Source organism: Lagopus muta, chromosome 5 (genome assembly GCF_023343835.1).
Source record: "Lagopus muta isolate bLagMut1 chromosome 5, bLagMut1 primary, whole genome shotgun sequence".
NCBI classification, from domain to species: Eukaryota; Metazoa; Chordata; class Aves; order Galliformes; family Phasianidae; genus Lagopus; species Lagopus muta.
Window position 1 is genome coordinate 41,464,048 of NC_064437.1, and position 284,249 is coordinate 41,748,296.

The 284,249-nt window shown below is 49.5% G+C and overlaps 6 protein-coding genes across 13 annotated transcripts; 3 read left to right on the plus strand and 3 right to left on the minus strand.

The window, feature by feature from the left end:
• Positions 1-5,429: 5,429 nt before the first annotated feature.
• Positions 5,430-26,430, plus strand: LOC125694239 (prosaposin). 2 transcript variants are annotated; one of them, XM_048947163.1, is made up of 16 exons: positions 5,430-5,558; positions 12,714-12,847; positions 14,020-14,094; positions 14,776-14,901; positions 15,152-15,346; positions 16,239-16,382; positions 16,946-17,002; positions 17,527-17,539; positions 18,652-18,719; positions 19,182-19,295; positions 19,988-20,083; positions 20,287-20,473; positions 20,621-20,772; positions 22,474-22,554; positions 23,120-23,227; positions 24,195-26,430. In XM_048947163.1, the coding sequence occupies exons 1-16, from the start codon at positions 5,516-5,518 to the stop codon at positions 24,228-24,230; spliced, it is 1,629 nt and encodes a 542-aa protein (XP_048803120.1). In that variant the 5' UTR covers positions 5,430-5,515; the 3' UTR covers positions 24,231-26,430. The 2 variants fall into 2 exon arrangements, with proteins under 2 accessions (XP_048803120.1, XP_048803119.1); XM_048947162.1 differs by lacking the exons at positions 17,527-17,539; positions 18,652-18,719.
• A 110-nt stretch (positions 26,431-26,540) lies between these two features.
• Positions 26,541-34,490, plus strand: LOC125694242 (prosaposin-like). Its single transcript, XM_048947165.1, has 14 exons — positions 26,541-27,281; positions 30,238-30,362; positions 30,479-30,556; positions 30,643-30,768; positions 30,974-31,162; positions 31,289-31,432; positions 31,912-31,968; positions 32,101-32,109; positions 32,186-32,302; positions 32,376-32,453; positions 32,528-32,890; positions 32,968-33,048; positions 33,131-33,226; positions 33,306-34,490. Exons 1-14 carry the CDS (start codon positions 27,221-27,223, stop codon positions 33,339-33,341), a joined length of 1,560 nt encoding a protein of 519 aa, XP_048803122.1. The 5' UTR covers positions 26,541-27,220; the 3' UTR covers positions 33,342-34,490.
• A 103-nt stretch (positions 34,491-34,593) lies between these two features.
• Positions 34,594-164,251, minus strand: CDH23 (cadherin related 23). 6 transcript variants are annotated; one of them, XM_048947161.1, is made up of 69 exons: positions 162,333-162,506; positions 156,949-157,020; positions 155,065-155,142; positions 129,085-129,227; positions 127,111-127,158; positions 126,817-126,909; positions 105,619-105,813; positions 103,143-103,271; positions 98,116-98,194; positions 91,631-91,743; positions 89,373-89,561; positions 83,284-83,433; positions 82,770-82,928; positions 75,092-75,156; positions 74,738-74,975; positions 74,539-74,644; positions 74,307-74,434; positions 73,229-73,301; positions 72,930-73,046; positions 71,796-71,908; positions 70,781-70,888; positions 69,722-69,911; positions 68,873-69,018; positions 68,428-68,647; positions 68,118-68,270; positions 67,512-67,625; positions 66,893-67,041; positions 65,675-65,735; positions 65,447-65,595; positions 64,000-64,135; positions 63,521-63,909; positions 63,332-63,433; positions 62,656-62,658; positions 61,975-62,124; positions 61,585-61,713; positions 61,377-61,505; positions 60,543-60,770; positions 51,402-51,623; positions 51,188-51,307; positions 49,181-49,361; positions 48,016-48,149; positions 47,672-47,881; positions 47,242-47,349; positions 46,653-46,755; positions 45,718-45,843; positions 45,428-45,631; positions 44,763-45,221; positions 43,837-43,953; positions 43,302-43,526; positions 42,749-42,918; positions 42,463-42,600; positions 42,174-42,293; positions 41,651-41,828; positions 41,071-41,282; positions 40,224-40,418; positions 39,768-39,878; positions 39,434-39,563; positions 38,954-39,217; positions 38,694-38,855; positions 38,181-38,437; positions 37,784-37,881; positions 37,590-37,710; positions 37,332-37,411; positions 37,193-37,233; positions 36,866-36,926; positions 36,535-36,664; positions 36,331-36,453; positions 36,059-36,172; positions 34,594-35,608 (listed from the first exon to the last, which is right to left on the minus strand). In XM_048947161.1, the coding sequence occupies exons 1-69, from the start codon at positions 162,460-162,462 to the stop codon at positions 35,288-35,290; spliced, it is 10,209 nt and encodes a 3,402-aa protein (XP_048803118.1). In that variant the 5' UTR covers positions 162,463-162,506; the 3' UTR covers positions 34,594-35,287. The 6 variants fall into 6 exon arrangements, with proteins under 6 accessions (XP_048803118.1, XP_048803113.1, XP_048803114.1 ...); XM_048947156.1 differs by lacking the exons at positions 36,059-36,172; positions 62,656-62,658; positions 63,332-63,433; ... (29 more) ...; positions 156,949-157,020; positions 162,333-162,506 and having other exon boundaries at positions 61,975-62,467; XM_048947157.1 differs by lacking the exons at positions 44,763-45,221; positions 45,428-45,631; positions 45,718-45,843; ... (31 more) ...; positions 156,949-157,020; positions 162,333-162,506 and having other exon boundaries at positions 61,975-62,467.
• On the plus strand, positions 51,656-60,253 carry VSIR (V-set immunoregulatory receptor). The gene is made up of 7 exons (XM_048947164.1): positions 51,656-53,006; positions 55,835-56,290; positions 56,915-56,962; positions 57,201-57,308; positions 57,708-57,735; positions 58,367-58,554; positions 58,663-60,253. The coding sequence occupies exons 1-7, from the start codon at positions 52,940-52,942 to the stop codon at positions 58,698-58,700; spliced, it is 933 nt and encodes a 310-aa protein (XP_048803121.1). The 5' UTR covers positions 51,656-52,939; the 3' UTR covers positions 58,701-60,253.
• Positions 164,252-167,144: 2,893 nt separating the features above from the next.
• Positions 167,145-174,407, minus strand: SLC29A3 (solute carrier family 29 member 3). The gene is made up of 6 exons (XM_048946669.1): positions 174,263-174,407; positions 173,364-173,615; positions 171,059-171,141; positions 170,547-170,773; positions 169,613-169,775; positions 167,145-168,776 (listed from the first exon to the last, which is right to left on the minus strand). The coding sequence occupies exons 2-6, from the start codon at positions 173,601-173,603 to the stop codon at positions 168,116-168,118; spliced, it is 1,374 nt and encodes a 457-aa protein (XP_048802626.1). The 5' UTR covers positions 173,604-173,615; positions 174,263-174,407; the 3' UTR covers positions 167,145-168,115.
• A 1,232-nt stretch (positions 174,408-175,639) lies between these two features.
• Positions 175,640-206,558, minus strand: UNC5B (unc-5 netrin receptor B). 2 transcript variants are annotated; one of them, XM_048946502.1, is made up of 17 exons: positions 206,405-206,558; positions 189,727-189,948; positions 186,474-186,617; positions 184,723-184,826; positions 183,988-184,168; positions 183,520-183,687; positions 183,174-183,338; positions 182,566-182,598; positions 181,672-181,866; positions 180,829-181,218; positions 180,646-180,733; positions 180,400-180,568; positions 180,056-180,289; positions 179,294-179,443; positions 178,911-179,075; positions 178,641-178,819; positions 175,640-178,188 (listed from the first exon to the last, which is right to left on the minus strand). In XM_048946502.1, exons 1-17 carry the CDS (start codon positions 206,484-206,486, stop codon positions 178,023-178,025), a joined length of 2,835 nt encoding a protein of 944 aa, XP_048802459.1. In that variant the 5' UTR covers positions 206,487-206,558; the 3' UTR covers positions 175,640-178,022. The 2 variants fall into 2 exon arrangements, with proteins under 2 accessions (XP_048802459.1, XP_048802460.1); XM_048946503.1 differs by lacking the exon at positions 182,566-182,598.
• Positions 206,559-284,249: the final 77,691 nt, after the last annotated feature.

A 284,249-nucleotide genomic window follows, 5' to 3' on the forward strand; every position in this document is an offset into this window, starting at 1 on the left:
CCCTCTTCTCCAAATGAAACCGTACTCCCTTCTGTGCCTTCCACTTTGCTGCGGGTACAGAAGGAAGGGAAAAACAAGTGTTCCAACAGCAGAGGAAGCTGCATGAATAATGCTGGTGCGTGGGGGCATGTTTGCTCAGTCCTTGCACAAGGCCCTGAGGCTTTTTGTCCCCTGCCAGCTCTTCTCCCAAAAGCTGACAGCACTTTGTGCTGTGGCTCTTAGAGTCCCGTGACTGTGTAAGTCACTGCCTGTGTGAGCTGAGTCAAGGCAAAGCAGATTTTCAGTGTGCTGCAAATCAGCCTGCACTGCAGAAAAAAAGCCCCTGGAGCTTCTAAGAGTAATCCTTGAAAACCTGCAAAGCAGAAAGCAAATAATAATAATAAAAAAAAACCTCAGGCCTCTGCTTTATAAAAAGCTTTTTGAATTTTGGCAGCTGTGTTTTGCCCATTTCTGACTGGTAGCAACAGCACAGAAGCAAGGCAATGGCACTGCACCAAGCAGGAGCCAGCCCAAAGGCAACAAGAAGGTAAAAGAGGTGGTGGAGGATGAGCAGTGTGCTGCCCATTACCGTGGGGCTGTGCTCTGTAGCACCCAGCAACACTCAGGTTTGATCACTGTGGACAAAGGCACGTGGAAGCAATGCTCACTCCGCAAGAGAGCTCTTTGACAGGAAGACACTGCCCTCTCCCTCCACTTCACACTGATAAATGTGGTGGAAGAGAAACCCTACCACTCTGGGTGCCCCCCCCCCCCCCCCCCCCCCCCCCCCCCCCCCCCCCCCCCCCCCCCCCCCACATCACAGCTTGGCCTCATGGTGCCTGCTTTGGGAAGCTCCATAGGGCTATGCTGGGGCTGCAGCCAGGTCGTTGGTTCCCAAAGGCTGCTGTGGGCAGGTGGAAGCCATGATCAAGGCTTTTCTCTTTTATTTCACCCCCTAGACTTTGAAGACTCAGGTTAAAGCTTATTTTTTTTAATGCCATCCTTTCTGAGAAGCTCTTAGAAATGGGGAGCAAAGGTTTTTAAAGGGCTTTTTTTTTTTTTTTCTTTTTTTTTTTCTTCCTTTTCCTAATAGAACTGATGCATTAAAAGCACCTTCAAAAAGCAGCTCTTTAATGGGAAAAAATGCACTTTCCAAGAGCTAGCTGCTTTCAGAAACTGGTGAGCTTCAATGCAACAGCACAGCCACGACTGAGGGAAGGGGAGCAGTGACGATGGGATTAGGTAAGCACACTCCTTTGTTCATCCCCTCACTTTTATTGCTGAAAACCTAAAAAAGCATCAAACCCACTCCTTTTATTGCAGAGGGTTTTAGTTCCTGATAAGCAGCTGGAGTCGTCTGTTAGAAATCCTGATAGATAAGGTGGGGAAGAGAAGGGGACAGTATTTCCTGGGGTCCCTTGGGGCTTCTTCTGTTGTAGCACGAATGGGAATAAAGGTGTCCTAAAATCTCCCTCCTCTTTTCCTTGGTTTTTTTTTTGCTTTGTTTTGTTTTGTTTTAATTTGCTTGGGATTTCTGATATATATTTTAAGCTTCATTTTTCATTTTTCCTTTATTTTCTTCCTGGGTGACCTAGGTGTATATGTGTATATTCCTAATGATTTCTTGGGGGATGGGGAGAAAGTCATACTTAGAACAAACCTAGGGCTTAATTCTCCTTTCGACTTACAAAAAGCAAGCTGTTTCCCCCTTCAAAGGCAGTTGCATGCTGGTAGCAGAGGTTTGCCTGGCTGCATTCTTACTGCTTACAGCCTTGGGAAGATGACACAATGAGAGCAGAAATGGGAAATCTGCACAGTATGCATCTTCTTTGAAGCACGGGCTTTGCAAGGCGATGCTAAATTATCGATTCTTCTGCTTTTCTACTGACTCTGTGCTCTCAGGCCCTGGGAGCACCAGTCAGAAATCCTGGCTTGGGGGGGCAAAGCATTTATGGCTGCTGTCCTCTGACTCTTTGTAGCTAATCTGGTTTGAAAGAGCAGTGCAGTGAATTGGGATACGTTCCTCCCTAGTGGGGTGGAGTAATCCCACCAAGTAGTACATAAAATGCTGAAGAAAAAAACTGAAGAAAAAATCAGCTTCTATCTATAATAAAAAACTTGTGGCAGGACAAAAGAAATACAGAAAAGTGAGAACTCTCTGCAGAGAGATTTGAGGTTTTGTTTTGCTTTGCTTGGAAAATCCGGTGCACTTGATCTGACCCCCTTTAGATAATTAAGTTGTAGAACGTGGGAAGGAGCAAGGCTGCCATGCCAGCAGTGCTGAGCACTGCCAAAAAGGGGCTGGTCCTTACTGCTTTCATCCCATGCTGCCACCCGGGGCTCAGGCAGCACCCTGGGTCCAGGTTGGGCTGTTAGTGCTGGTGCAAGGGACGCTGGAAGGCCTCCCTCCCACTGCCCTGCTGGCTCTTTGCGTGCTGCCTTGGGCTGATTCAGGTCACTAATCCAGCACAACACTGTCTGCTTCTGTGGGGCAGGGCTGTTTTTGCTGTGCTGGGGATGTGAAGGACTTGGAGCAGCAGAATGAAACCATGCTGGTGCCGGAGTTGTTCCTCTGCACTGTGCTGGTGGCAAGGACAGCGGGCAGAGCATCTGGCATGCTGCAGGGAGCCCATCCTGAGCCGGGACCCAGCGAGATGTCAATGAGTCATGCGGAGGCTGCTGCTGCTTGAGCTGGCACAAGCTTCAGATGTGCTCAAGGCTCTTCCCAAGCCTGCAAGGCTGTAATTTGTGGCTTGCTTTTGCTTCCTCATTGACAGCTGGTGCAGTCAGAATGGAAATGCAAAGAGATCTAAAAGCTGCGCTGCTGCAAAAAGTGCCTCTTTTTTTTCTTTTTTTCTTTTAATTTTGGCAATGAGAGCACTTCTCCTGCAGAGCTGTCTCTGCAACTGCAAAAGCAGAGCCTGCAGGGCCTCTGGCAGGCCTCCAGACATTGCCAAACACAGACGGCTCGTGTGTTTGCCACTTGGCGCAAAGTGGGGAATACAGCGAGGAGGTGGAGGTGGCCCCTGGGAGGAATTTGTGCGCCGTAGGCTTGACATAACCAAGCATCAGGCTTCCCCGGAGCTGGCTGGGCCCTGGTGCCAGCCCAGTTGGACTGGTTGCTGGTGGAGCAGCATTGCTGGCTGCCAGCCTCTGAGCATGAGTCATGGGTTTGCTGCAGGAGAGTCCCTGCTCTGGCAGCTTCCCCAGCCCAAGGCTCTTCCTACTCGCTTTCTCTGTGCTTCTCAAAGTGGGGCTGAAAACAAGTTCTTGGGTAACCCAGTCCACGACTTTATTTATTTATTTATTATTAAACAACAGCTGTAGTTCTGGATCACTGAATTGCACAGGCTTTTGAACAAGGAAACTGTAGAGCTGTGAGAAGGAACGCTTGCATCTTGTAGGCATTGTCCCAACAAGCTGTCTGTCCAGCAGAAGGTCCCTCTCTGTTTCAGAGAGTGCTAGGTAGATGGTGCACAACTGTGGCTCCTGCTGTCAGGATGAGGTCTCCCTGCATGCCTTGGTTCCTCACAGCTGTGAGCTACACACCTGGTCTCAATAGGACTACCTGATCTCTGGTCTCAATAGGACTACCTGATCTTTGGGGTTTCCTCTTGTAAATAGCCTCATCAGCCGAGGCAGATGGCCAGCGCTTGATCTCTTGGTGCCATTTAATTTTCTTTAATCCCATTTTAAGTGAGAAAACTACTAGGTGATTTGTTAAAATGGGGAAAGCTATATATATCATAGTGTCAGTTAGGAAGGTGGCAGTCGTGCATGTAAAATAAAAAAGTCCCCAAATATCTAGAATTGGCAAAACCCCAGGGAACTTAAGCTGACAGTGCCTGTCCTGGTGCCTATAATGCAAATAAACTGGAAGTGGCACCAGGAAGCTCCATCTTTGTCCTCCATCCCTGGCCTTCAGTTCCCAATGGGAAACCACCGTACCTGCTGAAACAGTGCTCGTTTTCCAAATAGTCCTATTTGAGCCCCCCTCCCCCCACTTCTAAATATTCCTCACCAAGCTGTTTTTTTGCGCTCCTGAGCTAGTAGCTGACTTGGCTTAGAAAGACAAGGTGCCTTGTCAACAGTTTGTGTGCACATGAGAGATAAGAGAGGCATGTTGAGCTATGTCTAAGCAAAATGGCTTTGGGACCAGAGTAAAGGTTGTTTGCTTAGTCTGGCCAACACTGCTGGCTGGCTGGGCCTGTCCATCTGACTTGAGTTTGAGAATGATCTCAGTCCTACTGCTCACGGCAGTGGGCAAGCATAGCCCTTGGGGCCTCTGGGTGCGACTGTGGAATGCTCTGTGTCTCTGTGTCTTCTTGCAACTTGGCTGCCCCAACTTGCCTTTTGACTTGAGAAAGGTCTGTGTAAGAGAAGTGTGCCTTACTCTTATTTAGATACAGGCTTTCATAGTGAATCGGTACAAAAGATCCGCTTCCTCCTAACCTTAAAATGCAAATAAACCTGAAGTGTTGTCAGTCTGTTCCTTGAGAAATGAATGTGTCAGTACCAAACACAGGACCACTGTGTGTGTGTAGATCCACATCTGTAAGAGTTGATTAAAAGATGCAGCATGTCTGCTGAGATCAGGCAGAGCTTGCACGAATCCTAACTGCAGAGTGAGCTTTCTGTTCTCCAAAGCATGGGTGAGAATTGCGCTGTGGGGTGAAAGGAGACCATTTTGCTCTGGTGGGGACAGGTGATGCAGTGCAATGTTCTCATCTTCAGGAAGGGAGGCAGAAAAAGGGCCAGAACTGTGTGAAGGACCCGCACAGTCCTGGCTGATGGTCAGGCTTTGTGGAAGGCAGTTTCACTGCAGTACCTGCTCCTCCAGTTGCCTGGTAAGTGCAAGAAATGAGGTTCCAAAGCATGGGAGATTGTGATGAGGAGGGTTTTGGCTTCTTCTCCCAGGAAACAAATAGGACCTGAGGAAATGGACACAAATTGTACCAGAGGAGGTTTAGGTTAGACATAAGGAAGAAGTTTTTCTCTCAGAGGTCAGGCACTGGAATGGCTGCCCAGGGAGGTGGTGGAGTTGCCGTCCCTGGCAGTGTTCAAGAGGCGCCTGGATGAGGAGCTGCGAAATACGGGTTAGTGCTTGTGGTAGCAGTGGGTAGCAGCGGTGATGGGCGGACGGTTGGACTAGCTATCTTGTAGGTCGTTCCTATGATTTTGTGATCAAGTCAACATAGGTTCTGCTGGTCGTGACTTAACGTTATTTGGGCTGTGTGTTGAGCGGGGAGGGAGAAGGCAGCTTACGGGCCCTGTGAGAACAGTGAGTGCCCCCACCTCCCTCCCGGCCCTGGGCACGCATACCCAACTCCCACCGGCCCGCCGCCATTTCGCGCCCCGTCAGGCGGCGCTGCGCACAGAGCATGCGCGGCGGCGGAGGCCGGGGCCGGGGGGCGAGGCACGGGAGCGGTGCCGGGGGGGGGGGAGGGGGAGGCGCCGCGCATGCGCGCTGTGTGCAGACGCAGCCTTGATATAGGGGCGGGGGCGCGAGCGCCGCATTGCAGGCGGGCGCAGGACCATGGCGCGACGACTGCTGATTCTCCTCGGCCTCCTGGCGGCCGGTAAGCAGCCCTTCCTCGGCGTGTGTACGGGCTAGCACCTCCCGGGGCCCTCCTTGCGCTGACTCGGGAGGTTGCAGGCCGCGCCGTGTGGGAGGCAGGGGGACGCGGGCACGGAGGGGGTCCCGGGTGAGCGGCCTTCGGCGGGGCCTTATCTTCATCCCTTCGGGGGTAGGTCAGCGTTAATGCTCTTTCAGATAGCCCTCTGGGGTCTCCTGCGAGAAAGGGAAGGGCCCGCTGCCGAGCCTGTTGCGGGGCTAAGAACGGAGCGGCCTGTCCAGCGCTGGGCTGGAGGTCAGTGCGTGTGTTCGGTGCCTGGCTGGAGGCAGGCGGTGATGCATTTGGGAGCGGAGGGGCGTGATCCGTGGTTCTGCAGGGAATCCACGGGGTGAAGGTCTGTTACAGCACTGCCCCGATTCGCTCGTTTTGTTTGTTTGGTTTGTTTTGGCAGGTTTTCCTTTAAGGTAGGTTGAAACATGCTGCCTGCCTGCTTGCTTCTGAGTTTAACTTGTCGCATTTGACCAGCTCATTAAAAGCTATAGCAGTACCGTGCTGACAGGCTGCAGTAAACCGTGCCGAAGAGAGATTGCACAACTGTGTGCTGCTGTTATACCTAACAGTAAGCAAGTATTGCCCTTCCTTGCGTGCGTGATTTGGTGGAAGACGGGCAAGAAAGCCAACGTTGCTGTCTCACTCTGCTTGTTTATCTTCTGGATGGTTTAACTCGGTTGGCTCTGTGTTGGGTTACCTGACACCCAGTCCCATTTTAGTGGGGCTGTTCTTGAATCACCACAATCGTTTTTCCCCATGCTTTAAAAGTGGAAAGCCTTGAAAGTGTTCAGCCAAGGTTGCTGTTAGCGTATTTAGGGAAATTGTAATGAGAAACCAGTTTAGCAATGAGAGTTAACCTGGTCTGCTTCTTAAAGGCATGTGAATGCAGGTAGGCACAGCAGAGGACTTGTTAGGCCTGTTTTTCTGTAGGAAGTCACTGTTTTAACAGAAATAAACACATCTCTTTTCATTGAAGTGCTGCTATGATTGCTAATTGACTCACCTACAAGAGCACTGTAAAGATTTTTTTCTGACATCTTGGCTGTGACAACCTAGAAGGCCAATTTTATGCAACGAGTTAGGTAATTAGCCATTTAAAAATCTCCCTACCCTTGCTGTATCCTAATGGAGTTACTTGGCAGGCTTACAGCATGGCTGGTAGGCCATCGGGGTTTTTGGTTGACCTATTTACGACTGCTCCTGTGCATCTTCCCTGGGGAGGCTCTCAGGAATTAAAGCTAGGTGTAAAGGTTGATGTTTTCCTATGCTCTTTGGTTATTGCTGTCAGAGAGAGATTAGTTTCTCTTAAAATACATACATAAATCCTTTTAAGTTCACGTATATGTAAAACCTGGTACAATCTAAATTGGGAGTAGGGAGTTAAAAGTTTGAGCAGGCAATTGAAGCAGCACTTTGCTCTGTGCTGTAGATGAAATTGGCCGAATGATGAAGGTGCCTTGTTGTAAAACACATGTTCTCCCTGTTTTGTGGGATGACTGGTGGGGAGTGCTGTGGGTGCGAGGTATCGGAGGGCTGTCATGTAACCAGGCTGTGCTGCTGTAATCATGTGACTTGCGTGTGAACCTGGCCTTGGACGATCAGTGTCCCTGCTGTTTGCAGAAGAGGCAGAAATAGAAGTAGGCACTCTTGGTTGCCTGTGGAGGAGCTGAACAAGCTGTTCTGCATATTCACAGCTACTCCAAGTGAAATAAATGCGTGCTTCTGCAGAAATTTGTCCATCTGATGACCTCAATTTGTGCTATAAGTCCTATAAACGTCCTATAGCTATAAGTGCTATAAATGCAGCGGTTCTGGGAGTCTCTAAAAGCTGAGACGTCATAGGGAGTGGAAAATAAGGCAGAATAGAAGCTTGTCAGCAAAACTGGAAGCATTTCTGTCAGGTGATGGTGATGTCACCTGGGGCTGTGGGAGGTTGGGCTCTGCTCATGTAGCAGTTTTTGTCTGCAGTGAATCTGCTGCTAAGGCTGCAGGCTGAAAGGGATACTTCTCTGGTCCTTGAAGTGCGTGCATGTGTTTTTGAGGGGATGTTTGTGTATTGGGTCACAGAGCAATGTTTAGTTTCAGATAGCAGTACTGTTACTGAAGAGGCTTACACTTGTTTTACGTGTTTTCTAGACTTTGTACTCCTGTAAAAGTTTGTATATAGAGAGATTTTCTTACAGATGCCCTTCTGTTTTCTGAAGTCTTGGACGTTTCTGGGCTTCAGCTGCCCTATGCCAGGACTGTAGGGTAACCTGTGACCAAGAACTTTGGCTTCTCTCTGCTAGGTGTGGTTCTAGCTGTAGTTAGGAGGTGGTGTGACTGTGCTTACCTAATGAAAGGGAAGTCCTCAGTACAGAATTTCTGTGGAAGCTTGCCTGAAATCCCCTTTTTCCCAACCCAAGGAACCCCAGAGCAAAACAGAAGGAAGGGAGATAAAGTATGTATGTTCAAAACTTCAGATGTATTTATATGGTAAAAAAAAATACTGCTGCAGGGAAAACTGCTTCCCATAATCTCATGAGAATATCCTGGTGTCCTGGCTGGGACAGCTTTCCCTTGATGACTGCCAGATGCTCTTGAACATCCAAGTATCTTTCCTAGCTTCTGTCTTAAGAAAATTGCAGGCAGAAGTTGCATGTTTACTCTGCAACCTGTTGTCTCCTACAGCCTTAAAGGAACACTGACAATTTATTGGAATGGTAAAGCTAACTGTACTGTCTTGGCTGATGGCGTTCTCTGTTACCTTTAACTTTGTCGTGATTGCCTGTATGGACAGAAACTGCTCCTCCTACCGTGTTTGCTTTTTTGGTGCTAGAAGCAAGGGAGTGCCTGAGCTACAATAGTGTTTTACAGCTACCGAAGTGGGAGGGCACTCCCTACCCTGAGGAAAAACCCAATCCTGCCTTGAACTCAAGACTTGTTTCTGGTGGATTGCTGGAGTTCCTGGTATTTCAGGCTTGCTATTGGTTCAGTAGATGCTGCCTGGAAGACTGTGATACTAAGGAACATCTGGAGAACTGATAACACCTAACCATGTTTCCTGTTCAACCTGCAAATCTGTCCACGCTCTCTCAAGTACTGTGGTCACTTGACTGCCTCATTAATCCAGAAGCAAAGCACGCCTTTGGCATGAGTTATAAGTGTGGGATGTGGTTACAACTTGTGAAACGTTCCTTAAACTCACTGACTGTCTAAAGAGCTGTGGAGCACCTAACCCTTCCAATGACTCCCTGTTGGGGTCATTCCTTGACTTGTTGACACTTTGTAAGATTTGACTAAGAGAGGTTGATCCCACTTGACTTGAGCTTGAACGCACTTTGTTCTTGCAGTTCCCAAGAGAAATGGAGTAAATGTAGTTAACAACCACACACACAGTGGAGAGATGGGTGTGTTCCCTTGGTCATTAGGCATTTCTGGATGATAGAAGTCTCTTTCATTTAAGCATTGCCAAGGGGGGTAGCCTGGCACATCTCCCTGTTAACGTACTAGGAGCAAATCAGATTGGCAGCAAGGTGTAAGAGTTGGTAGAACCCCCCAAATTATTTTCCACATATGACTTTGGGGCGTCAAGGTAAATGACGACTCAACTCTTTTCTTACCAGTTGCAGGTTAATTTGTCCGTGGAAATGCTGCTTACGCTGTACTTCTCCTAGCAGTCTGGTTTGGAGGCAGCTTGAATCTTCAAGCTGAGTTACTGATAGTTTCCTAGCTTATCCCCTGGCTCTCTAGGAACTCTAGCCTGGCCCATAGAGAATCTCTGCACAGAAGCTTATATAACGTGTTAACTTGTAAGAGCAGTCACGAAAGTCTCATTAGTAGATTCAGTGCAGCTTTGGAGAAGATTGCTTAGGACCTTTTTCTGTGCATCTTGGAGTAATTCAGGCTGGTTCTCAGTGAAAGAAACATAACACATACTTGAAGGAAGGGAAGGTTATTGTCAGTATATATTTATCTCACCATTTTTCCAGTAGCTGCCCTTGCAGAATGGTAATGCAGCCATCGTAAGCTTCCTTCTGGATTCCTGTTTGTTTAACAGGAGTGAAGAATTCAACTGTACTTCAGTATTCTGTAAACTTGTCAAAAGGAAAAGGCAGTGATGTCTGAGAGGGTTATTGCCTGTAATTGACTCACCTCTTTGTTAGTTTGTCCCATCACAGATACTAGCACTGAGGAGAGCTGCGATAGTTGGCACACGCCGATCTGAAAAAGTGTCTCACTGAAGTAAGTAGGGCAGTACCTTTGTGCGAGCAGGGTACAAGTTTCCCTGTAGCTTCCCAGTCCTTACACTGGCTTTTGTGTGAGCTCCTTGGCAGGCCCCATGTGAGGTACAGTAACTGCTGCTTTTTGGACTGTGTTAGTGATATTCTAGCGGAGTTAGGTTACTGACCTGAGCCTTCAAGAAAGGATTGCTGCTGCTTTTCAGCTTTTGGAGAGTCTTGGTACGTTTTTGGGCTTCAGGCTGTGTTTCTGAGGCAACTCTGTTTCTGGGAGACAGCTTCTGTTGTTTGTCAGGAATGAGCATCAGAGAGGTCAGCATGCGTATGAAGCTCTCATCTTTGGGATGGAGAAGCTGCAGCGGTCCTGGGGTGCTTGCAGACTGTCAGCTTGGCTGCAGGCCTGAAAGTTCAAGTCTTTTGCAAGTGAAAGCCCCTTAATTTGGTATGGGGGCTGCATTTTCACCTCCCCCTTCTCCTTCCCCTTCAATTTTCTCTAATTGTTTAATTTAGTTGCGCAGTGGCCGTTTGCCTTCTAAATTGGAAGAAGCCAGCTGGAAAAGGGAGGAGCCAGTGAAGGGGATGATTTCTGAAACACCCTGGCCTTCACAGATAAGCTTGTGTGGTGCTCTAAAAACAGTGGCATGTAACAACTTCATGGAAGTGGGGGGCAGGGTTGGATGGGCATGGCAGCTAATCTACAGAGAAAGGAGACATCTATTTAAAAATGGGTGACCTCAAGTAGATGAAGAACAATGTGTAAAATAAAGGGATGCCAGAGATAACTAAGAAGGTAATCCCATTGAGTTTATCCAGCAAGCATTAGGAGTTGTGTAAGGTAACTGACTGTGCTTTGTTTTCTCCTGGGTTGCTGCAGGCATCAGGTGTCAGTGCAGAGGCTGTTGGGGGAGAAGGCAAGGAAACTGTTCTGTTGGGAGCTAGCACACAGACTGGAACATTTGCTTTGGTTGTGAATATATGAGAGGAAGAAAAATGCTAGCTCAGAGATATGAGAACAAGCTAAAAGCAAAAGTTGTGGGAGTGTTAAAAGACTTCCATCTGTTTTCTGAATCTGGAAGAGCCATGTAGGTCTGCTGGCATACTGTCTTGCTGCAGGAGGGAAGGCTTTAAATACTGGTGGTGTGGTATTTCTTCTGTCCTGGAGCTGGTATGGATCCTGCAGTGTGATAGGCACATTAAAATAGAAAGCCAAACAAAAATTGGAAGTTGGTTAAGAGCTGGATTGAACCAGAACGAGTTGCTGTGAGATTGCCTGGGTTTGGGCTTTGAACGGGCTATTAGATTGAGAGTTTGAGAAACTGCTTTTTATAACTCTCGTAGTTTAGTATTTCAGTTTAGTTCTGTAGCTTTGCAGTATGTTTCAAACAGGGGTAAGGGGGTAATTTTCTTTTGAAGTACAGAACAAAAGGCATAGGCTAATTCTTTACAAGTAAATAGTTTAAAGTCCTTAGTTCCTCTGTTTAAAGTCAAGGTCGTGCTTGATTTTAGCCAGGCTTTACTCTTCCTTGCAGAGCTTCTTCCCACTGTTCACTAACCTGTATCTGAAAGGGATGAATTGCTTTCCTTGGCCTTGCTGCTTGTCCTCCAGCCAAGAGCTGACAGCTATTTGACTTTCCAGTCTGACTTTGAAACTAAACTCTTGCTGGTGATTCCAGATGGATGGTGCGTGGAGAGTGTGCTGTGTGTTACAACAGGCCCTCTGTGAGCATTTGGCTGACCACCCACTTTTACAAGTTTAGAAGTCTTACAAGCAGTCCTAGGGTGCAGTTTTGCTGAAAAATGATGTGCAATCTTAGCCTTTTCCTGGGGGGAGAGCGTGGCAAACTTCTTGCTCTTGTGTAGAGGTTTTAAGTACGCCAGGCACATTTTTCTTAAAGTAAATGGGTCACTCCTCTGTGAAATCCAGTGTAAACAGGCTTTAGAGAGGAACAGCTGAAAAGGCTGTGGACTGTCACCCATAAAGCACTGTGTATTTGGCTCTACTTGATGTGTGCTGGCTATGTACCTAGCAGATGTGTTGGTAACTCAGCTGTGAAGCTGATCCTCTAATTGCTCAGAACTGAGATGTGAGAAGCAGAAACGTGATTATTTGCTTGTCATAACCTCACTAGAAGCTTTGTAGCTTAATTTGTGCTTCTTAGTGGTCAATGTAATTTTACAGCATTTTGTGATGTGTAAACAGCACTGATGTAGAAATAATGGCTCCTGAATAGCACCTATCCAGCTGATAGGTTTGAACAGGCTTCTAACAGCCCTACGAAAAATGACAGCAGTGCCCTTTAGGGTAACCATGGCTGGTTGCATAGGAGTGTGCCTGCTGTGGGATTTCAGGAGCTGTTTCTTCATTGGTTACTGCAGCCTGGAAGATTGAGCTGACCTACAGGCAAGGTGGGTTGAGAAAACTGGGTGAAGCTGAGTGTCTGCTCCAGTGGCATTTGCAAACAGTAGTTTGTAGTAAACAATAACAGTAAATAGTAAACAATTAAAATACTTAAAATTAGCTAGGAAATGAGCTTGATGATCTTGCCTTATTACTAATATACTTACTTATTACTAATAAATACTTACTTATTACTATACTTACTAATAAATACTTACTTATTACTAATAGTCCAGGTCTCTTATGTGTCTTTAGGGGAGCTGCCTGAAGATCAGCTGCTTTCCTAGAGTTGGCTGTGCTGTTGGTGTTTGGGACTCATCCTGACCTCTCAGAATAGAAATTACTGGATTGAAATCTGCTTAAAAGTATTAGTAAACTGAAGTGGCGTAATGGAAAGGGCATAATTACACAGTGCAGCACTGAACTGTTTACGCTGAAGTGGAAATCATTCTAATGTGCAACTGTGAAAGCACGATTCTCTCTTGGCAGCTGTGGCCAGCCCTGTTTTGTGGCAGAAGGACTGTGTGAAGGGTCCAGAAGTCTGGTGTCAGAGTCTTCGCACAGCGTCGCAGTGTGGAGCGGTGAAGCACTGCCAGCAGAATGTCTGGAGCAAGCCTACTGTAGTAAGTATCAACTGCTGGGGTGCCTGCCCAGGGTAGTTTGGGTAGCTGGTTTCCATATGCTGAAGATTTTCAGGTCTGATTGCAGTTAAGTGCTACATCAGACCGCACTGTGGTTGCTGTGAGTTAATTTGGGTGCCAGATAAGGGTTGCTTTCCATTTTGTGGCCTTGCGCAACCTGTCTGCTGACTTCTCATGTGACCTGTTGCACAGTGCAGCACGTGGAACGGAGCTAGTGGGTTTCAGACTTGATCCTCTTCATTAAGGCGATTCATAATTCATAGGGCCCTTTTTATTCTGTGCCACACCAAGCTGGTAGGTTTAGTTAAAAAATAACAGCTGTGTGATTGCTTGGGTCTTTCTCACAGTATGATGTTCCACAAAAAATACAGCTTGTGCTAAATTAGGAAAGCCCTGACAGTAAATAAGTGTACAGTTGTTATATGTAGTACGGCTCTTAAACTGGTGCTAAATGTGAGTGCTGCTTTAATGGATACAGCTGTAGCTTGTGGTGTTGTTTCACAGCTTTCTAAGGCAAAGGCCATTTGTACACAGGTACATCCAACCCACTTTGCCTACATGTGTGCCTAAATGTGTTTCAGCTTGTGGAAAAATTAGGGAAAGGAGGAATGTTAGAATGGTTAAGTGTAATTAAAATGAATGAACCTGCCTTAAAAGTTCCTATGCTTCTAGTATGTGTGAACTTAAGTAATTTCTTATGCTTTTGTGTTTTGCTCTATCTTTAGACTGCAAGTTTGTGTTCTCTACTCTGTTCCAAGTTTACTTGACACAAAATAATTAATGTGAATCTGATTAAAAATTACTATATTTGTCCCTGATCTTTGGAAATTTAGACTTTTCAAATAGAAAGGTAAAACAGGTTCAGGAGATGACATCTCAGGTCAACATACTTTACCTTTCAAATGTGCTGGGACTAGGTGAGGTAATAGTGATGACAAACCTGCTTCTTCAGAACTGAAGAAACTGGTGTTGGACATGCTCAGAATGGCCTTGCTCTGTTTTGAAGTGTCTCTGCTTTCACCTTAGTTCCAGCCAATACCTCTTCTTTAATTTAAAATATGGATGTGGTGCTCATTCTTTGCATTCATATTTGCAAACTGCATTTACAGGCACTTAATTCTGTCTCCAGTTAACTCTTATTCTTCTCTCCCTAGAACAGCATCCCCTGTGATTTATGCAAGGAACTTGTAACAGTGGTTGGCAAGGTTTTGAAGGACAATGGCACAGAGGTAAGCTGAGCTCTTCTCCTTGCTCCAAGGCACTTGTTCATTTCTTTGTCATAATAAAGTCTCAAGGTGAAGGGGTATAAGAATATTCTGCAAGAATTTTTCCCAATATGAACAGCAAGTGTTGAAAGGGGATGGATTACACAGAGTATGGCTTTTAAACCATTTTTTCTGGTTTAGAGATTAGCAAATCCTAGAGCCTTCCCTAACACATCCCTGATTGTCTATGTATAGAATTGTTCTTGTGTTAGTGGGCCATTAATCTTGAAGGGTGTGGTAATGTAGAAGTGGATGAGGAAAGCAAGTGAAGTGGGCTTTATTTTGGCTATGTGACCGCTTCCCTTTAGCTTTCATGAACTCGGAGAACTTACAAGCTAGCACGACAGTGATCTTTTCCTCAGTAATTTCACTTCCTATTTAGTGTAAATGGCTTGTGGTAATAAGGGCATGTTGTATGGGCCTTGTAGGATGTATTTCATGTTTTCTCTTTGGTAGGGTTTCATTGAAGGTCCAAGACTGGGCAGAAAGCTGTAATGTAAAATCTTATTCTAATTTGGCTTACTGGCTGCCTAGATCTACCTGAGTCCAAGGGCCGTCTTTAGACCTCATAAAATGCATTTTGGGAGTGGAAAGAGCTTTTGATATAGGTTTAGATAATCTATGGCTTGCCTTATCTTTTATTAGGATGAGATTCGCTCTTACTTGGAAAAGACATGCGAGTTTCTTCCTGACCAAGGCCTGGCCTCTGAGTGCAAAGAAATTGTGGACTCCTACCTACCAGTTATCATGGACATGATCAAAGAAGAATTTGTAAGTAAACAACAGTCTGTAACTGTTTGAATTGAAAACTGCTGTTGTTCATGTTTGAGTTTTCCATACAGGATGATGCATATGGTCCTTTGGTTCTGTATGGGTTACTTGTGTTGCACTTCTTTACATTTGAAGACAACTTCCTTACTGGGAACTGTTTTCCTGCTTCAGCAGAACAGCTGTCTACTCTTAACATCATGTAACAGTGCAGTCATTCCAGTGCTTTATGTACCTATCTTATCTCCCCCAGGATAAACCTGAAGTTGTGTGTAGTGCCCTCTCACTGTGCCAGTCCCTTCAGAAGCATCTTGCAGCAATGAAACTTCAGAAGCAGCTTCAGTCCAATAAGATACCAGAGCTGGACTTCTCTGAACTGGCATCTCCATTCATGGCTAATGTGCCTCTTCTCCTTTACCCTCAAGACAAACCCAAGCAGAAGTCTAAGGTAAGGGTTCAGTGCTACTACACTGTGAAGGAAAAGTGTCAGTTTGCGTAAGAATTCATTGGTGATTCTTTGTAAGGGATTTTCATCCTGGGCATAGATGTTCTTCACCTGAGCGAAGTCTCCTAGTGCATTTTGTGCTTCTGCATATACCTGTACAGCTATCTTTTCTTCCTTGTGGATTTAAAGCTGAGTAAGCTAATAGCTGCAGCCGCTATGGACCATCTGTATTGGCTTGGATTAATAACTGCAGTCTAAGCAATTAAGTCTTGTGCTGGACTTTTCCTATCCAGGACCAGGATAGTAGTCAGACAGGTCTTACTTGAAATCATTTCTTCCAAGAAAGTGTTCAAAGGAAGAAGAGAGATTCCCCCACGTTCTGATTAGTCTCCTGGCTGTGCCCTTCAGAGAAAGTGTTTGTCTCTGAATCTGGAGGTGACAGACTGGATCAGAAGAGAATGAATAGCTGACAGAGCGTTGTAGATGAGATTATGAACTTGGGAGTAGAGGCTGAGTCTGATAATGAACTTAGATAGGGGCACTGAACAGCTGGGTGGATGTAAAACCTGCTCTTGTGGGTGGAGGAGGGAGATCTATGCCAAATTTAGAAACCTTCCCCCTGCCATCTAGTAACAAAATCAAGAGGTTCTGGTGATGGATATCTCAGCTGTTATATCGAGTTTCAGAGCTGTGTGTACCTCATCTCCATCTAGTGGCTGGTGTACATACTGACAGGAATGTGTCTTTTCATGTGAGGTTGGGCTTTTAAGTATTCTGTATGGTATTAATTAAGGTTTATATATAGCTTAAAATAACTATTAAAGCTTATTACCACACTTGAGAAGATTCAATGGCTATGTGAGGATGTGTCAACTTCTTTTCACTCTTGGTCCAGGGAACTGAGGATGTATGCCAGGACTGCATTCGGCTGGTTACTGATGTTCAGGAGGCTGTGAGGACAAATGCAACTTTTGTGAAGTCCTTAGTTGCTCATGCCGAGGAGGAATGTGACCGCCTTGGACCTGGAATGTCTGATATGGTAAGTTATCCTTCTGTTTAAAAAATTGTTTCTCAATGTAAACATAAAACATTTGATCGGTGCCTTAGCCTCCTCGGTTATTCTATAATATAACCAAGGAGCATGTGTGACATTTGGTGCATGTTATGCTGTATAACAGTGACAACATTGAAGTATCAGCTTTTTGGTCCAGTAAGTAGCAGTGGTGGGGGGGGGGGGGGGGGGGGGGGAAAGGGGGTTAATGGGAGTGGAGGGGACAGAAAGAGGCTCAAGATGACTGAGAGGCTTTAAAGATGCATTTCATAAAAATCATCTGTAAGTGTAATGGGGTCAGAGAAGTACAGAGGGGTGCTTTTTCCCTGGGAGGCATGGAAGGACTCATTAGATAAGCAGGTATGTGGGCAATGATTGTGTAACCTGAAATGCCATCTTATGCTTGGGACAAGCTGTGAAAGATAACAGTGTAGGTGTTAAGTAGAGCAGGTAAATTAATGCTTTAGGAAGTATTAGAAAATTTTAGGTTAGCCCTGTAGCTTAAGTGCCCTGAGAATGACAGCAAGGCTTTCTTTTCTCACTTCCTGCAGTGCAAGAGCTATATCTCTGAATATTCTGACTTGGCCATCCAGATGATGATGCACATGGTAAGATCAGTAAAATGTGATATTTGATCTCGGTTCATTTTTCTGCTATGTGTAGCTAGCTTATTTGGAAACAGGAAATGCTTTTTGTAGTAGAGGTGGGTAGAGTCTGCTCTGTAAGTGTTGGTAGTAACACTTGGAATCTGGCATTTAATTGGATAATAACCTCACTCCCAGTTTGCTTCAGCCCTTTCCTCTTCTTCCGCAACTGCTTCAGTAGTGCAAAAGGCACGCCAGAGATACAGAGGAAGATGCTTTATGTACATTATGCATGACTATCTCAGTCCTGTACTTATACCACTTTTCCCCTCAAATACTGTATACAAATAATGTCTCTGTCACAGTTAGCGTTGCAAAATTGATTCAAGTAAGTGCTGGAGATAAGTGTATCTTGGGGGTTGTGCACTGTCACCCTCCATTTTCTTTATGGAAAGAGTATGCAGTTTAAATGCTTGACAATTTTTTTTCTTAACTGTTATCTTTAATTTCTCCTATCTTCTTCTGTCTCCCATTTTCTTTGTCAACAGAAAGATCAGGTAGGTGAATAACTTGCCTGTGGTGGTAGCCTGCTTGTAGTTCACTTGCTACTCTTAAAGGGCTGGTAGTTCACTTCTTGCTCTATTAGCTGTGTATGTGGTGTGAGTGCACTCAGTTTTGACAGATACAAGGGATGCTTATGTGATGACAGCAGGGAAAGACTTCAGACTTTTGCCAATTGATTGGCCTGTCTTCCAGCTCTGCATACCAGTCTGTAGTACCAAGATATCAACTTGGTTATGCTTTGGCTGGTAGAGCAGATGATGTGCTTACTTTCATACGAGATAGAAGTGGGAAGAGAGAGCCAGCGGCTCTTGTTAGCTTCTGGTGTAATGTTTGGGCTCAAAAGGGCTTGAGTCTGGCTATCTTTGGGTCACCTTTGTGTTCTCTTTGTGACCTATCATATTAGATGCTCCGAATACACAAATCGAAGGGAAAGGTGCAGGAGGCCTTTAGGCTTCTGCTTCTTAGAGCTGTTTGGGCTTTCAATTTAACTGCTCCTGGGAGACCTTGTGTCTGTCATCTCTTTGAGAGAGAACACTGTGCGTGTGGATGTTGTTTTAACATTAATGTTAAGGAAATGCTTATAACGACGCATGAATCAAAGGGCTTGACTTAAAGGTACTGTCTGGAGTAGCCTGAAGCATCGCTGTAAGTCTGAGATACTGCTTTTGCCTGTGCATGAGGTTATGGCGTGATGTTGAGTAAGCCTCTGCTGTAATAAGCTTGATGACTTGGCTCATTGGGTGGGTATGACCTTCTAGTTATCTGTAGGACTAAAGGTAACTTTTAAAAAATCTTAAATAGACTCAAGGGGAGGGGAAACTCAAGTTTTGCATGATTCTCTGAAAAGCCTTTCTCACCTTGTGTAGGTACAGCATGACCTCCTTACAGCAGTGTATTTGCCTCATGTTCAGGATCTGTTTCTGCATTTAGTAATGTCCTTGACATCTGAGACGCTAGAAAGCCTTTTTAATGGCTTTGTCTTATGCTCTTATGGCTGTGAGAAGAATGCTTTGAATGTAGAATTGCATATACTTTAAAAAAAAAAAAAAAGGGGTAGGGTTAGGCTTAGTTTTTAACATGGTTAACTTTTGTTCATTATAGGCTTATAGCGTTCAGTAATACAGGAATGTGTTTCTGTTTTCAAAATGTGATGTTACTGGATGCTTTAAAGAAGCTAGTTTGTGAAAGAGGAGGAATCCTTTCTTCAGAGCATTTCTTCCAGTTCTTGGGTGAACTTGTCAGCAAAATGAACCTTTTCTGTAACAACTTGGGGCTTTCAGGGGAGCAGCTTATGGATGCAGATCTAAGGGGGTGGTGGTGACCTGTTTTGGTGTTGGTACATCTTAAGTCAACTCCTTTGAAGGGCTTGCATATAGCATATTAGCTCTTGGTAAATGGGTTTTGAAGTGGATGTGGCCTAACCTCCTCTTCTTCTAAGGGAGCTGCTAAATTTGGTTTGGTAGCTGTTCTGCCTGTAACCATACCAAATGCTTTGGCAATACTTAAGTAGTCCTGAAACCAATAGTTGTGTTGGAGCCTTTTAATAAAGGTGTGTCTTGTTCTCTTGGCGCTCCCACAGGCCCCATAGAAAGGGGTGCATCTTCTAGACCTTTAAAAGTTACTACAACTCTCTTTCCAGCAACCAAAGGACATTTGTGCCATGGTTGGATTCTGTCCTTCTGTGAAATCTGTTCCCCTTCAGACTCTGGTGCCAGCTCAAGTGGTTCATGAAGTGAAAATGGAAACTGTGGAGGTAAGATGGATGACTTTGTACTCAAAAGCTTTGCTACCCTTTTTTTGCTTTACTATAATGAACGAGGTGAAACAAAGTAAATGCTTGTATGTGTTGTATAATCCAAGTCTCCCTGCATATAAAATCCTGGGCTGTTGTTTTTGAGGCTGGTCTGTAAAGTAGAAGGGAGCTGATGCATTTATTATCTTTCCACAGCCTTTAAGTTAAGCAATGAGATGAGGTTTTTTTCCAGTCTCTTTTGCATATAGCTAACTTCTGATAAACAGTCTCCAAATAATTTCCCTCAACTCCCTCTGTGTTTTTTAAGACCCAAACAGGAGGATGCTCTCAATTCTAGTAAATTTTGTTCTGTTAATGTGTTTTAAGAAATACTTTGTGTTTCCCTTGACTCCAGTCACCATGGCAGTGCTTATTTTTGTTAGATTTAACTCTCTGCCTCATGCAACCTGAGAACTGTGGTCTTAAATAATCATACAAAATAAGTTTTCATACAAAAAAACATTTTATAAAGGCCTTTGAGGTTTTGGGGCTGTGCAAGACCTCTTGAATCTAGCTCAAACTGGCTAGCTAGGTAAAGGGCTCAGTATGCCAGTCCTGAATGTAAGTGCTGTTGGACTGATCTTTTATGAATTGTACTGTCAAATGTGGTCTGGTGTTGATTTATTGTTTTGTATGAATGTTTATATTCTCAGAAAGCTGCAGTTCAAGAGAAGACTTTTTCTGTGTGTGAAATCTGTGAGACGATGGTGAAAGAAGTGACTGGCCTGTTGGAGAGCAACAAGACAGAGGTGTGTAAGTGATGAAAATGGTACCCCTGCCAAGGCTTTGGCTAAAATGGGCCTGTATTGTTATTGGTTTAGAGGGGAAAGAAAGCTCAGCTTCATGAGAGCGAGAGTTTTCTCCTCGTTTGCTAGGACAAAGGAAGCAAATACACTTGAACAGATGGACGTTTGTGTCTGTTATTTGCTACTCGTGCTTCCTTGTCCTCCAGGAGGAGATTGTGCATGAAATGGAGGTCGTCTGCTACCTGCTCCCAGCAAGTGTCAAAGATCAGTGTAAGGACTTCATAGAGGTCTATGGCCAGGCTTTGATTGACATGCTCCTGGAAGCGACAAATCCTGAGGCTGTGTGTGTCATGCTGAAATGCTGTGCAGCCAACAAGCTTCCGCAGCAGCCAGGTTGGTAAAGAGGACTTAGTATTGTTGCAGTATGAGCTAGTTAACCTGTGATTATATCCTCTGTGGATTCGTGCTATCATCCTTTGCCTAGTGCTGCCTCCTTTCTTCTGTTGGGGGAACTACCTAAGTGTTTTTTTTCTTTCTCAGTTGTGGTGAAACCCGCAGGTGGCTTCTGTGATATCTGCAAGATGGTAGTAGCTTATGCAGACAAAGAACTCGAGAAGAATGCCACAACAACTGAGATTGAGGCTTTACTGGAAAAAGTCTGTCACTTCCTGCCAGAGTCTGTCAGTGATCAGGTAAAGCATCTGCATAGGGGCAGGCTAAAAAGCAATTCTGTGCACAGTCCAAGGCTGAAAATGAAATGTCAGCACATGCAGCTGGAACTGATTTGGTTCAGCCACCCAATCCTTAGGATTTTTCCTTCTCTACTTGGCACAAAGGCAGAGCAAGCTCTGACATTCCCTCGCTCCAATTTGTAGGAGGGAGATGAGGTTCTTTTAATATCTGTATACCCGATGTGAGATTAAGAAACAACAAATCAAATGTTGGTCTGACCAGATTATAAATCCTAATCAGGGAGATGGGGAAGGGAAAGAAGGCGATAGAAAAGATAGGAAAGATGTGAGAATTGTGTAAAGTGGGGATGGTCACCACCAGGATCCAGCAGCGGTCCCACTGCACAGCGTTTCAAAGGTCTGAGGCAAAAGCAGCAGGGGAGGAGAGCAGCAGCAGCGTGGCCAGCCTTGGGCAGCAAGCAGGTAGCAGGAAGAAGTCGCAGAGCCAATCCGTGGGGGGGGAGGGGGAGGTATGAAGGCAGCAGGCCTGATCTGGGCAGTCCTGGCTGTGTGGACAGCCTGCCTTCCGATCAGTGCAAGGTAAAGATGAACAGAAGAATGAAGCAGAGAATGTGGGAAGGCTGGAGTGTAGTAGTACCTCGGGGTGTTTCTTATAAGAATATAATCAGTGTGACAGTGTGACAGAGTTGGAGGAATCTCCTTCTGCAGAGACTGGAAGGACTTGGTTTGGGCAGACTAGATTTTCATGTTCCATATCCTTAGAGGGGTTGGCAGTCTGAATGGATGGAGACTTCCAAGGTCTTGGCTGGCTGGCTGCTGTACTCATTTGTAGTCAATAAAGGTCTGCCTGGAAATCCTCTGAGAACAGTGGGTGGAGGCAGCTGAAGGGTTTTTTCCCTTCCTATCTCAACAAGGATCCTGTTAGGGGGGATTAACAAAGTAACTGGATGTTAGCTGGCATAATTCCAGTGAGATAGTAAAAGGCAATGGCTGTTACACTGTTGCTGTCAAGGTTTACCTGGAAATCTTACTAGGTGGCTGCTGAGTGTCAACTGCTTGTAAGTTTAGCAGGCATATTATATGCAGGGTTGAAGTAGCCATGAAATAGCTGTTCCTGCTAACTGCTGTGAGGCTGTTTAATAGCTGTGGTTGGCTTATTAATTGGTGCCGTTAGTCTCTGCTGAGACTGCCAGTGTGTCTGTGCTTCAGAGTTGGCCTCTCCACTAGAGGGCTGACTGCTAGTGATGGGAAGCACTTCTGCAGTTGCCAGAGTGGATGGTTACTGCTTGGGTTAAAGAAGCTTAAGAGCCATCATTAGTGCATTGCTGTGATCCTGTTCAGGATGTTTGTCTTCAGCTTGAGCGTGCTTTCCCCAAGACGCTGGTAAGCTCCACTATCAGAGACTGAGCATTGCACATCAAAGCATGTGTTGCTTTTTTGACCACTTTCTCATTGCAGCCCTTTTCCATACTCAATTGTGTCTACAGGCAGGTATGAGCTAACCAAAAATTATTTTGTTGTGGGGTGAATGCCATGCTGAATCTTCTGATCTGCGGAGCTTGAGTCTCTAGTTTATTGGTTTAGAGTGTGTTATTGGAGTGGTTGGAGAAAAAGATTATGGGTCGGCTTGCTAAAGACTATATTACTGTGATCTTTTTAAGGCCTTAATGGGAAAATCTCTCAACCTGTGCTTTGTTACAGTGTGTTCAGTTTGTGGAACAGTATGAGCCTGTGGTTGTGCAACTCTTGGCAGAGATGATGGATCCCACTTTTGTTTGCACTGTGAGTATCGTGTTTAGTTCTATTCAGGATGGGCTCTGATACAGTCCTGCCTACTCTTCCCTATGCTTTTCAGCGTGTAGCAAGCAGAAACTCTGTTGGAATAAAAATTAGTGTGCTGAATGCTTTGAGCAAATTCACTTGTGCAAGGCCTTGGGCTTAATGAATGGACAGCTGTTTGACTGCCAGCCTTGTGTAAAGAAGGACAGAAGAAAAGAACTGCCAGTGGTTATCCACTGTTCAGGTTCAGTAACAAGCATGTTGTGTCCTGAATGGGATGAGAGGAAGTTAAATGACATTTGAGAACCATCCCTTTCTAGAAGCTGTTTCACAATACTTAATATGAAAAAGTTGTAGTAACTTAATTTTTCCTGGTGTTACATTGCTGCTTTGAGTCTATTGATTCAGCTGCAACCATGACTGCAATTGTCAGCTGAGGACAGTGCTGTGTTTGCTCCTGAAGCTGCCTTTGGGCTCCTGCACTTTGTTAGGTAAAAGCTCAGATGTAAGGCTGCAGTCTAAATGTTTTGGTGCTGATTCATACTGACTACTGCTGTTCTTTTCACAGAAATTAGGAGTCTGTGGAGCAGCTAAAAAGCCTCTCCTAGGGGATGATGCTTGTGTTTGGGGTCCAGGTTACTGGTGTAAGAACATGGAGACTGCTGCTCAGTGCAACGTACGTAAAACCTTGAATTTCCAATTGTCTTTGAAAACCTCCTTAAAAACTAATTTGCCAGCTTCTGTAGCACACTAAGTGGGTGAATTCTTAGGTAGGTGCTGAGTTTCATTAGAGGTTCTTCCATAGCCCTTAGTTTTCTCAAAGCATGCTGTTCCTCCCTTATTCCTTCCTATTTATTACTGTGCAAGCATTTTGGAATCAGAGTCATGGATTTTCAACCCATGGCTTGGGTTGAAAAGGACTACAATGATCATCTAGTTTCAACCCCCCTGTCACGTGCAGGGTCACCAACCACCAGATCAGGCTGTCCAGAGGCACATCCAGCCTGGCCTTGAATGCCTCCAGGGATGGGGCATCCACAACCTCCTTGGACAACCTGTTCCAATGTGTCACCACCCTCTGAGTGGGAAAAACTTCCTCCTAATACCTAACCTAAACCTCTCCTGTCTCAGTTTAAAACCATTCTCCCTTGTCCTATCACTATACACCCTCACAAACAGACATACCTCCTCCTGTTTATAAGCTCTCTTCGAATATTGGAAGGCCACAGTGAAGTGTCCCTGGAGCCTTTTCTACTCCAGGCTAAACAAGCCCAATTCCCTCTACGTTTTTTCATAGGAGAGTGAATAGGAATGCATAGTAAGCTGCAGTATGAGCTTTGTATATTCTGTGTTCCAAGAGCCATAAAGCCTTGTCACAACCTGTGTTCAGGCTCTAAAAGTTGGCTTCAGTATTGTTGTGGATTGATGCTTTCTCTGCCAGGCCTTAAAGACTGAGGATCATTGTTTCTGAGTGGGGGGCAAAAATACAGTTTATTGTAGTTCTCTATGGAACCACTTATTTTAAGAAATGTTTTTTGTTCCAAAATCTTAGTTCAGAGTAAGGTGTTAATTGTGTAAGTAAGTACCCATTTGTCCTCTAACAGGCTTTTTTCCACTCACATATACCATTTTTTTCCCTGCAGGCTGTTGATCACTGCAGACGTCATGTGTGGAACTAGAAGTATTTTCCAGTACTGAAAGTTTGCCATGGCTCATAAAAACATGGACTGAGGCTGGAGAGCTGTATCTCAAATGTCCCTCCTCTCTGCCTCGTTAACAATTTGACCTTCAAGTTCCTTTATTGTAACTCTTCTGTAGCAGTGCTGCTGTTGAAGGATCAGATCTTCATTGTTGACTTAACAAAGATATTTCTGGCTGTACAGTTTAACTCATTATGCTCCTGAAAATAGTCAGTGTGTTGTAGATTTTAATTGGTAGGCTGAAGTTTTTTTAGGTGCTGGGAAGAATGATGAAAGATGAAATGAGCCTCTTATCTTTTAATTTAAAAAAGAACAAGATAGTGACTAAACTTTTAAATATCTTTCTGTAGCCAGCTTTGGGAAGATGACATATGTTGTGTTTAACATCTGTCTGGAGTACTAGTTTTCTACTTACTGTAGGGGAACCCTAAGGGAAAGTGTTGAATCCTGGAATTCCTTCAGCTGGAGTTTTCAAAGCTTTACAGATACAGGAAAGGGGACTTGATGTGCCCAGCGAACTTTCAAAGCAACCAGTATATAAAAAGGTTACATTTGCACTTGAGTGGTCACACTTAAGACTTGTAGTGTTGTCATAGCCAGGGAAAACCCTCAATATTAGATCATGTTCTTTTTATTTCCTTGGACCACTCAGCTTCAACATGGGTGTTCTCTTGTCAAGCTCTGAACAGTTCAGTCTTCTCAAGCATGCTGACACACTTAAGGAATGCCTCCCCCCCTTTTTTTTTCCCCCTACTTGCTCACCGATTCTGCTTCATCTTACAGCTTGCTACATGCAGCCAGCCTGGTGCTAAGGAGGTAGAGCAAACTGACTCGATAGGAGATGGAGGTGAAAAAGTCAGCAGGGGCTCCATGTATGTGAAAGCCTGTACAGTTTAGTGGGCAGAACATGTGGGAGATGGTTTTACTGTAAAACGCTGTTTCGTTCCTTGCTTTCGGTTTTCTCTCGTGGCGTATTCCAGTAATCTTAAAGCTTCAGAGGTACTGTTAGGCTTGCAGGTAGTTCCCACTGCTGCCACCCATTCTCAGTGACATTCATCCTTCTGAGTAGTTTGAAGTATAACTTTCTCTTTTCCCAGAGTTCCCATTTCTATTGGGAAATGCAGCTGAGTTGCAAGTGGAGATGGCAGAGTGAGAATGCTGTTGCAGGTATTTTACAGCTTTGCTGGCATGCCTGGCAGCCTTTCACAGTGGCGCAGCAGGAAAACATCACGCTGAAATTGTCTGAACTTTGGAACAGAAGACTTTTAAGGCAGACTGCTACCCTGAAAACAAGTCAGGCCCTCAAGGTAGGGGCTTTCAGGATGAGAATCATGCTTATGTTGTTCAAGACAGACCTTTTACTGGCTTTATGTGCTAAATTCTGAACAAGGTAACTCCTCAGAAGGCACAAGAGTAGCACTGGAGAGTCCTCTGGGAAGGAGAAGCTGGGCTGTGTGGAGCTTTGAAAACTCCAGTCCTGTTCAGAAAGTGCTGGCAGCTGCTCCTCTTTGTGCAGCGCCTCGGGTGAGACGGGAGCTCTGCTAACAGGGCTTCAGGAGCAAGCAAACTCATTTTCGTGGAGTTGAATTGAAAACCACTCAACTGCATCTTTTTCTTACTACTTGTACACACTGAATGTCGGGGCGGTCTTGACAGATACTGAGACGGATTTATCTTTCCTGTTTGTGTTCAGAACTCTGAAGCACTCCCTGCTTTAAGAAAAGTCCTCTAAAGGTGTACAATATCAGCAGCTTTCTATCTTGGCAGGCTTGTGCAGTGCTTCTAGTGGTGTATCCCAGCAGGGGTGAATGTCCCAGGTAGATGATGGGCTCTCCTCAGCATGGCTGCCCCTGGAGAGGTGCAGGTTGTCACACTGCAGCATGCAGTATGGGATTGGATCTTTTAAAATGATTTTTTTCTTTTAGGGGGTGGATTGACACTAGCTCTTATCAGCTGGCAAGGTTGTAATTCCTGTGGGTTTTTTAGTAGTGGAGGACTCATGCTGGCAGCCTGTAGGGCAAGGTGAGCTGGGCGAAGTCCTGTGCTCCTGCTGGGAATCTCTTCAGTTTTTTCTCACTTCCTGTGGAATGTGGCACCTGACCTGCTTGAGTTACGTGTGTGGGGGGACATGCAGTTGCTTTCTAAAGGACATTGTCTTGATTTTTTTTTTTCTTTTTTTGCACAAAAGCTTCTTTAATGAACAATAAAAACCTCTGTAAACTGGTAACTCTGTTGTTCCCTTGGTGTGTGCTCATTCCTGAAGGATCTTGTCAGCGTCCCTTTGCCTCAAAGGCAGAAGAGGGCACGTCCCAAAATGTCACCTGAAGCTTTTGCAGCAAGGCAGGGCGATGCCAGGAATCCTGAGGCTGAATGACAGGATTCAGGTTTGCGTTGCAGCATGCATGTCCTATCAAGCCTTTTTATATGGAGGGCAGCTGTGGGCTTGCCAGGGATTGCTGCTGCTCGTCTCTTCCCTGGATGAGCGCAATGCCTGCTGTGAGGTAACACTGACGTGTCGCAATTCCCATGCAAGGCCAGGAGGGAGTTCTTGCTGGAGCTGTTTGCGAGTCAGCACTGAAGCCTGCTATCATTTAGCATGGCTTCTGCATGTGTCTGCATTCCTTGTTTTTATTTGATTGCAATATATTTCTTATAAATGCTTAATGACACCATTGATTCTTTTGAATAAACTTACTGGTCTCTAATACCTGTGCTAGCTTTGGGCAGTGGGTTCTGGGCTGTGAAATGAAGCCTGGTTGGTTCTGACCTCCTGGGAATACCTGCCTGACTCTGGTCCCTCCCTCCGCTTGCATACTGCTGCTCTGATTTTATAATCAGGGCATAAAGAGGGGTGTGGTAATTGCTGTGCGTAGGTGTCGGTTCTCACTACTTCTCCCAGCTGTTCCAAGATTCCTCAGTCTGGGAGAAGCACGGGAATAACCAGCACTGAGGACTGTCTTGGGAACAGCATGGCGAGCAAGTGGAGAGGCTGGGTGCTGATCCTCTCCGTGTGCTTGGGGTCGTACCAAGGTAAGGTCAGGCCTTGTGCATAGGGCTCTTTCCTCAAGAGAGCTCAGAAAATGCCTCTGAACCCCAGAACTATTCCAAGCTATCTTGAGCATGTGTTCCTCCTTGGAAAGGATCAGAAAGGTTGAAACTCAATAGCACGCTTCCTTGTCCTCTGGTTTTGGGCACTCTCCAATGGGTTGAGCTCTGACTCCTGTTCATTTGGAATTGAATGTTCTGGTTTTTGCTCTGAATGGTGATTTTAAGGGCAGAAAATGATTCCCATAGGAGCCAGCAGAGCTGGTGTTTTTGTAGGGGCTCAAGGGTGTGGAGGAGATGAGATTGAAGAGGATGAGTCAATGTGGAATCTCAGCAGCTTGGCTGCTGCCCTCTGTGCTGGGGCCTGGATGTGAATATGTGCTGTGGGAGCCATTCCTTGTACTGTGGAGAGCCAGAATAGCACACACAGCTGTCTGTTGGGTTGGGGGTAGAGAAGCAGGAAGCCCTTTCTGCTGAACTTCCTAGCTGGGTCTTGGTGAGCTCTGGGTTACCGGGTGTAACGTTGGAGAGCTGCTGAAGCCCTCATCAGTAGAGCTTTGGGAGCAGATTCCCCCAGGCAGCAGAAGGCAGAGGGGTCTGTACCCAGTGGTACTTGCTGATGGGGGAGGGAAGAGGGTTGGAAGCACTTAGGAGGTAATTCCTTGGGGAAGCCACAGAGCTCTGTAGATGCAGGAAGGTGAACTTAAGACCTTTTGTGCACTTACTTTGGCCACCCTCCCATTGGGCTCCACAACCTGTGCTGTGCTGGCACTGTGGTGGAGTTGTGCTCACCGCATGGGATGTGCTGGGGGGGCATGGGCTGCTGGGAGCTTCCCTACCAGCAACAGGACCAGCAGGAAAATTCACCTGTGTGCTCAGCATGTTGGAGGCAGCCTGCGGTGGGAGGGAGTGCAGCTCTCCCACATGCTCGCCAACTCCTCATTTCCTCGTTGCTGGTGGGAAAACCCTCCAGTAATGTTAACATCACCTCTTCTTGGCCAGATCCTTGGATGGTTTGGGGGGAAAAGCTGCGTTTGGGGAGTGTGTTTCCTGGCTAGTAACTGGGGCGCAGGGCCCACGTGCCACCCCCAGGCTTGCGCCACAACCGGTTCTCCGGGCTCAGCAGGCTCAGCTGTGGAACGAACGCTCCTCCGCGCCCTGCAACGTGCTCAAGGCACAGCGGTGATCCCATCCCTACATGTCCTTCAGAGGGCCATTCCCACCTGGGGACCGTTTGTGTGGTTGTTCTCCAGCCTGATGCTGGTAGAGGTGCCCATGTCTGTGCGTCAGCCTGTTCACGTCTGTTGGATTAGGTGGGGCTGTGTCCGTGGGTCAAGCTGGGCCATCCCAATGTGCACGCTCAGTGTTTTTTGGGTTGTGTGGTGTGTGTGCAACCCCTTCCGTGCTTACTCAGCATCTCACAGGATGAGCTGGTGACCCAACATCCATGAAAACAGTGATTAAAATGGACAGCTGTCTGATCTGGGAGGATGTGGCAGGTAGAAATGGAATCTTGGGCCACTTCATGCTGAGGCTGTGCACCTCCCTTTCCTAACCCTAGCATCACATTTCTGTATGCAATCTGTTTTCCTTAATCAAAGTGGCATCAAGAGGGAGAACTGGCTTCAAATAATAAAGGGTGGATTTTGCTAGGGGAAAGCATCAGCGCTCCTTTTTCAGCCATGTAGATGTGTGTATCATAAATAGGTATTTTTATATATAGTAAGCTCAGAAGCAGCCTCAGGTTGCAATGCTTTGTCTCTTTTCTTTTAAATGGGGTTGCCCCTTAGCTCTTGTCTGCCTTGCTGTTCCTGTTCAAAGACTGTTGCTGTACCTACATCAGCTGATGCAGTGTGTGCGTGCCTCGGTGGGACTATTCCATGGGAACAGTCCCTGTCGGACCCACCCTGCCCTGGAGCAGCCCAGCAGCACTGCAGAGGGCTGTGCTAGCACTTTTGCTGCAGATGCAGCTTGTGGAGGGATACTGCTTGCCCTGTCGTGCCTGCACAAAATGCATCCTGACATGTGGAGGTGGCAATTAAACACTGATGGTGGGAGGTGCTTATCAGGTGGCATTGCACCATGCCTGGCCTGAGTGAGAGCGATGCTGTCACCTCTGGATTATTCATTTTGCAAGATTTATGAGTGTTTTTTTTACGGTGACACCTTACCAGGTGTATTCAGCCTTTCAGGCTGTAGGTGCCTCACATTCTCTGTGATTTTAAGATGCTGTTATGTGCGCCTGTCCTTATTGAGGGCAATAAATGATGTTGCAAAAGGAGAAGGAGGAAGAGTTGGGGTTGTGTGAGCTTTGGGTGTCGGCAGCACATGGCAGAGATAAAATAATAGTAGATGATGCTATTGTGAAAGCTGAGGCGAGTCAGGGCAGGAAGAATGAGCAGCATAGCATCGCTCCTTGCTGCCTTTGTAGCTGGGGATGGGATGGGATTGGGTGAAATGGGAAGCAAGGAGACAGATAGGATGGGAATGAGACAGAATGTGATGGTATGAAAGAGGGTGTGATGGAATGGAAAGAGATAAGTTAGGATGCAATGGGATGAGATGGAAGGGGATGGTATGAAGTGGGATGTAATGAGAAGAGACAGGATAAGAAGAGGTGAGATTAAATGTGATAGGATGATTGAGATGTGATGGATAGGATGGAGTGGAATGGGATTGGATGAGGTGGGATGCAGTGAGATGGGATGGGATGAAAGGGGAAAGAGGGGATGACAAGAGATGAAATGTGATGGGATTTGATGTGATGGAATGGGCTAGAATGAGTTGGGATGAGAAGAGATGCAATGGAATGTGATGGGATGCAAGGAGATGGGATGGGAGGCTTGCGTGAAGCAGGCTGGCAGTCCATGGGTTGGGGGTTATGCCACCCTAGGGATCCATGTATGTGCCTGGGTACTGATGTTTCCCTCTCCTCCCCTAGCTGGGGCCAGCCCCCTCCCTGAGTGTGACGAGCAGCCAGAGGAGTGGTGCCGTGATGTGGGGACAGCAGCCAAGTGCGGGGTGCTGGAGCTGTGCCGGCTCACTGTTTGGGACCAACCAGTAGGGGTAACTGCAACTGGGGGAATGCGTGGTATTGACCTGCCCATAATCCAGGGGTGGGAAGTGGGAAGATACAGAGGGTCTGGTGCTAAGACAGCATCCTGATCCGTTCTCTGTCTCAGCAGAAAGGGATCCCATGCCACCTGTGCCAGGTGGTGGTGTCCATGATGGGCAAGATTCTGCAGGACAACTGCACCGAGGTGAGCTCTTACTGGGGGCACGGGCTGCTGTCTCCCCATGCGTCTGCAGGGCCGACCCTGAGCTGAGTGCTCCCCTTCTCCTCTAGGAAAAGCTGCGGCTCTTCTTGGATAAGAGATGTCAGTATCTGCCCTTCCAGGACTGGTCAGTCAAGTGCAAGAAGATGGTGGACACTGGTGTCCTCGTCCTGGCCCAACTGGGCAAGCAAGTGCTGGTAACAGCCTGGGGACCTCTGCAGCAGGGAAAACCCCTTGAGATACACAATGTGGGGAGCATGATGGGGGAATACAACCCTGTAATGATGTGGAAGGCTGTAGACAATACGTCTGCAGGGAGAGGATGGAAATAGGAATGATGCTTTGGTGTGGGGATAAATGTTGATATGGTGATGGCCCCAGCCTGCTACCTCACTCCCACAGTCAGACCCAAAGGTGGTGTGTGGCACTATCAAGTTGTGTCAACCCCGAGGGGGCCTTGAAGGGGCCCTGAAGTTCCAGGAACAGCCACCAGCCCCCGCTGACCCTGCACAGGACTTGGCCCAACTGGCTGTGCCCTTCATCAATGGTGTTCCGCTCCTGCTCCAGCCCCAGGACCTGCCTCATGCCCAGGTACTGATAGCTGTCCCTCTCTTTATAGCCCATATACCAGTGCTGTTCTGGTGCTTTGGGTTAATGAGGGTCCTGGAGCAAAACTGTTTATGTTTGACACTGAGTTGTGCTGCTATCATCCTGCAGGACACTGGGGACCTGTGCGAGGACTGCGCCCGCCTGGTGGCAGCTGTGCAGTTGGAGCTGAGCAACGGAGCCACCACTGCTCGCTCACTGATGGCCCGTGCCAAGGAGGAGTGTGAGGGCCTGGGGCCCGTCCTGGCACAGCGGGTAATGTCACTGCACCAGGGACATCCTAGTGGCTGCTGGGGCTGGGAGGTGGCAGAAGGCAGTGGTGGTCACCGTGCCCCAGCTTGTTTGATATCTTTATTGACCTGGATGAGGGGATTGAGTGCACCCTCAGTTGCAGATCACACTAAGTCAAGAGGAAATGTCAATCTGCCTGGGGACAGGAAGGCCCTACAGAGTGATCTGGGTAGGCTGGATTGCTGGGCTGAGGTCAATGGGTTGAGGTTCAGTAAGACTAAAGTCTGTGTCCTACAGTTAGATTGTTGTAACCCCAGGCACTGCTAAAGGCTTGGGGCAGAGTGGCTGGAAAGCTGCATGGAAGAAAAGGAAGTGTTCCAGAGTTGGGGAGATGTGGCACTGAGGGATGTGGGCAGGAGGGGGTGGGCTGGGGTTGGGCTAAGTGACCTGAGAAGGCTTTTTTAACCTGGATGATTCTATAATCCTATGTTCTTCCTGCACAGTGCAATTACTACCTGGCCAAGTATGCGGACACAGCTGCCTGGATGCTCCGGCACTTGGTAAGTGGGAGAGCTGCTCTCTAGTGCTTCCTTTTGCTTCTACAACTTTCTAGATAGCTCTCACTGTTGCAATTCATTTTTTAATGATCGTTCTTGTATGTTTCTCTCCGCCCTCCACCTTCCCACCTCCAGCTGGCTGAGGTAAGCAAGATGCCCACTAGCAGCCCAGTAGGGCCAGCACAGGTCCATGGGCTGAACGTGAGCCGTGTCTCCGCAGGACCCGCGGGAGCTCTGCAGCATGCTGGAGCTCTGCCCCACAGCAGACCCAGGACCCCTGCACACGCCGCTCTCTGAGAAAATGGCCCAGCTCCTGGGCACGCTGCTCTCCAATACGGTATGGCCCCGGCCCCTCTGCCAGGAAGGGTGGATGGGGTGAATGCAACTTAGCCCTTTTCTCTCCCTCCCAGGAGGCCACGCCGCTGTGTGAGATGTGCGAGTTCGCTGTGCGGGCGGCTGAGAGCCTCCTGGAGAACAACATGACAGAGGTGAGCGGGGGCTGTGGGGGGCTGCGGGCAGCAAGGCGATTTCCCCGTGGCATCACGCCCTCCCCACCCAACAGGAGCAGCTGGTGAACGACATTGAGAAGGTGTGCTACATGCTGCCACACAGTGTCATCGGGCAGTGCAAGGACTTTGTGGATTCGTACGGCAAGGCGGTGGTCATCATGCTGCTGGAGGCCACCGACCCACAGGCTGTGTGCACCATGCTGCATGTCTGTCCGCGCCAGGAGGCGGCCCGGGGGGCAGAGCTGGGGGCAGGCATGGGGGCAGCACTGGAGCCAACTGCTGGAGCATTTTGCAACGTCTGCCAGATCTTCATCACTTACCTGGATAATGAGCTGCTGAAGAACGAGACGCTGACAGAACTGGGGGCTGTGCTGGAAAAGGGCTGTGAGCTGCTGCCCGGCCCGCTCACCAGCACGGTCAGTGGGGCTGTGCCTGGGGTGGTCCCTGATCACCACCCCAATACCAGGCTCACTGCAACCCCTCTCTCCTGCAGTGCGAGGCGCTGGTGATGCAGTACGAGCCAGCAGCTGTGCGGCTCCTCGTGCAGATGATGGACCCTGACTTTGTCTGCACTGTGAGTGCAAACCCACAGGTTGTGGTGGGACTGATAGCTTTCAGGGCACAACCTCACTCCTCCCCTATTTCCTCCTTGGCAGAAAATCCGAGCTTGTGACTCAGAGCTGACCTCAGCCCCCTGTGCCCAGGGACCTGACTACTGGTGCATCAGCATGGCCACGGCCACCGAGTGTGACGTAAGTGACAGCAGCAATCCTCCTGCCCACTGCACACCCTGCAGCGGTGCAGCCCCATCTGTCCCATCTCTCCCTGCAGGCTGTGGAACATTGCAGGCAGCATGTGTGGAACTAGGAGCATCTCCATCCTGGACCCTCCCTCCCTTGGGATGCAGCCACAGCACCAGGGATGGGGTGTCCCAGAGTTTCCCTGCTTGGCTCTGAGACACTCCAGTCCACTCTGCCTTCTTCTTTTCCACCCCCGGGGCTTGGATTTTTGGATCAGGTTAAGGGATTTTGTCTTGTTGTTGGGACTGGGAACTCAGCAGTAGGCTTGTTTCAACATACCCCCCTTATGCTATCCGCTGAGTGAAAACCTTTGGTCGTTTCCTTTCACATCCCACCCAGAACTGACACTAAAGACATGATCAGAGCAACTCCATGGACTGGGATGGGCTCTGCTGCTGCAGTGCTGGTCCCAGTTTGCTGGTGCTCTCTCACCATGGGTCCCATGTGATTTTTGGCAAGACCTTCGCTAGACTCAGTCCCAACTGGGGCAGCTGTTTAATTTTATTTTTTTCCCATGGTCACCAGTTAAAGAAACAAAGCAGATTCCATGTGCCTGGCTTTGCATGACTTCTGCAGTAGATGAATGTTGCAGGGGGGAATGAGAAGACATAGGCTGGGTTAGAAACATGCATGTGTTTTTATATATATATAAATATATTACATATGTTTATATATACGCATATCTGTTATGTGTGTGTATATATACATGTTTATGTGTGCATGTATATACACATATAAATACATATATTTATGTATATGTAGATAGAAGGACACTGCCTTCACCCTGCTCCTGTGTGAGGATGGGCATAGCCTGCAGAAGGATGCAAACCCAGCACTGCAGGGCCAGGATGTGGGGTTCCCTTGCTGCAGGGAGGCATGGGCTGGTATCTCCAGCCCCAGGCATGGGATGCAACATGGGGTCACCTTCAATCCACTGGCACAGGAGCCTCCTGGAATATATATATATATATATATAGTGTGGGCATCCCATGAACACACAAATGAGTGAGTTTGGGATTTCCTTCCCAGCAAACATCTCTTGCAGGGGATCCCGATGCCAAAGTGTGGTGATGAGGCAGTGGTGTGCTGGCTTGTCCCCACTACACCACCAATAAACACCTCCATCAACCTGGCTCTTGTCTCCCTTCTCTTCTGTGCACCATGGTGATGCTTGTGCAGTGTTATGTTTCTCCCTAAAAACCAGGCTGTAAGGGTGGGTGGAGGGATAAATTAAAGGAATTAAAGGGCTTTATTTACAAGAGGTGGCTGTAGGATAGTGATCGTGTTTGCAGGGCCAGAAGGAAGAACGACAGCTTAACCAAAGCCATAAGGAGTGTATTTCTGATTCCTGTAACAGACCATTCCCAAAACTCTCCACAAGATAATGGTTGGAAACAACCCCCGAATGAACAAACCCGAGAGCCAAAGAGAGGGGGAGGACAAGGGGAAGAGGATACACACAAACACTCAACAGCCAGAAGCCCGCTATTGTCAGTCTCTCTCTTTTGATCACATCGTAACACATTTTGGTAAAGCCAGCAAAATGGAGAAATGTCTTCGGTTGGGTCTTTCCCTGCTGGAAAGGTGACAACAAGCAGTAATGGTGGGTGGCTTCAGGCCATCTGTGCTCGCCCAGCCCCATGACCATAGTTGAGGTGCAACGGGCTTTGGTCCCCCAGTTTGTGTGGGGGGATGCCTTGCTGTGGCTGTGCTGTTTTCGGGTTGCCTTCACCCCCAGCCTCATAACGCTTGAGTTCTTTGCATTCACTCAGCATTATTAAAAAAAAAAAAAGTTTTTTAATAAAAAAATGAATTATTTAATGATTCAATGACGCGCAAGGAAGGGCAGATCAGTCCTGAGAGCCCTCTCCCAGGACCCAGCTCTACAAGGCTGCTGGGTTGAATTGTAGGGACAGATGGAAAGGGGACTGAGTGCCGGTCTCAGTACCCACTGCCCCCCAGCTCTGTGCTTGTCCTCTGCCATCCCGGGCTGGCCTGGGTGGATGCTGCTGGTCATAGCTCAGTGATTTCCAGTGGGCTCTCCATGATCACCTCCCGCATCTTGTGCAGGGGGGTGGATTTGGCTGACTCGGTGCGGGCATTGTGGTCGTAAGCCCCACAGTCGGCAGTCAGAGTCTCCAGCGAGCGCCCCAGCACCTTCTGGTCATCTTCAGGGAGGCTGTTGAGGTCAGAGGCCAGCAGCGTACCTGTACTGCCGTGCACCACGTGGATGCCATCAGGGCCTTTCAGTTCTACTGGCTGCTTGTGCCGAAAGCGCAGGCTGCCCTGGCTGGGGCAGCGCTCCTCGTCCTCCTCCAGATCCTTCTGGATAAGCTGCAAAACCCCACCACGATGTCACCAGGTGTCCTAACTCCCTTCTGGGGAGTTACAACTCAGAATCATAAACACTGGAAGCACCACTTAGGTCATCTAGTTTATCTGTCAGCCCATCACCACTATAGCACTAAATCATGATGCTAAGTATAACATCTCCCCTTTTCTTGATCATGACCAGGGACGGTGACTCCACCGCCTCCCTGTGCAGCCTGTATCAGTGCATCACTGCTCTGAGAAGGAGAGACCCAAACCTCCTCTTTCTTCACAGGGAGCTCCACAATTGATCTCCCCTTGCTCATTTTGGGGAGCAGATTTCTGTGCATCTGAATATTGCAAAGCTAGCCTTGGGCTTCACAAGGCCCTGGCACTGGGTTGTGGGGCCAGGAGGACACACTGCATCCCAAAGGGCACAGCAAGCATCTCCCCATGCCCACACACCCCCTCTACCTCTGTGACCGAGGAGCGGTCCCCCTGACTGGAGGTGGCCTTATGCACCATCCGTTGGGCAAAGAGCCTTTTCAAGCGCATGTAATCATCCAGGACCACCTTCAGGAGAGATCCCTGGGTGGAGGAGGAGAGAGGATGAGTTATGCAAGGGAGAGAACTGAAATGGAGGAAGGCTGGCCCCACGCTGCTGTTTCTCGCAGAAAAAAAAATCCCCTTCTGCTGTAGCACCTGGCAGGAGGAAGCAATGTTGGATCCACGGTGGGGATGCTCACCTTTATGGGTCCCTCGCGCATGATCTGCCCCAGCTTGGCAATGTTGTCGTACTCCTGGATGGCGGCTCGCAGGTAGCGGTCATCCTCAGGCTTGGCAGCTGAGGGCTCTCTGCCAAAGGTGCCCTGCAGGAGGAGAGCACGGCTTTGGTGTCAGCATGGGAATGGGCATAGAAATGGGTGGGCAGGGCCAGGGCTGCGTCTCACATGGGTCCTGGCTGGGCTGTTCCAGAGGTCAGTGATCTCGCTCAGGTTCTCTGGAAGGTCATCTTCATGCTCCGCTTGTGCCGCCAGTTCCATGGTCCGGCAGAAGGGGTCGAGCCACACGGGGTTGGCCCTGCCTCGGGAGGGGAAGAGTGCTCAGCCCAAGGGAGAGCAAGAAGAGGGCAGCCAGAAAATGCCCCAAATACTGTGCCCAGCTGAATCCCTCCATAAAGCAGAGGATTCTCTACCGCCAGTTCATCCCTGGCTGTAACATGTGGGTACTCCATTGAGAGCATCCTATGATGTATGAGGAAGCAGAGATAGGAGAACTCACCCATCAAAGGAGTACTTGTTGGTGTTTGGCATGTCCATGATGTCCATGAAGCCTCTATTGCCTGCAAAAGGCAGGGGTAGAGGCTACCCAGCAGCTCAGCTGCTTACGAGCAGCAAAAAGCTATGGGCATGGGACAATTTCTTTATGAGGGGAATTCAGTGACAAAAAAGGCACTGGTGGCAGGAAGACCACTTTGTGATGGGGCTGATGGCAGGGAGCCTGGATGAGGAGAAAGCTTCCTACCACCACACCTCCATATCTAGCACCATGCATACCAGCCAGGCACCCTACTGAGCCATGCAGATGGAAACCCCCAGCACTGCTCACCTGTGGAGCCCGCCACAATGGCTTTCAGCTTCCTTTTGTGCCTGCGAGAGAGAATAATACAGCAAATTAGCAGAGAAGATCAGAAAGATGTCTGGAAGGAGCAGAACGTGCAGGTTATTGGAAGTCAGGCAATACTCACACGGTGCGGTAATACCAGTTCATGAGGATGAAGAGCATGGCAGCCAGGAAGAGCAGGACAGCCAGCACGATGATCGCCATCTGGGAGAGACAGATGGGTAGGGGCAAAATGAAAGTAATTATATTTATTAAAATAATATATAAATATAATTAATATATAAAATAAGAGTATTATGTACGATGTACGTAATATTAGAATAATAATATTAGTATTACAGTAAAAAATAAAGTGTTACTACATGGGAGGAAGGAGCTTCACCTGCAGAGCTGAGAGGTCGTCCGGGGCACGGGCAGTGATGGCAGGCTGTACATCCAGCACATTATAGTTCCTGAAGAGGTTCCTCAGCTGCTCCTTGTTCTCATCAATCATCTGAATCACCCTGGGGACAGAAGAGTGCTTGGGCCTCTTGATCTGTAAGGCTCACCATGGGCTCTGACCAATGGCTAACGTACCGCTCCACATCCAGGATGCGGTTGGTCTCTCTGTTCACCACATGGATCAGCAGCTCTGTCTGTGCAAAGTTCACCCGGCCTTTCTTGTCCACATGGAACTGGGGAGAGACAGCAAGGTCTGCAATGCTGTAAGGGTGTCTCCTCAGGGAGCATCTCCTGAGGCATGCTCATGTGTCATTGCCCACATTCATGCAGGGACAGCCTTGTCCTCAGCTAGCAGTGCTCGAGATGTGTCCACAGCCAGATTGCTGGGCACTTGACTGGTGGTGGAGTAGCCACATTGCTCCACAGCAACCAAGGCCAGGGTTGGTCCTCCACTTCCAGACCCTGAGAACCTCTGTATCTACATGTGGGAGGTGACCTGCCCCTCAAAATAACCTGGAGAACTGATGGTTACCTGCACATCATCAGTGTTAACGATGGCACCCGTGATGTTGGAAAGCAGACTGATGAACTCCTCCTCAAACTGCCTGACCTTATCGGGGATCTCATTGATGATAATTTTGACTCTCTGGTCATCCCGCAGGATGTAGATCCCCACAATGGCTGTGTCATTGTGGCCCACCAGGTCAGAGGCCATGATGTCCACCACAAAGTAGCCAGGATTATAGGCCGTGAAGAGATCAAAGGTTCTTAGGATGCCATCAAGAGTACCTGGGAAAAGGACATCCACAAGTCCAAGGTTAGTGCAGCCACTTCAAAATGCTCACCTGAGGTCTCCATCAAGGAATATTGCAAACCAGGGCTTGGCAGGTAACATACAGAAGCTCTTGCAAGCTAGAGCCTACATTGTGAGTGGAAGAAAGAGGATGGAGGAACAGCCATGCTGCCTAGTGACTATGGCTATGGAGGACATCTTTGACCATGGAATCATCTGGCCCTGCACTCCTGCAGTATCCAGGCTACGCACCAATGCTGAAGATGTTGGCCACCTCCTCAGAATCATTAGAGTGCTGCTTGATGTAGCGGATCCCCAGGATGCTGTACAGGACTAGGCTGTTGTTGCCCACATCAGCGTCCACGGCCAAGACCTTGATCAGCTCTGATCCCACCTTGGCATCTGTGGCCACGCCTTTGGGAGGGAGATAGAACAGAGGTCTGGATCTGTGCTGCATTGCTTTTCCATCCCCTCATCGCTGGGATCCCCTCCCAGACACCAGCAGTCCTTACCCGCTGTGTACTCCGACTTGGTGAACTGGGGGGACTGGTCATTGATGTCGTCCAAGAAGATCCGCACTTCCTGAAGAGTCAGATCTGTGCTGAGGTCCCAGGGCTGTGCTCTGCCTGCATGCTGGCCCCGGGGTGGGGACCAGTTCCTCTGGCTGGATGCTTTGACGATGATGGAGTAGTAGGGCTCCTTCTCGCGGTCCAGGTCGCGCAGGACTTGGAGCTTCCCCTCCCGGCTCAACAGGAAGTTGCTCTCTTGGTTCCCAGCTGCATGCAGAAAGGGGAGCTGAGTCACTTGCCTTCTGGCTCACCATGTACTTTACCATGTTAGAAATACCTTGAGCAGCCCAGGGGAGCTATGCAAACCCTTGTAGAGCATGCAGGTGGGCGTGGGGTGCTCAGACCAGAACAGATGCAGAGTGACTCTAGGGATGATAGCTTAGGACATCATCCTTGTTTGGCCATGCTGTGTCCCCATCTCACCTGCTATGAAGTAGTAGACGATGGCATTGGAGCCCTCATCTGCATCCACTGCACCAGTGACATTGCCCACCACGGTGCCAGGCTGCGAGTGCTCAGGAACGGAGAGTGCCTGGTACTGGGGACTGTCTCTCTGCCGAAGCCCAGGAGAAGGTAGGGAAGGCTTATTGTGGTGTATGAGCCTTGAGTGCTCCCCTCCTCACCCCCCCTTTTTTTTTTTTCTTTCCCTTTTAAAGGCTAGAAGTGTCCATACTCCAGTGCAGTGATGCCCAGCAGTGCATGCTCTATCACATGCAGCCCCATCCCAGCACCCTCTTTGCCCTCCTTGATGCCTTACAGGTGGCCTGAGGAAGATAGGCTCATTGTCATCAATGTCATCGAGCGCGACCTGGAGGGGCTGCATCGTCTCATAGGTTGGCTGGCCCTGGTCAGAGGCCACAATGATCAGCTAGGGAGAGAAATAAAGTGCTGTTCTGGGCAAAGGCAAGCAGAGTGAAGGGACATTGCCAAGGCAGTGGTAGAGTGGTGGCTGGGTGGCAGAGGGAATTTAACAGGGAACTGGGTGATGGCCCACCACCACCATGTCCTCCAGGACACAACCTTCTGGTGGCCACCTCTTGACCGTACCACATCCCTCTTGCATCCTCTGATATCATTTGATAACCATGTGATTCCTGCTAAGGTGGTGGTGGGAAATTTCCACTACAGGGGCAGATGTGACCATCCCTGGTCATGGCCTGCACTCTACCAGCCCATCCTATGGACCAGTCAAGTGTGTTACCACCTCACTCACATTGTACACTGCTTGCTTCTCCCGGTCCAACCGCATGGCCGTCTGGATCAGCCCACTGACAGCGTCGATGCTGAAATACTCCCAGTCCTTGTTCCCTGCCCCAGTTTTCAGGAGGCTGTACAGTACTGCCCCATTGAGACCCTCATCCTTGTCAGTGGCATAGACCTCGTAGACGTTGGAGCGCAGAGGGATCTCCTGTTGGCACATGAGCAGCACCTCAGCCCCCAAATTGCAAGCCAGCCCCCAAACTGCAAGCCAGCCCCCTGCTCCATCAGCCCCTCCAAACCCCGTTGTACTGGCTCATGTTGTCCAAAACACAGCCTGGGGCTTGCAACACCCATGGCACCCCCTGCACCTTGCAATGCACTGCTCATGTATCCTGGGGGTCACCATCCCAGCAGTTCCTGTATCCAATGCTGGAGCTGTGCAGCCCACACTGACAGCTTCAAAGGGGAAATGTGGAATTCTGATTTTTTACGGAATAGCTGCAACTCCGGGTACTGGTTGGAGCCAAGCCTGGCCCATGTTTATAGCACGTTCAGCATGCAGTGACTGGCTATTTCCCTATTTTGTACACTGCCAGAGTTTCTGTTTCCCAGGATGTCCCTTTGGGATCCAGCTCTGCTCAGAGGCTGGTCTAACATCCAGAGATGACCTCCTCATCCCAGGAAACCCTTCCAGTTTTAACCAAAAGCAAGTGCCAACCCAACTTCTTGCCATATGTTAAATCAAGGTCTTCTATCATCCCTGGTGGGCATGGAGAGTGTTTTTGTTCACCAGAAAGGCTGTGTGCCATGGTGTGCCACCTCTCTCTGCCTACCTCCCACCCCTCAAGCCCCAGATGTACCTCCTTGATGTGCAGAATGGTGCCATTGGGTGGGCGGACAAAGACAGGGCGGTTGTCGTTGATGTCAATGACCTCGATGTGAAGCATGGTGGTCCCCCAGAGTGGGGGACGACCTTTGTCTGTGGCCACCACAGTCAGGTTGAATCTCTCATAGGACTGCAAGCGCCGCCGGGATGTGATAAGGCCAGAGTCCTTATTGATTTTGAAGGCCTCTGGGGACAAGGAAAACACACCTCAGGTTCAGGAAACTTGACACTAAATAAACAAGGAGTGGTATACTTCAGAAATCTGTCCACCAGATGAAGCACATCCCTTGCCAGTGGAAAATCCCTATGATGGGGTGATGGAGCAGAGCTATCTGTCTGAGCCTAGGGTGCCACCTGGCTGCTGAATTCTCATACCTGGGCAGCATCAAGGAGGCCACCCTGCTGTGTTTCAGTGCTGCTCAGGGATTACTGGATTTCAGGCATCATCTCTATCCACCTGCAAAACCTTAACCCTTATTGGCCCCTACAGCTCCTCACCATAACCCTATATGTCCCCCATCCACAGTGAGAAGCCAGCCTCCTGTGGCACCTACCTGCTCCAGGACCTTCAATGCTATAGGTCACCACACCGTTGTCCCCCTCATCCAGGTCTGTTGCGGTCATGGTGATCACTGATGTACCTGCTGGCTCATTCTCGTAGACGCTGGTGCTGAACTGGCTCTTGCTAAACTGCGGTCTGAAGTCATTGATGTCCAGGACGGTGATCAGTACCTTCGACAAAGCCCAGCCCACTGGGTCACATGAGGATGGAGACCCTGCCATGACTGCCACCGGAGCACGGTGCCCTTTCCTGCTATTTGTCTCACTCTACTGGCCCAAACCTGTCCCCAGCAATGGAGACAAACACAGCCAGGGCGCCCATTCACTCCATGACAGTATGGAGCACTTCCAGACAGAAGCATCCACCTCCCCTGCCCCTCCTGCCCCACGCACTCCCATGGATGCTTGGTGCCCATAGTGTAAAGTCCCCCGCACCGTTAATCCCACAGCCCCATGTCCTGGGATCCTCTGCTCTTCCTTCAGGCTCATTCCTCCCTAGAGCTGGTGGTGACCTACCTGCACAGAGTTCTCCCGACGGTTACTGGAGATATCCCCAGGGTTGTCCCTAGCCACAGCTGTCAGCGTGTAGTGGTCCTTCTTCTCCCGGTCCAGGGCTGACAGGATGTAGATGTCACCCTGCAGCACACAGAGACCTTCAGGAGTGCCTTATCTGGCAGAGCTGGTACTTGACAAGGGACAGACAGTGAGGTGCAGGAGCAAGGCTGCCCTTGGGGCCACAGGGTGGCATCTTCTCAGCCTGCCTGCTCTTTTTCTCCCTCTGTTCTAGCTTTAACTGGCTCCTTACCGTTTCGGGATTTATCCCAAACTTGCCCTCTCCATCCCTTAGGCTGTACTGGATGAGAGCAAAGCGCCCAGAATCCGCATCCGTGGCCTTGACCCTCAGGATGACCGTACCCAACGGCACGTCCTCAAAGACAGCTTTCTGCAAGTAAAGGGAGCAGGGGGGGCTGGTTGCTGCACTGTCTGCCATTTTTGTAAGAAAAGACTGTTAATGACTAGCTAATCCACCAAGGCAATACTCAGGTGAATGCACCGCTTCCCAGCTCTGCACAGATTTGGACCCAGCTCACCTGGTAGGACGTCTGGCTGAAGATGGGGTTGTTGTCATTGACGTCCACTATCTGGAGGTACACAGGGATCTCGGCGGATCTGCGGGGAGAGCCGTTGTCGGAAGCTCGGACAGTGAAGTTCAGCCACTGCACCTCCTCATAGTCCACTGTCCTGTTGGCCACGACCTTCCCTAGAGGATAGCAGACCCTGAAATGAGAAACCTGCCCCCAGGTCCCCTCCTGACAGCCTTTTCTGCACATAGAATATGGCTCAGTAGTGATGATGGAATAAAGGAATCTCTTCTGCTATAAGTCAGGAGAGAGATTAATTAAAGAAACCTTTCTATAGGCTAGCTACCATAGTAAGCCAGAAATCAGACAGCGCTTCTATGGAGCTCCCTATCTACTTGGTTAGATTTGGTCCTCAGTTGCCAAATCCTGGCCAAATTCCTCATAGCATTACTACAGCTTGTTCCTTTTAGGATTGGGCTGTGTCAAGAGGCTTCAGACACTCCACCTCTTCCCTGATTTTCTCACAGGGGTTGTGGGATGCACACCTTCCCAGACTACCAACCTGCCGACTGATCTTCGAGGCAGGCATAGCCTTCTGGGGACAGGTCCAGCAGCTCATAGGTGATCTGCCCATTGGCTCCTTTGTCTGGATCCACTGCTGAGATGGAGATGAGTGTGGTGCCTTGTGTGGCTCCCTCCAGGATCCGCTCGGTGAAATAGGTGACCCCGAATGGACGAAAGCGTGGCGTGTTGTCATTGACATCCAAGACGTTAACTGTCAGTTTGGCTGGGGACAAAATGGGGGAGAGAAGAGAGAGAAAAGGAGAAGTGAGAAAGAGAAGGGAAAGAAGGATGGAATGGTCCTAAAGAACATGAAACTCCAGGAAAGCCAACTAAACTGAAGTGGATCATCAAGAGAAATGGCTATCTTCAGCTGCGACCCTAGCTGGCTGTGGGACATACTTCAGCCCTAAGCTGGTCTGTGTGGCTGGCTGTGGGATGGTGGCCAAGGGCCATGAGGTCATACTAGTGCCTAGGAAAGGCAACACGTGGCCCTGTGCTGCCTAGTTACCCCCATGGCAAGGGATCATGCTTACCATTGGGCACGCTGACTGAGCGGTCAATGACTTCACTGGCATTGTCATGGACGGAGATGGTGACCTCGTAGGTGGCCACAAGTTCCCGGTTGAGGGGGGTTTTGATCTTCACAGCTCCTGGAAACCCCAAGAGGTTTGGGTTAGAGGCTGTACCTGCACTTTGTTGAGGACCCTAGGCAGACTGATGGGCACCAGCCAACTGTTACTCCCTCCTGTGTGTTCACACGTTTACCTCTCCATGGCTGAGCAGGGAAAGCACTTGATAACTATGTGAGGAGATGACTTCACTCTCTGTACTGTTCATCACGTGCCATCCTGCCTGCTCCACTCGGCCCAGATAGCTGGGTCTCCCTCTTCTCTACCAAAGATTTAGCTTGTGCAGACAAAAGGGATTTGGGAGCAACTTCTGCTGCATCACTGCATGACTGTCATTCACCTTCATGCAACATCAAGGCACTTTTAATAGTCTTTCCCCACCTCCTTTCCTCCAAGTGATTTTTTCTTTCCCATATCAGCTCCATGCTTCCAAAACACTCCTGGGGGAAGGCTCCTGGCCCTCCTGCCCTTGAGGCTGGTACCACTTACTCCATTCCCCCCATCCCAGCCCCCTTCTGTGAGGGTGCCCGCATCCGGTCTGCAAAGGCTGAGCAGCCACCGCCTGCCTGCCTGGCCACCTGCAATGATAATGGGTGAGATGGAAGGATGGCATGGAGGGAGAAACAGGTGTGGACACAGAGACAAACCTGGTGAGCCAAGAGCTGGAAAAAGGAAAGAAAAGGGTTAGATAAGCTGGAATAGCAGAGCAGAGAGGCAGGAGTTGAGCATCATCTCCCCATGCCTTGAACACCTACCTCCAGGCACAGAAGAAGAAGCAGAAGAGAGAAGAGGGATCCATGCTGCCCGCACCACCCTTCCCGCTCTCCTACCTGTCCTAAAATCCACCGTGAATGCTTCCTGCTGGTCGGGCACCAGTGCATCTGTGTCATCACGGGCCACAATCTCCAGCAGGTAGTACTCCAGGCGTGGATGGAGGTCTCGGTCAATGGCGGTCACCTCGGCCACCACGGTTCCAGGGATGGCTGATTCAGGCACACTGACTGTCTGGATGGGGTTGATGAATTCAGGCCGGCAGTCATTGACATCATCAATGAGGATGCTGATGGTGGCAGTGCCTGAGAGAGCCGGTGTGCCCTGGTCCACGGCCACTACTGTCAGCCGATAGGCATCCCGCTCCTCCCGGTCAATGCTGAGGTTGGCCACACGGATCACCCCCGTGGTGGCATCAATCAGGAACCTGTCCTGGCCTCCACCCTCGATCCTGTAATCCAGTTGCTTGTTGAGGCCACTGTCTGCATCTGTGGCTGTCACCTGGAGGACGGAAAAGCCTGGAAAGGGGGAATGCAGCCCACTAAGCTAAGGGATGGAGGGCAGCAGCAATCAGTCCCATTCCCAAGGAAAATGCCACCAAGCAATGTTGGCAGCCCTAGCTCCCAAAGTGCCTCTTCAATCCCAACTCAGTCAACTCTATAGTCAGTTGCTGGCTTCACACAGTCCTTTGGATCACCCTTATGTCCCTGCTCTCCACCCTCACCTGGGGGGCTGTTTTCCCTCAGCCGAGCTGTGATGGACACTGGCTGGAAGACAGGGCGGTTGTCATTGTCATCCAGGATGGTCACTGTGAGGCTAGCGGTGCTGTTCAGCCCCCCAGTGTCAACGGCCACCAGCGTGAAGTCCAGCAGTGGGTCCAGCAAAGCTTCACGGTCTATCACACTACCAGGCTTCACTGAAACAACACCTGGAGGAGCAGAAAAGTCTGGTGACAGACCCCACTTCTGCCTGGCGGCCCTGGGCTGGGGACAGTGGTCTGCCACATCACCTCACCTGTCCTATTGTTGATAATGAAGAGGTCCAGGGATGTTGCCAAGAGCTGGTAGGTCACCATAGCATTACTGCCCTGGTCACCGTCCAAAGCTAGGATGGGTCCATTGAGAATGGTGACTGGAGTTCCTGGATGGGACAACAAAGGTTAGAAAGGGTGGCAGGCCCCACAGAGTCCCCCACCCCCTTCCCACCCTGGTGATGCATGAGAGACAGCAATGAGTGAATGAAGGAGGTGACAGAGCGAGGCCTTGCGGGGCATGAGGGGGTGGCTGCTGCAGCCCTGCAGACCGGCACGTGGGGCCCAGACATGGCAGCGGGATATCCTGCTGAAAGCAAACAGACACATCCATCAGATCAGCTTCTATGTGCTGTGGAACGGGGGCTCCTGGGGGGTGTCCAAACCCTTTGCCTGGGAGCAGCTAGGAGCTAGGTGGGAGATGCGTCTTGGAGCAGAGAGTGATTTAAAAGGCAGAAAAGAAGAAAAACATAAAAATAAGAGGGACATTCTTAGCACTTGGGCTGAAAACCGTCCATCTGGACAGGCTGGACTGTTTCATCTTCATCCCATGAAGCAAGACAGCTCTAGGTGCTGGTGATGGAGAGATGGCACCCTGTCCCCTATAACACCCACTGGCTGCCCACAGGGCTGAATTTGGACAGTGTTGCTCTCTGCTGTTGAACAGTTCCTAAACAGGGCTGATTCACTGCAAACTTGCATCTTGCCTGTGCCAGAAAGGGTTTCCACTTGCTGCATAGACAAAAGCTGTGGTCTCCTGCAGGCTGACCTCCCCTCACACTCAGCATCCCCTTCCCACTGACCTTTGGCCTCACCCTGCGTGGTGGCACCATTGGAGCACAGCCCGTGGTGCCTCCTCCATGGTGGCCAGGAGGAACTTCCCCTTGCCCGGCCCCCCAAGGAGTGAGGACAGACCTACCCGGGGGTGAGTTCTCCATCACCTCGGCCTGGTAGGAGCTCTGGGTGAAGAGGGGGTGGTTGTCGTTTTCATCCGCTATGGAAATGACCAGCAGGTCAAAATCCTAAAGGTTTGTAAAGGAAAATGGGGACAAGAGGGTGATGACCGCACGGTCCTTTCAACAAGATCACCACCCACTTCTACAGAATCGTGTTCCCCAGAATTGGAGCCCTGTGCAACCATGTTCCCCAGATTACCATCCCAGAGCCGGGAATCCCTTCTTAGCCCACACTCTCAAAGCATGGTGTTTGGGACATCCAGACAGATATCACTGTGGTTGTTCAGCTCCCCAGCCCAAATCTGGCCCTCCATTCATGATGTCTACTGCTATTGCATGGAGTCAACACAAAATATCAGATTTGCTCTAAAACCTACTGGTCTCGCTCTCTGTTGGTGGGGTAATGCAGCCCCCCCTCTTTGTGCCCCCTAGATGCTTTCAAAGGATGAGAACACTGTTGGAAATGCTCCCCGTTTTCTGGTCATGGCAGGAGCCCCTTCTCCCATGCCCTGCCTCCTACACAGCTGGAGGTCTGGCAGTGTCTGTAATTACCCGCCTGGCATTGCGGATGTTCTCAGGGTTGTCCTTCACCGTGATGGTCAGCCTGTACTCTGCCACCCGCTCCCTGTCCAAGGGGCGGTTTACGTAGATGATGCCGGTCTACCAAGAAAAAAGGAGGAAATAGGTACAAGGGGTATGAGGTGGGCTTCACCTGCTGGACAAGGCATCCTATGGAATGCATAGACCAGAGCAGTCCTGCCTGGTGCCATGAAGTTCTTGGGGACCCACCAGCCAGTAGAGCCCCATGTATCTACACAGCCCCACTTCGGTGTCCAGTGCACCCGTGACCCATAGATCTTCACCTTCCTTAGCTCTGGAGAGCCCTACACCCTTCCCAGGGTGCAAGACAGCCCATGGGGGCAAAGGAGGGAGCTGTGCCCACCCTACAACCCCTGGTGCCCAACCCCTCAATGGGGCGTACGGTGCTGTTGATGTAGAAGGCACTCTCTTTGTTGCCAGCAGTTATGTCGAAGGTAAGGAGGGCATTCGGGCCCTGGTCTGCGTCCTGGGCGAGGATGCGTGTGACGAAGCTGGAGACCGGGGCGTGCTCACTGAGGGTGATGTTCATTGGCAGGTTGAGGAGCACGGGGTCGTTGTCATTGACGTCCAGCACACGCACACCCACAAGCATCTGCAGGGGCAGAGAAGAGGTACAGGCTCTGACAGGGAGCAGTTATGTCTATTCCTCCCATCTCCTTCCAGCAGGAAGGAGTTGGGGACACAAGATGGTGGCTTGCTGGTCACTGTGGGTCCCTGTGGACTCACCGTGGAGCTGAGTGGGGGCACACCCCGGTCCCGGGCGGAGATAGTGAGGTTGTAGAAGGGGATGTTCTCACGGTCCAGCTCAGCATCCTTCCGCACCCGCAGCTCCCCCTCCACTGGGGAGATCACAAACTCCCCTGCCAGAGACGGCAGGGCCATGGCTTGCACTGTGCCACCCAAAGGAACAGGGGACACGCACCCTGGTTCTGAGGTTGGCTCTGGGCACAGGGAGGGGTGTGCTTTGTGGGCTTGGGGACAGTCCCATTGCCAGGGGAACAGGGTAGCAGGGTTTATCCCAGGACCCAACGTCCACGCCAGGAGAGGAGGAGCTGGGTAGGGGGACTGAATGGCAGAAGAAAGGTGCTCACAGTCCTTTCTGAAGATGCCAAAAGCCCTCCAAGCACCTGTTTGTGACTGGGCAGGGGGCCTGCATGGCATGGATGGGCCCAAAGCCAAGGAGCCGCTTCTCAGTTGTCCTGGAGATGTTTTGCAGCCAGGGTCAGCTGGTAGATGGGACTGGGCTCTGCCTTCCAGAAAGCCTTGGCTGCCATCACCAGCCACTTTGGGGGTAGTGAGGGGGGTGGTGACAGCTGTAGCTACATCCCCTCAGCTGCCACACAGCCGGAGACACTCGCAGCTGCTCTGCCATCTGCTCTGGGACTGCAGCTTTGCCATGAGTTACAGGGACATTCAGACCGCAACGCATCCTGCAATGCTGCTCTATGCTTACATTTCTCTGTTTCTCTTTCTGTGCTATTTATTTTGTTGCATTTGTCGTTCAGCAGATCCCTCCCTCCATCCCCTCTCCCCCAACTTGGGCTTGCACAAGACCAGGCCCCCATCCTTGGCCATTAACAGGTTAAATTTCCTGTTGCTCAAAACAGGATTTCCTGGTGTCGAAAGGCAGAATTTGCAGAAGCAGCCAGCTGGGAGGATGGCTTTTCTGAAAGGCTTCCGCCTGCACTTCGCAACTCCTCCACCCACCCCCCTCCCTGCCTGGTGGCAAGGCTCTGCTTCAAAAAACCACAAAATAAAGCAAAAAAGGAAGGCGAGCCCATCCTTTCCATAAGCGTGGGCTGCATCCCTGTAGAGCAGGGCAAGAGGGATGGGGCCGTACCACTGCCTCTAGCACAAAATTTAGGAGCTAGCACCCCACGTCCCTGCTCACCCAGAGGGTCCCCAGCGATGATGCTGTACTCCACCTGCCCACCGGGCCCCGAGTCCCCATCGTGGGCCAGGAAGGTCCAGATGCGGGGGCCAGGCTGTCCCTCTGTCACATCGAAGGGGCCTTCGTAGGGCCGTGGGAAGGTGGGACAGTTGTCATTTATGTCATTGAGATTCACCAGCACCTGCAGGAGAGGGAAGAGGGTGAGAGGGCTGGGAGAGGGGACTGACCCTGTGCCCACTGGTGGATGGGGCTACCGGTGGAAAACTCCACATTCACACCCTGACAATTCCAAGTTGGATTGAAAACATGAGAGAAACATGCTTGTCCACAAAAGAAATGAGTTCACAGAGAGCTGTTCTCTGCAGGCAGCTGCTCTCTGGTGCGCTGAAAGGCTTTCTCACTCCTTTTCCTCCTGGACAATCAAGGGCTTCACCTCTCATGATGAGCAAATAAGAAAAAATTTGCAGATTGCATGCTTATTCAAACACAAAACAACACCAACGCAGTTGGCTTACCATCCCTTTCCATGACACATTTAGCTGGCTGGACATCAGTGAGCCTACAGTCTCAAAAAAGCATCAACAGTTTTGGGACATAGTAGAGCATGGCTGAGCTTGGGTCTTTCAGGCATTTGGCCTTTTAACTGAGTCACCATCCACAAAACTTGTTTATATATCTGTATTTCATTATATCACAGAGAGAGTTAAGCCCTTCTGGGCACTTGCATGGCAGAGAATGCCTGTCTGAAGAGAGAGTCTCTGGTGGCTGGTGAAAGGCTGAGCTTATGGAGCACTAGAAGAGGCTCCTCCTTCTAGCTGGCCATATGGGTTTTATGGATGGCTATGAAGAAGATGCTAAACAGGAGATGCTTTTTGATCTCCTGGATTGAGGGTCATAAGGTTTGTCAGATGGACATTTGGTACTGGCTAAATCTAATCCTTGAGGACTATATGAGTGCCTGCTCTGTTTCCTAGCAGCAGAGAAAACAAATACTGGCATGCCTTATCAGGGAGATGGATTTCCCATCACTTGTGATCCAAAATAATCACTAAATCTTCTTCTAAAAGCTCTGCTTTCAAAAATGTACTGGCAGAGCTATGTGGGCGGCATGCGGAGGATGTTTCCTCTCCTGTCTAGCCCTGGTCCTTGTTGCTGATAGAGCTTCCAAATTCATGTCTCACTGTGGTCAAGGGAAAGCTCTGCCTTTGCCTGCAGCACTCCAAGAGCTGCTGCCTCTCCTGTCCTGTCCTGCAGGTTCCAAAATCACTTAGGACATGGACAACACCATACAAAAATCAAAATCACATTTTGATTTCATCCACAGAAGTAATCAGTGTGTTCAATTTGTGCAAAACATGTGCTTTGGAACTGCTAGCCTACCCTCCCTTCCCCAAGCAGAGCCTGACTGATCTTGGAGCAGAACACAAAGTTTAGGACATTGCAAGAAAAAGGAATGAAATGCTCTCAGTAACCTCCCTACACGGAATGAAACAGGAATTTGGAAAGCAGATGAATAATGGTGGCTGAGCCCAACCTTGAGCACTCTGTTTTGCAACCCCAAGACGAAATAGCAACTGGGCCAACTGGGAAGAGTGTCTGGTGAGCACTAGGAAGGAGATGTGAAACCACTCGTGAGAGGATATAATGCTACAGTGGGGTGGAAAGTACCACGATAATAGCAGGATGGCAAAGTCTTTGGCTACAGCAAAGGAGAACAAGCCCGAATGCGGCAGACACAGAAATGAAGGAAAAGAGCTGCTTAACTTTGGAAGGCCTCAGGTAGGCAGGGATCTCCAGCAAGAGATGCCCTCACTTCCACTGCCACCCCTTAAATGAGGTCTGGGAAGGGGTGGATCGTGACTCCACCCCTTCTGATCACTCAGGTGCACTGCTGGATTGGCCCTGCCTTCCCCAGGTGCTCAATCACTGTTTCAGGCCATGATTTAGCATTTATGCTATGGAGGAGAACTCCTGGACCCCAAAGACACTACAGTGTCAGAATCCTACCGTGGTGGTTGATGTCAGCCGGCGCGAGGCGATGGGGCACTGGTCAGTGGCAGTGACCACCAAGGTGTAGCGCCCGTGGCTGATCTCGTAGTCCAGCTCCTTCAGGGTGCGGATCTGTCCCTGCAAGGCAAGGGGACAGCGGCTGGGAGTGAAGATCACAGGAGGAGGGTATGGCTGAGCTGCGGACAGCATCCTAGATAGCATCCTGACTGACCGTGGTGCTGTTGATGTGGAAAGTGCCCAAGATGTTGCCTTCAGTGATAGCGTATGTCACCGTGCCATTGGGCCCTTCGTCCCGGTCCAGGGCCTGCACGGTGACGAGTGTGGCATTGAGAGTGGCAGGGCCCTCATCCAACGTCACCTCGTACAGCTGCTGCTGGAACACTGGAGCATTGTCATTCTCGTCCAGGATGGTAACAAACACTGTGGTGGTGGCCTGTGGTACATGGGGACAGCATGTTAAGGCCCGTGGTGAGCAAAGCTTGACCTGCCTGGGTCATAGAGCAATGTGCGGTTAGCCCTGCCGAGAGCTGCAAGCAGGATGCATGAAGCATTGCCCTAAACCAAAGTGATGTGGGGCTGCAGGAACACCTCCAGCACAAGGCAACATTTAGTAGTGGTTAGGAGTTAGGTACAGAGTTAAAGCATGCACATATTAAATCCCAACCTTGTTTCAAGCACAACACATCTCAGTAACATCTCAGTTTCTCCTGCTTTTTCCCATTGCTGCTAACTCCAAGCAGAAGCCCGTGGCAGAGGAAAAGCCAGACACTGAACCCCACTGTGCCTTGCTGTCTGTGAGTAGGTCTTAGCAGGTTCCCACTGTGACACTGGGGACACCTTGGTCACGATTACTAAGATGGAAAATACGCAGAATTGCTTCTGCTATGGCTTAGAGGAAGAACAAAAATGAGCATCTCAGACAACCCATGTCCTCTGGTCATGTCACCCATGGACACACAGCTGGGAGTAGGGAGGTGACAGGAGTATGCCACCATGCCTAATGGCTCAGATGGTGGTAGGACCCCTCCAGCAGAGTCTTGGGATGGATGAGAAATTTTTTTGGAAGGGGATGAGGAGCAAATGAGATGTTTCTGGGCAGCAGGATGGCTGGGGTCTGCCCTACCAATGCCAACTGCTCCACTTGTCCTGTTGGGGTGGGACTTGGGACACTGATTCCAGGACAGAGGTTTGCACACAAAATCTGCCCATACTGCAGCCAGCCTGGCTGCAACTTCCTCTGAGGTCACGACTGTCACAAAAAAACCCTGCAAACACCTTCACCCAATGATAATTTCTTCTCTACCAGACAAGGGTTACATTTCTGATAACAGCTTTGTGGAAGCATCTACTGTGAAGCCACAACCGCATCGCACCCTCCTCACCAAGATGCTTGAAGCAGTGTGGTGCTCAGGATGTTCACAAGTGATGCTCTGGAGAGGATGTGCTATGGAGTATGGCATCTCCCTGAGTTGCCCTTTTTTCCCCCCTCCTGCTCATCCTTTATACAGCACCAGCCTGGTCAAGTCATTGGCTACCTGCCCACCCCTCTCACGGCAGAGAAACGAACTCCAAGTGAGGTGTGCGTTCTGCTGAAGTGAATCAGGCAGGACTGGGCACCGCTCCCTGCCCCATCTGGCCTCCTGGGGGTGCTCGCACTTCTTCTCTCCCCGGCTAGAACGAAATTTCCTGCGTGCACGGCTCAGGCGGGCGCGGCGGGGCTGCGCTGCGCTGCTCCGGGGCTGTGCGGCGATGGAGGACCCCCGAGGAGCGCCGCTGAAGCTGCTGCTGGGGCTGCTCTCCTTCCTCACCTCCCACGGTAAGCCACGCTCCTTCTCCTCCAGCACTGCGGGCTGCCCTACCGGGGTGAGGGACTGGGGGGTTCTTAACTTCCTCGGGGCTTTGGGACAGAGGGGATAAGCGCTGCCTCCAGACGCGGAGTTTCAGGCGATGGGAAAACGGGGCCATGGGGCAGTGGCTGTTGTAAACCTTTGCTCGCCAGCTGTTTATTTTTCATCCTTCTTCCTTCACTGGGATGGGACGCGTGCAGCATGAAGGCAGCCCCCCGCCGGCACCCCGAGCTCAGCCGGGCCAGGAAGCAATGCACGCAGGCAGTGTGTTGGAGCTGCTCTCTGCACAGATGCTCCGCTCTACTGTAATTGCCGTGCAGCATTTGTGCATGCACGCAAGGGATGTGCCAAGTGGCTCCGTACTGGGCTCGCCTTCTCCTTCTATCTCAGAACAACACACGTTTCTGCTGGCACATCCCCAGAAAGAAATGGTGCCCAGCTGCAAAGGCTGGCTGCTGCCTGCAGAGGTGTGCTTAAAAACAAGGGAGAAGGCACATTTGTTTTTTGCACCCCAGCCGCAGCTTTCCTGCATCTGGGGTGTGCTATGGGCAATACTGAAAGGACACATCTGGGGCTGGGGAAGGAGCTCCGGCAGGGCTGTGCACGCAGAGGTTTGTCTGCTCTTGGTGCTTCTTTCTGCCCTCTTTATACAACCTTGGATGCTCAGCGTTAGCCCAGCGCCAAAAGAATGGAGCTTCTTGCAACAGCATGCCCGCCAAAACTTTCCACAGCCCAGCTAATGCTAGCTGGGCTGGATTGAGAAGTGGAGCTCTTGGAGACATCCAGCTCCTACACAGTTTTAGGATGGTAGCACCGTGGATGATGCCTCAGATCAGCCCCTCTCCTCCATGGGGAAGGCAGAATCCCAATTTCCAAACTCATAACCCAAGCAGAAACCTGGTGCTGTGGCCCCGTCCCTGGTCTGGGGCTGAACTGTGACCTGCAGCAGCTGGGGGCAAGCAAGGAAGCTGGTGGTTTGCCACGTGCCACCACTGCAGTTTTGCTTTGAGTTTTTCTGGGAAAGAAAACAAAAGGGCAAAGCCACACAGGTTTGCATTGGCAGCAGGTCAAAGCAGCTCCCTGATGCTGTCCCTGGGATGGACACCACATATCAGGGACTGCCCCCCAGCTACCATGTACTAGAGCCATTTGGCTCCATGGGAGATAAGGGCCAAGAACACTGCTTTTTTTCCTGCATCCTCTTTCTTTCTTTCCTTATTCCTCCTTGCTGCAAAGACTTGTGCCAAGGTAGGTGCAGCCCTGTGCTCAGCCAGCTGAGAGCTCCAAAGCACAATGACAGCATGATGACAACAGCCTCGTGGCATGGCTGCATGAGACTACTTGGTACAAATGCTCTCACTTAACATTTTGCCATGGGGAAGCACTGAGTTTCCATCCCAGTTGCTCCCAGCATCCCTGGACCACTTTTACTGGGCATGGACCTCCAAAGCAACCCAGTGCCTAGATACTCCCTTTGCCACCAGGGCAAAACACAACTAGGGCACAGGCTTCCAAACCAAGCCAGTTGGGATGAGAGGGACGGCCGCTCTTTTTTTTGGGAAAACAAAGGCTGTGGCAGACACTTCCTCCAATAGAGCCCCAACTTCCCTTCTCCAGGCTCCTGGGGCCGTGTTGTGAATGGGGCACTTCCCGTGGTGCAGGTAGCACGGCCTCCTTGGAGGTGCCTTTGTGCCGATGGCAGGCTGTGGGGCTCGCTGTGGGGCACATGGCTTAAGTGGGGTAGGAGCAGCACGTGGAGCATTTTCACTTTCGCTCTCTCAGCACGGTGATGGTAGAAGCCCTGCATTGCGGAAGGTACTCAGTTGGGATGGAGGTGATGGGAGCTCTGTCTCAGCTGGAGGGTGACCTGTGGGACACTCGGCACACCCGTGGCTTCTTGCAGCCTGCTCAATATAGCAAGTGAAAAAACCTCGAAGCAAAACGGCGCAGTGATGGAACAACAGGATGTTATTGAGATGCAAGAGCATGCTGTCCTAATGCCCTCTTCTCTAAACATCCCTGAGAACCTCAAAAAAAACACACAAAACCCAAGGTGCAACTCTCCAGCCCCTCACGTGCCCCTGGCTGAGCAGGGGAGGAATTTCTGTGAGCAGTTTTGGTTTCAGGCTCCTTGCAGCAGCCAGTTCCCCTTCTGCTCTGCAGCACTGAAAAACAAGCAGGGTGGGACCCTCTCCCCGCCTCTTCTCAGGGGCATGGCTTCCTCCTATATCTTTTCTCTCTCTCTCTCTTTTTTTTTTTTTTTTTTTTTTTTGTTTTCTTCTCCTTTTTTTTTCTCCTACTATTTTCTTTTTTCTTTTCCCCCTATTAACCAGCTGTTGACACAAGCTATGGGGAAACAGGAGCAGCAGAGTGCGATGCAACCAGACCAAGATACTCGTATTTCCTCATTTGCCAGCCATATCCCCTCCCCCGCTTCCCCTCCGGCTCCCTTTGCACCCTTTGCAGGGCTCCACTGCCCCTTAGCCCAGACCTCCACCTGCTGCCCCACAGTGTGCTCCCCACCTGAGCTGTGCCCCACAACCTTCAGGCCACCTGCTGCTGTTAGAGGATGCTCAGTGCTTACTTTCAAGTATGCTTGGAGCTACAGAAGAAGGGCAGGTTATGTTTCCCATCTCCCCCCTTTTTAGGATATTCAGCATCTTCCCAAGCCTCAAATTTCGTATCACAGGAGAGAAGGACTCCTGGCCATCACTGTGCCATAGCAGATGCCCACACTCGGGTCCCTGTGGGTGATGCCCCTTGCATCCTCACGGTGACCCTGTTCTCCTGCTGGCAGGAGGGACAGCAGCATTCCTGGTGACAGCCCCATACACGCTCTGCGTCTGCCCTGAGGGCCAGAACGTCACCCTGAGCTGCCAAGTGAGTGGACCACTCACCGACCACCACGACCTGATCTTCAAAACCTGGTACTTCAGCAACAACGGTGACCAGAGCTGCTCTGAGAAGCGACACATTCGCAACCTGACTGAGAAGGAGCTGCGCCACGATTCCGGCCGGCACCACGGCACCTCTGCCAACAGCACTGTGAGGTTCCCCCATGGATCACCAGGTGGTCACCGTGGCGTGGAGTTCGTCCCTGACCATCATGGGGCTTTCCACATTGTGGTGATGAACCTGACAATGCAGGACAGCGGGAATTACTGCTGCTACGCCATGGAGACACGGCGGGAGCACGGGAAGGTCCATACCCTGCACGTAGCTCACGGCTTCGTAGAGCTCCAGATCCAGAGGGGTGAGCAGGGATGCAGAGGCATGGGATGCTCCAGGTGGGGTGCACTGGGGTATGGGGGTTGGAGAGCAGCAGATGTCAAAGGGTTGAAGGAGGGATGGGGAGCATAGAAACAACCCAATTGGAAAAAAAAAGGAAAAATATATCAGTGGAAGCAGGAAGACACAATTAGAAGTGTGTTACATAGTTTCAGTGATCTTCTTTGACCTTTTGCAGGAGAAAAGGAAAACAAATCCTAGTATAAGAGGCTGCGGGGCCAGGCAAAGGAGCCGCTGGCGCTGTTCTGGCTCTGGTCTGGCTTTCGGGAAGGGCTGGCTCCTGGCGTGGGGATGGATCCCATGATGCCACTGCTTTGAAGGAGTGGTGATGCAGTGGCACAGGCTGCCCAGGGAGGTGGGGGAGTGACTGTCCTGGAGGTGTTGCAGAGCCATGGAGATATGGCACTGAGGGATGCGGGTGATGGACAGGTGGGGGTGGGCTGAATGAGCTGAGAAGGCTTTTCCAACCTGAATGATTCTGTGATTCCATTTATCTGATTTTCTCAAGCTCATTGGGCAAAGGGAAGCTGGTAGATGCTACTTGAAGTAGCTCCTGAGGTCTTATGTAGTTTGGTCTTCTCCTTCGTAGGCAGAGGAGCACTTCAGAACTGCACCTTTCACACTGCTACCAGCAAAGGTAAATGAAGAAAGAGAACACCTCTTCCCTATGCAGTGCATGCTCTCCCAGCTCACATGCTGTCTGAGGGCTGGGTGCTCGCTCCAGGCATGCAGGAACCCAGGTACACCCATCCTGCAGCCCTCAGAGCTGGTGCAGCTGTGCAGTCACTCTGTCTGCCCCTCTTGCTGGTTGATAAATCCATTTTGCTAAAACTGGTGTGAGATCCAACCCTTACTCTAGTGCTCTGCTATTGCAGATATCACAGCCGCTGCGCTGGCAACGGGCGCCTGCATTGTGGGCATCCTCTGCCTGCCCCTCATCTTGCTCCTGATTTACAAGCAGCGGCAAGCGGTCAGCCACAGACGTACGTACATCTGGGTGCTCCCCATCCACAGACCAGGGGGACCCATTCTGGGACACCATGGGGCATGTAGTTTTGCTCACTAAGCCACTGGGCAGTGAAAGGGCTACAATGGAAGCCCTTGGAGAAGTGGCTTCTGCAGCAGCAGTGGAGCAATGCCAGCATGAGGACAGGAACCATGCTTTCAACATCCATCCTCAGCCATGATGAAACGAGCACAGCCAACCCACAATATTGCAAAATACACACCCACAGAAGGGTGTGCAGGGGGGAGGCAAAGTCCCAGAGCTTGATGCTAGGGGTGGGGGGGGGTTGCTGGAACACTTGGGCAGGGGGCTGCCACAGGGTGGGTATGATGCTGGGTGCAGGCAGGTGATGCTGATGCTGTTTTGCCTTTGGCAGGTGCTCACGAGCTGGTCCGAATGGAGAGGTAAGCATGTGCTTTCCCATATCCCCAGCACCCCAGAAACCACCCTGTCCTTCTCAGCCTCCCATTGGGGTGCAGCTGAGGTCAAACCCACTCTGTCACTTCCTGTGCCCTGAGCCACCAGTGTGAAACAGGACCCTGAAATACAAACGCAGATCACCTGTGGCAGAATGCTGCCAAAGCAGTGTAACCTCAGCTTCCTCCCAGATTTACAAAAAGGACATCTTTCAGAGAAGGGAATAGATGAGAATGAAACTTTTCAGCAAAAGTAGGATCTTAGTGGCTCCACCATCCCACACAGCCAGGTGCTTCCACAAAGAACCACAGCCCCCTAGCCAGAGCATCAGAGCTGGCTGTCAGCCCTAAGGCAGGGCTGAGGGGATTTTAGTCATGCAATGCTCGCACAGGGATCCATCAGCTGCACCCTGCCAGGCCTTGCAGGAGGGCAATAAAATGAGTGTCTGTATCCTCTGGCCCCACTCCACACAACTGTGCCTCTGTGCTCCGTGCCCTCCCCGCACAGAGCATCCTCAGTTCAAAGAGATGCACGTTGTCAATGCAGAAAGCAACGTGCTGGAAGGCTTTGCAATAAGGAGACCCTGTAGCATCCCTCACTCCCTCTCTTCTCCTGCAGCAGTGCCCAGGGCATTGAGAACCCTGTCTTCGAGGCGCTCCCTGTGAGCAGTGCTGAGCAGCGGCCCCGACCCCAGCTCTCCTACCTGGGTGGACGGCAGCTCTCTGAGTCCGGCCGACACCTGCTGTCCGAGCCCAGCACCCCGCTGTCCCCACCAGGCCCTGGGGAGTGCTTCTTTCCCACTCTGGGTGAGTATCCTCACATCTACTCTGTTTGCGGCTGCTGTGGGAACGCATGGATGACTGCCCTGCTGAATGCTTGGTGCACTAACACCTGCTGCCTGCCCCCTTTTCCAGACCCTGTTCCTGATTCACCAAATTCCTTAAAAGCCTGAAGAGCCCCATGGCCAATGCAACGGAAGAGGGCACTGTGTTGTGGTTGTGCAGGAGGGGATGCGGCCAGAGCGGGCAGCAACTCCCACCCAACCACCCCCAGCAGGAAAATTAAAAATAAATAGAATAAAGACCTCCACACCTTCCTCTCCCCAGTGCCTGGACAGCAGCTGCTGGTTTTCCCTCACATTACAAGGAGGAACACTGCAGAGAGGACAATGGAAAGAGCCTGATCTCGGTTGTCATTATGCACCAGACAATAGAAAAGGGGAGGATGCCAATACAACCAAACAACAGCAAAGTGCCTTAAAAAAATCAAGTCAAGCCCAGGAGTCTTGCCCGTTTCTCCTGTCCCAGTGATCTCTCTTGCTCGGGCTTTGGGTTTTACTGCCTATTTTCGTGGCAAAGAGCACAGAGAGGGACGATTGTGCGCAGCCTGTATGAGGATGTATGCTATTGACATTTCATTGTGGATCTCACCTTGTGCCTAAATCCCAGAGGATGGAAGGAAGAGCAGCTCTGGGCCCCAGGAGTTGCATCTCCAGCTCCTCCTGCCTGCTTCCCCCAGTACTTAACTTATTGTCAGGGGCTCCACCTGCGTGGTGCTTACCCATCCTGCTCGCTTGGACAGCATATCCTTTCCAGGAGCATATGGTAAAGTAGTCGAAGCACTGCGAGACAAAACAGAGGCACTGGCCAACTTTACACGAAGGGTTTCTTTGCAAAACAGGAAGGGGAGAGGCTCAATCCTGCCGCAGCCCTCCTGCCCCACTGCTTGCTGGCACAGCCTGCAGCCAGAGGGCTGCTTGTGCTGTGATTCTGTACTCAGCTTCAGAGCAGTAGGACTCATCTTTCTGTTTGTGCCATTATCAGTGCTGATTAAAATGTAAAAAAAAAAGGATTTTTTTTTTTTTTTAAGCTAGTGAGTTAGATAGGTTGTCTGCAGAGTGCTGGTGGATTTTCTGGCTCTGCATGCAGCTGCACTGGTATCACCTTCACTGCAAAACTGAGCAGTCCTAGGGCACTAAAACAGCTGGAGCCATGCAAGAAAAACCTGTCTATGCACAGCATTCGTAATGCAGAAGGCTGTCCAGCCTCAGTGGCACAAAGCCATCAAGGAAAGGCTGTGCCTTTATGAGGAGGAAGCTTTAACCCATAGTCCGGCTTAAGAAAAAGACACAAAGAGGTGTGCAAGCCACTGGGCGGGTAGAAGTGTGAGGATTTGCAAGCTGTAACCTGTGCTGCTGCTTGCAGCAAGTTTCCTCCAAATGTAGAGCAGGGCTTTGCAGCCAGCATGCTGCCAGAAGATGCGTGAGATGGGGAGAGATAAGGGTGAGGTGGAGGCGAGGCGAGATGGCAGCGAGGTCATGCTGTGCTGGGAGCAATGTACACTTGCATATGGGTGTTTGCTCATGCATCTTGCTGGGTTCAGCATCCTGAGACAATTCTCTGTTTTGGTGTGAGCTGGTGGGCAGGACAACCCCTGCTTGCCCATGGGGATGCTTGGAGTTTTCAGCTGAGATATGAAAGAGCTCAGAACTTCTGCTTAAACCACTTCAGAGCAGAGTTGGGGGTATGAAACACAGCGCATGAGACACAATCGAGGGCATGTGCTGAAAGCAGCGATGAGGCAGCACCTTTGAAAACACCTCAAAGCAACCAGAAAGGGTCCAAGGCATCACATGTGCCAAGGATGGACTCCAAAGCACAACCTGAAGCAACACGCTAACGTATGGCCAAACCGTCAAAGCATCACCACAGAACTTTGCATCCACCCCCTCCTGTATCCATCCCCATGCAGCATCCCGGTGCTCAGCCCCCAAACCCGCACCCCAGCGGCTCACCGACAGTGAGGGGTTGCCCTCGTCCTCCACAGTGACCAGCAGGCAGTAGGAGCTCTGCCGCTCACGGTCTGGTGGGGAGGGCCGTGTAGCGATCTCGCCGGTGACTCGGTCCATGCGGAAGGTGAGATCCTCGTTCCCGCGGGTGATGTAGTAGGACAGGACGCTGTTGAGGCCAGCATCCCGGTCGGTAGCGCGCACCTGGACCACTGCCGTGCCCCCACCGACGTTCTGCAGGTGTACACACAAAGAGGCATGATATGACATAGAAAAGACATCATTCATGATATTGGTATCATCATTCTAATATAAAGTGGGATTTCCCAGGCAGTGTGCTACTCTAGGCTCCAAACTTCATCCCGGCACCCAGCAAAGCAGAGGCTGTACACCTCGGCCAGCGTGTTGGGATGAAGTCCTTGAGTTTCCTGCTGCAGACAGCCATGCATTTGGCACTATCTGGGCTCTTTAAGTGAAAAACCTCAAGGTGGAGGCTGTGTAATGCACTCAGAGCTCAGCTAATTATTTCTAGATGGACCCATTACAGGGGAAATCAAAAGAGAAATTCTGTTCTTCGACCAGCTTCAACCATGCATTACAGAGATAAGGAAATCCTAACAGGGCAATAATGTTAATGCGAAACTATTCATCACGAGCAGCACTCCCACGCATCCAAGTGTCACTGACTATCACTTATATTTCATTTTTCACCCTCAAATGGAGAACTCATGGCCCAGGAATTAAACCTGCAGGAAATAAGTTGTCTTTTTTTCATGCTTGGTTGTGTTTTATTGCTTAATTATCCAGCTCCCTCAGAGCCGCCTCACCTCAGGTGCTCACCTCACTCACGCTCACATTGTAGCCAAAGGGGCTATCGATGACGGGCGGGTTGTCGTTGACGTCAAGGATGGTGACCCGCAGGGTGTGCTCTTTCCTCCGGGGGGGCACGCCACCATCTGAAGCTTGGATCTGTGGTGGTAGGCAATTTTTCTCCAAAATGCCATTTCTAAGCACAAAGGGCAGGGGAACATGGCAGAGCTCGGCTCACCCGCAGGGTGTAGTGATCGAGCAGCTCCCGGTCCAGCGGCCGAGCCACGAGCACCTCTCCATAGGTGTTGTTAGTGGTGCGGATCTCAAACGCCTGCCCCACATTCCCTGCTGTCAGTGAGAATGTCACCTGGAAGCGGCCAGCAGACAGAGGAAAATCATCAGCAGGTGATGTGACTCGGAGATCCCCTACGGGAGTAAACCCAGCAGCACCTTGGGATGTCTCAGAGCATCTTCAAAGGCATAGTGTGGTGTGTGTCAGGGGTATTCAGCCTCCCCAAAGCAAACTCCCCCGGCCTCACCCACAGCCTTCAGGCAATGCTTGGCATGAAGGGGACACAGGGCAGGGGAAGGGGCTGGAGTGGTGCTGGGGGAGGATGCACTGTCTCACCTGCCCATTGCTGCCTGCGTCAGGGTCACGAGCCAGGACCACAGCCACCCTCCTGCCCACCATGCTGTCCTCTGGAACGCTGACGGATGAGTCGGAGGTGATGTCGAACTGTGGGCTGTTGTCATTCTCATCCAGGACCGTGATGGTCACCTGTGGGCATGGCAGAAGTGAGACCCCGGTAAGACCCCCAGAAAGCCCTCAGTCCTTGCACCTCCATCCCCCAAAAGTGCCAGCAAAACATGTGGGGTCTTGTCCCCATGGGGGACATGGGGGAATGCACACAGATACTGCAGGCTAGAGGTGTGGGTTCACCCTTGGCAGCAGAGCAGAGGAAACCCAGATCATGCTTTCGAGCTTGCTGGATTTTCCATCCTGGAGGTGACAAGGGAGTGGGCTACTTTAGCCACCATTAATTGGAGGAAATGCTCTCATCGCCTTTTGCAATTGAAGATCTGCATGAGTGGGAGAGGAAGAGCAGTTCTGTTCCCGGGACTCTATTTATGGCTTCCTTCGGCCACAGGTGTGGCGGGGCTGAATGGAGCTGCTGTGGTTGTTGGTGAATCAGATTCAGGGAGAGCCTGGTGAATTCTGCAGCTGCTCCTCTGCAGATGGCACCTGCAGCTTGGTGCTTGGGACAGGTCCTGCCACCGACAGTGATGGTGGTGTGGCACATGTGCTTACCTTCTGTGGGAGGAGAAGCAGAGAAAACAACAAAAAAACAAGTTAGTAGGATATGGAGCATCCCAGCCCACCAGGGCAGGGTCTCCCCTCACCACCTCTTTCCTCCAGCACTGCCTTCAGAGGCAGCAGGTGCCCCAAGATATGGGGTCTTGGAATGCAGAGCATGCCTCCAGCTCTGAAACTCCTGTGGGGCCCACCTGGCCCAAACCAGCACACTTTTATCCCTGCCCACAGAGCCACCCTCTGCGGCAGGGCGATGCAAATCGCCCCACTCAGCTGCCCCTGAAACTGCCAAATATAACGCTGCCCTTCAGCACTGCAAAGTATTTCAAGCTCCCCCAACCAAGTTTTACCTACCTGAGAACCGGTGTATTTTGGTAAGTGATCTGTAAAGTCTACAGGGCTGTGTTTTAATGTCTTTTGTTTTCTTTTCTTTTGTTTTGTTTTATGTGTTACGAGAAGTCTGATCCTGTGACACACAGAAGCTAAAACTCAGCTGTCTGTGCTTATGCAAATGCAGGATTTCCCCCATATCTGGGTTTTCAGAACCTGTTTTTTGGGTGGAAATGGGTCTGCCAGACCCAGCAGATCTTGCACAAAAAGAGCCAACATGATTACAACATTATGAAGAACCTGTGTGATAACCTGGCCAAGGGAGGGGAGAGGAGCCACTCACCACCGTGGAGTCGACCTTTGGCCCTCCGTCATCGGCCACCACCGTCAAGGTGTAGAAATCTCCCTTCTCCCGATCCACTTGGCCTTTCACCGTGATCACTCCCTGCCAATGGCCAAGAGTCATGTCCCCCCAGCAGCCCCAAGGCACTGGGGACAGCCCAGCCCAAAGGACAGCACCGCGCCTGCTTACAGTGATGCCGTTGATTTTGAAGAGAGAGAGCGCCTGGGCGTTGGTGTTGGGATCAAACTTGTAGGTGATCTGGTTGAGGTTGTCGATGGAGCGGGCCTGGACACGGAGCACCTCGGATCCCAGCGGGATGTTCTCCATGATGACAGCCTCATAGCTGCTGTTGGAGAATTGCACGGCCTCATCCAGCTCATTCAGCAGGCTGACGTACACGCTGCAGAAGCCCTGGTTGTTGGGTGGAGCCTGGTCTGTGGCTGAGACATTCATCAGGTAGCTCGTCTTGGTCTCATAGTCCAGGTAGTCGATGGTGGTGATGAGACCTGTGCTCTCATCAATCTCAAACTTCCCTTCGGCGCCCGACAGGATTTGGTAGCTGACCAAGCCACCGTTCCCTGGGGAAGAGCACAACCATGGCACTCAGCATCCCAATGAGGCAGGACACCAAGCCCAGCCCACAGGGCTGCAGCCCAGCCAGACCCTACCTGTGTCCCTGTCTGTGGCCCGCACCACGGCCACTGAGGTGCCAATGCCGGCTGTCTCACGCAGCCCCAGGCGGTTGTACTGCCGCTGGGTGAACACTGGCACCTCGTCGTTCACATCCTCCACGTACACGATCACCTGCAGGCCCCAAGAACATGAGAGAGAACTCAGCCAATGGGAATGGCTGCTGGCTGCTGCTTTGATGGCCTGAACCCCTCGAGCTTTTGCAGAGGAATGCAAATATGGGTCATGAATAGGGAGGAGCACTAAATCCCTGTATTCCCTGTATTCCTTTCCTCTTGTGGTGGAACCCATCCTCTGCAGTCCCAAGAGGACAGCAGCAGCATGGCAGCAGCTAACAGCACTGAAAACTAGTCTCAGATCACAAATATGTTCCCAAGATGTCTCATTGCTGCTAACGCTTGTCATCTGTTTGCATGTACAAGGATGGCCTTGCATGCATGGAGGACCTGGAGCACATCCAGAGAAGGGCAGTGAAGCTGTGAGAGATCCGGAGCACGTGTCCTATGGGGAGCAGCTGAGAGAGCTGGAATGGGTCAGCCTGGAGAAGAGGAGGTGCAGGGGCAACCTCATCCCACTCTAAAGCTCCTGAAAGGAGGTGGTGATGAGGTGGGGGTTGGCTTCTGCTCCCAGGTAACAGTGATAGGATGAGAGATGACAGCCTCAGGTTGTGCCAGGGGAGGTTCAGGTTGGATATTAGGACACACTTATCCTCCAAAAGAGCACTGATACCTGAGAGGGCTTTTCCAATCTGAATGATTCTAAATGCATTTTCTGTCATTCATCTGCTGCACTGGAGCAGTGTTATGAGGGATCCATCCTTCCCTGGTGACAGGCAGGTATAGCTCAGTCTTAATCCCTCTTTGGGATCCTCAGCCCCAAATCTCACTGCTGGAAACCTGCAGTGTGGGAGCGCCGATGGCTCCATGTGAACTGTGCAAACCTCACAGCCCGCGGGTCAGGCTGTATTTTCCCACCTTCCCCCAGGGACAGCCTTTCTCCTCCTGCTTTCCTATGGGGGCTGTGGGCACATAACACTCTGCTGGAGCCCCCAAACAGATTGGTGGTTCTAAAAATAAAGGCGATGGGACTGGAGGGATGGGGTGGCAGATCAGGGTTCATGGGAAACCCTCCTGAAGGAAGGAAGTTGCTGTATCACTGCTGAAGATGATTACATTAGTCCTCTCTTAATTAAATAGATGCTTGACTGTGTGGTTTTCAGCATGCAGCCTGAGCGCACCCAAATGTCACAGGAAAAAAAGAAAAAACAAAAAACCCAAACCCTCTTCTTCTCCACCCACAGAGACTTTCCGTCAGCGTTTCCAGGTCTCTTGGGCTTCCTGCACGCCTGCCTCTGCTCAGCGAGGGCTGGAAATTACAGCTGTCTGATGCAGCATCCCTACAAGCTGCCTTATGCCGGGCACGTACCCGCACGGAGCTCCTCATGGGGCCATGCTCTGTGTTGTAGGCTTCCACCTCCAGGACGTGAGAGGAGTTCTGTTCACGGTCCAGGGGCCGCACGCCACGCATCAGCAGCCCGCTGCTGGGGTTGATCCGAAAGTTGTTGTGCTCATTCCCTGGGGATGAGGAAGGCAGAGTGGTCATGCAGGTGGTGCCAGCCTCTGGAGTGGAGTGCCCATGTGAACCTGGCCTTACCCTTAACGATCCTGTACCACACTCTCCCATTCACGCCCTCGTCTGCATCTGTAGCTTTCACCTTCATGAGGAAAGAAAAGCAGAGGTGAAGCTTGCAGATCCTTCCACCCTGCCCAGCTGTCATCTGCGAGGCGAAGCAGGTTACCCTGCCCTCATCATCTCTGCATTACAAGCTGAGAGTCCAAATAGGAGTTTGCTTCTTCCTGAGTGCACTGGGTGGCCTATCCAGCTGAGCAGCTCTGGGCTACTATGCACTGTGCAAGTGACATGGAGCTCCTGGGAAACCTAGCACAACGGTCCCCTCTGGTGTCCCCATGCGACAGTGCAGCTCTCTGCCCAAGGATATGCTTCCCCATAGGGATCCGAGCCACCCCCAGGTGAGTGAAAAAATCCCTGAAGAAATTACCCTAATGAACCCCAAGTCACTAAGTCAAACAGTGTGTGCTTAGCAAATGCCAGAATGAGGGCAGCTTTGGTCACCCTGCTGCAGCAAGGGCCTCCTCCTAGGGACAGTTGGGTCCATCAGGGTACCCGGGGTCACGGGTACCACCATGGCCCCAGATGCGTGAGCCTAGGGTGCAGCTCTCAACTTCTGGGCTGCACAGCTCTCGTGCCATTTGCTGGCCGTGGTTTCGTCCTGCGTCACACAGCCAGTGAGCGATGCTTCTCTGCTCTGACGCAGTATCTTGCTTTCCACCCTGCTCACCTCCACCTCATAGTTTCCGATCAGCAATTAAAAACATTTAGCTAGTGCTTTTGGAAACATTTTTTTTTGCACATTTGAGCTGGCTGCTGCCTACCCAAGCCTTCCTACCCTGGGATGGGGATGACACAAGCAGACCCACAGCTCTCTCAGAACCAACTCAGAGGGCGGTGAGTGCACTGGCACATACTGGCTGTGGGTGCTCCATCCCTGGAGGTGCCCAAGATGATGGATGGAGCCCTGATCTGGTGGGGGCAACCAATCCATGGCAGGAATTGGGGCCAGATGGGCTTTGAGGTCCCTTCCAATTCAATCCTGGAAATCCCTGCCCTCAGTTCCTTCTGGGAGACAGCCACCCAAGGGGCCTCACAAGCACAAGTGCTTTTCTCATCTTATGAATAAGCGGAGTGAATTTCTTACTTAAGTCCCATGAGGCTCCCTGTCCTTGCTTTTTTCTCCCTGACACTCTCACCATGCATTCACAGGGAACAGACTGGTGTTGAGAAGTCACGTGCCTGCACGATGCTGCTGGCAGCTGGGATGTCCTCAGGTACACTAGCTTCATAGCTGCTCTGAAGGAAGATGGGCCGGTTATCATTGACATCCAGGACAGTGACATAAACAGTGGCAGTCCCAGTGCGGCGGTTCCCGGTGGGGCCGTTGTCTGTGGGGGAGAAAGCAGGGCTGGGGTTTGGTCATCCCTGGCTCTTCACACAGGGGGGTGGGGGGCTAGAGGTAGGGGGTGAGCATGGGGCAGCATCCCTTCTGCATCAACATGGAACCTGTAGGGCTGTGATCCCAAAATTTCTGAGCAGGCTACTTTTTTTTTCTGCTCAGGAGGGACGTCGAAGCCTTCTGTAGGCAGGCACATGACTTTAAAGCTCTAGGGATGATGGACAAGATGCATTTGGTGCCCTCTGCCTATGCCAGGTGGCTTGGGATGAATTGGCAACCACTGAGCAGAAGCCCAGCAGCATGGAAGCAATGCTGCTGTGCTGGGACAGATTGGGAAAGGAAAGCCCTGGGATGGGACCAGACAAGGGGTGAAGTGGCTGTCCACAAAAGCAGCTGTGGGATGCCCAAATCAAACACAGGCAGCTCAAAGCCTTCACAGAAACAGGGAGGAGCTCTCACCGATGGCCTCCAGGATCAGTGCATACGATGCCACCGTCTCCCTGTCCAGGCTCACGACTGTCCTGACCACCCCATCCCTGAAGCCGACGCTGAATTTGCCATCCTGGTTCCCACCTGCAGCAAAGGACAGGGACCAGGATGTTGTCACCAGTGCAGTTCCACGGATGAAAATCAACAGAGACCAGATGCAGCCCCTGGATATGTGGTGCTACAGGAGGCCCTGAGATAAATCATGCAGATGCTGCATCTCGTGGGTTTAATGACAGGGTGTATTTAGGGCTAAGAGTTCCTGAATCCCAGCCCAGCGGGAGTCAAGAGGGGAGCTAGAGCAGGGCCGTGCAGCAGAGGGCGATACCACACAAGTTTTGGGATCGGCAGCACTGACGATGAGCACTGGCGAGACTCGAACAATCTTTCTCTCATCATGTTCGCATTGTGTCCCAAAAGCTGTACCTTTCCCAGAAGGTGTACCTGCTCCCTATGCTGATGGCCAGAATGGAAAGCATCCTTGGAAAAGACACCCAGATCCCCCTGTAAGGCAGTCTGGAAAAACATAGTCAGGATGGAAAGCTCCCCAGCTGAGTGAGATGGGGTCAGCAGCTGTACCTGTGATGAAGTAGCTGAGCTCAGCATTCAGTCCCACGTCGGCATCTGTGCAGTTGAGTCGGACCACTTTGAAGTCCCGGGCCACATTCTCAGGCAATGACACGTTGTAGATGGCTGGGAAGAAGGTGGGGCTCTCATCGTTCACATCCAGCACTGCAAGAGGGAATGGAGATGAGTGCCCCCAGGGCTGCCCTCCTTCTGCTGCCCATCTCCTCAGAATACCCCTGGCTGTTCTGAGGACCCTGTAGAATCCCTTGCTGCCTATGGAAATTTAGACATCTGGGGACTGGAGAGGACCTGATGTGCCCACCTTTAACAGTGAGGGTGCTGGTGGAGCTCTTGGAGGGCGTGCCAGCATCGCTGGCCACCACACGCAGGTAGTACTCAGCGATCCTCTCCCGGTCCAGCACGGTAGTGGAGATGATGAGCCCACTGGTGCTGTTGATGAGGAAGTCCATACGGGGCATCCCCACCTGCATGCGATACGTCACCCACCCGTTGGGGCCCTCATCCAGGTCGATGGCCAGCACCTGATGTGGACAGGATGGAGGGAGGGGTAAGCGCAGTGACTCCAATCATCTCCTGAGTGACAACACCCCAAGCTCTGTTCCCAGAAACCTCAGGTTGAAACAACAGAGCTTCAAGTTATTCTCCTTGCGGGTACCATGCTGTGTGAAGACAACACAGGTTCCCATGGACATCTCCATTCATAGTGGAAATGATGACATTCTCCAGCACTGGTGGGATGAGCTCACCTGGAAAACAGAGGTGCCAGCAGGAAGACCCTCAGATATCTCAGCAACGAAGGGCAAGTTTTGGAAAGTGGGATCATTGTCATTCAGATCCAGCAGGTTGACAAACACTGTGGCACTGCTCGTGGCTCGCAGGGGTGGCCGCCCACCTGCAGGAATAGGATGGGGGCCAAGGTTAATGCCTACAGCCCCTTGGGAGAATGCATTGTCCCCAAGCAGAGAAAACTCTCCCTGGAAGCATGCAGGGTCTGGCAGTGCACGTGGCTGACGACAGTAGCAGCATACATCTGTCCTTATATCTTTCCTTATGCCAGCTTGGATGGGATGTTACAGCACAAACTCAGGAAGGGGCAGAATTAAGGCTAAATGTGCTTCCAGGACACCAGCTGGACAGTGGGGAATTTATCCTAATTAACCTTTTTTCTTTTCCTGAAAATGACTCTGTAAAATACTGTTCTCAGAAAATTAAAAAAAAAAACAACACCCCAAAACATAATCACGTGACCAGTTCTATCTTCCTTACCTGCTCAGCTGGCTTCCCTAGCTACTGATGGCGGCCTACAGCCATGACATCTTGCCAGCCCTACAAGCTCCACAGCCTCAGCTTTAAAAGCATCCCTAAACTACAATAGACCTATGAAGCCTAAGCATACATTACATACAGGCAGCAGTGTTGCTGTCCTCTTCCAGCCTCTGGAAGAGGAAGCTCATGCCCACCCCTTTCTGTGTGTGCCCAGGAAGGTGGTGGCCCCAGCTCTGCAGCATGCCTCAGGCTCAAGTGCCAGGTCTCAAAGACCAGCTGGCTCCACTCCCTGAATCAAACACTGATGTCCTCCCATGACTCCAGCTTACAGTCGGTGACCGACACCACAATCCTCCGCATCAGCTCAGCCTCCTGTGGGTTGGGGTTCTCACGGTCCAGCTGGACGCCGGAGGTGCGGATCTTGCCAGAGGTGCTGTTGAGGCTGTAGAACTTGTTGGGGGGGCGGATGCTGTACACCACCGTGCCGTTCTCCCCCAGGTCCGGATCTACAGCCACCACCTGAAATAGCAACAAATGGAGCTGAGAGACGGGAGTAAAAACAAGAATATCTCAGGTGGAGATTCACTGCTGTCTGTTACAGTGGCTGAGCCTCCACTGGTGGTGTTCTCCTCCCCTGGACATTTAGTGCCTCCTGTAATGTTTTTAATTACAGGGGGCACTTACATATACTCAAAGCCCAGAACAACTTCACTTGTATCTTCCCTGGCTCTTTCTGTTCCATCTGAATTTCCATCCTATGGGTTGCACAGCAATTACTTTCCCAGCAACTAATTTGGATGGTGATGCAAGAGGACTTCTGAGCTTCTACAGAAGCTACCTGCCACTCTCTGGAGGAGAAGTGTGGGGGAAGCATGGTGGGACCCACACAGGTCCTCCAAAGTGGGGCTGGGGACTGTGAGTCACCGCTGCAAACCTTGCCACCTCCTGCTCTCCTGCTGAACCTTTCTTCCTTTTTGCGCCAGCTTTCTCTTGCAGCCTTCCCTGTTAAACAGTTTTGTGGATTCTCCTCACTTTCCTCATTTATTTTCTGTTTCGTGCCCGTCATTTTTCTCCCAGTGTGATGGAGTGCAAGCCTCTTGCTCTCCTTCTCTTTTATTTCACCAGCGGGATTTGAAAGGCTGTAAATCAATGTCTTTCAGAGAGGTCCTTGAAGGAGGTCGCAAGCGAGGCTAAGAAAAGGAGAACTTGGCCAAAACCCACACAATTGCTAAAACAATAAAGAATCCCAGTGGAGAGGAGGAACGCATGGGATGGGCAGCAAGGAGGAACCTTTTGAACCAACTTCTGTAAGGCTTACTGCAGGCATAAGGGAGGAAGGCTGGGCAGGTGGGAGGAGGCTGCCTGAAGCTGCCTCTCTGCACACGTACCGTGGTGACGTCTGAAGTCGGGGGGGTCATTTCCACCAGGTTGATAAAGTAGGGCGCATCCTTCCAGGTGGGGTAGTTGTCATTGATGTCCAGCAGCGTGATGTTCACCTGCAGGAGAAAACAGGCTCAGCTGCTGGCAGGTCCATGTGAGGACCTGGGTGGATTTTTTTTGTTCTAATTGCAATGTGTTGCAGAAATCCTTTTTTTTTTTTTTTTGGCCTTTCAGTGAAGCTACTGACAGAACATCCTCTCATCTGCAGCTCCAAATAGGAGCCCACCACCCCACAAGCTGTGCATTTGCCTAGCCAGGGCTGCAACCTCTAGTTACAGCCTTTCTGGATCCCACACCTTCCAATGAACCTCAGTACCAATGACAGTTATTCTGGGGAGCTCTTTGGCACTACCACAGTACTTTGCTGTTGCATGGGACATCTCTTCTGCAACCCAACAAAGCATCCCAGGAGAGAAAGGACCCAAAGACATTAAACCTTCCAACCAACCACAGGAGATGGATCCTTGGCTTCTGGCCTCATATTTCCAAAGACTTCCATGAAAAGGTTTCAAATGATGGCAGGCCAGTGAGGGGCGAGGCAAAGCCATTGCCAGGAGGATTCAATTTGCCTGCACCTCTGCTAGTACCTTCCAAGGAGCCCAAGAATAAAAAGCAGTTGGAAATCCTTGATGCAGGCAGTGTGTGAATAGCAGTCATCAGGAACAGCTAAGTGCTCCTGCAAGCTCTCTGACCAAGTGTTTTCTTGAGAAGCACTAATAAAGGGAGCCATGCTGTGGGAGGAATGGGTACCTGCAGCTGTGCCCGTGCCAAGGGATGGACACACAAAGCACAGGAAGGTCAAGTGGCTCTGTGACAAATGGCTTGCTGGGAAAGGGAGCCTGATTTCCAGGTCCTCCCACTCTGAAGAGTCATTCTGCAGCGGGAAGCAGCCCGGAGTGATGGGCAGACACTACAGTGTGCTCCATGTGCCCTCCAAGCAAGGGGCCCTGGGGCCATGCTCACCATGGCAATGCCTGTCTTCTGATGGTGACCCACACCCCCATCCACTGCTCTAACAATGAGGATATATTCAGATTTGGCCTCCCGGTCCAGCAAGGATGTCGTCGTGATCTCTCCTGCAGACAAAAAGGATGAGAGAGATGAGGGAGGACATACGGTGACTTACCACTTGTAGCTTGGGGAACTGGTGAAAACAGAGTTACTTCAAATGGAGACTGATTCAGCTTCACATAGATGGCGAGGGTTTCCTGGAAGGGGTCTACAGCCAGAAATGTAAGAAATAACCATGCTCTCCTACCCTTCTGGAGGCTGTAAGGTGCTTTGTTCCCCTGAACCAGCAAACTGCCTGTTTCTCACTCAGGGCCTGAGCTATAAGGTGTGCCTTGCTGTGTATGGAGGTGCTGTTGTGCCATGGGAAGAGCTCTTTCATGGGAAGAGCAAGAACTGGAGAGGAAAAACTAATCTAAGCAAGGAAAATTTGTAAGGCTAAAGGTCTTCTTAAAATATGTCTGACTCCAAACTCTCACGGCACCAACTAATCCCTGTACTGAAAAAATTAATCACAGGAAAAGTGGTTTAAGCGCACAGATGTTGTAATGATGGATGTCTCCTGTCCACAGACTTGCACCCAAAGGACAGCACATCCTCACAGAACAGGTACAGGGAGTTTGGATGTCTCACAGATAGGACTAGCTTCTCCACCACCCCAGGTTACACTATCATCCCTTTCCTCCCTTCCAAGCACCCATGTGCCTCTTTTCTTGCAGGTGCCATATGGAAAAGAGGAGGTTCTCTCTGCAGTATTTGCTGCTTTGTCAGCATTCCTGCCCTTAATGAACCAAAAAGATGTCAGCAAGGAAGGGCAGACAGCATCTCCTGAGCTAAAATAAGCCCTTGTAGTCAAACTGCCAGCCTTTCCTCAAGCATCACAACCTTCTGTTGGGGCCTCTCCCAAAAGTTTCACAGTGACCAACCTTGGGGACTGAAATTTGGTAAGTCCCTTACATCGTGTTTTCCATAAGCAGGCTAAGGGGAAGGAGGAAGGAAGAGTGAAAGGGAAAAACAATAGGGAAGAAAACTGGGGAAAAAAGGGACTAGACTGAATGGAAAAGAGTTAGTGTGTGGATGAAGGCTCACCCGAGCGAGCGTTGATCCGAAAATGAGAGGAGCCCTCCAAGGAGTAGATGATTGACTCCTGCCCATACTCCCTGGACCGGTCCAAGTCTGTGGCATTGAGGAACAGCACGGTAGCACCTTGCAGGGGCAGAAATGAGGGTTGGAGGAGGCACCTGCCCCACTGCTCATTGGCTCAAGGACTTGGCTCCTCGCCTCCCCAACAAACATTCGTGTACCCCAGGATAGCTGTGGGATTCCCAGGTGACTATGCGACCCCCAGGGCCCTCCAGAATGGCTAGAGAAGAAGCTGTATTTCATACCTGCCATGATGTCCTCCATGATGGCTATCACGTAGGAAGGCTTGCTGAAGGTTGGTGGGTTGTCATTCTCATCCTACAGCAAAAAGAAAGGCAAGAGGCTGGCTGGGACAAAGGCACTGTGGGTGAAGAGGTACAGTGCAGATACAGGCGCTTGTATCACACGGCCAACTCAAGGCAACAGTGTAAGGAAGGTGGGATTAGGGCTAAGGGTAGAGGGGGTCTAAACACCAAATCTAATAGCCCATAAAGGGAATGGTGGAGCAACCAGGACATTAAAGCACTGTGTGGATTTTGTCACTTTCCTGGGGCTGTTCCAGAGACATTTTCTTCATGGAGGCTGCTGATGGGCCAGTAGGCTCAGCTGCTCCTGCTGCCACCAAACTGGATATTCAAGGCAATTTCACGTGCCAGTGATGCCTATTGCACCGTAATTGAATTGCCATCCTCTGCTCCCATTTCGGGAAGCAAGTGGTCTGTAATCAGCTGGAGCATCACTCAGCATTCCCTGTGCCTTCTCCGAGGGCAATGTGGAAACTGCATCCATCCTCGTGGAGCATGGGGTGACTGTCACAGGGCAAAGCCAGTGGTGGGGGAGAAATGCCCAACCAGACCCCATGCACTCCATCATCAGCTTTACAGATTTCTGCAGACCCCCATCCTTAGCACGCTTCCTGTTGCCGGCTCATCGCCCCAGTGAGGACAGCAGTGGCAGTGAGCGCAGCGGCAGCTTATTAGCAGTGATATTTCCCTGGATCTCGGCGCCGCGCACTATTAGTTCTGACTCGGCAGCTCCCTCTACAAAGCGTATTGTCCCCTAATGGGAGATCTACAAGGCGAGTTTGACTTCTTTATTAAAAACCAACAAGCAAAGGAGGAAAAAAAATTGCCTCCCTCCCCACTAGCTCTTGTTCTGCCTTTTCATGTCTCTTTTTTCCCGAAGTGCTGTTGTCAAACACCTCCTTCTCGTTTTCTTTCTATTGTAAAAGGCAGGTGTGTTCACATTGCTCAGTGGGGGCTGAGGTGATGCCCCAGCTCCATCTGCCATCTGTCCCCATCATCAGGTTCGCATTGTACTTACAAACACCTCGATGGTGACGGGGACAGTGCTGTTGAGTGGTGGGTTACCAGCGTCCTTGGCCATCACGGTCAGGTATATGACCCCATTGGCTATCTGCTCATAGTCGAGGGGGTGATTCACACTTATCACTGAAAGGATGTAAGGTGGGAGGCTCAGCACAAAGTGGGGGACATCCTGTTGTCACCACCCAACCTGCTGTCCTCTTGTCATCTCTCTCAACAGCAGCGCTTACCTCCATATCCTTCTGACACCGTGATGTCAAAGTACTCGCGGAAGGCAGATGCCTGCACGATGCTGTAGGTGATCTGGTTGTTTGGAGGGGAGTCCTCATCAGACGCCTACATAGACGGAAGAGAAAGGTGAGCACAGATGCTGCACTGGCCATGCAGGGAGTGGTGCTGAATGGGGACTTGGCCCCGGCTGTCCCTCACCCGGAGCCGGACCACCTGGGTGACAGAGGGCTCGTTCTCTCGCAGTGCCCCCAGGTATGCCTCCTTCTGGAAGGTGGGCACGTTGTCATTGACATCCAGGACGTTGATCCTGATGCGCCCTGCTGTCTCCTCACCACCACCATCCCGTGCAATGACAGTCAGCGTGTAGCGCTGCATGGTCTCAAAGTCCAGTCGGGCTATCAGCAGGATCACACCCGTGTCCTTGTCCAGTGAAAAACTGGGGAGGGACAGGAAAGGGGTGAAAACCTCGGTGACCACATGCTGGAGACAGTGAGATGTTAGTCTCCAAATTTTGGATAAGCACCCTTACCCCAGTGGTTCAACCACACCTACCGATCGGGGTCATCGCTGAAGAAATAACTGACTTTCCCATAGCTGCCCACATCATTGTCAGTTGCCTGAAAAAAAATCAAAAGTTAGTTAACAAATAATGCTACTTCTGGGAATTGCACACACCAGTGAACCCATCACAACTCACAGAAAGCTTAATTTACATTCACACCTCGGGAAGTTTCATGCCTTCCCAGATGACGTGGCTTTAGGGTAGGCTGGTGGCTGCTCAGCCCAGCCCCTGCCCCTTCCAGGAGCACCCACAGAAGGCACTGCCTCCAGCAGCCCTCCAGAGCAGACAGGCAAGCCTCAGCCTCTTCTTCTCCCCTCTTTTACCGGCTCCTTCCCACATACGTTGTTCACTGCTGTTGAATACCCAATGGATCCAGACTTGAACTGTTGGGGCTTGCCCAATTTCTGGGGGAATTTCTGACTGGCCACCTGCTGCAGATAGCATCCGTCCAGCAAGAGTGCTCAGTGCTATTCCCAAAACATTATGCCTGCTGCCTTTCACTGCCATGCTGAGCTGACGTGGAAAGAGTGCATGAAGGCAGATGAGATTTTAAAGAAAACAGAGAAGAAAAGAGCTGTCTGCTGTGAGCAGCTCCATTTCCACAGGGGAGAAAAATCCTAATCAGAAAGCCACAAAATAGGCACAGGAGAAGAAGGATGACCTGGGAAGCCCAAATCCTGCAAGGCTTTGCCACTGGAAGGCTTTGCCTCCAGGCGAGGTATGCAAGGCACAGTTTGTCAGCTCCAGAGGAGTGAGACGAGATTTATGTATGTTTTAAAGTCTTTTCTCTAATGAATATATAAAATATGCATGAACGGAGGCAAGAAAAAATGACCAGAAAACTTTGTATTTAGATGAAGGAAGTGGAATAAGAGTCCAAAACTATATCTTTTTTTTTTCTCCACCCTCCCCCCCCCCCCCCCCCCCCAAATATTTTCTAAATCAAGTCCTGTCTGGACTACTTAGACTCCAACCAGACTCTGAGAAGCAGGGTCAGAGACACATTTTATGTCCAGATACCATCAGAAGGCTGTATTTTAGGACTGGCACGGAGCACAACCTGCTCCTGAAACCCTCCTGATTTACTGATGGCCTTGGGTACCATCACCAGCAGAGCAGGAGTTTGAGTACACCCAACTGCCTCACCTCCTCATACCTTTCATGCCGTGGTGTGAAAATTTGCCTGAATTCCTTCATTTTCTCCCCAGAAGCTTCTCAGCTGGTAAATCCCTGGTGCTTTGCCTCAGCCAAAGCACGTCCTGCTGGAGCCATCCTTTCAGACCTACCCATTCTGCTGATTTGCTTCTCCACAGCTAAGGTGTGCTTTAATTTTTATGCACACTGCACTCAGCAAAACTGAGCAAATCAGCCCAAAGCCACCCTATCCAGGACCAGGGGATGTCTTTTTTACAGACATCATTTTTGCTCCCGTAACCTAGGACCCATTAATCCCTAAACGCTTGGGACGAGAAAGGCATTTTCCACGCACCTGGGTTGGTGGTGATGAGATAATGATTTACAGGGAACCTGCCAGTGCCACAAAGCATGGGCAAAACTAATTCCCTTCATTTGGCCCCGTGCGATTGCACTTGTAAGTGCTTATTGCAGTGACAGACAACGCCGGGAAAGTGTAATTTTCTGCTGCCGGGCTAAAAAAATATAGGGAAGGAGGAAGGTGAAGAGAAGGTCAGCACGGAGCCGTGCGGTGCGAGAAGATCCAAAGCCCTGATGCCTTTGCGGGCTGATCCCAGTGCCACAGTGCCGATGCCCAGTGTTTCCAGTGTGTCAGTCCCCAACTGCAGGCAGGGAGAAGGAGAAAGAGAGGGAGGAGGAGAAGTATCTGGCTGGAAGTTTCCTGGGGCTCCACCTCAAGCAGCCATCAAACGGCTTTTGCAGCTGCTCGCCTCCTGCCCAGAATATTAAGAGGGGATTTGCCCACTGGAGCCTGCAAAGGGCAGGATGGAAGCACAGGTCTGTAGCTGTGCTTTTGTGAGCTGTCACCAGTGTGGTGCTCTTCTCCAAAATGCATTTAGGTGGCAAAACTCAGGGAGAGTCTTGGGAAGAGGCAGCTGGGCTAACCCGAGAATCCATTCATTCCTTGAGCTGCAGGGATGCTGCTCTGTGTTGCTGCACAGCTCGTCAGCCCCAAGCACCGCGCTCCATCCTGCATGCAAGTATTCCCACATCTCCCTTTTATCCCATGAGCATCCTTCCCACCTCCCAAGCAGGCAGTTCTGCTCTCCTGCGCGGATCTGCAGGAAAGGGCATGTCGTGCAATTTGTTCGGGAAACAATAGCAATGTTTGACATGTCATAAGGATTGATGGAGCAGAAATTTACATGGGAGAATTCATTTTTAAACAGCTCCATGGAGCCCCAGTGCTTTGCTTGTAATGGTTTCGACATTCATCATCCGCTGAGCCCCACTGAATGACTCCTTAAACTGCTTGAGATTAACTCTGCTTGCAGCAGCTCTGTGGAATGAGTGGGGCACACGCTCAGAGAAAAAGCTGTACATGTTTATTTGGGTCTCTACCCCAGAATCATCCCGATCAACTAAAACCTGCCTAAGGGTCGAGCAGTTGGGAGTGGCATGCCCTTCCCAGCTCTGGACGATTTGCACTGGGATGGCAGCGGGATGAGACAGGTATTGTTGGGCTGCTACGGTGGGTCACTGCTCCTCTGCTACCTTTGTTTCCCCCCTGCCCTTACTGAGGATCCAGGAAATAAAAATTGATGGGGAACAAATTGCTTTGGCCAGGAGCTCGCTGCTTAAAAGAGTCGTAGCAGGAAAGCAATTACCTGACATCAGAAAGCTGTCAGGGCAGCAAGTGACCGGCCGTGCTTCTTGCCTCCTGGCACAGGGACAGGGACTGGCATGGCACGTCCTCCTGCCCAATTCTGAAACCACTTGCTAAAGAACAAGCAACTCTTCTTCAAAGCAATCGTCAGATCCTGATTTTCCAGAGAAAAAGGGAAGAGAAACCATGCTCTGGCATATCCTGCACTGTGATGTGATTTGGGATGGGGAGGAGAGACAGATAACACACAGAGTTTCCATGAGAAGTAACCACCGGGCTGCAAAGCAGGATAAAGAGAACTGGTGGAAAACCTGCTTAATGCGCAACTTCCCCAAGTGGAGACTGCTCTGGCAGCTGCTGTTTCCCCGGCCCGGTGGGAGGCAGCAATCAGGCAGCATTGCTGTGCCGCAGCCGTGATTAGGGCTGGGGGTGAGGAGAGGGAGATGCCCAGCTGCCCCGAGCAGGGCTTCAATTGACACTAACGACCCCAAAGGGCTCCAGGGGGAGAAAAATAGCCAATCAACCCCCCTGCGAACAGCAGAGCCTTCCCACCTCTCCTCCTGTCTCACTGATTGTGTTTTCTAACAGCAGCAGTGCCTCGTCGGCCAGGTTAACACTTGCCTGGGTGGCCGTCATTTAGTGTCCGGGGAGCACGGGTCGAGGTGACACCCTACAGCATCTCAGGGTGGAGACAGACCTTGGGCAAGGGGCTTAGTGCCATGTTTTGTGCCCCTGTCCCACTACAAAGTGGCACCAAGCCCAGCTCAGCACCAGGTCATGTACGACAGAGCCAGGAGCGAGTCCTCCACTAATGAAGCATATCGATTTCATATTCACTTGTTGTCCACCTAAATGGCAAGCCGCACATCTGATAGATTAAATAACCGCGCAATTGCCTGGCTGACATCTCAATCGCTTTGCTGTTAGGTCCCTAATGAATTTTACAGCCCAGCAAAATGGAAGGAATTAAGGACAAAGTCCAACGCAAAAAATATAAATACCCATTCCTCTCTAAAGTGTTCCCAGGAGCTCTCCCAGTGCCTACAGCCCCATCTCACCCAGGGCTGATGAGCACAAGGGATGGGTGGAAGTCACCCCCACACTAGATGCATGATTGCTCCAAGAGCGAAGCGAAGCCACATACAGAGGGAATTCTGCTGTTCAGCCAGGGGCAGCAAGCCAAGAATACATGAACAAGAGGCAGAGGGATTGCAAGGGAGATGACCCTCAGTCAGCATGAAGAATGTTGTCCAGGAGCCATGGGCTGAACCCCAGGACACCAGTCCAGCTTCTATTGAGCAGCTTACAGATGCATCCCTTAGAATCATAAAACCTCAAGCATCCCTTAGAATCATAAAACCATAGAATCATAAGCTTGGAAAAGCTTTCTCAAGTCACCCAGTCTAAACCCACCTGTCCATTGCCTACATCTCTCAGTGCCACATCTCCAAGGCTCTGGAACACTTCTATGGACATAAACACCCCCATCTCCCTGGGCAGCCTGTGCCCATGCATCACCAGGGGATGCTATTTTGCTGCTTTGACTGTCCCCATTTGGGGCTGAGATTTGGTTTTTGCCACCTCTGCACTTTGAAGCTGTGCATTTATCCTGACAGCTCCATCAGGCCACGGCGCGACTGCAAGAGCTGCAATAAGTGTCTCTCTCCTCAGCTGTCATGATTCCTATTCCACCCCATTTCAGTCTCACGGATTGATATTTAGATTAAAGAGATAAACACAGCCAGAGAGCACTGGTCCCTGACAGAAAGACGAGGGCTTCAGATCCGTCAATCACACTGCTACCTGGAAACCCCCTCCTCCCTGCCCTGTATTTACAGAGCCAAATCGAGGAGAATATTTGAAAGGAACAAGGAGTGTGAGCAGGTTTACAAAAAAAAAAAAAAAAAAAAAGGGCAGGCAAGAAGAAGAAAAGCTGCTCATGTTTAACTTTCCAGGCAATTTGGAATTGCCTGCTTTGATTATTTAACTATTTATTGTTTGGTGCATTTGCAGCTTTCCTCTCTTCTCACAGATAAAGGATTCAATTTTCCTCCAAGCGACAGGGAAATTGGACATGATTTTGCTCTGTTTAAGCACAGCTGGAGCAGGAGAACACGGGGCTGAAGAATAACGGAATTGATTGGGATGCTAACGGGGAGGGATGGGGCTGACATTGCCTCTCTTTATCACCTAACATCCTCACCGAAGCCACGCAAGCACTGCCCAAGCATTTCACCCTAAGCCAGCAGATCCCACCTATCACCAGGCCTGCCTCAAAGGCTTCACAGTGCAGGTGGTGCCCCAAAATGGGACCATGCTAGCCCAGCTCCAGAGCCCAGAGGATGGAAGGGGCCCAGGGCAGGCTCGCTGCTGATTGAGAAGGCGATTTGCATGTTAAATAGGTGCATACTGATGCCCAGGGTGGGAAAACCATGCTATTACTTTCGTGTCGACTGGTGTTCACAGCTGGGTGGAAAGAAGGGGAGGAAAAGCAGGGTGGGATCGATTTTCCCATCCCTGATGCGAGGCCAAAGAGAGATCGAAGCGGCAGCGGCAAACTGACAGCTGGGTGGTGAAGGAGAGAAACTTTGCCAAGCAAATTAAAGGTTGCTTTAATGAGGAGAGTAATGGAAGGTTAATTAGCACATTTACTTCATTAGGCTCTTACTAACAAGGTTTCTCCTAGGGAAACATGATGGCAAAGAGGGGCCGAGCTCTGCAGGGTGTGGGGATGCTCTGGAGGGGCTGCAGCACATCTCTGGGGCAAAGGGGCAAAGTGGGGTCTGGGGGTGGGACTGCTTCTCACATTTCCCTGGAGAACTGCTTTTCTCCATGCCATTTGAGACAAATCAGAGGCATTGCCTTGGCTAATGTTTGTTTGGGTTTTAATGATTTCAGTTATCAATGCTTTCCAGAAGGACCGTATGCTGTAGATCTGTAGGATACGAGAGGCTTAACGAGACCTCCTGCCCCTTAACTAACTCCTGCCCCCCACAGGGTCCCTGTCACATTCCCCAGCCCTGCAGTTCCAGCAAACAGAACAGCAGTTGATCATACAGCACACGCCTGCACACTCACAAGACTGGAGGTGAAGCTGAGCTCCCACTCCTCTCACTGGAGCCTTTAGGATCCCAAGGCAGACCCCATTTCCATAGCCGCCTCACCCCAAAACACTTCTAGCTGAATGCTCCACCTGGTGCCAGCTCCTCCCCATGACCCAGAAGAGCCCCACATGGGTCATCTCCAGCCCCAGAGCAGCATCAGATGGACACCCTGCCTGCCTCAGGACCACCAGCCCACTCCTTTGTATCAGGAGCCACCACCAGCTGCTGGCAGTGCTTGGCGAGGGGGGTTGTGCACCCCAGTTAGTTCAGGGTGCAGCATATGCTCTCAGTGCCTCTTGTTCCTGGAGGGCATGAAGTTATATACCGGCTGCCTGCTTGCTCAAGAAGTGTGAAATTCTCTCTCTGACCTTTTCAGTTACGTTATTAAAAGGTTTCATGGCCAGTTGTTTCAGAAAAAAAAAATAATATTTCAATATCTGCTGGTATCTGGGGCAGAGCTTCAAGGCGAAGAAGCTCGGGGAGCTCTCCCAGCACCCTGCCCCTACCCCTCAGGGATGTGGAGCCATTCCAGATGTTCTCCTACAAGCAAGAAGCTCCCTGCATCTGTATGATAAATGCATCTCCTGGATGGGACTGAACAGATGGACAGATGGATGGATGGGCAGGGAGAGGAGAGGATGCGGAACGGAGAATGGAGAGCGGGCCAGAGTCTTAGAGGGCGGACAGGACTGCATAACATGGGAAAGGGGCTGGGTTGTGCCCAAGGACCTGCAGGGACACAGAGCTGACCCTGTGCCTGCATGTCGCGTTGTTTTACAGCTGATTTACACGTGTAGCAGGCAATGTTTCTCTGCTGTCAGCAGCATTACGAGGTGAAATGCTGCAGAGACAAATGGCCATTTGTCACTGCAAATGAAGTCTGCTTCTGCCTTTTTTTCCTCCCCTTTCTGTTTGCAGCTGGGTACCAGACCTGCACTGCGCAAAGGGGCACTTCCCAGTGCCTAACCCTGTGGGTAAATACCACACTGAGCAAGCAAAAATGGAAAGAAAAAAATGAAAGAAGGAATTTCATAGTTAGCAAACAGGCTTTCAGTGGCAGCATCCTCCTGTCCAGCATGCCTGCAGCGCATGGGACATTTTGGGAAGCCTGCAGGAAAGCCAAGCATCCTGCAGCAGGAGGGCTGTGAAAAGTTTGGGATCAGCTGGGAGGGCAAGCTGGGTTTCAGCACTAATTGCATCCATTCTGATTTATCACAGAGGATTCGACTCCGGGCGGTTCTGCGTGTGCTCTGAAATGCTGGCAGAGCTGGAAGTTGGGGAAAGAGGAGCGGCAGTAACAGCCTCATTGTTCAGTGCCTGACGGCCCAACTAGCTAAACATCTGCTTGAAATATTAATAACTGTCAGATGGGAACAGCTCGGGGGCTCTATGCAGTTTCACACCATCTGTTTGTAGAGTAAACACACTTACACACCGAGCCCTTTTGTCAGGGCTTTTCTTCTCTGGGTGGCATGCAGGAGCTGTGACTATAGAACAGCAGCAGCAATGCACCCAGTGCATCACACTGAGGATATTTCCCATTCCAGAAGAACACCAGCATCTCTATGGGTTTGATGGTTGGACTAGATGATCTTAGAATCGTAGAATCATTAAAGTTGGAAAAGACCACTATCTCCTCCTCCACATCTCCATCTTTAACCAACACATCTCATGCAGCTCTTCCCCTCTCTTTCCACCCTTAGCACAGCAGACCCCTATTTCCTTGCCACACACAGGATTTGCAGCAGGGATGCTTCTACTCACATGGACCTGGAGCACAGTCGTGCCCACGGTGGTGTTCTCTGGAAGGCTGACATTGTAGAGGACCTTGCTGAAGACCGGACGATTGTCGTTCTCGTTGATGAGGTTGATCTTCACACGTGCGAAGCCAACATGCTCTGGGATGCTCTCATTTGCAAAGAGCTGCATGGAGAGAACTGAACCTTAGAACTGTAGAATCACAATTCATGTTGGAAAAGTCCTCTCAGCTCACCCAGCCCAACCCCAGCCCACCCTCACGTGTCCATTGCCCACATCCCTCAGTGTGATATCTCTGCATCCCTGGAACACCCCCCCAGGTAGCCCTGTGCCAGTGCATCACTGCTGTTTCCAACCCGAACCTTCTCTGGAACAACTTGAGACCATCACCTCTCCTCTTAATTGGAGCTTCTGTGAATTCCATTCTTTTCTTTTTTAATTTTTTTCATGCAGAAAACTACTCCCTCCTCCCGACCTCAACATTCTATGCCCCATCTTACTGCCCTTCCTGCTCCCTTACCGAGAACTCGTAGCGGGGGATGGTTTCGAAGTCAAGTGGCACAGCCACACGGACACGGATGTCTGCCTTCCCCTGGATGGACGTGGGTGAGATGATGAAGTGGTTGGAGTTGTTGCCCACCAGATAGACTTCAAACACACTGTTGGGGCCCTGGCAGTAGAAAGAGGATGGCTGGTTAGTTGCTTGCATAGCTCAGCACTGGCCTTAAGAATTCATTTGGGTTTTAAGATGTTTGCTGGACATACAGTGCATGCAAATACTGCAAGTCTTCTTTTTATGTGCTTTCACAGAAGACCTCTGTGCGTGTGAATGAAACGCATTCCTGGTATAAAACTGTCCAGGGCAAAGCTAGAAGGGAAATCCCTTTTAGCCTTTTGAGACCTAGGTATCACGCTGCATCCCACTCTGGGGTGTCACAGCACAGCTGCCTGTCCCTTTAGCCCCAGATGGGACCTGTACACCCCTCTTCCATAGTCCCACTGGTAGAGCATGCCTGCAACACTGCAGGACCCCTTATGGGAGCACCACCCCTTCCCACTGGTCAGCCCTACAGAGCAAGTCTAGGAGTTACTGTAGCCGAATTGCTAATTTTCCTCGAGTGACCTCCCTTCTAGCAAAAAAAGGGCAGCAATTAAATGCACGAAGGGGCACTAATAGCAAAAACTAGCTGACTGTGACCACCAAAAGCTGCTGGCACATGCAACATCCCCGCTGGCCCTTCTCCCCTCAACAGGGCAGCATTCCTCAGCACCCTGTGCAAGGTGCACTGCATCTCCTCCACGTGTCCCTTGCCTCTCTCAGGGTCCCTACGCAAAAGCACGTTCTGGTGACAGGGAGATGCAAGGGATTTTCTTGGAATCTGGCAAGGAGCAAGTTTGTTGGAGGCACGAGATAAAAGTTGAAACATCAAAAGAAATCCAAACACTTGCAGGGAGGGAGCTAGGTGGATTAATTCCGGCTGGGGAGGGAGATCAGGCTCCAGATACTGCCGTCCCTAATTACCAGCCACTCGAGTGCCTCAGTCTCCCCATGTGAGCTCTGGGGAAGGGGAGAACGCCTGCCTGTTGGGAAGGCTGCTGCCAGGTCTGCTTATACATTTATTCCACTATTTACTTTTTTTGGTTTCGGCCCCCATGCTGCTTTTCTTGCTCCTGGTTCCTGGAGTCTGCGAGCCCCCTGCGGATGGCTGAAAGCAAATCTGAATATTCAAATTGTTATCAGCTGCCCAGCAGAAGGGGCTGGCTCAGCCCATGCCGCCACTGGTGCCCCGCTCCAGAGATTTTTCCACACGTTTCTCAAATCCCTCACCCCCTTCCTCCCTGCCACCCAGAGAGAACAACAGGGCCAAGATGACTGCAAAGAGCAAAATAAGCACTGCTATCCCAAGCAGGCAAAGGTCCTCCAGGGCTCATGGCTACAGCGGCACAGGATGCTCAGATGTGGCATAGGATGCTCAGACACACAGCACTGATCTTCCTTTCCCCCACTTGACCTCTTTGTGGCCGTACTCAGCGCCGCACTGATGGAAATTTAACGCCAATTCAGCTAAAGACAATTGTAGCCGCTGTTGTGCATAATTATCACTTTGTTCCCCGTGTACTTGCTCCTCAGAGCGTGTAATAGTCGCATTCCTGCTGCCGTGGTGCTGGCATCAACCTGGTGTCAATACCTGGTTTTTGGGAGGCTGATCAGCCCCAAATACAGCCCTGTGCATGCATTCCCCCTCTTCTAGAATCAGGAGAATGCAGAAACGCTGCCCTAGCTCAGGTGGTGTTCCCAGAACAGAAAGCTTCTGTTTCTGCAGCAGCATCACTTCAGTTTGCCTCGCAGCTACCTTCCAGGCAGGGGCAGAAAGCCGAGGAGTGCTTAATATCATTCATTCTGACAAGTTTGCAAAGAAAGAAAAACGCTAAGAGTTCAGCAGGGGTGGATGAGGTGGAAAATAAGAAGGAAAAAAAACAAAATTCTTCAAATAAAATGCAATTAGTGCCTCTTTGTATGGCTTGGCTACCTTGTGCCTCAGTTCTAGCTAGGCAGGGACAAGTAATGCTTAATCTTGCCTTTGAAAATATAAAGAGGGTGTTTCTCTCCACCCACTCTGAGGCATTTTACTTGAGCACTCTGGATAGCCTCCCTCTGCTTGCTCCTAGCACCCACTGCTCTCCCAGAACCAAAAGCTCATCCAAAGGCTTTCTAGCCACAAACATTGGGACATCATCTTCCCTGCATCTCTTAGGATGCCCAGAGCAGAACTTTCCCCACCTCACATCATCCCAATACCTTCCCATCCCCTTCCCTGCATCCACCTGCCTGTCCCAAGCAGCGTTTCCTGCCCGCTGCCCAGGAGCTGCTCCATCCCCAGATTATCTCCCAAATTCCACACACGCCTGCACAGACGGGATCAATCCGAGGCTGCCTTGCCTCCAGCTTATCTCTGCTCCAAATGATTGATTTTCCCTCTTTAAGGGTAATTTGCTGGTGAATTCCATGTATTGCAGAAACCCCTGTGAAATCTAATTCAGCCCGACTGGCAGCTGGCACTTTTGGGAGAGAATACGCAAGCGCCGTCAATTCCCCCCTACAATTCCTGGCTGTGTAGATCATATTTATAGCGTGTGTGTCTGTCATATGCATATATATGCTTGGGATGATTCATATATTGCACCTGCACACGCATGGGCACATACCGTACCCGCATGCAACTCTCTGATGCAGCTTTATGCACCAAATACCACGTATTCCCATTGCCTGGAGATAGATATATATGTATATACTAAAAAAAAAAATACATAAAATACATATATATATATATATTTTCCTTTTCATGCATTTCCCATCTATCTTCCTTAATATGCTTATTTTTGGAGAACTTTAAAAATTATTTTCAAATGTCAGCCCATCATACTCGTGCTCTATACGGTCTCTGCCCTTTTCTTCCTCTTCATTCAACCGTGGCAAGGAAAATCAAGTGAAAGCCATGGTAGAGGAGCTGGTTTCTCTGGTGTGCTGCTTCTCTTAATACACTTCTATGGACCTTGCAGTGATGCTGGCACTGTTGAGCCTGGTCAGATCCCTTGCACAGGTGAAGGAAGCTACAACAGGGCATGCCCTGGGCAATGCATGCTTACAGAAGCCCTGACTGCAGCTGGATAGCTTCAAAAATCCCACCCCAAGTATTCAGCCCACGTTTTCCAACAAAAAAAGGGGCAATCCAGGGTGTTAGCCTTCTGTCTAAGAACAACTTATTAATTCCTGCTGATCTATCACAACACAGGCGAGAGGAGAATCCAATGCATTCATATGAATAGACACATGTCTTCTGTAGCGTCCATTCCAACACAGGCTCAGCATAAACCCTGGGAGACTTGCACAGATTTTTATAAAGAGCTCTCAAATGGCTTTGGAAAAGGATTCAAGTGGTTTTCTCCCTGTCTGGCAGAAAGAGAAACTCAGTTGCAGAGAGGTTAATGCTTTTTTTTTGGTTCACAGAAGGCTAGCTCCAGAACCACACTAACCCTGCGCACTACTTTCTCCTGCATTCATGTGTTTTTGATGAGCCACAAAGAATACAAGAAGCAGAAGTGGTTGGGAAAAAAAAAAAAAGAAAAAAGAAAAGAAAAAAAAAAAAAAGCCCAGCCCTCCTTCCGCTGCCCTGCTCAAGCCAATGCTGAGCCAGGCATGACCTTGAAGTAGAGAGCAACCAAGCCTGGGAGAGGGATGTCACCATCCCTATGACTCCTCCTAATTGCTCCTTCAGAAGGAAAATGTAACACAACAGAGCAGCAAGTTCTGAGGTTACAGAAAGCAAGTAGTAGCAGTGGCTACAAAATAAGAGAAATAAACTGCTTACTTTCAGAAAGCCTGTAATACACCACCACCCCCCCACAGAGGCAGGGATCTCTACAAGATGAGTTACCCTCCCCTCCAACACCAACCCTTAAATGAGATCTGGGAAGGGGTAGATCCTGGCTCCATTCCTTCTGGTTATTCAGCTGCACTGCATGTACCTGAGATCCCCTGGGTTGGCCCTGCCTTCCCACCAGGTGCTCAACCACTGGCTCAAGCCACGACTTAGCATTTCCACTACAGATGATCACACTGGGTTGAGCGTCACATGGTTGCATTAAGCACTCATGTCTGGATACCATAGAATCATAAGAGCTGTAGGGATCTTTAAAGCCTATCTGATCCAAATCCCCTGCAATGAACAGGGACACCTACAGCTCCGTCAGGAGGTCAGAGCTCCTTACAGTCTGACCTGGGGTGTCTGCAGGTCTCAGGCACCACCACCTCTCAGGGCAACTTGGGCCAGTGCCTCACTGCACTCATTGTAAAAAACTTCTTTCTTATATCCAATCTAGATCTTGACTCTTTTAGTTTGAAACCATTTCCTCTTGTCCTGTCACAACAGATCCTTCTACAGAGTCTGTCCCCTTTTTTTTTGATGCTGTCCTTCTCCATTCCTCCAGCAAGCTGGGAGCTTTCCAAGAATGGACTGGGAGGAATAGGCTTTGCCTTGGGGCACCCTATGTGCGTACACTGAGATGCTAAGCTCAGCCTCACTGCAGAAGAGCACTCCAATGCGAAGAGAAAATCAAGCACACGCTTTCAAGTACTGGCTTGCGTGCAATGTAAATACCTGCTGAAGTGCTTTGCTGAATTGGTTAATCTAACCTTTGCAAACAGCAATCATTTAAGCTGGTGTACAGTACACAAGAAGAAAGACAGACCCAAACCCCACAGTTCACGAATGCCACGTGGCCCTGGTTACAAAACATCTTTGTGTTTAAGGGCCTGCAGCCCACACACAGCATTTTAAGGACAAGACCTGTACGACACCTCTTTACCAACCCTTTGAGACATGGTGAGCTTTCCTGCGCCTCTTACCAGTGGAAATAATAGTCAGAAGCAAGCCGTGCTAACATGATGGTCTCCATGAGCGTGTGGAGTAAAAGCTCATCTGCACAAGAGATCCTCTCTCAGCAGTTTCAAAAATCTCACCAAATTCATTCAGGAAAATCACAGTAAGTCTAAGGCATGCACCAGGAGCCAAAAGAATGAAGCTATTTTTTGCTCACCCTATCAGGAATTCAAGGCTATTTTTTATTCTCCCATTTTAAAATTAGCCAGGCTGAGAGGCTGGAGTGAGTCCTCGAATGGGAGTGACTCCAGTAAAATGAGCTTTTAACAAGAAATAATGACAGATCCTTCATTCTTGTGACATAAACAGGAGCATTACAATGCCTCTCAAGCATGGATCTGCTGACATCTCTCAGAAAGCACAACAGTGGCTCTGTTCCCAAACTATACTCAGCATCTGTCATATCCATATCTTAATAATTGACATTTTCAAGAAAAAAATATCTTTTTATCTGCCTAATAGCTCCTCTGCCCCCTTTGGGCTGAGCTCAGGACTCCCAAGGGGTGACATCATGTCACGAGTGGATTGTTAACTGTGTGTCATAATCACTTTTTGTGAAAAAACAGGATTTTGTGTGGTTTACAGGGTTTGCCGAATCCCACTGGGGGCTGGAGCAGAGCATGTCCATCACTTCAACCAGCAAAGGCCACCGCTGCCTTCCAGACACAAATGCTAATTCACCGCTTCTTAGAAGATGCACGTTTCAATCAACCTACTGGGATTTCACATTTTATTTTAGGGAGTGAGGGAAGATCTAGATGCTGTATCCCTCTTTGATACCACTCAATTCACCTGAAGTGCCAGGACAAGTCCCATTGGGACTCTGAGGTCCCCAGGAGCCCAACAGAAATTCTGTTTTCCTAAAAAGGGCTGGCAAAAGGAAGCCTTGCAATGCCTGAGGGGAGCCCTCAGTAGCAGGCAAGGATCAGCATCCTGCACAATCCTATTTTCTGGCTCTCAGTGGCCTCAGTGCATTAAAGCACACTCCACGTCTGTGCTCCAGGGAGTGAGCTGCAATAAGAGCTGCAAAAAACAGGTACCAGGGTACAACCATGTACCTCATCACTGACCTTCATCCTTCCCTGCATCCCCCCCAAACAACCCGGATACTGCTTTACCAAGAATGCTATGAATCACAATCACCCATGTGCGGCAGGAGCTGGCTCACCTCATCCTTGTCCTGCACCTGGATGAAGAGGGGCAGTGCAAAGCCCACCTGGGCCAGCTCAGGGATGGCCACGCTGTACTCGGAGCTGTTGAACTCGGGCGCGTTGTCATTGACGTCAATGACCAGGATATTGAAGGTGGTGGTGACGGTGGCATTGGAGGGTGTGCGGTCATCATTTAGCTCGGTGCCCTGTGAGAGGAGACAACAGTGGGGCAGCCCATCTCCTTTCTCAGGTGACAAGTGGTAGGACACAAGGAAGCAGCCTCGAGTTGTGCCAGGGGAGGTTTAGATTGGATTCGGAGGAATTTCTTCATGGAGAGGGTGGGCAGGCTTCGGGACGGGAAGCTTGGGATGGTGGTGGAGTCCCCATCTTTGGAGGTATTTAAGGGACATGTGGACATGACACTAAGAGACATGGGTTAGTGATGGGACTTGGTAGGTGAAGCTGATGGTTGGACTTTGTGATCTCAAGGTTTTCCAGCATAAATCATTCTACAATCCTATCTGTGCTTTCTAAAGAATAAATGGTTTGTAAAGGGCAGAAGTAGCCACTGGGCAGAGACCACAGTGAAAAACAAAGTAAATGGCTGTTCCTGAGACACTTAGTGGAAGGAAGAACTCTTCCTCACCCTCATCTTGTCTGTGCTGCAGAACCTGACCAAAGTTTCAGAAGGTGTGCATACCCTGATAAGTCTCCCAGTTTTTTTCTCCCTCTGCTTTGCCAACAAAGCAGACTTTTAGAAATGTTTGGGTTGGAAAGGACCTGAAATGCCATCCATTTCCAACCCCCTGCCATGGGCAGTGACACCTCCTGCCAGCTCAGGCTGCCCAGATAGCCACACCCAACCTGGCCTTGGGCATTTCCAGGGATGGGGCATCCACAACTTCTCTGGGCAGCCTGATCCACTTGGTCCTGCCTGAGCACCTTCCCATGCAGCTGACATGAACACACACACATGCTGACCCAGCTCTTCTGCCACCTCTGCTTCAGATACAGTCCTTGCAGACCTACTCCCTTCCTGTAGTCCTCAAACTAAGGGAAGAGGCAATGGGAGACACAGCACTCTTGTTTCCTCCTCTGCCTTCTCCTGAGGTGCAAGCTAACCACAGAAGTACTGCTGAAGGCACAGGAAACTAGGGCAACTCGGGAAAGCAAGATTAAGACCTTAAAATAGCTTTGGCAACATCTAAACACAGAGCTAGGTCATAACTCTGTATCACACCTCTGTCTCAAGAATGACTTTAATTTTGCTTTCCCCAAAGGAAAGAGCACAGATTTTATTGCAGAGCTTGCAAACTGCCTTTCCCAGCACTCCCTCCTCTTATCCCCTCTCTTTGCTATTCACTGCTTTTGCACTCCCAGCAGAATGGGCTGATCTCAGCCAGGAGCACCCAGCTGGGAGTGGGAGAGGCAGGGACATCACAGGGCCAGCCTGGTAGCAATCGGAGGACGATGGGAAGTTTGTGGGGAGGAGAAACGAGGTCCAGCAGCGCAATATCACATGGCTGGAAGCCTGGCATCATACAGTCAGGAAAGTGAGCAAGCTTTCATGTTCACAGACCTTTCCGAGACTAAATTAACATTTCTGTCCCTATTAAATACAGACAACACATGTATAATTTTTTCCCCCTTCTCTCAATTTCTACTGAGTTTAAACTATAAATCTCCAAACTGAGAGATACTAGAGATTGGTGCAGTTCTCTCCCTCATGCAGAAAGCCTCATGGTGTGACCTGCGTCTGAGATTGGGAGGAGGAATTTCTTGTTTGCCCCTAGCTGTGCCCACTGCACTTTCTGAAGCAAGCAGGCTGCTGCCCTCTCAATCAATGACCCTTCCTGCTATGCTGATTTTTCCCCAGCCCGGCCCAGCAGAATCTATACTCTTAAATGTGTTTCCAACCAGCTGCCCTGCTTGGTATTGATTTTAATTAAAGGGCTGTGAGCGGCGCTGAGGGCCTTGCTCAGGTGGGGCTGCAAGCCATGCTCCAGTGAGTTTTCTTGACGAGGCAACTTCTGGCATCGCTCCTTTGGCTGAATAGAACAGCAGGATGATCTAGCTGGAGGCCAGGCAAAGCACGAAAAATGGCTCCATGGAGGCAGACACGTTTCAGACCATCCTACAGGGGCTGTACAAAATCTCTTTGGCCAGCTAATGATGGCTCACAGCTGTGGATGCCCCCAGAAGCCCTAATGCCAGGATTTGTACCTCCATCTGGTTGCTCTCGCATTCTGCTTCATGGGGGTTTCCAGCACCTCACCTTCACCGTCAGGATGAACCCAGAGCTGTAGAAGGGGTTCTCTCGGTCTAGTGGCCCATTCAAGGTCAGTGCTCCACTGATGTAGTCCAGAGCGAAGATGCTGTTGGTGTTGCCTGGTAAAACCAAGAGGAAGTGTAAGCACAGGGAGGACATGAGATTCTTTCCTGCTGGCGTCTGCATGACTGGACACAGTGCTTGGGTTCTGTGCAGTGCCTCAGTGTGCTTTAAATGGTTGTAAGTGGCCACCTCCACAAACCTGCCCAGCTGGGAATGGTGTTTTCCTTGTAGGTGGACATCTCTAGTGCCTGGGAGAGTGCTGGAGTACACACTACAGGCTCTAGTCCTGTATTTATGCCCTTGCATCTACTGTTAGCAGATGTGATGCCCTCAGGCAGCTGCCACATACTCTCCTATCTGAGCCAAATTTGGCCTCTGCACTTCTCCTTGCACTCACACCAGGTGCTTCCAGCGAGCAGCCTATTTGGCTCCTCCCCTGGAAACAGACACCAAGGGAGCACTGAGGTGACACTTGAGTCTCTCGGCCAGCAGATGCTGTAAGGATGAATTTCCTGCACTGGGGATACCCCTGTGACAGTCACAGGTTCTCTCTCTGCCCCCCAAACAAAAGCAAGCAGTTGGTGCTTGGAGCTCAGGATACCTGATGCTGGCCCACCACAATACCGTGGTGGTTGCTAAATTAGTGATGAGCATGGAGATTACATGCTGGCATGCGGGCACCAGCACTGCTGCTCTCCACTCTCCTTCCCAGGCTGCCTCCTGAGAGCTGTAACAACTTTATCCCCCATTTCTGCCCTTGACGCTCTTTTCCCTCCATCTGAAGTGGCCTACTGAGTGCCATCCAGCTTAATGAACCCATGCATGGCTTCTTACAGTACCAGCAGCAGCTCAGAGGGGTATGGAATCACAGATTCTTTAAGGTTGGACAAGCCCTCTCAGATCACCTAGTCCAGCCATTCAGCCCATCCCTACCACTAAACCCTGTTGTTCCCGCTGCCTGTCTTGAAGGATGCTCCACAACATGCACCAAGTTGCCCTGCTAAGAATTTAAGTGCTCCCTAATGCCATGTGGCTGTGGTAGGTTTTATGTATCAGGGTGATCTTGATATGCACCCCCTGATATAGACTGTAATAAAAATATGGTATCCACAGGCACTTTTGACAGCTAGAGGAATAAAGGAGTGATCTGACATTCTCCCAGGCTGCACATCAGAGATTCTGCTTTGGCTCAACTTCCCAACCACTGCTCACGGAGAAGATACACATCTGCTGCCCTCCAGGGTTTCCTTCTGTCTTCTCACAGAGAATTGCTGCCTTTGCAAAGGAGCCGGGGAAGGGAGCGAGGTGGCCCCATCCCCGTTCCTCTGCGGACATCCGAAATTTTGCTAGCAGTGCCTCTCTAAGCAGCCATTCGTTCTGCTTCCAGCCTCGAGCCCTGCCAAAGAGCTCATGCTGCCGAACAATGCGCCATCCCCAGAGGCATTTGCAAAAATCTCTAATCATCTTCACATTTCCTCCCTTTTCTCACAGCAATGAGAGAAAGAAAGATAAAAATAGCCAATTTTGCCTTTCACTCCCCCCTGCCTTTCTCCTCAGCCCTCTATGGATAATTTCTCCCTGTTCCAGCTCCCCTCCCTTTCTCCATCAGCTTTCACCCATTTGCCCACCATACTGCTGCATGCCACAAGCCCCAGCATACCTGTGGTGGCCATGGGGACAGCAAGCCAGCAGAGCCTGTCCTACGTGGTGGTGACCTGATGCTATGGCTAATGCCCTGCTGCTTTTGTATCAATGTTGAGACACGAGACGGAGGGCATAGAGGGGAGGGTGAATCTTTGCAGGGCTTTTCAGCTGAGCCCAGACCCTGGATAATCCTGTTTCTCAGATGACACGGATGGCACAGACTTTCCTGTCCCCACCATGAGATCTGCACACTTGTTTAATGACATGGGCAGAGACAATTGTGGCTGCCTTAGCACTGAAGAAAAGTGACCCGCTGAGCAATGCTCCTGCTAACTGTCTTCCTCCATGGCTCCACCCCGAGCCCATGCCCAGAGTTGCTCTTCAGCACCAGTGATCCCGTGTGTGGCTCAGGAGCTGTGGGAGGGATGGGAACAGGGTGGATGGCTAGAGCACAGAGCAAGGGGAAAAGCAAAGCACCTGACGCTTGAAAATATCCCAAAAGACAAAGTAAAGGAAAAAACAACAATAAAAAGGAATATGCTTTGGGACAGAAATATAAATGTTGTTTAAGAGATATCAACCAGCACTGGAAATGTTGGTGTGGGTACAGAGGCAGCAGAAGCTCCTGTATCCCACGTGGCCAGGAAGGCAAGGAGCAGCTGGTGCAGGGTTAGGAGCAAAGAGATGGATGGCAGCAGCCCACCCCCAGTGCTCTTCCAGGCTCATTGAGGAGCGGACAGTGGCCCAGGCATCACCACGAAGAAACACTGCTACAACGAGGGGTTTTATAGATGAGGGCCGTAATGTTTAATTGCCCTCAGCCAACTCTCTCTGTTTAAAAAGGCCATTAGAAATGGTGGCACGAGTCCAGGATTGAGGAGGAAAAAAAAAAAAAAAAAGGGAAGAAAAGAAGATACCGGCATCTCCTCCTTCCTCCCTGTCCCTTTGGCCTTTGGGCATCGCTCACACCCACAGGAGGGATGCAGCCATGCTGCCAACCTGGCCATGCTCATCGACTCATGCCAGAGAGCATCCTGCTCGCAGCCAATGACTTTCACAAGCTGCAAAAGGGGAACCCATCTTACACATCACGCCCGGTAATTTATTAGTCCAAATGTGCTCTGTCAGGGCTCCTCAGCGCTGAAATAGATGCTGTTGGATGTGGTTCACAGAGTCAGCAACAGACACAGTTATCATCGTCTGAAGAGTCCATCAGCTGCTGTGACCACTCTTCACCTTGAGGTTTTGTCCCATGAGATAGGCAGGAGAGCACAACAAGGCCAGTATCTTACCCCAGACTTGTCATTTATAAGATACTTAAGCTTGGACCACCACAACCAATGCTCTAAAGGAAAAAGAAAAGGAAGGAAGGACATTCCCATCCCTTTCTGACCTCTATATCTGCCTGGGCCCACCCTGCATTCATTGCGCACTGAGCACAAGGCAATGCTTGTAAATGTTGGTTCTGCTCAGTTCTGCACCTTCTTAGCAGCTATTGGTCTGGATTTCCAAGTCCGCTAAAGGCAGCAAGCAGTCACACAAGGAGAACATGAAACAGCACAGTGATGTGTCCAGGACAACTCAACCAGATTTTAAACTAAAACCCGCACCTTTGGGATCAACACCTTCCAGAAAACCTCTCATCCTACAGAACATCTCAGAACATCTTATTATCTCTAGCCCTGACGTGAAGAGAAAGAGCACAGGTTCATCTAGTGGTTACCAGCGCTTCAAAGATATATTAAATCACAGGCAGGTAAAAAGAAGATCCCTGCAATCAAACACAGACCATGTTTTATATTTACACATAAGAGGGAGTGTTTCAATTTCCAAATATCCATCGTCCCCTCTGCACCTCAGTTATCCTTGGGTTGCGACAGAGCCAAAGCACAACACTAACTCAAGGAAACCCAAGGGTACGACTGCAGCCACCACCGCTTCTCTGAGCACTGTCAGGGTGGGAAAACAGCCGGTGATAAATAGCTTGGCGTCAGGTACTTTCCCACCCATCAGCATGCCCTCCTCCAGAGGTGCTCTGTGGTGATGGCTGCCTTTAAATCATGCTGCAAGGCCCTCCCAGCAGCTGTGATTTATGGGGACATCAACACCCCAGCAGTTCACCCAGCAATCCTGATGTGGGAAAAAGCCAGCACAGCCAAGCGTTGGGAATGTTAAAATCAGCAGGTTACATTTCCAAGGATTCTCCCTGCTTCCTGGTTTAAGGGAAATGGTTTACTTTGCCTTGTCTTTCTTTATTAATCGAGGTCAAAAGTAGGAGGGGTGGGACTTGACCTCCATTTGGAGCTTTGTTATGCCTTTGTGAAGGGAGGCATGTGGACAAGCCAGGTCTGTGTGAAACAAATCCTTAGCCCACGCTAATTTGGTAAAAAGATTCTTATCCCTTAGCAGCAGGAACAGAAGAAAGCCAGAGAATGGCTATCTTCAGACACGCCTCCCTCTTGCTTTTGTAACTCACACTTCTGTTACATCGAGCAAATAATGACTTTTAATTCCTGCTTCCCTCGGGATGCTCCAGCTTTAGGATGCAAGCACTTCATTGGCAATGGAACCAGCCTCCTTAAAGAGTCAATTCTGGAAAAATGATGCTTCTGGGGAGCCCTGGGAACAGCTTCTCAGAACTCCCCTTCTCTCCTGCGGGGCTTCCTAAGTCCCACTAACGAGGTGTGAATTGCCCTCATGCCCATCCATTGCAACACCAGAAATCTGACATCACTGGCAGACACTGCTCTTCCCTTGGCTTTAACCACTATGGTGATGCCCATTAGTGGCACAGCCCATTTAATATGTGATAAAAATCCTGCTCCTAGGAGAGCTCTGTCGCTCTCCCATCACCTCCAGGAAATCAATCTGCCTCCCAGTCATGAGCTTCCCACAATGAACAGCCTTATCTGGAGCAGGTCATGGCACACAAGTCACCTGCTCACCTGGGACATGAAAGATGATGAGGCAGAGTCCCCAGCACAGAAGCTATCTCCATAAATCTGCCAAAAAGGAGCTGTGGATTACTGCCCGGGATTAATTCTCTGTCCTTCAAAAGGAGCCCTGACCTCAGAGGCTGAGCATCATCAACCCACAGGTGACATGGCTCCCTGAGGCACCCCCACGGATCACTACCCAGACCAGTTCTCCTATCTGATCTTAGGTTAACAGCCTTGTAAGGCAGTGGCACACAGTTAGATTTTCAGTCTTGTTTTATGTGGTTATGGTTAATCTTCTAGTTTTATTGTTGTGCTGTCACAGGAGGACCTTGTGCCTGGAGATGGCTGCGTAAATAAGGGCTCCCACACTATATCCCAAGCATGGCTGTGGCTGAGCAGGACAGCAGCAATTCCAAATTAATACCCATGACCCATCTCTGAAGCAAGCCAATACCTTCCACACCCATTCTGAAGGGTCGGTGGTTGCTTTGTAACTCTCCTTCTACTGTATATTCAAAGGAGATGCCAATATCGGGTTGTGTGAAAGCCCTGCGCCCTCAGGCTTGGCACCTTGTGCCACTGTCATGTGGGAGCATTGTCACTTCCCCCCATCGCAGCCCTCTCTAATTGCAGCCTCCATTGCCCATTTTCACTTTTGCTTACGGTTGGTTTCTAATTTAATTTGCGTCCTGCTTCCCATATGTTAGACTGCTTTTTTTTTGCAAAATTGCCATAAAAATCTACCAGCTCAGGCACAAAATCTGCTCACTGACCTTTACCATCATGACTGAGGATAATGATAAATTAATTAGGCTTTACCTGCAGGCCAAAAAAACCATGTGCCTGGGGTGAGCGGGATTTTGGAGGTGCGCTAGCAGTCCGCTCCCACTGCTGGACCAGCATAGCATCGTCTTTCTTGAGCAAGATGGGCAAATGGTAGAGATTTTAAGAGAACATCTTAAATAGGGGTGAGATGGCACTCATGGCCTTACTGACTTTAGAAAAATCAGATTTGGTTTGCGACCAAGAGGCAGGGTGAGGGGGGAGTGATGCTGGCAATGATGGGAGATATCTCCCAACTAGTTCGTGCTGTCAGCTTGGGGAAAGCAAAATAAATAAATTCAAAGCAGCCTGAGCATCGCTGGCTTTGATGTGTTCTGCATGATATTCTGATAGGGAGCGGCTCCCCGCTGGGCGGCACTGAGGCAGGATTAAGCTGCTAGTGTGTATGAAAAGATGGGGGCTGGCTCTGGGTACTGCTGTCTGTCTGTCTGTCTCCCACTCCCAGCAAAGTAGCAATGGGGCTATTCCATGGGAAAGCCAAAGAGGAGCATAAACATAAATATTTCCCCAGTGGGAAAGGGCCTGGATAAGTTAAAAAAAAAAAAAAAGAGGATCCCGCTGCTCTCTGCTCAGATTGATCCACGTGATCTGAGGGAATCGCTCCTTTAATTTGTGCTGGGGTGTATTAGAATAAATTGTAGAGGGAATTAGAGGAATAAATAATCCTTGCTTCTTCAAAGGCAGGCAGACCTGGGCGCTTGTAGCTGGGATCAGTGGACTTGAAAGCCAAGGTGAGATCACCTTGAACCTGGGTTCGATTAAGGGAGCATGTGAAGCAGCCCAGCTTTATGGGAGTGAAACAGGAAACTATTTCTATGCACAGAGCTGCCAGCCAGCCCCACTGCATGTGAGCAATCCCTCCAAATCAATGCCCACACACACTGGGGAGAACTTCTGAGCTTCAGAGCAGCCCTTGCAAGGTGTCCAACTTGTGTTCTGCTCCTGAGAACAACCAGGCCCACCCCAAAAGGCACCCCTCTCCTAATCCCAGCCATGACTTACCCGAGACGATGGTGTAGCCAATGCCACGGGGCCGGCCCTTGTCCTGGTCGATGGCCGTTATCATCCGCACTGTGGTACCCTGCAGGAAACAGAAACAATGTTAGGGCAGCAAAGCTCTGCTCACCCACCCTTGGAAAGGACCAGTAGGACTGAGCCTAAGGGAGCTGCAAAGATTTTAACCTTTGATGAAGGAGGTTGGATGGGCACTGGCAACAGAGAGTTGCCCATAGGTTCCTGCAAGTCCACCTGCTTCTTAGCCCAGCAGCAAAATCCTTGAGGCCAAGAGCCCCCAAATCTGACCCACAAACCTTGTTTAGCTCCTGAAATAAAACTATCACACACCCTGCCAGCTCCAGAAGCTGTGTTTCCCCTGCCGCACTGCAGCGAGCCCATGTGAATACAAACACGGCCACATGCACATAATTAATGTAGTGTGAAAAAATTTACAACTCAGCTGTTCTTGTTTTCATTGGTTTATTAAACAGTGGAAAGAGATTTTTTTTTTTTTTTTTGCCCTCAAAGAAAATGTCAACAGAGACGTTTGCATATCTAACAAGGGAGCACAGCAGCAGGCAGCAGTGTTTCCCCACCATCCACCAGCTGAAGGCCACCATAGCAGAGTAGGGACCTGTTGTGTCCTCAGCTCTCAGCATCAGGCAGATCTGCCCCTCGAAACCTCTGAGGGCATTTCAATAGACTCCTTAAGTACATCCCTGCTGTTAACCCTGAACACGAGCTGTAAATCCCAGGGCACTGGCTTGTGAGCAGCACTCGGCTGGCAAACCTCAGCAGCTGCTGGAGAGCCTCTAAATCATGGACAGTAATTGTCCTTCCCAAAGGAGCCTGAAGAAAGGGGGAAGCAAACCAGTGGGAAACAGAGCAAGGGATGTGGAATGGAGGGAAGGCCATGTGGAGAAGAGGGGCAGAAAAAAAGGCAGAAGGAGGCAGGGCTCCAGCAATGGCTAAGCATTAGCGAAGACCCAAAAGCCCCTCCTCTGGATGAGGTATGCTTCACCAGTGACTGAGGAACATGCGCCAGAGTGGATCTGAGGTCCTTTTTGCTCCTAGATGCCATTTTTTGGGACAAAGGCAGGGACCTGATTGACTCTGGTGTCTGTTCACAGTCCAGCTGGCTTCTGTCTTTCCTGCCAACTCCTTCACAAGGGCTTCCAGCCAGCAGATCCCAGCTCCCAGGAACACAAGGATGATCCCTGAGCATTCACACCATGTTTAGGGTCAGTCTGGACCTTCTGTAGAAGAGAACGGAGCAGTGCCACAGGGCAGGTGGAATGGCTGTTCATCTAGCTGGTGGTGGTGATTTGTTTTAAGGTGAACAGTAACAATGCGGCCTTGGAGCGTGATCACTCAGCATGGTCATTGGGAAAGGGTATTCTGGTTCAGTAAGAGATGAAATGAGATGTGGAGAAGGGAAGATGCAAAATTTGACCCTACACATCTCTTAGAAGCCACAACAGTCAGGAAGTGTCTTGCTCACCAAAAACACAAAATGGAGTTAAACCCTCAGTCAATGCCATCACGTAATGGTAAAGATTGACTTCCCACCAACAAACAAGACATCCAGCAAGGCTTCCATTTCCTCACAGAAATCCCAGGATACTCTCCAGGGCCGGGAGCTCTGCCCAGGGCTTGCCCCAGCAATCCGTGGCATGAACCTCTGGCTCTTGGAGTCTCCCAAATATTTCTGGAACTTCTTAAAGCAAGTGGTCGGTATAAATTGGAACACTGGAGCAGAATAACTCTCTCCCTCTGGGGAAGGAGGCAGAAGATTTAGAAAAGTAATAACCTGGAAGAGACTACACTTGAAAAAAGGTAAAGAAAATAAAGAATGGCACATTATCCAAACAAAGTTTGAGAGTTTTTTGAAGAGGGGCAGGGGTAAATCAATCCTTTTTTAATAAAACCCTGAGCTTTTAATAAAGTGTTCACACTGATGGGCTGGAAATATTGTAAGAAAGAATTAACTCGGAGCTATTGAGACTCTAGGGCAAAAATAGCACTGATTCCATGTTATTTCTTTAACCCAAGGAGTTTTTGGAGAGGGGGGGTGGTGCTGAAGAATTAAAACTGTTTTAATGATATTTTACATGGATACATACCATGCTGTTGCAAGGGAACACACTTGCTGATCTCTAGACTAAGCACCAGTGGTCTTGCCCTTCCCTTGCCTTTGCAAGGCTCCATGTGGGAGCAAATTTTCAGGGGCATCAGCTCATCTCTTAGAGAGTGGATTCCTCCTCTTTCACCCCAAAGTGAAGCTGCGAGGGTGCCTGGGCCAGGTATCAGCCGATGTCCAAGAGCAGCTCTCACTTCAGCATCTCTTCTCCAGCCTGTACTAACTTCTCTAGAGCATCAGCAATGCTATCCAGCTTACGCAGATGGTGCGATGATGGATGCATTAAAAGAACCCAAGGATGAAAAACCAGCCTTGAGTGCTCTGGGAGAGACACCTTAGGCAGTTCAGGATGATAACCAGTTGCACAGAAGGAAGCACAACACCTCCAGAGATAGCAAAGCTTCTCCTTGGTGCATCCTCTTTCTTGGCCCTGAAAGACATTTTCCTTCTTTCTCATGCCTGAAGAAGTATGAACCCTGAGTGCTTCCAGTTATGCCACCAGATCCCAGTCTGGCAAAGAAATTGCAGCACTCCTCTCCCCTTTCCCCCTTTTCTTCTTCCTCTGTTGCAGCATTAGGAACTTGAAAGGCAAAGCACAGCACCAGGAGGAGCTGGTGGAGGGGGGAGCACCTCGGAAAGCTGCCACGGCAGATTTGGAGGCAAAAATCCTATTTCTCACTTCTTAATTCCAGTCAATTCCAGTCAAAGGGTTGATAGAGATCTGTTTGCAGTAATTTGCTGCAGTTTATCCACTCTTTTCACCTTCTATCGGCTCTTCACTGACGGGCTGGCTGACATGCTGTTGCTCGAGTGAGGAAATTAAAATTTGATGCAATAATCCCAAATAAGAAGGATTTTATTAGGTAATGTATACACTTTAGATTAGGTATTCTCACCCGATACATTGATAGAGGAGCACAGACATGCTGTGCACTGCAGATAAAAAGGGAGCAAGGGAGAGGGTGTGGAAAGAAGCCTCTTCCGTCCCCAGATCTGGGGCTGGAAGATGTCCTCAGTGTGGCAAACATCCCCACAAATGCACTACAGCTTTACAAAAGCACTACGGCTGTCAGCTTAAATCAGCTGCATGGCAGCCCATTCTGGGGCAGAAGCTGGCTGAACCCAGTTGCCTCACCCAAATCTGCTGTTATCCTTTCCAGAATGGAGCCATTTGGCATACACTCCCTCATGTGATAAGGTGAGATGATGAGGAGGGCTCCCGTGGAGAAACTTGCCACCAGAAAATCCAAATGGAAACCCCAAACAGACTATGTGCTTGTTTCAAATGCTGAGATGTCTCCTATGAAGGATGGGTCTTTGGTCCTGGTCTGGACCCTCCAAAGCAGTGGCCACACTCAGCAATGGGCCTCAATTCCAACTTCCCTCACCCCCAAGCAGTGGTGGAGAAAGTGATGGGAGAAGGTCAGCCAGCAAGAGCTGTATTCATCACACTGTCCCTTTGGGAACCAAGGCTGTGAGACGGACCCAAACGCTGCTTTTGTTCCTTGCTTTTCTCAGTGATGATGCTTTTAGAAATGCTATATATGGCCAAGAGAAATTGGGTGGGGTAGTAAAGTTTCATTCATTTCCCATTTTGGATTGAGCAAAGAGTATTTGCTGCTTTGCCCACCATAAATATTGTACACCCCGGGAATAACTCTGGTGTACATTTGATTAAATGGATTGTTTAGCTCCAGCTCAGCAAATGCCATTAAATTGAGTGAGATCTCCTTTCCTGAACACCAGGTCATTCCATGAAGGCGATGCAGTCCATACTTTTTGATACTCACAGCACTTCCATTTCTATAATTTCATCTAAGGCTATGTCGTCTCCCAGCAGTTAAGAGTGATCTAAGCAGTGTTTTCTTTTCCCTGTGGCTCATGTTGACCACAAACAGAAATACCAAACAGCACTGAACCTCATGAAGGTAATTCATAAAGCCATTTTTTGGCCATCTTTGGGTTGGCAGATGGGTAATGTGCTGTCTGATGGTGAGATTTTTGACAGTAAGACTCAGCCCTATTGATCCAGCACTCTCACAGCAGTCAGAGCTAGAGTTTTGCTCCAAAGTGCATAAAAAGGCAGAAATTCAAGTGAGATGGAGTCCACCCTGCCACTAAATGAAATGAGCCATCAGGTGTTTCAGATCCAGCATAACAGATCCCATGTGGGATGGAAGTGTGGTTATGGAAGCCTAATGCTGTCTCATTCTAGGACAGAAGGTTTCACCATCCACTTACAAAAACATTAGCCTTTGGTGAAGATATGGGATGTGGGAAGGTGGGTGTTGCTGACTAGGGCTGATGTTTTGGTTGACAGGAGTAGAAGTTGCCCAGCACGCTCCCCATAGGAGAAAGGCACTGCTGCACTTCGAGATGGAGAGATGTTTCCACAACCAGTGAGTTTGCTGACAAACTGAATTTCAGAAGAACTGAAATGATTGGATCAATTTGGTAAAACCTGGGGGAAAAGACTCAAAGTGCTGAAATGGCTGATCTTTCTGGCATTTTCAAAACTGCTTCGTTTCAGGAACATTTCCATTTTTCTTCAAGTTTTCTATTAGAAATGGCATGTGTGGATGCCAGGGGGAAAGGAGGTGAGTGTGTGCTAAGAACAACATAAAACCTTCTTAACATTTAAGAAAAAAACATTCAAGAAAATGTTTTACTTTGGTTTCATGCTTCCTAAAACCTCAAAATTTTGCCCTTATTGAGATGCCATTTGGACATTTTCTTGTGACTTGTTTCCCTAACAACATAAACCAGTGATGGAAGGACAGACCGACACTCCTGCAAAAGGGAGGCTTTCTTCCAGCAGTTTAGGGATACCTTGTGCTTTCCATCCTACACCCTGCCCCATCACCCCTTGGTACCGGAGGGAAGCAGCCCTTACCGGAGGCGAGTTCTCATAGATGTTTGTGCTGTAGGGCAGGTTGATGAAAATGGGGTCCATGTCCTGCACATCTGTGATGGTGATGGCCAGGTTAGCCAGAGTGGATAGCGGCTTGTTCTTGTCTTGGTCCTTGAAAAACAAGGGCGAGAAAAGGTTTCTATTAGAACAACAGAACTCTTCCACAGTGTAAAGTCTCTCACAGTTGCGGCTGGTCAAAATCTGAGTAGTGTAGGCAATCACTTCTTTTTCAAGCAATCGCCTGGAATTATCAACCACTGCAGCTCCCTCTGAGCTGAAATACAATATGCATTTCTTTCTGGAATTTGCCCCTTTAATATACAGCAAGCACCAATTTAATTTTCCATCGTGCTTTGGGTGGAAAAGAAGCAACATCTTGTTTAAAAAGTACTTCAAAACATAAATTCCCTTGCAGTGCAGGTCCAAACTGAGGCACTTCTGCCTAGCAAGAGCTGGAGGGTCCTGATGCCTGCACCTGCTCTGGAGAGGAGGGGCAGTCAGCACATCCCATCAGGACACTTCAGGACCCACCAAGGCCAATGTCTCTGCACACTTGGAGCTCTACGTGCAGGACACGGCACAGCCCAACAGCCTCATTGCAGCTACTCCTGGCAGTGTCCTCATGTTTGAGTCTCATCCCATGGGTGTCTAAAAGCCACCCCAATATCCACAGCCCTTTGCTAGAAGGACAAGAACAGAACAGGCAGCGCACAAAGGAAGGAAATAAATCTCTCCTTAGCCCCTAATCAAGCACTGTGGTGAAAGGCAACCATTAGAGGTTACCACACACTTCTACAAAATGGCTCTGAACAGCGCCAAGGACTGATTGCCAGAAGATTAATGTTAATTTAAACCGTATTCAACAACACAGCTTGTACATTATCCTCTTAACCTGCAGGCCTCAGCGTTTGTGGCCTGGATTGATGCTTATTTCTGACTCGCACTCTGCTGTTATCATTATCAAGTTGAAGTTTTTCGTTTCTTCAGATAAAGCTTTTTTCCCTCCCCTTTGTCTCTTAAATTTTGGTTAAGCATTACAGAGAGCATAAAAAGCCAAGCGTGTCTCACATTCCCTTTCCAGTTTTGTATCCTTGCTGCCTCCAACCCAGGGGTGGAGGACACAGAAATGAATTTGGGGATGGGGATGGGGAGTAAAGCAAAAACGGATGTGACCAATACACCTCTGTGCTGATACTGGCAATGCACTGCCCAATGTGAGCCATTTACTAATTTTTCAGGCAGACACCATCAGATTCTAAGACTGGAGACAGTGGTGAGACAGTTAACTTCAAAGAATTTAATGTTTCTCAGCTGTGAAAGCAGTGAAACATTGCAGTGCTTACTGGGGGGAGATGGAGAACTCACTGCTGGAGTATTTAAAGTAGTGAGATATATTTCATGAAAAAAGCTCAACCTTTTGGAGAACAAGGCCAGAACGCGCAGGGATGGGGCTGAAAGGCTGAGGTGTTTGCTTCAGGCCCTGCAGTCTGCGGATACCGTGAAGAGCAAAGGCAGTGCACAGCTCTCCGTCCCTCTGACACGTGGCTGTGCAGCAAGACAATGATCTTGATTAAATCACATGCTCCAAGAGCTCCAGCCAGCTGCCTGGAGGGGGCAGGAGGGATTCCTCCCCCCCCCCCTTTCCCAAGCACACAGTTGGTCAGATAGATTGCAGGGCTGTGTCTCACCTTCCTCACTTGCAGCAGAGCCACCACAGAGAGCTGCCTGCACAGTGCTTCTCAGCAGTTTCCTCCCTGTTGAGTTGCTGCCAGAGCTGACCCCAGCAAAGAAGACTTCCTTCCATGGCGGGGCATGAGTGTGACATTGTGGTTCCCTGGGAAAGTCTCTCCCATGAGTCCCCTCCTGGAACTGACTCTACCCATCAAAATTTTAACTTCTGAGGTTTGAACTCAGCTATAGCTGAGCGAGACTCGGCAGGTTCAATGCAGGTGAATCCAGATGTAATAAGTCAGGATGCACGAGGAACGATAGCAGAGGATTTAATGGGCTCTCCTGGTCTTAGACGCTGTGACATATGCTTGCTTTTCAATGTCACCAGCTGATTAGTGACCGTGGCTCTGAGCAAAGAAGCCTGGTTTTCTCAAACAGGGGAACTACTCTCTTTCATGCAGAAGCCTCTGATGTGTGAAAAACCACAGAATGATGTAGGTAGGAAAAGACCTCGAAGACTGTTATGTCCAGGAGCTGATCTGAAACGACCCAGGAAATGCATTGCCCTAGAGCCTTCCTGGGTGAAAATCACTTAGTGCTGGAGGCAGCTTGACCACTGGTGGCCACCGGTAGCCACTGGCCATCAGTGTCCCACACCTTGCCCTACGGCTACCCAAAGAGCTCCCTAACCATCCACTCTATTCCAATGCTCCCACCAAATCCACCCAGCATCTAAATTGTGATTTGGCAGTTTGCAGGGAAGCTGTGTGCCCAGGACAAGGCTCACCGTTGCGTTGACCTGGAGCTGGTATGCCTGCGTCACCTCGTAGTCCAGCTCCCGGATGACGGTCACGATGCCGCGTCCACTGTCGATGGCAAAGAAGCTGGATGGAGGCTGGAAGGAGTACAGCACGCTGCCACCCGCCCCCTGGTCCGGATCTGTGGCATTCACAATAAAAATTGGAGTGCCCACCGGAGTGTTCTGGAATTAGAATTAAAAACACACTGATAAAACTGTGCACTGGCCTGTTTTCCCATCAGACGCACATCAGCAATTTCCATCGCCCACCAAAACCAATATCCAGAGAGACAAGAACTTCAGTCCAGTATTTTGAGGAGGTTTCTAAGTTATACAGCTGTTCTCTTTATTACAGGATCGCAGCGCTATAATAGTTGTTGCACACTTCTAATCATAGTTATACAGCTGCGGTCAAGACGGCACTTCTATCACAAACCCTTATTTTTCCAGGCATCACAACTTTCCAGAAAAATTACTGGCTCTTTGCTGAAGCCTGTTTTCTGCCCAAAACCACTTTTGTTTTCAGTGCCGATTCGCTCTCCGCTTTCACCACAAGACATTAAATATAAAACAGCCCCCCCACCCCCCGCCTCCAAAATGCATTCAATGCAACACAGAACTTTACATAAAACCTAATGTTAGAGTTTCCACAGCAACTACAACCTGGCCCGATTAATTCAGACATTAGCAGTTAAATTGTTATAAATCTGTAACTAATCTACATGCATAAAATATGCAGCTGAGTGCACAAAATCAGCAACGGCAAGTGCAGTTTGGCACTTCTTATTGTTTAACTTCGCAGCGGGGAGAACAATTATCCATTTTTGGCGGAACAGCTGCATGTTCCTATGCAAATCTTAAATGCATATTCTCGTCTCTGGGAGGGCAGAGGCAGGGATGGCGAGCAAAAGGGTTTTGCTGGGGAGAACAAGGGGGGCACTGAGGTACATTTGCAAGATGCGTACAGCCCCATGAGGAGGTGATGCAGAGCTCCGACCTACCAGCCAGCCAGCAAAGGTCAGCAGCAAGGAGCCTCGGGGCTGGTTAGGACCAGTTGGGATAATACGGATTATTTCTGCCAACCTCTTCACCGGCCTCTGTGCCTTATTGTGAGTTTGTTCCTATTCAATTTTTCCTGCTCAGCCCAAGGAGGAGCATCGTGAGCTGCCGAGGAGGTGGGAGGGAAGCAGGGAGAGAAGCGAGCCCAGCCCTTGGGTCTTGCCATGCTGTCCCCAACACCTCTGCCCTTCGCACACATCCTGGTGTCACTTCTTCCAAGCAGTGAGAGGTTGCAGTTCCCACCTCGAGTTTTCATTTGATTTCTGCCTTTTAAAATTTTTTTTTTTTTTTTTTTTCCCCTCCACCCTTTAAATCAAGCTGCTAAAAGAACCTTGCAGGGCACGGCCTGGGGATTATTTTTTAAAGCACCTTCAAGTTTTTTTTGTGATCAGCAATCATAGAAGCATAAAAGATGTAGCTAGAAGGCACCACACAAGAAAAACCCGCTCCCTTGCTGCACCTAAATCATTTCCATCCTTAGAGCCTTCCAGCAATGGAGACATCACAACCTCCCAGGCCGATTTATCCCAGCAGTTTGCTGCTCTCTGCCTTACAATTGCTCGTTTTTTGTCACACTTAACCCAGATCCCTGTGAGCCCTGAGTCTGAACTGCATCTCCTGTGCATTAAGGCTGGGGTGTGCAGGCAGGGAGCTTAGAGGGCTTGTGAGGCTCTTTGTGGGGAGGCACTGGTGGGTGTCTGCTCACTGACCACCCCCTCTGCCTTCCCCCACAGTACAGCTCCTCAGGGAGAACTATGCATCCCCCCATTCCCCTTTCAGGCTAACTCAAGTTACCAGGTGTAACTGACCTGAGGCATTCCACAACCCTGCCAAGCACTGCCTCCATCTATCCATCCATCCATCCATCCATCCATCCATCCATCCATCCATCCATCCATCCATCCATCCATCCATCCATCACCCCTCCCTCCATCCATTCCTCTGCTCAGGTTCCTACCAAAGCCAGGAAGAAGAGTGCTGAGGATTAAACATGAATGGCCATAGCAGACACCAATTTGTACCAATGAGATTTGGGACATATCGTCCCCAGCACTAATAATATTCATAAGGATAAAGCCAGGCTCGATGAATATTTCCCCTTTTTAAGTGCCCCTAGCCACTCCTTTTAACATGCAAATCCGCTCTGGTCACTCTGATTACAGGAGAGCCTGATTTCCCCGGCATTGTGTTTTATTCAATAGCTCCAGAGCAAGCTTAGAAGAGTTCCTCATCCCCTTGCCCAAAGGAGAAGCTTTCTTGGGGGGGAGGGGGGGGGGAACGGGGACGGGACACAGAGGTGGCAAATCCCAGTGACACTGCCTGAGCTCTGACTTGGTCATCACTTTATTTTTATCCCTCTCTTATAGCTTTTCTGACCAGATCTCTTCATTGGCCAGGACAGCAAAATCCATACAAGCGGAGCATCTGCTCTGCATGAAGACCTGCTGCCCTAGGGAAACAGTCACTGGTGTCTGTGGGGCTAAACAAGGAGGGGGCCTCAAGTGGGGACACCAGTGTGCTTATGGATAGGCGAAGCATAGGCAAAGAACACCCGGTGCTGGGGGAATCAGGAGATGAGCAGAAGGTCTTCAAGGCAGCAGGGTCTCCCTGGTGCTGTCAGTGCCTGTGCACAACGTTACATACATTTCAGACTGTCTGCCTTCAAAGCAGCACAAATACATCTTTAAAATCCTCTTGCTGTTTTTGGGTCAAGCAGGCTCAAGCTATTGCTCAGCAGGAGGCTGACGTCTTATTTCTCAAAAGACGTGGCCCATCATCTGAACAATGGAGCAAAACATCTGTATAGACATCACTGGCTTGCTTTTTGGGTTTGATCAGAAATAACAAGTGGAGGGCACGGCCCAGGGAGATGCGATTGGCACGCTCAGCTCAGGGCTGCTCAGGACGGGCTGTGTTTCTGCATTCTGAGCATTTGGGCCATTTACGGGGCTCTTCTGCACATCCCTCATGGCTGCTCCTCCACCACAGAGATCAACCCTGATTAAGCTTAATTCACAGAAAGGCAAAAATATCAAATTCTATCCATTCTGTCCAGACAAAAGGAAATGTGGGTAGACCATAGCCTAGAGCAGCTTGTGGCAAACAGGTGAGCTTTCCAGGTTGGCCTCCCAGATCTGTCATTTTTAAAGCTCTTCCCTCTCTCCAGCAGCCAGCAATGAAGCTTCCCACAGGAACAACAACAAAAAAGCCAACGAAAAAGCTAATGACAAAATTGTGTCATATCATTAAATCTTTGTTACGATGCCAGCAGATGTGAGACAAAAATAACCAGACAGAAGCCTCCTGTGCAGGAGGAGGAGGGCAAAGGGGACGGCTTCTGACCGCCCCGCATCCCCTCCTGCACTTGCAGCGTCTAAAGGGGGTTTGAGGCTGCGAGGCCGCTTGTGCCTCCCTCCATTTGCTATGAATACATGAGGAACTATGCTAAAAATCCCAAAGGAAGAGGCTCAGGTCCCAGTGAGCTCCTGCTCAAGCATCTGGCCGTGCACAGGACCTCCACACGACCTCCCAGGGCAAAGTCACCCAGCAGAAGCTGGTGGAAGTGATTAGGATGCGGATGTGCACACGCCGGACCAATGCAAATAATGTGTAAAAACGGCAGGCAATCTGGCCAAGCAGCTGTCTGAAGGTCGATGAGATGTGAGCAGGCAATGCGAAGGGGCTGGGGCTGTGGGGCTCTCAATGCTGCCATCTCGGCACCAGCCCCCAAACCATCTCGCAGGCTGTATGTTGGGTCCTGCTCTTTCTTTTTCCCACTGACCGCTCCCATTAGGAGATGCTTGGCTGATCATGCTACATCTCAGGTCAACCTATTACTCTCAAATATTCCCCTGATGCTGTTTATAGCGGCTCCTTTCCCTCTCCCCATTACATTTGCTCCCAAATCCCACTGCTGCAACCCGAGTCCCTCATGCTGATGCCTTCCCATCCCAAGGCACGGCATCCCTTGCCCAAGGCCAACCATCCCAGTGGTAGAGCTGGGAGCTGAATCCACACGATGAAACCCCAGCTCCCTCTTCCACACATGCTTCCTACGGGCTCTGCCTTGAGAAAGACCAGCCATGCTCTGTGGGTTTGCCTTCTCCCAGTCACCAGCCTGGGGCTTGCCAGCTCCAAACACTCACGCGGATGCACACGGGCTTCCAATTCCCTTGTTCTTTATTACGCTTTTAATTACATTTATTAATTGCATTACTGCTAGCCTGAGCCAAGCAATTTCCAATTTCAAAAATTGATTTTAAACCTGATAATTTCCCTTTTTTCCCCTCTTTTTTTTGGATTGAAATTCACCCCACCTCTCAATCAGCTCTCGTTAATATGTATCCCCTGCCGCTATCTCTATTAAGTGACCTCCCTCATTATCGCCTGACACTGGCAAGCGGCCACCACAGAGCTATAATTCAATTGAGGGGCTTTTGAGAACACCATAAACACAGCTGGAGGAGACGCGGTGGAGGAGCCAGCACTGAATTACCGGCTGGCTCACCGCGTGCGGGTCGGAGGCTTGTTCTCAGCAGAGGAATTCAGGGTGAGGAAAGTGAGGTGCTTTGCCCCAGAACCTCACTGCAAAGCCCCAAGATCGCACCGTGCACAAAGGCAAGCCTTAGGTACGCTCACAATCAGGCCATAAATCACATCCTTGTGCCTTATCCTCGATTTCCTCAGCTACCAGCACACATCTAACCGAAGAAACAGCAGTGGCATTGGCAAACCTCAAACCCCATATGCTCTCCCCCTGAATCACCAACAAGCCCATGACCATCAACATCTTCTCCACAGTTGTATACCTGCAATCTGGGTGCTCTGAAGGCAAGGGTTAGAGTAGATCCACCCTCTCACCTTTCTACTAGGGAAAGATTTTGGTTGGAAAGGGTGGCAGAGTTTCCTCTAAGCCATACAACTGCACCCTGTGACACTAACCGATGCATAGAATAATTCAAAATCAATGCAGTGTCGCCCTCAAAACACAATTATAAACAAAGAATAGCAAAAGGAGAATGTATTTTTTAGTGGGTTCCTGCTGAGAAAGTGCAAGACTTTGTCCACTGTTTGAGATTTTTCTCAGTTAGCTAGAAGATGGCTAGGAGATATGTAGCGGGACATAGGCTGGGAGGTGGGTAGGCAAGAAGGGTATGCGCCACTGAGGGGGAAAACCCATGCCTCTCTTTGCTTTTCCATCCATCATCAAGGAGATGGGCAGAGATGGAGCAAGACTGGGAGGACAAGATGGCCCATTGAGATATTTGAAAGTCAGAGGAAAACTACAACAACAGGAAAACCTGCCAGTCAGGGAGCACCACAGCACTTCTCCCCCCAGTTCTTGCTGCCCTCTGTTAGCCCAGTGGGGAGCTACTGGCCCAGTGGGGTGCTCCAGATGTGCTCCACAGCAGCCCTGTGTACTCCTTCAGCTTCAGGCAAACAGCTGCCATTAGCAGAACACTGGTACAATGAATTACAAACAAAACCCTAATGACAGGACACTGGCAGTGTTGCTTCCACTTGATATTAATTGGGTGACACTTTATTTTAATGGTACATTAATTAATGCGGGATATCAATGGAAGTCCAAGACACCCGCATTAATACAAATGAATTCATTATCATCGGTGTTATTACAAGGAACGACAAATAAATCTGTAACTGTGGGGCCCTTCAAATAATAGCCACGAATCATTAGGTATGGCATTCATTTATACAGCAGACTGCAAATACATACATGCGAGCTGTGGGTGCTCTCCTGCTTACAGCCTCCTCCCCATGCCAGCCTGTCTCTGCCCCTCCAGGCTCCCACCCCCACCCCAAGTTCCTCTCTCACCTCTGTGCAAGAAAAAACACCATTCCTCCCACAGCCAGTTTGGCCAGATGGATGGAAACCTGCCTGCTTTGCCATCGTGCTTATATATTTGTCCCCTGTTCTGGTTGATGAGCTAGTAGTGTGTCTTTCGCTCCAGCAAACAGCACCACCTGCTCGCTGCTGACCATAGGTGGAGCAAGCCATTTATCCTCAGGAAAAGAGGGAAATGAGCAATCTGGTTGAAGCCAGGGATTTGTAGGTTCCCGTTATGTCCGACTGACCCTTAGCTTTGGAAAGAGGCAATAGTGGTGGTGAGGTCCGGGAAAAAAACAGCAGAACAACTGCTGAAGCCAAAAAGAGAGTGAGGAGTAGTGGATTGACTATGGCTGTGCTAACCATACTGGCCCACGATTATTTGTGAAGGAGGAAAGGAGTACCTGATAAAGCCATCAGCCTCTGGAGGACACAGGCAAGTCATCATTGCTTCTGGCCGCAGGTGGGGAAGCCAGAAAATGTCACAGGAACAGCAACATTTCTGACACTGTCATATTTTGGCACCAGATTAAAAGTTTCAGATCTAGTTGCAAGGAAGAGCCCCCAGTAGCAGTACCCTGGGAGTAACAGACCTACGCCACCCCATTTCTGCTCTTAAGCACTGAGCATGAGCTAAACCAATCCCTGCTTCTTTGCTTGCCAGGCTGAGACGTGACCATCTCTGCAATGGGAACAGAGCCTCACACCCACTCTGCTGGCTTTAAGAGCATCATCACCTCTAGCTGCTATATCAGAGGTGGCCCCAAAGATGCCACATGGATATCTTGGAGGAAGCGCACACACCGAGCGGCACCACATCACTCCTCCTCCTGCAGGCAGGGTTTGAGGTCTGCCAGTGACATGCGAGTGCCTCCTTGCTGGAGGAAAACCTTTGTGGATAAACGTTAATACAAGCATGTAATTATAATACTGTAGCACGGTGATGCTACATTAAGCATTGTCTGAAATTGTTAATGCGCTTCGGTGAGAGCTCCAGAGGGCATCCTGGAAGGCTTAGGGTGGGGAATGGCATAGGCACTGCAAGCCCTCTCCTAAATCTGCTGTGCAGCTCCTTCAGAGACAGGGATAATGCACTGGAGAGCTGTAGGTGAGCAGGCTGGGAAGTGCGTGTCTGCAAGAAAAATCTACAGGAAAGAATAGGAAAAAAGTGGAAAAAAGAGAGGAAGGAGAAAATGGTCTCCTAGAAATGGTGCTTTTGAGGCTTTTTCTAGAAATAGGACATAATTCCCTCCTTTCCCCTCTCTCTCAGCTCGTTGCATTCTTTTCAGACCGTGGAAGAGACCACAGCTCTGCTCTGCCAGTCCCCCTGGCCAGCGGCAGGGAGCAAACACTGCTTGAATCTTCAGCATTCCCTAAAATCCAAGAGCACCAGAAAAGAAAAAAGGCAGGGACCAGAACAAAGGGACCTAACACACGCACAGCACGTTGGCCCTGCAGCCCCACCGTGGCTCCCGCTGCCTTTTTGGCGCTGATTGCTGCAGCTCGCCCTTCTGCTGATTGCAGCTGATGCTTCTGGCTGGTTCTTGCCCCTCCAGACCAGACCCTCCATTACTGCAGGTCTGGATTTTAAAAGGTTTGTTTATGAGTGCCTTTTTTTCCCTCCAGTTCAGCTTAGGGGGTTTATGCTGTGCTTGGGCTCTCTCTGCCCTGTCTGGATGTGCTGATGGATTTCAGTGCTTGCCAGAACCCAGCAAAACCAGGCTCACCAGGAGGTATTAACTTCTAACCCCCATGTAAAAATAGCTGCAATAAACCAGGGGTGAATAATATAAGCTTCACCTAATGTAACTTTGATTAAAAAGTCCTGCCCTCTCCATCATTCCTTGGTGGTAGCAGGAGAGGCAACAGCCGCTTGTCCTTCCCAAGGGCCAATGTGAGCGGGGAGAGCAGATCTGCAATGGGTGAGGACAGCAAAAAATGACCAATTCCTCCCTCCTGATGCAGCACCCCGTCCCAGAGCTGCAGCAGCAGGCTTTGCAAAGCGATGAGGAGCATGGGTCCAGAGAAGAGGAGCAACAGCATCCTTCCCCTAGCCACCACATCTCCGTGTATTTAATTATTCTCCTCTGCACTCCCAGTGCCGGCAGACTGTGGAGGGAGCCGCTTTGTTACAGCATGCGGGAGGAGGCAGGCAAGGTTTTAATTTCACGCCTCACACCAGGCGCCGCACTTTTTGGACACCGTTTGCTATCTGACTTCTGGCCCTATCTCTGGTCCCGGTGCTCCCGATGCAGCCGCGGCCAGTTGGCTTTTTAATTTATTCTCTGCTCGGATGAGGACCACGCACAAGCGAGCACCCTGGCCGGCCAGCCATGCCCTTTTAATAACAAAACGTCCTCAGTTTGGAGGTGCAGTGTTGTGCTGGGCCAAGTGTGGAGCTGGCTGCTTGGTGGGGACCAGAGCACACCCAACTGCTGTCAGTCACTGCTGCCTTCCCCTTCCAGCCACCCAACAGGAAAAAAGCACCAAGGAGCTGCCAAACCCCTTTCCCATTTCCCTTTTTCAGTTTTGGATCTGCCCCTCCCCAGTGGCTGAACCATAGCCCTGTATCAGAGAACCATTCTGTGCAAACAGAAGGGATGAATGAGCTGCTGCCTTGATACCTTCACCACCAAAATCAGACAGGGCACAAAATCCAGCCCAAAAGCCTGATGTTCAACGTGTCAAGCTCCATATTTCTGATTTTGTCTATAGCACTGTCTGCATCTTAGCAAGCACAAGCATCCTGAATTCCACACTGGCCAATGTTTCTGTTGGAGGTGTGACATCTGGGAGCCACAGTTGCCAACACACCCAGGAGTCACTGACCCCAGCTCCCCAGGCAGCCTGGCTAACAATTCCCTGTGCCTTCAACACATGGAAGAAGCAAGGCACAGAGTCTCAGTGTCAGGCTGGGAAATATCCTTACTCATATAGCATCCTTCCCGTGATACATCAAGACTGACTGGCTCTGAGACACCAACCCTGAGATGATCACACCCCAGGGAAAAGCACTCCCCAAAGTTTTAATGTTGCAAAACTTCTTCCTGAGCCCCAACCCTCTCTTTCTTCCAGGGTGGTTTGTCGATACGGAGTTCAGATCTCTGGCAAAGGACAGGGGATGAAAGAAATCAGAGCAGGTAATTGCTGTGTGAAAATGACAGCACAGCGATTTGCACAGAGCAAAACGGACGGCGGAATATCAAGAGGCAGCCGGCAGCGGTGAATCGATACCTCCCCAGAGGTGGGATTATTAGGGAGAGAAAGGGGCTCGAGAGATCCATCAGTGCCTGATGAGGGGACTATTTCCAAACGACCGGCCACTGCATGAGAATTGCCTTTGGAGCGGCACGTTTGGGATGCAGCCCCAGCAAGTTCAAGTGGGAGCAGTAAAGACGAGCTTTAAGGAAGGATCATTTTCTATCTATGCAGATAAAATACAAAGTGAAGTGGCCCTGAATCAGAAAGCCAAAGAGATCTGCAAAGATGCCCAGCAGTCCCAAAAAAGCAGCGGCAGCAGCCGTTCCTGTGCTGCATCCCTCCCCCAAAACCTGGGCAAGAGGCAATGAATGAACGCTCAGCAGCAACAGATGCAGGCTTCAGAGGGCCAAAAAGAACCAACGCCAAAGTGGGAAGGGCCTCACAGCAGCAGCCAAATAACTGCAGTGGGGTTGGCTCTGGGATGGAGCTGCACTGGGCACACTGGTGAGGCTTTGGTTGAGAGAAGTATAGAGTCGATCCCTGTTTCACATTTGACTGGGAGAAATGGTTTGTTTAATGGGTGACCTCACTGGGGCTGTATTCAGTAACGTCTATAACATCCCTCTGAGCATAATGCAAAAATACTCAGCTAGTAGCCCAAAGCATAAATGCAGTTATAAACAAGACGAGAGAACCTCTGTTACCTCAACACAGTTTTTGGTCTCTACACGTCTAACATACACCCAACCCAAGACTTAACCAGGAAATCAGAACGCTGTCCAAGTCATGACAAGGCTTTGGGGGAAGGAATGATGCCCATTATGACCAGCCGTAAGCAAAGCGCAGGGAGGTAAGAGAAGCAGCCCAGGCTTGGCAGCACTGCAATGCTTAACCCAACAGCAGCCCTGCTGGCTGCTGCTCACCTTCTCTGGCACCAAAATTCCTTTGAGACCCAACAAGTTAAATAATGTTTCGAGAGCGCATCTACTCAAAAACAGCTGCACCCGGCAAATATTATGAGGTCTAAGCCTCAGATGCAGCTCTTCTTCCCATCACTCAGGCTCAGTGAAGGATTTGCTGTGTGGGTTTTGTTTTGTTTATTACTTCTAATGACTTTCTCATTATCATTTTGCTGTGAAACATAAACGATGGTTATGGGAGAAATCATATTATTTGGATGACTTTATTAAATTAGAGAGCAAATCTGTGTGTATTTCTGGCTCAGGATAAATGCTTGAACTTTGAGAGGCCAAAATTCATTTTCAGATGAGCCGTTTTAGGAAGCTCTGGAATCAGCAGCTCAATTTGCCCTCAGCTGCAAGGGAGATGTATGGGGGTCTGTCTCAATTGGATCCCCCCCACCACATCACCAAACCCAAACCCCAGTGCTGCTTATGAGAAATGTGAGACTTGACGAATATCATGGAGAAATAAAGGCAGAATAGCACTGAGAAAGAAAATAATACTGTTCTGTGGCCCCAGCTCCAGCTGAAATAGAAACAACAGCCAGCAGAAGCGCAAATGGCTGAAGTGGTACAGGTTATGTGCTAGAATTAAAGTGACGCTGCTTAAAATACCCAGAGCTGTCTGGCACCTTTCTCAGCACCGGAGCTCCTGCAGGACCACCAGCAGGGCTCGGCTGGTGCTGATAGCAGAACACAAGCATGTGTGAAGCAAAGACAGCATGAGAGAGCTGCTGCTAGACAGTTTAGAGGTAACAAAGCTCCCAGTTTCACAAATTTGTGAAAACAACACAGGCTGATGCGAACTTAAGACATACAGTTTCCCAATGGACAATGGGTTTGTAGTTTTCTCCTCCTTTCCATCCATCCATCCACTCATCCCATCCACCCCACTCTGAGAGGGGACCAAAACCAGAATATTTTGCTAGGTATCAAATCAAAACCTCCCAAATTTTTTGAACCCATATCTGACATTGGAATAATGTGTTTAAAAGAATAAATCCCCCAATCATACCCAAAGGGAATAGGCAGTGGAAAAACCTGATAAAAGGTCTACTGAATGGAAGCACTTTCTTCATCCCAACGCAAAAGGTAGAGCTGGAAAGCACCAGGCTTGGTAAAAAATCCCTGCTGGAAGAAGCAAGGAAGCAAACAATATTTTGGGATGGAGTTGTCGCCTACATGACAGAACTCATAGCAGGACCTGTACCTCCCTGTGTGTGCTCTCATGGAAGGATGCACAAAGATCCCATTTACAAGTTGCCACCCACTAAGAGATCAACAAGACACCTCCTGCCTGCAGCAGGCCACCACTGCATTCCTGCATCACCTCTACCTCTAGAAGTGCTGTAAATGTGAATAAATGTGAATGTCCCCATAGCCATGGTGCAGAAGGTCCCAAATTAGAGGATACCTCTCTGCACTGAGGATGCAACCTCAGACCTGGCAGAGGGGCTGCAAGGTGAAACACCTTGATGAAGAGCTGATGTGACACTCTTCTAGCCAACTCCTGTGTCCAGAAACGACGTCCTTCTTCTTACAACAAAAGGACAGAAATCCTATAAACATGTTTACCCTTCAAAAAACAGCTCTCGACACCAAATCAATGGAAATAATCTGCACACTTTTCCCAAAATGAGCTGGCAAAGCCTGTGCTTCAAGCACAAGGAGAGGGCTGTGTCCTGTCCCCCATCTCTCGCAGAGCCTTTCACCTCTTCACTTCTGGGCATGCAGTTTCCCAGAAGTAGGCTCCAACAACCCTGCCAAAAAGCTCTAATAGATGAAACCATATTAGAATAGGAGAAGAGTACCTTTAGCCCACCATATTTTTCCAGATTTAAGGAAAGGGAGAAAGAGACGAGCCAAGCCTCCCTGGGAGGCAAAGCCTTTCAGTTAAATGTATCATGAAAAAGAAAACTTCTGTCACTGCCTTAAAAAGGTTTTTGACAGGTCTCCATTTGTAACCCACAAACAAATGCAGCCTTTCATGCTCCACAGACTCCGATATCGCTTCATCGCAGACATGCACCCAACTTGCCAGTGAAAAGGCAGAGGAGCAACCATATTAAAGAAGCTTTTTTCCCTACTTCTGGGAACACCAGAACTCTCTCTTTTCAGGAGCCGCACCTATGTTCTTGACAGCACACCTTGAAAAACTGGAAATCACTCCAAACCATTTCAATGGCATGGGATGGATCAGCTGAAGTCAAGGCTATCAAAAAGGGCATTAGGATAAGAGATGGAAGGAAACAGAGCTTTGCACCATGGAAGCCTTCCTTTTTAGAAGTATACAAACCAAGCCGAGCCTAGAAATACACATTTTAGCTACACAGTGCAAATCAAGCATGCTTTTCCTTCATAATGTCGTGCTAATTCTGGTTCCTCACATTCCTCCTGCAGAGCTCCCAAGACCTCATGTCAGCTGTCACCCCATCCCTCCTGCTGGCAGTGGGATGGGTGGCCACATAGCCCAGGTTTGTCACCAGCCAGAGGAATCCTCTAGAAAGAGAACCTGCAGGAGAGAGATAAGCAGCATCTCCTCTGCTCATCGGAATGCAGGGAAAAGACCAAAACAAATATTAATGAGAGGCACTTAGCTGTGCCTGTTTGGCAATCAATAACGCGTGACAAGGAGCACAGTCAGGCTGCAGGCTGCATGTTGGAGCTCAGGGTCCAAATTGGAGGGGTCTTCTGTTAACCCCTCCTGGAGGTCATGCCAACCACCCTCTGTACCCATCACACTTTAGAGAGAAAAGGGACCAGAGTAGTGACAAACACTTCTCATGATTGTGTGTAATTACGATGATGCTCACCTAGAACAGCTATGTTCCCTTTTTCTTTCTTCTTTTGTTTTTAATTTTTGAGGTTTGGGGCAGGTGTTTTTTTTTTTTTTTTTTTTAAAAAAAACAACAACCTCCACATTGCCCCTATGGGAATACACCCAGTCACCCAGTGCCCATCCACAAGCTGTGGCACAAGGCACATGCCTTAGGGACAAGGGGATGTGGCCTGGGGATGCTCTCCCCACCTGTGCTCTGTCAGCAGGATTCCCGGAGCGGCCTCTGAGGGCGCTTGGTGGCTCCCGCAGCGCAGGCTGAGGGAAGAGAATGGCTTTCAGCTCAATTACCCTTCACATTCTGATTCCATAACGCTCCAATGAGGCTTTTTAACCAAAACCCCCCAAAAAAGCACGCATGCCGCAGCCTGACCTCAAGCTCAAACGTGCAGAAGGGACACGACTTGCCTCCTGCCCCACACTGCCCATCTCTCCTGCTCCTCTCCTGTCCAGACACCCTCCTGCTGGAAGCAAGGATTAAGAGGAGGATGATGATAGACTGATGATGAATCACACTGTAGAAAAACAGTTCACCCAGCAGCTTGGGTCAGTTGCGTGTTCAGGGCGCTCAGAAATGAGGTCTGCAAGGCAGACACACCGAGGTGCCGTCAAGGGAAGGAAAACCTGCCCATACCCAGCCAGCAGCATTTCCAGAAGGGCTGGAATAACTCCAGAAGAGTTATTTGCTGCTGCAGTTCTGAGGACCTCACCAGCCCTACCCATCTTACAGATGAGGTTAAGGACCAGCGTATGAGATGCACAATTGAATAGCCCCAGCAAAGAGAGGGACAAAGAGCATGTTGAGATCCAATCCCTATTGGATGCACCGCATTGAGATACCAAGCTGCTCTCTCCCACACCCTGCATGAATGTGCACACGAGCTGCTTCTGAAAGTAAGGAGCACAGGCTGACATTTGGAGAGCAAGGCAGAGTGGCAGAGACGCAGCAGGAGCTGGGAAGGGCTGGGAGGAGGCAAGGACACAGCAAAAGCCTATTTGCAAAGCTCATTTGCTGCACATTTGCCTGATTCTGCCGCTCGGAAGGGAGTGGGGCTGATGTCAATATTGCGGCATTGAGGATGGTGGCAGCGGATGCCCAGAGCAGAGCAACACCTACAGGAAGCACGTGCAGAGCAAAGGACTGCAGCTCCACCTGAAGCCAAGTGCAGCACCGGCTGCTCGCCCGGTTTTGCCAAGAACACCCAAAAGAGAGGTACAAATCAAAGCACTGAGAGCTAAAGGATGCTTCCCAAGATGCATCTGAATTTGGGGGAAAAACATGCTCTCCAAGTCACCTACACAACAAATCCCCAAAATTAAAAAGTTTTCAGACTTTTTCTTTTGGAGCAAAACTGCCTCAAACCCCATATATTCTGTTTTCATGCTGTCTTCATTATTCACCTACTGACAAAATAAATCAAAGACATTATAAGTTTCAACAGCAATTAACGGCGGAAATTAGGCGATGGCTGCCTAACACTGATTGAAACCATTTCCTCGATCAAATTCCTCCCATTTGTAATGGAACCGATGTGAGCAGTTCTGCTTATATATAAATATTTCAAAAAAAATATACAGAGACTGATTTATTCTATTATTTCACCACAAAATACGACCGGCGGTAGAGAACTTATTATACATGACCATCCTCGACATTACAAAATAATAAAACATAAAATGCAATTCTGAAAAAGAAATTGGACTGAACTTATTGCGCGAGTGGTTTTTATTGTCCTTTTGAAGCACCATTTCTGCATGGCTTTCCTGTCAAGGCAGCAGCGTTCCCCTAAATAGTCCCATCTTAATTAAAAACAGCATTTTTTCTTAAAAAAACAAACAAGCCAAAAAAAAAAAAAAAAAACCCAAACCAAAAAACCAACCACCTTTGGCAAGAGCTTTGTATAACCCATCCTGAGTGGCACCCTGAGCTTGGGAATGGGTTTGGGACCCCTACAGCACAGTGGCGTTGCTCACACACGTTTGCTGCCTCTTTTCTCCTCCCACAGAGCCAGATGGGACCATTCAGAATAGCAGCAAAGTCAGAGCTTTGTAGAGTACTGTCCAGATCCACCACGATGCCATCCTTGGTCTCCCCATGCCATGCTTTCCATCTGGCTGCAGTCACTGCCCTACAGGATTGTGAGCTGTACCCAAGCCATCCTTCCCACCTCTGTCCGAGCTGCTCATTGCTTCTGCACACTGCTTTTCCTCCCTCTGCCCTAAGATGATTTCTCCAGCTCTGTGAGCCTCATTTTCCCAGCACGACCACTGCTCTGCAGAGGCACTGAATTGCTTGCTGCCCCACAGTGGCTTTTCTTCCAAGCTCCAAATGGGATTTTTTCCCCCTTTTTCTGCCTTCCAATTTCCCTTTGCCCACCCCAGCACTGCACTGGTCAGAGCAGCATGACTATTTCTAATTTCCAGGCTGCCCCCCCTTGCTGCAGCATCCAGCCAGAGCCAGCCCAAGTTTTGCCTCGTGGAAATGACTGTTATCTCCAGGACACTTTACGCATTACTTCCACGCCATTTGGAGTTTTCCGCCCCAGTAGTTTCTGTTGCGTCTCTCATTTCACTCTTCTGGCACGTGTTTTAAAGGCCCAGGATCTCCTGTTCTGCTAGACCAGGGAATGGGCTGCCAGACAGCAGCTAGCCCCCTCCCTGCAGGACTTCAGGACATCACCAGGACCCTGAGACACTCTCCATCTGGCATCACAGTGCACACATTGCTGATAACAACCAAAACTCACGTGTCAGCAAACTTTGGAAGGGATCATAAAGTAACAGAATCTTAAAATTGGAAAAGCTTTCTCAGGTCACCCAGCCCAATCCTATTTGTCCACCGCCCACATCCCTCAGTGCCACATCTCTATGGCTCTGCAACACCTCCAGGGACGGTGACTCCACTGGGAGCAGCCTGTGCCAATACAGCACCACTCTTTCAGAGAAGAAATATTTCCTAATATCCAACCTGCAGAAGTGGGTATCTATCAATACTCGCAAACTCACCTCAGAGCCAATATGTCAAAGGGCATCCCATCATAGAATAGCTTGGGTTGGAAGAGACCCCAAGAATTATCAGATTCCAACCACAGCCATCCCCAGAAGCCCACCAAAGCAAGCTCTTGTATCTGGTACATTTCTGGGCTCCTGTGGTTCCTGCCTGCAAATTCCAGGAGACAGTCACAGCACAGCCACTCCATCACAAATGAGAAAGGTCATCCCATGGCACAGCCACCAAAATCATGACTCAGCAATTTTCTGCATATAAAGATATGTTTTAACATCCAATCTATAGAAATGGCCTCATCTCGGCAGATCACAAGGGCTGAAGTAGAGAAGGGAGGGAGAAGCCTGGGTTTCTTTGAGGGATATTACTTCCTACCTAGTGATTACAGAGCAGATGAAACCCTCTCAGAAGAGATTATCTCATCCAGCTAAGAGATGGCTTTTTAATGGATAGACAGTATACCCGCCTTTAAAGCTGCTGAAAAGAAGGAAGACCCTTCAAACATGGCTCTGCTTCCACTAGTTTGCTGGACAAAGTTGAAAAGTAATTAAAGGTTCTCAAAAATGATAATACAAAAAATGTGCAAAGAGGAAAAACATCACAGCAAACACAAGGTGACCAGATCTCTGACGCCAAAGAGAAAGCATTGAGTTCATCCACACAAGCATGGACACCCCAAAGGAGAGGCTAGGATGGAATTTCTTGTGCTAGCAATTGGATGAGCCACGTTTTGTGCTCCTACACAGCGCCATGCGGATGCTCGCCTACCCAGAACAGGGAACCAACTTGCTTCTGGCCAATGATGTTTAATGAGCAGAGCCTGAATAATTCACAAATTTGTTTCTTGTCTCTCCAACAAGTTACAAACAAACCCAACTGAAAACCACCATAAATAAATGAATTTGCATGGGAATTGCCATAGAGGAGTTTGATATGCTGCAGATTCTGTGTGCAGGGTTGGCAACAGGAAGGGCAAGTTGGATTTGGGGGGGTAAATTATTCATTGTAAATTATTTGTGCCACTCTCAACTCCACACAGAAGCATACAGGCAGGAGGAAAAAAAAAAAACAGAGAGCAGAGGGGAAAAAAGAAAAAGAAATGAGGAAGGAAAGCATCCAGCAATGATTATAGACTGCTTTAGTGTGCAGTGGGAACACTGTTCTTATCATCTCTGTTATCGTTGCCTCCAATTCGAAGCCTCTTTGTTTAAAGAAAGGGGAAAATAACCCAAAAGGTGTCTTGATGAATGCAAGGCAATTGCATGGGCTGCAGACGGAGCTCACGCTCATTGCAGCTGCTTCGTATGCGCAGCATCAGCCCTCAGTGCCATTGCTACAGAGTTATACGAGCCCCTGAAGGTTCCCAGGCAAGATGGCAGGGAACCTGATGTAATTACCAACATTATTACCATTAAAGAAAAATAATAATTTTAATTACAGCTAGGGCTTTGGGGTCTGTCTCCAGTCCTCCTCATCTCTGCTCACCAGCCAGCACAGCCTGCTTCCAGGCTGTGTAATGGGACAGGGCAGGATGGCCCCCTCCTTTCTCTCCCCTTTCTGCACAATTTAAAAAGTGCTGTTTTCATCACACCGACATATTAAAGGTGCAAATGGTAACCAGTGATGGCTCATGAAAGCTCAGGAAAGCCACCCCAAGCAGCAGTGACTGCTGATGGCAAGTGTCCACACGCATCCCCATTTAAAACAAAAGGGGAAATAGAGCTGAGTGGAGATGTGACACCTGTAAGCTGGCCCTTTCCAAACTGATGCTGTGCGCAGCCTCTCCCACCTTGCCTTTTGCTGTTGTTGGCATGAACCCAAGAGGAGCACCTTCTTTTACAGACCTTTGGCAGAGGGAGGGGAGGACAGAGACCTTCTTCAGCAGAGGAAAAGCTCAGCGATTATGTATGGGCCTTGCACAGATCAATAGGTGGCGCTTAGAGATGAACTGCGTGCCTTTGGGAAACAGAGTCCTGCTGTAAATAATATCACTTGGCCAGTCATAGGTATTTCTTTGAGAGGTGAGTGTCCTCTGGTGAGAGCACTGAGCAGCCCCGAGCTTGGCCAGGGACAGCTTTTTGCTGGAAGACGTAGCCTAGTGGTACACCTTTCTTCATAAATCCTTAAAGGTAACAGCAGAAAAGAGAGGGTTTTCAGAAGAAGGGAGAACCCCCTGTGGATAAGTTCCTGAGCAAGGAAGCGCACAATTAAGCAAACTTTCTGCCTGTGTGTGAAGTCTGCTGATGCTCTGGAGAGAAGGATGTGGCTTGAATTTGGCTAACAGGCTCAGAACCACCCCACACAACAGCCTTGGAACCCAAGGGCATTGGTGTCTTGAGGAACCCAAGATGTTGAACTAGAGACACCCCAGCTCTTGGAAACAGCGGAGATCACCACATAGTCATAATTGGGCTACATGCTCCAAGGGCCTGGTGCTTAGGGTCTGGGATGTGGAAAAACAGTAGGAACCCAGGGCCAAGGATCTAGCCCCATCTTGATGCCAGGAATCACAGAACCAGTGCACAGGCTTGGATCTACTCCATGTAAAACTGCTGAACCACAGCAACACAGGGAGACGGGGTTTCCTCCAGACCCAGTGAAATGTGAAAACAGATCAGACAGAGCAGACTGGAGTTGTCAGGGACTGAGGCATCACCCAGCCAGCCACAGGGTCAGCAGCACATCTTCCCTGACTCAAAAGCCAAGCTCAGAGACTCCCCCCCCCAAAAAAAAGTCACAGTACCCCAGGGTTGGAGGAAGATTAGGAGGACATGGGAAAAGTGAAGCAGGAGGGCTGCACACAGGAGGAGCACAAGCCCTGAAGGTCAGTGCAGCAAGCAGGAGAGTGGCTCACTGATGGACGCCAGCAGCACCATGGGGCACAGGCACGGTGCACACGTCCTCGCAAACTGGAAAGCCATAAAAGTCTATTACAGCAAATCAAACAGCAGTCAGCATGACAGCCATTAGCCTGAAATGAATACACGAGAACTTAATGAGCTCTGTCGAGGCCAGCTTGGTGAATTAAGTTGCCAATTCTAGCAGGATTCCCCTTTCTTTACAGACTGGAGCGCGCCCGCGCTGCCTCGTTGCCTCCTAACGAGCGGCCAGCGGCATGCCCTTGCCCAGATGGGATGTACCATTATGCTGCAGACACCCCTGTGTCCCGCACCAGCCCATGTCCGGCTTTTTCAGGCAGGGATGGTGAGGACCTGCTGAGCATAGGAGATGCGCAGCAGCTGCTCTATGCCCTCAGAGCCATGGTAAAGCCAGATGCCCACTGCCCTCATCCCCATCTTGTGCTGGAGAACGGCAGCCCGCATCCAAATAATTCATGTTCACAAATCAAGCAGACTGCGGAAAATGCTGGGACGGGTGTTTAGAGGCAGTATTGTTTTTAAAGGTCAGTTTACTTCATGTTCCATTTATTTATGCACACTCTTCTTTTGACTTTCCCAGCGCCGCACAATAGTGGCGAGATTTAAATGGCCTTTCTGTTGCTGCTCCATTAGCTAGGACAACTGCAAATCGATACATCCATTTATCTCAAAATTAAAAAGAGAAAAACCCTCATTAGCTGCCAATTCTACACAGGTCCAGTCTATGCGAAACCACTAGTGCTTCTGCTGGTGTGCACTCCATTCCCAAACTCCCATCACCATTCATTCATTATCCAGCGGTGGTCATTGACACATTTGGGTACTTGCAGCCCTGCCACTGGCTCTGGGCTGTTAGAGCTTGGGGACAGTGCCATCTTCTATCTGCTTCCTGCACCCACACCAAACTTCAGCTGCTTGCAGCCAAAGCAAGAGAGCACCTCTACCTTGAGAGCTGAGTGGGAAACGTCCCTGCCCATTCCCTCGTGGGCTGCAGCCTTCAGAGACACCCCATCCATGCCCTGCCTGCACGCATTCTGCCAAAGAAATGCCGTCTGCCCAGCAGAGGAACAGAAGTGCCTGTAGGACGCTAGCTGAGCAAAGGGTTTGTGGCTCATTACCTCTGGTTGGTGCCCTTGCTTAAAGATCACGGATGGAAACTGAGAACTGGCACACAGTGCCTTATAATTAGATTAGGCCAACTTCCATAGCAGCATGGCTCTAATGGCTGAGCGGGTACGTGGGGGGACAAACCAGGCTGTGCCCCAAGCACTCACAGCCCTCATTTCCTCCCCAGTGCCTTTGCTCTCCCTGCTCCCTAGGCTTCACACAGAGGTTGAGGGCTGACACATGGAAGGCTTCATTCATGTGCTCAGGTCACCCAGCCCAACTCCAGCCCACCCATATCTGCCCATGTCCCTCAGTGTCACATCTCTACAGCTTTGCAATGCATCTGGGGATGGTGACTCCCCCACCTCCCTACACAGCCTGTGCCACTGCATCACTACTCTTTTGGAGAATAAATTTTTTCCTAATACCCAACCTGAAGCTTTCCAATACTGGTTCTTAAGGAGAGTAACGAAAGACACGCACCTATTGGCATCCAGAAGTCTAAGCAAAAATGTGAGAGCATGGAGCAGCTCGTGCATTCCCTGCCAAGTCATTTCTGCACCATCCATGCTGCAAGGAGGAGAAGAAATGGCTCTGGCTCTGTGCCACCGTGAAGAGAGGTTTTGGGTGACGCGGTGCGAGGAGATGAGCTCCTGGCTCCCACGTCATAGGCTGCCTAACACAGAGCTCATCCTCACAGCAGGGTGAGAAGAACCCAGCCCAGCACAGTGAGATAAACCATGGTAATGTAATTGTGTGTACCTCTCCATCATTGGAGGCTGCTTGATTTCACACACACACACACTTGACCTCACTCATGCCTTGAGGTGTGCTCAGGGATGAACAGGGAACAACAGGAAAAGCTTCATCCACAGGAGAACATGGAATGCTCTATTTCAAACACAACACTCTGAGCTTGTTATCCTCCTCCTAACACCAGCAGGTTGAGGAGCATTTCTGCTAAACCTAGCTCTAGGTGCAGAAGGTCTGCTTAAGAAGGTGCCAGCACTGAGAGATCATGACAGAATACTATGGAAACCTATCCTTGGAGATATTCAACACCTGGGATGGATAAAGCCCCAAGCAACCTGATCTGACATTATATCATCTCTGTTTTAGTAGGAGGCTGGGCTAGGTGACTGCTGCTGGTCCCTTCCCACCTCCATCATTCCAGGCCCTCACGAGACAAGTCCTGCTTTCCCCAGACCCCATCATTTTACTTCTCTCCACCATCAAGAGCCTCCAGGATGGAATGCTCAGCAGCAACCATGTGGTGAGGCACCTACCTCAGGTATGCGGACACTGTAGGGCTGGTTGTGGAACTGTGGTGCATTGTCATTCACATCTCCCACTTGGATGTTGACCGTCCCCTTGATCACCTGTGGCCACGGGGATGAGGACAGTGAGTGGGCATCAGCCTTATGTATATACTTAGAAGCTAACTTGAGCTGGTGGCTGCTTTCCCCTGCAATGACTTGCCTTGGCGCTGCCCCCAGCCCACTCCCCAGGGCCAGGGTGACCCATCCCCTACACTCCCCTCTGCACACGCTGCAGACCATGAAATGAGAAGTCACACTTACCCCTTGGCTGTCACTGACAGAAAATTCAACCGTGAATTCTGACTTGGTCTGAAAGGGAAGGAGAAGAAAAACATATAATTAAAGATACTGGAGTGTTTATCTGCAGATGGCAGGCTTGGGACTTTTAGCCAATATTATTACATGCAAAATGCTTTCAGGACCTTCAAAAGAAGAGAAGGGGCGCTTGAGTGCAATTACCTCTGCTGAGGACAAGTGCTGAGAAGCACGGCTGCTAGCAGGGCTCCAGCAGATTCACAACACTGAGAAATACCCTGCTCGGGTTGGGAAGATGCAGGGAACCTCAGCTCCAGCCCACAACTGAGCTCTCGGAGCACTGCTGCCACCTTCCCAAGAATTCCTGCCCCAGGATACCACGTTGCTGGGAGCACTTGGATGAGCACAGGGAATCAATGGGTTGAAATCCCCTAAGTGCATTCAATAACCCCCATGCAGTCCTCCATGCCCCTTATTGCTTTAACTGATTTAACAGGCTGTCCTGAAACTGTGATATATTACAGTCACAGGTGGTGGGGTGAGAGACAGGCTGGTGAGAGGGAAATGTTGGGTGTCAGGAGCAGGATATTGCTAGCAAAGGTAGGGGTGTTCTTCTCAACTTTCCCCCCCCCCCCCCCCCCCCCCATCAGCAATCATGCTGCTCACATTTTACTAAAGAATGATGCTGAATGGGAAGACCAGCTTTGACCACCATATCTACCTGGTGGTTTGATTCCCAGCCCCAGACACGCACCCTGCAGTCCTCAGCTTCCCTCTATATCCCAGTCCCTGCCTGCAGCAGGAGCACTGAGAACAGCAACAAGCAATGCTCCTGCTCAATGCTCAGCTGGAAAGCAGGGGGAGCATCTCCCTGTGTTGCAGACCTGGGTGATTTATTCCAAACAAGAGTGGTGTAGGGACAAGCAGCATCTGTCAGTGCCCAGACCGGGAGCATTACTTGCAGCAAAACAGCAGCTCATCCTACAGAAGGATTTGGGAAGCAGCTGACACCACATTTGCCCAATCCACCACCTCCAGGCCTCTGAGTTGGTTAATACAACTCATCTCCTGCCTGGGGTGATGCCTGCAGGCAGACAGAGTGGTTGGAGCACAAGGGACAGGGAAGTTTCACTCCTGGGATATCCACCCTGCTGCCTCTGCTCAAGGAGGGACAGGCAGTGGGGAAGGCAAGAAAAATAGAAGATAAAAAACACCCAGTTAAGTATCTGATCTTAAGAACTGGGTAGACAGAATAACCAGAGAAATCTGTCACACTCGTGCTTGCCCACACCCTTTCTATAATCAACAGATACATAGAGCGGTGTGGTTAGATCAGTATCCAGAGACCACATAGCTGGAAAGATCATCACATTGGAAAGGGATAATTGGAAACAAATGGAAAATGCTCACCCATGTCATAGGCTCACAGGACAAACTCCAAGAGGAGCAACCTCCAAAAAGAGATCCTTCTGCAGTGGCAGTCAGCCCTTAAACAGGGTCTAGGAGGGGTGCAGCCTGGCTCCACCCCTTCTGGTCACACAGCTGAATTGCCTTCACCTGTGCTCCTACAACTGACTAGGTGCTTGCCTCAGGTGATCAATCAGAGGTTCAGGCTGTGATTCAACAATTCCCATACACCCCTCATTGTAGTGTGTACATTTTTTGGCTCAGGGCTTTTCTTTTTTGGTAAAAAACTGTTTTCCTTTGAATCTTTGTGGGAGTGAAAAGACCTTAAAAATAATAATCATTTTGCCTCACATCTGGCTCCTCTTCTTTTGCTCTATTTTCCCTCTCCCTGCATCATTTATCTTGATGTAACTCCCTCTGCCTTTCCTTCCTCTCTCCCCTGAACTGTTACTTTCCCCTATATGTACAAAAACTTGCTCCCCCTTCCCTACCACTTCTCTCAGAGGGCTTTCTATGCCTGGATTTCTGGATAGCATGCAGCCAGATGGGGAGAACCCCAGGCAGAGCTGTTACCTCTCTGTCCAGGGGCTGCCGGAGCCAGACGACTCCAGTGACACTTTCCACAGCGAAGAACCTGCTGGCCTCCTCGCCAACCACACCAAACACCAGCGGGTCATTGTCCAGGTCCCGGGCCAGCAGCTGGGTCACTGAGGAGCCTGTGAGACAGAGAAAAGAAATCATCAGTGGAACGCTCTCGGGGGGGGTTTACATTGGGCAGTAGGGAGGATTTGTTCATGGAGAGGCACTGGGATGGGCTGCCCAGGGCAGCAGTGGAGTCCCCATCTCTGGAGCAGTCCAACAGATATGTGGATGTGGCACTAAGGGACGTGGTTTGCTGATGGGACTTGGTAGGTCAAGTTGGTGGTTGGACTTGGTGATCTTGAAGGGCTTTTTCAACTGAGAACATCATACAGCTCTACAAAATGCTGAAAATACTCAGCTTGCCAGCCATCCTGGGCACCACAGAAAGTGGAAGAATCTTCGACTCATCTAAGGCGAGGGCCCACAAATCAGGCTGCCACAAGTGCTGGGTGTTTCTTGTGGCAGCAGTGACATGGACTCCGTTGCTGGTGCAGAATGGAGAGCTTTATTGTCCGTGCTTACAACCTTTTATTCTCACAAAACAACCCCTTGGTCACATGTACCAACCGGGTGCCTCATGCGTGCTGGCGCAAGTAGCTACCAAACTTGTTTACTCATTTGCAAGGTAATGACTTTATTTGTCCCACAACTCCCCCTTGTTTGTTAATTTGAACAACAAGCATTTGGTATTAATATAAAGAGTATATGCCAACAAACATGCAAAAACCAAAAAACACATTAATCTGTGTGATCTTTCAGACGCATGGTCCCAAACCTTGATATCACCCATCAAGCTAAACCCATGAGTTTTCAATATGTAGCTTTTGCCCCACGAATCAAAAATTTTTGAGGTTGTTGTCATACTGCTGCAGTATTCACAGTCCAGTTGCCACCATAGGCTTCAGTTGTGAGGATACCCAGAAGGTTGTCACGTGTCCAAAGCAGCAGCAGATGCTGATGGTAGAGTCAAGCAGGACTTTATGATTCTGACTGGAACCCATCATGGTCCAGCATCTGTGGAAACGCAAGCATAACTTCTTCCCCTCTTTTTTTTTTTTTTCTTTTTTCTTTCAAGGATAGGGAAATCTATTATTAAATCACCGAAATTACCTATTCAGAACCAGAATTATGAAAGCCAGGCAGGTGCAGGTAAGATATACAGTTGTAAATACACACATTACATTCTTAAACGCCAAGCATACGTCTGCAGCTCCTGCTCCCATACGCTGACGATGAGCCCCGGGTGCTTGCGGTAGTGGCTCTGCGCTCCAGCGCCTTTTGTTGTGCAGATTCTCCCCAAAAGCCCATCCACATCACGTGCTGAGTACTTGTCAATTGTGCCAAGGTCTTGCAATCACGAAGACAAAGCGCGTAACTTTTCATAACAGAGCTCAATAGATTACTGGTATGGGGAGAGCCGAGCCCGAATCTGAACGATGTTAAAATCCCCCTCCAGCTCAGCTTCTTTGCGGATCGCTCGCCAAACTTCACGCCGATCGGGGGGTTTCAGGTCTGGTTCCTTTCTCGAGCTCATTAGCCTGGGGTCTAAAGGATCGCTGTCCTCATCATCGCGGTCCTTTACAGCGGCTCCCACCACAGCAGGAGCCGTGGGTTCTATTGGGACGACGGATTCCGCACGTTCTTGTAGCGATTCAAATACCGGTCTCCAAGGCCCCAGAAGGTCTTTAACCACAGGGTCAGAGCGGGTAGCTGCGCCTCACTCCGGCTTTGTCCCAGGTTTCTATGGCATAGATCGTAGCCCCATCTATTCCTTCTACATTACGAGAGACAAAAGCCGCCTTAAATCGAAGCTTTCCACTTCAGCGTGGTGCTTCTGCAAAACCGTTTCCAGTATTTTGCAGACCGCCTCCAGCCCCTTTGTTACACTCGTTCCCATTGGTCCCCGTTGCTCACCTCCGTCCTGCAGAAGTGTTTCTGACTGTGCAGCTTGGTCCTGCTTCCCCTCAGCAGATTTCGGGTCCAACTTCCTTTCAGCGATCCTTATGTCGTGCTTCCTTTCAGCACCATAATTCTTTGCCGCAGGTCAGCTTGATGGCTGATTATCCCCCTAGGCTGACCCTGATACAGTGTCCCTTTTCGGGCGCCATTTGTGGCAGGAGAGACACAGACTGTTGTTGGTGCAGAACGGAGACCTTCGTTGTCCGCGCTTACACAACCTTTTATACCCGCAACAGCGCTTTGGTAACACGTACCAACCGGGCTCCTCGTGCGTGCTTACATCTGGCGCAAGTAGCTACCAAACTTGTTTACTCATTTGCAAGGTAATGACTTTCTTTGTCCCACAGTTTCTCTTCGAAATTGGAAATACAATGCTTGGAAAAATGACTAGGACAGCAATAACAGCAGGATTGTGTCTGCCATGTACAAAGGCAGCAGCTTTGGACCTCCGGAGCCATGTTTTGCAGAGCTGTATTTCATACATTTTTGCCCCCGGTCTCCTCCCCTGTGGGGCATTTTTACACTTTCTTCAATACACTTTCACAGAGGCGCCGAAACGCGGCAACGGATGCCCAAACATCCACAACCCCCCCTTTGGCAGCACGAGGGCACCCCACAACCCTAAAACACGGGGATGAGAATGAAGGTGACCTGTCTTGGAGCAGGAGAGATGCTTGGCACCAGGCAATTACAGAGCGCTTGGTCCAGCATCAATCACAGCAAAAATAATGGCAAAGCTGATACGAGATTCCATTAATAAAGAATTAATAGAATTGATAGGAACGTAATTAATGCCAGTCAACATAATTTTATGGAAAATAGGCCTTGTCAAACAAACCTGATTTTATTCTTTGATGAGATTACTTTTTTTGGCAGATAAAGGTAACTGTGGAGAAGTAATAGACTTTTGTAAGACATTTGACTTAGCGCCGTGTGACTTTCTGATTAAAAATTTAGCACTGTATGATAACCAGCAAGTGTGCTCAGCTGAGGACAACCAGCAGGTGCCAGGGCTACTGGCCACAGGTAGGGGACATCCCAGCGCGACGCTGAATTGCTGTCAGCACAAATTCAGGTGACATGAAGATTGACAGCATGGCAAACAGCAGGGGAGAGAGAGCAGTCAGGTGAAACGCTCGGTAATTTGGATCTGTTTGGATAGAAAAAGGAATAATAATAAAAAATAAAAAGGAAGGTTTTCACAACCCCACTCCAAACGTCCTCGAAGGAAAGCTGGTGGGGCACAGTGGCAGAGAAGGGAGACTTAAAGTCAATTGTCCTAGTAGGATACATTTATGAGAAAAGAGAGAGAGATGACTCAGGCTGTCTCGAGCACATCCGCAATGAGGACAAACGTAACACTTAAAGATGACTATTCCAGCACAGGAGAGCGCAGCAAGCCCAGTGCCCAAAAAAGACAAATCTCTATTAGAAGAAAGTACTTCTAATAGAAGCACTTCTAGTTGAGAGGAACTACGGCTAACTGCTGGAAAATGAAAAAATATATCTATAGATCTCTCTATATACGTATCTATCCTTTTCACCAACACAGGTTCAGTGCAGTGATGGGTCTTGATCAAAGACACAATGGGTGAAGTCCCAACCCACTGTGATCAGGCAATCCATCAGCAACTTGCCCATCTATTTGATGACTGCAAGCATAAGGAGATGAAAGGTGACCTACACCTTCTCAAACCTCACAGTCCTTATATGAAACAAGCTACTGGCTTGTGTTTATCTCAGAGGACATCTGAAGCCATTCTTAGCAAAGGTTTCTTTGCCCCAGGAGATGGGTAAGCCTGTGACCATGCCTGTGACAGTGACAGCCAATAACAAGGACAAGGCAAACCCAGCGTCATTACTCTCCATTTTATAAAATTTTATAGGAGAAACTGATTTTCCCCCTTTATACCTTGTACAGAAATGTAGACCAACAGGGTATTAGCGACCTGGGGGAGATGCCTATGTGCTCCTCCTCTGCTTCAGACCCCAAAAGGTCTCGGCTCCATTTCACAGTGCAAGGGAAAAGATCTTAAAAATCCTGCTGAACAGCAAAACCGTGTCCCACCCTGTTCTAATCATAGCTGCATTCATGGCTCGTGTGCTGCAAACACACTTGTACAAAAAAATCAGGCAGCAAACGAATATTTAACTCTTCTCTGTCACCCTGCATTCTAGTTACCTCCCGCTGGCAGGGAATTCAGTTCCTAACTGGGGGAAGCTGGGGGCCAGCATGAAGTGGCTGTGGGCCGAGAGCATCCCACCACCTGCACCCCTGGCTGCTGCCAGCTTGCCATGTGCAGCCAGATCCCTGCCAAGCACACCGCGCGTTGTGGGAAACAAGAACCATGCTTGCATACAGACAAAAATAACAAATTAAAGAGGAGATAACAAGAAGTGGGCCCCCAAAACAAGATAAGAGACTTCACAATCTCCATTACATTCATTACTCTGATTTTTGCATATTTTTGCAATTTCTCCTTGGGAGAAAGCTAAGTTTAGGCACATGGTGCAAGGCAGGTGTGCAGGCTGCTCCTGTAGTGAGGCAGTGTGAAGACTGGGAAAGCACTGCAAGAGCAGCATGAGAAAGGTGCAGGAAATAACTGCAAAAAGAAGTGGGCTCCCCTTAGACAGGGAGTAATACATTCATCAGAAACCCCTTTTGTGGTATTTGCAAATGAAAAGTAGTGTCAGGGCTGTGCTGAGGGAGCAGCTGATGCCACAGACCTGAGAACCAACCTGACAAGGGCCTAGGCTGAGGAAACAGGGACAAATTATCCTTTTGCAGTTCAAAGTTATGGGCTCCATTTGTTTCCCCTCAGGAATCAGACAGGGCAGTTAAGTGTCTTGATTCCAGCAGATAATCACAATTTATCTTGTCTCCTTTTGCTTCCTTTCTCTCAATCACAGCTACTTCTCTCCCTTTCTCACACCTACACAGATTTCCTTCTTTTTCCAAGTCTTGAACTCTGATTGACCTCGGGAGCTTGTTGTCACTGTTGTTTTATTCCCCTAGGAGTTTGTTTTGTGAGGTTTGGCTGCTTTACAGGGGCATACTTTTCATAGAATCATAGAACCATGGAACCACTTAGGTTGGCAAAGCCTTCTCAGGTCACCCAGCCCAATACTGCCCATCCCCACGTCCCTCAGTGCCACATCTCCACAGCTCTGCAACACCTCCAGGGACAGTGACTCTCCCCCACTTCCCTGGGTGCCACTGCATCAGCTCTCTTTCAGAGAAGAAATGTGCCCCAGTGCCCAGCCTGACCTTCCCCTGGCACAACCTGAGGCCATCACCTCTCATCCAACTTTTGCCCCCTACAGGAAGGGATTCCTGTCTCAACATCTTGCTTTCAGCTACCAACCCCTATGTATTTCTTCTTCACTGGCTTTGCTTTCAAGAAGAGGATGAGGAAGAAGAGTTTTTGGAAGCTCTGAGACCCAGGGCCAGGCAGGGGAATGGAGAACGAAGGAGAACTACAGGGGAGTGCAGTTGCCAGAGCAAGATGCTGACAGCCTGTATGGGGCACAACGGAGAGCACTGAGATGCAACAGGTTTCTAATTAGTTTCTTAATAAGATGCTCTCTTAAAAGGTCTGATCCATACCCAAGTGGAGTTAATGGGAATCTCTTCGCTGATTGAGCTGGCTTTGGGGCACAAGACTTCAGGCATCAGCAGCACTTTAATATTAAAAACATTTTAATCCCTGTTTGAAAGCCAGTGCTGTTTCTCCTTGGCTGTTGCAACATGCTCACCCCTCTTGATCTAGGGGGGGGAGGGATCCTACCACTGCCACAGCCTCCCAGCAGCACCTCTGCTCCCTTCATTCCTCGGAAGGGATGGGAACAATTAAGCCCAGTGCAGGTGCCCCAATCAGCCCCACCTTTACACATTCCATGGAGGCATTTGATGGATCTGATCTTGAAATCCAAGCCCTATTCTTCACATTTGTCACCTCCTCCCTTTTCTGTGCCTGCAATTCATTTTCTCTCTCATCTTTCAGAAAATAAATAAATGAGAAAAAGAAAGCTTTTTTTCCATGGTGTTCTCCCAAATACTTTTCCTCTTAGAAAGAAAGAGGAAATGCCAATATTTCTGTGCTGCTGAGCAACCATACAGCATGCCACCTTCGCACCATGATGGAAGGGAGCCAACAGGGGAAAGGACATCTCCTATGGGCACCAGGGGCTCTAAGTCCTCACTTTTGCCTTCCTTTATCCCAGCCTCTCAGAGTGGTTTCCCTGTCTGATTTAGGTTAGGTGTTAGGATGAAATTCTTCACTCAGAGGGCAGTGAGGTGCTAGCATTGCTGCACAGAGCAGTGGGTGCTGCATCCCTGGAGGTGCCCAGTGCCATGGATGGGATAATGGGCAGCTTGAGTTTGGAGCTCAGTGATCTTTAAGGTCCCTTCCAACCCAATCGCCATGTGAATCAGTGGTTAATGAAGATGTGGGCACCCAGTGCCTGCCTACCATGTGCTCCAGACCCTTCTGCAGGGAAGCCTTTACTTCTTGCAGCTGGGTAAGCAATATCAGCAGCACTCATGCCATGCAGGTACGTTCGGGTTACACCCTGACCATCATTCAGGTATGCTCAGGGATGCCTCACCTCATACCATGGGTACAAGGACAGCCCTCTCAGCATTTTCACACCTTTCTTCCGCCTGGCTGCCAGCTCATTTCCTAAACAAAAACTCAGCACTCCTCAGGAAGGGCTCCAGCATTTGAGCCCAAACTTTCCAGAGGAACTCTGCAAGGAAAGTTTCCACTCCTGCAGTTCGACTTGAGCTCACCATTACAGGCTCCTCTTTCTGGGCAGCAATGGGCAGCATCGGGTTACCCAGCAGCAGAGCTGCCTCCACTTCCATTGCTGCCCACGTGCACCATGCACATCACCTCTTACCTATGGGAGGGAAAGGATCTCAGCATGGAGGGGACAAAAGGAAGAGAGGGAAAGCAAATCTGTGCAGTCACAGTCTCCTGGAGTTGAAAAGCACAGAGGAGAGCCTTCCCTAGCTGCTCAAAGCCAGAGCAGGAGGCAGAGTTTGTAATTTCTCTGCCGCATTTAGTATTTTTAAGTGGAGTAGTTGGTATCGAGATGGCATCCATAAGCAAAGCTGACAGGCAGCAGTGAGCCTTGGGAAGAGCCCTCACTACTCAGAGGTGGCTGAAGGGATGGCTAACACTGTTTGAAAGGAAGAGTGAGAAGAGTGAGTGATAACCGAAGGCTTTCTTAGTTTTCTTCACTATTTACTGAACACTTTGGTTAGGTTTGCAAGGAAAATGGGAGGAAAAAAAAACAACACCACCCCCTGGGAGATAGTGAACATTCTTGACATTTATCATGAAAGTAAAGAGAATCCCTGAGGCCGTCCCAGCCGATGCTGAGCGCGAACGTGGGCAGAGAGGCAACATCCATCCCTGCAGCAAAAAACTACAGCTACAGCCAGAGGGCTAAGAAAGCAACATCCTCTCATCAGCCTGCACATGGCTCTTACAGCAGTGTGGACAGCAAGCTAGCCAAAAGCTTGTGTCTTCATGCCAATGAAGGCTACAGCCTTTGCTTGCTTGCTGACACCTCAGCTCCTCAGAAGAAGCTGCACATAGGCCCAGATCATCTCCCCTGCTCTCCTGGCTCTCCTTCCTCCCTCAGATCCCTTGATGCCCTGCAAACCTCCAGCAGGGAGAGCACCAGCAGTGTGCAAACCCAGCGAGGTGTTTCCAGCAGCGTGAGCATGAAAGAGGGAAATATATACAAATGCATCAATAAAACAGGAGAGTGAAGCAACAAAAGAAGCACTTGTAAAAGGAGGAGTCCAGGTCTGCTGAGGTATTCCCACTATAAAAGTGGTTCCCACATTAAAAAACCCTCTTAAAAATAATTTCCTCTCCATGCTGCCTGAGAGCCTCATAATTACTAACAATGATCACAGAGCCATTCATTTCATCCCAAAATTAATATATCACGTTCAGAATGATATCACATTAATTTATCACAAGATTTATGAAACTTGCACTTTTTCTAATGAGATTTATGCAAATTCTGCTCCATCCATTGTTCACACCGTTAAAAAAAAAAAAAAAAGTTCTGTTCAGGAAGCTGCTCTGTCCAAAACCTCCACTGATACGTGTCCTTCCTCTTCAGCCCTGCAACAGAGAAGGGACGTTCCCAGCCTGTACTGGGCCAACGCAGCAAAGGAAAATGTAAATCTGAGGTTAGCAAAAACTTCCCAGCAATGAAATCCACTGAGATGTGATGTGAAATCCACTGAGAAGTGATGGAAAAGAACCCCAGCATCGGCAGCCACACAGCAGAGCCGGGAGGAGGGAATGCCAACCCAACAACATCACCCATGGGAAAGCCCCAGTGCTTCTGGAGTACAGACCGATAGGAAGCTGTGGGAAAACCCTCCTGAGAATGGCAATCCCCTGTCTATAAAGGCAAATACATCCCCATGCCATGCTGCCACCCTGGGCACAGCTCCATTCAGCCCCATGCCCCTCTCTGAAACACCTATATGAGTTTGCAGTCGCTCCTCCAGGAGAATCTAGCTAATGCGGGCTTGATTAATGTTTCTGACACAAAGTTTAAACTCCAAATCCATAGGATATCCCTTTCTAATTAATTTTTGAAATAAGAAGCCACCCAGAAAGTCTAAGGAATGTTTCCATTGTTCCTTCCTGCCTTCTCCCAGCCTCCCCACCTCCCTCCAAAAGAAAGGAGTTTAGTTTCCAACTAATTAAACCATCACAGAGCACAGGATACTCTGTCACAGGTGCCAACATTTGGGGGGGGAATGCCACCCAGTTCTCCAGTATAGATATCACAGCACAAGGGGATCAAGCAGAGAAACAAGTTCGTAGGTGATTGCAAGAGCTTCACTCTGGCTTCCCACTAGTGCCAATTGATCCAACACACCAGAGCAGCTTTAGGGTGCTGTGCTCAGACCCTGCAGACAGCTTGGCACCCTACAGCCACCCTCCCCCACTTTGAGATGGGCAGAGAAAAGGAAAAAAAGGTGAAACTCCCAGGTTGAGGTGAATACCCACCTTATGAATACACACAAGCTTTGGGATGAATGGGTTTGGTGTCCTGCAGGGTGGATGCCCTCAGCAGGATCTGCCCCACATGCTGGTCCAGTTCCCACTGTTGCCAGCCCCTCTAACAAGCAGTGTGAGCTGCCCTCCCTCAGCCTGCAGAGACTGATGTCAGCACAGCATCACTGCTTCCAGAAACATGAGACATCTGTGGAATGCATCACATGGAGCAACCAACAAGCACTGGGACCAAAGTGCTGCACTGCAGAGCTGGGGTCAGCCGGGAGCAGAGAGCGGTTTTCTGAACAAAGCCAGGCAAGCTGTGCTCTGCCTGCTGGCTGGTGAGAAGAGAGATAACAAGGGGCTCCTGACCCTAGAAGAGATGAAACCACGGCACCATGCAAAGAGCTTCACAGGTCAGGAGCAGCAGGCGACTTGTTGCAACCTCCTTTGCTAACTCAAGGATGCTGAGCCAGCAGTGCAACACTTGCACTGGCACTAGGAAAGCTGAGACTTGCTCAGGAGAGGAGCGAGCTAACACACAGCACCAAATGGACATTGCTTCTCCTCAGCAACATTGAGCTTTCTGGAAGCATGCTTGGGCACAGGGAAGAAAAGCAGAAGTCGTTTAACGAGGTGCTTTGCTACTTGGTGTAAATAAATGATTTATGAGTAAGATGACACACTGAGTGCTTTGCATCTTACCCAAGCAAGGTAAAGCAGCTCTTTATTCATTAGAAAAGAGAGGCTACTCTCCGAATAATATGAGGTCAGAGATAGCCTGTTCAGTTGCAGTGGCCAGGTGAGGTCCCAGGACTGTTTTGGCACTGAGCAGAGCTCCACCGCTCCACTCCCTCAGTGGCATGTGGGTACCTCATTGCCATGCTCCAGGCACCAAATGCCACCTTTGAGACGGTGCTGCTGAGAGCCACGTGTCCCCAGCCTTCCTGCCAAGCTGATCACTATGGATGGGGACAAGAAATGCCCGTCAGCACATTTTACTTGCACAGGGGAAGTGGGAGCAGGATTCATTCACATCTTATTTGAAATCTCATCTATGCCTTACAAAAGATGAAGCTTCCCTGGGGTGCTCAGCCTCACGGGGAATATTCAACCCTCTGTGCTACAGCTTGCCTCGGCCCATCTGCTCTGCTCTCCCTGAGCAGTTCAAGGAATAAATGCATGCAGCCATCCTGATGCAAAACATTGCTGGATATTTTGCTCCAGCACAAAGTGACCTGGCCCATGCACTGCTCAGCTCCTGCAAGAAGAACCTGTAGAAAACTGGGAGTTCCACTGAGTGTCTGAAGACATGAGATGGTACCAGTGGTCAGATTTTTGTCTGCAGACCTCGGATCCATAAGCAAATTGGCCTTGGACTGTCACCATAACTCTCAGAGATTTCAAAATATGTGCTGAGTGATGGATTCTGCCTCATTATAATGAAGATGCAGCAAAATCCCTGCTGATTTATCACTCAAGTTGAGTTAGCACCTCTCAATCTTGCACTAAAAGCAAGTCTCACTAGTTGGGTCAGAAACATGATGCCCAGAAAGGTCAGTTTGAGCAGGTTGCATTCCCTGGGAAGTAAACAGACCCCTTAAGAGAACCAAGAGAAACCAATGGGCGCTCGGAAGACTGGTTACATACATTATAGGATGGCTTGGGTTGGATGGGATCTCAAAGCCCACCCAGCTCCAACCCCTGCAGTGAGCTGGCTGCCTCTCAGCAGCTCACAGTGCCCAGGGCCCCATCCATGGCACTGGGCACCACCAGAGATGGGGTTCAGCTTCAGGTAGCTCTAGGCAGCCTGAAGAGGTGGAAAATAGAACAAAGACAATGTGTGTTTGAAGAACAAACTAACACACTACAGTGTGTTAGTTCTTCCACCATCATTCCTGCCCTTGCAGCTGCCCTCTGACCCAGTGCAGCTCCCTGGGGATGTGCCCCATCCAGGACACCTCCCTGCCTCTTGCTCTCTCTCAAATGCCAAAGGGAAGCTGGGGAGAAGCCAGGCAGGTGGTGCCTGGGTAAGCGTGGCACAAGCTTATCTGCCTCCCTGCCACCACACTGCGGCAAATTGTTTGTTGATAAATGAGGCTATTTAGGAGCAAGTGATGCCAGCGTTGCAGTTATTAATGAGGCCGACGTGGAGACATTTCAGAGCGGCCCCACGTTCCATTGTCCTCTTGCTTGTGAGTAATGGGGCACTTCAGCCACGGGGCTTCAGAACCCGCTTGGGCTGCTGAGCAACAAGAAAAATAAAACTGAAGGAAATGAATGGAGCATGCTGGACCGATGACTCTCATGCACTGAGAAAGCCAAACTTCTTGGGTGGAAGTTGGGCAGAGCTCCAGAGTTGATGTTAAGCTGAGAGTGCCCCCCCTTTCCAACTACCAAAACTCTTCCATTCACACTGCAATCTTTTAGTGGCCATAACACAACCTGCAGCATCCTGCTCTCCCAATCTACCACCCTGCATAGCAAACATACCCCAAGAAAAAGCCAAAAGCAAGACCCCAACAGTCCCAACAGAAAGCAGCACCGGTCCAGCTGTTCTTGCAGCACATGCTACGCTGCAGAGCACAATGAGGGTGACATTTGTTGAAGCCTGGGAGGCTTGCACGGGGCCAGCTCCTCACTTCGCACATCACAGATGTGTAAACGTGGCCAGGAGAGCAATGAGCAAGAAATAAAGAGGCCAGTTATTGCCATAGGAAACCTTGGAGTCGAGCTCTGCGGTCGCTGGTGGGAGTGCAAGGCAGAGCACACGAGCACACAGCTGTAAATTTGTTTCCAACTTAATATACCCACGAGTGTTTTTCCTTTCCTATGAAAGCATTCCCTTCTGCAAACAAACATCTGGAGATCACTGCTACAGCTGGACAATTATCCCCAGTGACTAAAGCGTTCAATTAATTTAGTCTTTCTCGTTTGCGAACCGTCTGCAAAGGGAGCGAGGTTTGCAGGAATTTATTTGTTATTTGAATACGCTCAGTGCACTGCTTATTAAAAACATATTTCAGACAAAGGATCTCTTGCTAAGTGCTCCTACGACTGCTGCTCCAAGGGCTGGCAGCCGGCTGCTCGCAGCACGCAGCCGGTCACCGCGCTCACGCGGGAGCATCTCTGCATCGTGATGGAATGCTATGCCTCTCCAGAAAGAGCTTTCCAAGGGCCCGTGGAAACACCTGCAAAAAAATATTTCCTCTTGCAAGCACAGAGCACACGCCCACCTCGAGTGTCTTCAAAACCACAAAACAACTAGCGCAGAAGTTGTCACAAACGGGATGAGAATACCCAAATTAATTGACTTAACGCAAAGCCACAGGTGGAAACATCTCTTAGTAGCTTGCACGACATTTTGCAAGCATTCCTGATGCTCCTTATTGAGGCTCCTGTGTGTTTTGTTTCAGAACTCCAGGGAATGCTTACCACATCACAGCAGCAGGAGAAAATGGGTGAGAAAAGGGGTAGGGAAGGGCTATTTCCAAGATAAATGCAGTCCCTGGGGTATGCAGCAAGCCCAGGCTTGCCTTCCTGCTGCCCTCACCTCAAGCAGACAGCTCATGCTCAAAAAACCCCACACCCTTAGTCAGATGTAGAATCCAAAATTTTAACGTCCAAACTCAAAACAAAGCCCTATGCTAAATCCCAGCTGCTGGGTTGTTTGAAGGCAAGAAGAAAGCAATCACGGAGGTTTCAGAGGCTGTTCTAAAAGTAGAACGCTATGAAGAGAAGAGTGATCCCATAAGTCGTAGTTTTAGGCTGTTTCTTTCAGTTGCTCCAAGGAAGGGCTTTCAAAGCTTCTCTTCCCCCTCTAGCACTAAATGGGGGAGAAATGAGTACTGACCACTGAATTGAGCATCTACTTGCCAGCAGCTACTTGTACACATCAGAGAGAACAAGGACAGCACCAGCCACCTCTGCCTGACAGTTGCACCACAGATGTCAAGCAGTCCTCCAGCCCCACCAGCCCTGGGAGGACCAGGGATCCTGCAGCACAAAGCACGCAGCAAGGAGACTCAGACAAAAACCTCAAAGACAAACCACAATGAGCAGCAAGCATTTCCCTACCACCTATTTTTCTCCTTCTCCCTCTTTGGATTGTGCTTTGTTCCAACCATTGTCCCCAGTGGGATGCAAAGGACACGCTGGCCCAGGCAGCTCTTAACTTTCCTCAAATTTGGGCTGAGATTATATCTGCCATTATTGAGGAGTGCTAATAAGCCTTATTAACTGAGAGTGATGGAGAACAGAATAAGAGAAGGATTTTCCTTAGACCCAATATGCAAGGAATTCATAACTTCCCTAATACCTGTACTGATAACTGATACTCATGCTGAGTATATTTTAAAATCAAGCTGAATCGTTCCATAAGAAATACTTACGCATATAGTGTGCGTATATATATATGTACTCTAATCCTCTTCTAGTATCACTCATGAAAAACACCCCAAAAAGACCATGCAAACAAATAAAATAACATCCCCAGTTGAAACAGCATTGTAAGGTCCAGGAGGGCACAGGCAATTTGGGGTATCAAGAAGAAGAGTCTAAGGATGATGCATGGGATGAACCTCCACCACTGCAGGCAGCTCAGGGCATGGGCAGAATCCCATTTGTTCCAGGGGGTCTCCAGACCTTCCTCCAGACCTTCGCTCCCAGAACTCAGAAGCGAACAAAAAAAGGTAAAGACCTTGTGCCAAGCCACTCATCTTTCAGCTCACTCTTACAGATGATGTAGTTCCGGTCTTTGCAGATTAGGGGATGCCCATGTGCGCTTCCATCTCTCCTATCTGCCCCATGCACCCCAGAAAGTGAGTCTGCATTTCCCTGCAACCTCTCCCTGGTTTGCAACAGGGCTCTGTGACATGCCTCCCAAATGACTGATGAGTCTCATGTTGTTTTTGAGCAACTCACGTGGCTCGCCAGCACACAAGATGACAGACCTTGGGAACCTGGGCATTAATACTGGAGATTTATAGTCAAATCTGTCACGGATGGGGAAGCTTTTTCCCCAAGAACTCTGCCTGAAGGTCGCTTTCCCTGGGCAGTAAGTGCAAAGAAACTCTCTCAGCCACTTCAAGCCCCAGGAGAGGGCATACAGGGAATGGAGAGATACCCACAGAGCACCAGCTGCAGGCTCCACCCTGGCTTTGGGACCCCCAGCCCAAACCCCATATTCTCAGCAGGTTGGGCTGTGCTTCTGAGTACGTGTATGTTCACCCACAACAGACCCAGTTTCATCCATCCATGTTCAGCTGGGATGAGAGGTTTGCAAAGCACTTCTACTCCCTCCAAGCCTTCTCTACACAAGAATCAGGAAGCCATTGCTGCAGGACATTTGATGCATGAGGCTACATCTTCCCGTGCACAAATACCATCAAGGAGTTCATGGATGCTGCTGCTTGCTTATATTTCACTGTCAATGCTACGCTATTATTTTTGCAGAGTGACTGCTTACTGCAACTCCAACAGGCAACAGGTGCCGTGGAAATCAGGGTAAACCTTGAAAATACAGCTTCATCCAGCACATTAGAAAAACCCCACACGTTTTTCATCCAAGGACAGTGAAGTCACACTGCATAATCTCTCTACCATGGGATTTCCCCCTAAGATTTCTGAAGTGTTCCACTGGCACAGGCAACGTACTTGTGAGCTGTGTCCAACTGCTCAAAACAGGGTACATCAGTGGAGCAATTAGCTCACGTTTGTTATCCACTGAACAAACTCCATTGTTTCTGTTGCTACCAAGGCTGCAGGTGGCTTGTAACAGCGGGAGGTGACAAGAGAGGGAAAAATGGTCCTGGAGCATGTCCAAGGATGGGCAATGAAGTGTCTGGGGCACATGCCTTATGGGGAGCAGCTGGGTGGTTCAGTTTGGAGAAGAGGAGGCTCAAGGGAGACCTCATTGCTCTCTACAGGTGGTGAGGTAGGGGCCAGTCTCTGCTCCCAGGTCATGGCAGAAGGATGAGAAATGATGGCCTCAAGCAGTGCCAGGGGAGGTTCATGTTTGGGCATTAGGATGTGTTTCTTTTGTGGAAGAGCAGTGGCACAGGTTGCCCAAGGAGGTGTGGGTGTTACCATCCCTGGAGGAGCTGCAGAGTTGTGGAGGTGTGGCACTGAGGGACACGGGCAGTGAGCAACATTGGTAGTAGGTGGACAGTTGGACTAGATTAGCTTAGTGATCTTGTCCAACCTTAATGATTCTATGTTTCCATAAAGGCGTCTGGGACTTGTTTACCCACAAGTTATCCTTGTCCCTGATGGGGACCAAAGTACTTGTGACAGAGGAGAACCAAACCTTTGATTTCGGAGCATGCCAAGGATGTCTGGCTTGGGGACATGAAATCAGTCATTCTGCTGCTTCTCTCTTCTCCCTGCCAAGGCTCATGACCAATACAGAAAGAGCAAGTCAAGAAATTTGGGATAAGTAGAAGCAAAACACCCACTAGGACCTACCCTGGGCTAGGTGGCAATTTCACAGATTTCAGAATACTCCACCAGGAGAAAATCTGCTTGGAAATGCACAGTCCTTCTATCCTTCCTTTATCACATATCAGGACTGCACGATGGCAAGCCGTTCCCATCTCTTAGCTGGCAGAATGGATCAATCTGGACAAAGGAGACTTTAGAGGCTTAGTCAAGGCAACATGAATAAATCCAATGAATCATTTATTCAGTCAATTTTGGCTGTCTCTAACACTTCACTGTCTCAAAGTTTCTCTAGTGTATTCTTATTTAAAACAATAATCTCTGTGGATAATTCTTAGACTCAAATTTGTTTAGAAAGCAGCAGATTATAAAACTTGAGACATTTTGGAAGGACACAGTTGACATTGTGTCATTTCTTCCCTTGCCTGAGCCTGTTTAAAGGACCAACAGGAATTAGTCCAAATCAGAAATTTCCTTTCTACTAGTCCTGTTTGGCACCATTTGTGGAACTCTGCTGCCTGCAGCCTTTGCTGGATACCACATACCAGCAGACTCAGCAGAGCCCTATGAACATACCTGTCCCTGCAACACTCATCCATCTTGTCACAAATCTGAAGACCCACCACAACACTACCAAAAAGAGACTCCTTGGAGCAGAGATGAGCCAGATTCATAATCTCTGATCCCACTTGACCCGACCCCCTCCTCTCCCTCGTTATGGATGAGGTAAATTAGCTGTGACACGCATTAGCTTCAGCTCCTAATTAGGGAAAATTAATATTGGTTTTGATAGAAGTGTTGGCTCTCCCAAGCAAAGGCATTATCGACTTAATTATCCTGTTTTGGAGCAAATTCCATTGCAGAACATTCTTCTTGGGGAGCCTATAGGTTGCAGGCACCACCTTCCCAGCCCTCCCAGAGCACCTGACACCATCCCCAGCCCACTCTTTCCAAGGCCAGAGTCCTGCTGGCACTGCTCTCATGAGGATAGCCAATGATGCCATGCATCTTGGCAATGCTTCAGACAGCTAATGGCTAATTAGTGACTACCCAATGAAGAAGGTTTAAGGGGAAGGCAGGGGAAAAAAAATCTATGTCACTGGGAGGAGCAATTCTGGGAAAGGTCTTCAATTTTTCACACTAGGACAAGAGGAACTTGCACACCTTCCTGCCTTTTAGCTGGACCATGCTAAATGGGGTTGTTCCACATCACATTTTTAGGACCATAATAATCTCTCTGGAGCAGCACCAGTCACCTCTGCTTGCCTGCAGCTGCAGCTCCTCCCAGCCAGCCCGCATCCTTTCTGCCTCATGACCCATTGCCCAGGCTTATTGCAGGACTCCACCATCCCTTCTCACAGCTCACGGGGACTCTGATGGTGGCTAACAAAAGCAACAGACGAAAAGCAACTGCTAAACAGAAGGGAAACATTTGCTACCAAAGTCACATATGAAAAGCCACTGTCTTATTCACACATTAATAATAATAAAGATGTCAGACTGTCAGATAAGAAGTTAATCTCATTCAGAGCACAATTAAGGGTGCCATTAGCCAACCACCTGGGGCCACTTCTGCTTTTCCAGCGCAGTGGGTTTAGTAGATAACAGGCATGAGAGCAGGACAGATCTCCACACCAGACTATTGGCACCATTACGGGTAGCCCTAACAGGTCTGTGCTCCAGCCAGGGCACCACGTATGTATTTTCTTACACCAAAGAGACTGCATGCAGGATTCCCCTTCTCCCCTCCCCCTTGCTGTCAGACTTGGGGGATGCTGCACATCTTTACAGTTTCTGCAAGAGCATCCCTTTGCAGTATGACGCTGTGTGCCTGGGAATTTTATTTTTCTCCCCCCACATCCACATGGAGCCTTAATTTATGACCGTTTCCACAAGTCCGGTGAAGCACACAAGTAATTGCTGCTGGCTGATGTGCTCTCTGCAGCCTTTCCCTCCCAGCTCCATACCTGACAGGTCTGCAGGCAGCATTAAGTTTTCAGTGCTTTCTGCATTGGGAATTCTTGCTCTGTCTACAGTCCTTCCCATAGAGCTCAACAGAAGCCAGAAGACAGCAGCAAGACCCTATAGGAGCATTACTGGCCCCCCCCAAATCTCTCAAGCACCCAGTCTGTGCTTGGGAAATGCGTTATTTGAATGAATGTCCCTTGCAAAAATGCATGCTCAGTGTAAATGCAAACCAGCAACCAGGCTGAAATTAGGGCACAGGGCACTTTTGTTAGTGAAAGGAGGGGTGATCTCCCACCTCAGGTATAACAGTCACTTAAAAAGCCAAATTCCTCCATTTTCAGGTAGTCAGCAAGAAACCCAGGACCAAATCACCCTCCTACCTGGGAGCGCGATGGCAGACCGCCCGCACAATGCAGCACACGAGACTCACCAGAGCAGCCGCTTGACAAAGCAGTGCAGATGAATGGAATAAAATTGAGTTACTAAGCATTAAATGTCAAGTGTTTGAAATCTTTCCCCCTTGCGTAAAGAGCAACGTTAATAAATCTTTACGAGAAGGAACGTGGAGCGTATTCACTCTTTTGACCACCGCTGCAAATGGAGCAGATGTTTTCATTGAGTTGTCCAACAATGCTGTCTCGATCTTTCTTCCCCCGAGTGGTTACAGTTAATTCCAAAGCCATCAACGCACGGGAGCGCTTTGACAGGAGGAACCAATTTATTAACTCCCGCTGCCAATCAAGCACATTAATGCAGCCGTCGCAGGAAGGGGCATTGGCACACAGCTGTGATAACACGGATACAAACCACAACGCCGAGGTGGTCACCCTGCATGTCCCCTGGTCCCAAAAGTCAAGGAAAAGATAACAAAAGTCAGGAACAAGCCACTGACACAATCAACGCAGACCAGTTAGCACGGTTGGGTAGCTGAAGCAATGCACATATTGGCATGAGCTTCTTTATAGAAATAAGAATGTTTCTGCAAAGAAAAGGGTTAAATATTCTCAACACAGCTCACTGAGATGGGGGCAGCTTTATGCACTGATACTTCCCAACAGCAAGGTTTTTATTCAGCAGTTTCAGCACATGGCACGTATGCGTGTTTCCAGAATGGCTCTCTTCTACCTGCTTATTTTTGTACAGGAACGTGGGGGGTTTCTGTAATGGGCTAGCTGAATTTTCACATTTTTATTGCTTAAAATGACTGGAGCAGGTGAAGAGAAGCAAGACTTCTTTTTTTTGGGGGGGGGGAGGGGGTTAGGGCTATTTTTTCCCATTACCAGCAAGCCACAATCAGAAAGTAGTGGCAACAGGGAATAGTTTAAATGCTTTCATTGAAATATGTATATATAGAATAACATTTCTACAGCAACCAGTCACAAAATGTTTAATTAAAAGGTTAATATTTCACAAGGCTGGAAGTCAAACAGGTATAAAGATTCCAAAAGCATCTCTCACAGGATGCCTTTCCCAGCAGCGTTGTATTGCTGGACAGTGCCTTGAGCGGTTCCCCACCTTGCCTAGGAGCTGGACACGTGTCCCTACACTAAGTCACTGCCAAGCCACCAGCATTCAAACTGCTGGATGCCAGCCCACCTTGAGGCCATTCACTCCCAGCAGCTGCCTCTTCACTGTGGCATTTTATTTTTTAAACTCACACAACCCAAATGTACGAAGCTCTCACTCTGGCAGAAGGCATAGGCATGGTTATTAAACTCTACAGTCTGGGCTTTTTTTTTTTTTTTTTTTTAATCTGTCTAAAAATCCCATTGACTCAAGGAGGAAGCAGGTCACCTTCCCCACCCCTCTCCACCAAAACAACAATCATACATGCAGGTGTGCATCTCCCTACAATATGGGATCCTGGTTGCCCTTCAAACATTCCTACCTCCAAGAGATACGAATAACTTCCTGATTTGAATACACACACAAACTGAATACACAGATCACTATATGACTTCAAGCTCTCTCATGCCACAGCACATCCTGAAGCCTCAGTGGATTAGGATCAAGGTGGAAGAGCCCAGATCGAAAAATGGCTTTTGGGGTGAATGAGACTACAAAGTCCATTCAACCCCTGCCGTGGGCTGGCTGCACCCCAGCAGCTCAGGCTGCCCAGGGCCCTATCCATGGCACTGTGCACCTCCAGGAATGGGGTACTCACAGCTCTGGGCAGCAGTGCCAGTGCTTCACTACTCTATGAGATAGCATGGATTAATGTTACCAAAGCCCTCCCAAACATACAAACCAAACCAGACCTCATTGCCATAAACATACATCTTCCTCTGCTGTTGTTAAAAGGGTTTGGCCAGAGTGCAGGATCCTGTGCAACCCAACATGGCAAATCTAAGCCCGCAAACCGTTTAATGAAGTTGCCCAAACCAAGGTTAATTCGTCCACATTGCAAATACACTTTCTGCCTTCTCTCTCCGTTCTTAGATGTAAGTATCGATGTTACTGCTTATTAGCAAAGCAAATAAGAAGATTTAAGTGATTGATGAAGTGATTAATTTAATGACTCAGGACTGAGGGTTTGGGGGGGACTTTTTTTTCCTTAAGTTTCCTGATGTTGGGAATAACTAATTACACAGCCTTCAGTTCATGCTAATAATGCTGTACTACCTAAAGCTCAGCAAACAGCTTTGTCAATAGACCTTCTAACGACCAGCAGCAGGAAAAGGGTTTGCTAGGAAGCCTGAAATTCCTTTTCATCGGGCTGTGGGATGCATTCTTCAAATATTTGTTGTTCATTAGAGTTGTTACAGCACTTAGAAACAAACTCAGCTCTTTGCAGAGCACTTATCAGCCCTGACCCAAGGAGCCTGCAAATCCAATTTTAGACAGTAAATAGTCATCAGAAGGTAATATTGCTTTCAATTAATCCCAAAAGTGAAGGCGATGTTCTTATGGCTTGGGCTTCTGCAGGAGAACATTCGCTCGCAGCCATGCCCGTAATGAAGCTTGCAGAACAGACTTCATATTCAAAAATATCTCAATCTTTCTCACAGCCAGAGCCCAGCACATTCATCTTGAATTATCCTTTGTAAAAGGCCAAATCAATTCTGCTGGCTGCACGCGGGCAGGCACGCGCTCCCCACCGGGCTGATGGGCAGGCAGGCACTCCCACTGCCGGCCCCAGGTGGCATCGCCATCCCATAGCAGCCACCTACCAGAGGGTGGGGAGGCAAAAGGATTTGAGGAAAAAGGAAACCTCGAGCCCTCTTGTACTGTTCTGGGCTCCTATGTCTTATAAATCTACACAGTCTTGCAGGTATTCCTAAACACTGGTCTAGCTAAAAACTTAAAAGCCAAAGGAAAGGGACAAATCCTTGAACGAGTGGATTGCAGCTGCTCCTCAAATGCTGTGTGTTGATGGAGCTGGGACAGGGAATGGTTCCAAGGCAGCAACTCACTTGCATGCTCCCATCTGAAAGGTTTCTGACTCCAGATTTGTGGAGCCGTTTCACTGCCTAAGTCAACAACAAACTACTGCCAAAAAAAAAAAAAAAAGAAAGAAAAAGTAGAAGGATACTTTTCCTGCTTCCCAGCATGGCAAAGCCACTCAGCACAGCCAAGGTAGCAGAGGAGGTTGATAAGGTGTGGACAAAGCCAGCGAGCAGGCTGGAGGTTCAACCCTTCACACAGTGTGGATGAATCATGTCTATGGGGAAGGCAGATGGTGTCCTTAGCGAGACCACACCAGCCAAGTGCGCAGTCCCAGGAAGGAGGTTCCTAGCAGCACTGCTATAATGCCATCGCATTTTGCAAAGGCATCTTTCATGATGCCAACATTTCCTGAGAGCTGAGTTTTTGGAGAGCAGACCTACTGCAGTTTGTTCACCCTGCTCCTTTTGGTGAGTCAACCCTGGGCTCTGCAGCTATCCTCTGCACAACTATGCCCAGAGAGCTGCGAAATGGTTTAATCAGTCGGGAAGCAAACACTGGCACTCTGCTCTTGACATGTTTCCCTCCAGCTCTGCACCAGGCAGGTGCCACCACCGGTCACACAAGAGCCCAGCCGCATCCCCAGCAGATGCCTGCAGCTGTGGGATCAGGCAGGGCTTAGCACAAGCAGCCCGTGCTCAGATAACCCGTATCTACGGCAGCAGCTTGAGCAGCCCGGCACCCCCAGGGACTCACCCGGGTGCCAAAGCATCTGGCTGCTCAGGATCGACTCCGAAAGTCTGGCATGGAGGAGGTGATTGCCTTGGAAACTACACAGTGCGTGAGGATGTGCTGCCTCCCTGTCCAAGGAATCCTTTGGTCCTCACAGGGGTGAACAATGGGGTCAGGTCATCTGCAGCCATCAGCAGGACATGCCGTCCCAGACCTGGAGAGACCAACAAGCACCCTGCCTGCTTAGCAGTGAATTCCCTTCTTGTAGAACAACTCACTCCCAAAAGGACTGCAAGTTCCCAAACTAGCCAGATTTTTATTTATTTTTACAAGCACTCCCACCCTGTTCCCAAAGCATGAGCTATTTGCAGCACTTTTACCAGCTCAGCAAATTTCCACATAGAATCACAGAACCACTAATGATGGAAAAGACCTCAGATCACTAAGTCCAACCCCAGCCCATCCTCACCTGCTTACTGAGCCATGCTCCTCAGTGCCACATTTCCACTGTTTTTGAAAACCTTCTTGATAACACAGGAAAGGGGATTGCTGAGCCTTGTAAAAAAAATTGCTGTGGATTCCCCCCCTTTCATCCTGCACCACCCAACCCCAGCAGCTTTGCAGAAGTCAGTCCTTCAAATTCACCCTTCTCTTCCACTTTAAGACAACGTTATTCCAGTGATGCTGAAATGTCATTCCTTTGATGAACGGGAAGCAGGATTGCTCTGGTTTGAGCGGTCCCTTTTGTCATGCAGTTTGGGAGGCAGTGAGGCATGAAAGCTTTCATAGAACTGCAGCTGAATTGAGAGAGGTGGACACAAGGCTGCTTAGGGACCCGACGTGACTGATATCTTCATTTCCAAAGCCCATCCTGCATAAAGTGAACCCATTTGCTGGCCAATTAGACCCTAGTCACTGTATGACACTATGATGACATTCCTTTAGGGGGACCCAAGCAGCTAAGCCCTGCAGCATCCAGAAAGCCCACACCACCTGCCCCAGCAGGAGCACCAAGAGCAGCTCTGGGAGTGACAGGGGTGCCCCATCATCCTGACCCAAAACCCCATCTGAGGGAGCATCAGAACTCATCCTACAGAATGCTGGCATTACTTTGTGCCTCTTCAGAAGCAAAAGTATCATTTGAAGCAAGCCTGATGTTCTCCATTCCAATCCTCACCTCCAGTCTGCAAAGAGGAGACCCCACCATGGACCTCCATTTCTTACAGGGATAGTAGCAAGTACACATACCCAAAGCTACAGAAGCCACAGCAGATTTGCCCTTCTTCTGCTTGCAGACCCACCTTCTGATGAACCCAGGGCTACAGCAGTGCCACCCCTTCTATGTGCCAATGAGCCAGAGTCCTCCAGCATTTTGCCCAGCATCGATATCTATGCTGCTCTCCATTACCTATGGCCCTCTCTAATGTATGGCATTAAATGAAATGGCCCTTGGAATGATTTTGCTCAAGGCAGTGAGTAGTGCAATAAAGACAGACAGCTCCTCTCCCACAAGCTCTCCCTCCAAGGGCTGTTAACCAGCTATTACTTCTACTTTTGGAGCAAAACACTACGCTTTGGCTACTCTGATGCCTGTTGCTCCATTTCTTCCAATGCACCAGATCAAATCAGCAGGGGGAAGGTTTAAAAAGCAGCAAAGCTCTCCCCCTGCACACAGTTGCCCATGCATCCATGACATCCCCAGCACCACATCTCCCTATCCATGCCCCAGCCACCCAGCCCATCATCATCCCTCCCCCTATCCAGGCTTCCCCTGGCTCTCCACTCCCGACTCAATGGCACTCTCTCTCCTTCAGCTCACGTTTCCTATTCCCAATGCTCCCGTCCGGCGCTCCCCCTCTGCCTGTGTGTGTGTTTCATTACTTCTGGGTGAAATAGCTGACTAGAGGGTCACTCCACCTGAAAATTGCTCTCCCCGGACCTAAATGAAACAGATGGGCATTGATGATGTTTTCAGAGGAATTAATCAGCCCGGACTGGCGGCAGCGCCGGCAGCTCCATAGTCCCAATCTCACCTAATGAATTCCGAGTTCTCTGTCTTAATAGCTCCTGACAAGACTAATTTACTCCTGTAAGTGATTAGAGGGGGGAACGATCTCTTAATTGTTGCTTAAGATTCCTCTAGGCATCACATGCAGTGAGTGGGGATGCTCACTTTGTATGAGGTGTCCTGTGCCTGGGCACATCAAAAGATGTGAAGAGGGCTGCAAGGAGGCACACAGCCAGGGCTGCCCTAGCAAGGGAAGGATTTGCTCTGTACAGGGACAGCTGAATGCTGCATCCACATCCCTAGCACTGAGAACAGGAACTGGGATGCTGAGGATGCTGCAGGAGGGTACCAAGACCAGGTGGGAGCTTCAGACCTGGCTCAGCATGTGGCAGTGACCTTTTTTATTCCAGTGTCATCTGCAGCAAGCATTCACTCAATGCCACGGTGATGAGTGCTTCTCAAAAACCTCAAGAAACCATTGGGCTCTTGCCAGCTCCGCTACATGCCCCCAGCTGGGTACAAGAAAGGTACTGCCAGGTGATGCTTTTTTTCCTGTCAGTTAAGAACCCTCACTCTGAAAATATCTACCAACAGCAAAATAAAACAAAACAAGCACTTTGTCAACAGTTTCAAGGTTGATGTTTCCCTCTGGTGCATCTGGAACCAAAATCCCAGAGCACCAATATCCTTAAGAGTGAATTTCATTTCTGTTCAGTGTAATACAGAGTTTAGGAAAAATAAAAAATAAAAATCAGGCCCCAAATGTAATGCCAGGAACAACTTTATACACACAATATCTCGCTGGAAAATAGACTTTCAGAAATCTCCAGTCATTTTTCACCAGAATAGAAGTTCCGTCAAATTCCCGTAAGGTATTTCAAGCTCAACTACTCCAAGAGCCACACGCTCGGTCAGGAAGCGTTCCCATTAACCTGCTCCCAACCAGCTCCCACTCCTACATCCACACAGCTGCTTTCTTTCCTGCATCTCCCTCAAGCCATGCTATGATTTTGCAGAGCCCTCCAATCTGAGAGCTCTGGTGAGGATCTGAGCACAGCAAGAACAGTTGTTGAGGATGCTGCTCAAGGTGGTAGATGGAGGTAGGAGCACATGAGAAGGGGCCTCCATCTACTTCTGGCCACCCTTCTGTAGTTGCTCACGAGGGCTTCCAATCAATTCCTCCAGCATTAAAGGCCCGTCATGAGCACTGATTGAAGAGCACAAGCTTAATGGACTGAGAGTCTGGAAAAAGGCTGAGAACGATCAGGTCGATTTCTGCATTTACTTCAGACCAATCACTACCTAAATAAAGAAATAAAAAATAAGGTACACGTGCCAATCAAATGATGACCAAGATGGTTTTGTTTTTTTTTTTTCTTTCAAGGGCACCAACACATACACGCGTGGATGTGCACCACAACCTTGCCCAAATTCCCAGGCATCCAGCAGTGCATTTGAGATGCTGCATGCTCAGGTATTTGCAGGAGGAAATGAGGAACAGAGAACGAAGCGCTGGCACAGTGAGAGATGCTCTTCCCCATTTAAACTCATCCATCCCTGCTTGGGGAGACTCAATCCCTCACTGCCTTGCCTCACTTTGGGCCATCCATGCCTTCAAAACTTGTACAACTCCTTCCTTCTGCCCTCTTCCAGAAAGTTATGCCCCGCAAGCCTCCATTCCTGAAGTCTTTGTCCTTCTGTGGCAAGGTCCAGCAGCATGGATGGTTCCAGCCATGGTGCTGGGGCCAGGGCATCACCATGTCACCTGACCACATGGACCACAGCCAGAGCCAAGGACACTGAACTTGCCCTGATGGTCATTAGGTGCTGCAGTGCCACTGTGAACTGTCCCAAAGATGCAAACGCACTGAGGCTCCTCTCAGTGCTTTTAATCATGACCTACATCTGGAGATCCTATTTCCATCCATATGCATTGAATGCATTCAGAGCTCACTGCTGCCAGACTCACTCATCTGCTTATAGCAGTAGGTCCCACAGCACAACACAATCCTTCCCCACGTGGATGGGAAAAGACCCCATCCCGCACCACACTGAGTAATCAGCTAAGTAACAACCACAGAAGCAAGAAACAACCACCACAGAAGCAAGAAATGGGCCTAAGCTTCCCATGCACAGAGCATTTGGGACACACTCCCAAGCACGGAGAAGACCTAAACAAAAGCATTCTAGTCTCCAAAGGCAGCCAGAAAGAACAAGGCAAAACTTCAGCCCCAGCTGGCAGTATGAATCCATGGGCAAAAAAAAACCCCAAACCCTCAACCAACCAGTAATGATCAAATCTAATCACTTTTTAATTATTACTACTACTTAAAATCTTGTCCAACGTTGGGTTAGCTAAACCAGCCAGCAACACACAGCACTTACCCACAGGCGTGTCCTCATTGATCAGCAGGTAGGTGTCAAAGAAGTAGTTTATGAAATAGGGTAGCCGGTTGCCCTGACCTGGGAAAGGAAAAAGAGCAAGGAGTTATTTCAGCAGTCAGGAGAATTATTTTGCAGGTAGGAGAATCTTGGGGCTCAGGGACAGGCTGTTGGGGGATCAGATGTGGCTGTGCTTGGGATGGTGAGGGGCACCCCTAGACCACAGCTGGTAGATAGAAGAGGAGCAGAGATGGCTTCTACAGTAGTCATGAGCTTTTTTTTTTTAAGTAGTTTTCTTGGGAAGAGGCAAAAGGGGATGGTGACAGAGGGCAGCAGGGCAGGTTTAATGAGAAGGTGTTGGGATGGTGAGCGTGAAGAAGGTGATGTATTGCTGAGAACAAGTGGAGAGCAAGAAAACTCAACACCCTCGAGGTGATGAAGGGAGGCGAGGAGATGGATGATGCTTTGGCAGGTTAAAGAAACAACAGGAAAGTGTCCCTTCAAAGCCCAGATTAACACAGGAACAGTCTCAAAGCAAGTGTGATCTGCTCTCATGTGCCCCAAATCCCTCTCAAGGGAAAAACACTGTGGGCATGGAAGAGGGACACAGCTTGGGCTCCTCTTGGGCTCCCCTTATAACACAGGGCTGACCATAGCCTAGAGCTGGGAAAAGCTGGAGGTGGGACCTGGCTTTGGACTGCAAATTCCAGGAAAGCTGTCACCTTCCTCCATGCTCCTGTAATCCAAGAGCTTCTCCAGGTGGCACCAGCCAGTTCCAAGGGACAGCAATGAAGATGAGTTTAGAAGAGCGCAGCCAGCCAATGCTCTCCAAATTGCCTCCAAATTGCCTTTCTTTGCCCCTTGCAGAGCAGTGACAGGGCAGTAAGCCGCCGAGGCTACATGCATCCCATACAGCGCCGCAGAGATTGACTGTGCCTGTCAGTCGCTGTGAACGTCCTACACCAGGCGTGCAATCAGGCTGCCAATCTGGCTGAGCCATCTTGAGGCTCCAGGAGGGGAGAAAAGCACTCACTGCAAAGGGCACTGTGCTATCAAGTGGACACATGCTCGCTATTGTTTATCAGCGAGCGCCACACGAGCAAACACCCCTGCAGGCCCCTCAAAGGCAGCTGGGGGTTAGCCCATTCCTGCAACAATCCCAATTTTCATGGAGCTTTGCTCTGTGTTTTGTACTCGCACACCCTGCCAGAGCTCCCGAGGAGATCGGGAGCATCCATCACACCCCATGTCCGCATGCCCTGAGCTCTTCCCCCTCCTGCAAGCTGGCATTTGCTCCAGATGGAAATACAGGAGAGGTTGTGCAGTTCATGGAGGAGTTATTTCCCACACAGCATACATTACAGCACTGCTCAGGTAATAATTTTGCTGCTGAAAGCACAGGGAGAGTCCTGCCACGTGTTACAGAAATACCTCTGCTGTTAAGCAGCTTGCAGGCTTCTGGTTCACGTCCTTGCCTTTTGTCTGCTTCCTTATGCATCCTTGCATAAGATGATCTGTCACTAGCTGTGACCTCTTGGACACACAGCTGGAAATTGCCAAGATCTTCCCACTCCAATGCACCAGGAGCAGGTACCACTATTGGGGTCACCTGCACATCACCCTCTTCCTCCTCTCATCCCACTTGCCCTCTTCAGAAGGGGACATTGATGTAAGACCAGGCAAGGTGAGGTCTTCTAGAGAATAATTTGTCACATTGCCAAGTGAGGGCAGGGGAAGCAAAAGGAGCACCCCAAGCTTTTTGGGGGATTCCACCATGCCTACAAACCCACGTGGTGGCAGAACAGACAGCTACTTGGCAAACAGCTAGCAGCCAGCACATGGGTTGGATTCCAACCACAGCACTCAGCAACCACAAGCTTCACTTACCCAGAGGGATCAGCTCCAAGACCAGGAGGGACAGCAGAAGGTTGCTGGCAGCAATGCAATGCTTCATTGTTCCTGCCAAAAAAGCAGCTCACGTCAAGCCCAGCATATCACAGATATTGTCTCATGCCCCCAAAGCAGGCTCAGGGACACAGCTGGCACAACACACACAGATCACTATTTTGTAAATGCTCAGCTTCCATGCAGAACATACCACCCAGAACCCCCCCAGCACATCAGGGGAGCTAAGGAACCAGCAACACTTCTGTACTACATTAGGTTCCTTCAAGCTCAGCTGTCTGCTCACATAGGACACAGTTCAAGGATGGACTCAACAGTGCCAGCAAAGGGCCACACTGGCTTAAAATTGAAAGAAAGGAGGTTTATATTAGATGTTAGGGAGAAATCTTCACTCAGAAGGTGGTGAGGCACTGGCACTGCTGCCCAGAGCTGTAGGTGCCCCATCCCTGAAGGTGCCCAGAACCACATGCACCTCTCAAACCAGTAGGGCAGCTGCAGAACCAGAAGCAGGCACTGCAGGGGCAGACCTGCCCACATCCTGCTTTGCTCTAGGATTTCGTCCTTTTTTCATCCCATCACCACCCTCAGAGCAGCAGGGTGCTCAGTCCCAGCCTGGCATGAAGGGCTGGGTGCTCCTCAGAAGCTTCAGAGTAATTGCTACATGTATTTCATTTTTACTGATAGAAACGTCAGAGAAGACAGTTCAGTTCATAACTCTGTCACCATCTCAGCAGAAAGGGCCTTAAATTCCCATTTCTTCAGCTATTTCCCCACAAGAGAGGTTCCAGGAGAAGGGATGCACAGTCAGGAAAGACAGCACGTTTGGGACCCTCAGCACAAGCCCAAGAAGAGAGCTGGGGTCCTTACATCCACACAGACAGAGCTGCCACCCCAATCACTGTCCAAATGGAGTGTTCAAGCCCCTCTGCGTTCAGCAGTACAAAAACACTATTGAGAAAAACACTAACTTTCTGCTAAAATAGCACTGCTATAAGCTCAGGTGAGCAAAAACATTATTCCCTGGCTTCACAGACCACATTTAAAAAGCAACAGGGCGGTGGAAAAACAATTTGTGTGATGGAAAACTAAAGGCAGCTGACAGCATCCCTTTTGAGTGCCACGATAAATCTAAATATTGTACATTCCAAGTCAGTCACTTCATTATGTAAGTAATTGCCTGAAATGTCATTTTGATTTTTGTCTGTCTTCATTAATGCTGCAGCTCTTCACCAGCTCTCAGAGGCAGTTCACTCCGATACTGCAGATTTCGGAACAGGCTTGAGGGATCTCGGGGGAGAACTTCAAAACTTGTGACTAGGAGCATATTAAATCACACCTTCTGCCTGGAAGAGGCTCTGTGTAGGAAGCATTCGGAGCAACACCCGACATAATGTCTTTGGGCAAGTAATCTCTAGGAATTTACTGTGGTCTCCCGGCTGCAAAAGCACTGATGTTAAAGCAGAGAGCTCCCAGCCTGCTGGCAAGCGCTCCCCACGGCACGGGAAGCGGCAGACAAAACTGTATTAATAGAATGCAGATGCAAGCTGGAGGAGGTTCTCCTGCTAGAACACTGTCTGCAGAGGACTTGAGCACTTGCAAGTTCAGCTTCAGCCTTTTTGTAGCCCAGAGAGAACCACACAGAGTCCCTCATATACATAGCACAGCTTTTGGAATTGTCCCACCTGTTAACCCAGGAGGAGCTGCAGCAGAGCCCAGCAGTGCATATCCAGCAGGATTTAAACCAAGCAATATTGGCAGCCTCTGTAAACACTGACTGGACTCAGCACATTGCTCTCAGGGTGCTTGAATGCTGGCTTCCAGGCCATGCACCTGCACTGGTTGTTTTGAAGTGTACTGTTAGGGTGCTTGCATAGGAGAACGCTGTGCATGCACACAAAACACACTGAGCATCCTTAATTGACTCCACTGTGTCCTGCTGCCAGAGTTGCTCTTGCATTCAAGGTGCTGGTGTTGGTAAGTGGGCTTCAAACCCAGAGCCCCTTTCTCTCTGTCCTGGTAAGGAGATGTGGCAAGAGGGAACACGCATGGGTGAAACCCTCCTAAAAACCACTGCAGGAGGAAAGCGAGCCCCAGGGTGAGCACCCACTGCCCTTCTTTTATGCATCACCACTGACCAGACCCAACCCTTGCAAGCATCAATATCAAGCCTCAACCCCTGTACTGCCTGCAACACGTCCCACCTTCTTCACTGTGCTGCTCCCCCACGAGTAGCATTGTTTAAAAAAAAAAAAAAAAAAAAAAAAGTTGATCCCTAAATTTTTTATTTTTTATTATTTTTTTTTTAACTGACTTCTTAGCCAGGTCTTCACAATAAGTGTAATTCCATGTGTTGACTTGAGCAATACACAAATCATAATTCCTAAAAATAACAAATGGCAGAATAGGGTAATCAGAAGTAAATTGATATTGATAAATAAGCTTTTCTCCTGCGCAGTAGGTGGTTTATTTTAATCTAATGAGTTTTATATTTTCTGAGCTTTCAGATTCCATGATGAAGAGCCGTCCGCACCAGAATTACGGAGTGCTTGGAAATATTGTAATTTTATGGCTCATTTTGTCAGGACTCTTGAAAATGAGATTTGTTCCCAGTGAAAAAAAAAAATTGCCCCTTTTTTTATTATTATTCTCTTCCCTGTGGTGAGGGGAAAAATTCCCTTGTTAAATAAACACAGGGCTGTCCGTTGGGAAGGGACGCACAGCTGCCACTACTTTCCTCTACCAGAGTCTGCAGAGAAGCTCCCAGTGTCTGCAGCAGCTCATTCCTTTCTCCAAGCAAGGAAGTGGAATATTTTTATTTGCTTTTCCAGTAGGAAACAAGCATTAGCAACAAAACATATTGTTTAACTGAAAGATCTAGATTAAAAGAAAACACTGTGTTTGAGCAGAAGCTTCTGTACCTTGTTCCACAGAAGAAAACTTTGTCATAGGTGGAAGTGCTGAACTTGAGTTCATGTTTTACCCCAGCTGCAAGTGAAATCACAAGTGCCATAACAGCCCCAGTAGCCACACGGGTTTGTGCAAGCAGAACACTCCAGCTGCACGACTGCAGAGCATCATCTGGTAGCACAGCATTACAAGTCTGAGTATCACATTCACTGCCTCGTTCATGCAATGTTAATAACACCTCTGGGTCTTTGGAACATGGCACATCACCCCACTGAGGCATAGCCACCTGTCCTGCCATACTTAAAGGCAGCTTCTCTTGCGGGCAGGCAAAAGAAACGGACAGGGCAGCACTGAGTCCCCAGCAGTGGTTGCTACGCTGCCTATGGTGACTGGTTTCCCATCATAAAGCCTTGGCAAACTGGAGCAACAGTGGCACACTGGGATGAGGCACAGGGGCTGCACCAGCAGGGATGTGGCTTGGTGGTGATAGGCTGATGGTTGGACTAACTGAGCTTAGAGGTCTTTTCCAACCTTTATGATTCTATAACCAGAGCCCAGCTCACAGAGCACATACAACATGGTTTCCACACAATGGGAGTTTCTCTCCAGACTCAGTCCCAAAGAGCAGAGGACAAAGCAGCAAGAGGAAAGGTTCTGAGGGTCTGACCCAAATCTGCTGGGCAATGGGGGCTAAATGTGTCCTGCTCATGCCCTGCTCAGAAGGGAGGACAACTGTGAAGTGCAAATGAAAATAACACTCCCATCTAAGTGTTCCACACACGTGCAGAATAACAAATACTCCCAGTTTGCACATGCTATGTGACAGCTACTTGAGCAAAAATGCTATTCCAGCCCCATGTTACAACGTGCTGGGGATGCCAGACCATGGAGATCTGCAAGGCTTGAATGAGCCTTGTGGAAACCACCGAGATTCCCCATCTCAGCCACACAACCCACAAGGTAAAATAGGACCCTGCAGCAATGCAAGCAGGAAGGCACAAATTGTAAATATTTTTTATTATTTGTAGGTCATAGAAGCCCCAAACTAACCCTTGTCCTGTAGCATCGCTGGAATTCTTTTTGTGGGATGCTGTAAGGGGAAAAGGGAGGAGCGCTGGGGTGCACTTTGTAACATTTGTGCTCACAGATCAGAAGCATTAAAGCACAGCCTACATCCAGGCACACTGCTGCAGAGCAGGACTGCAGGCAGCTGGGTCGCTTCTACCCTAACAAGAGGCAACAACCCCATTCACAAAGCATTAGCGCTCCAGACCATCTGTGCAGCACATTTAAGAAACTTGATGAATGGAGCCCTTTTTCGGAAGTCCCCAGTGCCATGGCTGCTTCCTCCTGAGGAAGTTTTGCCTTTCCCTGCCCACCTTGCCAGACTGGGCACTGCCCCATAGCAGTGGGAGCCCCTCCTCATGCCATCTCCCTGATGCTTCCAGGTGGAGCCCTGGAGTGGGGGAGACAGACATCCCCCAGGCAGAGCTGGGTGCCCTTCCCAGCCCTGCTGCAACATACCGTTGGGCTCCCAGCTCCCACTTATCTTGCAAACATTCCTCACAATTATCACAAAAGAAAAGAAAAGAAAAAAAACACAATTAAAAAAAGTGGAGACAATCAATTTTTACAGTTTCTCATAAAGGGAGTGTTACAATTTAGCATTAAAACAACTTGCCGTTCTTTCCTGACACAATCTCGACTTTGTGCTACGAAACAGTTTGGGTTCACAACACTGGGGAGGGAGGGGGTGGAAAGAGAAAAACATGACTGGGAAGGGATTTCCTCCCTTCCCTCCCAGGGGAAGGAGGAATGGCAATGTTACATCTCCCTCCCCCAGAACAGCCGCCTGGATTTCAACAAACACATGCTTCCCATGGGAACACCACCGGGTGCATGACATGCTCCAGCCCCATCCCGTGCTGCTCTCATGCTCCGGAGCTGCATACATGCAGAGATGTCCCAGCACGGTGCACTGGGAAGGGCCAGGAGCACTGTGGGGACATCTGCTGTGCCCAGGGGACCTGCCACCAGGAGGGCTTTGGTGGCTTCACAAACACAGGCAATAAACCACTGCAAGCACAGCATAAAAACTTCTCATTCCAGCAGAGCACCCCCAGAATGACACCGTCAAGCCACTGGAGAAATTATAAAGGTTAGAAAAGCCCTGTCAGCTCATGCAGCCCACCCCCATCAGCGCCACATCTCCAAGGCTTTGCAACACCTTCAGGGACAGTGACTCCCTCACATTCCCCGTTCCATAAAAACAAAACCGACAGCCAGCAACAAAAATGAAAAGACATATAACTGTTGCCTTCTCCTACAGCATCTTCATTAGTCCCCCTTCTCATTCTCAGATCCTCACTATGCTAATATAAATTTGTCCGATTAAATGCCGACAACGAAGCCCCGCACCTGTAACCCCCAATTGCAACTGGGCACAGACTGCGATTTACCTTCCCGTGGCATCCTGAACCTCTCTCCGTGGATCGGAACAGAAGGATCGGTGCTGTCCAGATCAAACAACAGCGGGGAGACGCGGTCCCTGCCACAACCCGGGCTCCGTGGAAGGCAGCCCGATGCCATGCATCCGGCTGCTTTCACGGGGACCAGCCCTCCCTCACGAAGTTTGAGCGTTTCCTTTAAATAAAGCGGGATGCGTGCGGGGCAGCACTTCATGCGCTCAGGGGAAGATGATTTAAAGGAAGAGACGAGCGAGCAAAGGAGCGGGGGGATGTTTAAAAAAAAAAAAAAAAAAAACACAAGCAAAAGAACCACAAAACAATCTAAAGTGTTGTTTCTTGAGAAAACAAGAATCCACCCGAGGCGAGTTGGTCGCTTCGAAAAGCCTTTTTCCCGTTCCCTATGGGTACGAAGGGTTTAAAGCAATCCCTTCCATCGCGTTGGGCGCTGCTCGACCACCAGCAGCCCCGCGCACCCCGGTGCTGCAGCTCTCACCCCACTTCCCGCACCCGCCACAGTTGGAGAAGTTCGGCAGCCCCGCACCATCCCCGTCGCCATTCCCCTCCTGCTTCCCTCCTCCCCCCCGCCACGGACCGCGGCGGAACCCCCGCACCCCGTTACCTGCGGCGGGGCGCTGCCCGCAGGGACATCACCTGCGGCGGGGCCGCTCCCCCCAGCCGCGACGAGCGAGCCCAGGCGGCAGCGGAGGGAGGAGGAGGAGGAGGAGAAAAGGGTGGGAAGGAGCCCGAGCGGCGCGGAGGAGGCTGGCACAGTGCCTTTTGCCCAGGTAAGGAGTATTTCACTGCCTGGCCAGCAAAGTGGGCTCCCCTCTGTATCCCCTGGGGAAGGGGACCAAGCTCAGCACGCTCTAGGGGATGGAATCCAGGCTCCATACCACTATGATAAGAGGATTCAGGCTCAGCATCTCTCCCAGAGCATCTCCCACAGTATGAGGTCTAGGCTCAGCAAACCCCTGGAGCCTAGTGTGCATCCCTCCTGTGCTCTATGGGATTTAGGACCAAGTACCTCCCAGAGTGATGGAGTACAGGCTCACCATCTCCCTCCTCCCCCTTCTTCCCCCCTCCCCCCCAAACCCGCATTATGGGGCCCAACACTCCCCACATCACAGAGTTCATTCAGTCCTCTCCAAGATTACAGGTCCAAGCTCACAACCCCTTCAGAGCATCCCCCACATGATGCCCCTCCCACATCTCCCCATTATTACAAGATCTAGCTTCAGCCCTCTCCCAGAAAAGGGGTCTGGCAGCACACTGGCAGTTGCAAAGAAACTTCAGCTCAAGGCATGCATTGGGCACACAAGGTTTTAACTCAGCTTCTATTTCTGGTTTCTTTTCACATAATTAGCTTGTGCAGGAGGGCCAAGCAGGTCCACAAGCCCAGTGTAAATCATACATGAGTGGAACAAGATACAGGCAGCATGGTGGCATCAGTATCACGCTCAGAAGCACGCCAGTGCCTGCGTGCAGTTATTGTTCTTACACACCTCTCCCTTGGGTACCCGGTGTTACCAGGACAGTGCTACCAACACATGCTTCCACGCAACCCTCTGCAGAAATCCCTACTGATCTCATGGGTGGCTGTGGCCTTACAAGCAACAGGCATTTGAATGGGGACAGGAAGGAAGACAGGTCCCTGAGAGAATTAAGGCAGCATTGGTCACCTCATCTTTCCATAGAGTGGCTTATTATTCAGTGACAAAATTAGGAGATACACCCTCACTGCTTCACACAAGGAGCTCTTAATTAAAAGCACAAACAAGAGCACTTGGTATTGCTAAAGCCCCTCAAAGGCCCTTACACACTCACCTTCACATCCCTCTTTCTCCTGCAGCAGCTGGCAAATGCCTCTGCAGGCCCAGGAGGGGATAATTAAGCCCTTGCCTCTTGCACAGCTTCTGCTAATTATGCAATTACTTCGGCTCCTCCACTGATTGATCTGGGCTGGGCAGGGGGTTGCACCCTGTGCCCTACAGCCATGAGGAGCCCGCGGGGGGAGGGCAGGGCGGCGGCGGCGGCGGCGCAGGTCAACTCCACGTTGAAATGCATATCAGAGCCAGCCCATGAGTGTTCCCCTACAGCTGTTTGGGGTTAAACAGAGTCCCTACAGCTGAGTGCAGGCAACTCCCACAGCCTGAGATGCTGGGCAGTAATTTCACCTCGTGCCTTTTCTCTGGGTCTGCTCTCAGGAGCTCATCCCAAAGTTGTAGCTTTCTTTTGTTGTTTTTTTTTTTTTCTTTTTGTGGGTGACAGCGGTTGTCTGGCATCAAATTCACTTCTAAGCCCTCATTCAGGCTAATGTTAGGAACACACTGTTTACTCAGGAGTTACGGGTGGAGCAAAACGAAGCCCCCTGCAGAAGAGCAGAGCAACCGCTTTCCTTTTTCGTTCTCGCTCTCCACAGGCAGAGCAGGAGGTGCCATCTGCAGGCGCAGCACCGCGCGGCACCTTGTGCCAGCGCCTCACCACCCCGGCTCCAGGACGCTTCCCTTACATCCCAGCTGAGAGCAGGACTCGACTTCTGGAGATGCAGGTCCAATGGGCCCGACCACACGTTGCCATCGGGGTGATGAACAAGGAGAGAAACTTTCCGAGCATGCGTTGTTCTCGCGGCGCAGCCCAGCAGAGCACAAGCCGCTCTAATCACAAGCTACAGTCCTTCACCATCTGGTTAGAGCCTAATTACAAATGCAGGAAAATAATGTGCTTTACAATTGCACCAGTAAATGCTGTAAATGATTTAAATGCATGCATATGTTCCCTGCAGAATTCAGCATGCATCTGCGGCTTCTTCTCCTCGCGCTAGGCACACAAATCAAGGAAAAAATACCCAACTCTGACGAACAGAATGTCCCTAGGACGATGATTTTTATCCCTTCTTCTTCCCCCCTGCTGGAATAGCAAACGGGGCTTTTTTGTAACAATTCATTCAGCAGCGTTTTCTTCGCTCCCATTTTAAAAACTGTTTATCGCCACCGTGTAAATATAGTACAAATTACCCCATAAAGCACTCAGAAGGAGCACGGCAGCCGGGTAAGCCTGCAGCTGGCTGATGCTGTTTCAAAGCAGAGCCGTTGTGCAGGGCAGAGTGGGAGGAAGAGCTGCAGGGTCCCAGCTCTGCTTGGCTCAGCTGCCGGGAACGGGGCCCCCGAGCTGGGGTTTGGGGTTTCCAGTTGTGCTCTGGCTCAGGCTGCAAAGTCGTGGAGGTTTGCCAAACCAAAGAAAGCTTCCACTCAGCCGGCATCTGCAGAGGGGAAAACAGTTAAGGAATGGAGTGGGATGGGATACATCTTTCTCTTTAAGGGCTGTTGGGGGCAGTTCTGGCTGCAGACATCAGGATGCTCTGTGATGCTGCGAGGAGGCCCTGCATGGAGCTGTTGTCCCCACAGTGATGGGTACCACACACCTCCATCCTTGCAGTCCTAGCTCCAGGCATCAAGCCAACAAATACAAAGCTGCCACAGCTGCTGTTGACCCAGCATCCTGACCAAACACTAAAAGGATGGATCCTGCCCCAAAAAGCATGCACAGCAGGGCAGGAGGCAGTTTCTCATCTGTCCTGTCAGCGTGCATCACCACCAAGGCGATGCTGGAGGACAGAGAAGTGGTTTCAAAGATGCTTCCACCTGCCAAACGTTCACAGTGTTGTGCCAAGGGCTCTGGACCATGCGTTGCAGATGGAGAGGTGGCAGGAGGCATTGTTTCCATCACTCAGCAGAGGGGACAACCCACGTAAGGCTTTGGACATCAGAAAGTCACTTGCAACCCATGTGAGGCAAGCATCATGCCGTAACACCATTTCCTTTCCTCCCAGAGCACGCTGGTTGGCTTTAAAGCCATCAGAGCCTGCACACACAGACTCCAGAACTGGCAGCAGAATAGCTGGCACCACTAAGGACAGAAAGCACACAAAAAGGGTCGGGAACAGGCTCAGCCATTCTCTTTTAAGCACAGGCTGCAACAGATGCATCTCTTCCACTTCCTGCCCTTCCATCCAACCCCCCTCTGTACCATCTTTCCATTTTTGTTCTTCCATTTCACAGCCTCTGCCCTCCCGTAGCTGTTTGGCTATGGCGCCCAGGTGGGTGCAGAAGGCAGCACAGGGCACAGTGGCACCGCGGGCTGTTTTGGCAGCAACGTCAACCCTGGGCACTGCACAATCAGCAGCTCTTCCCCTTGGCAGCAAGCAGGCATCCAGGAGAGTTTTGATTGAGTTTCACCTCATGAGTCCATGCTCATGAATTCTGCAAGACTCTGCTCGGCTTGCTCCATGCCAAGCCCTGCGGAGATCATGGCAGTCCTTTCCCCAGCAGCCAGATCATAGTCAGGTTTCCTCTGCACCACACGAAGCCCTCAGCAAGCACCAGCCTGAACCTTAGCTGAGTGTCTGAACCCACAATAGCGAGGGTGAGAAGAAGCCAAGCTGGTATCATTTGGCTCCAGGCTGCTGCAAAGAACGTTTAGGAAGTCAGAGTGTTTGACAACCAGATTCACTTTCAGAACTACAACAGAGTTGCACCTCTCCAACACATGTCAATAGCAAAACACAGTGAAAACATTTACAGCTCTGCACATCTCTGTGAAGCAGCTGAGGAGGTGGTACGAGCTGGAGTCCATCTGGCAGAGCCTTTTTGGACTCTGGCTCCATGCAACTTGGCTCCATCCCATCATGCACATGGGGAGTGGCACCACAGGACGTGGTCAGTCATGGCAGAAAGGAATCTGAGTTGTGTCCCAGCCTGTGCATCTCCAAGAGAAATCACTTCAGGCACCAGCATTTACACAGAATTAACTTTATTACCAATGGTATCAGACAATCAAGTCCTGGTCTTGAGAGATATTTGGTAATTTCACTCCGTAACATCACGGAGAGGATGGGCAGATGTGGAAAGCAGCCAGTGAATGAATCAGACCTCATAGCACCTGGTATGTGGGGAAAACCAAACAACACAGAGCAGAGGACCTCTAACCTGCCTTTAAAAGCCCACCAAGGCCACCTGAAGCTAAAGACATAATGGTGGTTAATACCACCACTAGTGCTTGTGCTGTTGATTGCAGAGCCCACGTGTGCAAAGTCGAGAACTGCAAAGCTTCTCCTCTTAATCATACACCCTATTACTGGGTGTTACAGTAACTCACCCCCCTGAAAGCACCTGGGGACTGTCATGCCACTCATTTTCTGTAATTAATCAATTTTCTGTTGTGAACTCAGTAATTGTAACATCAGAACACCTTCAGCAATTCTCCCTGATTTTACAGATTTTACCTCTCAGCTCAGGCTAAAGACACATTAAAAACACAGAAGACCTCTTCACGTTTCAGTTTCCTTAGGATTCACCTGTAGATCAGTAGGGTAGTGTACACAATTACTGCCTTCACAACTGCACCCGGCAGCACAGAAAAGCAAACAGCCACAGGCTGGAAAAATCATCTGGAAAAATCAATGCATGAGGAAGTGCAAGTGGAATCTCCTTTGCACACACCAAGGTTTCCCCTTCCCTGGAGAAATCCCTCTGCCCTGCTGTTATTCACCCTCTAGGCTCACTGAAGGCTCCAAGGGCTGCAGTACCTTTGGTTCCACGCCACCATTGGGGTTTCATGCAGTGAGATGCCCATTTCCAGGGGCATTTCAAGGAGGGAAAGGTTTCTTTGACTGCTCAGACGTTCCCATTGTTACCCTGCAGTCAAGTCTTTTGGTCCATTTGCTTTGCTCCCAAACTCCCGGCTGGGCAAACTCAGAGCATCCCTCTGGCTCTTCCCTAGATGAGGTGCACCACCAGCACTGAGCATGCAGAGCCCATGGCCAGCCCCAGGACCAGATAAAAGCTCATCACCACCCCCGCTGCCTCGGCCAGCTCCTTGGACACGATCTTGGGGCCATAGATAAGGGCCAGCGTCCCCAAGTAGCCATTGCTGAGACCCAGCAGTGTGGTGAACACCACTGGGTAGATGTCGCAGTTGAAGAGCACCGTCCTTATGTGGGCCCGGGGCTGGTAATTGGAGAGGATGAAGAGTGGGAGGAAGATGGTCCTGAGGAGAACGAGGACAGGCAGCAGCCTGCTGTTGGGGCCAGGCGCCTGGATCCAGGTGGTGATCTGCCGCCCGCACCAGTCAGCAAAGTTATACAGCAGGAAGCTTGTCAGAGGCACAAAGTACTTGGTGGCCCACAGGTTGCCCGAGGTCTGGTGGACAGACTGGATGCTGGAGGAGAGCGAAGGGAAAATGATGATGGAGACAAAAAACACATAGAAGAGGCAGAAGCCAAGGGCGGCAGTCTTGTGCAGGATGGGGCGCAGTGGAGGGATGGTGGTGCTGTGGGGCAGGCTGTGTTCTGGGCCTCCTGGCTCTGCTTCATCCTCCATGGGGCTGCTGGGCGACGTGACCAGCGATGGGTGCTCCCAGTGGCTCCCCATGTAATACCTGAAAAATGGAGAAGGGAGATCATAGAGAAGTTGGAAATATGGGGTGGAGCAGTATCCTCACCAGCAGCTCGTGAGAAACACAGCTCAGTGAGCATGGTGATGATGGGCTAGATGATCTTAGCGGTCATAGGATCACAGAACCATAAGGCTGGAAAAGTCCTCTCAGCTCACCCAGCCCACTCCTACTGCCCATGTCTCTCAGTTCCACATCTCTACAGCTCTGCAATACCTCCAAGGATGGTGACAGCCCTACCTCCTTGGGCAGCCTGTGCCACTGCATCATTGCTCTTTTGGAGGAGAAGTGTGTTCTAATGCCCAAACTGAACTTGCCCTGGCATAACTTGAGGCCATTCTCTTCAGTCCTGTGGCTGTTACCTGGAAGCAGAAGCTGACCCCCCAACTCACCACTGCCTTCACTCAGGCACTTATAGAGAGTGATAAGATCTCCCATGCACCTCCTTATCTCCAGACTGTCCCATCCCAGTTCCTTCAGCTGCTCCCTGTAAGACGTGCTCCAGACCCTTCATAGCTTCACTGCCCTTCTCTAGTGTCCAGAGTGGACACACTCTAGGGCCATGTCCTTCTTGTAATGAGATGCTGAACACTGAAACACAGCACTCGAGGTTCAATCTCAAAATCATCAATAAAGATCTTAAAAAAGACATTACTAATATTTATCTTTTTCCAACTTGAATGATTCTATAACTCTATGATTCTATTCTTCTCCCCCTGAGAAAGCTCCCCAGAGGCTCAGCTCATGACAAGTTTCATCCCGAGGTTTTGGCCAAATGGAAGCCAGCAGTGCTGCCCTGTGCCAGAGCCCCTGTGCCATACCTGGAGTACTCCAGGCGGGGCAGCAGGAGGTACACCATGATGCAGACTACGAGGAAGATGTCCGCCGTGAGGAAGTAGGCCAGAGCACTGTCAGTCACGTCGGCCGCTGCTGCCAGGTCGATGACGGAGGCGACTGCACTGATTGTGCCTCCCATGGCCTGTCCTGCAAGGTGGCTGTTTGTGGGGAGTGGCCAAATTGGCCATACCAGAGGCCCCTCGAGCCCCCTCCATCACGTCACACCACAGCCAGCATGTGACCCAACCCAAAGGGCCATACTCATTAAAACACCCTTGTTTCAGCCCCAGGAAAAACGTTTCCATCTCCATTTGATTATTATTATTATTTTTTTTTCCTTTCCTCATGGTTTCTCAACACATTCCTACAGCACATTCATAACGTTATCAACACCAGCAAGCCTCCAGGGAGCTCATCACTCACAGCTCCCCGCGTGCCCCTCATCACTTATGGAAATGCATGTAAATGCTGAGAGAGGAAACAAGGCAACATTTAAGATTCCTCCAGATGCAAAGTGAGGAGTGAAAGGACACCATCTCCTCATGTGGGGAAAGCACAGATCATGCTGTGGCTTTGGCTGTGGGCACTGTGAGGGACGTTTTCCTTTGGGTAGGGATGGTGAAGGTCCATCCCTGCTGAGACATCAGCACTGGAGATTGCCGGGCATTTGCAGAAACGAGAGCTCTGACTCATGTGACCCACTATGCTTCTCGTTCAGCAACTTCCCTTTGTCTCAGTCTGCAAGTTTCTGGGTTTTTTTTCCTTTGTAGGGCAAAGTGAAGATTCCAAAATAAACACCATGTGACAAAATGCCAGCCACAAAGGGAATAAACCCAACCTACAGCAACCCACGGAACACAACTGCACCAGGAGTGGGAGATGCAGCAGGAGGGGACCCTTCACACTCAGGCCACGCACCTGCCAGCAGTGCCTGTGAGTTCCTCATGGGGAAGCGGCTGCTCAGGCCCAGGATGCTGCTGGTGAAGATGGTGGAGGCACCGCTGATCACCACCACGCAGCCAATAGTGAGAGCGAAGAAACAGGTGGTCCAGGAGGACGTATCCACCTTCACCAGCACTGTGATCACCAGGAAGATGGACAGCATGATGAAGAGGGAGGACAGGATACGGATGCTGGCAGGTACCCTGGGGACAGCAGGGAGGAACAACTCTGTGACCCTCCTCTAAACTCCCTGTCCCGAACCAATGCTCTACCCTCATTTTAAAACTGTAACTTAATAGGTGTGACGCAGGGAGCAGCATCTCCTCCACTGCGAGGATCAAATAAAATCCAATCTAAAATAAAGAAAGCCAAAGGTGGAGGAGATGACTGCTTGAGCAAGGAGGTTACTTGTTACACAGGCTCTCAGCTCACCCATGGGGCAGAAAGGAGAGAGGGGCAGAGGGGAAGGCAGCCCACCCCGCACGCACCTGTTGACCAGCAGGAAGTTTCCAACCAGGCACAGCACCGAGGGCACGGTCGAAGCGATGGAGATGTAACTCTCAAAGTAATCCTGCCAGGAAAAAGGGTGGGAAAAAAAAGGTCAGGTAGAGCAACACAGAGAGCTCTAGCTCCTAAATCTGGCATGACACAGCACAAAAGGTACTACTGCCCTACCCCAGCATGCAGCCAGGAAGCAGGAGGCATTTGGCACCTTTGCTCTCCCTGCTCCAGGTTTCTCTGCAGCTTTGCACCATCTTCTTTTAATCAGTTTACAAGCATGTTAATTTATTCCTCACCATCAAGAGCTTTACTGCAAGCGACGGGAAATCTAATAATCGCTCCTAGAGGGGCTGTAGACACAGAGATGTAAATGCCTGCACTTACTGCATCAGCTTGGGAAGCAGCAGGCTGAAAGCTCTGCAGACATACAATGAATTAGGGAATAGACAAAACAACAGGCTAAAACTAAGCCTTATTTACCAACCTACCCAAAAAAAGCCCCCGGGGATATTTAATACACTTCCAAGTTAATTTTCTTTTTGAGGCGGTGGTGAGGAAACAAAGCTTTAGAAAGCTTTGCACCAAGCAGAAGTACATCTGCACTTGCAGTGATGCTGTGCTTCAAGCACCACAGGGAAACACTCGTTTGCTTGCATGAGCAGCAGGAAGGGAATTTGAGAAAGTATTTAAGAAACTTGGGAGTCTGAGCTGCACTCAGTCACCCAGGGAAGTTTTACTCCACCTTACCCATAGCCAAATGCTGCTAGAAGAGAAGGAACAAGCAGACGTGTTTCAACTGCTATTGTTTCTGGCTAAAAGGAAAACGAGAAGGAAGACTATGAGTTGGCTCTATTTCTGCTGACTCTGCTATGGCCTGCATCACTTCTGTGGACGTGGTTTGAAATAAAGCTACAAAGCAACAGGATCACATTGTACCACTGACCAGCAGCAAGCATCGCCATAGCCAGAGGATGGGCGTGCAGCACACTGGGATGTGTTGGGTTTGAATCATAAATCATTTATAAGTTTTAAGCCTTTGGGAGAGTCTTTGCCATGGCCAGAGTGCTTTCCAGAAGGGCTGAAAGGGGCTGATAGCTTTCCTTTTGATTCAGATCAACCACCAGAGAAGACCCAGGTTGCTCTGTACTGACAGAAGCAACAACCCTCATGCTCAGGAGAGCAGTGTGCATTGATATGTTGGCACAACACCAAGCAAGGGAACAAACTCAACCATGCCCTTACACTGGTTACAAAACCGAGGATAGAGGCTCTACATAGAAAAAGGAAAAACATCTTTTTTTAACAGAGAAATGATCTGAGCAGGAATACAGCAATCCTTAAAATAGGAGTTTTTAGGATGGAGATGTCGGTGCTGGAGGAAAATAATGTTCTCTGGATGGGCCAACCTTCCAGGGCAATACTGCTCAAGCATAATGGGCTTTCATGATGCTGAGAAACATCTTCCAAGGATACCCATTTCACCCCAAAGCAGCTTATTAAAAAATTCCCTGGGACAAGCTTCCTGCAGAAGCAATAGGAGCAGGTGGGATGCAGGAGGACGGCATGCTTCGTACCCTGCCCTGAGCAGGGTACAGAGGAAGGGCCACTCAGCACAAGCCAGGCTGCATCGTTATGGTGTCCATCAGCTTAATTCACCGAGGATCCCCATCTACACCAGCACTCTGGTGCTCCAGCATTGTGGTCCAAGCACCATCAGTTGCACTGTGCTTTCTCCCCATCAAAAGAAGCCCACACAGCAGACTTGAGAGCAACCAGCACAGCCGTGGGTACCATACTTGCGTCAGAAAGCAGAGAAAACGTGGGTGTTGCACTGGGCTCTGTGCTTGTGAAAAAATGTGCCCAAACCACCTGAGCAAGCTGAGCAGCAGGAGGAGCCGATGCAGACTCATCGCAACCACGCTTTTTCCAACCAGAAGCTTTGCTTTGGAGAGGAAGAAAGGAAACGAAGGGAGGCCACGCCTGCTGGGAACACTGACATGCAAGGATGAGGAGGAGCAAGAGAAGGCTTTTGGGGGAGAAGACGGCTTTCTGGGGAGAGAAGTGCCTTGTGTGCCCACCTGCTAGCAAGCCTGCTGCCCCCAGTGTACATCAATCACAGTGTGACAAGTTCCACATCCTATATGCTAAGAGCCAGATGTTTGTGGCCTCAATAGCTACTCTGGTCACACCTGCCAGACCTTTTGAGAACCTCCAAGGTGACTCCACCATCACTAGAATGACACACTGCTTGGCTGTGTGTTCCCTTGGTGGTGCCAACCCATGTGCACTCACCTGCAGGTCAGAGGGGGCCGGTTCTGCCTGCTCTGAGCAGTTCTGAAGCTTATATGCCCAGTAGTGCTTGGCCGTGATGAAAAAGTTCCATGGCAGCAGCGACCCGATGCCCAGAAGGAAGAAGATCACATAAGCCCCATTGAGGTGGTCGCTTGGCTTCGGCTGGCTGGCTCTGTTCACTGAGGGCTCCTCGATCAGCGGCTCTTCATCTGGGGGAAAGCTGCTGCCCACTGGGTGCATGGCGCTGGCACGCTGCAAAACAGCCACGTGAAGGGGGTTAGCAGGTGGGAGGCAGCAGGAGCTGCCCCGTGGGTGCCCAGCAGAACCGGTACGGGGCTTGGGAGGGCTGCGAGCTGAAAACTCTGAAGGTGAGATTGAGACAAGTCCGCCACAGCAGCACCATGTGCCCATCCAGCAGGCAGCTGGGCTCCTGGCCACGTTCATCGCAGCTAATAATTAACCTGTACCTGCATTCACTTTTCCCTCTTGTAAGCAGGAAATCCAGCTCCTGCAAGGCTTGGAGGAACATCATAACAGCACATGACCTCAGCACATCAGGCTGTGCAGTGACCCATCAATCAGGCTTCTCAAAGCATCCTGGAAGCTGACCTCGTGCCCCCAGGCTTGTAAACTAACTCAGGCCGGTAAGAGCTTTGCTAAGCCACTTGTAAAACCGGTGCAACAGCAGCGGGCTTTGCAGGGCAACTGCACAGCCACGCAGCTTCGCCTGGCTCTGCCCGACGGACCCCCCCCCCCGGCAAAAGCTGCGAGGAAGGCCCCGTTAAGGATGCGAGGGGAGAAACTGTCGGAAAGGGGGGATTTTGCAGAAATCCTCCCAGCAAGATGGAGGGAAGCGCTGCGTGACATCCCACCACCCGCAATCCCGCAGCCCCACTTACTCGGGCGCCGCACACCCCGTCCGCTCCTTCCGTGCCGGGCCGGGCCGAGCCGGGATACGCCGCCAACACCGCCCCGCTCCGCCCCGAGGGGTGGCCCCAGCACGGCCCCCGGGCGGTACCGCGGCGGACGGAAGGGAAGCGGCGGGACGCGGCAGCCCGCCTCCTGCTCGGCGGCGAAGCTAGCATCACTTCCTCCCCTCTGTTTCCTTTTTCCCCCCTTTGGTTCCCGACGTGTTTCCACTTTTTTTCAAAACGTATTTTCAGCCTTTTTTTTCTCTCCTTCCCCCCGGCTTTTAATGGGGATAACGAGGGCACCGCCCAGAGCTTGGTTGTGGGGGAAGACGCCGAAGGTTGAGCACATCACCCCTTCCCAAGTGTTGGATATTAAGGCACATTTCTTCTTTGGAAGAGCGGTGATGCAGTGACACAGGCTGCCCAGGGTGATGGTGGGGTCACCGTCCCTGGAGGTGCTGCAGAGCCGTGGAGATGTGGCACTGAGGGACGGACGGACACACGCACACACACACACAATTTCTCTTTGGCGAGCAGCCGTGCAGAAGCTCATGCCCAACCCGTGTCACCGGTGGCGGTGAATTGAGCTGGAAAGGCTCTGGAGGAGCGCAGGGGGATCTCTGCAGAGGTTGCTTCTTGGGATTTTGATTCTCATAGATGCACCAGGCTGGAAAAGCACCTGAGGAACCAGTGCAGCCTCTCTGAGTCAGTAACCCATCAGCTCCAAGGGATTTGTCTGATATTTCTGACCTGCTGCAGTCTATCATGTCAAAAGAACCACTGTTGGAGAAGAGCCTCTGATCACAACACGAGGGACTGTGACAGCTGAGCAGGGTAAATAAAGCCAGGCTGTGCTGAACAAAGCTGTAATGGTCCCTCGAGTCAGCATTACCCACACCCGAGAGATGCCCCATGCTGCAGACCCAAAGGTCAGCTCCAGTCGATTCAATCCACTGACTGCAGTTTTGGGCTAAGGGGAAAGAAAGGGCCAAATATTCCAGCAGGAGCACATCCCATACTGCAGGAGAACAAGGGCAGCCATTCCCTACAAAGACCCCAAGCCACCATGGCCAAGGACTGCAGCCAAAGCAGAGTGCTGTTGTCCCTTAGGAGTGCTATACCTACAGCATCCAACTAAAAGAAGGTGGGGGGAAAACCACCTGGGGTGTTTAGGATGACCTCCAGAGTTGAACTCCAAGCACAAGAGATGGATTAAGATTGGCCATGATGAGCAAGGGTCCCAAAACCCCTCCCCAGTGTGGGAGCCGGGTCCACAGGGACAGAGCTGCAGCAGCTGTCAAGCCCAGTAGGAACCAGCAGGCGAGTGATGCACACAGGAGGAGAGAATAGATTGTCTACTTTTTTTTTCTTTCCTTTTAATTATTAGACTAGGAAATATAATTTATTGCATAAAAATTAATTTGTTACAATAGGAACGCTAAACTTTATTTACAGTTCTTTAGTTTACAGAATAAACAGAACGCAGATGGAGAGGATGCCCCCAGGCCCATCCCCTGGACGTATAAATATGGAGACAGACGCTGCCAGCACCACATGGCCCATGGCCCCGAGGCTGGCACTGAATGGCCCCAGAGGGAGGAGAGACGGATGCAGACAGACAGGGTAAGAAGGACAGATGGACAGATGGGTGGCTGCATGCTCCACGGAGCAGGCAGTGAGAATGAGAGCGAGAGAGATTCAGACGTGTCCCGTCCTGCACCCAAATAGAGCAGCTCACCTCCCTCAGAGGAGTTGCTGACGCCCTATTTAATGTCAGCAGCTGCTTCCTTAGAGCAATTCTTCATTTTTTCCCCAGATTTGCTTCTTTCCCTTGCTAAGGGATGGGGTGTCGCTGATTGGATGCTGAAATGCAACCTGAAGGAGAGAGGAAACCCTTCCTTGGTGGCAAAGGGATTCACCCAGAAGTCTTCCCACCCCAAGCTTCCAACCTGAAAAAATCTCTCTTTTTTTTTTTTAATAGACAATTTTCTAAGATACAACAATCAACGAGTAAATACTTCTACCTGCAGGTAATCCCTATGTTTAGCCTTCATTGAGACACCATACCTTTGTGATGAACCTCGTTATCCTACGATTACTTTTCCATTCATCACGCAACATCTCCACTGTTATAAAATGTCAACTACAGGAAAAAAAGGAGAAAATAAAGGAGGTGCAACGGGATGGAAACCCAGTGGCTGCTTACGTGCTGGAACACTTAGCCCGGCTCCCAGCCTAGAGATCCTTCCTTACCAGCAAGGTAGCGAGGTAGAACTCAGCACAGGACCAAAAGAAACTCAAAGAAAGCAAACTAAGGACTCCATTGGCATTGTTTTCTAACCCCAATGTGAAGCCAACACTTCAAAATGCTGGGTGGCATGGGGCATGTCCATAATTCCAGCGGGCTTTGTGCAAACATGCAGCAACCCTGATATGTGCAATGGCACAGTGACCCCCAGGCATTGTCCTCAGACCTCATGCAGAAGCAGGACAGCCCCATATGGATCTCCCCCAAAGCAGCCTGCAGACCCACACCTTCCTCCCTGCATCCCTGCCAAAATACTGACCCAAAACCAGGGAGCCCAGAGGATGTGGTCTGCCCCCCGACCTGCCTCCCAAAACCCCAGGTTTGGGGAATGAACTGCACCATCTGGGTTTCTGTTAAGAAAACAACTTTGGCCTGTGCCTAGCGCCGGGCTGAAGTCTTTGGTTTGTATTTCTCTATATGAAGGCGCAGTCATCCTAAAAGCTCCCCCTCAAAACTACGCTGGGGAAGAATTCGTGAATGGATCTGGCACCCCCTGCTGATGCCACAACGGATGGAGACAGAGCCCAGCGATGGAGGAGGAGCAAGGGGACAGGGGCACCGTGCTGTGCTGTGCTGCTCCTTAGAGAATGCCAGGGAGAGAAGCAGGACAGCAGCCCTCCTGTGCACCTGCAGCCCCCACTCCATGGGACTGCCACCAGGAAGGGGAACATGCAGTGAAAACCTGGGGGAGGGTCTCAGCTCACCCTGAAGCACAGGGGAATAGAGGCACTTAACCCTATGGACTTCCTGGGGTCCCAGGACATGTAAACAAAGTTTGCTCAGCTCGACCGCACGCTTTCCCTAAAAAAAGAGCGTTCATTTAAATCTCTCTCTGCCACTCTGACCACAACAGTGCTCTTCCCTCTCTCTCTCTCTCTCTTACACACACACACACACACACACACACACAGATTTATAAATCTTTTTTTTTTTTCCCATTTTTTTTTTTTAAAAAGGACTCATCCAAAGATCTGGATAATAAATTATTTGCGTTTCCTAAGAAACTGTTGGGTTTTTTTTTTTTTTTTTTTTTTTTTTTTTTTGTTTTCCTTTTTTCTTCCTTTCCTACTTGCCTTTTGAAGCTGTCTGAAGCCTTTGACAGAAATAAGCCACTTGCCTAGGTTGTACTCATCTCTTCAATGCAGAAATGCTATCAAAGGAGGAGGAGAACCAGATGGGAAGGAACCCAAAGGAGAAGGAAAGCCCCCACTGCCTCGGCTCAAGAAGCCCCAGTTCCTCCAGCATCACCAATGCCACCCGAGAGGAGGAGGAAGGCCGTGTAACACTTGAATTGCTTGTAAACGCTGAGGATTGGTCTGTAAGGCTGACAGTGACGTGGGAAGGGAGAAGCAGGGCCCTCGGCCCTTCCTCATTCAGCCCCCATGCAGGGACAGGTGCTGGGGAAGGTCCCCCTTCGCCATCCCCCTGAAGGGAGCACCATCAGCAGTCACCCTCCGTGGCCATGACCACCAGCATCTCGCTCTTGCCCATCTCTTCTAAGGCACTGGCCAAGGTGTTGAGATCGCCATCGTCTTGGTGCTCAGCTTCCCATAAGTCCAGGATCACCCCAGTGGGGCTGGCTTTGGTGGCAAAGTAGTTCAGATACCTGTACAGGAGAAGCAGAAAGAAAATGCAGGTTGGCGCAATATCCTTTGGGGGTGGAAGGGTGGATGCTGCTGGAGCAGCCGACCTCTTTGCAGTGTGAACCATGATGGGAATGCCATGATGCAAATGCCAAAACCCTTAAGCCACTGTCTGTGTTTTTATACAGAGCCAGCGTTCGTGCAAAAGCAGTGCAAGCTTTGCTTTGCTGAAATCATTGACCGTGTCCCCTCCCTTCCTTTGGGCCTCGGAGGAGAGCCCAGTTGGGAACACCACAAGCATGGATGAAGGCCAGGCCAAAATGAGGAGAGATCCAGACCACAGTACGTGTATATGGATGGAAATAACTATGAGCAGATATCTCTGTATCTATATGTGGGCTTCTGTGGATGCATATAATCTGGCTAGATGAAATCTAGCATGAACAGAGCACAGAGCAAGCTCAGGGAGACTCACCGGTCCATGGAAAGTTTCTGGGCGAGAAGCCTCCAGTCATTCCCTCTGGAATTGGGAGCATCCAGGCTGTTGCAGATCTTCTGCCGGATGGAGAGGGGGATTTTGAAGGCGTAGGGTCCCAGCTGGGTGGTGGGGGCACTGTTGTTGTGTGAGTGGAGGGTGTCGAAGGAGCTGGCATGCTGCAAGGGGAGAGTGAGATTTTTGAGCAGAGGGTTGGGAGGAACCCCAGTCTCTGCCTGCGCATCCCTTGGCTGTCCCCCTCCAGCTCACCTCTCCCAGCGTGACATGGAGTTGGAAGATCTGTCCTTCCCCTTCCACCTGCCGGACGCAAATCTTGCAGGTGAGCTCAGTGGAGGCCTGGCTGTACCTCTCCAGCGTGAAAGTGCAGTGCAGGGCTCGCTGGCTGCCACTCCAGATGTGGTAGAAAGGGATTTCCTGAAAAGCACCAAAGCATGGGCTCAGCCAAGGGGAAATCCCATCTCCTCCAGCCATCTCATGGGGATGAAGTGGGAAAGAGAGACCCTCCCCAAACAGCACCCCACCAGAAATTAAAACAGACCCCTTTCCTCTTCCATCCTTTCAGGAGTCAACCCTAGAAATAATACAAGAGCAGCTGGTGCTCACCACCCTGGGGATTCTAGGTGGCTCCTCACCTGGTACTTGGCCAGCAGCTTGCTTCTCCACAATGAGTGGGGGATGTCGTGGATGGAGAGACGCAGGTTGTGGTAGCTGTCCTTGAAGGGCAGGGGCTTGGGCTCCTCCAGCAGATACCCACCCAGTGTCTGCTCCAGCTCCAGAACCTCCTGTGCATAGCAGGACAAGTGGCATCAGCCTCAGGAGCCCAACTCACCCCACTCCCAGTCAAACCTTCAGCTTAGATCTGTGAACTTGCACAAAATCCAAGAAGCACAGTGCTGCCTACACCTCCACCTAGAGGCACTAGAGCAATCCTGATGTGGCAGAACAAGGCACAGGGAATTAAACAACCACTGCACCAGTGGTGGCCTGTGCAGCTCCACTGGCTTGGGGCCCTCAGTACAGGAGGGATGTGGAGCTGTTGGAGCAGGTCCACAGAAGGGCTATATAGATGATCAAAGGTTGAAGCACCTGCCCTATGAAGAAAGTTGAGGGAGCTGGGCTTGTTCATCTGGAGAAAGAAGGCTCCAGGGAGACCTCAATGAAGCCCTTCCAGTACTTGAAAGGAGCTTATAAGCAAGGGAAGCAATTGTTTATATGGTTTATATAGAGCTGTGGGTGCCCCATTCCTGGAGGTGCAGGAGACCATGGATGTGGCCCTGGGCAGCCTGAGCTGCTCGGAGACAGCCAACCCATGGCAAGGGTTGGAACTCAATGATCTCTAAGGTCCCTTTCAACCCAAGCCTTTCTATGATTCTATGACGAGGTCCCTGCAGTACCTTCAGTGCATCCGGCGTGTCCTCCAGGCAGTAGACCTTAAGGCTGTACTCCAGGGAGGTGCAGATGGCGGGGGCAAAGATGGCCAACTGGAGCCTCTTGATTGCCGACCTGGAGTAGGACTCGCCCACAAAAACGTAGGTGCCCAGCTGATCTAGCAGGATGTGGCAGGACTTGGCTTCCAGCTGGCAGTAGCAGGGGGTATTGAGGGTCTCCTCATCCAGGGTCACCACTTCCTACAAGGAAGAGATGGAAACAAAAGCTTAGGGTCAGCCTTTTGCTTGGGGGATGTTGTTCCACAGCACTCGGGGTCTTGGCTGGCCGCAGGGCTGGGCTCACACCTTACCTCCCAGTTCCCCTGATGAGACTGTGTTTTCAGCTGGAAGATCCAGTCCGAAGAGCTGACATCCGCACAGTGAGGAATGGTGAGGACAACAGGGCGGCACAGCAGCAGGCCGGTGGGTCCACAGGTCACCACCGGGCTCAGCACCGTCTGCGTGCCCTCGGAGGGCAAGCTGGGGACAAGGGACACCGGTTGGACAGGGAGACCCACAGCAAGTGACGAGGGCAGAGGGAGGGCAGTGTGACTTACAGGCTGCTCTCTGCCTTGTTGATGACCAGGTACATCTCGTAGAACTTTCCCTGCGGGATGGCTCCATGTGGTACCAGCAGGCTCACCCCTAGAGCAGCACACACAGCATTAGGCCCCAAATGAGGGAACAATCCCTTGCTTATCTTACACCCAAGGCACGCTCTTCCCCACCGTGGGGCTTACCAGTGCCGGGGATGGTTAGCCTTCCCCCCAGGTAGCTGAAAGTCCCACTGGCACTGGTGCCATGTTCCTGAGGCAGACTAAGGAGGTGCTGGGAGCCCTGCTGGGCTTTGCTCCGCATGTTCACAAATTGGCTGCCACTGTCTCCTGGGAAGGTGCCGGCAGCAGGGATTCCCCCCAGCAAATCTGTCCCATTGTGCAGCCCTGGCGAAGAGGAGGTGGTGGAGGAGTTGTAGACCTTGATCTTGAGGTTGGGGAGTGGGTCGAGCAAGGGGGAGTTGGTCATGGGGATCTTGTCAGAAGAGTCCTGCAGGGAGTACATGGGGCCCCGGTACACTCCTGCGTTGGCCGTCAGGTCCGGCTGCATGGAGGGGTGCAGTAACTGGGGGTTGTCTGTGGGAAAAAACAGTGAAAATGGAGAACTGCTTCTTAGCTGGGGGATGCTCGTGAAAATCCCTCCTCAACCAGCACATGGTCAGTGAGCACAGCGCAGGGCTACAGCTGCACACACCAACACAGAGCCCTTGGCTTTTGTATATCAGCAAGTTCCCCTAAAACCAGGCTGGAAGTTCCCCAGGATCCTGCTCTTCACATTTTTATGAGCTGCAGCCAGATTCAACCTTGGCTTCAGCTTGGGGATTAAACTTTTTAACTCAGAAGGTGGTAAGGAGCTGGCACTGCTGCCCAGAGTAGCAGTGGGTGCGCCATCCCTGGAGGTGTCCAAGGCCATGGATGGGGCCCTGATCTGGTGGGGGGCAATCAGCCCATGGCAGGGTTGGGGCTGGTTGGGCTTTGAGGCACCTTCCAACCCAAACCATTCTATGATGTTCTGATATAATCTCTCACCGTGCCGGGCAGTCTTGAAGTTGACTGGGTGGAAGCCTCCAGTCAGGGCAGCTGATGAGTCTGTGATGTCGGTGTCAAAGTCCCGGCACCTCCTCCGGTACACCACCACCCCCACAGCCATGAGGATGACAATGAAGACGAAAATGGCCACCACCAGTCCAGCATACAGGGCTACATCACCCGTGGCCTCCAGCACTGGGAGGGAGGAGAGAAATCATGGTTGAAACATTAGGTTTATTCAGCTTCAGCTCAAAGTCATCAACCCTACTATCCTAACAGATAGCCCTGAAGAGTGAACATAATACCTATGTGCATACCATATATATGTACCCAAGCTAATTCACCTGGAAAGAGCAAGTGTCATGACACCTATACAGACAGCCCTCAGCATCCCCACCCACCTCTTACCCCACCACAGGATCTTTAAATACTTGGTATATCTTGGATAGGGGACAGAGGAAGAAATCTGCTCAGAAAGGAGAGGGATGAACAGGGAAGCTGTGGGCCAGAAGGAAAGATTCACCCACCAGTGTCAAACTTGGGATGAGTTGATATTAAAAAAATAACTCTGGGGCTCCCAGCTCGAGGAAGGGTGTCCTTGGTTAGGGTGACGATGCTTGGAGCATCTTTGGTGGAGTGACACCAGGTGCATCATACTCTATTCAAGAACTGCATGCAGCCAGCAGCAAAAGGGGGACAGGAGCAGAGCAAGAAAGCAAAGTCATCATGCTTCTCAAGCACAGCGCATGATTTAATGCACATAGGAGCATTCTGAGGCAGGTTTTAGTCTCCCCATCCTGTCCTTCCCTAGCAGACAATGCAGAGCCCTGCCACGGGTAAAACCAAAGCGATGCAGTGCAGAAGAAATCAAATGGCCATGAAATGAGCACTTACGGTGGCTTTTGGGTTCGCTTAGAACTCTTTTATCTGTTAGGAAAAACAAAGTTAGAAAACAAAAGGTGAAGATGGCATGATGGGGATGGAATGACACAAAAGGCAGGCACAGCCGGGCAGGATGTGGGGACACGGGGGAGCTCTGCAGGTGGCTCTGCTGCCACCATGCCTTCATCATTCCCACTGCCAAATTTCCACTGTCCTGGGACACATGTCCCAAACCCCTGATCTAATGCTGGAGCAGGAGGCTTTCGGAGCTGAAAAAGGGGAAATTGGTGTCACACAACAGTAGGTGGCAGCATTAGCCTTCAGTGAGCCAGCTTGCAGTGCAGCACACATCACTAGTGCTGCTTTTTCCCTATAAACCTGGATGCTAGCTGCTACTGCTCCAGAGCTCTTGCTGAGCACTGACATTTTCACACTGGGGCTAAGGAAACCAAGTGGATCACCTCCACTGCTAACAACCAGCATTATTTCAGCACAGGACCATCAACCTAGCACATTGTGGGACAGCTAGATCCCGTGTCAGCCACCAGAAATCCCCCAAACCTTAGCACCAGCTGACAGCTAGCTCTATGACAACATTTCTTTCAGTGCAGCACACTCACTGTGCAGGCAGAGCCCGTCGGTGCAGTTCTTGGAGTCGAGCAGCCCGCCGCTGCAATCCTTGCCACCGTTGCGTGGAGCTGGCGCAGAGCACTCGCGGCTGCGCCAGTGGGTGCACTCAGTGCTGCATGCCGACCACTTGCTCCACTCCGTCCACGCGCCGTCCACTGCAGGCCACCAAACACAGACACACTGCTGGAGACACGACTCCTGACAGCAGGAAGGTGCCTGCACCCATCGAAGGGTGACCTCCACAGAGATGCAAACCCCAGCCCCGATGGCATCTCCATGAGGAGCGCGAATGGAGCATCCAGCTGGGGAAGGACAGCAGGTTTGTGACCCCCTTACCTGGGCAGAGCGTGGTGCAGGTTATTTTCTGGAAGGGCTGCCCATCGCAGAAGGAGCCGCCATTGAGTGGGGCGGGGTTGGTGCACGTCCGGGTGCGCTTCTGCCAGCCCCGGCCACAGCGGTTGTTGCAAGGAGACCACTCAGACCAGGTGGACCAGCCACCATTCACTGCAGGAGGAGACAGCCAGGGGAACACGTGATGCGCAAAGCCAGAGCAATGCAGTAACAAGAGCCCATTTTGGCAGTGAAAGCTCAGATGAGCCCACTTGAATGCTTGCAGATACCCACACATAGGAACATCTTAATAACATCTTCTAATGACCTGGTAGACGTACCAGTTCTGCAGGCCTTGGTCACTGCCTAACTTAATGCAATGCCCAGTGCAGTTCCCTCCTACCACTTCCAAGAAGGTTCCACAGTCCCCTCTGCTCACAGACATGGCCCTTTCCCAAAAGCAAGAACCAGTACCGTAGACAATGACAGCAGCTGTGGTGCTCCGGCGTTTGGCTACGATGTTCTTGGCCATGCAGGTGTAATTAGCAGTGTCCAAGAGCCTGGCCTGCTTGATGATGAGGTTGTGATCGATGGTGATGAGAAAGTTGGTGTCCTGGGTGGGATCAATGACATCCTCATTCCTTAGCCACTCCACCTGGCAAGAGAAAGGGTGGGAGGGGGTAAGGATGTGGGGCAAGATGGTGGTTAAGCCAAAGGGGAACTCAGGCAGGTAGAATATAACAAAAGTTTTAGTGGAAACACCCATTCCACATGCTCCCCGCTAGGACGGTCTTTAAAGAACACAAAATTAAGCCAAGATACAACCACCTGAATGCTTGCTGAAATCTCTCCATGCCAGTGGGGCACAAGAGCCAAGCAAGACATCTGGACACCCCAGCACTGGCTGACCTCAGGCAGGTTGCTTCACCCCTGGGTGGCAAAGCGGTGTGCAGCACCAAATTGCAGGGCTGCCCATTAGTTTCTGGGCCGTGCTTAATGAGGTCGTTTGGGATGGGTGTGAGCTGATACCATCATTGGGTGTGGGCACCAGCAAGGACAAACATCACCAAGGTTGGGATGTTGCTACCATCACCAATGCTCCCAGGGTCTAAAGGCTTGGTGGGCATCTGCCATGACGTACTCCGTCTCATGGCATTTTTAGGGCTGCCTCAGGGCTGGCTGGGTTCTGGGAACCCTGTACCCACTTACCTCTGCCTGTGGCACCCCCTCAGGTGGCCGGCACTGCAGCAGCACCTCCTGCTCCAGTGGCACTTCCTTGCCCAGTGGCTCCTGGTCAAAATTTTTCCGCAGGTCTGGAGGGGGAAAGACAGTGGTTAGCAGCTTGCTACAGAAATTGGGCACCCCATAAAACCTTGGAGAGGGAGAGCATAACCTCAGCACACACACACACAGGGAAATGCAGAGCAAAATACAGTAGGCATATGGATGTGATTGCCTTAGTGATCTATCCCAACTTTAATGATTTTATGATTCTGTGTGTCTTGGGAGAATGAGGGTGATTTCCCACATTTCAGGGCTACAGGGACGTGGCAGGATGCTGCTCCACAGAAGGAGCAGAAGCACCCATGCATCACTAGGTGGTGCTGCAACCCTCTGCTCCAGCACCCAGCCCTCAAAAGCTGGAGCACTGTGAATCCAGGAGCTGCCCACCCCGTGCCTTTGCAGGGAACACATGCTGTGGCAAAGCACAGCACAGTGAACCCATGCCTTATCAACACTGGCTGTCAGAATACCCTAAATACAGGCCACGCTGTGCATGAGGCCCATGATGCAATCCTCACTGCAAGGGCACTCATATTTCCAGCTGTACGTGGCATGGAGATGCTGGGCAGTGCCGCGCAGGCTTTGATCCAAACAACCAGGTGTGGAGAAACTGGGAGGGAATGAAGTCCTAACAGCTCATTAGCAGGAACTGCATGGATAATATTAGAGAATGATGCTGATTTATGGGATGGCACAAACTGTCAAGACCAGAGATCTCAGGTCACAGGATGCTGGGGATGGGAGAGTAGATGTCTTAAAATGATCTTCTTCATTTCATCATTCAAGGCCAGGTTGGATGGGGCCCTGGGCAGCCAGATCTGGTGGGTGGCACCCAGCCCATAGCAGGAGGATTGGAGCTGGGTAGGCGTTAAGGTTCCTTCCAACCCAAGTTCTATGATTCCATGACCGCTTCTCTGCAAGGAACACCAAACTTCTGGCTGAGAGCTTGTCCCTCCTGGGGACAAAAGGGTCTCCTCAGCAGCCAGCCCTTCAGTGGGCAACATTTTCTTTGCTGAGTCCAAATCCTTTGGGGACGTCAGCAATGCAGCTGATTCACTTCCATTTTGGATGACGTGGGATTATTAGCCCTCTAATAGCAAAATCTGTTTACTACTTGGGAAGCCTGGCCATTCTCCCATAGCTTTGCCATCTCATTTGCTAAGAGAGCAAATTCAGCCGGGTAACAGCCTGATTAACTCATCCTTAATCAGGCTGACACCCACAAACAGCAGCTTAGAGAAGTGACATATGACAGCAGGGACTCCAGGGACGTGGAGCCGCTGATTCAGGAAAAAGCACAAGGTGCTAACCATCAGGTTATTAAGGATAATAAAGCACTGGGAAGAGCTGAGCAGGCTGCTGAGTGCTGAGGCATTAACCCAGCTGGTGCCACAGCAGGTAAGCATGGTGCCCACACATGGAGCTGTGCCATGAGCTGAGAGCAGCGCCTTGCAGCCAGGCCTGTGTTGGCCACCTTCAATCCATTCAAACGTGCAACATGGCACACAGGGAAAACCCCAGGGGCTTTGCAATTTGTAAATCAATGGTTTGAACCACTCGGAAACTCCTTATAGTGCCAAAAGAGGAAAAGAAGGTGTGGGAGGCATTTACTTAAACTCAAAAAGCCACCGGTGATCTCAAAAGGGAACAATGCACCATGTGCACTGAGCACTCACATGCAATGCGGACGTACGCCCTGCGGCTCTTCGTGGTGCCCGCGGAGCTCCAGGCCACGCACTGGCACCAATAATCCTCCAAGCCAAAGAGCTCCTCCACCTGCTGTCGGGACACCTCGATCTGCACCTCCCGCACCAGCAGCCCTGTAAGGGACAGACAGACGGCATCAGCCAGGAGGAAAGGATGTGGATGCAGGGTTTGGACTGGAGGATGGGGCTGTAGGGATCCCATGGGCTTTGGTGGCTTCCGCAATGCAACATCCTTCAAGGCTGCAGAATGGATGCAATGATGACACAGGTGACACGAAACAGCCAGGACACGGTCTGCAGGGAGCTGGAAAACCCACATCTGAGGATGCTGAGGTTTCAACAAGAGTTTGATGCTTATCAGCAAATGGTGATGGGGCCACTGCCAATGGGAGAGAGGAATGGGACAAGAGGAGAAGTACACACTACAACACTCCACACTCCATTTGTTTCAAACCTTCTGTCCCTTCCTGGCTGCTCTGCTGCTTGCCCACCACATCTATGTCCCCGGATAAAACTCAGAGCTGCTATTTATAAAAGGGGCCCGAGTTCACCACCACCACACAGAGCCGCACGCTCCCCAGATGTAATTCTGTGAGCCTGCTCCTAGCACTGCGAGGAGCAATTACTGTCTCCTGCTGTCTTCCTGTGGCATCGCTGACGAACAAGGAAATATTGCTTGTTTTGCCAGCAAGGGAAAAAAAAAAAAAAAGCAAGGAACAAAAGGCACTTATGCCAAGTGCTTCTGAAAAACTGACCTTTGGAGGTCTGCTCTCAGAAGAAACCGATCTCCAAAGGGATGCCCTGAAACCTCTCATCTTGTCTGCAAGCCCCAGCCAGGTGGGGTGGAACATGTGGTGAGGAGCTCTGCTGCCTCTCTGTAAGCACAGAGAGCAAAGATGCTCTCCGTCCAAGAGTGTAGGATAAGCTTACTAACCACAGAGTGCCTATTTAACTGACTTGCACGCAACAAGACATGGCTGCTTTTATGGACGGTCCCTATTCATCTGGCTGAATGATCCTCTCCGACTTGGCCTATTTTTGCTTTCTTCCACATGAGATGCTTTGCATCCAATGCAGTCAGAGCTCTACAGAGCTAGACACATCATCTTAAAGGTTCATTTTCTTTAGAAGTCTCTTTTCTAGGTTTTTAACTGAGGGCACCTGAGTGTTATGGACACCTGGCAGCACTCGTCCACTGCATCGTGGCCACCTCCCTCTGTGCCCCTTGCAGCAGCATCCCTCAACAACAGCAGGCACTGCACAAGCAGATCTTAACAACCTGTTTTGGTTCCAGCTCCAAAGCAGATATTTCCAAGCCTGAATATTTTTTACATGCACGACATCACCTCCACGCTGTAGTCATTGCCAGGTTTGCAGTGAGAGCAGCAATATAATCTTTGAAGTCTGCATGAAGGATGTGCGTGGTTTCCTCCCCAAAACTGCTCACATGCTGGCCCAGAGCTACACCATGGAGAAAAGCCAATGGCAAATGAGCCCCTAGAAAAATTTCCCTATAAAAAATGGGCAAGCTCACACTGCATTGAAAGCCTTCTGCCATCTCAAGGCTGGATGCTCCAGCTTTGTTCACCCATGCTCTTCCCCTTAGCAACTGCATCTTTGCCTTTACCCAATTGGATGCTATAAAGAAGCAGCCCCTCAGTCACTGGTGGGCACCAGTTTGCCCTGGAGCAGCTTGCCCTCACACTCTCAACCTCACCATCCTTGTGGTCCTGTGGGGCTTGCAGTGCCCTTAGAGGCACCTCCCCATGATGGGAGGGTGGATGGAGAGAAGGCAGCAAGCCCCAGGTTTTTGCCAGCCCATGCTTGCTCAATATCCCCGCTGATAGCTCTGCTCCTAATTAAATAAACCAGCCTTCCTGTGTGCTTTCAATCATCCTTCTAAAGGTGGAGCAGTGCAGCACGGCTTTATCGAGCCGGAACTGGAAGCACAGAGAGGCTCATGAAACTCAACATGGTGAGAGCAAGTCCCACACTGGGATGGAATGGGATCTACCTCCGTGACGAAGGATGGAGCTAGCTGAGATATGGTGAATAGCCAGGGAAGATGAGGAAGATGCTGAGGGACTCACTGAAACATCTAGAACACCTTCTTCTTCCCTCTGTTTCAGATTTGTCTACCGAGGCACAGGAGAGCTCAGCTTTCTTCGCACCCTACCAGTTTTCATTACCCATTAAATATCTAAACATTACATATCTAATCCTTCTGTGAGTCTGACTAAGCTGCCGGCCTTTACCATACCCAGTGGCAATGAGGATTGCCTACGTGTTGATGAGGCATTTTGTAGGAAAGCATTTCCTTCCCAGAAGCATTAGACGCATTGATGCTGCAACCTGCCAAAGGGTAATTGTGCACGTGACCCAGCTTTATTTGCCTCACAACCCCATTTCACTAAAAGAAACTCCTCCAAGCTCTTTGATCCCTCCTCTCCTGCCTCTAGTCACGTTTGCTGCCAGTTTGTGAAACCCTTCTTGTTTGGTTTTATCTTGCAAGGGATGGGGTTAATAAACTGATAAGGAAGCCCCACAGAATTATCAAACGGTGCAATAGCAAGTTGTGGGATTATTCCCATTTCTGAATATGCTGCTGGGCTTCCACCACACTTTCTAGAATGGAAGTTTCATGGGGGCTCGTTTTCCATCAACTTTTCTCCATAGGCCATCTCTCATTTTGGTCAATGGGACCCCACCGACAGCACACAGCCACAACAAACAAGAGCCCTCCCATCCCATGGCCTGGCTATTTATCACCTCTCCAACAAGCTGGCCAACTCTTCAGAGCTCTTCCTGTAGCTGGGGGTTGGAAGACCTGTTCCAAGACTCAACTGGTCAATACATTGCTTCTCTATGGGGTACAGCTAAAGTATGTGCTGGGGCCCTTCTCATTCATGGGCAGTTAGCTTGGAGGGACAGCTCCTCTTTCACTTGTGGTATGGAATGGGAGAAAAGTTATGCACGGAGTGAGGAGGTGGAAAACACATCAAAGTGGCTTCAGGAGGTTGCAGCCACCTGGGAATGACAAAATTAATTAGGAAGAGACCAGTTGGAAGAGAATAACCTACAGCGTGGACACATAATGGGAGAAAGAAACCTGGAAAGGAGCAAAGACTGGGAAGATCTCCATGTTGGCCTGCTATGCTATAGCATAAATGTGGTGGAGAAACGCTTGCAAAAAATAAAGGGGATGGGCAAAGGATGTGCTCACCTGTGACCTCATCTAGGCTCTCAGTGGTGACATGATCGTTCTGGTTTACCCACTCCCCGTTGCACTTGAAGTAGATCTGTGTGGCAGGGTTGGCCCTACAGACCAGCTCCACGGGCTTGTTCTTGACGATGTAGGCATCCTGCGGCTCCCGCAAGAAGTGGGGCAGTGTCTCTGCCGGTGCTGATGGGAAGGAGTCGGGCAGCACCTCGCTGTACTCCAGCCCTGCAATGACAGTGAGTGGCCATCAGCTCCCACCTACCTGGTCCCACTGCTAGTCCGTGTCCCATGGCTTTGATCCTTGATGCCACGCACTGCCATGTGCTAACAACCAGCACCAGCCCAGAGCAATGCCAGAGAGGAAGAGGAGCAGAAGACCTGGGAAGCCGGATGAGGTGTGAGAGAGGAAGGAGGAGAAAAACCCAACACGCCAAGGAAACGGGATGGCCAAGCTGCCTCACAAGCAAAAATCAGCGAGTGAAAAAAACAAAAAAAAGCAAAAAAAAAAAAAACAACAAAAAAACCAACCCAACCAACACACGAGGTTAGTCGTTTAAAATCCATTTAGGAAAATTGACTTTCCATTTCCATTTAACACAGCACTGGGGAGAGCAGTAGGACATTTGTCATAATCCATTAACTGCTCTTTTGGAAACAATGAATTAAACTCCGGGCTAATTCCTCTCGCTCTGGCTCTCCCCCACCTCTCTGGCCATTTCTTCCCTGAGTCCATTTATGGGCTGTGATTTTCTCAGTGCCTCATCTTGCATGGGACACAGGGCAACGTGAGCACAACACTAGAGCAGCAAAAAAATAAAAAAATTTTTAAAAAATCACCTCTCTCTTTTTTTTTAAAGCTCAGTTTTGCATCCACTGAGCTGTTGCATTTTTTTTAACTGCCTTGATGCCATAAACCTAAATTTCCTGGCAAAGGGGACTGGTAGAAGATAATCCAGCAAGCTGGCAAAAGAGGCAGCCAACAACACTTAACTCAAGGGCTGGTGTGAAACCTCTCTGCCATCCTGCAGCATGTGTGCAGGGCTGGGTGACTGGGGGTGCACACAGCGCATCCTCCCCAGACCACCACAGTGATGCTGCCATCACCAAACCACGTCCCTCAGCATCATATCCACACATCCCTTAGACACCCCCTGGGATGAGGACCCCACCACCACGTGGCACAGCCCATTCCAATGGTTCTCTGATGATAGTGGGCTCTCTGTGGCCGTAATGGGGTTGCTCCCTATGTTGCACCAGGAACAAACAAGGGAGGCTGATTTCTCCACTTGCCCTGATGCTTTCTCCCTCTCAGAAGCACACCATTTATGCTCCAATGGCCCCAAAGACCTGCAAAGAGGCAGTTCGCATGGCAGGGATTTACAACACTGCAACCAGACAAGCCATAAAACTCCCAGCAGCGACAAACTAATAAATATTTTAGAGTGCTCTCCACTGGCTGTAATCACAATCCCTCTGGCAGACGTCTGCAGGGGTTCCCACCTGAGGATGCGGACGCAGGCACTTGTTGCTGATCCAGTCTTAGTGGGTGAAAGCAGAATGAGGGCGTCATGTGGTATTCCCCAAAGGGATATTGGCTTGAAAGGATTCCAGAAACTGGTACCCACTGGCAGATTTGAGCACCTGAACTACTCTAGTCACACTGAAGAACCAAGAGCGGTTTGGGGCAGGAGAGGAAAAGACCCAAACCTTGATGCCAAGTGCAGTAAGAGCAGTGAGATGGAAAGGGAGGAGGGGAATGGGCAACAACTCCTCTCCAGCCTCCTCTCCCCGATCCCCTCATGGCACATTTTAATCCCATGGGTTTGAGCCGGATTATCTGCAGCATCTGCTCCCCAGGGAGTCCCCTGCAGATGTTTGCAGCCAGCGCTGTCAGCTGGAGAGAAGATCGATGGCCGGGGCAGCAGCAGCATCCTGCTCAGTGAGCTGCGGCACTCTACTTCAGCCCCCTCCCTATTACCCCAAGTGCACAGCACAGGGCATGGGGAGATCAGAAATCACTTGCCCAGCTCCAGCACACCTTCACAGAACAGTGCTAAAATCCTCCCTCCTGCAACTGTTATCCTTGCAAATATTTGTCAGATTACAGGAGCATTAGTGGCAGCAAAGCCCAGTGCCCCTCACCCTGGGGGGTGCCCATAGGAGGCAGGGACGTGGTGCAGGAATTAAGTGCCAGAGAATCAGGTGCCTAGTTGATAGGAACATTGGGGGGCCCCCAGGCATCACCCTCCCACTGCACATAAGCAGCTGCTCCATCCCCCAGGATGCCCCAAGGACAAAACCCAAGGACCATGGCTGCAGATGCCTCAGCCCACGCTGAGCACCAAATCCCCACTGGGGCTGATGCAAACCAGCATGAGTGCAGGCAAGAGAGCCAGGGGACACAGCAAGCTGCCACCATGTCCCACGAGGGACGCGCTGCCTTCCTGAGCTTGCAATCTGCTGATGCAAAGCTCCAAGCTCGTTAACTCATCAGTACAGCACATTAACCTTTTCCTCATTGGGATTGAATCACAGAATCACAAAGTTAGAAAAACCCTCTCAGCACACCCAGCCCAATCCCACCTGCCTACTGAGCCAGTGCCATATGTCCCTGGCTCTGGAACACCTCCAAGTGACTCCATCACCTCCATGCTCCCAGCTCTTCACTGTGGCCACAGCCCCAGGACAGGGGACAGGGTGGCAGGGATATCTTGTTGGCTCCCTAGACCATCCGGCTCCCCACAGCAGGCAAATGCTGTAATTAGAGAGCGCGCAGTAATGAGGGGGTGCTCCCAGCCAACCCTAATTATACCCTTCGAGAAAATAAGCAGATTCCTCTCCCAGCAAAATTAAAAGCCTGCAGACGGACGCCCGCACTGTGCACCTTTATTACACAGGCACTGGGAGTGGAAGGGAAAACATTGAAAGCAAAGTGTGCGCTGAGAAATGGGTGGGACGGAGGAGCTGGGGTGTTTTGCATGCAAAAAAACTCCACATTTCTCCAACCCTAAACCACTCTTTCTTGTTGCAAAATCCCTCGGCCACATCTTGGTGCAGGGCATCATCCTGTGCTGCTGCAGCCCCCATTGAGGGTCTGCAGGCATCCAGATGGCAAAAGCAGTGCCCCAAGCTGGGAGCAGGCAGCACAGTCGTGTTCACAGCACACTGAGCCCAAGCATTTACAGAGCCGCCACACTTCTTTCTGTTTATCTTTCTGATCGTGATAATCGCAGGAGGAGCGTGCCAAGCAGGTCCCCCACGGCCCAGACCGGCTCATTTCTCACTAGACAGACACGTGCCTCGCTCTGCCCCACTCTACCCAAGCAAAGGAGAACAGGAGGAGGAATTATGGAGCAAATCCCCGTTATATGCTATTGTGCTCGGTGCCTTTGTGCTGCTTTATGCATTTCCTTCAGGGAAGTGATGATGTTTGAAAACTATCGCAAGATTCCATCTAGCTCTGGTTCTCATTACGGGCCCAGGCACCACTCTTTGTGCTATTTTAATTCCATTGTTGTGTTCCCCTTGTATCGCTTGTTCTGTTTACCGAGCCGCGGCGCTATTTTTAATGGATATAATAACTACGCGGACTTCATTTATTTGCTTTGGCTCCTAAAAGGAAGAACGCCAGCAGCAGACAATGCGGCAACGCACCGTGTGTTCACACGGATGGCACGCACCGCGCTCCTGGTGGGAAAAGAACAATAAATTCTGCAAGAAAAGAGAGAGGGGGAAAGAAAACAGGGAGCAAACAGGGACTTACTGCCACTGTTGTCCCAAAAGAATCATAAACCGTCATTCATGTTGCGCTAAATCAGCACAGGAAGAAATCACAGAATCATAGAATGGCCTGGGTTGAAAAGGACCACAATGACCATGTGGTTTCAGCCCCGTGCTATGTGCAGGGTCGCCATCCACCAGACCAGGGTGTCCAGAGCCACATCAGCCTGACCTTGAATGCCTCCATGGATGGGACATCCACAACCTCCTTGGGCAACCTGTTCCAATGTGTCACCACCCTCTGTGTGAAAATATTCCTCCCAATATCTAACCTAAACCTCCCCTTAGTTTAAAACCATTCCCCCTTGTCCGATCATTTTCCAAATCCCTCCTTAGAACTACATGCATGTGAGTCTCCTTTTTGGGAGAGCAGTTTCTCAACACCAACGGCAACACTCCGGATGGGGTGTTCCTCCTGGGAGAGACCAATGTCCATCCCATAGGTATGGAGAATCCTGACACCCAGATGGGAAAGGGGGATGGCATGAGCCCTCCCCAAAAACCTGGGAAGCCACAGAAGTGTCCTGGAAGGCTGCTCCCTCTACGCCAGGCTACTCGTGGGAAAACACCTGATGCTAAAAAGAAAGGGAAAAAAAGGCTAGTTGAGTGTCCCAAATTAACTAGAAATTTACCCGGAGGAGCAGCATCGCAGCGGTGGCTGGCGAAGAGCACTTTATTAAATGGTCTTTAAAGTTGCCCTTAATCTTTCAGATTTGTTGCTATGATCAAGAAAAGCATACGTGGATGGAGGATGGGAATATTGCGCTGCTGTTCTTTCTCTGCCCTTTCCCTCCCTTCTCATTTGGCTGTGATAATACAGGACGAACAGAAGGGAAAAAGGGGGAGGGAGAGACGGGGATAGAAAAAGATTGAAGAAAAAAAAAATGAAATAATCCCTGATGTTGGCAAGGAAAAAGCTATTGACATTTGGGACAAAACCACTGGGATGTTCAGAGCCACGGGATCCAGAGCCAGTGCAGCCCTTTTCTTCCTTTCTCACCGCTGCCAATTTCCACCTTTTGACTGTTTTCTCATCCCTGACTCACGAGTGGAAGCTTTCTGCACAAAGCCAGCCCTCGCTGCCCTTCCACCTTTTCTTCTCCCCGTTCCCACAGTGCTGCATTCCCCTTTCCTCCCTTTGTCCTGCCCTCCACTGTGACCCAACCTGCTCCCAGCGCCCGTAGCCCCCGACAGAGGTGACCCCAAAGGGGCCTGAGAGAAACGCTCTGTGCATGGAAAAAGGAGGAAAACCAAACTTGAAGCACTGTACCCCCTGACCTTACCCCCTTCTGCTCTCAGTCTCCATGCAGGAGCATTTCCATCACGGTGGTGATGTGCTGATGGCTGGACTAGATGACCTTAGTGATCTTTTCCAGCCTTAATGATTCTATGATTTGTGCTAATTGCTCTAAGTATGGCACTGCTGCAGGTAACTGCAGGCACCTTGTGGCACCTGGCTCCAACTCGCTGTCAGCACCAATAAATCATCACCCTGGGCACTGGGCATGGGGTGCCAGCAGCGGTGGGATCCCAGCAATGTGCTCACAAAGGCCCTGCTTGGTGCTAATTGGGAGTGTGGAGTCAGAGCTGGGACACAGGGATGGAATGGATGGAATGATTGAGGGGATGGAGGTTAGGTGCTGCTGCTGTAATGCACTGCAGGGGGACGCTGCAGACACAAAGCACAAGTAGATGCCCACGACCCCCCACTCCAAGCAGCTTTACTGCAGCCCTGGGGATAAGCTCTGGCCACCCAACGTCCCCAGGCTGCCTCGGCTGAGGGACTTAGCCTCAGAAACCCTCACCCTCAGAAAGCCCCACGGGTCTAACCTCGGCCTGCCTAACCCCACCCATGCACCATGCAGTGCTGCCCAATGCTACAGTTCAGGAATTGCACTGGACCCCAGCAGCTAATTGCACAAAAAGTCTTGCACAGCAGACAAACAGCAAACACGTCGTTCCTGAGGAGCTCCAAACCTCCTGTGCCATTTAACGCCTGCCAGGCTTTGAGGTTCGGTTCTTGGGGCGCTCTCAGAGTGCCCTATAAACAGTGCAGGTGGTGGGAAGCACCGCTCCCGTTCCAGGAAAGCTCCTGCTGGCTGAAGGGACCCATTATGGCAGCAGCTTGTCCATCCAGCCTGATACATAAATTACTAATGCAAATTAATGGGTAATTGCAGCCCTTTCGTCCTAAATACTTAAATTATTTAACAGGCAATTAAGAGAGGAAAAGAGGAAAAGGGGCTTCACCCCACAGAGGCAGAGAGAAAAAATGAAGTGAGACCAGGAATACCCACACGTGCACAGGTTCTGCCCCTCCAGAGCCACTGGGACAGGTACCATCAGTGCAACGAGTTTCCTGTCCTCAGCAGCAGCACAGCCCATGGAGATCAGTGACATCGAGCCAAAAAACCATGAGATTTCCTCCTCCTCCCACCTCCAGCCCAAAGCAGCCGGGACATATTCCCACCCTGAGCACCAGAGGGGGGCAAGAAGGAAAACATCCCTTGAGAGAAGACGTCATGTGGGAAAAAGTCACCGTAACAAAGCAATGCGTGCCCAGGGACAGCACAGGGGGCAGGGAGACGCAGCCAGACAATAGTGAATAGCCTGCAGATTACATCCTGAACTCGCAGCCTCCTGGGAGCGGGGTTATAAAAACCCTTTTTATTTTGTTTGTAGTCCAAAACAAACAAGTACATAAAAAGCCGAACGTGGAGGAGCCAGACAGGAAGTGAGTATAACATCTGGGAAACATCTGGCCTGACTGCCCTGCACACCAAGCCCAGCGTGGTACCTGCACACATGCTTCCAACCAGCACCGTGCCCAGCCCTGCCTCCCTACCCCAAAAGGGCACTCCTGGAGGCAACTGCACTGCAAGGTGTCCCAAGCACTGCATGATGCCCGGGTGCAGGACGTCCTGAGCACAGCAGGACATTGAGCATTGCAGGATGCCCTGAGTGTTACAAGATGCCCCACTGTGAGGCTTTGAGTATTGCAGGTCACATTGAGCATTGGAAGATGTCCCAATACGGGATGCCCTGAGCACCATAGGACACGTGGAGTATTGAGAGATGCCCCATAGTGGAGCTGTAAGCACTGCAGGGCACCCCAAGCATTGCAGAATGCCCCGGTGCAGGATGCCCCGAGCACTGCAGAACACACAGAGCTGGAGCTATTCTCTTATTTCTGTTTCCTACCCTCTGTTCCTAACCCTTTTCACCCAGGCCCTGCAGCAGGGCACCCAGGGGCAATTAATGGGAAGAGCCCATTCATTCCCCAGCTGCAGCCTGAACAGCCCCACATCTTGGAGCCCGGCACTAGCTTCCCCAGTTCTCTTAGCAAGTGCTTCAGTGCGGCTTTGGGGGTGGGAGGAAGTTAATGGAAGGCAAAGCTGATTAAAAAGAACAATGCAATGACTCAATCTGTTTCTTCCCTACCTCCATTGTACCAAAACTCCTACATTTAGGAAGGGTTCAAGTCAGTGCCTCCATGCACAATGGAATCATCTCTCCAAAGGAAGCAGGGAGGGTATTGTGGACTCTGGGGCAGGACTGGACAAAACCCGCAGACACAATCCCACGGAAGGGCCAGATGGTCCCACAGGGCCTTGGCACCTTCCATTCCTCATCCTTTTCCTCCCTCTCTCCACAACCGCTTTGGGGGTTACCAACACGAAGGCCATCACTGAGGTGCACCAAACTCATGCTGCCGTGCTGCTCTCTGTGCCAATGGGACTCCGGCGAATGGGACCCCACAGCCCCATGAGGCGTGGTGCCCATACCCCAGTCCAGAGCCCCATTTACGACCCGGCTGTGGAAGCGCTGACAGCTTAACGAGCTCTCTGCTTCCCAAGTGGTGCCTCTGTATTTATGGCCTGAAAGAGCGAGATGGGAGCTGGCAGCCCATCACCCAGCTATCTGCTCCTGCTGCTGTCCTGCCCACATCCCGGCAGTTCCAGGAAGCCATAAAAAACGATTGTCTCTCCACCTTCCCCCCCTCGCTTTCTCTCTGTGCTCTAAAAACAAGAAACACCTCTACTTATTTATTTTTGTGGTGGCGGTCATTTCTTTTTTGCGCTCACCCCAAGGAAAAGCATCAACTAATTGATGCAGAGAACTTGGGAGCAATCACACCGATGTGCTGTAGGGCACCCAGTGATGAGGTCCCACCCAGCCCTGTTCCCTTGGTGCCTAGGAGAGGAGCAGGAGGCCAGCAGCTGCCCCAGAGCTAGCGTTAGTGCTGCAGGGAAATGCCTCTTGGCTGCAGCAGCATTCCAGCCATCAGCACCATGCACACCAGGGTGTCTTCCTCTGCCTCTCAGTTCTAAAGATGCGCAATGCAAAGGCTGGTGGGGAGCATGCCACATCAGTCGGTGCAATGCACAGGATGACATGCAATGCTCTGGTATGGTATGCAATGCATGGGGAGATGTACAGTGCCAAGATGAAAGGGGTGACACGCAATGCCAAGATATGCAACACATAAGGGGACATGCAATGCCAAGATGCATAGTGCACAAGGGGTCACATGCAATACCAAATTTGCAACGGACAAGGGGACATACAGTGGCAAATGTGCAAAGCACAAGGGGTCAGATGCAATGCCAAGACTCGCAAAGTTCCTGTGCCTGTGTAGGATGCCTGTGCATGGAGCAGAGGTGACAACCTCCATGCTCTGTGCTTCTTCCAGACAAACAGGCAAGGAGGTGGGGGGGAACAACTGCCAAGAGATGAGCTCAAACCCTTCTGGTCCTGCCCTCCCCAGGGTTTGGATGCAGAACGCAGAGCAAGGGCCCCGGGGCTGGGGGCCGTGCCCCTCCGCTGCCTTTCATTACAGCTGCGGCTGGAGCTGCCGGAGCTGGACGTTCTGGTAAAGCCGGTCAGGAGGAGAAAATCATAATAAAAACGAAAGAAAAAAAATAAATAGAAGAAGAATGAAGAAAAACCAACACCCTTTCAACGTTCTTGGTTTCCCCCGGCGCGGTGGGGCAGGGGAGAAGCAGGACCGGGCTGCAGGAGTTCCTCTCTCTTCCGCCCCTCTTTATCTGTGCCCGGGGCTCCCCCGGCGCCTGCTGATAATCAGGAGAGCATTTGAAACCCCGGCGCCAGACAGGATCCTTATCTCGAGGAATGCGGGATGGGGGCTGCTCCTGCGACAGCTCTGGGACGGGAGGGAGGGGGGAGAGGGGGAAAGGACCCCCCGCTTTGCGCTCCGCGCCCCGACGGCACGGCCGCACGGGAAGCCCAGCCGCATCCACGCGAAGCGGGCCGTGCCGCCTCCCCCCAAGCCCCGAGGGTTGCGCATATTGCCAGGAGAGAGGGATTTAAAGCAAACGGCGAGGGGCTGACGGAGCTCAGAAACCGCCGACGCCCCAAACAGTGCGGTTGGTGCCGGGTAGTGCCACTGCAGGTACCAGCTCGCCTAATTAGCCGGCAGAAGAAAGAGCTTCGTTTCAAACAAAGCTCTTATTTTATTTATTTGCTGACAGTAGCAGCGCAATCCCCTCCGGCACGCTGTGAAAGCAAACACGCTGTCCTCAAAACAAACCGCCGGGGGCTTTCGGGTTGTATCCTTCCCCCAGCGCTCCTCTGCTCTCGTCTTTGGGAAGGGAAAACGAGAGAGCTAACAGCCCGCGGCTCCCATGAGCGTCATGCAGGTGGCAGAGCCGGCTCCTCGCCTCTCTGCTCCTCCTCTGGGTGCTCCCACACTCCTACGCAGTGCCCTCCCCATCGGGGCTCCGCACACCCCAGCTGTCCCCCTGCAGACACCCCACGCCATAGGTTGGTGCTGGGCACACGGAAAGGACCGACCGCGGCCATCCCTGCTCTTAAAGATGCATCCAGAAGAACGTCGGGAGGGGAAAAAAACATCCCTAGGAGCAGGGAGAGAGTGTAGGGCCGCCGTGATTTTATTTAGTATCTTTATTTATCGAAGTGCTTTAAATAGATATGGATTGACTCTCTCAGCTCTGGTTATTACAGCTTGAAAGGGGAGCCGGAGGCACTTTGATTAATGAACACCAGAATGCTCCAGGGGATGCTCGGCATCCAGAGCCACTCGGTGCCCTGCATCTCCCTCCTGGTGAGGGCACATGGATGGTATAAGCCCCCTCCACATAAGGGTCTGCACCCCAGTGCTAGCATTTGGGACAATGGTTGCTCCAGAAGTGCCACATACAGGATGGTGGCCCATTTGGGGACACCCCAGTGCCCCAAAGATGACAACTGGCTTTCCAAGCTCTGCATCCCCACCTTTCACACCTCTCCCCAAATGCCACTGCAAACTGACTGCATTTCTTTCCAAATCAGCACTGGAGGAATTCAGTTATTCCACAAACAAGGCCTAATTCCTCCTTCTAAAGAGAAGAACAACCCTGCCCAGCTTTCACTGATATTCTGTCAGAAACACTCTGGGTTTCTCACTCTACCGCACGAGCATGGAAATGCAGCTCCTGCCCAAACTGGGCAGCACAGCAGCCATGGGTGAAGACTTAGACCAAAACAAAACACAAAAGTTTTCTCTTCACCAGTGCTTCTCCATTGCTTTGTTTAACTTTTCCATCCTAGATTATTGAGCTTTTTCCTCCCTGCCTGCACAAACAAGGAGTGTGAGCTCACCACCGGGCTGTGACCAAAACCTCCAGCACGGGTCAGTGCAGCCAGGAGTGATCTCAGCTGCGAAGCATCACGAGGGGCAGCCGCATTCTCAGCAGCCCCAAAATAGATTTATACATATATTTTGAGCTAGAAGCAATGCCATCTCTCTGCGTGCGTTTTCTCCAGAATAAGCTGGAGGAATGCATGTTTTGCTTTCCCAAATCCCAGGTCTCATTCTGATCACCTTTCTGAGAAGAGGATGAAGATGCTCTTCATCCCACAGCCTCGAGACCACACAGTTCCCACAAATGCCTGCTCAATTCCATTTGTTGTGACACGGAGGTTCAGATAAGATATTAGGAAACATTTCCCCTCTGAAGGAGCAGTGATGCAGTGGCACAGGCTGTCCATGGAGGTGGGGGAGTCACCATCTCTGGAGGTGATGCAGAGCAGTGGAGACGTGGCACTGAGGGATGTGGGCAGTTTGGATGGGCTGGGTGAGCTGAGAGAGCTTTTCCAACCTCACGGTTCTGCACTATTTTTCCTTTGCACTAAGCAAGTCCACCCCAGCACACAGTATGGCCTCACCACAGAGCATCTCCCACCCCACACACACGCGATAGGAAGCTCATCTTTCCCTTTCCTCCCATCTCTTCCTTGGCCACACAGAGGCTCACTGCTGCGGAGCCACTTAGCGTTCATTAGCAAAGGACCATTTCCTTTTGCAATAATTACAGGCTATCAGCCAACGCACATCCTCTGCCATGACCCCAAGCCATCCTTCAGCTCCTCACCTTGCTCACAGCTTTCCCAAACTACCTACCAGCTCTCTGCTCCGCATGACAGTGCATAATGGCCACAGCTATTGCAGCACCTGTATTCATAAACAAGCCAACCCCACGTGGTCCCACGGCAGCAGAATGTGAGCTGCTTTCCTATAGATTCCCAGAACAAAATGCTCACACCCACGCGCTGTTTGTGGTCCCCAGTGTAGGTGGCGAGTGTGATGCTGCCAGTTTATATTTCATCTTTCAGTAGGATATTAATAGATCCTTCTCCCTTCACGGGCCGACCAGCTCGCCTGGATAAAAACTTCAGTGCTAATTTCCTAATCAGGCAGCACTTAATTGCGAGACGTCTACTTGGGAGCTGAAGCGGGGGAGGGCTGCAGACACAAACAGCACCAAAAAATCTGGATTCCTTGAGGAAGTCAGGCTAAAAAAAGAATTCTTCCCCCCCAAAAAACAACAACAACAAAAAAAAACCCACCAACAAAAACAAGCCAGACAGAGAGAAAAATAAATACTTGGGTTTTGGTTTTCGCTATCTTGGGCATAGGAGCTTGGCCATGAGGATGCTGTACCCATTTGTTGGGGTTGAAGCACTGGCTCCCCACTGTCATCCCATCCCACACGGTGGTCACCGGGGCTGAGCAGATGGTTCCCAAGCTGACAGGTTGCACACAGCTCTGGAGAGTGCCAGGAGTTGTCTCTGTGCCTTCAGTATGTGGAAAGGGAGAGCAATCCCCCCCCCCGTCAAAAGGGTTCACTGCTTGCCCCATGGGTTTAGATCCTTCCTAAGGGCACTTTCTGTGAGTTCCCAGAGCTGGCGTTAGAGGAGGCTGAGTTCTGGCAGCAAAGCATGATGGAAATTAAAGCTTTTTGGTCAAAACCTTGATATTTTCAGCAAAGTGGAGGATTTGGGGTTGCAATTTCCCTGCTAAGATTGGTGCTTTCACTGCCCTGCTCCCACAGCAAGCAGCCCTTGGTGAGGCAGGGATCCAGCAGGAGCTTAGGTGAGTTTTTTTCCATAGGATTTCAGCTGGGAGCTGCTGTAGTGATCCCTTTTCCTCCCACTGATATGGGGAGGGGACAGCTGGACCCTTCCTTCCTCCATCCCCAGCAATGTGCAGAGCCACGAAAGCAGTGCAACCTGGAGGATCTCCCTCCCAGCTCCAGCACTGCTGGTTCCCAGGAGCCCTGGTCTCGCAGCCCATCTGGGGGTTCTCTGGGTCCCTCCCCATGTCCTCTTGCACCAAACTGGGCTGTAGGACCTGATCTGTGAGATGCTGACTCCTTTTGTTCCATGCTCTTTTAGGCACGCAATCTGACCCTGGCAGAGACATATGTTTTGCATTCTCTCCTGTAGGCTCTCCCTAGCCTGAGCCCTTCCCCAAAAATCCATCTCACTCCCAAGCCCTGTGCCAGCAGGGACAAGCAGAGCAGCCAGTCCCGTGGGTATCATCCATAAGATGCTCCAAGGGTGGGCGTCAGGGGCAAGTGGCCCGCTTGCAAAAATAATACATCTTCTGTCTATTTTGTGGGGTCACCGGCATTTCCCAATGCCCGACCACCAGCCCCCGGATCTGTGTGGCCACGCGTGGGATTCCCCAGCAGGCAGGACCGGCCCCAGCACGCCCCGCTCTCGCTGCTTTTGCTGCAGACTCCGAGAAACCTGCCCGATTCCCCCCGCTTTGCATAACCAGTTTATCCCAGCGTTTGTTTGAAAAACCCCTGTTAGTCACCGCTCTGAGAGAAGCAGCCCAGCCCTGCTTCCAGCTTTGGAGCTCGCTTTTCCAGCTTTGGGCTGAGCCAGCCGTGGTTTTTTTATGCTGTTGTATAAATGCTAGGGCCTGAAATCTGTGCCTCTGTACCTTGCTGTATATACATCCACTGTGACCGCTGCCCTAAGCTGTTTCTGAAGTGACTCTGTGCACGTTGCAACACGGCCATCCGGTCCCCAGAGAGGGATGGAGGACACAGCTGAGACACCCTAAGCCTGGTGCTGGGTCCTGAGGCCATCTCACAGCACTGAGCACAGCCCTCAGTGCTCAGAAATCCTTCGTGCATGCAGCAAAACAAACAGCTTTCCAGCTTGCTTTGTTCAAAAAGAAGAAAGTTCCCCAGCAATACTCCAGCACAGGAGCAACGTGGCAGCATCCAAGAGCAGGTCTCCACAGGGGATTGCTACTCCTTCACTATGTTTGAACGCATTTTTCTCCCAAGTTACACATGGGGAAAGGAGAAGCCCTGTGCCCTTTGAACACAGCACCCTCGGGCTGCTTGGCCCCAGAGAAGGGCTGTGCTGTTACAGATGGGATGGAGGCTGTGGGCTGGATATGCTCACGTCAGCAAACCTGGAAAAGCATCGCGGCTGGAGGCCACACAACACCCAAGCGCAGCCCAGGCGTGGCCCTTCCCCTCTTTAAACCTGTCCCGAGGAGCTGCCGGCTCCTGCCTGCTGCCCCAGGAAAGCTCCCACGCCACGCAGTCCTTTCATCACCGCCCACAGCACCTACTGGGAGCATGCACACCCCAGCCCAGGACACCCACCTGGGTGCTCCCAACACTGGTGTGTTTGCTCTCTTCATCCATAAAGGCCAAGGCCAATAACTACCCAAAGCCCATTGGAAACCCTCAAGGACTTTGCCTCTCCTCCCGCGGTGGTCGCTGCCCCACAAAGGCAGCCCAGCGCAGGTTTAGTGCATGTTCAATGTCACTAAATGGGATTTTCCACGCTTTCTCAAAGGGAAACAATCCCTCAGCTTTGGACTTGGGAAGAAGGGGAATGGGGTGAGGAAAGGTGACCATACCAGCAGAACCCTGCTAGCACAGGAGATGCCATGAACTGACTTCGTGTCCGGATGGAGGAGAGTTTGATAGGGATCAGGAGGATGCTTGCAGGCAGGAGGGCAGCCAAGCCCCCTTCCCTCCCCCTCTCAGCCTGAAAACTGGGGCAGTCCCCATTCCTTACACCACAGCAGAAGCCACAGCACCTCCCAGAGCTGCTGCCCCAGTGCTCTGCTTTCGCCAGGAGGATGGGGGAAAGCTTCTGGGTCCCTTCACTACCTCGCTGCACTTCTGCTTCTTGCATAACTCGGTATATTACTCTTTAATAAGTGTCTCAACTCTCTGTCCTCCATCTCCAGGGCAGGAAAATAACTAAATAAATAACATCACAGTTTTCCCTTAAAACAGGCAAAGCGCAACAAAAGCTAACTGGCTCAAAACATTCACTTGCCAAATGCCGGGGGGATTATCCCAGCCCCATCCGTCGGAGGCAAGCCTTGCTCGCGCTCCTCCTCCTCAGCAACCCTTTATCCGCACAAATCCCAAGGAAGCGTTTGGGGCAGCCCCAAATCCCGCACCTCCGGGCTCGGGGAAGGGCTCTGCTTTCTGGGAAGGGGGTTTCCAGCACCCGAAGAGCTCGAGCTGATGGAAGAGGGGGAGGCGGGGAGCTGCCCTTCCCAAAGGCGCCCCCAGATTAAAAGAAGCATAAACCAACAGCCGGGGGGCCTTACTCCCCCGCGGCCCCAGCTCAGCCCCGGGGTTGGGATGAGCGCAGCCGAGGAGCGGCTCCGGGGCCGCCAGCCCGACGCATTCCTGCGCCGTGAGTCAGGGCCCGGCACAGCGCGGGGCTGCTGCTCGGCTCTCTCCCACCCGGCACGGCAAGGCACGGCAGCACCTCGGCGGTGCGATGCCGGTGCACAGCAGCTATACAGCCGCGTTCCAAACGGCCCCGTTTGAGCCGTGCTAAGCGCCCTTCAGGAGAGATTTCGACGTGGGAGGGAGCTGCCTTCAGCTTCTCTCGCCGGGTGCGACACCGGAGCAACTTTTTGGGGGCTCTCCCTGCATGCTGTGCATTTCACAGCACTGATGCATCCCTGCTGCAGCTCACACTTTGTTTTTCCAGCTTGATGTGAGGAGCCGCGTCACCCTGATGCCACTGGCTCCCCACTCCCATGGTGCTGTATGGGTAAAAGCTCTGGTTTGGGGGGAGAATCCCACACGGCACCTCAGGATGCACCCTGCCTAGTGCCTGTAGTGCAGGGGCTGTCAGCTGGCTCACAAGCAAAGTGCCTTGCACAAGGCAAATGACAGCAAACCACAGGGAGGCAAAGCAGAGACCAGGGCCGATGGGATCCAAAGGACCCCACGAGCAATTCGAGTGTCCCCATGGAGGCGGCAGGCACTGAGCAAGGAATTTGGCTCTCAAACTGCAAACCCAAAGGGATGGGGTGAAGGGAAGGAGCCTCTGTAATGGAAAAGCCAAGGGAATATAATGGAAAAGCCAAGGGACAAGGAGACAACACTGCAAAACCTCCTTCTGCACTCCAGGCCCGGACCTGAGCAGAGGTCCTCGGGCAGCCCCCCATCACCTGCCCACGGTGCCAATGCAGGAATCGCAGCTCTTAGAGACAGCAGGGACGATACACACACCACCAGCTGCATCCCCCCAGTACGTTCTCCAGGTATCAGCACAGAAAAGCCATACCCAGAGGACCACCAGCACCCATCCCAGCATCACCATCTGCAATATCCATCCCATCCAAAACCCGACAATGCACTTGTATCCCCACAGCATGCCCCCAAGACTGCTCACCCGGGCAGGCTCAACCTGTTCTTCCCTCCCAGCCTCCTTTCTTCCAAGCCCTGCACATGGGACAGACCCAGGCTTGCAGCATGCTCTCAGCCCCTCTCCTCCCAAGATTGAATAGAGACTGCAACCTCATAGATCCTATACAGTGACAGCCTCCTGGAGCCACCAACCTTAGAAGATGTTGGTGAGTTATAGGGAGGGGGGAATGTATATATAGAAATATATATATGTATATACACACACACACTCGTGTATATAAATATAGTGAAGGCTGAGCTGGATCAGAGGAGTGCTAACGAGAGAGGGCAGCAGGAGCAATGCCTGTTTGTTGTCTGCGCAGGGACTGCCGACGGAAGGGCAGCATTTATTTCAAGTGCATCTCAATCACAAGATTGGGTTGTGCACAGGAAACTTTGAAAAGCCATAGCGGAAAAAATAGAAAACAATAATAATAAAAAAAAAAAAGAAAAAGATCGCTGAGCTCCCCGACCATCAACAGCCGGGTTGGAAAGAAGGCAACATCAAACCCTGCCCGAAGGACTGCCTGTCTGACCCGGGGGGACGCGACAGCCAGCCGTGTCATGGACAGGGACGGGACCGGTTTGGTTTTTGTGGATGGCGAGGAAAAACAGGATGAAATGGAATAAGACGACGGAATAACAGAACAGAATAAAACAGAATCGCCTGGTAGGAGCGCAGGAACCCGCGGCCACCCCGCTCCCTTCTCGGGGTGCAGCTATGTGGGTCCGATGCCCCCCACCCCAAAGCGCTCCAACAGGAAACACGAATCGAAACCCGCGGCCACGAAGCCGCAGCGCTGAGCCAGCCAAACGGCAGCGAACTTTTGCCAGCACAGCCAAAGGTCCGTCCCTCCCCAAAAAACAACTTCTCCCCGCTGACCCCGAGCCCTCCAGCCCCGTACCTGCGGCGGCCAGCGCCCAGCGACGGTGCAGCGGCAGCAGGAGGAGGAGGAAGAGCAGGAGGAGGCGGCGGGCCGGCGGCATGGCGGAGCGCGGAGCCCAGCGGAGCACAGCGCTGCTGCCCGCCCGCCTCGCCACACTGCCGGGCTGCCCGCGGCGGCGGGGCGGGGCGGGGGGCGGAGCCACGCGGTAGGGGGCGTGGCCACGGACGGAGAGTTGCGATGAGCTGCGACCGGCCTCAGCCCCGCGCCGCCTCCGCTCAGCCCTTTCGGAACCAACCCCCGATCCCCGTTCCAGTCTGCAGAGGGGGTTTGCGGGCAGCAGGGGGAGCCCCGCAGCGTGCTGGGGATGGCACAGCATGGGCACCCCGAGAGGTGGATTTAGGGCAGGCGGCTGCTCTGTTCCTGAGGTAGGGTGGTGGTTGCAGGGATGGAGAGGGGGGTCCTGCTGCTGGGACAGCGCAAGCAGCTCATTAGCCCGGCTGCCTTCAGCTTGTGTGTATGGGGAAGAGCAATGTGCTGGAAGAGGAGCAAAACAGATCAGAGTGCCCACTGCTGTCACCACAACATCAGACACTGCTGTTCCTGTGTGGAGGGGCCCCTCAGGAGCAGAGTGAGCATTTTGTGTGGGGTGTGTTTTAGAACCCAGTGAGAGCGTGGGGGTTAAACTTGGTGGTGTTTAAGACACTGCCTGGTATTCAAAATATGGATTAAAGCAATGCAAATGAATGGTTAGTTGGCCGCTATTTCGCAACCGTAGCAAAATATGACATGACAAACTATCATTAAGGCAAAGGGCTGTTTTTCCTCCTGGGTGTTTGCCCGTCGCCCCTACTTTTCCCCCAGTGACCTGGTGCCTGCAGTTAGCTCAAGTCCCAGCACTCCCAGCCTTGGTGTGGCCAAGACAGGGGTGTTAAAGCATTGAACAACATTGAAACCAGGTGGGCAGCAAGCAGAAGAAAGGCCCAGAGCACAGCTGGTGAGACAGAGCTCCCTTTGGCTGCAATCCAGACTTAGGCATCGCTTCCCACCCAGATTTCAGCAGCAGTTTGGACCATAGGTGGGCTGGGGTGGCCAAAAATAGGGGTGATGGGGGTTTCTTGGCCCCCAAGGTAACCCCAATAACTGCAGGCTGCAGCCCCCTCCTGAAGCCTGTTTGCAGGTAGGAGACGCAGAGGGAGGCTGGCTCTGTGCAGAGGTGCTGGGAGGAGGAGGAGGCGTTTGTGGTTGAGCGGCTCCCGAGCCCTTTCTGCTTTGCAGAGCTTTATGAGTGCCGCTGGCGTGTGATTCGATTAAGGACGGTGCATCGCCTTCCCCTGACTCCAGAGCCTCCGTGGCGATGGATGGAAATCCTGCCCAGCATCCGCAGGGCATCGCCAATGGTCCCATGGGGTCACAGCCCGGTGTCACCCTCTTGCCCGCCCTCCTCCAAAGCCACCCCAGTGACAAACGGGCAGAAGGGGAGGTCTGAACTGGGCAAGGGGTGAGGTGGGAGAGGCTCTGTGCCCCATGAAGCAGGGGCAGGGCCAGTGATAATTCCCCATTTCTCCCAGTGCAGAAGCAAGAAGTGCCCAAATCTAGTTATGGGGCAGCAGATTTAGGGACGAACAAAAGGCAGTGCTTTTTTCACACCACCCACGATTTGATTATGGACGTTCATTGCCAGGGGATGCTATGGAGACCTCCAACCTAAACGGGACCCAGATAATGTTTAGGAAACCAGAAGAGCGTGGGGTTTTCAATACTGTGTAGCGATCATACCAGGGAGTACCTACACCGGGGCATGTGTCAGGCTTGGCCGCAATGCCATCCCCAGCCAGGGATGCCCATCTGCGATCTGCATGCTTCCCAGATAAATAGGTGCCATGCCCCATCACCGATACAGAGCAGCAGCATGGCTTGGGTTGGAAACACTTCCAGCTGGGGAAATTCCCCTATCAGCTGGGACTGCTCTCTGGGTGGCACTCGGTGACATTCTGATCTGCTGCTCCCACAGCTGCAGGCAGAGATCCCGCTCAGGAGCAGTGCAGGCAGCATCGTCCCTATCTGCACGGTCTCCATCCAGCTTGTCAGCTCAATAATTTATTATCCAGAAGGTGCAATCACTATCCATAATTCACGAGCAATAATGTTCTACACGTTCAAACCAACAACTTGGCTCCCTGGACCGTGCACCGTCTTCATGTCCAAGCTGTCATTTCATCCTTCCCAACAGGCAGCAGCCAGCCCTGGGTTGGTGCATCATGATGGGCACCCTGAGAACAGCAGGTCTAGGGGTTAAGTCTGCCTGTCCTAAGGGATCCACTGCCATTTAATTTCGGGTTGGGAAAGGATGTGGGGACAACAGAAAGGGCTTTTGCAATAGGTCAGAGCCTGGCAGGTAACACAGGAGCATCAGCAGCTCCCGGGAGGCTGTTCAGACCTGCAAGAGGTGGAGGAGGCTGAAATGTGAGGCACCTGGTTTTTGGAGCAGGGAAAAAAAAATGCCTCTTTCTCTGCAAAGTGAGCGAGGCAGAGGTAAAACACAGCGCAGCAGAGCATGCCGGAGCTCCCAACTCCCGGGGGAGATGTTTATTAACTCGTCAAAACATAACGTCTGTTGTTGCCAGCGAGAAACTAGAACAGCAAAAAAAAAAAAAAAAAAAAAGAGAGAAAATAGAAAAAGGGAAAGAAAAAAAAAAAAAACAGAAAGAAAAGCCAAGGAACACATAGAAAATCGTCATTTGCTTTCCTTGTACTTTGCTGAAGGCTGAAGATGCTCCATGTTAGGGGGGGCCTGAGCGCAGGCTGGTGGCTCCCAGGTGAGGACCCCCGGGGGACGGGGCTGCCCCTTTAATGGGATGCAGAGCGAGGTGCTACTGCAGATCTTGTAGCTGGCTGTGGGGCTGCAGGATGCTGAGGGGGAGATGCTCTTCCTGTGGGGAGGCTGAGAAATGAAAATCTGCGGGATGGGGATGGTTTTGGTGGGCTGAGGCTGTGGTCCTCTTTGCATCTGCCTCAGGATTTCAGCCCCCGGTACTGTCAATATGTTCTTTAAGGAGCAATTTACACTTAAAACTGACCCCCCTCCTGTGAAAGTGCCACTGTGTGAAACAGCAGATGGTGTTTGAGCACTGCAAAAGGAAAAATGTAGCTCAGAAAAAGATAGCAAAGAGACTCCTTGTCGCGACGTGAGTGCCCCAGGGTCCTGGTTTGCAGCTTCCCTCATGGAGGAGGTGAGAAAATAGAAAAAGAAAAAACAGCCACCCAAAAGCTGTGGAGTGGTATGGGAGGCAAGGGAAGCACAGAGGGACCTGTTCTCCAGGAGGAGCAGAGGTGGCAGGAGGTCTTGCTCAGGAAGGGCGCTCCCCTCCTCTACAGTGCCGTGGGTTTGTTCATGGCAAATCAAAGCTGCTCCTCAATACAAACAGAAAAAACCCTCTCTCACCTCACAAAGCTTTCCTCTCTTTCTCCACCCTGGAAATAAAACAAACAGAGCCCACTGAACTGCGTCCTCCCAACGCTGCTGCTTCCATGCAGGAAAAAATAAAAAAGGAAAACAACTTTTCCTTGGAGGTTTTATTAAAAATAAAATACCTCAAGCGCTGCTAATTTCCAAAATAAACAAGCAAATCTTCCGAGCAGCAAACGCAGAGAGCCCAAGGCGTCTGTAAATGTCACTGAGGAGCATTGGTCCCCATGCATAGCTGCTGCTGGGCAGATGCCTTGCATTAGATGCATCCTAAGGAAAAAACCCAAATCCAGGTCCCTTTGCCCTTGCTTTGAAGCCAGCTGGATAAGATCAGGCTTGGCTGCTGGAATGGCTTCCCCCCTAGCAACGATGCAGTGGCAGCTCCTATCTCTGCTATGGCACTGTTGTTGCCCCTCTGGATAGCTGCGAGCCAGAGGGATGCTTCCACCCTGCAGGTGCTGCTGGCTTCCCCACGTCCCCAGACCCCACCCTGACCATGTTTCATTCCTGCAACCAGGAGGGCTCAGCAGGTATAAGCCTCAAGGGTTTTCCCTGCAGCTCCGTCAATGGGGATGTGGAACTTCTTGCAAGCAGTGCACAGGGACAGCATCTGAACCCCCTCGTCGCCGCAAACAAACTTATGAACACCCCTCTCAAGGTTATTCAGCACTGCTTAAAGATTGAAGAAGAGTGCAGCACGAGGTATACAGCTCCTCCTGAAATATTCATCCCCCAGCATCAATGTTTCATCAATTTTCTATTGGATATCACCCTTGACACCAGCTTCAATCATTTTGGTGCGGATGGTGAAAAGCAGATATGTTTACAGAGCACCCCCCACACACACCCCACCTCTGGTTTCCTTTTTTCCACGTAATTCAGCATCAATGGGCCTGGCTGGGTCCTGTCCTCCCCTTTGCTCTGAGGGTATCCCTGCAGGGCTGGCTGCCCCCTGCTTGGCTGGGGCTGCCCTAGGTAAGAGGAGCCCTACAAAAGTTGCCTCTCTATGATTCCATTTGGGATTTCGTGCCCTCATGATGAGCTCCCAGCTCCAAGCAGCATTTTGCCCTCACCTGTGGTGGAGCATCCCAAGGGCCCCCACTCCCTTGGCACACCTTTGGACGGCAGCATGTCAGCTATTAGTAGAGCTAACGAAGTTAAGGTAGACCTTTCCTCTTGCTGGCTCTGAGCAGAGCAGCCAGCCCATTTTACGCGCGATCTGACTCGATGTGCAATAACAGAAAGGGGAGAAACCCCCCAGCGCTGGCTCGTTTTCGCCTTTAATTGCAGTCTACAGATGCCAGTCTTGTTTTCACTCGCTCTGAAATTCCTTTTGTCAGCCCAGGGCTCCCCCTGGTTCAGGACAAAAATTGACTTCATGTCATGAATGAAGTAATTATTTCCCTCCACAAATGAAAATGGCAATTATTTTGAAAGAAGTGAGGGATGCGTGTGGTTTGCAATGCCAAGCAAGGACGGGACCTGAGCACACAGCAGGTACTTCTGCAGTGGCAGGACCGCTTTGCCATCCACAGGCCTGCACTTTGCCTTGCCCTGCCTGTTGTTTTCCTGGCCCTTTGCTTCACTCATTCACATTTCCCACGGAACGAACAGCTTTCTAATTTGCAAAGATGCCTTCGCCTGCTCTCATGCACCTTCCAGCTTCTGAGGGTGTTAGCAGCCTGTGCAAAGCCAAGCTAATTGCGGAGCACAAGAAGATTTTGGACCCCTGCAGAACCATGGCAGCATATACTAGGGAAGGGATTTCAGACCAAAGTGCTTTACTGAGCAGAAGGGCACAAGCATTGCTCCCGAGCCAGATGCAAAGCCACCTAAAAGCTGAGGGTCACCTTGCAGCAGCTGGACCTTGTCTCGAGGGCTGTGGCAGTGGAGGCATGAAAATATGTTGCAGCCCCTTAGCAGACTTCAGTATGCATTTCTGTTGTTATCTGAGAGGAGAGAGAACCAGGCAGCTTTTCCTGGGAGTCTCCTGGAATGGAGGATGTGGGAGGGCACAAGGAATTGCCAGCACACACTTCCCAAATTCTTATTAGCACTTTTCCCATCAAGTTATAAGTCCATAGGAAGGCAAAGATGGCTCAAAAGTCTCCCAAACTGATGAGCCCTGTGAGGAGGCACTGTGCCTGGACACCTTTTGAACCAGCGTGGGTGCCCACATGAGCTATGGGAGGCCTGTGGCAGCAAAGGGACTGCTTCCAGTAGAGCTGCGATGCTCTCAGAGCAACCCATACATTTACCTGGTCCCCGTAACTTCCTCCAGCACCACAAGAGTTAAGATGAGTCTATTACGGTTTGCTTGTCACTTTGTCACTGATCTAATGACCATCGATAATAGTTGAATAAGAATTGATGGAGAGATGGATTTAATTAACCCCAGTGTCAGCAGCTAGCATTGCTGTCTGTTTGTGTTAATGGAGCAGCCCAGGAAAAATCCCTCCTGAGCTTTTCGTGCTCAGCCCATGGCGGGTGGAAGAGTCCTATCCATCAGCTGCGCCCTCCAGGTGCTCTCAGTGAGGAAATTGCTTCCTCCTACCCCTAAAAGAATTAAACCATGCCCTTGGCTTCTCCCACTATGCCATTGCTGCCATCCTAGGGCTGGGTGGGAGGCACCTTGGGGGATGTCTGTCTGGCACCCACCAGGTTTGCTTCACACTTCCCCTTCCTTTCATTTTCAGCTGTGATTACTTTTCTTGTTCCAGCACATGGCTTCTGGGCAGGTCTGGATCCATCCATCGCTCTGGGGATGCTCAGGGTCCTCCCATATGGTCCCACTGCAGGACCAAGGCATCACGGCCCAAAGGAACAGACTCCCCTGTGTGGCACACATCCAGGCTGCAAACCTTCCAGTGAATGCAGCTTTGTCTCACAGCTGGCATTTCCAGGTGAGATGGGATGTAGGTCCCACGGCATGAGGTCAGCGAGAATACCAGTTGCTGGCAGCCCATTTCCTGCTGAGAAGTGATGAAGTCAGCTCCTGGCTCCTGCACCGCCTGTAGCGCTCTCTGGGATGCAAGTGGCAGTGACAGACAGCAACATCTCAACAGGGTTCCCACAAAAAACAGACAGTTCCTGTGTGTGTAACTGGTGCTGGAGGCAGGAAGGATGGGGATAGGGATGGCATCGAAGCATCTATCCTGCTTTGGAACAGCCTGAGCCCTTCAAAAGGTGTTGGTTTGCAGAGGTTTCCTGTTTTGCTCATCCCCATCCCAGACAGAAAGTGCTTTTGCCAAGTACATCTTCAGATCCCTGCCAGTAACCTCCAGCCATGGAATAAGTGAGAGTAGGAAAAAAAAAACACCAAAACCCCAACAGAATTTAATTTTGAAGACCCAGCTAGTCTTATAGCTTTTCAAGCTCGGGAGCAGGTGAGCCAATAATAAAATAAACTGCCCAGAGAGGAAATGAATATTGGGTTTTGTTCCAAACGGATGAGTTCAGCCAGAGTCTGAAAAAGGGGAGGAAAAAAAAAAAATAGAGTAGGAATTGTTCTGTGACAAACGTATTTTGACAGTCCGGCTGAAGGGGCTGACAGAGTTATGAGCGAGGGGGAGGAATTACTGATCGCTGAGTGTCATCCCACTTGTTTTTCTTGATTCAGCCTGGCCTCGCTAACAATGTGTGTCACTGCCCAGCGCTGCAAACATCCTCTGCTGAGCGACTCCGGTGTGCTCAGAAGCAAAGAGAGCTTCCTCCTGCCATATACCTGCCAACAGTGGCTGGGGATGGGCCTGGGAAGGGCACAGGGCAGAGGGCTGGGGTCTCGCAGCAGGTGTTCCGGTGCATTGGTTTGCAGCCAGCAAACTGCCAAAGTCACCTCAAGCTGGGGATGATGCTTGGAAATGGGGTTCCTGTGAAGACAGTGCAGTGTTGGTGAGTCTCTGGTGTCTGATGCCAGTGTGTTCCTGATGCCATGCTGTGCCTCTGCCGGGACATAGATTTGGTCCCTCTGCTCACCAGAGTCTGCACGGGGCTTGTGGGACCTGTCCCCTCCCAGGCTGCCCAAAATTGGGCCACAGGTTTGGCCAGGATGGAATGGGTGCTGGCAGCCAGACAGGAACTCACATGCAGACAGCATGACCGCACAGGCTTCGTTTCCTTAGGAAATCTGGCTGGAAGTTCCGTCTGGCTGAGAGACCCAGGGGATTTTACAGGTCCCTTCCAGTCTGAGCCATGGAGCTGGTGAGACAGCACCATCCTCCTCCTCAAGAGCACCCCACGGCTCCAGGGCAGGACAGCCCTCACCTCCCAACACTTATTCAGATTCTCCCAACATGAAAAACGTCCAGGCGTAGGGGTTCTGTGGCAGGGGTGGGCTCAGCTCAGCTCATCCGCAAGCCTCTGCTCCCTGCTAGGAGTGTTATTGATGCTGGAGCTGGCAGAACCTGAGACCTTCCTCCACCTCCCCGACATCTGCTTCCCCCAGCCTGATCCCATGGCCTTTCAGACAGACACATTTATGCCCCACTTCCCCGCAGAGTGACATCTTTCAGAACATGTTTGCTGATGGTCAGAGCAGAGGGCAGGGCTCTGAAAACCTCCCAGAGATCAGCACAGGGCCTTGGACATAAATAAAACACTCGGAGCGAAACTTGGGGGACATCTTGGTGCTTCCAAGGACAGCCTGGCTGCTTTTGTACCAGCCACTGCTCACAGTGCAGGATAGAGCTCAACCAACTGAAGGTTAGGTTGTCTGGGATGGGAAGAATGCCAGAAATTGCTAGTGATACACATATATATCACTGTGTGTTACATTTAGCATTTGTCCATGACTCTTGTAGGTCTTTACCACTCAGCTCAATGCCCATGCTCAGCCCAGCCTTGGGAGAAAGGAATTCATCCATTCAGGTTGTTTTGGATGATTCATGGGGTAAAAGTAAAAGAGCCCGGATGTTTTAGGTTGTCCTGTTTGCTCCATTCTGCTCCCAACACCCTGCTCCTTGCTATTACTTGTAGGTCGAATGCAGGGCAAAAGGCAAAATAAGGCTGCTTGCAATAGCTCTACAGCCATCCGTACCTATGATTCAAGGTGCTCACTAAAGAGCAGTGCTTTGCTTCCTGGGGATGAATGGAAGTAGTGATGCCAGTTCTAATTGCCCCTCACACCCTGCCATCCGCCTGATAGAATGCAGACCTTGTTAACATGAGAACTAATGGAAAGATGCAGGTGGGGTTCTGGCTGGTTAAGCCAGAGATGCTTCAGTGAGAATTATCCAATTAAATCTCCATCTCTGTCTTGCTTTCATTTTGTCCCCCCCATTGTTGTGGCATTATCAGCCAACCCAATAGAGTCCTAATCAAGCACCTTCAGCATTAAGCCATTGCTTCAGGCATCATGCACGGCCTTGCATCTCTGGGGTACCATGCTGGGGAGGGCAAACAAAGCTAACCCCAAACATAAATATATGCATACATGGCACATGGCACAGAGCCCTGTGCCTGCGTACGGGGGCTTGTCTTTCTGGTACTGTGCATCCCTCTTCATTCAATCCATCCTTTCTGGCCATCTGACACCTGGCCGTGGTGCACAGAGAGGAAATTCCTAGCCCTGTTCTGGAAGAGTTTGTGCCCCTAGCACACACACCTGTGCCCTTAGCTGCAGCTCCTTCCCTTCTGCTTTAAAACTACCCCAAATCTTCCTCCTTGCTCCCATTTGGTGATACACATTCACACTGGGTATTGCCATGGTGACAGTTTGTCCCTTGTCCCAGATGAAGGGGTGGGGGAAAATTAAGAAAAAACAGTTTTAATAATGTCAGAGGAAGCAGACAGGGGTATAAAATCCATTAAGCGCTGGAGTGGCCCTTGCAATGGGAAGTGCTCCTGCTCCTTCCCTCTCTGTCACTCGCTCTCTCCTCAACCCCCTGAAAGGTAACCTTTAAAGCACACTCGGTAGCATGGTACTTAAACCTCTGGCATTTACTTTCATTTCACTCTGGCTTTTATTTCTTTCGAGGAGAGGAGGGCTTTTGCGTTAGAAGAGGACAGGCTGCTTTTTCCCTTCTCAGCCAGTCCAGCCTGGCAGCATCCAAAACCTCCCCAGGCCCCCCAGAATCTTGCCCGCACCCTCTATAAAAGCATAATGCCATGGCTGTGGGGTGATGGGATGGGGAAAATTTTGTGTTTTCTGGGTTGGATAAGCATGACCTAATTGTGCCCAGACACCTGCTGGGCAAAAGAGGAGTCCCAGATATAGTAATAAAAGGAAGCCTGCAAAGTTTTTAGAAGCCATTCATTAATTTCACATGTGACCTGTTGGTAGAGACATGAATTATTATCTCTGTAACCTAGCAGCGTCTGCAATGCCAGGCTGACCTTGTGCTGTGCCTCACACAGCAGCAAAGCCAAGCATTCCTGGGGCCCATGTAGGCACCCCAAGTTCCCAAGAATGATGGGGGAAGCTTTACAGACAGATGTAAAGTAAACTTTTGCCTCTTTGAGGCTCTGAATCAGTAAAATCACTGTAAAAGAAGCCAGTGCTGTGACCAGCTTCGGGTACTGAGCTCAGGCCCAAAGACATATGGTGAGAGATCAACATGACTGGTGGTCATAAAGAAAAGAAACGAACTGCCAACTCATTGTGACAGGTGAAAACACTTAGAAACAAGAAGAACACAGAATTGTAAAGACTGGCCATCTCACAGCTGTTCCGTGGTAGATTTTTCTGCATCTGCACATACTGGAGAGCGCAGCCTGCAGGTGAGTGGCGCCTCCTTGGAATGCAGAGTTGGCTGCAAGTTGTCTTGGACTCAGACTGAACCAGATAGATTCAGAAGTGCTCAGAGCAAAGAGCATAGTCCCAGTCAATCCCCCAGCTTGGCAGATGAGGGCAAGAGGGACAAGCGGAGGTTTCTTGGTCTTGAATTAAGGAGATCAGAGCCATAACGTAGTTACAAGAGGAAGAAAAGGCAGAAATCAGCAAAGGGACACAGGATGGCTGGGTGAATGAGGTGATGGATGGGCCACCTTTGGTCATGCTGCTCATCAACCAGCAGAACAGCATTTCCGTCAGAGGCAGATAACAGGAGACATTCACTGACCCTCCGGATGAGGAGAGAGCTCCATCATAAAGAAGGAAACAAATAAAAAGTGCAAAGGTAGGAAATTGCTCAAAGATTTTGTCTGAGCATGATGGGCTTGGGCTTTGGTGGCATTGAAAAAAAAGTAACAAGAGAAAATCCTGACTCTTCAGTGTTTGCAGAGATTAAATTGGAGCCTTCTGGTCTGATCCATTGATTGTATTTCACTTCCACAAACAGCTGTGTGGCGGTACAAATTACAGGGGACGCAGTGCTCGCCGTTTCCAGCCATCCGGCAATTTGCCCATTTATCGGCAGCAGTCTGAGCAGAGCGTGTCACAGCAGCTGGGCAGAGGGCTGGCATCCACAGGAATGCAATCCCAAGGCAAAGCCAGAGAGGTGTCAACACTCACTACGTGGCCCAGTGGTACATACGGATAGGTGGTGGAAACGTGGGTGCCACTTTCACATGAGGAGACGCATAGATGCCAAGGCCAGTGGAGAGGAGATGCTGGGAGGATGGAGCATGGGAAGGGACAGCCAAATTTTCAAATACACTCATCCCCTGGTGCCTCAACAGAGATGGAGCCATTTGGAAAATTTGGATGGCTGGTTCTGCCCTTGGTGTTCAGACCTGAGAGCAATGGCATGAGGCGGAACTCACCAGAAGCACTGAAATGGGCAAGTATCTGCAAATATTGACTTCAGTACATGTACCCAGAATAGTCAGCAGGAACAAAAATCAGCAATGCAAGCTGCTATTTGGATTGGGCCTTCCTGCTGGGACTTCGGGCTCACATTCCCCATATGTGACCCTGTGCTTCTGGAAATCTCACTGCTCCTGCAGTCCCTGTCATCACCACTCATGATAATATCCTTAATAAAAATGCTGTCAGTGTCTCATTCAACCTGCTTTTAAGAGCTGTTAGTGTCCTGGCAATCTCTGGCCATGGGTAGAATACCCAGAACGACTTCCCAGCCACTCAGAGGGACAAGTGTTTCAAGGACAGATCAGGAGGCACAGAACCTCCACAAAGGCTTCCAACATGCTGGTGAAGGACCCCCCATTGCATCTTTCTGGAAAACTAAGCTCCCAGTCTTGTAATGCCTGGGAGGGTTGCAAGGCTGCGGGCTCAGGGGGCTCCAGGGGATGGGGATGGGAGGAGTTTGCTGTTTTTCTCCCATCACATTTGTCCAGAAGGACTGGGAGCAATTGGTAGATGGACAGGATGGGGGACGGGACGGGACTGACTCTGGTTAATTCCGGTTTAAACCCAATTTCATTTAATTACCTTTTAGCACAGTAGGAGTGTTTTAACAACTGATTATCTCTGCCAGGCAGTTGTGTTTATTCTTCTTGGCTACTTCTGCAGTTTTTCCAGGCAAATCTCTGCTGCTGTTGTAACATAAAGAAGGGAGTGAGGTAGTGAGAGAGCAGGATGCTCTGCTAGGAATTTGGCCCAAGATTTCCTTTTTCCTTCCTAAAGGTGAAAACTAGAAGGTGCTTGCACGGCTCTGCTGGGCAGGACCTTAACATAAAAATAACATAGGAAGACAGAATCCTTGCCATCATCAGTGGCAATGTGAGCCTTTCAGATCCAATAGAGGAATTCACCCTTGCACTAAGCCCTCCATTTTATATCGTTCTCAATGCAACTCCAGGAATGTGTAGACAAGTCACCTGCACTGTGCACTCACCCTCATGGCCATTCTATAGGAGCTGCTTTACCCATCCCTCAGTGCTCAATTGATTCCATCTGGGCTCCGAGATGCTTCTTTTAGGCAGCATGCTCTTGTCCCAAAGCCTGTATCCACTCCAACCTCTGCACCACCTCCATACAGGCACTGCAGAGGGTTAAATGCTGTCATACCTCCAAACCTGGCTCATTTGGGTTTTATTTGCTGAAATGTGTCGTGCTCCATCCTGGAGGACTCCTCCAGCCTCTCATTCATGGAGATGAATAGCAATTGCCCTCCACCATTCCTAAGCTATCCATTTTACCGCTCCAAATTTCTGGACTTGTGTACCCATAAAAACTCATTAAGCCACTTCAGTGTGACCAGCATGGTCACCTCTATGGAATTTTCCTCCCTGAAAATGGGATGCGACAGCTTAGAGTTAACAAGTCCAGGAGGAATACCCATAAAAGAGCTGGTGTCACAACGCATTGTTAAAATAGCAGGTGAGCCAGCCACTTGGAGAGTTTAATGGGCCCACGTTTTAAAAATATCTGTGCTGCATCTTGCGCAACAGATAATAAATCTGTAGCAGATATGGATTTTCCTGCCTGGCCACAGCCCTGAGCTCTGGCTCTCTCTCTTTGCCCAAGGGGGATTATTCTGTGGCTTTGCTGCTGCATTTTGGGGAGGGAGGGATAGAGGAGGGAAGCTTACCCCTGGGCTGCAGGGTACTCACCCTTCTTGGATGCGCAAACGTGTCCTGAGACTTTCTGCATCTTCTGCTCTGCTGGCAGATGCTCCTTCTGCCTAAATACATCATCTTCTCCAACATCAAACTTTGAGGAGGTGGGACCAGCACCTCATTCCCAGTGCCACGCAGAGCTGTTTTCAGGTGGTGATAGTGAGATGCTGTTGTTGGGAGTGGCAAATTGGAGCTGATAGCAGGGAGCTGCGGGTTAGTTTATTTTTTTTTAACACAGACTATTTGCAAGAACTTAACGCACAGCATGGAATCTTCAAACTGACAAGTGAAATGTAGTTAGCCGAGCTTCTATTATTCCCAATTTATTACTCCACTGGAGAGTTGTGCAGGCTCAGGGGCTGGAGGAAGGAAAGCGCTCGCGGGAACGCACTGGCGGCGGCCAGCAACCCGAACCCAGAGCTCCCGCTGAATTATGACTCACAATTTATAAACCATTATGTGCAATGGATTTCAACTATATTTATTGCAATACAACTGCTAGCAGTTCAAAAATCAATTTGGGAAATGTGGAGGGAAAGGACGAAATTATTAATATGTTTTATATAAATGCCGTAGTTTATCCTTTCCTGGTAAATAATGGTGAGCCCTCCGCTCACTGCAGGCTGGGTGTCTGCACAAGAGCTTGCCACACATGGGTGCACACAAGATGATGCATGACTGACAAGAGGCATGCCACCCTCGTGTCAAAACAATAAACTGGAGAGTATCTCACCCACTGGTTAAAACAAGGCGAAGCAGAACATTTGTAAGGGATTTGGCAATGATAAGCCAATGGAGGGTGAGACCCAAAGGATGGCTCCTGGAGCAAGGGGAAAGTAAGCCCTCAGTGTGATATGCGTGATGGTACGGAGCACCCTGGCTGTGGGGAAAGGGGACATCTGCTGCAAAAGGTTGGATGACATCGGCTTTTCCATTCCGGGGATCTGCAGCCATATGGTGCACTCCCAACGAGAGGGTTTCTCCAAATTAAGAAAGCAAATGGAAAGTTGAAGATTGGATGAGAAGCAAAGGGGGGTCTGCCTGCCTTTAAGGATGACCTTTCCATGGTTTCTTTGCAGCATCAGGAAGAAAACTTACTTCTATTTTAAAAGAAAAACTTACTTCTATTTTAAAAGAAAAACTGAGTTTCTTGTACGTTCCCATGATTCCCGATGCTGGCACTTTAAATTAATCATCGTGAAGAGCCACCACCAAAATAGCAGTACTGGGAACAAACGTCCTCTGGGCAAATGTTGCAAATGCTGCCCAATGTATTCGCGTTAAAGCATTGTTCCTCTCCTTCATCGCATCTCACGCAAACCATTGGAACACACTGAGCCCCAACGGGGCAGAAAAAGCAGCAGGTTCACTGGTGATGGTTTAGGGGTGGATCCAGAGCAGCAGGACTGGTCCCAACCCATGTGCTCAGCCAGCCCAATTTGTTGCTGGTGGCAGGTGGCTGTTGTGTTTTTTAAAGAGGAACCAAGTAAAGAGATGCTATATTTAACTCAGTGCTATGGGTATCGTACCTTGGAAATGAGAACGTGATTAGTGAACTATTAAATGTCGCCTTTCCGTAATTCTGCCTGTGTTTATCTCTGCTGCCTGCAGTTTTTCTCCTCTCTGTTCCCCTCCTGAAAGCACAACAGTGGCTTTCACGTTTTTATTACCCGGTGCATCTGTTGCCACTTCTGTTCAGATCTCCCAAACAAACGTATTTCCTACAAGTACTAAAATACAACAAAAGGGATCCATAATGCTCCCAGTCTAATATTAGACTGACCTGATATCCACAGACCCCACAGCCTCCTCCAGCACAAGATCCTGTGTGGAGCCTGGGATTGCATCAGTTCCAGCAGAGGAGAGGATGCACGGGGATGCTGGGCATGAGGGTCACCAGATCTGCTCCCTCGCCTCAGGGCAGGAGCAAAGGCAGCAGGAAGCACTATTTCTTGTACCTTTTTGCCTTTTCTAAACACAACCGACCTTTTCTTGGCATTTCCTCTAAGATAAATATCTTGATCCTACTCCATTAACATAGAAGGAAAAATTCACCTTGGCTTCTTCCACCACAGCCTAAAAGCACGTAGAACATCAGCAGGGGATGACACTTTCAGATTTCTTCCTCTTTTTTTCCCCATCCATATTACTGGACTCCAAGCACATTGCTCTACGAGATCATTGCTCCCCATCTATCCCCACCATGAAGAGAGATGCTGCTGGTGGGCATCCCTCACCACACAAGTTCAGCAGATAGAGGGCTCCAGTTTCCAGGGTTATTAACCTAGCATCTTTCATCAACTCCAAAATGAAGCTAAGGAAAAAAAAAAAAAAAAAAAAAAAAACGAAAAAGAAGAGAGCAGAGGCTTCTTTTCCCTTTCAGAATGTGTAAGCGTGCACGTTTAGTGCTCATGAAAATGTCAGCTTTAAAGCAGAGGGAACTGGTACATCATCTGTCAGAACTGCAGCTGGGCTTAGCAGCTTGGTGTGACATTACAGCAGCACAGCACAAAGGAAACAAACCTCCAGAAGCACACAGCCCAGCACGAGAAGGAGAAGACGAAGGCCCGCCTGCCACGGTGCGGGTCATTAGGAATGAAGCTGACGCATCACACGGCAAAGCAAAGCGCTTGCTAAGTTTGCAGAGTGGGCTGTATTGCCTCAAGGGCTCTTTCCGTCACTGTCTCTCACTACAAATATCCCATGGACTGGTGCACGCGTATCACCATCTCTCATCTATGCCTGCCTTTAGCTTTCCTGTGACCACCCAAAATCAGCATCTACCACTGATCCCACAAGGGCTCTTCTCTGCCCATCTCCTGGGAGAAAGAGGATGAATTATCCCTAAGTTCCAGTGGTAAATCTCAAAATCATGATGTTCCATCCCCCCTTTAGCACAGACCCTGAGCTTGCAGCAAGCCCCAATTTTTCTCCCTTCTCTTCTTTGGGCCCTCCAGGAGCCTCAGCCAGTCTCATCCTAACCTCTTAAAGGTTGGCCTCACCTAGCCCCATGCTAACCCCGTTCTTGGTTGGCCATGCCCAGCATTTTTCCATGCCTTCATCACCCCTCAGATTTTGCTTTCCCTCCACATTCCCCAACACCCTGGAGAGCAGGACCTTGTATTTTTAGCACCTGCGCTATGAAGAGCTAAGCAAATTCCCAGTGACATATTATCAATAATCAGCGCTATTAAAAATTTCCCCAAACTCCCAAAAAAGCCAGCCACGTACTGGGTGAAAAGCAGTCGATTTTGGATCACCCCACTCCCTATTCCTCCAGCGAGTTAGCAGAGGGTTGGGTGCAGGCATACACAGGGGCAGAGGATAGAACCTTAGCAGCAAGCAAAGGTAGTACTGTCTGATCATGAGTGAAGCCAGAGCTGTTTAATGGACCCATTAGAGGGCATTAGCTGATAACGACAAGACATTGCTGGCATTTTAAGAAGAGCCAGCATGCAGAGCTCTGAGGCTGCACCTCTCTCCATCTGTCACTCCGTCTGCAGAGCTCTCAGTACTTCCCAGCACTCTCTGTTAGAGCATCTGGGTGCTAGAGGGACTCTGTCCCAGCAGTGGCCATATCCAGCATGCACTTGTGGCACCAGACCCATACCAAAGAGACCATATGGGAACAGCACCTCCCACCCATCCTAAGGAGTGCTCTACAGATGGGACACAGCTGGGTGAAGAGCATGGTATTAAGATCTGCAGAGAAGGGAAGGCACGGGCAAATCTGATACACAGGATGGTAAGAGCAGCACCAACAAAGCTCACTGCAGAACTGGTGCCCCACTGGGTTTGGGAGGAAGATGCTGGCCACGCTTTCCCCAGGAAGCCCAACAAGGAACAGCTCCCACTTCCCAGTGTTCTAAAATCCAGCAGCTTTTGTGGAGTTGTTTATGTGAGATAAGGTTCTGGACTGATAATTCGTCTCAATTAGACTCCAGAAGCATAGAAAACACGTATGGTTAGACTTTGAAGAGCACACAGAGCCCTGTCCATGCTAGAGGGGAGTTTTGGGGAGAGGAAAGACCCAAGGAGACCAGCAGGGAACCAGGTGGGGGAGAAAAGGACAATTTTATGTTCCAGCATCATAGGGAAGCTTCAGCAACTTGCTCAGGTGATGCCTGCCTGGCACAGTATGCACTTACCACTTCTGGGGACCACAGCAGGGTGCTTCTCCTTCTTCCTTTCTCTCTTCTTCTCCTTCCCTCTCCAATCCCTTCTTCCTCCCAGTGGCCTTTTTGGACAGTAATGGATGCTGATGTCAACCATCTGCCTTTTTATTTTGAGACTGGATGCGCTACAAATTGGCAGCCCCCAAGCAGTAGACGTGGATGTGAGGGAGGGAGTGCCTGTCCTTATTTGCGGGTTGGTTATACCCCTCCTGGGGGATCAGGGCTGGATGCCCATTGAGATGCTTTCTGAACAGCCTGCTCCCAGCTCTGGTAGGATGGGCAAAGGCAGGTGATGCTTTGGGATATTAACACCCTGCACTTCCTTCCCCCATCCCTTTCTTTCTGCTCACCAGATTAGCCTGCTAATGAACTCTTGCAGATGAATGCAAGACACACATTCAGGAGATGCTGCATGGGGCACAGGTGGAAAGGGGAGTACCTGTGGTTCAGCAGCAGCATTATTACCTACTCTGTCTGCCAGCAGGCGTTGTGCAAGACAAGGCTGTCTGCAACAGTCCTACATCCACATGCAAACAGAGCTCCAGCCTTCTTTCTGAGAGGCAGGAAGGAGCCCCGGCACAGGGCAGGTGCAGAGCAGAACTTGTGAAGTACAAGACAGGCTATTTCAAACAGCAAATACTCGTTAGTAAGAGATATTGTTGCCTGCAGGGAGACAGTTTCTGGGTGATTGAATGTAGAACTGCTTGGAACAAATTCAATAAAATCCGGTGAGTCTTTTCCTTCTAAAGATGCTGTTTTCTCTTAGCTGATGTTTTTGCAAACGCTCACTGGTTGGGGCCATAAGCTGACTGGGAAGGTTGCTGAGGTGAGCTGCTGGGCACGTTGGGCTGGGACATGGTGACCCTTAGCCTGGCCCAGCTCATGAAAGGCAGCACTTCTGTGTGGGGCTCCCAGCAGGACTGCCCAGAAGACTCTGGGGATGTCCCAGCAGGAAACCCTATGTCAGAACTTCAAAAATTACCACAGAGTCCATTGAGTAGTTTTTGTACGGTTCAAAGCTGAAGCTGCTGGCATTTAGGAGCACGAAGGGTGGCAGCATGGCTTGGGTTGTTTGGTGGTTTTTTTTGCAGTGATCTTCCAATGGGAAGCATTCTGCAGGACTCTCCACAGTCCCTGGATACTCTCAGGGCAGGAAACTGCCCTGCTGCTCCAACAGCTGCCTCCCCAAACCAGCAGCTCTCATTGTATGCTCCCCAGTTGAGCCTGAAGGGCAGCTCTTCCCTGTAAACTCAACTAGATCCTCCCCAGGTCCCCTCTCCTCACTGTCGCAATGCAAGGACTGCCCCTACCCAGCCCCCTGGACACTACCTGCTATCAGCACGTAGCTGGTTTCTCTGAGCTAGTAGCTTGGGAACGCATGCACAAGTCAACAAGAGTCAAGGTCAGTACAGCAAACTCACCCAATGACAGAGAAAGCATTTGTGTTATGACCTTTGAGTTATCCCATTTAATTATTCCAGAAACAGCTTCAAGAAAGCAATAGATTCTCTTTTTTTTTCATTTAGAAAGAGCCTTCAGGACAGATTTAATTGCTGGGGTACACACTAGTCATCTCTGGCTGTGTCTATGATTGAACAAAAGTGCTGGGACCTTGTTTTAATGAAAAGGCACTGTATCTCTCTTCTTACCATGCAATAGCAACAATAGCAGATTATTAGAAGTAATATCAATCTAATCCAATCCAATCTGTACTGTTATTAGCCCTAGCTAACTACTGGTATTAATTTTATTACTAATATCACTGCTGCAATAAAAAAAAAATCAACCACAGTGCATAGGTTTGCATCATTCATCAAGCTGTTCATTTGTTTGGCTTCAGATCAGCTAAATACTTTCCCCTGTCACTCAAAATCCGAATATGCATTTTCTTTCTTGGATTTTACCTCCTTTTCCTTCACCTTTATCTCACCCTCCTTGCAACTTTTCTTACTACTGTCCCTCCCACTACTGGGCTGCTCCTTGCCCCCATAAAACAACTTCATGTGAGATCAAAGCCAAGGCAATACATTTTCCTACTCTGAACCCAGAGAAGCTTCCAGCAGTTATGAGTCAGCAAGGCAAGATAGAGCTGCTGGTCACTGAGAGAAACTGCCAGGAATTTGGGGAGGATGAGTCACCCTCAAAGATGGCTGGAAGAGAGGGAGAGACAGAACTTCTCGTCCTTTCTCCTCCTTATCATTCAGCTCATCTCTGTCCCAGGCTCCACATATGAAGTACTTTGAGAACTTGCTTGACTTTGCAGAAGCTTCCTCCATGGAGACACATGCATCGAGCTGGGAGAGCGCCCATTCTCATGTCCTCCCCTCCATATGCAACACTCAACTTTGGCTTCCAATATTCTCGAGGAGTTAAATTTAACTTTGGGTTAACTGCAGTTTCCTTGAGATACTCTCTGTAACCTCCTGTACCACTCAGCCTCTTCCTCACTCTCTCAAGAAAATAACAGCTCACACTGCTCCCGGATGCTGAAAAAGCCCACATAATTGGTACACTCTCCACAAAGTACACCTCAGCCAACAGCGTGGCTACTTGGAGCACAAGGGGTGGTCTCGGCTGTTCAGCAGGGTCACGGGGTTGACAGTCTCCTCTATTTTCCTTTTCCTCCTTCCAAGAAAAATGCCCTGCCTCCTCCAAGTCAAGTCTGAGGGCACTAATTGAGAGCAGGTCTAGAGGGAGGACAGGCTTCCATCCCATGTTGGGCAGAAGTCTCAGCTCTAGCCTTGACATTCTGAGGATTAACCAGCTTCAGTTTCTCCAGTGGGTTTTTCTGTCCTATACCTTTGTAAGAAGGATTTTGGCACTGAAACGGGAAGGTCTGGAAGATGAGGATTCCCATGTGACCTCAGCTGTCTCTCCATTCACATTTCAGGAAAATTTGCCACATCATCTCTTCAGTGTAGGCAGCATCTCGTGGACCAAAGCTGGTTTATTGTGCTCTTCTACTTTCTCACTACGCAGTCCTGGGTGGGTACTGCTACCAGCTATCATTAGCATCTCTCTCACACTAGAGATAAATACCAATAATAAGAGTCATACATACTTATACGTACTCCTTTTATACTAATATAAAAGGAGTGTCAATTCAGCCATGAATACAAAGCTTAAGGATACTGCACCTCATTCCCGTTTGCTGCCTCAGGCACCAGGAACTGACGATCAAAACTCACCAAGCACCAAAAATATTAGTTTAATATTTGTGTGTGCTCAGCTTCTTCTTGTGCTGGGATGACAAACAGCCTCGCGACGGCATCGCCAGAGGCACTAACACTTCCATTCTCTCTCACTGATTCTGGCACACAGAGGGATCTTTTCAAACCGATAAATGCTTTCATTTTTGTCTCCACTGAAAGGACTTCCTCTATGGAGTGATGTTTTGCTAGAGGAAATGATTTAAGAGCAGCGATATGGTTGTGATTCAATATTATGCTCAGGAATTCCTTGTAAAGTCAAGGGAGAGACAAATTCTGACATTGCAGGATTACCTGAACCTTGTGTGAGTCTTGCTACAGACAGAATCAGGCAACAGACCCATGAGGAACACAGTGACATTTTGTGTCATTTCAGGACACTCCTGCTCCCAAGGAGGAACCACAGCAAATGCTCTATCTTGGAGGCTACATCCACACAGGAGAAAATGCAAAATTAAGGGTAGAGAAGAGAGAATGAACCTTTGCAGATCCCTGTTAGAAATGAGTTAAGGGGATGAAGTTCAGGGTGGTTTCCATGTCAGAGCATTCCTCACATCCTTTCCTACTTGGGGCACATCAACCCATTGAGTTGGTGAGCGAAGCTGGTAAGAAAACCAACCACAAAGAACAGGCTTTGCTTTCCTTCCTTTGTGCTGAGCTGATGTACACCAAAAACCCAGTCAAGCAAAAAACAACCATCAGAAACGGTCTGGAGAAATAATCTGCTCACCCACATCAAGTCCAGATATGATAGATTGACTGAGTTACCATTTTGCATTACAAAGGGATGGGCTCAAATCACACTCCTTCTTCAATGGAGGCATCTCAGTTCCCCACACATTATGGCAAAATTGGTGTTGGGTGCCAGCTCCCTCCTGCTGATGACATGCTTATTTCTGGCCTTGGGTGAAGGCATTCTGGACACGTTTCTTGCCAAGCTGTGGGGAAGGACGATGCTGTCTCTCCTCTCCAAGGCGGGCTGCAGCAAGGCAAAGTCCCACTTTCACTCCAGCACTGCGCTGAATAGCAACACTTTGTATTTGCCTGTCAATATCCCAGTTGGATTCTGCTTCTATATATTTAATTCAAGATGAGTACCGCAGGACCTCTTTTGTTAGCTGGACACCTCCTGCACATTGTTATTATTTCTTTCATAAAAATCAATAAAGGCTTGGGAACAACAACCACCAATAATAACAATACATCTCTCTGTGTCTTTGTGTTGCATCTTGCTGAACAGCTTGGAAAAGCAGCAGACAACAGTCCAAATGGGAAGCAAAAAAATAGTGGCAACAAAGTAACACATAAGAACGGACAATAGTAGGGTCACTTCCATCTCAGCCCCTAAAGTCTGCAGCTGGGGTCAGGAAGGGCAGCAATGTTTTTAGATAAGGCACCAGAAGGAGCTCCTCTCATTCAGTGTTCCCATTTCCTTGCAAGTGAAGCACAGGCAGAAACTGATAGAAATTTAAGAGCACCACTTTGAAAGCCATAGGCAAATCACTGCTATTGAGGTGTCTTCCTGGGCACTGACAAAACTCAAGGAGATGCATCCCCTTGATGTTTCACGTCCTGCTTTGAAACAAGAAGAGATGATCCTATCATTCCCCTCCAGGAAACAACCAGAGAAGCAGGAAATAAAATCACCTAGGACCCCTGCAATTCAGCTTCAGAGCATCACTTAGCCACTGTACACAGGAGGTTAGAAAGACAAGCGTGTCTACACAGCAACACTTCTCCTCTCCTTGTACCATGATGAGCTATTCCTGCAGCTCAAGCTGTGGCTGCTATGGGTGGAACAGAGAACAGGACTGGTAGGGAAGGATGCAGCACAGCTGGCCAGCTTTGCTCCGGCTTCATGCTGCTTTCACCTGAGCCACAGCAGGCTCAGCTCTCCTGCCCCCGAAAAGCCCCCAGAACTCCTCCTGGGGGAGCACTGCTCAGACACAACCTACGCTTCACATTTACCAGGAACGTAGCACCTAGGTTAAAGAAAATAAGTAACATTCTAATGCTATTGTTTTAAAGGTTAATGTATTCCCAGCCATAACTCTGAGCAGAGCTTTCCGTCCAGGAACAATCATCCTGCGGCAGGAAAGTATTGAGTGGGTGACCCAGGTCCTTTCCATCTCTAATTTTTATGCATCTGTGACTCCCCTTTCGTTTCTTTCCCTTTCCAGTTCACCCATCCAAAGTAATGCGAAACTAAGGCTAAATACAGTTGAGGTTTCATCCACATCACAGCTACTACACATGCTGCATCAGCACATACCGGAGCACCTCTGCTCCTCCACTATTTTCTCTTCCACATGAGGGGTTACAGCTGTTGCTACACACAGAGCAAGATGCTTCCAGCCAACATCTCCTCTGTGAGGATCCATGCTGGGCAGATCTCCTGGCCTTCTGAATATCTGGGTCAATGTGATCCAGGAGTAACATCCTCCCCTGGAGACCAGCCAGCAGAAGACACCAACAGGCTCCTTCTGGAGCTCGGATGTTCTTCGTGCTGGCCTCAGCCCAAGGCTGAGCCACAATGGGAAATGCAAAGCCAGGCAACGTAACACAAATGGAGCACATTAATGGGAAGAAAGACACAGCAGAAGTGACTCAGATGAAATGTAGGCCATCAAAACATTGCCATTCCTGTTGGGTTGCTGCCTTTGAAAGCTCAGTGTGTGCTGATGGGATAATGGAGGGAAATGATGGTGTTGGGTTGTGGTGACCTTAATGCTTGCAGCCCAATTGTACTATATGAGCACAGGTGCTTCCCTGAAAGGAAACACAGACACCAGAGGCATGGCTACTCAGTAGTCTCTTTTTAATTCAAACTACCAGTCAGGGAAAAAAAAAAAAAGGCTTCGTTCACCAAAATGAAATTTTCTGTGGGAGTTATGTGATCTTGATGTTTTCCCCAGTTACTACTTGATGCTGTTGAAGAACAGACATACACAAAATGTAAAAAAAAAAAAAAAAAATTAAAAAAAAATTAAAAAAATTCTGTTGAGTGGCTGAGAGCCAAACAGTTTTGATCGACTGGATGAAAGCGTTCAGGACAATTCCAGATCAAACATGATAAGTTGTCCAAGTGAAATGGGGCTTTTCAGCGCTCAGCCTCCTCTCTGAATAAAAATGTGGATGCCAGGGGGAAGGGCAGGAGGGAAGAAAACACACCCAGCAAACTCTACCGCCAAGTTTCAGAATATTTTGTTGTGTTTGCAGCAAGGGTGATTTCTCCAGATTGTGCAAGCCATAATAGAAAGAGAGTGGGAAAAATGCACCATAATACCTAGTTATTTAAATACACGTAATAGAGGCAAAATCATCTCTGGTGCCTTTCTGGGTGCTGGGCAGTCAGTTTTGCAGTTATGGGTCTGACGTCGCTCAGGAGAGGACAAACTGGACAATAAGGTCTCTGGCATAACCCTGTGATTAAGGGATTACCATTAATTAACACCACGGCTCTGAGGGCCTGCCTGCTTTGCCTGTGATACGGTATCTTCCCATCGGCACGAAGCAGGTGGTTCTGAATTTCCAAAATCTGCGAGACCCAATGCGATAGAAGAGAGGGAGAGGGGCAGGGAGACGGGAACAAGATGAGGAAGAGAAACTGGGGAGAAGTGCAGGAAAACACATTCCTCACATTTAATTACAGGCACTGACAGTGAAAATTAATTGAGTTCTTGTTCAAATATTGCAGGCTCCCGGAGATGCAGGGGCAAAGGAGAGAGTGGGAGGATGCTGAGCTGTGAGCGCAGGTCAGGGAACCAGAGCAAACATGCCGATGAAATGGGCTGAGCAAGCAGCGCCAAAGAGAGAAACACATCACATGCACAGAGAGGGAACCTATTTGCCAGGGGGAACCTATTTGCCAGGAAGGGTTGGCTGCTGGAGCAGTGCTGGGCAGCAAAGGATGTGCTCAGAACCCAGCACATGGCAGCAGGCAAGCACTAATTATCCATCACACCTTGAGACAGAGGCATCAAACATGCTTACCAGACAGGTTGGCCAAGCAACAGGAGGATGAAGGTGAACGTAGGTGAACGTAGCCGGGTCCCAGCTGATATCATGTTCTCTCTCTTTTTGGGGGGATTAATTAACAAAAGCAACTCCCTGAGAGCAAATCATCAGACCAAGCTGTTTACTGTAACAACACCGGCAGCAGTAAGCAAAGAGGGATACCCCACTGCACCTCCAAGACCTTAACCCAAATCCCAGCAGACGTAGATGTACTGAAGCATCCCAACTACAGGAGGACATACTAGGAGACAAGGACTACCAGGACACAGGAACTTCCTCCAAACTCCAACCATAAGTGCAGTGAGGCACTGGCACAGGCTGCCCAGAGAGGTGGTGGTGCCCCAGCCTGGGAGACACACAAGGTCAGGCTGGACAAGGCTCTAAGCTCCTGATGGAGCTGTAGGTGTCCCTGTTCATTGCAGGGGAGTTGGACCAGATGGCCTTGAAGGGTCCCTTGCAACTCTGATGATCCTATGATGATTCTTCATCTAACTCCCTTTGGAAACATAGATTTCTGGTGGCAATAAGTGTTCATCCCAGCAAGGTGGTCCTGTCCTCCCTGTAGTTACTTGGAAATCAGACTGAGGTGGGTCCTTGTAATCCCTTTTGGCCAAGTAAATGCTCCTATTTCAAGGCAGGTGAAGCAATCGTAAATGTCAGGTAGGAGAAGTGAGCGCAGTGTATCTTTTCATTTGTATGCATGGCATTTTTTATTAAACAAAAACCCACTCTGCAGAAATGGAGCCCAGCCCCAAGGCTCTTGTTAAAGAGTTATTGATGGCAGTGTGTCCCTTTGTAACAGGGACGAGCAGCCCAGCTGCTTTTCTCCAGATTCTCTTCTGGACTTGAATACTAAAATACCAGAAAATTCACCTGAGCTTTCCCAGTACCACAAGTGTTCTTTCCAAACACACCACAAATACCCCAGATATCCCAGGCTGCTCATCAGAAACCTCACAAACACTACCACAGACCTCCAAGACAACTGACAGCCATGTCCCTCCACCTGTCCCATGAGCCCCTTGAGGAGCACTACCAGAGATGTCACCAAATGTCCCCAGTTACAGACTGGATATCATAGAATCACCATAAAATCATAGAATCATTAGAGTTGGAAAGGAACCTTAAAGGCCATCTGGTCCAACTCCCCTGCAGTGGACAGGTACCCCTACAGCCCCATCAGGAGCTCAGAGCCCCATCCAGCCTGACCTTGGGTGCCATCAGGGCAGGGGCACCATCACCTCTCTGGGCAGCCTGTGCAGTGCCTCAGTGCCTTTATTGTAGACTCACCCTGTTTTCAGCGTTGCAAAAGAGCGTGCATCCACTTATCTCCTCCATATGATATTTGAACCTAAGACTTCTCTATTAAAACAAACCAAACCAAACACATCCACAGCCTTTCAAAATCACTGAAGTATGAGGGGGCTTCTTCCATCCTTGCTCCCCACTTGATGCCATCACTTCAAGCTTGGCTGAGGATCTGCATTGGACGTAACCCACTTGGCACAACCAGATGATCGCCTATACATATGGAAAAGCAATCAGAGGCAGAAGCTTGTGGGATTTGTTTCAGAACAATGTTGTAATAAGCCAGAGGATAATCCACAGCCCAGGGACAGGTCCTCTTCCCAAAGGGGAAGATGGCAAATGAGACCGTCATGTCACATTACTTCCAGTGGGCGAGCTACTGGCGAGGGGATGTGGACCGCCACTCAGTGACCACAGAGTAGCCCCACAGATGTGTCCCTAGCACAGCCCTGGGGGGACGATGGGAATGCACAGACCCGATAAGGACCGGCGAGCTGCAGGCTCCAGCCTCAGCCACACATGGTCCCTGGAGAAATTTCACTGTGTTTGCGCTAATCTCCTTACAAACGGCGTTGGGGGGGTTACTTGTTTATTTTATTTTATCCGACATGTGTCAGGCGGGCTCACTAAGCCTATTACATCTCCAGGGAGGTCAGAGTTTCCCTATTTATTTTTTTCCACCAGAACACTGCTCATCCTCTCTTCAGCTCCTCTGGACATTTCTCCATCACTGCATATGGACTGGTGCTTCATAATTAACACTGGGAACACCTCATTGGGTTGGGAGGCTCATGTGAGATAAGCAGCCAGCTTCCAGCTAGATATCCTAAATTTCCAGAGCTCGTAGGTTTCAGAGATGAGCTATAAAGCTTGCTGGAGCACCTCTTATTGCTGAGTTTCTTTCCAATAAACCCTCAAAATAAATAGATAAAAAGTTAACCAAACATTTTTTCTATCCTTTTCCAGTGCAAAATTGCTCAAGCCATTGAGAACAACTCAACTGGGACCTGAGGTTTTCTGGCATTGTTTCATCTGTTTGCATTTCTGAGCAGAAATAGGGATTGATGGCCTGGACTGGAGAGTGTGTGACCTCCACAGTGCACCTCATGCTGAGGGACACGAGCTGCTGAAGGGCCACCTGCCCTGAGAGCACTCCCCAGATTGGTGCAGAAAGTGGAAAGGGTGGAAAGAGGGGAAAAGGAGAGAAAACAAAGCAGCAAGTAGAACCACCCATAATTGCACAGCAAATGGCCGCTTTCTGGAGAAAGCATCAAGCTCTCACCATGCAATGGGGAGATCAGGAATACCAAGGGAGCAGGAGATATTTGCGCATGCACATGCACACACAGCAACACGTACACTCTGGAGACTTCACTACAGAAAATCAATGTGGGCTTATCAGCCTGCAGCAGAGCCAGGACAATTAAACATTTCCCTCTCTGACATTATGTGTTGGGCTTAAGTTCTGAAGTTGTTCTCATCTGCGGATAGGGAGAAAGCACCATCTGAGCCAGCATCTCCAAGGGACAGCTCTCTCTAACACCGGCAGTAGCCAATATTACTTCTACGTTGCCTTCTTTGCCCTTAAAAAAAGTGATCTGTCTCTTGTTTCTTGGCCATGGACCAAAAAAAGGAAGGCAGCACGCATTCAATATTGATTTCCTTGCTGGAACCAGACCGTCTCCTCTCCTTGCACACAGACACCCACGCTCCCAGGAAGAGCCCCTCCCCAGGTGCAGAGTTCTGGTGTCCTTCTTCAGTGCAGAGCAGAACTTTGTAGAACACCCAAAATGGGGCTCAAGGGGCAGAACCAAGCACAGACCCAGAGTCTTGAGCAAAGGAGCACCAAGAAGCATCACACCAGCACTGTAACTCACTGCTGGTAGGGCACAGACAGGAGATGGGGTTTGGCTTTCAGGGAGCAATGCCACCACCTCCAGTTTTGCCCTTGCAATGATTGCACAGCCTTTAGCCCTGCAAAACTGCTTTCATGTGGCACCTCTGCCCACAGCCACACCAAAACCTGGATGGGATGGGAATCCCAACCCTGATGGCCGCACATGGCCACATGGCCACGCTCCTCCTGGCTTAGAGAAGGAAAATTGAAGGGAAAATGCCTTTCCCGTGCACGCAGAGAAAGGATTTGTGGTGGGAAGTGAAGGGGATTTGTGTTCCTGTCAGTTCCAGCAGAGCTGCGGAGCAGACCTCACTTTGTGCTTGCTTTTGAGAAGGTGATGCTCGGCCTTCAAAGGACATTGCAGAGAGGTGACACAGGGAGGTGACTGTGGCCGAGTGGCTGACGGAAGCACAGAGCTCCAGCTGAAAAAAAGCATTCCTGACCCTTGCTGACACAGCCAGCAACACATCAGTGCTGGCAGCCCGCCTGCACTGCAAGAAAAATGCAGAAGAAAGCAGCAACATCAAGCAGACCTGCTCCTTATTTCATTTTTCTACCTGGCTGGCCATATTCAATTCTGTGTTTAATTGGTGGCAGAAAGTTTCTGGAACAAAAAAGATCAGTTTGTCATTTTTGTACTTTGTTTTTCCCTTCTCTTAAAGCTTTCTCAAAGGATTTGGAGTGGGTCAAACGCTGCCACCCCTCCCGGCTAACGCAGGCTGCACTTGATTCTGCAAGAGCTGGGCTGCTGCAGGAGGAAATGCACCTAAACTCATAAAAACGTGGGGCTGGGGAGAGGGACAGAGGACAAATCCTCATTTCCACATGCCAAAAAAAAAAAAAAAAAAAAAAAAAAGGGTCCTTTTGCACAAACAGAGGCGCTTGATATTCACTCCTCATGGCTTGTTATTTATTATCCCACTTCCTCAAAAATTGCAGGAATCTAATCAGAGTCCAGAAACAACAGGGGATAATCTGGGTGATCAGTCACAGGCGAGAGAGGAGGAATAATAAGCAGTTGGAGTGACCACTTGAGCAGGGCTGGGCTCACGGAGTGCACACGAACTGCTTGGTGACCACTTAGCAGTGATGAATGGATCTCAGGCTGAAAACCCACTTAAGGCCATCGTTAATTCCCAGCCTATGATGATCCCATTGACATCTATGGATTGCTTTACACGCTTGAGATTTAAGCATGTAAATGTGAACTGGGCCCTGGGTTCACAATACATCTACAGCATGCTGTTACAGAGAAGAGAAGGAGCCAGGCTGCCCAGGTGGCTTGCCATAATGGGACCATCCTTCACACCAGGATGACATCAAAAACCCATTGCAACAATATTTTTCTTGCTCTAAGTGTGATCCAAATCACAGTATCTTAAGACAACACTGCTTATTTCAGTGCCTTCCTTATGTCCCCTCTGTACACCCTAAGCTTATACCTCATTGCAACCCAACCCAAAGTGGAGGAGCCCCATCACTATCAGGGCCAGACAAGGTCTGATCAATGCTGCTCTGAATGCTGCTCAAGGGCTCTCAGACATAACTTCTCCTTGTACTAAGCTTCTATAAATATCAGGGAACAGAGGAACATGGTCCACCCGTTCACTCCACCACTGCCCATGTCTTCTGCAGGTGCCTGTCTGGCTCCCTTCTTTGGAAATGCTGCGTGGGTGCAGCTCAAATCATAGCAAAGGAATCTACGATGCATTTCAATAACTGCATTATTAATTCCTTAAGCGACCCAGGAGGAGACAGCTAACACAGCCCTGGAGCTGCCCTGTCTGGCCACCATCCCTGGCACCTGGCACTGCTTCCAAGTGGTCGTTTAGATGGCGGAAAGCCCACAGGCACTTCTAACATCTTTGGGCTGGCAACCCTGCACGGGGTTAGGGCTCACATTGCAAGCTGTGGGGATTGCACAACATGGAGCTGAGACCTCGGGGTGCCGGAGGCCAAGAGCAGCCATCCCTGGTGCAGAAACACCCTTTCCCCTGAGTCATACCAGGTGAGACGTCACTGTTTAAGGAAGGATGTTGAAAGTCATGCAAGTTTATAGATAGGAAAGGACACAAGATGATCAATCATTATTAATACCACTAATGAGCAGCTGAGACAAACAGCATTACCCCCTTGCTTGAAAAAATCATAACTGAAAATCTTAAAGTTGACTTGGTTCTATAGTAGGGTAAAATCTGTATTTATTCATCAGCAATGCCTTCCCACTTGTGGTTAGCACAATGCTTTTTTTTTTCCCTTCTTTTTCCTATTTTTTTTTTTTCTCTGGGAAGAAACTATTATTTTGCCATTTCCCTGTGCCCTAAATGAGTTCTCTCCTGACTATACATGCACTTTGAGATAACAGCTGGTTATCTCATGTGGAACAGTTATCTCATGTTAGATCATGTGGAAACACTTCAGACAATGAAGATACAACAATTCAGAGTCAAATTTAGACACCAAGCCAGTAATTAACAAAACCCATGGCTACAGCAAGGAAAAGCTATTGTAACACAAGAAATGCAATACAGCATCCAAAAAAAAGCTTCTATTTTTCTTACAAAAAAACCTGTGTAAGCTTAGCAAGCCAGAGAACATCAAGAGCTTTACGTTGCCAAAAGAGCTAGAAGCAACCTGACTCTCAGGGACATAGCCCAGCAGGCAGGTGGGGATGAGCTGGTGGTTGGACTTGACTATCTGAGAGATCTCTTCCAACCTATATGACACTATGATCCAGTGAATCTATGCAATGGCTAATACTTGGAAGTCTCACCATGAATCTGATGTATTCCAACACCAAGGCCGTGACTTCACGTTGCCCTGAGGTCTTGGATCAGGGAGCTAGAGCATAGAGGGTCAAGTGTTGTCAAAACCACTTCTAGCTTTAAGTGTGTTTCTAATGATCTTTCATAAGGAAATGGATAAAAATGTGAGCTTTCTGCTCCAGAAGGACTGAAACATCCAACTTTTGCTGTCGCATTGGCTGAAGTTTGCACTGCAGGACAGCTCAGTGCCTTCTGTTGGCATTAGAAATAACACCCAAGATGTTTCGTGCACTGAGCCTGGAAAACAAAGAGCCTTAGGAATAGGAATGAGCTGCAGGGAGGCAGTGGAAAGTTAACCACATTCAGATTAGAGGGAAAACAGCAAGCAATTTCATCCAGTCACTATAACTCCTTCCCCCCACTGTTTCTTCACTTTCAGGCTCCTGACCTTCTCTGCTCTAGCCAGAAGGGAATAGGAAAGCTCTAAGAAAGCCATTCCTGTGTTATTTTTAGCAGAGGCAGAAGAAAAGTGACTGGAAATAATCCATGAAAGTGAGCTTTCACCTTGATTTTCAGACTCTGGAGATTTCGATAGCCTTGATAACAATCACAGCTTTACCAAAAGCATATAAACTGCTGAGTGATACCAAAAGCATAAATTGAGCTCTTCCTTTCTTCCCGCTTTGCTTTAAAGACCTAGCAAGCCAAGGTGGAAACTGAAGGAAATGCTTTCCCTGCAAGCCAGCGAATACATGGCTGTGCAGCAGCAGGGAGACCTTGCTTATCTCTAGCCAGCAGGAATCCATTGTGTTCGGATGCCTTCAGAACACATGAGGGTTTGGAAAGATGACGGTGTCTTGCAAAAGAGGACACTCTTTCCAAAGTGGGATTAAGACCTCTTCTAGAGATAACCATTCCCTCCTCTATAACCTGGACAGAACACTGTTGCAAAACAAACAAAATGACGGCATGACAACACTCAGAGCCCTCACTCCTGAGTTATTGACCAACTCTTTGCTCTCCACCGAAGAGGAGCCAAGCAAGTTAAAAAAAAGTTGATAGAAATATACCTGGATAAGAGCAATGATGTGGGGAACTTCATGTTTCTCTGCCTGCCCCAACCTGAAAGCAATGCTGCCAGCAGCTGCTGATGGGATGCAGACCTCAGCTGGGTCCTTTAGAGACTAAAGGATTTAATTAGATCAAGCACACTCCCAAGATGCTGATAATAAGAACAACATGAGGGCTGATCGCATTAAGTTGATCTTTTCTGTTGATTGCTGCCATCTGATGTCTCCTTCTCCACCCTTGCACCCACCCACCTTCTTTTGCTGCCCATAGCTGTTAGGGTGTCTGGGGAAGGAGGGAAAGAGAAAGGGAAGAAGGGAGGGAAGGTAGAAATAGGGACGGAACTGTTATGGTCTAGGCTCTGCTGGGCATCAATGTGTTGTGATGCTCTGCTATTCATCAGCCAGCTGTTTGAGCAGCCCTCTGCCATGCTTCCAGCACTTCCATGACCCTTGCACAAGCAAACCATCACCTCCAGTTTCATCTTCCCATTCAGACATCCCCAAGCAGCTAGGGATTGAAACCCACTTTGTTTCTGCTGATGTCTTTTAAGTTGACCACTGCAACCAGACTGGTTCGCTGGTTGGGTTTTAAAGACCTATCACTTCCCCATGCCTTTTTCCAGCATCAGCTTTCTTCCTCCGCCAAACTCCTCCTTTTCCCTCTATGGCCAGGACTGTAAAGAGCACTTCTTTCCAGGATAGCTGTCCCTGACTAAGGAGGTGGTAGAATTTCTTTGGCTTTGACTGGGTTTCTCTTCTGGCCACCTTCCCAGCTCAGTACTGCTCAGCATCAGTAAGCGATGGCTTTTTGGATCCCCATTATTCAGGCTTCAGTGGGATGACTTGTGCCCATTGCAGCCCCCCACACAGGAGATTTTCAAGCCTAGGGCTTTGATTTGTGCTCATAATCATGGAGCTGCCCTGCATTCAAACCTCAGTCCCATCTTTGGGCCATGCAGCACTGCTCACTCCCAAACTTGCTATTATGGCTGGAAGCAAGCACGGAGGCACTAAAAACTCCCACTTTGCTGAGTTTTAAAACCTTTCTCCAGGATCGAAGAGGCACTGTAAGTGTTGTCATGGCAGGAGATTTATTGCTGTCTCAGGAAATGTTTCATTATTCTTGGGTAAGTGGTGGCAGTGAATTTCTGCCTGTCTGCCCAGCTATAAAGGGGCCATCGCACAGGTATTTCTGGCAGCTGGATGTGGCTGGGCTCTGACGTGCCTCCTCCCAGCTCAGAGCTGGACTGCATTGGAGAAAGTCTCCGCTTCTCTTGGCTCTTGGTAGCTTCTCTGATGGTCCTTATGCCCAGTACTTCAGCCAAGCAATCAGTGCCAGTTCTTCAGCTCCATGGTACTCTATGTGATTTCATATCCATCCCTGCCTCCATCAATCTCTGTCTGCAGTGGATAATTTTCTCAGCTTCTCCCCTCCATTCCTGAGGATGGGAGGTCCAGAGCTGCTCACAGATTGCTCAAGGAGGGATACACCAACCACTCATTAGGCAGCAGAGCAACGTTCCCCATTTCACCCTCCCTTAGCTCCCTGTAACTCCCATCATCTTATTTGCGGGGCTTTTGACGACCGTGGAGTGTGAACTGTCACTGTGATAGATGTCTGTAGCATGACTCTCAGCTCTCTCTCTCCAAGCAGTAACATCTAGTTCAGAGCCCATCGCTCTATGTGCAAAGTTAGACTGATTTTTCCCCTGTGCATTGTTTTTCATTTAGCAGCCTTGAATTTCATCTGCCGTTTTATTATCCACTCACTAAGTATCATAAGGTCCTCTTCCTATTCTTGGAGGCTGGCTGTATTTTCATCTTTTTGGTATTAACTCAGCATTGCCAGCAAATGCTGTTATTTCATTTTTTATCCCAGACCAGCATCCAGGTCCCTTCCCAAGGTGGCAAGCAGCAAGGTGCCAGTGCAGAGTCCCCTGGGCTTCCACTGGTTGAAAAAGGATTTCAGTGACAGATGAGCACATGGGTAGCATGAGGCTGGGGCAGCACACAAGCTGCAGAGCCATTCAGGCATCGGGCCATCACTCTGCTCTCCCAGTCTGGGGGGATGCAGCCAGATGGATGCACAGGGTGTCAGCAAGCATGTGAGCCTCCTCTTCAGGCAGCATCCTCCGTGGGGAGCGCAGGTGGGATCTCCCTCATTTTCAGACAGCTGTTTTCTAAACTCTTGCAGCCAATGGGCCGTGGGTATCTTGAAAAACTGCACATTAAAATGAGCTATGGACACTCCATTAACCATTCCTCAAAGCTAGGTGGTGGAAGGTAAGTTTATTAACTGCTGAACAACGGTTTCCCTCTGTAATGAGCTTTACTCCAGTATTAGAGAAAAAGCATGCCTTACTTTCCTCCCCTAATAAATGGCTTCTTTAAAGTTTAATTAACTTCTCCCTGCTCTCCTTTTGTGGCAAAGTGTCACCCTGACCACAAGACAAACTTTGTTTGTTCTTTCATCTGGGGTCAGATAAACTGCTCTGCCTCATTTGTTGGGGCTTCTGTCCTCTCTTGCTGCATATCCCAGGGAGAAAGGCAGCAATCACAGAGATAAGTGATGCTCTAGGGCACCACACACCTTGAGCAATGGGTGGGGAGCAAGGAAGCACACACCTGAAGTTGACCTGAATTGGCGGCAAACCCACTGAGTGGCCTTACAGCACCAGGGCAACATTCAGGTTGGATGGAGGAGTCACCATCCCTGGAGACGTTGCAGAGCTGTGGTAATGCGGCACTACTGCACTAAAGAAAGGCAGCAGAGACCCAATTCAGCCTCAGGTCTACCTCAAGGACTTGCACAGGAGTGGCACACGTCTTCACGCCATCCTCATGGTGCCCATTTTGGGAAGACACAGTGCATCTGGTACAGCTTTTTGGTCCCTGTACCCCAGGGCACAGGGACAAGAGCCAGCCCTAAGTGGGATACAGACAGTCCGCCCTGCAGTTCCAAGCGGTACAGGTTAATTAATTGTGCAGGGCTGACAGAGCCAGGGGTTTTTGTGCACCGAAGCTTTCAGACACCAATGCAGTAATGGTCTCTAGCACGCAGACAGTCTCAGAGGATTTGTCCTTCCTGCCCAAAATAAAATTAATTAATGATGGCAATAAATAAAGCAATCCAGGCAAGTGAGAGTATCCAGGGAGACTGCTACAGGCACACAGCAAGAATCAGATTTGAGGAGCAGGACACCCTGCAGCTGAACACCTGCAGACATGGGCAGCAGGTTATGAGCTGCACGGTGCCTGCTCCTGTTTTTGGGTGGGAATAGGGTTTTTGGCTGCTCTGCCAGGTGATTCTCCTTCTGGTTCTCTAGCAGTGCATACATACCTATCTGAGGTCTAATCACCGTCCACTCGCTTCTCCAGCACTTCTTAGGCACTTCTAATTGGCACTTGACAAAGAACATGCCACACATTGGTCAATACCAATTAGCATGCTTATTAAGCACACATACTTGTTCGCAGCAGTTATCTAATTACTTCACAAGTGCGTTGAGGGGGATGCTCTGTGCAGGGTGCCAGGGTAGAGGAAGCTTCAGGTGGTCCACTGAGCTCTGCATCTTACTCAGGAGAAGGGGCTGCATCCAACCTGTGCTTCCCTGCTCCTGTTGGGCTCAGGACACCTCCATGGGGCTGAGCATGCAGATAGTCAATGGGGAGACACCATCTGCATAGCCTCACTCATCTGCCCCAAATGGATGTCCCCAGAAATGTTCTTCACCTCCCTTTCCTGGCTTCCTGGTGCATTTCTGCAGCCCTGATCTAGGTCTTTCTGTCACGTCCAGGACAACCAAGCTGCAGGACCCATCCCAAAGTATGTGCGGACCTGCTGGGTGCACAGCAATCACAGCTCTCAGCTCCAACCGCCTGCAACTCCCATAGAAATGCAGCTCAATTAGACATTTTGGAGGCATCCTTCTACAGAACTAATTGCATGGCAGCCAGAGAGCCAGAGTGACTAGAGAGGCTGAGGCACCTGAAATTGCATTTACCAGGCTCCTGCTTTTTATTTGTTGCATATCGCACCAAAGGCTGAGCCTACCCAGTGGGTACTGCTGTTATCAGGCAGCAGGCAGAGTGGAGCATTGATATGACATTCATGCCCAGGAACCAAAACAGGCTCTATGCACTGTTTTAATTTAATGCTTATGAAAACCTCCAATTCTGCCTTTTCCCGCCTCTATCCCTTGGAACTGGTACAGCACAGCATGGCTGGGCAAGACTGCACTCCTTTCTGTGTCAGAGCTGGCCTGAAAGGACTCTTCTGGATGGTGGAAATGATGCCACCTTTGTATTTTGGATCCGGGGAAGTAAATGAGGATGAAGGATGCTCCAACACCCAGGGCAGACTGGGAGGAGGAGGAGGAAAAGCACATCTCTGTTGCAAGCCAGCAGCTGGCTCTACTGTCTGCTCTACTTTTGCCATCCAACCAGGGCATTTTTCCCTCTCCCAGTAAGCCTTTTCCATCCTCTGAAGAGCTAAGAAGCAGCACTGGTGCCTACAACACGTGTATGCTTTGAAGGGCTGCATTTCCCCACCACAGATTGGGCTGCCTGGATGGATGAAGCATGGCCACATATCCATGAGGCTTCTTTAACATGAAGCCAACCTCACATTAAGCATGAGAAGCGCATTGAACCACTCATCTCTCACGTGTACCTATTAAGAGAAAATTAAAAGAAAATTACATGGGGAAGTCAGCACCACATAGGAGAGGATGGGCTGTAATTACAGCTATTAGTTGGCTGAAAGTTCCATTTTAATGCTCTCTGGCCCACACTGATGTTCTCTAGGGAAATTTTCTCTCTATTAATTCTGGATAGGAATGGGGAGGCTATGGGAGCCCAGGTAGGTGACTTTCAGCTCTTGTCCCTCAGCAAGTTTTTGTCTCAAGGCACTGATGGACGTTATGAGGAAGCAGCATAGGAGGCCAACCCTTCCTCTTGTACATCCCACATCCTCTGCCAGTGTGGGAGCTCCTGAGCCCCCGGGCTAGCAGCTGGGAATCACCCATTCAGGTGATTCATCAAAAACTGACAACTAAACAGAACTGACAGTTCTGAGCAGCACGTGTCCTTGGAGGATCTGAAGGAACAACATCTGGTATCTGGACAGCCCACCCAAGGAGCAACCATGGCCAGGACGCTCCTGCCATGCAAAGCACAGCTCTGTGTTTGGGCAGTGGGATTTTGTTGGTACATGCCCACTAAACAAGGTACACAGGGATGTGTAAGTCTTAAAACCAAGGTAGTAACAGGACCTTTTCTTCTAAGAAGACCCTTGTGTCAGAAGGCACTAGAGTAACAGGTGCCCCATCCCTGGAGGTGCCCATTGCCATAGATGGGGCCTGGGCAGCCTGACTTGGTGGGGACAACCAGCCCACTGCAAAGGGTTGGGGCTGGGTGGGTTCTAAGGTCCCTCACAGCCCAGCCATTCTGTGACTCTACGTACAGCTCTACTGTGCTATTAAAAATCTGTGGGGAAGTAAAAAAGTAAAAATGACACATTTGGGATTTTTCCTCTCTATAACAATTTTTTTCCATGGATAATTAGGTGCTTTCGAGTTTGCATGGGTTGAAAAGATAATTTCTACTGGGATCAACAAATTCCCCTCCAGCAAAAGGTTAAACCTGCCCCACTCTGGCCAGCATACACAACCTGGGGCTGCTCTGGGCAGGAACCTGTCAGGAAAACAGGCCATAAGTCCTTTCTTTCCAAGCAGGAGGAAGCATTCACCAAGGTGAGTTCAGGCAGAAAAGGGGCATTTTATTCAGCCCCCACCTTGGGGGCTCAGAGCAAGAACTTCTCCCTTCACACAGTGGCTCTCCACAGAGAGCAATAATGAGGAACTATGTGCATTTTGAAAAGAATAGTTTGCGCTATCACTTGTTTTCAAGTACGGTCTTATGGCCCATAAGGTCTCAAGAAATATATGTTTGGTTTTCTCCCTTTACCTAATGATTCTATGTTATGGAACTTCAGAAGAAGATGCCCAGTGCGCTGCTCTGAAACACACCTTTCTTTGCCATGTATGTGTATTTTAAGGGTCCCTTCCAACCCAAATGATTATATGATTCTAGATGATTCCGGGATATGCAGTCTGAGCTGGAAGCAAGTCCATGCGAAATCAATGTGCAGTTAGAGAAACACCAAGGGCTGCCCGTCAATAGGCTGAAAAGGCACCAGGGCTGCCTGCACAGCTCAGTTGGCAACCTGCTGCTATTGTCAGGAGAAGTGTCAGGCTTTAAGAACAGCATCGTGCTCTTCCTCCTCCCCCTCCTGAGCAAATTAACCCCAAATCTCTTTGTTTACCCTCTCCCCTAATAAGTTCTTGTTGCTCACAGAAGTAGTATCCTAAGCTCTTTCCGGAGCAGAGAAGAGCCTTTGTTCCCTTTCATCCTGGGAAAAAGAAGGGCTTAGATAATCTCGGAATGCCAGAAAGCAATTTATTTTGACCTAGACTGTTTCTGCAATGTCATCTCTTGGCTTCAGCATGAGGAAGTGCTGTTAGCAGCATTCACGTGCCCTGGGCTCTATTTGGGCTCCAGGTGCCATTTATGGCATTGCACACTCCAAGATCACAACAGCTTCAGGAGGGAGTCCTGTCCCATCCCCATCACTTTATGGCACCATCCCCCTCCCAAAACAAGCTTTGTAACAGTGAATTCATGCTGTTCTTCCGTTCTGTTTCTAAGCCTTTGGGTGAGCTCAACTTTTTGCCTTCAAGATGTCTTTGGCAGCCTTAAGCATGGAAACTTTCTCCAGAAAGGAAAAGCAAACACAGGGAACATCATAGAGCCACGCAGCTGATGGCAGGAAACAACACCAGATGCTGCAAGACACTCTCAGAGCAGCAAGAGCTGACAGCACAGTGCTTAGCAGACAACAGCGCACATCCCTTCCAGCTCCCCCATCCTGCTCTTCCAGAGCCCCAGTGACTCCCCCACTGCACGGTGCTCAGCCCCATCCAGCAGCTCGGAGGCTGCAATAACTCAGCATGCTGTCAACAGGGAATGTTTTTATGTCTCTGCCTCCTCGCAGGCAGGGGATGCCTCCTCTATTTTTCCAGGCAGTTCTCTTTATTCAGTTGTTCAGAGAAGAACAACAGGGAGCTCAGCCCCAAATCCTCCTGCCTTCTTTTCATAGAATAACAGAATGTTTTGGGTTGGAAGGGACCTCAAAGCCCACCCAGCCCCAACCCCTGCTGTAGGCTGGCTGCCCTCTAGCAGCTCAGGCTGCCCAGGGCCCCATCCGTGGCACCGTGCATCTCCAGGGACCGGGCACCCACAGCTCTGGGCAGCAGTGCCAGCACCTCACTGCCCTCTGAGTGAAGAATTTCCTCCTAATATCTAACCTAAATCTTCCCTCCTTTGGGCTGGGGGAATGGCAGCAGAGTAATGATCACAGGAATGCTTGGACTCACCTATTGGGAGCCATTGGGAAGAACGGCTGAAAGTTTGCTCATCCAAAGCATTCCAGTGCACCACACAGAGCGGGCTTTTGCCCTCCATTTACCCACAGGTTACACAAAAATACATATTTTTGAAGTCATTTAATTCCCTTGGCAGACAGCAGCATGCTCTGTAGAGCACCCTTGTGTCTTGAGTCTCATCCTTCAGGCTGGGAAAAGAAAGAGCATCCCGCAGCCAGCTCCAGCTGGGCATTATTTCACCCTGCATGCTTCCCTGCAGGACACCAATGTGGATGAATGTCTACAAGGCCCGCAGGAGTTTTATCAGTGCTTGCTCTTTAATGCTTTCCACACATAGGGTAATACCAATACGCAGATTTGTTGTGCAATGGCACAGCAAAGAGTGTTGGTCCACTTTGAAGGAGGAGATGGGTCTGTCACCACCACATTTGCCTGGAAACACAGCCCACCCCCAGTGCTGGGGGCTTCCAGGCCTGAGAGATGCTCCAGGCACGCATCCCTCCCCGCTAGAGACAAGGAGAGTCTCCAGCTTCCTCCAGAAATTTTAAAATTAGCCACACATACAACAGGTTCATTTAACGTGAAAGGAAGATATTTCTCAGAGGACAAATATTAAACCATAAAATGTATCCAGAGCCATTTCCAGGAAAAACAGGGTTTAATCTGGTGCTGGGCTGAGCCAAGGATCTCTGAGAACTCCCAGGAGCTGCAAGATGACTGCTGGAAGAGCAGAACCCAGCAGAACCTCTACTGAAACCCATAAAGATAACATCAACTGGCTTGCCAAACAACTTGCTCCTTTTGTCCCATTGCTATCCCATGCATGCCTTCTATCTCCCTGTCATTTGGCTTCAAGAGCCTGCAAGAGCCATACGCCATTTTGCAGGCTACCGTGCTGCAGGGTTTGCAGCATGCAGGCTTAGCTTTCTTTTTTTTTTTTTTTTTTATTTTCCCTCCCTACAAAAAAAATGTGAGATGCAGCAGAATAAGCCAAGCATCTCCCATAAATACATCAAACAAAGTAGCCCCAGTCAACGGACTGGGTGTTTGTTACCTCAGGTGTAGAACTTCTTTGGATGATTAAAAAGTCACTAGAGACAGCTGGAGCCTTTCTTCACTTATGATAAGGCCTGGCATAAAAATACATTAGTGATAAATTCCTGACAGGTGCCCCTAAGTATGGAGAACCTGTCTGCAGCAGCTGTGAGTTATGACCTCATAATTCTTCCAAGGGGTTCCTATGGCACCATGGGTCATTAAATGGCACCTGGGAAGCCCTGTGTCAGCTGGGTGTGAGCGCAGTCACCAGCATCCCTGGGCTGGAAGCAGTGTGCCACGGCTCAGTGGCACCTCAGCCCTGCAGACATTTCTGCACTCCAGTTGCAGACAAGGGTTATTTTCTAATACCAGTGACCGTCAAAGGCAAAGCTGAAAAATAAAATGAACCACAGAAGCTGTGTGCTTCCCCCCCTATGCCCCTTCTTATAATAATGCCATGTTCTCAGCACAGATTAACCTGAGCTTTGCTCCCAGTTATTATTTCACTTTCCTAAGTGCACAAGCAGAAAGGGGCCTGAAAAATGAACTGAGCGCCACTGTTACATGGGACTTTCACTTCTGCAGCAGAAATCCTTCTTCATATCAATCTGGGCTCTGCATCCCCATGCCTTTTTTACAGCAGCCAGGATACCAGGACCACAGTGTTTCTACCATTTCATCTGAGGGACTTCAAAGGCTTTCCAACAGGGCTCCCAGCCCATGGGGTGAATCCTGACCTGTTGGTGCAGAGGGGCTGATTTGTGAGCTGCTGAGATCAGAGGCACCTGCCCAGCTCCCCCAGCCTGACCTCCTCCTTTGTGTATTGCACTGCACCTGAAGCAGCAGTCAGCCACCCCTTCCATTTGAAGGAATCACACGGGGTGACACAGGGAGTTGACTGCATCTACTTGGTGCTGATGGAGCATTGTGGAAATGACCCTCAGATGGGGCACAAAAAAATACACAAGGAAAATTAGTCCTGGCACCCTGAGAGGCTGCCATACATGTGCTTGCACAACATATGAGAGTTACTACTGAGCCAGGTATCTGCTCCTTCCAGTGAGCAGAGCACGAGGGGAAGGAGCACAAGGGAAAGGAAGCTATTGATCCCTTCCAGGGAGCAGGCTGCAAACAATCTGAACCTAAAAGCAGAAATCATGGCAGCAGCTGGATGCCTTTAGTGGAAAAAAAAAGGCAATTTGAGCCGTACCTAACTTCTTCCTGCCAAAACAAATATCATCTGCACTCACCCTTCTCCATCCTTGCTCCTTTCTAAGCCTCCTACTGCATCCTTGACAAAGAACAGGAATGCTTAGATTTCTTCTGAGGGTGTTTCTTCCTTGCTGCTAATCAGACAGGCAGCTACATAGGAAAGCAACATGAGCACCTGGAGGTGCAGGGACACTTCTGACGATGGAAGGATTTCTCCTCTTGCCTGGCATGGGTAGCCAAGGAGCCAGGCGATTTGTGATACATCACCACATTTGCAGAAGTAGCATTCCTTGAAGAGCTCATCAAAAGCAGAACATGTTACAAGCTGAAAACATCCTGGTAATAAACAGGCAGAATTTGCAGCCCTTAACAGCCAAACAGAATGAACTGATGTTAGCTAAGGGGTGTGTAAGGGTGTACCTCAGAGAAGCAAAGAGATGCTGGTGTCTTTCAAAACAGAACTCTGTTGACAATGCATCCAAGAAGATCCATGTCCTTCTGGCAGGCCCAACCAAAACATGGCATCATAGACTTGGCCAGTTCCCATTAGAAACATTTTTCTACCAGCTTTCACAGTGCTTGGATCAGCATCAGAAAGGAGCAAGGTGTCAGTATACAGTATATATTCTTCAGACCTCAGGATCTCACTAGCAGAGCAGAGTGAATAATATATCTGCTGGTTAGCTGGTCCAGCTGAAAAATCACACCCCAAAAACAATTTGGAAGTCAACAAAATCGAGTTGACCGAAAACCCTTCATTTTACCCAAAGCACAGTTTCTGGTTTCAGATGATCTTTTTTTAACTGAACAATTCTTTAACTCTTTAATTCTTCAAGGCCACGCTCCATGTGTCTCTGGGCAGCCTGGTCTAGTGGTTGGTGACCCTGCACATAGCAGGGGGGTTGAAACTAGATATCATTGTGGTCCTTTTCAACCCAGGCCATTCTATGATTCTATGATTAACTGTGAACTTTTAAGAGAGGAAAACAGGAACAAACTTCTTTGCTAGCACCCTGTTTCCAAACTCAAATCCAAAGCCTGCCAAACTAGTCATCCAACTTGCCTTCTCGACTATGGTTGATTGCAACTGTGCTTGGAAGCCAAAATGACCTGCACTAAAGCTTTGTGGCCCCATGGTCACCCAGATGAAATGGCACAAGTTCCAAAATGACCTTTGCAGATTGCAGAAGGCATGAGGGTGGAAGCAGGGATGGGGTCTGCATGCGCGCAGGATGTGGATGCTGCTCCGTTGCCCTGCCTTGTTCTGCAGATGGTGGAACCAACAGCGAGTCATTACAGTGATGATGATGATGCTTCCCAGCAGAGCATTAAGTAAACCTGGGAGGCTTTCAAGAGGTGATTTACAGATGATTTAGGTATTTATGGGAGGAAGGGGCAAGGTGGTGCCCATTTCGGTGGTGCCCATTTCGGTGGTGCCAAGCTATCCCATCCCCAGTTAGCAATGATGATCACCCACTTCGCTGCGTGTTTGGCTCTCTGGATCTCCAGACCAGGAATAATCCTCCCTGTAACGTGTTGTTTTTATGAGCTGCAACAGATGTCTCAGACCACACATTATCCGGCTCTGTCAGTGCCAGAATGAAGCGAGGAACACCATTACAGGCAGCCAAAGGCGCGGGATGGATTTCGTCTGGCTAATCATCACAGCCAAAGCTGGAGCCCCGCCAGCACATGTGGCTAAAACCTTCTCCTCCCAATCCAGCAAAGCATCCCAAGGAGATCATTAGAGACGGCACGTGACCGTCAGCAATGATTAGTCACAAAAAGTTGTTATTTCTCAAAGCCAATACATGTTACATCTCTATCATGGATTTGACAGCAGTTACAACACTTACAATTTAAGTTAGGTAATACTGATTAACAAGATAACACTCACTGATGATCATGTATCTGCATTGAGTCCCATGATGTTTTTCTTGCCTCTGAGCCAATATTTCTCACCTACCAGGAGGAACAGTTAAGTACTCTCTAAATACCTGGACTGGGCTCCAGACACCCAGCTCCCAGGGATTTGGGAACCCAGGTGTTATCGGTGCCTCGCACCCTCTCTAGGCTGCACTGCCAGCCTCTTCACGAGCAATCCCCAAAAGTCTTACCACGGCTCCATTCAGCAAGCGTTCATGGATTTTCATATGTAAATACAGTAAGAGGATTGTAGAGGAGAGATTTGTCTTCACTTGGAGATTAGTTATAGCTCCAATTTGGCTAACGCGTGAAATGCTGCTGGCTAGATCTTGACCACTTCAATTAGCTTAGCACTGTTTCTCTACACCCCTGCTCCCAGATCAGGTGCAGCTTGCAGAGGGAAGCCAGAGGCTTGCTGAAGCTTTGAAGGGAATGACATTGCAAACAGCCTCGCTTGCAGAAAGGTGTTCTAGCATGGAGCCAGCAGACCTCAGCTGAGCACCTCTTGTATATTTCTTGTATATCTTGTTCCCATAACTCCCTTCTCTTGTTTGCTGCCTGAACCATGAGAGTGTTCAGAATGAGGGGGTGCATGTGATGGTGCTCAGTGTGGCACCAGGACACGAGAAAACAGATTACAGAGTTCAGAGCAGAAAACCATCACCAGCATGGCTTGATGTATGTCTAGCATCAGCCTGGGGTGGACTACCCAGTAAGTACCATCACAAGCAGTGTATTTTTCTTTGAAAATTAAAAATAAGTACCTATCCATAGGGCAAACACTCCCAGGGGATACAGAAAGGCAGAAGAATAAGCTGTCCCCATCAGGACCACTCTTGGTGGTCCCTTCCAACTCATGATATTCTACGATTCTACATTCCCGGACCATCAGACAACAGGCCCCACCACACCTCAGCATGCTCTGTGGACATCAGTGCAAGCCTGAGAAAGTTATTCCAAAGCCTAAGGGTCTTTGGAGGACTGAAGTTCAACATACGCTATGTCCTGAAGTATGGGACTTTTTGGCTTGATTAGAATTATAACAGTGCCTTTGTGCTATTTGAAACCAAATCAAAGAAATTGTTCATAAATAGCCCACATTCAAGATGGATCCATTTATTTATCTCCATCAAATTTCCGTTCTTTCCCTTTGCTGCATTTGCTAATTATCCAGTACGCATTTGCTTAAAGAAAGCATTTTTCTAGCCTTCACAATCCATCTTCCCATCCTAATGGATCTTGTGGTAAAGTCATTATGGAGACTTTATGAAATCACAGTTATTTCCATGACAACAGTGATGTAATAAAGGTGGGATTATGACATTACTGCAAGATCAAGCTGAAGGACAGGATGGATTTGTTTACCCCAGATAGGGCAAGGGAAAGATTTCATTCACTCAACATTTCTAAAAGTGCCTTAAGGTCTGCTAATAGAAACTACGTTTTACAACAGATTTTTTCTTTTCCCTTTTTCATTACTTCTTTTCTCTTTTTTGGGGGGGAGTGGGGGTGGGAAGGAGTGGGGAAGCTCTTATTCAAGGGCATGCTGTTGAAGAAGCTTCAGAGGATCTGTGCTGTGGCTGTGCTCATACTCCTTGCAAAAGGAAAGAATATTGGGCAGGGATGCCTGGGGGAAGCCCTTCCTTCCAGCACTGAGAGGACGGACAAGATGGTCTATCCCCTTTCAAGGCTGGCTGATCTAAGCTGCTTTCTCTTCAAATGTTTTAATATAGAAATCACCTGCCACTGGATCACAGCATGAATTGGCTAGCCATGAAATTAGGTTTGAAAATGGCATTAAACCCCTTTTGTCTCCTTAATAGAAATACAACTGGCCTGGGTCTGGCCAGCAAATTCTAAGTCAAAAAACATTTGTCTTGCAAACCTAGACACACTAGTGAAGTCACTCTGGAAGCGATTTTTAGCTCCCTGTCTCCAACAGTCACAGAATAGAGTTAGGTGGAAATGACACAGCAATTCCTAAAGGATCAGAGCACAGAACGCCACAAGACAGCTTTGAAGATAGCTGAGGGTTCTGGTTTGTTTTTCACAAGAAGAAAGGATGAATATTTCATACAGTACATGGTTCAAAAGTTGATTAATGTTTCAGTGTGTGGAAAACCAAGCTCAAGAGACAAGGCTCCTGATGTAAAATCCTTTACGCTGGCAGGAGGACTGGTAAGGCCAACTTCTCCCAGAGCGCATTTCATTTAACCCCCTTCTTCAAAGCTGCTCCTGCTGGTGGCTTGAAGCTTCACAGGCATGTTCAGTGTTTCCTCTACAAATAGGGGGCATTGAGGCTCTCCAGTGGGGCTGTACAGAACTTGCCAATGACAGCTGCTCACATGGAGGCTGGTCTCTCCATCACCCAGCTTCCTCCTTGGCACGTTGCTTTAACCAGACTGAGTGGCTGCCAACAGTCTGATGGCCCATACCAGTCCCCCTGCCATAATCCTTCTGCTTGGCCTGTGGGACGATACAAGCTTTTCTTACTTGGGTCCTGTCCAGTTTGGAAGACTCTATGATTCTACCATTGTTCAATTCATTGTATCAATTCATATGAGGGTCTTTTCTGGTTCTTTACCAGCTCTGGTTGTCACAGCAAATACTCAGAGAAGTACGGAGAAGTCCAATGTTCTGTTCTGAGAGCTCATGCGCTTCTCATCCAGCCCAATTGATCCCAGCAGCTGTTTCAGCTTGTCCTGCTTCAATTCCTGCCTCTCTAAGCCCTACCATTATCTCTTCATCGACAGAAGGGAAACAACGTAAGGCCATGCAGACGTGTTAATGAAATGTGAATTATTAACTGCAGCGTGCTGAGGGAGATATGCAGAAGAAGGGGGGCTGTCAATTTGCCATTAATATGGAAAAGGGGCAACATTACCCCCCTGCACCGCAGGGAAGAGTAGATCCAAGCGCGCATCCGATCCCAGAGTGGGATGGGTAATGAGATAACCCGGCTGCTGCAGCTCAAGCCCTCCTTCTTCCTTTCTTCCCTGATAAAAGGACAGAGGGGAATGTAGACAATTAAAAGGAGGATTCCAATCGGCCCCGGAGAGATTCAATGAATAATAATGGACCTCCAGCTGCTAATGTGCTTAAGGACTTCAGAGTCTCAAGTGCCTAGCCAGCTTAAGGGGCTGCACCACAGACTTCATTTCTATCAGTAAATGGGGAAGGCAGAAGAAGGGGGGTCCTGCCTCTGGCTACAGATGAGTTCATTTCTTGTCCGCTCATTGTGCTCTCCATGAGGATGTTGCTACAGTTGCAACAGAGTAAAATCAACTCAATGGCTCGAGATCCCTCATTAACCAGTTTCTGGATGTCTCCTAAGCTGGTGATGCTCATAGTCACCCTGAAACACAGCAGAAGGTTCAGTATGCTGCTAGAATGAAAGCAGCACCTCGCCTCTGAGGTTGTGTCCTCTCATATGGACTTTTACACAGCAGGACAGTAAACATGTGGCCCGTTTTTCCTCTGCATAGCAAAATGAGCAGAAGTCAATACCATGGCACACCCATACAGACCCTGCATCTTCTGCACCCTTCGTGTTCTGCACAACACCCCACATTAAAAAAAATATATATCTGGAGATTCATCAGCACTTCTTCTGGCACTGCCCTAGCTTTTGGCTCTTACAGATGCCTTTCTGCCACAGCCCATCCACCTTCCCCTGCAGCATCCCTCCCCAGCCCCCAGCCAGGCTGCCTCCTCCCCTTGGCTCTCAAGTTTCTGCCACTCTCATGGATTTCTGTGGAGGAACAAGGAAAAGGCTTGCAAGGGAAAGAGCCAAGAACAAAGCAGAAAGCATTGGCCCATCCTTGAATTCTCCACCAAGTTCCAAGTTCTGCCCCCCTATATGAAAACCGTAGGGAATAAGAGCTTCAGCATTGAATGCAGTGATCAAAGGAAGAAGGGGCGCTAGCAAGGTACAGGCTCCTCAGCCTTGGGGAGGGACATGGCAGAGGTCTGAGAAGCACAAGAAGAGCTGTTCTCACATTTCCTGGAGCAAGGACTAGGGGCACCAGAGGAAACCTGTGGGTTCAAGACAGACAAAAAGAGCTTTCTCTTTACCCAGCATCTCTGAGCCATGGGCCTCTTAACTGGTGGCTGCTAAGAGCTCATAAGAGTGCGTTAAAAAATAGAATTTTTTTGCTGAGAGTTTGCCCATTGAGGCTCTTATACACAAACACACTGCTTATGGGTGAGGAGGTCCTCGACCTGCAAACCACAGGAGGCTACAAAAGTGTTCTGGAGAAATATCACTGCTGCTTGCCCTGCGCTTATACAGCTTTCCCATTGCTATCATTTGTGCTAGAGACAGGACCTTGCCTTTGGAAAAGCCCTGAGACCTGCAGTCAGCTGCCTTCACACCTCACCCATTACACAAGAGACAGTTTGGGAGAGATTTCAGGCAGTATGAAGTATGGAGATGGACGGGAGTTTAATGGGATGGATGCTAGCATCTCACAGGGACAGACAAGTGTACAGTTGCATAAGCTTGTGCTGGAGCCTGCCACAGGAGGCAGGTGTGTCACTCAATACAGAAGGCTTTGAAGGGAGAAGTTGTGTGAGGTCGCTGAGTGTCAACTCTGCGTGGCCAAGTCATGCAAGTTTAATGCACTCTGAGAAGGATAAGCCATGCACACACTCACTCCTTCAGCCCAAGATTCAGAAAATGACCAGAAAGCACAAGTGAAAGAAGAATGGAGCAATTAAGAGAGCGACTAATAAGCCAGTTGACGAAGGTTTTTTGTTATAATTCACAGAGAAAGAATTTGGGAGAGCTTTGGTGCAGAGTGAGTTGTAGTCCACCAGGTGAGATAGAAACCTTCCAGTGCTCCTCCTGCGAAGCGGCTGCCCTGCTGATCCCTCTTCTTCTGGGGATAGGGAGAAGGGAGGGTGTTCTGTGCTGGCTGGGATTGGCACATAGGCATTGATTTGCCTAGGACACACTGGCTGGGTTTAGCCTTCTGAATGCTACCCTGCAGCTCAGACCACTAAGGCAATGAAAAGATGGCATATCACCAATGGCCAGGATGGAAAAAGATACTGCCTTTCCCTTCTCTGAAAGAAGAAGTCCATAGCCCCAACCAGCCTCTTTCCTCTCCCTACTCCCTTCCTCTCCAATGTCCTTGCCCATCTCCCGCAGCAATATCACGCAGCAGTTGTTACGGTCAGGACGGATATTCGAACAGCCTTAGATCAATATTTGTGCAAAGAGAAAGCTTGTGCATCACAGGGCTACAAATTAACCTCCCGTCCCGTATTCACACCAGCACACAGGACCTGCAGGGGCAGTGCATTCCCCTGGGGAAAAATGGGACATACTTTTCATAACAGGAAAAAAAAACAAGAATAATAATAGATCCAACCCCAGCTTGTTCACCTTTTTACATTTCTCCCTCAGAGGGAGTGGGGAGAAAAAATAGCTTTTCTTAATTAGCATCCTAACCTTTTCTAAACAGGTTCAAGGGTGTCTTGGCAGACTCGGGAAATGGTGTGAAAGCAGCACTGAATAACAGCAGCAGAATTAGTCAGGTGTAAAAGGGTCTTACCTTTTCTTTTCTTCTTTTTTCTTTTTTTTTTCTGGAGAGATTATTAGGATACTGGTAATGAGAAATATGAAGAACTTCCAAGGTTGCAGATACCTGTTCATTAAAGTAAATGTCACCTAGAAACTGTGTGCTTGGGGTGGAAAGTATTCCTTGCAGCAGAACTCATGGCTGGGACAGTACACAGGAAACATTTAATCCATATGTGAACCATAATGGCTGAGCTGGGAACCATAACAAGCTTCTTGGCCTGTCCATGTGGCAATAAGTTTCACATTCAAAGCAGCCTCATGGTTGGGTTTCCTCATCTAGCCAGCCGTTAGGGTCATTGCAAACTCAAGCATGGGGCAGTGGCTACTCATGGGAAGGTCAGGGATGAGCACAACGTCAAGCCCCAGCTAAGAGAGATAGGGGTCAGCCTATACAACCAACCAGCTGTGCATGATCCTAGAGGGTGCTGCCAGCAGCATGGTCCACAAAGCCTGAAGCATATTTCAGAATGCTCTCTTCAGAATTTTGCCCCTGCTATCCCACAGCAGTGAACAGACCAGAACTGTGCAAGGCTTGACCCATCCCTAGAAGAACATGGTGCTTTCCAACACTGGCTTTTCTACCCAGTCTGTTCTAACTGGAGGTTTCCCTTGCATTCTCTGCCGAGCCATGGCTGTTCTTCCCATTGGCACCCCTCTTTCAGCTTTTGCCCTACTTGGATGCAGCCACCGTCTGGATCCGTGCGATTTTTTCCTCCTTTTCCTTGCAGCACAACAGTGAGACAGCATGGGCAGACTTGCATTATGGCTGCTCTAGATGTGGAAATGGAATAATTGCCAAATTCACCCCAGGAGGAAAATGAGCAAAGACATTTACACAAACAGCAGGTTTTTGGCTCTGTCCGTCTGCAAGGCTAGACACCCAACAACACTCACTCCTGCTTTTTCTTCACATTACTTGCCATATCTGGCCTTTTTTCATATCACTCTGCTGCTGCACCAAGCAAGTAGGGAATGGCATTTGCCCAGCAATGGAAAAACCGAGATAAATTTGCTCAATGAATAATGAAACACATTTTTTCCTCCTACTCAGACTTCAACCAGGTCTTGTTCCTGACTTTCGGAGGAGATATTGCCCCTCTTCCAAATCCAAGGAAACTATTTGTTTTGGATGGGGAAACAAATTTCAAGATTTAGTTCTAAATTTCAGAAGAATAGTAATATTTTTGTCTGTCCAAGGAATATGCAGGCAGAAAGGTGCCAATTAATCTACGTTACAGTGGAATTAGCCTAATATTAAAAAAATATGATGAGGACAAACGAGAGATCAGCCTCTAATGTCCTCATTAGCTAGCGCTGCTCCTTGCAAGCTTTCCATCATAGGATGGTAGCTGTCTGGTTGCACTTCATTAGCACTGGGGTTAATTACAGTGAAGGAGGCAGGTAGGTGGGCCGTTCCCCTTCCTCACTGCTGCTCTTCGTCCATTGCTCCTGGATGGAAGTCAACGTTCCCTTGACTCCTGTCGCTCCTCAATTTGTAATGGCAAGACAGGTGGAACAGGACCCATTTTTCAAAATGAATAGGTGCAAGCAGTGTCTTCCCCAGAGACACGGGCAATTCGAATAGCACTCAGACAGCGGGAAAGCTCTCTGCATCCTCCTTTTCTCCTTGTCTTCCTCTGACACTCTGCTCTTTTGCTGGCCCCAGCTGCTTATTTTTATTGTTAAGTTTTGTTTTCTTAACTTTTTTGACCCCACGGATGTCAGGTCAGACTCTCAGCACACTGGGCTGCCAGGAGATGAAGGACAGCTTGCAGCGAACAGGGAGAAAACCCAAAATAAAAAATTTCCTAAGAGACTTTAGAGCATTTCCTCTGGCTACCTCTCTTCATGAGATAATAGGATCCAGATAGACGGCAATAGAGGCAGGAACATCTTCCTTGGGGAGAGGGCCACTGGCTATGGAGGGGCCGAATGTGTCTCCTTGAACACATAAATTATATACCAGGCATATGGAGGTTATGTGGAAACAGCTTTGATTTGTGGTTTTGGAAGGGCTCTCCAGCATCAGCTGGCGTTCCATCATCCTTCCAGAACCACCTGGGGCAGGGTGGGATGGCAGCAGGCAAATCATAGAATCACCAAGGCTGGAAAAGACCTCTAAGATCATCGAGTCCAACCACTCACCTATCACCAATATTTCCAACTGAACTATGTCCCTCAGGTACAACACCTGAACATTTCTTGAACACCTCCAGGGACGGTGATGCCACCACTTTCCTGGTGACAATTACACACTGACAACTCCAGTCCCATCCTTTTCTTCACCCCTTCCCTGAGTTCTCCCTGCATCTTCTGCTTTATGACCACCTGCAGACCAGGAGCACTTTCCAGAACAGTTCACACCGCAGATGAACCCCACAGCTGCCTCTGTCATGCTTCTCCCAGCCCCACACACATCAGGTGCCCCCACCACAGGCACCGCTTGGCCAATGCATCCCACGTCCTCCCCTCCCTCCTTTTAATTAGGGGCTGGTTCTTCGCTCCCTTTAATTATACAGGGTGGGGGCAGGGGAGATGAAGATCAAAGAACTCCATTCTCACTCTTCATTTGGGCAGCGTCTTGGGGTTCAAGACTATTTTCCTTGTGGTTTTTCCAAGCATGGGAGGTGGGATGCCAAGGTCAGGTTTGGCGGAGCAGGACTTTCTCTCCTCTCACGTCAAGACACGACTCGGCAAGGAATTTGGGTGTTGCCCCGACACTGTGCCCAGGCATTTTGGGCAAGTTTGCTGCCGCCACGTGTCCAACCTGACAGCCCCGATACTCACAGCCAGTTTTTGTGGGATGGGGCAGCTCTGCCAAAGCTTTAATGTAACAAGCATGCTAATGATGGGAAAATAGATGCAAACACAGGAAAATAAACCACTTGGTGATTTAAGAAAGAGAAGCTTTAGCTAAAGGTAAGGGTGACTATACGTACTGTCTCATTTTATGTGCAGGGGTTCTCCACTGAGCAGTGGGGTCTTTCTGGAGAGGGGAAATATATCCTGGGGAGTCCAATCCCCAGAGCCATAATTCCCGTTCCTTTTTCCCCATCCCATGCCATACGTTTTGCCTCAGGCAAAGCTAGAAAATCCTCAGGGTGAAATCCCTCTGCAGCAGCCACCCAAAGATTTGATTCAGCACAAAAATACAACTGAATGGGACACTGCCTTGATCCGACCTCAGCAAACTACACAGCACTCTACCTCAGATCAAACAACTGCACCATAGGGCTGGAGTCTCAATAAGGGTGCAACAAGGTTTTATCAAGGCTTGTTCTCTGATTAGAGGTGCCTTAAAGCCTCCCCATCCCACCCATAGATGGTTATATTGCACCATCTATCCTCACCACATCTGCCTGCCTGTATCACATTCTAAATACTCTGTATACCATTTTAATAACATTTTGCTGTTTGTTTGTTTTTTAAACTGGGTCATAATTTCATGCTATAAGAGAGAGCCCCAATGCTCTAACCAATACAATATTTCCTCGAAATAAGTCAACTTGGAGTATTACCAAAATGAGCCTGTCTGCTATGAAAACACACCTCATTTCCAGTTCACTTGGGATAGACATCCATGGCTAAAATTAAAGAAAATGAACAAATTCATAATCTAAGATTAAGGTCTGTGCGATGCTGGCATGTTGTCTTATAACTGAGAGTTAGAAGGCAGAGGACTGTTAATTAACTTTCTATTGATGAAACAAATCACATAGAGAAGAACCTTGCTAATCTGTTTTGTGCTAATCAGAACACATTATTAATTTGTTGAAAAAGAGCCATCCTCCCCCCACTGCAACACAAGTTTTATTGGGCTGGAGTGTGGTTTCACGTTACCCAGACTGCACTCTTGATGACATCTGTCGTAGTGCATTTCCTAATGCATTACGAAGCTGCAGCATTAATAATTTAAGCCAAACTTCAGTTGTTAAAATGAATGAGCAAAGTATCTTTAGTGATTAATTACCCCTCCTTCCTCCCCATCTCTTTAAAAAGCTCAGCCACATGTGCCACAGTCTGGTGAGGCTTGTTTCTGCAGCTGAGGATGTCCTGAAACAAGGGGAAACATAGGGAACCCCCCATTAAATTGGAGATACGAGACCAGCTGCTGTGCATCACTACATCCTCTTCTCTTGAATAAGCTGTAGCTCTCAGAGAGAAGCAGAAAGCTGCCACAACAACTTCTTCAGTTTTAGTTTTTCTCTTTGTAATGGCAGCCCAATGGAGCAGCCATCAGTTCAGAAGGACTGGTGACCCCAGCAGATAGGAGGAGGGGGCACTGATGAAATGCATGGCCAAGCAGTGACAGTGCGTGTACAGGCTGGAGGGAATGCAGGAAGTCCCATCAGGCAAAAACAAACATGATGGATGGCACTCTCATCCTTGGCTTTCACCTTCAGCCACCTCTCTCAGCATATTTCTATCTCCTCTAGTGTCTGTTTTTAGAAAAAGAATATTCTCAACTCTACTTTTGGTGAATTAAGACTACTGTCCTTTGTTTTGGGTGCCCAAACCTGCTCCAGAAGATCCTGCTTTAAACCAAGCTGGGATGGAGCACTACCTATGTCTATCCTCCCCTAGCACTTTGCCTCCAAAACCCAGCCTGGACTGGGAGTAGGGAGCTTTAGATAGGAGTCCTGACACCTCCCAGCTCTGTAATCTTTTATCTGTTGCAATCCAAAGTCAGCAGACACCCTTCAGCTCTGCCAAGAGGAATGCTGAGCCCAATGGAGCCATTTCCTGAATGCACAAGGGTTTTTTCACGCAGGTTAACTGCAGTCTTTGCAACATCAGTATGTCCACACCAAGCAAAAAAAAAAAAAAAAAAAAGTTCTGACTAAAGTAGGACAGCACACGGTCAAGTAATGATTCTTTGTGCAACCTGCATAATCGTAGAGCTCAGAGCAGCCACGTGGCAAAGTGGGAGCCTGCCAGAGAGCTACAAAACTGGGAGGGATCAGAGAGACACTTCAACAGGGTTCAGAAGCAGGGGAGGAGATTTAGAGATTACGCCAGATCAAAAGGATAATTATTTTGTTATATTTCCCTATCTGCATCGCTAGACCGGTTATGCAAGAACACAAGAGGCTGCACTGGTTTTCTAGTTTCCAAGCACGCCTGGTGTATAGACAACATTTGTAAAACACCTGAGCAATAAATGCCAGCTTGACACCATTGTTAGCAATTCTACAAAGACTCAGGTTGACTCCTTGCTTAAGCTGTGTTAAGAATGGCCTCTTATCTCACCCAAAACATCTCTACTGGCAGAGACATGAGTCACAGCATGAGTTAACACCTTCACTCACATGTGGTCACTGTGGCCCTGCTTGCCAAAATCCCCGCTGCAATCAGGAGGCAGGATTTATCTCTTTGCCCAACTCATGGTAGATGGCTCTGGTTGGTTTCTGGTTGCCTTTGGCTCCTGGGAGGCTGCTCACAGGCAGATGGGGCCAAACCCTGCTCCTCACAACCCACACACATCTCCAATTCTCCAGTACCTCCAGGGCCACTCCTTCCCTTCCCTGCCCATGGGGAATGAGCAACATCCCCACACTACTTGCTGGTACCCTTGGAAATGCCATCGTCAGCTGAGAAATCCCCTCTAGGAAGGTGATTTCCCAATATCGAGCACAGATCCTCCCATTCAAATTTATGATAGGCATCAGAGTACCTTGGAGGACCTTGGCCTCAGCTCCAATCTTTTTAGCACCTGCAATATACGAGCAATCTTGGTTGAGATGAGCACCAACGTGTAGGTGTGCAGAAGCTCTCCCAAAATGCAGCTGGCTTCCCAGCCTCTGCTGACCACCAGTGCTTCCACCACCTCCATCCCAATACTTCAGACTTGGTCCTCAGGTCAGTTCCCCCCCAAGCTTTTGGGGCTCCCCTTTCTTCTCCTCCCATCACTGGAGCCAGCTGCCTGCCTTCAACACCGTATCAATACCATGGTTAATTTACAGGGCAATAAAAGTTAATTAATGTTGTAGTTACAAAGTCATTACAATGTAATTATTGTTTAATTGGATTATAACTTATGTAATTTCTGACAAAGTGCTTATTGCTTATGTAATAAAACAGAAGATATTTACTAAGTGATTAATTGCTGCAGTGCCAAGCAGCTTACATGGTATATGGACAAGGACAGCGAAGACCCCAGGGAACACTTTTTTCCCCCAAAGCCAGCACTACAAACTTGCAATTTTCCTAATGGCTTTTCCATGGTGATTTGAGTTCCTCTGCTGGATATCCCTCCTGCGTACATCTTTCATAGAATCAGTTGCAGTTGGAAAAGCTCACCCAGCCCAACTACACTTGCCCACTGCCCAAGTCCCCTCCCCAGAGCCACATCTCCATGGCTCTGCAGCAACTCCATGGACGGTGACTCCCCCACCTCCCTGGGCAGCCTGTGCCAATGCCTTGCTATTACTTCAGAGAACGTTTTGCTAATACCCAATTTGACCGTCCCTTGCTGCAACTTCATGACATACAAAGGAGGAGCTGCAGCCTGTAACCCAACCATCAAAACTCACTTGCCTGGATGAACACCAGCAAGGCTGCACCACCAAACATACACCTTTCAGAGTCTGCCTGACTCTCATCTTCCAGCAACAAGCTGTGACAGCTCTGCCAGTACAAAATCAAGGGGATAAAAAGCATCAGTTGAAAGAGAAATTATCCAGTTCCCTGACTCTGCCCTTAAGCCTCCCTCTCCTGCATTCTCCTGCCCTAAGAAATGGAAAAATTTAAGGAAAATCCCTTTGGAGCAGCAGAACATTAAGCCAGGAGGCTGCACATCAAGCTGCCCTTTCGTGTTGGATGTGCCTCATCAGGCATCGTCCATGTGTCTTGTCTTATCCCCTCTGCACAGAGCAAGATTTGGGCACGAAAAGGGCAACCGAATCAGACAAGCACCTGGGGCTACAGATGACTCTAATGTGGGCCAGACTCAAGAACATACGGGAGGAATTAACTTGCTCCTGACAATGCTCAGCACCCATGCAACAAAGCTGGACCTGCTGAGCATTCTTTAGCACTGAAAGCAAAGGGATCCATCACAGCAAAACAACAAAGCTCTGCGGCAGGAAAGCTCCATGCACCCTGCCTGTAGGCACCAGGCACCCAGACCAGCTATGCAGGCTGCTGCATGCTCTCGAGGGTGGCAAATTAAAGAAAAAAAAGAAAGAAAAAAAAAAGAGTGTTTTATGATTAATATTACTGCTCGGATAATTACTGTTATTACAACTATTAATACTGTTTGGATAGGGGCTTGTCATGGTTCATTTGGGGAGGAGAAAGTCACAGCCTGCTCATGGGAAAAAGAGTATAACACGCTCAAGGCCATTAGCTGCATGACTCAGGGCCCTTTTTGCAAGAACTACCATCAGACCACTTTCCCCTCTGCAGCATCACTCCATCCCCAAGCACACAGTGCTCCCCAAGCACCCTGCTTTTGTGCACAGCCCATCTAACCCATGGGAGCAGGGTGCCACACTGCTCCTGAGATTCCTGCAGGAAGGAAAACTGTTCCTAAAATGCAAGCGAACATTTTCCAGCACAAAAATGCAGCTGCTTTGAATTCTTGCATTAGAAGCTGAACTGGGGGGAGAGGGAAGCACTTGAGTTTTTCTCACGATGCTTTGTCTGTAAATCCACTTTGCCTTTTTTTGCTTTACGGAGAATGTTTGGATTTCTACTCATAAGCTAAAACAAAAAACCTGAAATAAAAATTAAAAAAAACCCAAACAACCTAGAGGCTACCTCTGGCCAGGACTTGGGTCACACCCCCGCTTTCCCAGGATATAACAGATGGAGACCTGGGAGAGGACATCTTCACAGCACCACATACATGTGGCAGCATCCCCCAGCTCCGGGGATCTCTTTGTGACATTTCCAGCGCTTAAAGAGCAGTGGGGGGATTTGCTCTGTTGCTTTTGTGAATGGTATTTAAAGCCTCTTTTCATAACCCTGACCTGGTTTACCCTTTGACGTACAAATCAATCTTCCCTTAAATTGTTTAGCTTCTAGTCAAACACAGGAGCTGTATTGATGTAAATATTATGTTTGCTCACTTTATAATCCAGCATGCTTCACGGCTGCCTTTGTCTCCCTGCTCCAGGAGCACCACACACGAGGGGCAGGAGGAGGAAGATCCACACCCCACACCAAGCTGCTGTGAGAACCACCACAGCATCACCTTTGCTTTTTCTCTCTCCACTGAGCAGGGCACTGCTCACGAACAAAAACTTTTTCCCCACACTTTCCTGCTCCAGTCCGTAGGCCAGCCACTAGGCTGATCTCTCAGTGCAGAGCCATTCCTATTATCTGAGAACATCTCATAATGTTTAATCCCGCTAAGCTCCTGAACATGCTCCTACCTTCTAGCAATGAGACATGTGGCTTAATTAACAGAGGTTAATTAATAAGCCAGGGAGTAGGAGGAGAAGTTTTTGGAGAGAACTCAGTTACTTCTTCAGCACCCCATGCCCTGTCTGGAGGCAGCTCATCACCAAACCCTGCTCCTATGCATTCAGCTCTACCCCTGGCTTGCCCTGCTGCCTCCCTGTAGGGAAGCCCCTTTTTCATTGCCGTGCCCTCCAACAGGACCAAGTCCCCAGGTCCCAGGGGGGGCAGGAAGCCCAGTCTGCAGCCTCCAAGCAACAGGCTCCTTGCCAGGGAACAGGCAGCCGGCTGGCACACTCACAGCCTGCAACACCACGTCTGCCGCACCAGCCCCAGCAGAAATGACGTCCAAAGCTCAGAATATCTCATTACATCACTCAGCGAATATTTCCTCCTGAAAGGGAGAGAGGAAGCCTGAAGAGCAGTATAGACCCAAAAGACGACTGCACTTAAACCATCTCCTGGAAGCTTGTAGCATTACTCTGAAGTATAAGTCAACAAGATGTTGAAGAAAAAGATGCTATTTTGCAATAAATGGATGGGGGGAAGTAGCAGGAGATGTAGGTGGTGGAAATGCTGCAAAGGGGAAAGGGAATGAGCTGTGGAAGGTGGAGTGAACAACACAAGCAGTGTGGTTTCCATGCAGCAGCCAGCATTATGGCCCATCCTATCTGAAAGTAACCATGCTCCCATTTTCCTCCTTCAGAACTGAGTAAGAGAGTAGGGGAGGGGGGGGAAAAGCAGACGGTTCACCACTGTCACCCTCCTCCAAAGAATTGTTGGGGTTTTGGCAAAGAGTAGATAAGGAAGACTGCAGCGTTTCTCTTCATTAGGTTAGAGAGACTGCCAAGATGTAATAGCATTACAGCTGAAGGCATTGTGGGTAATAGCATGCAAATTGCTACAAAGACATTGGAAAGGAAGGCCGTTGTGCGAGCAATGTGAAAAGGACACTACTGAGTGCTCTTTTCCATGTCGTTTTTGTACTCTGCTTTTTGTGACGCTGTTATTGCCAACAAAGTGCCGTAGTCAACGGACCCACGCTGGGCTCTACTTCCACGCAAGCTCTTTCCAACTGTTTAAAGTCACCTGGTCTGTGCTTCATTCTGCTCCTGCAGCTGGTATCAGCAGCACCGATAATTTCTGCAAAGCTCTGGGGACACTCTGGGACAAGCAGGGCTGCTCTGTGTTCACATTGGTTTTCTCCTTGGACCCCGTGATTCCAGGTGCCAAATAAAGCAGGGACGTGGATGCCACAAAGGCACATCCTCACCCATGTGGCATATTCTGCACCTAGTAAATACGGCTAGCGTTCAAGAGCTGATATATCTCAGCCAAGAGTTGCAGAGGAGTAGAAGGAAAAGGTGAGCTAAGGTGAATAATGAAAAGCAATTTGGTGGAGGGACTGAAGGGCTGCAAGGTACCCTTCACGTGCTCAGAAAGATGACTCAAGGATGAAATGGCAGGCATGGGAGGCAAAATGTCTTCCTTCATTGGGTGACTAAGAAGTGGGAGTGACAGGGGTGATCCCAGTAAGCCCAAGGGCAGGCTGGGTGAAGCAGAGGGCACGTCATTCAGCCGCAGCCAAATGTCATGTCTGACATCAGGCTCCGCTACCAGACCTGATGCACGGTTTGAACCTCACTCTCCTGCTTTCCTTCCATGACCACCTATTTACCTGACTGCTAGGAGGCCCCAGACACGCTCTTGACCTAGGGAAAAGACACGTAGCTTGTCTGCTATCCAGATGCTCAAATGACCTAAGAGTGCCTTTCGCTAAGTTCAAATGTCTCCTCATCAGGAACTGCAGCAGCAGCCAACTCTTTCCTCTAGTTGTTCATGCAATTAAGTACCGTTTCCTAATTGGAGTGTTCTGAGTTATTTATAGCTTTATAATGACCATTTACTGCAGTGGCACTTTAAAAAAAAAAAAAAGCCAGCAGCCTTAGTGGTGAGCAAACGACAGGCACCAGGGAAAGACTTCTCCAAAGAAGGGCCAGGAACATGGAGAGGTGAAGCAGAGAGGTAGCAACATAAAAAAAAACAACACTGTTATTCTCTCCTGTACAGCTGAGGCTGTGATGAATCTATGTACTCCAAGTTTATGATGCACGAAGATTAGAGCATCTATCTATCAAGTCCCACGCCTGTATTTTGCAGACAAGGCCAAGCTTTAGGGCTAAGCATACAGGGGATGAATTCTACCCTGACTCCCACGGCACATGCAGGAACAAACAGATGTTTCTACAGGTCTTCCTTTTTGCTCACTGGCTAAAAAAACGTCAGACACAGAACTCTGTACTTCAGGAAATATCCTTTTTCTTTGTACCTATATGATGTTTGTAGCATAACAGATTGCAGACTGAGCTCCAAGACTTAACTGCTTTTCTGGGTTTGAATGAGTGAAACATCATGTATTTTTTTTGCAGGAGCAGATGCCTCAGAGACCTTCATGAGCACCATATTTCCAATTGCATCATGTGGTTTTTCCAAAGAGACCTTCCAGTTGCACGGCTGTGAGCAAAAGCCTCTTGCAAAACAAGTGGAATTAGTGGAATCTTGTTCTGTTGCAAGCTTACCCCTAGTTTAAACCTGTCTGCTGCAAGCACTCAGAGGGAGCAAGACAAAGGCTGATTTTCATCATTGTTACCCTGATTTCTCCACTCATAACTATTTGAGCTTAACCTTGGACGACCGGGGCTTCTAAAATTAACAAACAATGACAACCAAAGCCTTTGTTTTACCAGCAGATGCTGTGAATTTGAGGTGTTGCTTTTTTTTTTTAAAAAAAAAAAAAGCAATTAGCATCAAGAGGTGACTCATTGGCAGATGAAGACAGGCCGGTCCTAACCAACTTGACAGTGCCATTTCAATAAGATCTCCCCTGGAATTGTTAATAAGATCTCTGGAGCTTGTTTGAGTGATTGGTATGCCAGGACTGAAAACGTTTATGGAGAGGGATGACTCCTGTATGCTGAGAGTCCTTTATATGCTCACCTTTTGATGGAGAACTGAAGAAACAGATGGATACAAAACTCTTTCTTGTATTCCCAACAGCAAGAAAAGTGTCTCAGTGCTTGGAGACCACCAATGCAGCAGGTTCCACCATTTAGGGCAATATCAAACTCTGCCATAGAGTTGCTTCACAGGGACAACGTAGAGGGAAGGATATTGAGATGGACTTTCCCGTGCTTCAACCAGAGTAATGCACATAGACAATTCCTCTTGCCACATCCACCTATTGGATGGGTGGAAGAATACCCAGGCTCTCTGCTATCACATGCTGGAGACCCCACTGCAAAGCACCTGGCTTCTCCCCTGCTGCTCCATGCTTCAGCAAAGGGTTGTGCCTTCAGCTTCAAAGGTATGCTTTTAAACTCCCTGTAACCGGAGACTCATTTTTCATGCTGAATGAGATAAAATTCCCACTGTTACCTCATTTACATCTCAATGCTGGTAGGTTATAGATGGCTATTATTTATATATGTGTAAGACACCCATTTCTTATTCCGTGGAATACAGTAAGAAGAAAAATACTCATCCCTCCTGTTCACCTTCTCTGGATTGCCTTTTCTATTTTTTTATTCTTTTTAAATCCCTTGCTCAAGTTTGACTGTTGCTGAGAATTTGCAAATAAATAAAGGAACTAACAGCCCCATAAAAGCTGATTGTTTCCCCCTCCTGCAAAGATTGTCTTTGTGAAGAAGATTAAAAATCCTTCCGTGCTGCACAAGACAAAGGTATCCCTGGGTGAGAATAAGACATAAAAGAGGTTACTACATATATCTCTTGGCTGTGTGGACTGCTAATTCACATTGTTGTCATCCCTACTTGCCCATCTTTCCTCCTTCTTTCCTTTATCATGAAAGGAAGAGTTAGCTCTGCAGTTGCTGAAGGTAACTTTGGAAGCAACAGTTGCAGTGTGAGCAGGAATATTTGCTTTCCCAGCCAGCAGCAGTGAGACCAGTCCCCCAAGGCCATGGGTGAAGGAAACTGGATGAAGAAAACACATCTGCTCAGAGCTGGATAGGATCCTATGGCCTGGACACGTACACTCTTTGATGGGTAAAGAGCTGGTTGTAGGGCCAGGCCCAGGGAGTGGTGGTGAATGGAGTTAAGCCCAGCTGGTGACTGGTCACTGGTGGTACGCCCAGGCAGTCAGTACTGGGACCTGTCCTGCTTGATATATTCACTGATGATCTGGACAAGGGGATTGAGTGTACCCTCAGTAAGTTTGCAGATGACACCAAGCTGGGAGGAAGTGTCAATCTGCCTGGGGGCAGGAAGGGTCTACAGAGGGACCTGGACTGGCTGGATCACCGGGCTGAGGCCCAATGGGATGAAGTTCAACAAGACCAAGTGCCAGGTCCTGCACTTTGGCCACAACAAGGCTGGAGCACAAGTCTTATGAGGAGCAGCTGATGGAACTGGGATGGCTCAGTCTAAAGAAGAGGAGGTGCAGTGGAAACCTTGTCCCTCTGTACAACTCCTGAAAGGATGTGGTAATGGGGTAAAGGTCAGCTGCTGCCCCAGGGTAACAGCAATAGAACAAGAAGTGATAGCCTTAAGTTGTGGCAAGGGAGGTTCAGGTTGGAAAGAGCAGTGGTGCAGCGGTGTAGATCGCCCAAGGAAGTGGAGGAGTCACTGTCCCCAGAGATGCTGAAGAAAATCAGAGATGCAACACTGAAGGACATGGTCTAGAGCAGTCATGGGCATGAGTTCACAGTTGGACTAGATAATTTTAGCGGTCTTTCCAATTTCAGAGATTCTATAAATATAGACTTACAACAGCATATTTACATGGCACCAGGTGCAAGGATACTGCTAAGCCAGACAACCCAGGGACCCACTGAGACGAAGCACGGAAGGGCTTTATAGAGATCCTCAGGACACACAAGTACTTGAAAGACTTGCCACCTTTTCCAGCACCAGCCCCAGTGCAGGAACAGGAGAGTGCGCTCAGCGGTGGGCCCAGTTCTATGTCCTTGCAGCTGGCCTCCCCTGCCATGCTCCAATAGCCAGCACAAGGCTTGCTGCTAGCACTGAGAGCCATATGATTTTAAACTCAGCGCAAACGTGCTGATATTTCAAAGCCTCTGAAGCCCCAACCTCTTCACAGCCCTGTCATGCCTCAGCTCCCAGCAGGGAGCCAACAAGATGCCTCTAGGCCCTCTTTGCAAAAGATGCACAACTTGGGTCAGGTCAAAACCACACCACAAGGCAAGCTCCAGGAACCGGGGGGTTTTCCTTTCCCTCCCCTCCAAAACTGCCTGGTCAGGATTCATTAGAAGCACAGCAGGTTTTACTGGTACCTGCTCTATCAGCATCAGCTTTTCTTCTCTGCTCACAACCTACACTCAGTTTAGGAGACTTAAAAGACCTCTGGATTCAAAGACTTGTAATGGGCTCCTCCCTTCCTTTCTTTCTTTGCTCTTTCCCTCTTTCTCTTTAATGTCTTTCACTGAAGGGGAGAGGATTTTTCCCTGCATGCGGAGTGGAGCAAAACAAGAAAGAGTTTCAGGTTTCTCAATTTTCCTCAGCCCCTTGAGACAACTCCCTGCTGCAGGTAGACATCAGCAGCTCATTTCACCTTCCAGCACCACCCTCCCTGCACCAGCTGGGGTACCACCAAGAATCAGCCATCAGAAGTGATGATGGCCACTCAAACAGATCTCAGTAAATGGACGTTTGATGGATTTCATCATGAGAAGAAAAAAAAACATTGATCTGTTCAGGTACAATCACATCCTCCCCCAGGTAAGTGCAGCCTCATCCTTTTCAGAGCTGAAGAGATGCTGTAGCCCAGCCTCTGGAAAACATGTATTTCCCTATTTTCAGCCAAAAGCAGTTGAAAGAGATGGACAATGTTTTGTTTTACATTGCCAAGAAGCATAAAATACAACCTTGGATAACTTTCTTTATTGCTAGATAGTAGCCAAGCTCATAGCCTAACAGCATTTACATATTTTCTGAATAATGGGATTTCTTTATTAATTGCCAGCCCACAGATCTGATGTTCTTGGATATATATGTATATATATATTTTTTGGGGGGGGGCAAAAGTGGAGGGGAAGGAGAGCTGGAACTGCAGTCATCCAGAGACCCTGAGTAGGACTGAGTGACTGAAATCACTCGAGTTTCCCCTATTATTAAATAGAAGAGTGCTCCCGGTTTGTCTCAGAGATGCAGCAAAGAGCTGCAAAGGAAAGAGGCATTCAGAGTAGAAGTACCTGAGGAGGAGGGACAGACTGATACTTTTTCCCTTTTTGTCACTCAGCTGCGATGATTTGAGACCATGCTCACACAGAGCACCTCCTTGGCAAGCAATTCCTAATGGGGTGGTGGGGGCACAGAGGTCAGCCACAGATGGGACTGGTAGAGGCTGTCAGAATTTGAGGTGGAAGAGCAGATACTGCTGAGGGGGAGCACCTTAAGGAATATGGTAGCAACTGAATAAATACAAGCACAAAGAGGGATTCACTTCTTGTGCCTGTTGACGTCTCTTTTCTGATCAATTTTGAAATGCTGGCAGACTCTAAGCCATGTCTAAATATAGATTCCAAGTCCAGCATCCAAGAGAGCCCTAAAGATTCCCAGAATTGCCCCTACCCAGGTAGTCAATATCCTGTGCTAGGAGTTAGAACTAGCCTGAAAACAAGGATTGTGTGAGTTGCGAGATTTGAGGATTTCTCTTCCAAGACCTTTTAATTTAGTGTCTGATTCTTCTGAGAGCCAGAGGAAATGCACACTGACACAAGAAACACAATCTGCAGGTTGTGAGCACTCCCCTGAAAGGTGAAGGATTTCACATGTTTGCTCTGCTTGATTCTCTCTGGCCCCGTGCATATTTAATTAATCCCAGCTCTCAGTCAGAGGTCTTGAACACGATCTCCCATAGCCCGGATGAATACCCTACGAATAAGCACTTTCTGCAAGCAAAAGCTCTGTAAAACGTGTCCAGCCAGTTTCCTCCCTTTCTTAGCTACAAGTCAATTTTTAACACTGGTTATGGAATGAAGCCTCAGCAGAGATGAAAGACCAATTGAAGTTCTCCTGCTGGAGCCCTTTAGGCACTCAAATAGTTTCCCAAGCCATTCCTAGCCCACTGGGCAATGTCAAGGTTTGTTTTTTTTTTTTTTTTGAAGGCTTTTCCTTGGAAAACACCTCATCAAGAAGCTGAATCTGTGAGCCCAGGGAGAAAACATTTTAGAATTGACATCGATTTGGAGAAATATTTCTAAAGTGACTTTTATCAGCAGGTCTGCCAAGAGAATCACGGAATCACCAAGATTGGAAAAGAGTTCCGAGATGATCTAGTCCAACTGTCCACCTACCACCAGTATTTCCCCACTAAACCATGTCCCTTAGTACAGTATCTACATGTTTTTTGAACACCTCCAGGGATTGTGACTCAACCACCTCCATGGGCAGCCTGGTCCAATGCATCACATCACTCTTTCTGAGCATAAAATGTTTGTTTAATAACCTGAACTTCCCCTGGCACAACTTGAGGCCATTCCCCCTGATAACATTATTACGTACCGTACCTAAATAAATACATAAATTAAAACCCTCATATTCTTTCTTCATCACAAATACTAAGAAGTATCCAGCTCTTCAAAACCAACACCACACCTTTAAACCAGATAAGCACTTATCCAAGCCATAGAAATGCTGTGATGGTACTTGCAAAAGCCAAAGATAATACAAAGATGCTCTAGAGTATTTTGATTGCCTGGCAAATTTATGGACACATATTCCCTTCAATTTCCTGTTTTCAAACTTGCATCTTTGGATCAGCTTCTGTGAACACAGGATCTAAAGGCACCTGTACTACTGCTTATCTTTATGCCCTTGTTCTCCAGCACACAAAAAGCTCACGTCTTCATCCCATCAACTCAGAGACATTCCCTCCACTCTCCCAACTCAGAAATCCTTCCAGAGGATTCATCCAAGACCTGAGTCACTAAAAACAGCCTGTAGAGATCATGCCAAACCTCACACAGGGCAACTGTGATCTTTAAAGCATCTAATTACGTACTTTCCCATTACTAACAGATTTGGTTTAAGCAGCTCCTTGGCTAGCGCTCTGGGACATAACACCACGCTCTGAATCATCCCCATCCCATCTGCTCAGCTTTGCCCTTCCCCGCCTGCATTGCTCAGCTTCTCACAGGTAGGATAACACCACATGTCATGCTAAATATTTAATAAGAGTGCTAATGGCTTCGTTAAGTGACACTGGAGGCAAGCACATTGCCTAGGTCTAGGATGATGGAATTGGGTTTGTGTTAGGGAGTGGCCAGGGCATCCCAGTCCCATGCTGGTTCTGTCTTCATGCCATGCTCCTGGGACACCAGTCCAAGAGCTATGGGTAGATGTTGCCAGGTTTATGCCCAACACTGAGTCACAGTTACACAGGACCATTGTTTTCAGAGGAAGGGATCGAGCTCCTAACAGGCCATCCTAGGAAAAAAAGCTTCTTGGGATGCTAGTCAGCAAAGTCAAGGCAGCTGAGTCGGCTGCAGAAAGCTTACCACAGACACAGCACAATCAGAGCTTGAGCAGAAGCTGAGTGAAATCAAGCCAAAACCACCCATTTTCACCTTGCTAGGATTTTTCCTGACAGTTTGCAAATCCCGCCAACGGGAGATAAGAACACCCACCAACGTTTTGGGGCCAGATGGTAGTTTATGTTTATGAAAACTGCAGTTTGTTTTCATGGAAACTAGTAAAAGGTTTGGCAAGCAAACCTGGAAAAAAAAAAAAACCAACAATACAGCTCACCCTTTGGAGAAGGATATATTTTATGGACAGCTTCTGCTGATCTGTGGCTTGGGAGCTTGAAAGCACCCTTAAGGCTAGCCCAATGCAAGTGAGAAACTGTGGGATCCAGGGGCCAGAAGCTGAAATTCAGCCTAGATTAGCAAGAAGTAGAGAACATATCTCAAATTACACTCCAGCTTGCTAACATAGGCATTCACAGCTGATCCACCATCACAGGAAAAACCTTCCTGCCAGGAACAGCGATTCTGGGCAGCTCATCAGCAGTGGACGGACCTGAAGGAGGGCTGAGATACAGCCAGTGAGCGAGATGGGGGGAAAAATTAAAATAACCACTCTGTATGCCTTGTAACTATGTAACGATCTGCATTGTTAGCAGCTTTTGTCAGGAGGCAGCAGATACAAAGGGACTATCAGGTAGGGTTCCTCACTCACCATTCTTCACACAGGGGCACCTCATACCTCCAGCAGATTTTTCTCACAAGGCCTCTCCAAAATCCACCACCATCTTTTAAGGCTGGGTTAATCACAGCTCAATCCCACAGGAGTAATGCCTGAGGCACACGCAGCATAAACCCTGCTGGCTGCCAAATCCCCAGGCCAGGAGTGATGCTGCCTCCTAGAGAAGACCCCAACTTCACCTGTTTTCTACTGTCAAGTTCTCACTCTGCTTATGGGGACCCTTAGTATTTCACGTCATGACTGCACCCACAGACACGCATTGTGATATCACAGATTTTGGAAATATCATAGATTCCTGGCTGTGATGCCATCTCTGACAGACCTAGCAGAAGGAGAACCACTCCAGAGCCAAGCTCAGAATCTCCTCTCCAACAATTTGACCAACACAATGCTGCCCTCAACACTCACAGGAAGCACTTGGAAGCAAAAAAGGGCCCACACTTCTGAGCCCAAATTTAATTTCTGAATTTCCTGCTGAAGCAAGACCTGATGAACACAGCATGTTCAGACACATTGCTCCCAGGAGCAAGCATGGGTCTCCTAACCACAGAGCTTTTCTCCATTTTCTGGGTTTATTTCACTCTTTTTTTCCAAACTTCCATTTCTCCTCATGACAGTTCAGCAGTTTTATGAGCAAGTGGAGATTTTGCAGGAAAACAGAGTTGTATTTAAGTGAAACCCTAGTTGAAGCTGCTACAGCACTGCCACTTAGCCTCTTTATAAAGCTGTGGTCACCCCTTAATAGCTATCAGTGTATAGGGCTCATCCAGGAATCGGATGCTGTCCAAAGAACAGTATTATATCAATGATAAAGGGACCAGAAACTGGACCACTCTGGAAAACGTTGAGACTTAGATGCTGCACTAAGGGGCATCGTTTAGTGGGGAAATACCAGTGGTAAGTGGATGATTGAACTGGGTGATCCTGAAGGTCTTTTCCAACCTTCGGCAATCCTGTGAAATCACAAAACAAATTTTCAGACTCAGAATAAAAGGGAAACGCTCAAAGTCTGAATTCCAGCAGCAGGGTTGAAGGGAAGGACGCTGGTGGCAGCCTTGCTGGATTCAGCCACCCCAAGAATGTCAGCGAGCACATGTAGATGCTCCCCATACCTATTTGCTATGTTGATTTTTGCACCTGTCAATCACTGCTCTCCCAGCAAGTGAAGCAAGACTGTTCCAGAGCTGGGTAAATATCTGGGTGTCATCACATGGAAGGATGGCAGGGCGGTTTGAGACTAGCTGAGGATTGGTCAAAGAACAGTCCTTGTCATGCGTCCTTGAACAGCTTCCCCATCGCAACCTCTGGACAGCCGTGAAAACAGACAGCTACACTTATTGCAGCAGTGGGACTCCAGGGCCTGGTTCCTTGGCAGGTGATGTGGAGATCTGAAAACAGCTCCACAAGAAAATAGCTCATGGGAACAGGAATGACAAGATGATATGGCCTGTGATAGGCCAAGTGATACAGTCTGCTCTCATTTTCCTGGGCAGTAAGAAAGGGCAGCAAGGGGACCAAGTTCTGCTCTCATTTCCTCCATCATCAGTTCTCCTTAAAAATATTCTCCTGCCACATCTTTGTAATTTTTCATTTTGGAGGCAAACTTATTAAAGGTGTACTTCAGCCTGATTCAATTAAATAACGTGGCGTTAGCAAATAAAATTGTTGGCTTTATGTTGTTGTTGGTTGTTTTTTTTTTTATTTATCTCAGCACACCACATAAAGAAAGAAAGTGCTGTAATACAAATAGCTATTTAATACTATAACAGAAGGGGGGGGAGAAATTCCGTTCTTCATAGGCTCACAACACCCATTTGTTATCTTCCCTTGGACCCACCACCACAAATCATGCTGGAGCCTTGAAGCAAAAATAGCACAAACATAAAGCAATATAATGTCATCTGTTTTCCAAGATATGTAATAATACATTTTGCACACAAACAAACCTTCCTAGCACACCAGCAGGGCCCTCCCTAAGCCTTCCCATGCGGCTCTTAACTTCTCAGGCTCATTTCAGGGCTATTTCCAGGCCAGAGATGGCTTTGAAAATGAAGCTGAAAAAGGTTTTCCGGCTTGTTTTTGTTTTCATTTCTGCTAGGCAGTGAGAAAGGACAGGCACTATGCTCTGATATACAGGGCTTTTGTCATTACAGGTTCCATTCCAACCTCCCCAAATTTCTCTTAGCTAGTTTCAGATGAAAAATAGCATTTGGCCAATTTCTTTCCATTAGCCCTGCTACAACATTTGGCTAATTCCAGGTCTATGAGCAAATAAGCATTACTTCAGCTATATTGGACAATCTGTGTCAAACACAGTTCTATCCTTTTCTTCCTTCAACTTTAAACCAGCCATGCTAGCAGGATAACAATAGAGCTGGGTGAGAAGAAGTCCTTTCCTCAGGAAGAGGAAAACTTGGTCAGCTCTTTATCAGTACATGAATAAGTCTGGTTACCCACTCCTTTTGGGCTCATGGAGCTTCCTGGCCCTTCAGCCACCCCATTGCTGCCATCCAAGCACCAAGCAAGGACATCAAGATCCTCTGGTCAGCAGCAGCAGGGACTGGCTTAAGAGCTGAGCAATCTCCAAGCCTTTGCTGCACGAAGTAGAGAGAAAGCAAGTGTTTTAGGGACAGTGATGACTCTTCTGCCAGTAGCTAGAGGAGAGAAAAAAAGTAGCATGCTCATCTCCAGAATCCCTCCCTTAATGGCACAAGGAAAACCTTGGTGGGCATCTCCCAGAAGGAAGCAGAATCAAAAAGGGAAATAATTAGAGACATCACACTACCTTCAGATGTGTGCCATCCTGATTTTTCCTCTTGGGCCACTGATTTTCTCACAAAGCCGAGTGCCCACACAGCATAGCTTTGGGAGGAACACAATCAACTATAGGGGCTGCTATCAGAGGCACATGGTTCTCAAGCCAAAAACTCCACAAGCTCCAAGAGTGTAACCCAAATCTTCCCTTCCATCTCCATTCCCAAAGCAGACACAAGGTTGAGGAAGCTACAATGCCTTGGGAAGCATTGAACTCAGCTTTGAAAGGTAAAGGTGTCCCCACAGTCTTTATGCATTTTAACCGAACACTGAAAGTTGAACATGCTTTTAAACAATACTAATGATCAGTCATCAGCTCTCTGGAAGCTCTCCATAGCAGCATTTGACTACTGGATAGCGCTCAAGCTGCAGAAGGCCTGCCAAGTTTTGGGCACTTGGCTGGCATAAAAAGCGTTCAGTGCTTCAGGGAAAGCTCGGCACAGCTTTTGATCCTTTCTAGTGACACAATAGTTAAACAAAAATAACACTTTTCTTCCCCCTTGCTTCCCAACCACCATTTCCCTAGGTTAGTAAAGAAGATGAAAGAGCCATACGCGTGGTTTTGGCACATTCCAGTAACACTGTTTCTAATGGCGTTGATCCCCAAATACTGCAACGTTGGTCATGCAACTGTCTGAACTTGGGAATATCCACTAAATCACTTAGGTTCTCTCCTCCTGTAATGCACTTCATTTAATACTCTCATTCTGAAAGATTCAGTAGGCTCCAGTAATTTCAGAGCTATTTCCTCATGTGCCCTTAACCCTTCCTCCCCCCCCCCCCCCCCTCCCCCCAAACATCCCATTTGTTCCCAGTTTTTTTTCCACCATTTGCTCGGTGCAAGTCAGCCATGAGGTCTCCTCATGGTGCACAAGGTGCACAATTCCCTTTCTACCAGGTCTGCTCTGCATTGGAGCCTTTGGACAGCCGCCTGATGCACTCCCCGATGGATGCAATGTGACATGGCCAAACACGAAGTGTCACAGGAATGATGCTGCACCTGCCAAGACACATTGCTCTCCATCTAGCAATGATCTTATGCTGTCTGGTCTAATCAAGGCCACCCAGAGACAGATGACCCATGCCATTTGCATATGACAAGGGCTTTGGTCTCACCTCGAGGGGACAGGCAGCAGAGTAAGCACCCTAGGGAAAAACACAACTTCTCTCTGCTGTCCAGAGTCTCATTTCTTCTGCCACGTCCCCTACTCCTGAAGGATGCACTACCAGAGCCCTGGTGAATTTTATGACTGAAGCCACAGATTGCTCAGCTCTCTGAAACTACATGCTTTGCCACCACTCATTAGATTTGTCAAAATGTCTAAAAAAGACCCTCAGACATGACTGACTGAAAGTTTCTTTTCCCACCCATCCCTCTTTATTTCCACTTTCTTGCTACCTGTGGGGCGGATGCACTGCTCCTAAACCCTCCTCATTGAGGACTATTTGCAGGTACCCTCTCTCTTCCCTTCCCATTCTACAAGTCTTGCTGGGAGCACACAGAGAAGGAAAATCCAGGACTGGCATTGACTAGCTGTGATGCTCCATCCCCAGAGGTGCCCAAGGCCATGGATGGGATCCTGGGCAGCCTGATCAGGAGGGGGCCAACCAACCCATGGCAAAGGTTGGGGCTGGATGGACTTTAAGGTCCTTTCCAACCCAAGCCATTCTATGATTCTATAATGACTGACTGTCAATCTAGAAGGTACTAGAATGGACAGCAGATGATGTATAAGTGCTTCAAAGGATCGGGGGGAAGAGGAAAATTAAGAAAAACCACAAAGGGAACAACAAAACACAGATTTGGCAATGGTAGGGAAAAACAACAGGAATGGAAAAAAAAACAGTGTCAATTTCAGAGAAGGTGAAGGCAGATGAAGGTCTCAGAGTAGGAAGAAATCTTAAGGAGGATCGCTTTCTAACAAGGGGCCAAGACACTGCCTGGCTGACCAAAAACACGTGGGACACAACTCACCACCCCATGAACTACATTCACCTCTGCCCAGGAATGCCCCTATGGGTACAGCTGTAAGCAGTGGGATAGTTGTGTTTTGATGATCCACCCTGCTCCAACATTCTGCCTGCCAATGACTGACCACTCCTTGCTCAGCATCCATTGCCGCCTTACAAATGGGCACACTTATGAAGCCAAAAACCTTCTCAGATAAAACAGCACAGCTTTCCTTGCACATCCACTCTGAAACAAAAATAAAAAATGAGAAGGAAAAAAAAAAAAAGTACCAGGATGACTTTTCTCCCCTAAGCAAATGATTTGAAGGAATCCAAGAAAGAAGTTGGGACTATGCTTTGTAAGACAGAGACCTGCCAACTCACACTTCTTCCCTGCACCAGTACAACCTAGCATCCTTCCAGCTCCCAGCAGTGACACACCAGTGCTGCCCCATCCCAAGGGGCCAGACTATAGGCAGGGCAAACATCATGTAGCTGCAGGCAGCCTCAGCTGTGAGAGCATCTCTTGGGCATGTTTCCTGCATTGCTTACTCCCCTGTCAGGAAAAATAACACAAACCACCGTGAACTTTTTTTTTTTTTTTTAAGTAGTACAAAACTGATTAGAGGGAGGCAGGAGAGAGAGCGATGGAAAGTGGTGAACAATAAAAGCAGAAAGCAAGAAACAGCTCCCGGGGAAAAAAAATAAAATAAAATAAAAAACTGTGCTTTTAAGATTAATCACTAATGACAAATAATTGGGGCTGTGGAACACCAACAAAAAGGCGGGATGGAAACAAGAAACAGACAGAAAAGCAGGCATTAGGTCCAGTGGCAAATTTAAGGCCATCAACTCATAATTGCAGCCATCACAGGCAGTATTTTCAAGTGAGCCCAGCAATAGTAAGAGCTGCTGGATGTGATGTCCTTATGAAAAATGTGGCTGTTATTTAGCGCCCTGAGAATTCAGTGCTAGCACCCCAGCAGAGTCAGAGTCCATCCTTCTCTTGTCATTTATCGGTGACAGCACTGCCAGGTAGAGATTATGGGCACAGAAGGCATGCAGCTGAACCTTGAGTTCACGCTCACCCCAGATCTTGAGTTCACAGCACATGGAGAGGCTGAAATCAGGTAGACAAGGGATTCTTTTCCAGGCGACCTGGCAACCTTTGTTCCTCACTGGGATAAATCAAAGCAAGAAAGCACTCCACAGTGCTTTCACACGTGGACGATGGACCATTTCACAGTGAAACATGGGAGCAGTAGTCTTCTCCCTCTTTTTCCTGGTAGGAAATTTCACCCTAGATTCTACCTAATACTTTATACATATCACATTGGCTTGAACAGAAATCTCCTTTCCAAGCAAACATCCATATGAAATGCATCAGTCCCCTTGCAGGACATCAAGCATCACGACATGGCAGTGATCCCTCTCTTGGCCACTTAGCAGCCAAATGACCAAAGGCCATGAAGGAGACGGGGTTGGAGGAGAATCAAACAGCAAATTGGTTTTTTCCCCTCACCTTTTTCCCTGTTTTGTTTGAAGTCTGGATAAAAAACCTTCAGCTCACAACACGTGACTGTCTGACACTGCGGCAGACAGTGGAAGGGAAGAGGATTAGGGCAGGGTGGCAGGACATTGTTCCCACCATCATCTTTTCTTCTTTAATTGCAATCCTGTTTTGCCACGTGCCTGCCAGACATTGCCCATATACAGCACAACCAGATGTCCTCAGAGTCTCTTCACCATCACGTATTGCTGGCTCCCAATCATCTGTCCTTTCTGCTGCTATATAATAGCCACATCAGAGCAGAACAAGGTGCCAGCTGTAATTGCCAGCATGTACCAACATCTGTTTGACGCCCCACAGGGTACCACTGAACAACCCAGTGCAAAACCTTGGAGATATAACTTCATCCTCCAACAGCCAGCCCAACATAGCTAACACCTCATAATCACTGCAGAGGGTGACCATGTGTCATTGCAACTCAATGAACACTGCTCACATCCCTGCACCAAGAGGTCAGGCACCTGGCTCTACACAGGCTGGTCTTCCACTGCTTCCTGAAACATGGCCTAATCATGTTGCATGGTAAACATGGGATGGATGGATGGATGGCCAAGCTGCTTCCTGCTCTACAGAGAGAGAACAGAGGTAGCTTCTCCTACTGAAATCTGGGAGTGACTGTGTAAGAGTTCACATATTTATGAGCCTGTGGAGCCCTGCAGTAGTACCAGCCTGGAGATTTCCCTGATGCCCCACTTTGCCCCCCCGACATCCAGCCCAGTCAGCCTCTTTGGCACCAAACTGAAGGCCTTTCACAATGGATTGTACTGGGCAGGCCCAGGAGGGCACAGAGCTACAGTTCAAGTGGAGGTCAGGGATCCAGCTGTGCTTTGGAAGGGGCAAGGCTGCCAGCACCACTGGGATCCAGGACAGCTAGGTCCCACCATCAGCCACAGGTCCCCATACAGGACCCAGAGCTTGGCCCACAGTGACAGCTGCAGGGTGGGCAATAGGGCACAGGGTGTCCATTGAGATAATGGACTGCTTGACTAATTAAAATTCCTGCCTTTTTGCAAAGGCTGCTAATTGGAGCTGGGACCTGCCCAGAGAGACAGAGCCTGCACAGAGCGGGAGGGATAAAAGTTTGAAAAGAGCCGGGCCCCCCTTAGGGGCCAGCGAGCCAAGAATGTTTTGCCCAGCTGATAACGAGTGACCAAATTACTTTTGACAAGTGAAGGGGATTGGAAATAATGGGGGTCTGTGAAAAGTCCCAAGTGCAGATGAGGGGATGCATGAGATAATGAGGAGGCAGAGCCCTCGCAATGAGGCTTCCCACCGCCCACCGAGGTGGCAGGGAGCAGGGGGACACTGGGAGTGGGGCAAAGGTGAGCATGGGAAAACACCACGCAGGGTACCTTCCACATTACACCCTCTCCCCCAGGGATGCAGTGTCCAGAGCTGGAGTGTAGATGGACACGTGCACCATTTATTTCTACTCAGAACTAACAGCCTGCTTTTCTCACATTGACATCCTCCGTGCAGTGCATTGTTGGTAAGTTCATACCCATTGCTCCATGTGAACACAGAGCTGACATCGTGTTTCTCGCTCTTTGATGAGATTTCACATCTGCTTGTGGGAAGAAAAAAAAATCACAACCCTCATCCCTGATGCACTGCTTCATCACTCGGCAGTGGCATTTCCGTGTCATCTCTTTCAGACAGAAAGAAAATATCCAAGTTACATGGATTTGGTCTTTCTTATGCACAAGGACATACCAGGTGGGCTGCTCTCCTAAGCAATTCCCTAATGACCCCTGCCTGCATTTTTGCTCTTAGAGCTCTGCTTTTACCACGGGCTGGAAAACATGCTATGCTCACACCAGTGCTGCACCCCACTGCTTTCCAGGGCACCACGTTCTCATTCCCAGAGGCTTCTTCTCAGCCAAGGTCCAAATGAAGGGGAGAGACATAGCTTTCCAAACAGGAGTAGAATTTCAGTGAGTTTTTTTTTTTTTAACACAATAAAGAGAAAAATCCTTATTTTAACCCCTTCGTTGCCATAGGAGTGGGAGCCATTAGATGTGCCAGAGCTATGTGCCTCACAGCCCTCTCCCTTTAGCTCCCACCAAGCTGCCTTCAAACAACTATCAAGTACCTCAGTAGGTACTGACATACAAGGGATTTTTCATATAAAGCAATGCAAAACAAAACCCTTGCTTTAACATTCTCCCCCTCAACTCTTTTCTAAAACTGGATCATCTTCCCTCCAGCTGAGCTCTCAAATGGGTACTGTGGTTTGAAAGCATTGCAGCAAACCTACCAAGCAGGTTGTGCTTTTGTTCCTCCTCTTTTCTTCTTTTGAGGACAGATTCCCAAAGCTACCTGAAAACAGGAACTTGACTCCCTTTGGTTCCAGCTCTCCTTTCCCCTGAAGGCACAGCTTGCTGTATCTCACCAACCAACACCATTGATTCCTAGTACAGAAGCCAGTGAAGCTTTCTTGGACCCAGAGTCAAGTAGCAGCCACCCAGCGCTGACAGCACCAGCACTGCATGAAGACACAGACACGAGTCAATCAGACAGGTATGAGTTCCAGCAGCTGCATAATCAGCTTGAGGAAAGGGGAGGGGAAATCCAAAGCAGTCAGGGCCTCTGATTTCTCTTTTTCCCCGCTGAACTGCCTCTGAATTTTTCCATAACAGTTTGGGGTCAAGCCTGATCCCAGCAGGGTCAACTCTTTTACACTCCAACACGCCGAAGTCAAAGGAGACTGTTCCTTCATCACAGGCGGCCTTTGAGGAATAAAAGGGTTGGGCATCCCACCCCAAAATTCTAAAGGGACATACATGGAATGGAAAGTTGCATGCTGTCCATCTCTGAAGACAGAGCAGTATGCTGGGCACAGCAAAAGAGAAATAAGATGAAACAGGAAGGTGTCAAGCTTTTCTTTTTTCCTTTTCCAAAATGTAAGCTCCATTACACGAGCCAAAAGGTGAGCATTAACTGTAATAAAAAAAGAAGCTTTTATAGAGATGAATTCGTCTGCCCCCTCCTCACCAATGCGGAGGTTATAAATTGTGACTGATGGTGTGTGCTTTAGGAAGCGAGGGCAGCGGGCACACTCCTGGGAAAAGAGAAACAGAGAGATAGATCAGAAAGCTCCCCAGGCAGAAGAACTGCAAGACAGATGGACACAGAGCTTCTCCAGCATCATCCTGACCACCACACTGCATGAGCACAAAGCCACCTCTTCCTCCCCTGCTCCCACAGCTCCTCACATAGGTATGAACATAAAGCCCATTGTATGCAACTATTACACCAAGACAAGTGATGGAAACACAACATTGCAGCAACTCTACCTGCTATCACATCTTCCTCTTGCCATGAAGATTTCATCACACCAACCCCTCCGGCAAAGCCATTCAGGACTAGTGGATCTTGGAGTTCCAACAAAGATAATCATCTCTATCTAGCCTCTTTCAAGTTCCTGAAACAGAAGCCCGTGCCTGCCCAGTCAAGGAACCGACCCACCCACCACCACCAAGCTTCAAATACTCCTGATTGACCTCGCTGAGTAAAATAGGTGTCATTAAAATGTTCTAAGAATAATTCACGGAAACCATGAGTCACTGTCTGATTTAGGCAGAAAGGACTAAAATGATTAAATTATTCACTATGAATTATTCACCAAGGTCTGATAATTACACTGTAGTTAGTGATCACTGTGTAGATGGCTCATTACAAGGAAGCCACTTCTGTGCAGTTGATATTTCACCAAAACTTTTGTTATTGTGCATCACACATAGCGAAGCAGAAATACTGGTGACTATCGGAAGCAATCAGAGCAGCATTAAGCATGGATAGAGAGCACCTCCTCACCAGCTCTGAAGCTGCATTTTGGGTCGAAGCAACACTCCTTGCATCACTCTAAGTGCAGAGCAGACCAGGATGAGCGCTCCACCAGCACACTCCTGACCCAGGCTATTTCATGGCACATCCCACAGGTCTTCAAGCTGCACACCCATACCTCAGAGACCCAGACTTCTCCTAGGGACTCTCAAAGCCCAGACACAGCAAGCCAGCACTGTTACAGATGTAAACTCTGCGTCTTGTTGCTAATGCCCATGATGCAAATAGGCAGGACAGAGGGGAACTGGCGTGTACGTGAAATAGAACCATAAAGGTTGGATATGACCACTAAGATCATCTAGTCCAACCATTGACCGATCACCACCACAGTGTCGTTCCCCAGTCCCCATGGGATTTCACTACACAGAGCAGGGGCTGCAAGGGTTATTTTATTGTTAATAACTGGTCATCCCATCCTCTGTTTCAGTTGCTGAATTTTGTGGACATAGGCTATAGATTTAATGCCAAAATCTTTCAGCTGGTCATCTGTCATGAGAAGCAGGCACGGTTCAGGACAGAAAGCAACCACGCAAGTGCAACCTGGGAGCTGGGCTGGCAAAAATGTGATGAAGAAAGCAAAGAAAAAAAAGGAGCTTTATCAGATGGAGGCTGAGAACTTAAGATAAAACAAAAGGATAAGACAACAGAGTTGCTAAGAAACAATTGTTCTGCTTGTCAAGGATTTGTGCCAACCTGCCATTTGTGCCAATGGGCTTGGGCCAGTGCAGACAGTTAGCAACACAAAGGGCACATGGGCACACCTTTCCTGTCACAAGGATGCCAACAATCAAGTGCTAATGAATAAAACGTCACTGTTTAAACCCAAGATTGCAGTGAGGTCATAGCGCTGTGACAGTGACAACACAGGACCCCAACCCCACCATGCCAGCATGCACAGCAAGGTGTTGGATGCCAGCATGCCTCAGGACCACTCAGTTGCTTTTTGGACAGGTATGGAAACCTGGCATCCATACAGGCTCACAGCTTAGCTGCTCACTGGGTGGGAAAAGCCAGTTTGGCAATGACAGTCCAGGAGCACTCACAGCACTCCTGACACAGTGCCCCCTCTGTTGCAGCACAAAGCTGTTTGCTGTTTCTACTCTGCTTTCCTAGTAATTCCTATCATTTCACTAACTTCCTTTGACTGCCACTGAGAGCCGAGTTGATGTTTTCATCCCGCTACCTATTATAACCACAAGAGTCCATTGGCAAGCAATAATAGGCTGAGCAGAGCCTATTACTGCCTATATAAAATTAGGATTGTTTTCTCCCTGATGAAGGCATCTCAGGGAAATGGAGTTATCCCTAAGTTATCCCAGCATCCCCAGGTCTGCCATTCTGGGGGACACTGAGCTACCATACTCTTCTCAAGGGTGACATAACTGCCTTGTCCTATGTCTGCCCCAAACCCCTTATCACAGACTTCTCAAGGATGAAGCCAAGTATAGGGTTACCTCAGC

Bases quoted from the DNA above. Each gene is read 5' to 3' on its own strand.
- LOC125694239 (XM_048947163.1), top strand. From the start codon at position 5,516: ATGGCGCGACGACTGCTGATTCTCCTCGGCCTCCTGGCGGCCG. The intron at 18,720-19,181 runs GTTTGTGAAAGA...CTCTCTTTCCAG, and splicing joins TGGATGCTTTAAAGAAGCTA to CAACCAAAGGACATTTGTGC. The intron at 20,474-20,620 runs GTTGGTAAAGAG...TTTCTTTCTCAG, and splicing joins CAAGCTTCCGCAGCAGCCAG to TTGTGGTGAAACCCGCAGGT.
- LOC125694242 (XM_048947165.1), top strand. From the start codon at position 27,221: ATGGCGAGCAAGTGGAGAGGCTGGGTGCTGATCCTCTCCGTGTGCTTG. The intron at 31,163-31,288 runs GTACTGATAGCT...ATCATCCTGCAG, and splicing joins AGGACCTGCCTCATGCCCAG to GACACTGGGGACCTGTGCGA. The intron at 32,303-32,375 runs GTATGGCCCCGG...TCTCCCTCCCAG, and splicing joins GCACGCTGCTCTCCAATACG to GAGGCCACGCCGCTGTGTGA.
- VSIR (XM_048947164.1), top strand. From the start codon at position 52,940: ATGGAGGACCCCCGAGGAGCGCCGCTGAAGCTGCTGCTGGGGCTGCTC. The intron at 57,309-57,707 runs GTACGTACATCT...TGCCTTTGGCAG, and splicing joins GCAAGCGGTCAGCCACAGAC to GTGCTCACGAGCTGGTCCGA. The intron at 57,736-58,366 runs GTAAGCATGTGC...CTTCTCCTGCAG, and splicing joins GAGCTGGTCCGAATGGAGAG to CAGTGCCCAGGGCATTGAGA.
- CDH23 (XM_048947161.1), bottom strand. From the start codon at position 162,462: ATGGCATCGGGCTGCCTTCCACGGAGCCCGGGTTGTGGCAGGGACCGC. The intron at 71,909-72,929 runs GTGAGCCTTCAT...TTTTGTCTGCAG, and splicing joins TCGGATCAACGCTCGCTCGG to GAGAGATCACGACGACATCC. The intron at 45,844-46,652 runs GTAGGTCTGTCC...TGTCCCATCCAG, and splicing joins GATGGAGAACTCACCCCCGG to GAACTCCAGTCACCATTCTC.
- SLC29A3 (XM_048946669.1), bottom strand. From the start codon at position 173,603: ATGCACCCAGTGGGCAGCAGCTTTCCCCCAGATGAAGAGCCGCTGATC. The intron at 170,774-171,058 runs GTGCGTGCGGGG...TGCTGTCCCCAG, and splicing joins AACTTCCTGCTGGTCAACAG to GGTACCTGCCAGCATCCGTA. The intron at 168,777-169,612 runs GTATGGCACAGG...TCCATTTTTCAG, and splicing joins CCCCGCCTGGAGTACTCCAG to GTATTACATGGGGAGCCACT.
- UNC5B (XM_048946502.1), bottom strand. From the start codon at position 206,486: ATGCCGCCGGCCCGCCGCCTCCTCCTGCTCTTCCTCCTCCTCCTGCTG. The intron at 189,949-206,404 runs GTACGGGGCTGG...CTGTCATTGCAG, and splicing joins CTGGGCGCTGGCCGCCGCAG to GGCTGGAGTACAGCGAGGTG. The intron at 186,618-189,726 runs GTGAGCACATCC...TGTCCCTTACAG, and splicing joins GAGCCTAGATGAGGTCACAG to GGCTGCTGGTGCGGGAGGTG.